This window comes from Eublepharis macularius, chromosome 5, assembly GCF_028583425.1.
Source record: "Eublepharis macularius isolate TG4126 chromosome 5, MPM_Emac_v1.0, whole genome shotgun sequence".
NCBI classification, from domain to species: domain Eukaryota; kingdom Metazoa; phylum Chordata; class Lepidosauria; order Squamata; family Eublepharidae; genus Eublepharis; species Eublepharis macularius.
This window is the reverse complement of record NC_072794.1, coordinates 144,245,615-144,478,583: the sequence shown is the minus strand read 5'-3', so window position 1 is coordinate 144,478,583 and position 232,969 is coordinate 144,245,615. Positions and strand designations below refer to the sequence as shown.

The following is a 232,969-nucleotide window of genomic DNA, read 5'->3' as shown; positions in this document are numbered from 1 at the left end:
GCTAGAGGTCTTACTGAAACAAACTTTTGCCCAATATTATAATTTTTAAGAAAGCAGTGAAATGGCTAGTTTTGTGAATGAAACTAAATTATTCAGGATAGCAGACTGTAAGGAACTACAGGATGATCTCTGTAAACTAGGTGAGTGGGCAACAAAGTGGAACATGAAATTCAGTGTGAGTAAAAGCTAAACCACAAGAGATGAATTATACCAGGAGCAGCACATGAAGGGAGTTGCAATGTTAGCAGGGAAGCTGAGTTTTAAAAGAGATCAGCTTTGTCAATTTCCCCTCTCTACAGAGCCAGGGAGATCCTGCTCAAAGGGTTTGTTAATTTCCTCTTCTCCAAGGCTCTGTCAGTTTCACCTCCCATTCTAAGAGGCAAAGAGGAAATAAACAAACCTGAGCAGAGATCTCACTGGCACTGTAGAGAGGGGAAATTGACAAAGCCTTCCAATCTCGTTTAAAACACAGTTTCCCAGCTAACATTGCAACTCCCTTCAGGTGCTCCTCCTCGTATAATTTGTCTCCTGTAGCTTAGCTCTAAGTGCAAATGGTGCACACTGAGGCAAAATCCTAACCTTACTTATATGCCGATGGGGTCTGAACTGAGTGAAAATGGCAGCAGTGTGCAGCAGTGATGAAAAATGCAAATTTTGTGCTAGGGAGTATCAAGAGAAAGGGAGTTAAATTAAAATGGCTGCTACTGTAATGTAATCTAAAGTGGCTAGCTCCCACTTAACATTTCAGTGAGCAGAAGGTGGTGATTTTTGCTGATTCCCCTCCTGAGGCAGTCTTCTGAGGGGTCCCCCTGCCATTTGGGACTGTTGGGAGAGGGGGGAGGTGAGAATGTTATGCTCTACTGATGGAAATCTTTAACCTTCAGTCAGATCCAAGCCACTGTGTGACCACATTTGTGATTTATGAACAGTTCTGGTTGCTGCATGTCAAGAAGGATATTATAGAGCTGTACAGAGTAAAGAAGTGGCAAACCTTAAAAAAATCATCTTCCCTATGAGAAAAGACTAGAGTGTGAGGGGCATTTCCATTCTGAAAATATATTAAGGGAAGGGCCTGATACAGATTTACAAAATTATGCATGGTGTGGTGGAGAAAGTAAAGGAAGGAAAATTATCTCCTCATACCAAAATACTAGAACTTGGAGGGGGGGTAGGGTTACCAGCTCCTGGTTGGGAAATTCCTGGAGATTTGGGGGGTGAAGCCTGGAGAGGGTGATGTTTGGGCGGGAGAGTGACTTCAGCTGGCTATAATGCCATAGAGTTCACCTTCCAAGACAGCCATTTTCTCCAGGGGAACTGATCTCTGTCACCTGGAGATCAGTTGTAATTCCGGGAAATCTCCAGCCACCACCTGGAGGCTGGCAACCCTAAGGGGGGCACCCAATCAACTTGATGAGTAGATTCAGGGCAGCCAAAAGAAAATATTTCTTTGTGCCATATGTAATTACCTTGTGTAACTCACTGTCATGGGATGTGACAATGACCGCAAGCTCAGACAGCTTTAGAAACAAGCTAGAGAATTCCACGGACGATAAACTCATCAACAGCTATTATTCACGATGGCTCAATAGGACCTTCATGTTTACTGGAAGAATGCTTTTTAATTCTTTGGTCCCTCTACAACTTCTGCAGAACTTTCAGGACAATTGGTTGGCCATTATGAGATGCAGGATGCTGGACTGCTTAGGCAGTTAGCCTGATATTAGCAGGGCTGTTCTTATGTTATCAGCACAGTTCCTCCATCCCAGCTAAATCACTGATATATCTAGACATCACATTTTAATCCTATCATCCCAGAATCTCACGGCAATGAACACAGTTTTTTTTTTACCTCCGTTTTATGTTCACAGCAATCTTTTGATATCATTTAGGCAGAGAGAATAAGACTGGCCCAATTGAGCTTCATGCCGAGTGGGGTTTTGACAGGTGTCCCCAGCTCAACACAGCAACCATTACACCATACTGGCTCCTTGATAACCACTGCGGAGATTCTGAAGGCTAAACAGAATCTAAAGGCAGTTCAGAGAGAACACGAGGCACTACCTTCCTGAATGACCCCCTATTAATACACAGAACATGGAACAGATTCGATTCTACGATCTAAATGTGAGCCTGAGCGGAAGCTCTTCTGAAGTTGTTTAGTGTTTTGGGGAAAAGCTTTTCCCCACTCTTCTCTTTCACTGCAATCTTAAAATAGAAAAGGCCGACAGCTGCTATCAGAATCTTCTGTGATCATCTCTTTCTTTGCCTTAGGGGCTCTCTGAGGGCTGCAAGGTACCTTAAGGATACTGTTTGAAGTTTGCTTCCCTGTTCTACTCTCAGTGCTGTGGGGAATGCAGAGGCATTTGGAATGTCACCAGAGCTTCCATCCAGTGTCACTGGAGCCAACATCTCCATTATCCCCTCAAACCTGCTCCACCCACCCGTGCACAGAGAAAAGATTTTCCCTTTTTTAAAAAAACTCCTAGGTATATTGCTATACTCTTAGAACACTACAGTGATATATTTATTACTAATTTTAAAAAAATAGGTGGCCAAAATCACAGTATCAGCTGCATGCATGGGGGGTGGGGTGGGGAATCAGACACGCAGCATCTCCTGGGATTACAACTGATCTGTTCCTTTGAAGAAAATGGCAGCTTTGGGAGGTGGGCTCTTATGGCATTATACCAGATTGAATTCCCTCCCTTCCCAAACCCTGCCCTCCCCAGGAATTTCCCAACCTGGAATTGGCAACCCTATTGCTTTTGGGATATTTCAGGAATGATGGTTTGGGGAAACTTCACAGCAGAGTTGGGGAAAACCCAGAAGATGAATGAATGACCCTATGATGATATTTTGTGGAAGCCCCATCCCAAAAACCCACTGCATTTGGGGGAGAAACAGCTCCTGGGGAGAGGAGAAGCCTCATCATGATAAATCAATATGAAGCCCCCCTCCAAAACAGTCTTTTTCTCCAAGGAAATTATCTTTGTAATGTGGAAATCAGTTGTGATTTGGGGAGATCTCCCGGCCATACCTGAAGATTGTCAACCATATCAGTTGGTGATGGACAGTGGAACTCAGCTCTGGCCCATATTTACTCCATCATTTGTTGGGCTGATGACATCATGTTGCCTCTGGCCCTTCTCCGCTCTTTTGACCTTCTCTAGGCTTGCTAGACTAAGCCCGGCAACCAGCAGGAATGCTGGGAGCAGGAACATTGTGGGTGTGTGTGTGTTGCTAATGTTGCTGGTTGTACCCAGAAGTGACAAAGGCAGCTCTAGGAATTGCTGGAAACTCTGTGCATCCAGTTCTTGCTTGGTCCCATATGTTCCTTGATGATATCTTTATTGCCCCTTTGCCGTGCTCATCAGCTCCAACTGTCTTGACCTGTTTTAGGGTTGTTTCTTCTTATCTCTTTCCCCATAGAGAAGAAAGGTGGGGTATAAATGATACGAGAGCCAGTATGGTGTAGTGGTTAGAGTGTTGGACTAGGATCTTGGAGACTCAAGATTTGACTCCCCAATTTGTCAGAGAAGCCCACTGGGTGAATTTGGGCCACTCAGTCTATCCTACCTCTCAGGATTGCTGTGAGAATAAAAAAGAGGAGAAAATAATGATATAAACTGCTTTGGGTCACCGCTGGGTCCTGTCCTAATAATCTGTAGTACAGAATTTGCATTTGAACAGGATGCAGTCACATACAGGAGCAAAAATTGGAGAATAGATTTCACAAGTAACTGGCAAACCAATTCAGAACACAGAGGAACAGGTGCTTCTTTTCAGCGATCTAGAAATAGAAGCCACAAACAAAAAAAATGGAGAGGAGTGTCACACAGCAAATAACAAGTATTACACTGTGCATGAACAGTGAAAAATGAAGGGAGATGTGAGACAGATGTAGATTTTTTAAAAGTTCGGTTTAACAGGACTTTTGAAATTTATATTTGCATCAAGAGTTAGAAATGAATGTAATTGTTTGACACAGAATGGCTTTGCATATACAAAAATCGAGGCTATCAATATGGCTGGGAGCACCATATAAACAGGCGAAAGCACAGAAGTTATGGATAGAGTGGTGTGCTGGATAGAGTGTCAGACTAGGATCTAGGAATCTCAGGTTTGAATCCCCCCTCTGCTTTGCAAGCTCACTGGTGGATCTTGGGCCAGTTACTCTCACTGTAACCCACCTCACAGGATTGTCACAATGTAAACTGCTTTAGATCCCCTTAGGGGAGAAAGGCAGGACATATGTTGGGTTGCAAACAACACAGAGAAAAAAATATCCTGCCCCTTTAATAGAGGTTTAATGTATGGAAATAGGCTAATTAAGCTTTTCATGGCATGGAGATAAATCACATCACCCTCTATCAAAGGGGCAGGATATTTTTTCTCCAGTCTGCTGGCAATCTTAGGAACAAATGAAGTAACATAAATATGAGTATCTTGAGATGTGTTATCAAAACCAGGGACATTTAACCCTTTCATTTTCATTGTGCTCTCCAACAGGGAGACAGAAATAAATCAAATTTTGCATATGCAAAATCACTCATTGCAGCTGTGGATGCCTAAATCTGGAGACTGGAGCCATTAACAGACAAAACAGATCTTTCTACAAATTGGAGGAAAATCTCAGGTTTGCAGAAATATCTGAAGTCTTTTTTAAAAAATAAACCTCCCAAAAATGATAAAATGAGCTCCTATAGCTTTAAGAGATGGATGCCCTCAGTGGCCATTGCTAAGCAACCACAACAGTAGTGCCAGTCTTCCACGCTTCTTTTCTGTCAGCAAAAGACAAGGAGGAGGGGGCAAGGCCCTTTCCAGGCCTTTGAGGGAGGACACATTGGGGCCAGGCCCAGCAGCCATCACCAGGCAACTTGCTACCATCCAACTTGCACAATTCATCTAGGCCTGGCCACTTGCTACTGTTCAACAGAAAGCCAGCATTGTGTAATGGTTAGAGCTCCAGACTAGGACTTGGGGCACCCAGTTTTGAATCACTACTCTGCTGTGGTAGCTCACTAGGTGACCTTGAGCCACATACTCCTAAGAACCTACTTCATGGGGTTGTGAGGATATAATAGCAGATGATACAAACTGCTTCAGGTGGGACTGCCAGCGACCAGGTGGTGACTGGAGACCTCTTGGAATTACAACTTATCCCAAGACCACAGAGATCAGTTCCCCTGGAGAAAATGGCTGCTTTGGAGAGTGGATTCTATGACATTATACCCTGCTGAGGTCCCTCCCTTTCCCAAACCCCTGACTCCAACCTGCAAATCTCCAGGAATTTCCCAACCTGGAGATGGCAACCCTAGTTTGGGTCTCCACTGAGGAGAAAAGTAGGGAATAAATGAAATAATATTTTTGAAGATGGGAGCCAATAAAAGTTCGGTGGGTGGATGGAAAGGAGAGAAGGGAACATGGAAATGTGAGGCTATAGAGGCTGCCAGGAGAAAGGAAAGGAAATTTTGTGGGAAAGGGGTCACATGGGAAAATGAATTTCTCCTTCAAGTGCCCCCTGCGAGTTGTCCACCGTGCAACTGGGCCTGGCCTGGTGGCTGCCACCACACAGTTTTCCTGGACAGAGACTTCCAAGGGGAGGGAAGACTGAAGACAGAGGGGAAGATAAAGGAAGGTTGACTAGTGGGTGAGAAGGAGAGAAAGAACTAGAAAAGGAAAGAGGCTTTATGGGCTTTCAGTGAAGGGAAAAATAGTGGTGGAAGGGAAAAAGAAATGACCTCTGGCAAGCCCTTGAGGGTCCACTGTTTGTTATTTTAAATTTGAAAACTAAGGAAAGTTGCCAAAAATGCTACAGGTGTGAAAAAAACTAGTTACTTGTGGTTCTATATGAGACTGCCTTACCTAGTAGTCTATATCTATGTAGGGCTGAACCAGCCACTGAGATAAACATGCATTCCACCACTTTCTACTTCAGAGAACAGCAGTTCCACAAGGTACATTACATTAAAATAGGAGGTCACACCTGAGACCATCTGCATGAAAAAAATATCCTTTTCTACCAAGTGAGAATCCAAACCTAGGGCTGGGAAGGCCTTTTGACCATTAACTTGACCTCCAGATCCAAGCCAGCCAAAGTGCTCAGCTCTGTCCTATACATTATTACTCAGAAATTAAATGCATGGAATTACATAGGATTTACTCCCAGTCTGCGTTTTTTAGGAGTGCAGATTTATGAGACATACAGCATCTTGGAGTCGGGTACAGAAAGTAATCTGCTTTAGGAATAAATGCATTTGGCTCATTTCCCTCAAAATTTCCCTGTGTGTCACAAAATCAGGACAAATGAAGATGACAAAGGCTTGCAGGGAATGAATTTTAATAGGAAAAAAGCAGTGTTATTCTGTCCAATATCACCATGATTGCAGTTGCTTTCTGCATCATTGCCTTTTAAAATACGCCCCAAACAAACACTTTCAGTTCCAAAAAAAAATAATCTTTGACAAAAACCTGTTCCAATTCCAGCATTTTGCTTGTTGAGAAGAACACAAGTCAGGCTTCTCCATTCTTGGAAGAGAGTTTGTAATTCCATGGTATAAATACTGTACAAGCTATCTTCTCTCCAAAGGAAAGAAGAAAGTGGGACTCTGGTCAGAAAATTCTCTGCCCTTGAATTTCAAAAACTGCTATGACTATATTGCAAGTTAAAAGCTATTATCTGCTTCAAATACAGTCAAAAGGCACAGGAGGAAAAAGCCAACATGCCCCTAGTTCTCAAACTGAGTATGGTACCTCTGTATCTCAGGGTGTTCACCCATTAGATGAATGGCCCCAAAGGTCTCCCCTGCTGAGAAGGAAGCATCTTGTACTAGACCACACACTGTATTCCTTCCACTATACACACCTTACTCATCATGTCTGCTGCAATTATGTACAAGTAGTGAGGCTTTATCAGAAGCCTCAGTTACCTCAGTCAGTATATTTGGAAAGGTTTTTCCTTAAGCCATTATGATTTTAAGGTATAACTACTTGCAGGAAGCTACCAAAACTACAGTAGTTGCCAGATACTGTTCTATTGCCTCTGGGTGGCTACACACTCAGAGGAAGTACCTGCTAAAGCTTAAAATGGCTTCTCAACTTGCTTTCAAACCAAGGATATAATGCATGAACATTTGTATGACACAACCACCACTGCAATGCAGCCTGGTCTCATTTTAAATGGAAAATGGTAGGCTAATCTCAAAGTAACATTCCTCATACATGTGATGGCTGCTGAAGTGATCCCCATGTATAAAGAAGTAACTGGGTTTATCCATGCAATATGCCATTAGTACTAGATTTCCAAACAGTTGCAATCTGCAGAAGTGTCCACAGGGAAGCTGCAATTTATCTAGATACCATGGACACCCTCAGAATTCACTCCAATTACCAGCAGGTAGGTGCTCAATATTACACTGGAACTGTTCCCAAGTTGTCAGCCTTCAAAAATGCTTGCCGATCTGAAATCTGCACTACTGCTCAAACATGTTTTTAACATTGGCCCCTATGCATCCCCAAGCAAACCCCGTGATCCTCCTAACTGGCTACAGTCCCTTAATTCTGTAATCCTATATTTACTTGCTTGGATGCAAGTCTCAGTGAAATCAATGGAACTTCCCTCCAAGTAAGCATGTCAAGAACAAATCGCAATTCATACTCATGATTACTTACAAACATGTGAGGTATGTCTGAGTCCTAATTTTTTCTTTGCCGTTTCTGCTAACAGAAACCAACTGAAAGCATCTCTAAGAAGGCCCCTGTATTATTTCTAATTGTTTAGTTACTTGAATATTTTGAACACTGCTAGTCATCTAACGTTAATAAATGTGGTTATGACAGCTTTAGGTATACAATATAAGTCAACAAGAACTGCACAAGAAGAGATAGCCCAGATCCTGGTAAAATCACTGGCAAAACTTTCATTGATTTTCAGAGACATTAATTCATGAATTCTGCTAAGGTCCTGTTGAGGAAAGGCAGCTTAAAGGAGGTTTGGCATGACAATACAAATAATTCAGGAATACCAGCTTCTTTGTATTTACTCTAACTTAATGAATCTCCACTAAAGCACCTGCATTACCCTGAAGATCACAAACTTGAACAAGACTTGAAGGTGCTCTGCTACACACAGCCTCTGGCCCAGAGAAGACTACAGATATTAAAGAAAAACAGAGGTAGCCTCATGGCACACAATGTGGGTCAGGCTGTTGTCAGGGAAAAGAAGCACCCCTTCTGAAAAGAATAAAATACACCAGAAAAATTCTGCATGCCCCTGATCCCTTACTTGGAAGGAAATCCTACCAATAACAAACGGAATGATTTGCAAAAATGAGCATTTAGAACCAGGTTGCTACTCTCATGCTCTTGGAAATAAAACACAACTTGATAAATACAGTGATAAACAATCAAGACTGCAGGATAACTGCAAGATATTTTACAGTTCTTAAATACTGAACTTAATTTGTTCATTCATGGAAAATAAAAACAAAGCAAATGTCAAAAATTAAGTACTATGCCAAATAACAGTGCTATACAGAAGAGAACAATTCTTTACGTGCCATTATAAGGTTTTGCTATCTCTCTGCATCCTTACTTCATGAGTACGCAAACTCAGCCACCAGCTCTGTAATATTTAGCATACACACTCAAAATAGTAAAAATGCATGCACATAAATTATGATGAAGGAAGGTGTGTCAGTGCAGTTAAAAAACTCATAGCTTATTAGCACTAAAAATATGTATGAATGTAAGCTTACTACTTAAAAGTGCCACTTGGCAAGATACCAATAAACTGCAAGATATAATACTTTGGGCCAATTCTTGTTTGGTACTTGTTATCCACAAATATGCTGGAGCCAAATGGTCCACGTAAACCAGGCTGCACACTGGAACAGCCGTAGAGGATCTCGTGTAGAGGCCAGAAAAAGTGTTTCCACAACTGTGGCTGTGTTAAGTGCCACTTCTTGCACCAATGTTTATGAGCAAGTACACGACTGAGAATGGCTTTAAACTGTTTTCATGCAAGGAAACAGTACTGCATCCACAGAGCATTTTCCCTACAGTTTATAGGCCTCTTAAATTTGGCATGTTTACATAAAACATAATTCCACAGAGGTCAGTAAGACAAAAGCCCTCTTCAGCAGACATTAGATTCTGTTCACATGAACTGGGAGCTTGCCAGCTGCATGTATCTGGAACACAATGTATCTGATACATGTGGTTGCTATCTTATGCAAATTGGGAAACAGTTTCCATGTGGGGATACAGCTTCCATTCACAAATGCGAAACATATATTGTTTATGGCTGGAAAATCTATATACCAACAAATTTGCACAAAAAATGATATGTACTAGATATACCAAGCTCCTGATACACATAACTGGTGGGTTCCCAGTTTGCATGAATGGAACAGAATGTAACATCAGCTTAGCCATAAACAATGTAAGTCTAAGTACTGGGTCGGCAATCAACTGAGATATATTGTGATTCTGTAATGCCAATATATGATTTTTTTTCCTGCAATCTTTCCTGCGTTGAAAGTTGGAGGAGTTTTATAAATCAAGTTGGAGGTTCAGAAACCCTTAAATCCTTTTCAGTAAAAGGATGTTACATTCGCTCTCCTTTGGATCACTTTGGAAGCCAGCCCCATATCTAAGTGTGCTTATGAGGGCTGTGAAATTATATGCATTTATTTGCAAGTAAATGCATTTAGGACTGAGGGTCTAGTCAGGTTAAGTACAAGTACCCCACCTCATGAGGTTTATGAAATATAAAATCCAAGTACTGAAATATTCTGGTTGATTTTTGAATTAAAAATGGAAGATTTTGGCTAAACCCCCAATAAATCTGTAGACGGGTTTGTAATGTTATGATAGGGTGCTCTGGAATACAGAGACCCTGCAAACTTTGTGTATTTAGAGACTATGCATCCATTAGGAGCACATAAATATACTGGATCTATGGAGGCAACACTCAAAACAGCACTGTCGGTCAAAGTTGAAACTTTTCTAGCAAAATCTGTTTCCCAAGCAACCAGCTAAGTCAGAAAGCTAGTGCAAACATAATATAAAATAAGAACTGTGTTTTCTTTCTTTTTTAAAAAAAATTAGTGTCATAAAAACAAAGAAAGCACCTAAAACTAGAAATCTAAAACGCCAGTTGGTGGACTCATTTCTGGATTTTTCTTAGTGGTAAAGTTTAGCTGTAGCAGTCAGTATAAACATAACAAAACCCTTTCGTTTCAGATACCCATTAAGAACAAACTGCATTTCTTTTTGCCATCAATGAACAGAGCCATTTAGGATACGTAATTTAACTGATGAAGATAAAATGAAGACAATGAGATGTGGCAACTTTGTAACCAACACCCAGCTTTCAACAAGAAAGCTTTGATTGCCAATATAAAGCATGTCACAACAGCTAAGCCGTGTTATATCGCCACAGGGGCAAACATCATTACTCAACCAGGTGGAGAAATAAGCAGTGCAATCCTAAGAAGAGTTCCACCCTTCTAAGCCTATTGACTCCAATGGACTGAGAGGAGTATAACTCTATTTAAGATTGCACTGAAAATCTAGCACCAAAGTTGGATGATGCAAACCATTTTTTATGAAGAAAACATTTGGAAACTAATTTTAGACATATGATGGGATGTTTGGATCGGAGTGAGACTGAGAACACATAACATCCTGGAATTTCTGGTTTTGGACACAAAATTGACATAAGACAATTCTGCAGACTTCTGTTCTGTCAATCCATAAACAGCATTAACTACCATTGGTTCAGCTGATGGCCCCCCGTTACCTTAACAGGTAGCCTCATTTTGCATCAAACTCCATCCTTGGCTTCATGGTACCATAGTATGGCCTAAAGTGAAATGCTGAAGTATCTATGGCAACAATTAGGGAGATCCTAAGCTAAGTGGTTGGATCATACCAGCTTTCCACTGATCCAAAAGGAATTAGGGGCCATCTTACCTTATTCTTTTCCTTACTTTAGCTGCCTCTACGTCACACAGTGGAGTCAAAGGGGGATGCTGGAGGAAGGGGAGGATGGAACAAGCCACTTCCACCATTGGAAAGCTAGTAGAATTCAATCCCAGGAGCTCCCTTGGCCAATACCTTCAGCTGTACAGGTTGCTACATTCCTGTAGAACATTTCGATTTGTGTTTGGCTTATGAAGTTAGCCAGTGAGCCTCTAACTGACCTCAGTACTTTCCTCCACTAGCACCACAAAAAACCTTTTTGTAACTCTATTGCCAATGCAATTATTAATATTTCTATCAAACTGGTTAGCCAAAAAGCTGAACCAGCTGCCTTGTGACAAGCAGGATTCCAACAGCAGCAACTTCTCTAACTAGAACTAGACCACAACCTTTAGCCAGAATACAAAAATATTTGGTCTTTTGTCCCTTCCTTTAAATATACTTTGTTTTAAAATTTTTGTACCAAATAGCTAATAATCCTTAAAACAAAATCTGACTCATAAGAAAGCTGTTTTTATAGGTAACGTTTAGGCATTTGAAAGCTCAAGCTAACATATTGGGGAGGAAGTCCAGGAGAGAAAGGTGTCAGGTACCAGACCCTGTATGTTCCATACCATGCCAAGAGGCCTACTGAAGTGCCAAAAAGCTTTTGGGAGAAGTCATGGAAATATATGGCAGTGGTCAAAAACATGAATAACCAGATCAGGGTCAAGCAACTCAAAGCCAGAAACAGGCAGTTGACTACCATGTGCAGCCTGGAGTTCTTGGAGGTGTTCAAGTTGTGCATCACAGCCATCTCCTCCACAATCATTAGGGCACAGTATGAGAGGAGGAAGGAGTGCCCTGAGATGTCAAAACCATGCCAGAAGCCACCAGCCTGTTGACACTGTAGTTTGCTGGCATGTTCCCGGTGCAGCACATCAAAGGACGGAGATTTGTAGCAGCTGCCCGTGAGGTCCTCAATGTGCAAGAACATCCTTGTGCACATGTACCAGACCACAGTGCCGACCATCAGAGCGGTGAGACGTCGCAACACCATCAGAGCGTTTCGAGTGGCGTAGTAGTTAGTGATGCCAATGAAAGGCAGAAGAAGCCATAATGTCCAGGCCCAGGCAAGTTTCACAAAATAGCTGCCAGAGAGAAATCAAACAGAGATATTCTGATACTGTCTTAATTACATAAGCTTATACTATTCATGCACATTTACATATTTTGGGTAAACTTTGCACCAGATACCTATGGAAGGAGAGGCAACACTTGATCTTATCTAACGCAGAATCGAAGATCTGGTACAAGTCTTAAGTGCCACTGCACCGTTCAGAAGCAACTGCCCAGAAAATCCAATACAGCTTGATTTCAAAGTTCTTTAAAAACCACATTGTTGGTAGTTGTAGGTTACTTACGACAACTCCATTGTGTTTTCAAGACAAGAGATGTTCAGAGGTGGTTTGTCATTGCCTACCTCTGCACAATGGTCCTAAATTTCTTTGATGGACTCCCATCCAAGTACTAATCAGGGTCAACACTGCTTAGCTTCTGAAATCTGAAGAGATCAGGCTAGTCTGGGGCATACAGGTCAGAGCAAAAATCATATTAACTTAAAGGAATTGAAAAAGTAAGTAAGGAGGGTCAAATTCAGAGAACAAGCTTCTGTGTAGGTTAAGTAAAAATAATAAAGAAAAAATAGAGTAATTAAAGGGAGTTAATGCTCTCAGTATCCCAATGAATGCTTGTTCAATGTTTCTTCATTCAATACATAGGTGAGAGCTACCACTCAGGTCAGAGCTACCATGATTAGCCCCAAGCTATGGCCAGAAGCTACACAATCTAGGAAAATCCTTACCTATGCAGCCCTACTTTCTCTGATAGAAAAAAGGCAGAACATAAATACAGCCACTAAGCCTTAAATTTCTGCTGTTTGTTTAGGCTTGATTTTTGGCAATTTGAGTCAAACAGACCAGCCAGTTGCTTTTCTGAATTATTTTGCTTCTAATGGCACTTCATCCATCCACAGTCACTGAAATCATGGGAAATATATTTCCACAGGAAACGGATAGCCAGATCCTTCTTGCAAACCACTCACCCCCATTTGCAGCAGGATAACACCCTCCTATTCATTTTCACCCAAACACTATTAACAAACACTCCTCCCATTCTGCGACTCCTTTCCTCAAGGGAAACTCATCCTTTTCAGCAGCTCCACCCTCCTCCCCAAAGACCCTTCCCTGAAGTGAGGCTATCCCCACCCGCTTTCAGCTTCCTTTTCGCAGCCCACACGGCTGTCAAGCAACGACCCTCACAGTACGAGCAAGCCCCGCCCCCGCCCCCGCCCCTCCCCTCAGTCCCTCACACGTTGAGCAGGTTGCGCTTGTTGCTCAGATAGGATTCGGGCAGCGGCGTCCATTCCTTCAGCAGCGAGCCGCCTAGCGTGAGGCCCAGCAGTCCCCAAGGCATGGTCCTCCGCACCGAGCTCTGCACCAGGCAGGAACGGACGGAGCGCGCCCAACGATCTACCCGATCCATCACCAGAGCCTGTGGCAGCGCTGAAATGCCGGGAAGGACAAGCCGGTGACCAGCGGCGAACGAATTCCCGGCCACCGTATTACGTCACTTAGCAGTCTTGCATTAGCGCGCCAGGCCGACTCCCAGAGCGCATGCGCGTTATAGGGGAAAGACGGGGCGCGCGGCGGGGGGGGTCAGCTGTTTGCTGAGTCAGTAACTCACTTTCACCGCCTTCTCCGTGCGCCTGCGCAGAGCGTTAAATTCCTGCTTTGTCCTTGAGGAGAGTGCTGGAATCTCTCGAGATTGAAGAATACGTTACAGGCGGGCTCCCAGAGCGCATGAGCTCTGTGGGAGGTAGCGCGACCGCGGCCGTTAGCTGCTCGCGCTAGTGGAGGTGACTAGTTTGCCGAGTTAGTAACTGTCGCTTTCGCCGCCTTGCCGATGCGCTTGCGCAGAGCCTTTTGCTGTACTGGCTTTGTCTTTGAGGGGGTTGGTGGGCTGTTACGAGAGGCTGCCGGAGTTTCCTCTCACGTTGTTAACATGAGGCGTTGGATTAGGTTGGGGACCGCTCTTTAAGGCTATTTAGAGAATATTTTTCCCTGTTATGGTAGCACAATTTGGGGCCCAGCCTTCACAGCAAGAGATTCACAAGATTTGGTTCGTGGCCGTTAGACAAATTCTGAACGCATGCAGAGTAAGCTCTGCTTTCTCTGTGGTTTCTAGGGTTGCCCAGGTGATTTCAACCGAAATACTGGGCACACGCACGCACACAGTGTGCTCCAGAGGTCCCAATGACCTCAGGTTGAAAATTGGAAGCTGAGGGACTTGGGGTCAAAATTGGCCTGGAACAGCCTTTTTGCACACCACAGAGCATAGTCCTAAGCCTGCATATTCGCAAGTAAATCCCTTGGAGTTCAGTGGGTCTTACAGTGTAGTTTTTGTTTGCAGCCACAGTCTATTTCAGTAATGCTACAATAAGAAAGAATAATGCCTTAAAGCCTGGAAGAGTGCCTTCCTTTTTCCCCTGCTGCCAGTTCATACATACTCTTCTCCCTCCCCCATCTAACTTTTCTCCATCTTCAGTCCAATGTTATGTGGCAAACAACTCCTGTACATATGAACATTTACTTTCCTGGTCTTCCTGGGCTCCATTTCTCACTTTCCTCAACAACACTGCTTGGGGATTTAGGAGCAAGGACAGCTTTTGGGCTCTCCCAGTCTCCTCTGTTCCACTTCCTCCATGTTCCTCAAACTCAGGAATAATGTGGGGACAGTGGCAATGCCAGCAACATGGCCATCTTGGGAGAGGGCAACAGAGTTTAAATGCTCTTTTTTGTCAAGGGAACCTGAAACTGCCTTTTGAACATTTAATCGTTCTCCTATATTGAGATTTGGCTGCTGGCCTGCATAACTGCAATCCAGTGCAGAGTTACTCCAGTCTAAGTCCATTGAAATCAATGGGCTTAGCTGGCATAACTGCATAGGATTGCACTGTGTATCTTCCTGCTCCACGATAAGGCAGAAAGTGAGAGTTGAAGTAAATCAACACGTGTCCCCATCCTACTGCTGTCCCAGCTCAGGCAGGCGCCATCTCTTGCTCTGGCCATTAATTTGAAAAGGAGGACAATTGCAAGAGGGAAGGGAATTACATGGGAAATTTAAGTAAGCATGCTGCTACCTTGAGACAAAGAATGTGACGCTGGCTATGGTGACTGGTCAGTCAACTGGCTGCTGGATGGAAGTGGAGGAAGAGTGGAGACAGGGAGGTGGAACCTGAGCTATGCTCTCCTCAGCAAGGGCCTGCGCTTTTGTGCCCTCCAGCAGTAGATTGGCTGCTGGCTGGAAGCACAGGGGAGAGAAGAAAGGGAGCAGGGAGGCAGATCCTGAGTCTGAGCCCCACTCTCCTCAATGAGAACCATGCTTGTCCTCCCCTCCTATAAGAAGCTGAGACACCAGCCAGCTATGTGCCTTATCAGCAGCCATAGCAATCTGCTGGTGCTGCTAGCCATCCACCAAACTTCTTGCACACTAAGGCACAGCAACAACTGGTGACACTTCATCTTGCTTCCCTCAGCTGCTCCTCACCGCACAAAAATACAGGACATTTAAATGTCCAGTATTTTCTTTGAAGTTTTCCCAGACAGTCAAAAAATACTGTTCTGTCCAGCTGAAAACCAGACACCTGGACACCCTATTTCTAAGTCATGGATTTAATTAGGCTAATTACAGGTTTCAAATATCCATGGAAGGGACCAACTGAGTTATTTTTGACTGCCTCACTTAGAAGTCCCCCTTTCAGGGTGAGTGACCCTTAAAAGACACATGAGAGTTGCCTAGTGATTCCAGAGGAATAATTGCATGTTGTAGCAATATCAAATAGAAAGTACAGTGCTACCTTTAAAGCTTTCTTGCATAAACTTTCCTAAGTCAGAGCTCAATCACAGAGACACAAAGTGTACATCCATTAGCAGTTTTTTATACTTAAGGTTACACACAGCAGAAGGATAAGAGTGATGTTACAAAGAGGAGTCAGTTAATTCACAGTGAGGTGAGGATCACTCCCTAACTGTTGAATCTAATCCAGAAAGGTGCAGTGTGAGGCATGATGAGCAGAACTAATTAACATCTGTAAAGGAGGGTCATGCTGAATTATCAGTTTGTACAGCGAGTGAGGAAACCCAAGTCCTTGTTCAAGCCTGTGGAGAGTGTTGAATCTATTGATGAATCCCAACAGTTATGTAGAAGAGTTTCAGCTAAAGTGAAACACTGCATCTCTCAACATTTTCTCTTTTGAACACTTTTCAAAGCTGCAAGAGAGTAGTTTTCTAAAACATGCAGTATATTTATAAACTTTATATTTACTTTTACACAAATGGAAAAGCAGTTTTTGTTGTTCATATATTTGTTTCTTAAGCCTTTTTGCAAAGGGTTCTGGGGTTGTTTCTAGAGCATGTTCACTTCATAAGTGCGAACATGTTGTTTTTGAGGCAGCTTCTCCACTATTGTTGTTTGTTTAATTATAGATCCCTGGGTTTGATCCTGTGGAATGGAATATGAAAACTAAATTATTGCAGTAACATATATCTGTGGGAGGGGTGGTGTCCCTGTTTGATACTCCTCTGCCTGTTTGATAAAATATACTCAACTTCCATATCTGACAGCTAGCATGGTGTAGTGGCTATAGTATCAGTTTAGGATAATCCATATTGTGAGGACCAGCATGGTGTAGTTAGAGTGTCATACTAGGTTCTGGGAGATACAGGCTCAAATCCCTACTCTGCTAGGGAAGCTTGCTGGGTGGTCTTGGGCCAGTCACATGCTCCTGCCCTAACCTATTTCTCAGGGTAGTTGTGAGAATAAAATGGAGGCAATGAGAACTATGTGAACTTTTTAGACTCCAACTGGGGAGACAGCCAGGATATAAATGAAGTAAGTAAGATGTTAGATAGCTGGCATGAATATTTTACCAATATGAACATTTGGAAGAATTTTATAAGGAATGTGGCATAACTTAGAAACAGTACACCATGTCTTAAGCATGCTTGGAAGTTATAGTTCATATGAATTAGGCAGAACAGTATTTCCTAGAATTTCAAAATTCCAGAATTTTAAAAAATATTTGATGCTAATAAGTGGAGAGAGGAATACAGTGTGCTTCAGAATTTAGATGATTTTCTACAATACAGACTATGTACGTATATTTGGAATTAATTTTATTTTAACTTAGTATGACTTCCAACCATGGGATTGGCCTGTGAGTGAGAAAAGGGTATTTTACTACTAAATTAAAAAGTATAATAGGAAGATAGGACTGATCATGGATCTTCAAGTCCACACCGAAAGCTTCCTCAAAATTTTCTCTTAATAAGCTCCCCCCCCCCACACACACACAAAAGAGTTACAGTGTCAGCAGGAATATTAGCAGTGGGATAAAAATGCCTCAGAGCAAATCAGTAGTGCAATAAAATTTACTCAGTTTGACAAAATGTTAAAGGGTTGAGCTAGAAAAGATGTATAGGAGAATTAAAAGAATGTGCATGATGAACACAATAATGTGTGCATGCATGCTGATTTCCACCAAGTGGCAGCACATGACTAGAAAAGGAAGAGCTTTTCTAGATATAACCTTCAGCAGGGTTTTGCAGGCACAACTATACTTGTAGGTGCTACTATGTATTATCTTCTGCTTTAGATATGTGCTGCTATGTATTATTGGCTGCTTTTCAAGTATGATCCTATTGGATAGTTCTATGTTGTTTAATATGTCAGTCTTAGAATTGCTTATGCCGTTTCAGTATTTTCTTCAACCCTGTATTGGATTTCTGCTGATGTTGTCTTTGCAAATTTAGTTTTATATACCCTATTGCATTGTTTATTGTAATGTCCTTGAAATTGACTGTACTAACTTGCCTTGACTCTTGGTGAGAAAGGCGGACGATAAATAAATAAATAGGTAAGAGGACTGGTGCTTTTTATGTTAGTGGTACAAGCATAGTAAAATTATACCAGCATAAACAACATTCTATGTAGCTACAACTTATTTGTTTATTTTTTATCTAGCTCCATATACTCTATAGAACAGTCTCTTTGGAATTAGATGGGTTTCTTGATTTTTTTACTTCTTTGAATTGCATGAGCACAGGGAAGCATTTCATGAGACCATGGCAGAAAGGCAGCAAGTAAACTGCTTTTGTGTATGTAATAGGCCCATTCCTTTCCTATTGAGAGGTTGTGCATCTGGAATATTACATTATATTTCTGGGTAAGAGCAGTGTCATGGCATCATTTGCAAGATCCCAAGTACCCCACCATGGCTCATTAAAAACAAAAGAGATGAAAACACTTTAAAAACATGTTCTTTGGAAATGAATAGGAAGAATATTACTACCAAAGTATAAGGCAGCATTTCTAAATATTGTTGCTTTGGATTTTAAATAGTACTGAATTTTATGAAATTATTGAAGTTAAAATTTCACTTTGTCTTCCTTGTCCTACAGACAAATATTGGTCAATGAATCTAGGTGAAAGCATTTAGATTTCCTCCACCTCATTTTATCCCACCTGTTACCTGTACAGGGAGTAATCATTAATGATGGCAGGTAAAGGTAAAGGTAGTCCCCTGTGCAAGCACCGAGTCATTACTGACCCATGGGGGTACATCGCATCACAACGTTTTCTTGGCAGACTTCTGTTATGGGGTGGTTTGCCATTGCCTTCTCCAGTCATCTACACTTTACCCCCAGGAAACTGGGTATTCATTTTACCAACCTCGGAAGGATGGTAGGCTGAGTCAGCCTTGAGCTGGTTACCTGAACCTGGCTTCTGCTAGGATCGAACTCAGGTCATGAGCAGAGCTTGGGCTGCAGTACTGCAGCTTACCACTCTGCGCCACAGGGCTCCCTACAGGGATACAGGAAGTAATAATTAATGATGGCAGGTAATAGTAAATCTTGTTACTTCAAACATAGGAAGAGTAATATTTTGAAGAACAAATGACTTGAGGACTCAAGTTTGAATCTTAAAAGGACTTTGCCATATGCTTCAGCTGCTCCTATTGGGGATCTGAAGAAGGGAATTCTGACTCTTGAAAGCTCATTCCCTGAAATCTTGTTAATTTCTAAGGGTGCCACTGAACTCAAATCCTGTTGTTCTACTGGAGATCAACATGGCTACCCACCTAAAACTGTCCCCATTTTGTGCATCATTTGTCCATTGGGGAGACTTGAGGGATACCTTTACATCTTGTTTTTTTAATGTGCACAGATGTACACTGGTTTGCCTTCTATCCCTTACTTCCATAACTGCCTTTCCAGATATACACACTAGTCACAATTCTGGAAAATGTGGAAAATCAAGGCTTTGGGACGGGAGAATTAGTGTCAACCAGATAGTTCTTAATGAAAAAAAACTATGGTCAGTTCAAAAATCTTAAGTTGACAAACTTTATGCCCCATAACTTGACTGTATCTTGGAAAATGGACACCATTTCCCCAAAATTGCTAAAGCAACATGATGGTATTTGGAGGGAATTAGTGATAACCAGTTATTGGGTAAAAATAAAAGAATGAAATACTTATTTATTATTAAAAACATTGTTATACTGCCTTTCAACCTGACTTAGGATCACTAATGTGGTAACCAATTAAAAGCATTAAAATTGAAGGAGCCCTGTGGTGCAGAGTGGTAAGCTGCAGTACTGCAGCCCCAGTTCTGCTCATGACCTGAGTTCGGTCCTGGCGGAAGCCAGGTTCAGGTAGCCGGCTCAAGGTTGACTCGGCCTTCCATCCTTTCAAGGTCGGTAAAATGAGTACCCAGTTTCCTGGGGGTAAAGTGTAGATGACTGGGGAAGGCAATGGCAAACCACCCCGTAACAAAAGTCTGCCAAGAAAATGTTGTGATGTGATGTCCCCACATGGATCAGTAATGACTCGGTGCTTGCACAGGGGACTGCCTTTACTTTCTTTTTATAATAAAACAACAATAAAAAGAGTACATACAAAGTTAAATATATACACAGGAAGGAGGTCACTGAGGGAACAACAGATGATACTGGTAAGTCTTCACCCACTGGAGGAAGTCAATAGAGAGCTGTGTCAGTTGAGGGAATTCTATCCTTTTGATGCCATGGCTGAGAAAGACTTTTCTATGGTTGCTGCCTGTCTAGCTTCAGCCAGTGAAGACACCCAAAGAAGGGCCCCTGAAGATGACTGCAGTGGTAGGGTAGGTTCATGTGGTCCTTAAGGTTTGTTGGTCCCAAGCTGTATAGGGCTTTCAAGGTCAATGACAGCACCTTGAATTGGGCCTTGAATTGGGCCCAGAAGCTCACTGGGACATAGGTGGAGCAAGGTGGAACAAGAATGTACTGATGTGGCCTCTATGACCCATCCCAGTCAGGATTCTGGCTGCAGCATTCTGTACCAACTGGAGCTTCTGCACACTCTTCAGGGGCAGCCTCACATACAGTGCGCTGCACTCTAATCTAGATGTTACCTGGGCATGTATCACAGTGGCAAAATCTTTTGCCCAAGCTAGGCTGAAGCTGTCAAAAGACATCTCTGACTGCTGCCGCCTCCTGCTTATCCAACAGGAGACCTGGGTCCAGCAGCCCTCTCAAGCTACAATCCTGCTCCTTTAGGGGGGCTGCAGCACCATCCAGAATAGGAGACCCATCAGTTCCTGAGTCAATCCTTCCTCCCACCAGTAGCACATTCATTGTGTCAGAATTATGTTGAATCTCATTTAAAAAATACAGAAAGAATAATGTGGCCAATTATTGCATGGTCGGTCTCTAATCTGCCCTTTCTGGGCAAAGTGATTGAAAAAAACAGTAGCAGGCCGACTGCAGGAGCCTTTTCAGCCTTTCTTTAAGCCGGGCTATGGGACAGAGACAGTCCTGTTGGTTTTAGTTGACAACTTCCATTTGAATGTAGATAGGGCCATGCCTCTTTGTTGCTTCTGAATTTATCTACAGCTTTTGATACAGTGGACCATGCTGTCTTGCTGAGGTGTTTGGAGGCAAAGGTAGGTATCAGAGGGTGTACGTTGGACTGATTCAAATAATTCTCATGGACTGGACTCAAAAGGATTGCCATTGGAGACCAGCTGTCATCAGTATGGGATCTATCCTGTGAGGTTTCAAATGGCACAAACCTGTCCTCCAAGATTTTCAACCTCTGTGTTGAAGCCCCAAATCATATCTCCTAGTGATGCAGTAGAGGTCTTGCATTCCTCCCTCTCTGCTGTGATTAAATGGCTAACAGTGAACAAATTGAAACTAAAACCTGACAAGACAGAGATAATGTTGGTTGGGAAGATGGGGCTCCCGAAGGACATTGTGCTTCCTACCTTTGATGGGGTTCAGCTGATCCTTGATTACTTAGTAAAAAGCCTAGGATCCAACATTATTGCTGGAGAAACAAAATGCAGCTGCCAAAAATGCTTTCTTCCAACTCAGTTTAGCCTAGAAGATGGCCCCCTACCTTGACTCAGCTGATCTGGCCAGCTGGATCCACACTATGATAACATCAGGACTGGGCTACTATAATGCACTCTATATAGGGGTGGAAATACACATTAGGAAGTACTAGGGACCCTCAAATGAACCTCATTTCACTTGTCCCCCCTCCAACTTCTCATGCACTCACTTGGACAGTCACACTTCCATTTGCTTCACTTTATTACATTTATAGGAGAAGTGGTGTTCAGTTAACATCTAGACAAATTTGGTATATTCATACTTTGACATCACTGCTAGTAATGCCCAGATCGAAAGACATAAGAATCAGAATTTCACTGCAATGAAAGACCTAAAACACTCTTTGTCCACCTGAAAAGGGGGAGAATTCTAATACAGATTAACTCACCAATAGAAAATAAAAGGGGCTTGGAGTAATGCATTATTTTCTTAAATTTTATTAAAAATCAAGGTCAAGCATGATTAAATCAAAGCAGTCTCTTGTCACATCATTTTCAGGCTCTCTGTCTCATTCCAGTCCATCATTTTTGTAAGCAAAAGTCAGTGAACGTTCTCATAAATCAAGATCAATGTTTAGACTTCCAGCCTGGCAGGATTCAGGTAAACAATTCCGGCTGAGCAAGGGTGACTCTTGAGTGAGCATCCCGACCTCAGCCACTGTACAGATATCTGTTCTGAATAATGTGGGCAAAGTTCATCAAGCTAGAATAAGTTTTGTCACCATTCAAAATGGAAATTTCTTAGAGCCTAGAAAGGCTGCCACAATGATTTATTTTATTTAGATGCATACACCCAGCCTAAATTCCCAGTGGGGAACCAAAGCAGTTTACAACATCATTTCCTGCTCTTCAGTCTTATAGTACTAATCTTAAGGCATGTTCACGCTAACTCTAATCTTGCACCTCAAAAATTCAGCCTGCATGAACCTCCTTTTGCCCATGAAGAGAGATCTCCATTCATTTGTAACCATTTGGTAGAAGAAGTCATACAGAATTAGGATCTTACAAACCCAAGATATGCAAATATGTTTTTTTAAATTGAGTCTTGTTTGTTATAAGTTGTTACTGTTGCAAGCCTTTTTGCTTCATTCCTTTTCCTTGTTGGCATTCTGATTTGTTCATTTCTTCTATGCCATTTTTACATTAGACACAACTTTTGAACACAACTGATGGGAAAACAGGCATAGTTTTTTAAAAGCAATGGCTTTTTAAAAATCAAATTTCATTAGCATAGTTGGTAAGAAAAGAGAACTGCAGTTGTGTCCCAATCAGGGAGAACCCATATCGGAACTGGAATTTTCTCACTGAAATAGTCGCGTTATCAAATTAGCATCCCTATCCAGACAATGTAGGAGGCAATGAACTAATACAAGGATGTATGAAGCTAGTGAACATGAGGGGGAAACGAAGTGGCTGAGAAGAAAGCACTCCATGTACAGCAAAGTTTTAGGTGGGTAGCCGTGTGGTCTGCAGTAGAACAGTAGGATTTGAGTCCAGTGGCACCTTAGAGACCAACAAGACCTCTGACGCTCGAAAGCTTATACTCTGAAAATCTTGTTGGTCTCTAAGGTGCCACTGGACTCAAATTCTGCTTTGTACAGCCAAATGATTAACATGATAGAGTTATAAGGTCTTACCATCCTTCGTTGTTGTTTACAGAGGAATAGCAAATTGCCTAGATGATCTGGAATGGGCTAATTCAGATGAGACACAGAACGTTGCATCGGTGGAGTACCGAATCAGGTTCAAGGTTTTGGTACTAACCTATAAAGCCTTATGCAGACTGGGACTGACGTATCTGCGGGACCGCCTCTCCCCATATGAGCCCCAGAGGACTCGTCGCTCGAGCGATAAACATCTATTAAAGATCCCTGGCCCTAGGGAGGCCTGCCTGGCGTCAACCAGGGCCAGGGCTTTTTCGGTCCTGGCCCCAACCTGGTGGAACGCTCTGTCTTATAAGACTAGGGCCTGGCAAGATTTGTTAGCATTTTGCTGGGCCTGTAAGATGGAGCTGTTCCGCCAGGCATATGATTGATGCTAGGCAGTGCCCCCCCCCCAGTCGGGGAGGAATAAAGTATATGCCCTCCTGTACAATGACACCTTCCATCTCCCGCATATTTTTCTGGTAAAAATGCTTTGGAGATGGTGAAAAGGTGATCGTCTAGATTATGTGCTGCTATGCTTCTTGTTTCTATATTTATATAGATGTGGTGTTTTAAACTGTGGTATGTATTATTTTGTTTTTAATGGTAATAATGGTTTGAACTGTGTAATGTGTTTTAAGCCTTGTTGTGATCCACCCTGAGCCCGCTGGTGTGGGGAGGGCGGAGTATAAATTAAATCAATTAAATTAAATTAAATCATCAGTCGCAGCTAATTTCATGAAAAGCAACCACTGCGGATACATTCTTTAGACTCCACAAATACTTCTGCAGCAATGCACAAACTCTCTTGGTGTGCAAGTAAATGGCACAGATCGTTGCCTGGAAAACAGTCTGCAGAATCTCATACTAACTTTTTCTTGTACCCTTCCTCCAAAGAACTCAGGACAGCACAAATGGTTCTCCCCACTTCCATTTTATCCTTATAACAATCCTGAGAGGTAGGGTAAACTGAGAGCGAATGACTGGCTCAAGTGCGCTTAATGGCTGCTGAACAGGGGTTTGCATCCACATATCTGTAGTCTGTGACTCTAACCACCAGCTCTTCCTTGATGCAAAGAAATTTGTATGGATATTGTTGCTCAGATCTTCCTTTTGTGTGTCTCTTTCCTAAGAGAATGGGAAGGGTGTTCATACTACAGTGTGGGCCAACCAAAGAGTGCAAAAGCTTTCCATCAAAGCACCCAGGCCTGGGTGAAGCTATATTATGATGACTCTGTTCCCTGTGTAGCCAAGTGGCATTTTTTCATGCTTGTGAGAGCTGGTTGCTTTTTCAGAGATCTCAGAGGTGCTGGGGCTTTGAACTCCACTTCAAAGCTGGGGGCTAGAATTAGATTTCTCTTTAAACAGAGAGCAAAATGTAAATATTTACAAGAGCTGGTTAATCCTTTCTGTCATTTCAATGATCTAAAGTGGGTGAACAGAATTTTACATGCGTTGCCCCTTCTTCTGCTAATGCATCAACTTCATTGAAGGATGTGACATATAGCCATTACCAGAAGTGGAGTTTTCCCCCTTTTAAATCGACCATATGCATCCATGAGAAAAATGAACTGTTCCACTTGTTTGCTGGGAACGATTAACCTTCCAATTAAATATATATATATATTTAATGAAGGAAAGGATAGTAAAATGGGGGGGGGGCTGAGATCTGTTATTGTTAGGGTTGTCAAACTTGGTTTGAGAAATTCCCTGGGATTTGGAGGTGGAGCCTGGGGAGGGACCTCAGTGGGGTATAAGGTCATAGAACCCACCTTCCAAAGCTGCCATTTTTTTCCAGGGGAATTGATCACTGTCATCTGGAGTAAAGTTAGGTGAGAGGCTGTGGCTCAGTAGAAGGGCCTCTGCTTTGTATGCAGAAGGTCCCGGGTTCAATCTCCAGCATTTCCTGTTTAAAGGACCAGGCAATAGGTGATATAAAAGACCTCTACCTTACACCCTGGAGAGCGTCTCCCAGTCTGAATAGACAATACTAACTTCAACAGACCAAAGGTCTGGTTCAGGTTAAGGCAGCATCATGTGAAGTTGGCTTTCTCAGAGCAGGTCAAGAGCTTGCGAGTACTCCTGGACCTTGCCTTGCTCTTTGAAAAGCAAGTTGGCATGGTGGCCCAGAGTGCCTTTTATAAGCTGCCCATGGTACACCAGCTCTCTAGACTCAGACAATCTTGTCATATTGATTCATGCTTCTATAATCTCATGGTTGGATTACTGCAAGGTGCTCTGTGTGGGTCTGCTCCTGAAGACAATCTGGAAACTATAACTGGTCCAGAATGCAGCAGCCTGACTATTGTCCAGGGCTAACTTGTGTCACCCATTTTGAAACAGCAACGTTGAGTGCCAGTGTGTTTCTGAGTTCAATTCAAGGTGCTGGTCATGACCTTTAAAGCCCTTCATGACCTGGGACCCACATATTTGAAGGACTGTCCCCTTCCTTATGCTTTGGAGTGCCAACTGTGACCATTTCCTGGCAGGCCAACCACTTAGGGTGACCTGTGTGGCATTAACCAGAGCCCAGGCCCTTTCCATTGTGGCTCCTGCTCTGTGGAATAGGCTCCCTGAAGAGTTGAGGAGAGCCTCCTCCTTGGAGATATTCACAAAGCACCAGAACACTTGTCTATTGGCCAAGGTGTTTGAGGGGGTGTGAAGGCATTTTTTAAGGGGGAGGGAAAGAGAAGTACCTTTTATTTTGGAGGTTTGGATTGTATCAAAATTTTCACATCTGGTTTAAAAAGTTTCTCTTAGCTGAGAACAGGCATGGGGGGGGGAGGGCTAGTCTATTACTCTCCAGCCTAGGGTTGCCAGCCTCCAGGTAGTGGCTGGAGATCTCCCAGAATTACAACTGGTCTCTAGGCCACAGAGATCAGTTCACCTGGAGAAAATGGCTATTTGGGGGGGGGGGGTGGACTCTATAGAATTATGCCATGCCAAGGTCTTTTCCCTTCCCAAACCCCACTTTCTCCAGGTTTCTCCAGGTTTCACTCCCCAGATCTCCAGGAATTTTCCAACTTGGAGCTGGCAACCCTTCTCCAGCCATATCCTACCAGACCTTTAGACATGCAGATGCTCTGTTTGGTGACCAGTTAAGACTTGCTGCAAATAGTTCACTCTTTCAAATGGGATCTCTTGCCCTGAGCAACCCAAGTAACCCTAGCCATTGGCCATATGGAGGATACAGGCCTAAATCAGAACTACAAGGTATGAGAACTTCTCAGTAAGCTGTAACACACCACCCAAGTGTGTGCCACGCCACCCAGGAGCTTGACCTGAGAGACGCATTTCCCCGCCTTTTCCTCTGCCAATCATGTAAGTGGGGCCAGGGGGTGGAGGGTGGGAGCAAGGGATCCCCCGCCCCCAGTGAGGGACTGGTGGTAACCCTAGCCATTGGCCTTGTGGAGGGTGCAGGCCTAAATCAGGACTACAAGGTATGAAAATTTCTCACTAAGCTGTAACTTTTTAAGTCAATGAGCCTGCCTTAGAATTATATTAGCTAGGGCATGTGTAGAATGAGGAGCAGTGTTTACACCTTTCTTTTTGAAACCGTTGCTCAGTCCATTGCTGTGCTTGAAAGCTTTAATACATAAGTAAATAAATTCTGAAATATGAAGAACTGAACTTGCTCACCTAAATCATTTGTGAACCTTCCCTCTACTCTCCATATGTTATCTCCTACACGGGTGATGTGAAGACTGTAAATTCTTTAGGGCTGTATAAATAACACTCATAATCTGGTCAGGGAGGGCTCTGCATTTCCTGGATATTTTTTTTTCATGCTAAATCGGCAGTTCCAAAAGAAGCAAACCATCTATAACATGCAAAGACGGCAGTCCAATGCATATTTACTTGTGGGTCACTTTTGATCTGCCAGCCCTAGGAATATATCCCCGCAATAGCTAGCATCATAGCAGAAATTGTTTTATATAATTTTTACAACAAGGATTTATTACAGTAAAGTTCTCTATTACTTCTTGTTACACTATTTCAGTTGTGTTTGTTTTTAGGTTTCTGAGTTTATCCTGTTTTATAGTTTGTGTTCCAACTCAAGGATGAGATGAAGTGGCATATAAATACACAGATGGGCAGTATGAATACAGGTCATGGAATAAACTATGGGGTGGATAAACTGTTTGGAAATTTCCTTCAGTCATCCCAAGTCTCTCCTTGTAGAGGCATAAGCAGGCCAATGTCTATATCCTTGTTTTCCTTTTTCACTAAGCTTGCCTCAATGTCCTTTACTTCCTAGAAGGCAAAGATTGTGTTGTGTCATCAAGGCACTTTTTTCTTTTTTAAAGAAGCTAGAAACAAATATCTTTCTGCGTACCTGGGTAGCCTCCGAGTGGGCAGAAACCCCTGTCTTGTCTGGATTTGAATCCACTGGCACCTTAGAGATCAACAAGATTTTCAGAGTGTAAGCTTTTGAGAGTCAGAGCACCAGTCTCCTCCAGTTGTACCCCCACCCAAAATTCTGTTACCTTCAATGGGCAAGAGTCCTGATAGCATCCTGGACTGGGGTGGGGGGAACTTAGAGCTCAATGATATATGCCTCATGGACACACATGCCCTAACTCTGTTGTTTATTATATTGCAAAAGGTCCACTAGCACCTTTAAGACTAACCAATTTTATTGTAGCATAAGCTTTTGACAACCACAGTTCTCTTCGACAGATGGACTCTTTACTATTTTGCAACTATGGACTAACATGGCTAACTCCTCTGGATCTATTAGGGACTTGCGTAGTTTTCCCTTTCTTTTTGCCGTCAATATTCCAAACCAAGTCAAGGGAAATGTGAATACTGGGTGTGTGCTTTTTCCTTCTTTTGTAAAATTATAAACTAATATTTTTCTATGTACCTGGAAAGTCCTCCCTTGTTCATGGGTGTCCTCATTTAACTGCCCATAAAAGAGGCTCTCCATTTGCTGCTAGTGCGAGTGATGATTCAAAATTGGCCAAGGTCACATTAGGCATGCTTTAGTCTTGCTTCATGAGCTGTTGACTCCTCTCTGTTTGCTCTTCAGATTGTGTAACTCACCCCACATATCGCGTGCCAGAGCTTCTGCATTGAGGATACATTTACAAATAGGGACAAGCAATGTGATCCCAGGAGAACATTCGGAACATTTGTTTGAACGTAGTTGCATGAGTACTTAAAAGGTACTTTTAAAATCCCCCCCCCCCTCAGGAAAACAGTATCATTAAAAGTTTGATGTTCTTTGGAAATTACATTGATTCGTGGAAAAAGTAGTGTAGATATTGAAAACCTCTCCTGGGCCAGTTTAGCATCACCTTTTCCATTTGCGGTCATCATGACACTTTTTAAGGAAACAGATATGATGGAATATTTATATAGTCAGATTGCCTTTTAACTTGTATGAAGTGTCATTCACAAACAAGCAGCCATGGGGAAGCCAAAACACTGGTCTGTCTGTCTGTCTGTCTGTCTGTCACATTTATATCCTACCCTACCTCCTAGGATCTCAGGGCAGGATACATACTTTTCCCCACAACAGCCCTGTGACACAAATTAGTCTTGGAGTTAGGGCTATTAATGCTTTTTAGAGTTGTATCTAGGTTCCCTACAGCCACATGGGAGTTGCGGGGAATGGCTTATAATAACAACAACAACAACATTCAATTTATATACTGCCCACTCAGAGCAGTTTACAAAGTATGTCATTATTATCCCCACAACAAAACACTCTTTGAGGTGAGTGGAGCTGAGAGAGCTAGAAGCTATGACTGAACCAAGGTCACCCAGTTGGCTTCAAATGGAGGAGTGGGAAATCAAACCCGGTTCTCCAGATTAGAGTCCCACGCTCTTAACCACTACACCAAACTGGCTCTCTCACAAAATAAAAGTAGAGTCAAAATGGGCTCGAAATTCCACCATTGGGGAAGGAAGTCCTTATTTCCCTATTTTTGCTGGTCCACAGGCACAGAATACTCCACATGGTGCAACAAAAATGGAGAAATAACTCTGTCTCGGCACTGTTTCCATGAGGGGAAACGGCTTGGGAGAGAAGGCAAAAGCCTCTCCCTGCCATGGTATTCTGAGTCCATTTAGGCTCTCGTTCATTTTTAAAAGCCATTCCCCACAGCTGCTATTTGGCTGTGGGGAACCTGGACCCAACTCTTTTAAAAACACAAATGTGTCGTTTGGCCATTAGAGTCTTTTCACACAAAAAAGATCTCTCGTGTTTTGGGCACCAACCTCCAGTGGTCTTTTCTCTAAGCTTCCTCAGGCCCTTGTTTTCCATTTGTTGCCTTTCTGTGTTTTCCTCATTGTTTCTCTGTGGTTTTTCCAGACCACCTTTCATTTGATTTCAAAAGGCATGGAGAAAAGACGAAGGAAGGATGGAAGGACAGCAAATGAAAAATGAGGACATAAGGAAGTTTTAAGAATAACCACAGCAAATTGGCACCTGTGTGGAAACACCCTGTATAGTGACTTGGCTTCCTTCCAGGGCAGATATTAAGGTTGAGCATTTGTATGCCTCAAGAAAAGAACTATTGTTTTTACCTGTATGTGGATTTAACCAATTAATCACTTAAAGCTTAAGATTTTTTAAAATTGAGTATCGACCCTAACTGTTTATATCATTGGCATGTCTCACTGGAGCTAAAGATCATGTTTTTCATGCTCTGTGCTACATGAAATTAGTACACCACAGCATTGCTCAATGATTCTAAAAAGCAACCTCTTCTGCATAGACACTTCATAAATGTATGTGCTGGCATAAAACCATCCTAATGACATGTCTGTAGAACAGAGGCACTGTTGAGTTTGCCAGGAAAAGATTTGGGACCAGAGACTAATTCTATGCAATATTTGAAGTTAAAAAGTAAGTTCTGTTGAATCAAGTAGGAGTCATTTACTCCAAGTAAACGTTCATTGGATCAGACTGCATGCCACATTTCTAGGGCTACAGAAAAGAGGCTGAAGTCATGGAAAAGATGCTTCTTCAAGCATAAAAGTACAGCAACACAAAAATACAGTTCATATATCAATGCGCTTATTTTTTCTTCTGCACCATATGCTTGGATATAGGAAAGCAGTGAGGACTGATGTTCAGACTTGAGAACAGCTCAAATGTGATCATAAAGCTTAAAGAGGGGAGGAAGCCGTGGCAGCAGGATGCAGTGGTGGATATGGGCACGCGGCTGGGAAGCACACTACTTCCTTTGCACACCAATGCTTCATTGGTCCAGAATTTTACCACAAAGAATCCCCCCGTGAAGACTGGATGACACCTGTCAGCGGGCTGCCCTCCAGTTTCAATGAACATACCCTCGAAGCATCCCCTTGTCTCCTTTGTCCATCTTCTGATTTGCTAGGCAGTCTTGTGCCCCTCTTCTTCAGTGCTACTTGCAGGGGGTAATGTCAGTTGTCAGAGCAATGCTGCTGTGTTTAATGCAGGTCATCTTGATCTATTTACGAAGAACAATCACCGCCTGCATCATCTTCCAGAACAGGAGTTCTAAAAGACAGCAAGATGTTCTGTTTTCCCTTTCTCTGTGATATACCCATGCCGCTCCTCCATGAAGGAAGAGGAATCGCAGGGTGCGGTCGCGGTCGCTTGCTTGTGCTGGTGTCTCTGTCCCCTGTTGTTATTGGGTCTACCCTAAAAGCAGCGACTGGTGGGATAACTTCATGACAGCCATATGGGACGGCCAACAGTGGACTGAGAACTTTTGGAGGTCCAGGGAGACCTTCGTGGAGCTGGTGTCATCAATTGGACACCGTCTGTGCCAGCAGAGCACCAAACTTCATTGACCCATCACAGTGGAAAAGAGAGTGGCCATCGCATTTTGCTATCTTGCAAACTGCTACAGCTACAGAGGCTGCATGAACCAGTTTGGGGTTGGCGGGGATCATTCTGGAAGTGTGTTTTGCTGTAGAGATAGAAATCCTGCATAAAGTCATGAGCCTGGGGCCCGATGTTGCAAAGGTTAGTGATCATCATTGCTGCTGTGGCTAACAATTTAGTATCACAGCGCGTCAGCCCAATAAGAGTTGATTTCAGAACTGAGCAAACATTCCCCTCTCTGCAAGATAAAACAATCTTGAGCACTGAACATTTAATTTCTCTTTCCTTAAAAAGTGAAGTAATGTTGCAGCATTGCTTTTTGGTGACAAAGTAATTTTTGTGAATTGTTGAAGATGGGATCTAATGTATTAATGCTACACTCTATGTCTACTCTCTTCTCTTTACCCTAACACTGCAGATCATGGATGGATTACAGAAACTTGGTTTCCCCCACTGCCATCTGTCAGCACAAAGGCAGAGGGTGTGAATTTTGCAATTGAAGAAAGTATAACTCTATCTTTATTCAGGGAACAGTGGATCATACATTTCATCGACATGGAGTGGGCTGGACTGGTAGAAATCATGATGCATTTGTCTTAGAAAATTCTGCAATATTTATTTATTTATTTATTCAATTTTTAGCCCTCCCTCCCCACGAACAGGCTCAGGGCGGGGTACAATAAAATGCTCAATTAGCATTTAAAGTATAAACATATATAAATAAGACTTAAAATACTAAATACATAAATACCTAAAACAGTACATCAGATGGCGGCACAGCAATGGATGCGGGAGTGTTTGTGCCAGGTAATCCATGTTTGATGGTAGACGGGGTTTCCGTGCCACCCATAGTCATATCAGATGCCACCAACCCAATGCACAGGTGACTCAGGAAGCTGTATTATTGGCCATCAAACGTGGCAGAAAAATATTTTGACAAATGTCTCTCATGAACCCAGAACATGGCAGAGTGCTCTTTTGGGAGACTGAAAGCCCGTTGGGGATGATTAGGGTCATGCCTGAAGGTATCAGAGGAGAATGTCATCAGCATTGCCACTGCCTGCATGGTGCTCCATAACATCTGCGAGAAAAAGGGACATGGATTATCGGAGTACACCATTCTGTCTCTGCCAATTCAGGTGCCTGATGAGCCGGCCATCAGGGACAAGCGACACCTTGAGAAGGGAAAGTTGGTGCGCAACACTCTGGCTTATTATATGTATAAAAATACTTTTTTATTGTTAATAAAGGTTTTCTGGCTTGCATTATAAGTGGGTTGAACTTAATTTAGTGGCTGAGAGTGGGGCACCATTGTTATATACCTTTCTCCAAAAATTTCCAAATCAATAGAAAAACAATGTAGAAGCGCATTGAAATTTGGACAGCGCCTGCAAATACAATTGAAAAGGCTGTGCAAATGAACAGCAACACTTCAGCATTTGCTGGCAGGTCTGCAAAGCATCTCGTTGCAATTGCTGTCCAAATTGGTGGGTCTGGAGCTATCAATGAACACCTTGTTTGCTTGAAAGGGGGGGGGTTGCTGGAAAATGCATTGTGACAAACGCAGATTCAGTATTTTCACCAATTAGTAACTGGCATAGCCTGATCAATACTTTGTTTATGTTTACCCGTCAAGCCACCAATTGGAGACAGCTATAGGGGCAGATTGAATGTTTTCGGGCAAATAAGGGATTTAAAAAAAAAAGATTTATTTGAAATTGCCAATGGCATTCCTGCTAAAACTATTGATTGATGGTAGGTGGCCAGATATAAAAGCAACACTGAAGCATTGCTCTGACATTTGACCTCAGGAAAAATGCCACCCAGGAGAATGAGGGGCACCTTCTGGCAGTTTGAGGAGGTGTCCTTAATGCTGGGTATTGTCCTGAGGCTCAGTTTTGCTGCAGAGCTGATGACCAGCATGCATCAGTGAAACCGGGCAGTGTACCGAGCCATCTCCAGGGAACTTACAGAATCAGGCTTCACCCGCACGGCTGATCAATGCTGAACAAAATTTAAGGGGGTGAAGTCTGATTTTATGGCTTCCCTAAAAGCATCCCAAGGTGCAGCGGGAGAATTCCACACCACAGTTCCTTGATGCAGTTTTGGGAGGCAGCCGGAAGACCCAGGTGGGAGGATCGCTACTATGAAGGTATTTTTAGTTCTTGCCCTACACAGCAGCCACATATGGAGCTCACCTGTAGCAGTCTAGAGGAAAGACTAAGTATTCCGTGTGATTTGCCAAATATTGGTGTCTGCACTGTGTTCCAAAGAAGTCTGCCCATTCCCCACGTTTTCCAAATGTGGTAGGGCTCGACCTTAGGAAATTTTCTGAGTGGTGAGACTGGCACCGCTGCAGACTGCCCTCCAATCAAAACAAATAGCCAGTCTAAGATAGCAAATTTTCCAGTATCACCATCAAGACTCAACTTTCTTACTGTAGCCTAAGCTTTTGGGAACCACCAGTCTCTTCATCTGATGCATGCAGAGATCAATGTTACTCTTAAACTTATGCTACAGCACTGCTTGTTGTGCTTGAAGGTGATACTGGACTCCTTGCCATGTGGAAACTACAGACCAACACTGCTATACACTCTTGATCTGTGACCGCTGTATCACACATGCTCTGCAAGCCACGGCAACCACCTGTTCATCTCCAATCTGTTCAAAATTTGACTGAGCCTCTGATTTCAATGCTTGCTAGTTGCTATCCCTCTCCATAACAACACATTGCTGGAATCCTTGATCTTCCTTGATATCCTGTTTGTTTTCTTTAACCATTCCCAGACCGTTATCCAGACTAAAGCAAGGTTCTGTTGTGTGTAGAAAATGGTGGAGAGAAGGCTGTCAAGGGGGTCTCAATGGGAGAATTTGCAGGACATTCCATAAATATGTAGACAGCTCTCAGAGTTTGATCTCTATGTGGCAGAGGTTTTTAGATTGCAAGCCTTTGTTTTGAGCCATTGATGTCTTAAAAACCTAGGTATGGGGACACCAGCTGAGAAACACCTACCTCACCTGGGGATAAAAGCATGCTCCGTAAAGCATTGAATAAATTACGTTTCTCACTCACCCACTGTGTGTAATCAATTGTGTGGTTATATGGTGCAATCTCCACCCGCTCTCCTTTTTACTGACCCTCTTTTTGTTGTTGTTCAGTACCAACCCTAAATACATAGGAAAATGCCCTAGGTCCCCATATAAACTTCCAATCTAGACCAAAAAAAAAAGGAGGGGGTGGGGCACACGAGAAGTATAGAAGCTGCATCAGCAGTTTTAAGTAAAGAATCCCCTTTGTGGCCCATAACAAGCATACACAATGCTATTCAAACTATTTTCTGACAACAAGAGGAGGGGGCCATGACATGGCCTTTAAAGATGGACAGACTCATCAGGGCCAGGCCTGACAGCAACCACCAGGTGATTGCTATAAGTTGGCCAAGTCTCTCATGGTCCAAAACGGGATGGATAAGGAGGGGGGGGGAATTCCTAGGTGTGGAAGGCAATGTCCAGGTGCACTTGGAAAAAACTCTTCCGCAGTTGCCCCTTCTTCCATCAAGCACCATAAAGCAGCCTGGAGAAACAGAATGCAGTTTCCTATAACTACAGGCCTGTTGAAAAATAGTCTGCTGCTGAGAAAGTCCAAAGTAGTTTCTGGATCCTTAATGGTTTTTCCGGCTAACCAAATTAATCATACAATTGGTGGTCTGGAAGGGACCTCCTGGGTAATGTATTCCAGCCCCCAGCACAATGCAGGAGATTCGCCTCAATTTCCCCTCCCCCCACCATTTGACCCCTGCTCCATACAAGAAAGATGGCAAAAAAAGGTCAGGATTTCTTGCCATATTGGCCCGGGGAAAATTACTACCTGCCCCCAAGGTGGTGATCGGCATTAACCAGGGTGTGAAACTTTGGGACCACAAGAACTAAGCACTGATGTAACCCTTTCTGCCCTCCCTCCATTACAAGATTTTTATTTCATTTTCAAATATGCAGCAACATTATATAGGAGTGTGCCAAGAGATCCCCTGTGCTGCCAGCAGAAGATGAGCAATATGTCGAAGTGCCATCCGAAGAGCAGGAAAGCAACCCAAGCACGGAACAGGTGCCCGAACAGGAGGTGGTGCTACTGTCTTCGGAAGAGTCCTCCCAAAGTCCACCGATGGAGACTCCTGTGCTAGAAGGGGATCCTGCAGGTGGGCCAGAGGTGCATTAACAATAAAAGCAAGCAGGTGTTGCTTCTATAGGCTCCAATTGATCATATGTTCTTTGACTAAAATGCTGCGGTCTGCATTTGGCCACAGAGTACCCCAAATAGGTGTGCTAATGCCATGCAATGGAAAAGGCACTGGCATAATATATTTGCCGTTTTTCATTGGGGAACCTCAGGCCATAGAACTTATCAAATGGAAAAAGCAGTCCAACATTGAAGAAATACTACCAGGTTAAGTGTGCACATTTTGTTCCAAACAGAAATCTACCCATCAAATCCATCTTTGATCCTATGCCCACAAAACTGCTCCATCTTGATGAATGTGGCCTGACTTAACCATTTTTAAACCAGAAATGTGTTCGATAGGCAGTATTGTCCACATCAAAATTAACAATTAGGGGAGGAGAGGAAGACCCAGGGCAGTCCAGCGTCACCCCATCTCTGTGTGCCAGGAGAGTACAGTGTCTTCATGGCTTTCTCAGATGAAAAGTCATGCTCCTCGCACGCTCATCCTCCACAGAACCTTTTCTAACCTCCCCTTTTTACCCCTTTGAACAGAACATACAGAAGGCGCTCCAGATGTGTCTGGTCAACATGTCACCCCTCCGCATCCATCCACATCAACCAGCAAGGAAGAGTCACTGGTGCTTGCAGAAACCCTGCAGCGGGTGGTTGGGAGTTGCCTCAGTTGTCGTGAGTATACAGTTTGAAAATTCTACCTGATAGGGTTGTTGTGAGGAGAATGAGTGACCGCAGCACAGCACATGCTCTGCAGTGTACTAACTGACAAATAAATCGTTATGTAGGCCCCAGAAACCTAATTCAAGGATTCCATGCTTGGGCCGTTAGCAGAGTCTATTGTTAGGCATAGGAAGTGTGATTATAGGTGGTTGTGAGCTTGTTCTGCTGGCTGGTGTGTGTGCAGGAATGAAAATAATAAAAGCATACACTTGGTTTATATGTAGAAAAGAAATAAGAGTTCTTTATTGCAGGAACTCCATACTCTGATAGGAAAGGAAGAGGGACAGATCCTAACTACCTACCTAGTCTAAGGATGGACAGGGATGGCAGGGCAAAGCCATCCATGCTGCCAAGATGGAGGGAGGAGAAGGAAAGAGATGTTGCCTGGAACAAAGCCAGGAAGAGAAGGAGTGAGAGGGAGGAAGTCAGGACTCAGGAGGAGGAAATCCTGAGAATAGCAATCTGCATATTAAAGGACAGTCAGAGCAGAAAACAATAGTAAACAGTAAACAGAGTGTCCTGACCTCTCTATCTTTCTAACTCTTTGGTTTGCCCCCTTCTGAAACCTGAGGAGAGAGACAGCGCTGGATCCTCCTCTTCCAACACTAACTAACCTTCTGTATTTTCTACAGTGAGGAAGACAAATGCCAGGATGGACAGTCTTCATTCTCTTCTGAAAAAGCTCACAAGAACTATCCAGAAGCAGGAAACTGAAATTAGGGATCTGAGGAGGGACTTGGATGCTTTGTTACATGTTCAAGAAGAACAGCTGTGAAAGGACAAAAAAAAATCATTATACTGAACATAGTTAATTTACTTGTTGATAGTGTTGTTAGTTTTAGAGTTACATTTAGTGAACGTTCATATATATTTTCTACCACTGCACTCCTTTGTACATTTCTTGGAAAAATAATGGAAAACATGCTTGGGAAAACTTGGGTGGCCTACATCTTGGAAACCTAATTTTTGGTGGGTTTTTTTTAGTGCAACAAAATGTCGCCAATGCACGTCTCAATAGCCAATATCATATTCATACTCTGTGAGTTTTGAGAACAGTACTATGTGTAGACTGTACTGCTCTCCTATACCCGTAAGGTCCAATGCCAAAGGCACTTTTCAGCAAAGGTTGTTACATGGATGAATCATAGCGCACTCTACGTTTTTTGGTGCGTGCCCTTTTCCTTGGCAAATCTCTTGTTGGGTTTTTTTCACTATTGAAGGCAGGAGTGGGTTGAGATATAGATGGAGCTGCAACTGTACTCGGCTCCTTCACAAGCAGTTCTGTCAGAGAGTTAAATGCACTGACAGCCTTGTTTAGACCATCCATGTTTTTCAGTAGCGCCTCCTCAAATACCCTTCAATCCTCCCATGCCTCTCAAATCATGTCCTCGTGTCTCCTCATTTCTACCCGCAGGAGAGCCTCTTGCCATCTTTTTTCATTGGCAGCAGACTCCTTAGTCTCCTGCTCCTCCTTCTCTGCCTGTGCCAACATTTTTTCTGCCACATTGGTTAGCATCACAACGCGACGAGTTCTTGTACGGGCATTTTCCAGGTGTGTTGCTAGAGGCAGCTGAGCCATGCTCGGGGTACAGTCATTCTCAAACGGACAATCCTGATTTTCTACAGATGAAGACAGTGTTTAGTGAAGTAGAATTAGGGCAATCAAGTAGGGTGCCATTGAACTATCATTCCCTACCTTCAGAGGTAGATGAGCCACTCTATGCTGATCTGTTCCTTCAGTGATTTGAGTTAAGTCTTGTTCTGAAAGAGGGAGGTATAGTGTGGTGCAAGTCTAAGACAATGCTTTCAGTCTGACTGTTAAGTTAAGCAGCTCAAAGGTACAGTTCTGTTCCCCAACTGTTTCTGCACATACACTATAGCCATTCCATGTTCCTCCCCTTTTTGTACTCTGTAAGTGTTCCCCATATTTGGTGCAGCCACAAAGCACACACTGTTTCCACTGAGTGAATTTATCCTTTCCATCCTATGCTGCCTCACAGTTGCACAGCATGGTCAGTTACCTTCAACTATAGCCTTTTCTTCTTCCTTCTGGGTAGTCATGGGGTGGACATCAGAAGTGGTTTGTTCCTTATTGGTGGATGAGCCTGTTGGTGAATGAGAAAATCTGTTTTTTTCTCCGCTGTGAGCAGCATTTGCTCTCCAGAAGAACACATATATTCCTGAGACAAAGAAAGGCACATTTCAAATATCACCCATCCCAAAATCTGCTTTCACAGGGGAAGCAATTCTTGTGTTTTCTCTGTTGTTGTGTCCCCCCATTCCACATTCCAACCCCCACTACTTAGGCTGGCCATTCATTTTTAATTGATCAAGAATAGGTAATGTTCTGGGAGTTGGCAACACATTTCAAGCCTGATTAGTTTGCTCCCTTTAAATGCGGTGGTCTCAGGCATAAGAAGAAATAGCACCCCTGCATCAATAATCTCCTTCAGCACAGTACCTGGAAACATTTCTCATTCCCCCTCCCCACCAGTTAATTAACCTTCCCCTTAACCCACCTACCCAATATGTCTCAAATGTAATTTGAAGCCCAATGCTTTCCAGAATTATTTGAAACTGCTATGGGAAAACAACGTTAAAACATTACTGTCCATTCCCAAAGTTAAAAAAAAAGGATGCTTACTGGAATTATTTGATGTTGAAGTGGTTATCTCCTTGAGGTGTAGAGTAACCATTGGGTGCGAAAAGAGCTCCTCAGATCCCTCAAACGCTTCTTGAAGTCCAGAGCTGGCAGCTCTCATGTTCTGCAGGGAAAGGCTTCATGCCACGTGTTGCGACTTCATGCTAGCACCCCCCGTGAAAATCCTATGCAACTGTGAGTAGAAGGGGCAGGTAGCTGGGGAGCTTCCTGATCGCCCATTGTGTGCAATCACCCTCTTGTATTCTTGCCTCAAAGCTTTTGTCTTTGTTCAGCATTCCAGTGCTGTCCGGACGTGGCCTCTCGTAGCCATCAGATCAGCAATCCACTCAAAAACATCGATATTGCGGTGGCATACAGAGAGTGCCTCCTGCACCATCTCCTCTCCCCACAGATCGATGAGATCCAGTGTTTCCTTTTCTCTCCAAGAGACCCCTCTACCACCTGGCATTTTCTGTTCTGCCATTTTCCCTTCACTCCATAGCATGTTTGAAAGTGGCGCCGTGTGTAGTTAGGAGGCAGGACTCTCTGCCCATCAGGTTTTCAGTGTGGCATTGGTGTCAAGCAGTCACATGAACTCTGAATAGGCAGGCTATGGTGATGCAAGCTCTCCATGTCAAACTGCCATTTTTAAAAGCCATTATGCAAGCCATTTAAAGGCCCCTGTTAATTTCCGCTTCCTCATTGCGGCATTGCTCCATCCGAGCAGATCTGGTGTGGACTGATTATACTTTGTGTATTCCGTTGTGACCTCCTTTATTTAAATATAGCCGGTGAACAAGTGATAATACGAAATGGGAATTGGTAATCATGCTGGCAATATACCCGTCCGGCTGTACACTGGAAATTACCATCAGCATTTGTGCTCCTCAGCCCTTGTGCTTTTCTGCTTTCCTAGTGAAGCATGGAGGGTCACCTTCGTCAATGACTAATTAATTTGAAGCATGAACATTTGCACACACCTTTGTTGAAGAAGAAACCAACAAAATTCAGTTCCTTTCACCAGAGAGATCAGAGTTTGTGTGAACAAACTTACTTATACCAAGATTTTTCATATGTACTGACTGTATTTTTGTACTTGACAATTTGGTAGCTTATGTATGACTTTTTTGTAAATTAATTTGTAAACTGATTTTCTTATGACTAACTTTGCATGTATCTAGCACTTAGCACTTTGCTTTTTGATAAGTATTAAATTTTTGATATCAATTTAGTCCTATCCCCAGAGACCTTTGTGGTCCTATTGATGTGTGTTACTTTTCCAGGGGAGCTCTCTTGTTTAGCTAGCTTTACATTAGGGTAAAAAAAAATGAAGCAGTAAAGCAAAGGGGATGATAAGGATAGCGGTTGTTGTTAAATCAGCATCGCAACCTGGCAATTCTGGGAAAACCAGGGGACGGATTTTAACATCAATATTTACAATTCTTGATGTGCATGCTGTCACACAATGCTGAAACGTTACTGTCCATTAAAAAGAAAAAAAATTAAAAGTTGAGATGTGCGGTGGTGGGGTGGTGGTTAAATATGATGGACCAATCAACCATCAATAGGAAAGGGGGGGCGGGAACCATTCACGCAGACAGAACCCAGGACAAGCTCGAGTCAGCAGCTGATTCCAAAAAAAGTCGCTGTTTGTCTGCAGCGAGATACTGAGGAGAAAACCAGACAAAGGCTGCTTCCACACACGTTGGATAATCCACTTTCAATACTCTTTAGTGAAGATTTGAAACTGATTTTCCATGTGTGGAACAAAAAATCCACTTCTAAAGGATTACGAAAGTGCATTGAAAGTGCATTATTCAACGTGTGTGGAAATGGCCAAAGTCTGGCACTGCATCACATGACATTAGGAAACAATGGCCCCTTAAAAACTAAAGAGTCGAGGTGCCACTGACTAACTGTACAGTGCACCCTTCTCTCTTGCTACTCTTACCTTCCTGATAGGATTCCTCATTCTGATATTATCAAGATTGATAATATTAGACATGGGAATTGTGTCAAGGAGACAACCGTAGTATCAGATATTGCTTGCCAGATCTGATACCCCCAAATTTGAGCATTTTATAAGGTTTGCAAAATGTGACTGTGCACCCCTCCCTAACTGTAACTTTTGAGTCTTCAAGCAATTTTTAAAAAATCATCTAATGCCTTGATCCACACTATCATTCCCGTGGGTACAAATCCTTGTGCCCATGCAGCAGGATTCCCCCTCTTCCCCATCTCATGGCAGCCTAGTGTGAGCTCAAAAATCTTTCCTGGAGGAACAGGGTTGGGGGTGGGAGGCACCTCAGGCTGCTGCAAGAGAAAAGAGGCAGGAAAGTCATACTGTTCCAGCTCAAGGACTTACACACATTGAAATGCTAGTGTGGATCTGAGCCTAAATAAATAAAGGTCCCTCCTGGTGCAGATAATCTTGGAATGGAACCATTTGGTATTATATTGCTGCTCTCCAGCATTAATCTTCCAGACTGCATGGTAGGTTTTATGAACCTAGTCAGGCTATCCCCTCCATCGCTGCAATTTTAAATTTAATTTTAATGTTAAAGGTTTTAAAAGGTCAATTTATATCTCTATGGCAATAAGTCTTCACAGAAGGTTGAATCCAAGCCATTGGGAGGGACTATGGCTCAGTGGTAGCACATCTCTTTTGTACACCAATCCCCATCATCTCCAGTTAAAGGGATCAGGTGGCTGGTGATGGTGAAAGACATTTGCCGGAGATCCCAAAGAGCAGCTGCCAGAATAGACACAACTGACCTTGATAGACCACTGTCCTGGTTCAGTATAAGGCAGCTTCGTGCATTCAGGTTGGATCCAAAGAGGCACTTCTGTTCATGGGAGGAGTTCTTCCATGAGCAGAAGGGAATTTTTAGTTGCAACCCAGTATATGGAAGGATAAAGAATGACAGGACATAGTAGGTAGGGGGAAAATAAATGCATATCCTGTTGCAAAGGTTTACAGTGCAATCCTATACACAGTTGCTCAAGCCTAAATCCCTTGAATTCAATAGGATTAGACTGGAGTAATTCTGCATAGGATAACACTGCAGACAACAGGAGGGTTTACGTGGGAGTTGAGGGAAACCACAAGAGAAAAGATAACAAGAGAGAGAGTGCTACGAAGCAGCAAAAATTTGCTTACTACCCGTGCCAGCTGCTTATTTCCCATCTTAACTTGGAAAGAAAGTGAGCAAATGAAACAGACAGGAGTTCCAGTGCAGCTGAGGCATGCTTCCTTCCAGGCAAGAAAATTGCATGTTAAAGGTTGCCAGGGTGTCCTGATTTCACTTCATAGGGACTATGCTGGGACACCTGATCAGTGAACAGTAACTGAAGCCACGCAGCATTCAAGGCATGACTTTCCAAACTCATAAAAATCACAATCGGTTTGGATGAAGTTGGAGGGGAAAAAACCTGGGTTTGTTTCCACTTTGGAAAAGCTTGAGTTGAACTGACAGCCCTCTGTCCCTCTGCCCCCTAACTCACACTTTGGAAAAGCTTAAGGTCAACTGACAGCCTCTGTTAATTTCTTCACTCCTGTTTCCTCTTGTCCAGTTTCCTCTCTTGTGATTCTCACCCCTTCTTTGTGTCTCTCATACTGTGTGTGTGTTCAATAATCAGTAGCACTACTACAGGCAGAGAAACTCTATTTATTAAAATATCTATATCCTACCCTTTCTCATAGCTAAAGGTGGCTTAAAATCACAATTTTTAAAAAATCACAATTTAAACATAGAAAACGAATACTCCAAATAACCTCCCCTCCTCCCTAAAAAATGTCTGCCTTGTTAAAACCCCTCCTGAAAATTTCTAAAGAGAGAAGCTGCCTCACCTCTTCAGGGAGATCATGCCACAAAGAGGAAGCTACAATGGGGAACGCATGGGCTCTTGTTAATGCCATGTGGGCTACCACAACTGAGGGAGTAGCCAGGAGGTGGACTGCAGTTGGCACATAAGAACATATGGGAGGAGTTGATCCTTTAGAATGATATGTAGGTCCTAGGCCATGGAAGTACTGGAATGGATGGAACTGGTTCTGTTTTTGAGGTACTGAAGCTATTTGACAAACAACAGCAGCGGTATGTGTGATTTTTATTTGAAAAAAAAATGTTACAAGGGAAAACCCTAATCCTTTCAGTAAAACTCTGTGAATTGATGTCTCATTTTTCTCTACAGAAGTGTTGTTGGATGTTGATGTCAAGTGTGCTGTATGTGATGGTTAGAAGTGGGGAAGGCAGGGCTTTTTTTCAGCAGGAACGTGGTGGAACGGAGTTCCGGAACCTCTTGAAAATGGTCACATGGCTGGTGGCCCCGCCCCCTGATCTCCAGACAGAGGGGAGTTTAGATTGCCCTCTGTGCCGCTCCAGAGGCGCGGAGGGCAATCTAAACTCCCCTCTGTCTGGAGATCAGGGGGCGGGGCCACCAGCCATGTGACCATTTTCGCCGAGGGCAACCCGCTGAGTTCCACCACCTCTTTTCCCAGAAAAAAAGCCCTGGGGGAAGGTATATGAAATGTTTGATGGACCTTTAAGTAATGTACATATATTTTGGATGAATAACATCCAGGCTATAGCTGGCCTACTATCTCCCTTCCTCCTCCCAAGCACATGCATGCATAATTTAACCAAATAGTTCTAGAGTGATGCATGTGTATGACTTGTTTTTTAAAAAAATTATTTAATGTACCTGTTAAATTCTTTTCTTGACAGAATGCACCATCATCCTAAAACTGGCAGATGCAAAACATAAATTAAGCAGCAAACAGTAAAATAGCAGCTGACTCTTAGGACATCTGGTAACTGGCTGCCTTTCAGAGGTATACAATTAATATCTGGTTGCTATAAAAATAGCTCTGAAAAGAAATCTCTAAAAGGGTCTCTGGCTGCCTTCAAGTGTTTGCTTCTTCAGACTGCAGAAAAAAATCTCATCTTTCAAAGTATATTTTGGTATCTTGGCTTCTATGAAGTTTCACAGGTTCCTTCATATGTTTTGTCAGTCAGTTATCAAACTTCCTGGCACCATCAATGCATGTGTATCTATGATGCCACAAAACTTTTGTTTTCCTCTCTCAAAGAAAGGGGGGTGGGACTTTTCATTTTTCCTCCCCTGACACAACCACTCCTCCTAAACAAAAATTTGTGGTCATATTCCAATAGTATCATTCCCCCTTACTTGATCTAACTCAAAGGCCTGTAAAAAGCAGGTCTTCAAACCCATCCAAAAGGCCCTTTAAAGAACTTGCTGTTACCAACTCCTGAGGGAGCTCCAGAGATGTACCTGCTATGGTGGGCAACCTTCTACCCTTAGGGGTCTATGCGCCTGATGTCATTTGATGGAGCAGTGGGAGGAAAATGAGAGGGGAAACAGTGGCATGTGACACTGTGATGTCACTTCCAGTTTTGAACCCAGATATCACAGTATTTCAAAACCGTCTAGGAATTTCCCATAGTGTCACATGACTCCAGTTACAGAAGTCTCCACCCCCCAATTGCTCCCAGGGGTTGCGAACCCCTGGCAACCTGGGTGAAGGTGGTCCTCTAAGTACGCTAATCCTAAACCATTTAAAGTCCTAAATGTGACTTTTGTATTGAGCCCAGAAACAACATGGAAGCCAGTGTAGATTATTAAATATTGCCTTAATATGGTCATTCTAGTAGCAAGTACCTGTAAGAAATCTAGCAGCTATATTTTGGACAAACTGAATTTTCCAAACGGTCTCCAATCAGGGCAGCCTCATGTAGAGCACATACAGTAGTCAAGCCTGGATGTTACCAAGGCCTTGTATTTGACCAGTTCAGCTTTCTCCAGCTGGCAAACCAGCCTCAGTTGGTAAAAGGCATTCCGGGCAACTTCTGACTGTTTAAAAAAAGTTGAGGCTATTTATTTATTTTAAATGTTTATATTAGATTCAGGTCAGCTAGCAAAGCAAACAATGAGAGGCTGCAGACATAAAAATACAATATAACAATCAGTCAATAAGATAAAAACAGCACACCCATATATCTCCCAAACAATCTTACCTGCTGCAAATGCCCTTTGAAATAAAAAAAGTTTTATATGTCATCATGAATGCAGGAAGTTATGGTGTCCTGTGAACCCACACAGTACACCATTCCCAAGAACTAGTCCTACTACAGGGGGAAAAAATGACCTGACTGTTCATAAATTAAGAGCCCTGAGAAAGGGCACTATAAGGAGAAGCACCGACTGCCTTCTTCAAGATGGTGCTTGGGAGTATACTGGGATACTGTTCGGTTCAATAATTATGAGTCCATAATGCAATAACCACCAACTCTGAACCAGAACCAGAAGTAAATGGGTAACCAATGCAGCCGATGAAGCACTGGGAATATATGTTCTAAATGGCTGACCTCAGACAGGAGTCCATCAACAATTTATTCTATAAAATGGCAAGATTCCAGTCTAGTAGTATCTTAAAAACCAACTAGATTTTCAGGGTATGAGCTTTCAAGAGGGAGCACTGACTTTCAAAAGCTCAGACTCTGGAAATCGAGTTGGTCTTTAAGGTGCTACTGGACCTGAATCTTGCTCTTCTATGACAGACCAACATAGTTAGCCACCTGAAACTATCTCAAAACGGTTGTCTCTATCAGGCCACAGAGAAAGTTTGAAAGGACCTTTTGGAGGGAAAGACCTGTTATGCTTAAATATTATCTTAAACACAATGGATAGACAATAGAATAGACTCTTGAGATTGTGTTCCACTAATGACAGAGTTCTCTGCCAATTCAAGTAGCCTTCTGTCAACAAAAGGCCTCTGCCATCATCAGAATGGTATCACTGGATCCAACCCAATGGAAATGAATTTTTAGAAGGAGAAATTGTCTCAATAGAGAAGGGAATGTAGGTATAAACTTTCACAGAAGAATGTGAAAAGTAATAGTAGAAATTAGGTGGACGAAGGGGAGAGGTAGATGAAGTATGTCCACATAGACTGAGTTCTCAGACATCTAATACTGGCCAGGAGCATAACTGTCTTGTCCAGTGTCTACAACATTATACAATTTCCCAGTCCTGCCTCTCTTTTTCAGGAAAAGTCAAGTTGCCAGCAAAGTATTTAGATTGGCTACAAGGATGAATAATAAGAGTTTGTCAACAGAACAAATGGTCAGCTTTCCTTCCCTACAGGTTTCCAAGAGCAGACTTGAGGAGAATCTCCTCATCGGGATTTGGGTCTAGGACAATGGTTCTCAAACTGAGAGATGAGGCCATATTAGAGGGCACAGAACACCTGAAGGGAACACAGTCTTTGTCATGTTCCCAATAACATCATCAGGCATACAATAGAGCCCAAATTCCAGAACAGGCTCAGTTTAAAAATAACTATTTTCCATTTTTTAAAATCACATATGCCTCTCATACCAGCAGAAGGTCCTCTATGATCCACATTGATTTGTGGAGGTGGCTGCATCTAAAGGATTTCTATCATTCCAAGCAGGGAAGAAGGATGCTTGTGGAGAGCTACTGCTTTATTCCTGTCCTGCTTCTTGGGTTAATCCACCCTCCACAGATCCTTGCATGTAGCAGCAGGTAGTATGCAAGCACACTGGTTTTAGATTATGGGGATCAAAAAGTAAACATAATTCACAAGGTGGGCCAAGAAGTTTAGAAATGTTGAGAAGCCCCCATCCAAAGAAATCATGGACAGCCAAGTGGCCAAATGCTGCCTTCAAAATGACTCTATTTTCATATCATCTTTCTTTCAAGGAGCTTGGGGAACTGAGCTCCCTGTTTCTCCACTTTAGTCTCACAGCAACTGTATAAGGTGTGTTAGGAGGAGAGAACGTCTGGTCCAAGGCTTCATAGCTGAGTAGGGCTTTGAATCCTAGTCTCCCATGGCCTTAGTCGGGTGCTCTAACTACTGTGTCACACTGGCTCTCTGCCCCCACTACGTAATTTATCTTTTCCCTAGTAATTTAACCAAAATACTGGGGGATTCCGCATGATCAATTTTGATCGGACTTTCTGAGCAGTCATGCCGCGGTGGAGTCCTACGAATCCACTTCTCCCCGATTCCACATTAGGCTTTTGTTTCGCACATTTCATCGGCTCAAAGTCCATCATGCGGAATTTTTGACAGGATAAAAATCGATTCCTCATCGCTTTTTCCGGGGGAAGTGTCGAATGATGCACATCTTCATTTTTTTTAATCCCCCCCCCAAAAACGTTGCTAGAAATAAACGTTGCATCAAGCCAACACATTAGAAAAAAATTTCTCACAAAAAAACGTTGCTACACATAAATGTTGCATCAAACCAACACATTAGAAAAAAATTTCTCACAAAAAAACGTTGCTACACATAAACGTTGCATCAAATAAACATATTGGATAGGCCAGAGCACTTCCCGCCGATATTGTGGAAGAGTATTGGCTATTGACATTTGGAGGGAAAATTGTTACCAATGACCCCGTGTCTATCTTTCCAGCTTTCTTCGTGAACAGTGTGGTTTAGTGATAGGTGTTGTGTTGAGGACGGTCTCTTTCTCCCTCCATGAAATGCCTAGGCCACTAGTTGAACGCTGAAGTCCCTCCATCACACTTTCACTCTACCTCAGAAGCTGTCAGCTGTCAGCGAGCAACAAGTAACAAATTTGGCCTGTTGTAAAATGGACCCGTTATTGGTCAGCTGTTGTCATGTGACACAGGATATGTTTCTGCATAGATTTGTAGAAACGTTGCAACTTTTTTTACATTTTTTTTTAAAAAAAGAGGGGAAGGGAAAGGGTAGTGGGTGTAGCTTAGAAAACATGATTGGTCAATCAAATTAAGTTGATTTGAAGGGCGAGAGAAAAGGGCAAGGGTGGGGAGAACATCGGATAAAGAATTCCGCATGATTAAAATCCCTAATCTGCTGCGCATGGACAAATAAGTCGGGGGAAAGCAGGATGGAAAAAAAACGGACAAAACGTGCAGTGACTTCGAATCTGCTACTAGGATTGCCTTCCCACGTGTGGAAACACAAGAAAAAATCGAGGTCATTTAGAAGCTGAAGCAGGGAAAACCATTCGTGCGGAATCACCCGTAATCAGGCTGTTAAATCATCTTTAAACTTTTTGAGTGACCACTGTGAAACAAAACACTTTGCCCACAAGTACATTGAAGTATGGAAAATAAGTGCCTCTCAGGGTCATAAAAGTTGGCTGTCTATGGATGACGTGACCATTCACTCACACATTTTCCAGCACTATACTTCCATGACTTTCTTGCAAACAGATTGTCAGTACCGGGGCTGGGATAGACTATAGCTTACCATTAGGTGGAGAGATATGGCCACTGTCTAGAACATTGTGGCCCATATTTGAACTTCATTTACTGCTTCTCTGGGTTTCATTTACCTTCATCTTTGCATGGCCCAGTTTTTTGCACCCTTCTTTCTTTATTATAGCTGCAGATGAAATGTGCATGCAAAGGCACTCTGCTTGCATACAAACTCTACCACATCACAGGATACCAGATGGCTCCAAGTATCAGAAACATTGGCTAGAAGGGATCATTTTCCTGTCTTGATGGTTTAGGAGACACAAACCATTAAGAAGATTTAAGATTCAAAATGGAGGGAGGGTCAGGAGGGGGATAACATGATTTCAATAAATGAATGTTTCCTAAATAATCCAGCAAGATTCAACAAATAAAGCTTTGGATGTCTTGGCTCTCTTTCACTGCAAATGTCCTTGTAAAAAACGAACTGTCGCAATTTTCGGCACAGTCCCTGATTCTTATGGGAAGCAATAACTTTCATTCTGTGAGTGTTTCATTTTTAGTGTAACAGTTTGGCTACAGTGCTGCCTTCATTCCAACAACCTCTGCTCTTCAGACACATTTGTTTATATGTGCAAACACTGAAAAGTTTCAAGTTTACTCAAAGTGAATCCATAAAAAATAATATAGGGTAATATGTTTAAATTAAAATCCACAGAATAGGAAGAACACTCAGGCTGCCAAATGCTAAGAAATAATGCCCAAGGAAAGGCTTTCAGGGTAAAAAATTGGGCATATCAACTTTGCTTGCTCATCAGAATACACGAGCTTGTTCTTATACTAGATTATATTCTACAGATCCTTTCCACCAAAGACAATACATTCCTCTGGCCCACAAAGCCTTCCACTGACCCAAGCAGCTTGTGTCGATGGATGGCTCTTTGGTTTGAAGGAAACCACTACTGTAAGCAGAACAGATCTGCAGAATCCAGCTCATAGTTCCTTTATTCTTCATAACAAAAATTATTCATTTTGCATGACACATATTCTTCCATCCATGGAGCTCTAAACCTGAAAGAGTTGTGACATCATCACTATTGGTATCTTGTCCAGTGTTCCCTCTAAGCTGTGCAGTGCTGTGAACCAAAAATCTACTTCATGAGCTGAAACAATAATTTGCATTGAAGTTGTGAGCGCGCCTCCTTTTTAAAAAAAATTGTATTTCAGTCCACAAACAAACAAACAAACTAACTAACTAACTAACTAACTAACTAACTAACTAATTTGTATTGTCTCTCGATTAAAAACAACAGTCATTCATACATGGTTGTATATTGTGTTCTCTCCCCCTTGCACCCAGTAATAGGGTGGGTGACTAAGTTCAGTGGTATAAATGCTGCAGAGGTTCAGGCCACTGTCCTGTAGTTAGAATGCACAGACCTTTGCCCACCCAAACAATTATTTTCACAAACACCCGTTTCACCTGTGGTTCCAATTCCAAATCACAACTTTGTAAGGTTGACTTTCAAAGATACCATAGTTGATATATTCAAATATGTGAGAGAGTGAGAGAGAGATTCAATGCACCTGAACAAAACAGCTGAAGCCTATTCATATACTGCCACAATTTTGCTAAAGAGAAGCACTGCATGACATACGGACATGGCTGAAGATGATGGAACAATAATGAAAGGACTGAAATTGTCAATAATAACCACATTGGAAGCAAGCCATGTTGGTATGGAAGTTGTCATGATTTGGAATATTTCATGCTGTAGGTGGTGACAAGCCAGATCTCATCAGATCTCAGAAGCTAAGCAAGGTCAGTCTTTGTTATTAATTGGATGGGAGACCTCCAGTGAAGACCAGAGTTGCAGAGACAGGCAATGGCAAAACCATCTCCGTTAGTTTCTTGCCATGAAAACCCCACCAGGGGTTGCCATAGGTCAACTCTGACTTGAGGGCATTCTCCACCAGCACCAGGTTTTGTCTATGGGACATGCTTCTCTAAGTTGATAAGCTTGACATCAGAACCATCAACAGGCTGCTGTTTCCATTGGTGGAACGAGAAAACTAGATTTAAAAATGAATATTGGTCTGATTTATCATACATTCCTGACAACTGCAAGTTGCGCAAGGAAAACACTTCAGTAAAATGCCCATGATCTCCTTGGCATAGGTTCTTTTGTATTTCAACCCTGATAACTACCCTAGCAGATACCATTAAAATTCCATTGTTTTAAAAGGTATAATTTGCTTTTTAACTACAAATAAAAGAAATGAAAATAATTGTAATAAATACCACTTAACATGTAAAATGTCTTTGGGGGAATGGTAAAATTATAATGAAACAGACTTACATTGTTATAGCTTAGTCTCACTGCTGCTGCCTCCTCCTCCAGCTCCCGGCACAGGGATAGAGAGGCTGCCTGGCGGGCCCCATGAAGAGGCCACATGGGTGCCCCGCCACCACAGCTTCCTCCAGTTCCCAGCGCCGGGAAGGAGGGACCCCATGGCGGGCATGGCGTAGAGGCCACGTGAGCACCCACTCACTGCCGCCGCCGCCACCACTTCCTCCAGCTCCCAGCACCGAGACTGAGAGGCTGCTTGGCAGGCAAGCAAAGAGGCTACGCAGGCACCCACCTGCTGGTGCCGCTGCTGCCTCTTCCAGCTCCCAGCACTGGGACGGAGGGACATCCCCGGCGGGCACAGTGGAGACGTTGTGCAGGAGCCCACCCACCGCCGCCTCCTCTAGCTCCAAGCACCAGGACTGAGGACCCGCGGCGGGTATGGTGAAGAGGCCACACGAGTGCCTTCTTGCTGCTGCCGCCTCCTCCTCCAGCTCCTGGCACCAGGACAGAGGGGCTGCTTGGTGGGCCGCCAAAGAGGCCATGCAGGCACCGGCCCACTGCCGCTGCCTCCAGTTCCCAGCACTGGGATGGAGGGACCCCATGGTGGGTGCGGTGGAGAGGCTGTGTGGGTGGCCACCCATCGTTGCCTCCTCTAGCTCCCGGCACCAGGATGGAAAGACCCCACGGTGGGCGCAGCGGAGAGGCTGTGTGGGTGCCTGATCACCCCCAACACCTCCTCCGCCTCCTCCAGCTCTCGGCACTGGGACAGAAGGATGGCACAGCAGACTTGGAGGGGAGGCCATTCGGCTGCCTGCCCACCATCACCTCCTTCTCTGGCTCCCAGCACCAGGACTGAGAGGCCAGAGATGGAATTCCTCCATGCCAGGACCAGAGTCACACCAAGCCCTCGGGAAGGCGGGGCCCAGGGCAACTCTGCGTGCGCTGGGCTTCTCCCACTGTGTGCTAAATTATAAAAATGTGTGTGCCATTGCACACGAGCGCAGGTTAGCGGGAACAGTGCTTGTGTTGTGACTAGCATGCAGTCTTAGATGAGACCATTTAATTAACTGAGCCAGTTTGGTGTAGTGGTTAAGAGTGTGGGACTCTAATCTGGAGAACTGGGTTTGATTCCCCACTCTTCCACTTGAAGCCAGCTGGGTGACCTTGGGCTAGTCACAGCTCTCTGGAGCTCTCTCAGCCCCACCCACCTCACAGGGTAATTGTTGTGGGGATAATAGTAGCATACTTTGTAAATGGCTCTGAGTGGGCATTAAGTTGTCCTGAAGGGCAGTATATAAATCGAATGTTGTTGTTATTTATTAATCTATCAATTAATTAATCCCTACATTTTCTTCCTTAGTTAAACTTTTTCTTAATTACTTAACTTACACCGTGATGCTACAATTTGTTGCAGAGCAAAATCTGCATATGATCAAAGCTGTGTATTTTTAGCACAATACTTACTTTCTTAGCAAGCCTAAACCTATTTTACTGCTTTAACAACATGTAATGTATATTTATCACCTAGTTAGCATGTAAAATTGTACCATTTGGCATAGGTATAAAACTCAATAATATAAATGCCTTGCAGTGCAATCATATGCAGAGTTACTCCAATCTAAGTCAATTGGAACAGGGGGGAAAGGGTATGGAGGGAAGATAGTATGGAGGGTGGGCTTTGAGGGAGAAGCCTGGGTGAGCATGTGGAAGTGTTTCTGATCAGGTGCTGTCACTCTTCTGCAGAAATAGATCCGAAGCCATAGATCCAAAGCAGAAGGCAATGTGTGGAATGGTTGAGAATAAGACCTACCTGGCCCCACTCACTTTCTAAGAATATTTGGTGGGCACCAGGAAAGGTGTTAGCTGGCCACTGGAGGAAAGTGCTACAGGGCTGCTGTAGCACAGTGGTTAAGTGGTTTGGCTGTGAATCAGCACTCTACTGGTTTGAATCCCACTACTGCCATGAGCTCATTAGGTGGCCTTGGGTGAGCCGCTCCTCTTAGCCCCAGCTTCCCAGCTGTATTGTGGGTTTAATAATAATGCTAACTAGTTCATTGCTCTGAGTGAGGCACTAATCTGTCTAGAAGAGTGGTATATAAGCATAGTTTATTATTATTGCAGCAGCTGCTGCTGCTGGTGAAACAGATGTATGGGATCCAACCGATGGACTTTAGTACTACTCAGTGTTTCAGTCAAAACTCCCAGGTTCTATATCTTTTCCCAACTGTAAATAATCGTTGGTTTTGTGAAGTATCAATTCACGTTTGAATGGGCAGTAACACTCAATAGGGAGCCAACTGGCTGGAGTTCTTCTGGACTAATATGGTAATGAATATTTTTGTTAGTATTTTATTTTGCTGACCTTATAGGGCATTTCTAACGGCTGTTAATTGCCCTTGGGATGGTGCTTAATTGCAAATTTAAATCCATACTAATAATATTTAAAATGTTTTATCATGTCTTAGCATCACAACTAGGCAAATGGGTTCTTTAAAATGGAATTTTATGGGCAGCTTTGCTTTCCTGCTCAGCTTGTGAACTTCCCAGAAGCACTTGGCAGTGAGATGCAGCTACAAGAATCAGGATTCTGGAGAAGATAGTTTGATTCAACAGGGCACCTTTTAATGTCTATCAGCTTTGCAAACAGCATTGTGCATTAGAAGCTTTGCCTGAGTGTTGGATTTTTCAAGTGCTTTGCAAAAGTTAGCCTGAAGATTTATGCTCTCTTCCTTTCTTTCTCTCTTCAGTCATTAGAAAGAAAATCTGCTGGGACTGTTGTTGAATCCAGTCAAACTGTATGTGCTTTTTGGCACTAAGCAAGGTCCTCTCTGCAGATACCGTGTGCTTTGGCAGACAGGACAGTCTGGGCTGCAGGATATTACACCCGGCAAGAAACCGAATCTACCAATTCCTGGAACTTAGATTGTCTGGGTGAGTGCTGATTAATCAGCTCTTTCAATCTGCACCCAAGTTAAACCTGCATCAGTTTGCTTTGTGGCAGCAGGAACCACCATTGTAAGTCATACAGTTTGTCAAATAGAAACCAAAATTCCCCTCTCAAATATAGTACATTTAGAAGGCTAAATAAATGGATGCCACAGTATAAGGGGTATTCATTTCAGTGGAAGCATGCAATTGGACTAACTCACTTTCTTCTTCTAAAAACAACCATAAAACATATGATCTAAGAAGGCTTCAAGCAACCCCTTTAGGAAACTTGGAATTTGACTTAGAAAGGTTGCCATCCCTGGGTTGTGAAATTCCTGGAGATGGGGGGAAGTTGGGGTAGAGCAGGCTTTTTCTTTATGGGAACTGATCTCTATAATCTGGAGATCAGTTATAATTTCGGGAGCTCTCCAGGCCCCATCTGGATGTTGGCAACCCTAGGCTCAAATGAAATGTATGGAATGTAAAATAAAAGGATAACAAACAAGCTCCAAAGGTAGGGTTGCCTACCTCCAGGCACGGCCTGGAGATCTCTTGAAATTTCAGGAAATCGATTTCAGCCCACTGTGAAGCACAAGAGCACTCAAGGGCCCATTGCGCTGCCCTGGCAGTGCTCTTGTGCTCTGCAGTGGCCCATATCAGCCCAAATCCAGCCTGATTCAGGCCGAATCAGGCTGTGACGGAGTGCAGGAGCACTGCAAGTTCCATTGTGCTGCCCTGGCATCACTCCCATGCTCCACAGGGAACCGATTAGGCCCACTGCGGAGCACAGGAGAGCTCCCAGGGGTGGCAAGTGGCTTGCACGATGACATCGCTTCAGCAGAAGTGACGTCATTGCACAGGCTGGGAGTGCACACATTAGGGCAACAACAAGGTAAGTGCCAGGTCTCCCACCTCTCGCCTGGAGGGTAAGGGGCTCTGGCAACCCTAGTACTCACTCAGGTTCTTGTTCTTAGGTTCCCACAGCAGAGACAGGTGAGTTCAAAACAACATCCATTTATTAATAAGAATACAGCGATGGGAGCAATTGGTTTCAGGACAAAGGATCTCATGCAGGCTACAGTTCTAACTAACAGAACTAAACAACCACTGATCCCACCCCAGAGATTAAACCAGTGCACACAAATACTGCAGGGATTGACCCGTCCCATTATAATGCATACTTCCCCTGCCCAAACTGTGAATGTGGTCCTGACCAGTCATTACATAAACAAAAATGGAGATTATATTTATATACTGGAATATTTATATTATGCAATTTCCTTGTGGCTAAAGGCAGCTTACAAATCATAATAAAAAACATAATAATTTAAAATCAACAAAAGAAAAACCCAAATAATACCCTCTTCTCAAAAGATACCTGCAGTTTATACCCCATTATAAGACCTGGCAAACAAATTGGCCTTGCATGACTCCTAAAGATGGTGACCAGCCCCCCACTCACCACCTCAGAGAGCCCATTCCACAAAGCGGAAACTTTGATGGAAAAGTCATGGCTCTGGTTGATGCTAGCCATGGGCTACCTTGGGAGACAACAGCTAGGAGATGGTAGCCCAAGGATAGTAGTTGGCACATGAGTATATGTGGGAGAAGATGGTGAGAAGAAGTGATGCAGTCAGTGGACAGTCAATGAAAGTCAAACTGGGTAATATTACTTAGTAGTAGTAGGGGACAGGAAATCCCATAAGCAGCATTTAATATAGGTCATTTAACATTTCCAGGTCATTTCCCGCTGGTAGAAAAATCCTACTCTTTGTTGGCGAAATTCAAGTATTTCCAAAAAAGACAGAGGGTGCAGGTCGCTGCATTGGTCCAAAGTAAAAATTCCAAACCAAATGATATATTGTATTAAAACCAGCCAAAATACCATGAAATCATTTAACACATACTTTCAAATCTCTCTTCATCAGGTTTGGTATAAACAAAACATATGAACATAGGGTACCGAAGATTATAATTGTTAAGATTTCTTTTCAGTACTGAAAGTCTTGTTGGAATGAAGTTTTTTAAAGGGGGGGGCACAAACTCAGGGGCGGTGGTGTGTGCGCGTCCCTCCCAGACTGCGTGATGACGTCACTGAGTGTGACGTCATCACGCAGCAGGCGGGTGGCTGGGATGGCACGCGGAGGCTGCCTGTACTCCCAGTTGGGCGCGGCGGGTGGCTGGGGAAGTTCTGCATGCTACCCTGAATGCCTGCTGCACCTGGCCCATGGCTGCTGCACCTGGCTGGGGGTATGTGGTGGCGGTGGTGGCGTGGGGCGGGAGGGCTGGCAGGCTGCAGAAGCTGCAGGCCTGGCACGCCAGCTCTGCAGTGCATGCACCCACCCCAGCGCCCCCTCTGGCACCCCCTTCAGTGCCTCAGCGCTCAAGGCAGGGGCTGGATTTGCCTCAATGGGCATGCTGGCCCTGCACAAACTTGAGCAAATAAAATGTAAAGGTATGGTAAGATAAACTAAAAAAGAATTTAAGGAGCATATTGTCCTGGTTCCACCCCCCCCTCCCCAAATCTCTAGGGATTTCCCAGCTTGGAGAACCCTACTCCCTGCCACATGGGCCAAATTTGGCTGCACTAGTTATGCAGACAGACTCTTGGGTTTTCCTCCCTGGCCATGGCTCAGCCTGTGTGTAAATGAAGCTAAGAAAGAATTTAAGGAGAAAATTGTTAAAGATATGTAAAATAATACTAGTAACGTAAAATAATAAGGAATTAATACTTTTTATTTAATTTATTTAATACATCTGAAGCAACAATCCAGTAAGAAGAGATGTGGACTTTTAGATGACTAGCAGGACAATTCCACACATAGTCTTTTCTTATCTAAGTCCACTGATTTCGGAGGACTTAGACAGGTTCAATGGGGGCACGGCTCAGTGACAGAGTATCAGCTTTTCATGCAGAAAGGCACCAGGTTCAATCCCTGACATTGCCAGTTAAAAGAAATGATGTGAAAGATCTCTACTTGAGAAGTTGAGAGCATTCGCAGGAATATTCAGTATTAACCTTGATAGACCAGTGGACTGACATATTATAATTATTCATGTGTGTGTTCTTGTGTACAAAGGATTGCTCTGAAACAGGATGATCATAAGAAGCTATATATATTACAGTATTTGCACCTCTCTTTGCTACAAAATATGAAGAGATACAAACACAAAGCCATTATTTGCTGATGCTGCAGCTGAATGTTCATGAGTGCCGAAGGATTCAGAATAGATTTTAGAATTAGGTTGTAGAATGCAAAGAAAGGTTTAAAGCATCAGATTAACCTTGATCCCAGTCTAGAATTGTGTGAATATCTAGAAGGACAAGCCTTGTTGAGGAAGAATCAGCATGGTTTCTTGGAAAGGTTAGTATTGCTTTGCTTATCTTTTAAAATTCTTTCTAAGTATCAAGAAGAATCTGGAGGAACAATCCATTAGAAACTATCAAAGTCTCTGGTGAAGTCAATCACAAAAGCAGATCCTAAGCAGAGTCCCGGAATGAGGACAGTAAAAAAAAATAATTAAATGCCCATCCATGCTGTAGCTGGAGAAAAATAAACTCTGAAGAAACAGAATTTGTATATTAACTGTTTACTCTTTGCAGCCTCACCTACTTCATAGCTCTACAGAGGAAAGGACATTGGCCAGAAGAGCACTGGTCAAACTTAAGGACATTCTCCAACAGAAGAGTTAAGATGCAGATTGTGCGTCAGATTGCCATCAAAGGATTGTCAGACTTGGCTATGTTAAATGTCTCTGCCAGATGTGCCCAAGCAGGTTGTTTGCAAAGGTCAATCTCTGAGTTTACTGCTGCTGCAGCAGTGAACATTTCTCAGCTGTTCTTGGCTCAGCTTTTAAGGTATGTAGTCTGGGAAATGTCCTTTCTGTTTCTTTAGCAAATATCTTTCCCTGAGGTTAGAAGCCTCTGCTACTGCAGCTAATGAAGGAACAACCCTGGTAATTTTTCTTTTACCCTCTATGGGAAAACAAAAATCTTTCACCTCTCTATTTTCTCACAAAACCTTTTTAGAAACTTGCTTTGCAGTAAGATTTCCGTTTCTCCAGCAGATTTGCTCAATGGACTGAATATTTGGGGAAACAGCGGGAAGGCAGCAAAGCTACCAGCAGCATGTTAATAATGAGTATCCCTTTGGCAGGTACATTTGAACATCTGGAATGATGGGGGGACTCAAGCAGCAGTAATAAAGAAAATACCTCTGTAGATTTCACAGCTGGTCTTAGGAATTTTGCTCCTCCAGCTTAGCTAAATTCTTTTGCTTGTAGTGAAGCTGTCTTTGGTATATTATAAATCTTCTTTTCTATCTTCAATGGTATTTTTCTATGCAATGAAAAAACACACCTGGGATCCTATTGTTTTCTTTTTTCAGAAACACAAGCTAGAAGGAAAGAGAAGATTTGTCATATTTATAGCCTTATTTTTTAAACAAGAATCTGCCAGTCCTAAAATGACTCTCTTGCACATGCGCTTGTATCTTCCTGGCTTGGTCTTCTGGGTTTTACAGAAATCGAGCTCCTTTGGGCTACCTAATACTACTGAACTCCTCTACCCATCCAGCAGCACTGAGGTAGGCCTCCTATCTAGCCTTGGAGGACCTAGGACTCGCGGAAAACGCTATATTTCTCCCAGGGATATGAGTGCGATTTTGGACTACCACAACCAAGTGAGGTCCCAGGTATCTCCACCAGCTGCCAACATGGAATTTATGGTGAGCTTCCTTTGTACTTGTCATTGGCGGTGGGGAGGATTACTAATCCTTGGGGAAATGTTTGATAAGCAAAAATAGCACTTAAATGCATGGCCCTTTGATTTACTGTCCAAAGCTTCACTGTCTATAGAAAGTTTTATTGTTTAGAGTTGGGTACAAGTGAAGCAGTTTTTCAGGTCATGATGAGGGTCATCTGCCAGTACACAGAACACAACTAATAGGGGCCATTGGAGGCCAATACAGGCTGTTTGCTTCACACACCTGGCTTCTCCAGAAAAGCTGTGTGCTAGGTTCTTCTTCTTCTTCTCCTTCTCCTTCTGTCTTCTTCTGTCTTCTGCCGGAGGGGTCTGGGTTTCCTGCCGAAATCAAAAGGTGTGCTGTTTCTGAGAGCCAAAACACACGTTAAGAAATACCCAGGTTCAGCACGTGTTCTCTTACCTCAAGGTTTGCCGGGATCTGTAGGCGTCCTGGAAGCTTAAAGTTTAGCATTTACAGAGCAGCAAAAAGGGGAAGGGAAATACAGGCGCCTGTATTTTAAGCTTTAAGCTTCCAGGACGCCTTTAAGCTTCCAGGACGCCTACAGATCCTTTAAGCTTCCAGGACTTTAAGCTTCCAGGACGCCTACAGATCTTTAAGCTTCCAGGACGCCTACTTTAAGCTTCCAGGACGCCTACAGATCCCGGCAAACCTTGAGGTAAGAGAACACGTGCTGAACCTAGGTATTTCTTAACGTGTGTTTTGGCTCTCATTGTTGCATCTTTCTGCAACACTGGCAGATTCCTGCTCATCATGCAGAGAAATAGGTGGCAACCTAAGGGGACCAGCTTCATGCACGGAAAAATTCCCTTTGGATGTGGCCCTAGGCATTTCCTTGTCATTCCTAATTCTGAAAAACTCCCCCGCAGAGTCTGAAGATGACAAATAGGACCTCCCACTTCCTTGAGAAGAATTTAGCTTCAGGCAGAGTAATTCCACTAAAGCGTTTTGCCAGTCTTTCATTTGTGTGTTTGTCTGCCGCCTTTCTACCTTACAGGAACTCAAGGTGGCTTACAATATGCATTAAGCTGAATAGTAAAATATTGATGCTGTTTTGGTCACGTAGAATTTTTTAAAACCTAGAATATGGATTTTACTCTCTATTTTGGATCTGAATGTGGTTTTAGAATTCACAGAATCTAAAGAGAACTGTATATTTATATAAGCAGTTGGGTCAGAAACCCAATGTCACAAAATAAAACTAGGACTGTAGTTCCAGCTTGTGTTTTAGAAGATTATGTTGGGGCAGTAATTCGGATTTGGATCTTTGTTCAATGTATACCTACAAGTAAGGCTGCTACTGTTTCTGTAGGAACATTTTGGGTATGATTGAAGTCACTTTGGGTGATTTTCTTGTGACTGTAAAAATGTTTGAAAATATCCTGTTCAGGAAGCACTATCCTCACCTGAAATTATGTTTTGATAACAGAGCATAGCCAAATCATGATATCATCCTGAACACTACTTGATCTCTGACTAGCTAAGATTAGACATGGGCACGAAACCAAAAAAAAAAAAACGAACCATGGGCATGGGGTCTGTCAAACTGACAGCTCCTGTTCTCCTGCCACTCAGGGGACAGGAGAACAGGGCTGTCAGTTTCACTCACCCCGCACTGGGTTCAGCCCACCAGCCCCACGAACTGCATTTTCCCGAACTACAAACTGGCCCGGTTCCTGCATTTTTTTGGTTCGTATTGCGGTTCGTGCCCACCTCTAGCTAAGATCACCCTCACTTCAAGCAGCTTCATTTGCTCTCAGTGACGTCATCACAAAGATGTATATGATAGACCATGTAGCACTGAGATGCCATCCCATTCACTATGAAATTCCTGATTGGCTGAGGTTGCCTAAGTAACTAATCCAAGAAGATGAAGTCATAGTAACTAGAAGGGCAAAAACATCACTGAAACAGCAACAAATGAAAAAAACAGTTTACAGCATCAAAAAAGCCTGAATATTCCCATAACTGAGGATTTTTTTCAGGAACTATTTCTGCTCCCATCAATGCAAACGTTTGCCACAGCCTAACAATATTGTGAACATGGCATTTCGCTAACTTTTCAGGGCTTACTGCCACTTCGCTAGAGACCATTTATGTCTTCTGAAGGTCATGATTTTTTGTTCATCCTTCTGTCTATGCAACATGATCCATTTGGTAGAAGATGGGGTGAGAATAAAATTAAAGAAAGGGGAAACAATGTTGTTGTCCTGGGTTCACTGGGGGAAGATCAGAAGTAAATTGAATAATGTGATGCCCTCTGTTTTCTTGCCTTGTTTTTAATCAAGTGATTTAGATTGGCCAAGTGGCAACTCAGCTAATACTCAGGAACCAAATGTGTATAAATAGCACCATACTAGACATGGGCACGAACAGGGGAAAAAACCGAACATGGTGTTTGTTGTTCGTTGCCATCCACGAACAACGACCAATGAACACTGACGAACATGATCCTGTCACGAACATGTCCGTTGTTCGTGGGGGCCAGCAGGCTCTCCTCCAGCCATCAAGATCCCTACTGCACCACTCCCAGAAACCCTACTTGAGCAGGCAGCAGGAAATGTACCAATAATAAATAATAGCTTGGCCCCAGAGCCTGGCAGCAGCCCTGGAACCTGAAGGGGTAGATCCCTATCCCACCACACACAAAGAAAATTCAAGCTCCAATGTACTCACGCTGTCTCTCTAACAGCAGCTGTCTCTCCCTGAAAGCCAGAGCTGGGAGCCCCCCTCCCCCCTGGTCTTTTCCTCTTGTAACAAATTTGGAGCTCCAGTCCACACTTGGAAGGAAGACCTGCCTATCAAGCTAAATTGGGCTTAGATTGGGGTTTCCACGGCAACAGCAGGATTTCAGACAGAGTTCAGACAATCCCTGCTTGAGTTGCCATGGGAATTGATTGCAGGTGCCAGACTGTCTGGTGTGACAAACAGCAATGAACAGCTACAAGCGAGGCTTGCAACAACCACCTGTTCATTTAGAATGGGGCCTCATGCACAGCTTGTTCGTAAACAGTCGAACAGGCTGTTTGTGGCCTTTTTTGCGTTCATAATGCTGTTCGTGCCCATTTCTACACCATACTACTTCAGAATGTATGCAAGGACAAACAGATCTGAATGCTCCCACTTGTAAAAAGCGTAGTATCTGCCCATGGAAAGATAGCATGTTAGGTTGATATTAGGCCTTAATGTTTCTTCCTATGGCACAAGACTTTCTGATGGAGGAAGCAGTCAAATGAAAGACTCCATCCCCCGCCTCATGTGGCGCAGTTCAGATAGGTCTGTACCACATGCTATTTCTGAAGATTTTGCTAGTAAAGACCACATTTTACAGTTCAAAACTTTTACATTTCTAGTCATTCCTCAGCCCTGTAGCTTACCACTGGTCAGCATTATGATGAATTGACAGGTTGCTTAATTTTACTTTGAGTAGTAGCTCGCTGTACTTGATGATATGTTGCCTTGTTTTGTTTTTGTTTCTTCTTCTTTTGGCTAGATATGGGATGAGAAGCTAGCCCGATCTGCGGCAACATGGGCAAAACAGTGTGTTTGGGACCATGGGCCTCCACATCTGATGAGGTATATGGGTCAGAACTTGGCCATTCACTCTGGCAGGTAAGCAACTAGTTTGCATCATCTGGCAATACTCAAGTTGTGTATGTGGTATCAAACAAGGTTGGACCCTCCATCACCCAAGGATTTTTTTTCCTTCAGAAATTGAAGGGCCTCTAAAGGAGTATCTTCATTAAAAACCAAGCTTAGGTGAGCCATGTTCCTCCGCCTCCATGGATGTTTTTAGAATTTTGGATCAGTCCTTTACTCTGAATTACTTCTGATGATGTAAATATTTCATGTGATTCCCAACAAACTTGTCACATTCCATCATGGATGATATTCTGATACTATTTCCTCCATGCAGAATATAATATTAAAACATCCTCAGAATAAAATCTAATTCATTTTTACTAGAATTATTTAGAAGGGATAAATAATGTTAAAAATACTGTCAAATGCCAGACAATAAATAATGTCAGAAGCCATTTTGTCAAATACAAAATGTGGGGCCATGGCTCAGTGGTAGAGCATCACCGTTGCATGCGGAAAGTTCCAGGTTCAATCCTCAGCATCTCCATTTAGGATCAGGTACTTAGTGATGTGAAAGACCTCTTCCTGAGACCCCGGAGTGCTGCTGCCAGTCGGAGTAGGCAATACTGATCCTGATAGACTGATTGACCAAAAGTCAGTATAAGGTTTCATGTTCAAAATGTTTTATTTAACATGAACAATCTGCTAGCATCCATAACATGGATGGATTCTGTGAATTCTACTTTCCATGTTATGTCAGAAGCAAAAAAAGGAAGTGGTGGAAGAAAGTGCCATCAAGTCTCAGCAAACTTATGGTGACCTGCCCCCCATAGTCTTTTCAAGGCAAGAGATGCCTGCCTCTGCATAGCAACATTAGACTTGCTTGGTGGTCTCCCAACCAAGTACTAACCAGGGCTGATGCTGCTTAGCAGCCAAGATCTGACAAGACTGAGCTAGTTTGGGCCATCCAGGTTGGAGCTGACTCTAAGGAAAGGAGGAGTTGGTTCTTTTAAAAAATCACTTCGGCTGCTCTTTCAACAACAATTTTTCTTGCTGGTGATCTGCAATTTTTATCTTAATGCAGGCCCAGGTAGGCTGTTAGTATTGTTTTTATTGGAGACAATGGTTCTTTCACCTTCAATGTGAACCAAGTTTTGCAAATAGTGATACTTCGGGCTTTTTTTCAGCAGGAACGCGGTGGAGTTCTGGAACCTCTAGAAAATGGTCACATGGCTGGTGGCCCCGCCCCCTGATCTCCAGACAGAGGGGAGGTTAGATTGCCCTCTGCGCCGCTCAGCGGCACGGAGGGCAATCTAAACTCCCCTCTGTCTGGAGATCAGGGGGCGGGGCCACCAGCCATGTGACCATTTTCTTTGAGGGCAACCCACTGAGTTCCACCACCTCTTTTCCCAGAAAAAAAGCCCTGGTGATACTGACACACACTGCAAGTACAACTATGGACTAGTAATTGAATTAACCCTCAGTTTGGCCTCTTGAGGCTGCTTTAATTTTTTTAAAACAAAGCATATATGTTCACTTATCTTTCTTCACAAAAAAATGTTTAAACTGCTCTGGGATTGGAGTGTTGGTGGTATGCTTGTGATGTCATTGGCACTAGCCAGTAGGCAGCCAGCACAACTGAAACACAAAGAATTAGAGGAGAAATTGATTTTCCTCAGTTTCTTCCTGAAACCATGCAGAAAACCAGAACAAAGGGTCCTCCCCCACCATGAGCTCCATCTAACAGCAAAAATGTGTGCACGACTATGCGTCTTAAAGGAAGCAAACACCACATGCTTCCATCACATTTGGTTCTATCCTATAGTTCCCTTCTACTAAGTTAGATGCTATGACTCTCTTTTATAATGAAGAAAGCATTCGTCTAATGAGGAAAAGTCTTTCTTTGTTGAAGGAAGCCTTTCTCTGTTGGAGGAAACCTTGATGGAAGGGAGTCGTAGGTTCCAACCCATTAATATACTAACAATGATGGTATAAAATGATACAAAAGTGCTATTTCATTGTAGGGAATTTGGTTTAAGCTCCACATCACATGAGATGAGCGGATGCCATCTCTGAGTTTCTCTGCCTTCTGCTGTTTCATTGGCTGCCAGTTGTGGCGGGTGGAGTGACACGATGGGGTGTCATCACATCATAGGTGTTTTTCAGCATACTGAGTAATCATGCATCATCCAGATGAGCCTTAAGTTTCTTTGTTTGGTCAGGCAGATTCTTTTTGTATGTGTGCTACTCTGAGCATTTTTTTGATGAAGAAATTAATACGCTGTGATCATGTGTGGCCTTCTCTAGGTACCGTTCTGTTGTCGACCTTGTGAAATCTTGGTATTACGAGAAGCAACATTATTCTTTTCCTTATCCCCATGAATGCAAGCCCAGCTGTCCTTCCAAATGCAGTGGTTCGGTCTGCAGCCATTATACACAGGTACATATTCTTCATCGGGCATGCTAGTATCTTAACCATTAGAAATTTAAAAAGAAGCTTTCATGACATCTCAGGCTCAGTTCACACACATACACATACACACGCACGCACACACACACACACACACACACAGAGCCATGTGAGAATTGCTTCCTTGTGACACTCTTCCATGTAGCATGTGTAAATTTTGCAACCACATAAATGAACACGTTTGTCTGGATTTTCCCACCTAGCTGATATCCTCTGATGGGAAAAAACCCATATGATCATTCTTGCAGAATTCCCACACTACAGATATGTGGTATACCAATTTATCTCTCTCACACACACAAATAGAGTCTCATTCTTTTTGTGGGGTACCTCTTGTGTGTGCCAGCTATTCCATACATTCATGAAAATGCAGACTTGGTTTTGGATCAGGTTGCAGTATCTTGTACCAAACCAATCTATTTCAGCTTTGAGGTAGCTGAAACATTCTGTAACCATGAAACATTCTGTAACCTTCCAAAAGCAGTGTGGATCTCTCCTATGTACATTTACATTATCTATTTTTATTCTTTGTATGTGTGGCTTCCCTCTTTAGCTGTGAGAAATAAAGTTATTAATTTCACAGGACATTATATGAGGAAAATACTCAATAGAAGATAATCATCCTAATCCAGCCTGAAAGATAAAGATATGCAGTTATATGCATAGATCTGCATCACAGTGCTCATATGGATTCCTTGAAAGAAGTGATCATCTGATGTAGATGGTCTGGGCTTTTTTTCTGAGAAAAGAGGTGGTGGAACTCAGTGGGTTAGCAGCACACGGGGCAACTCTTGGTAGGAGGTGTTGCCCCTGGTACCACATGCACGTGTACAAAGCATGTGTGCACTGCCAGGACCACGCACGATGGTCCACTGCCGGGACCATCGCACAGGGCACTACTACCCCCAGGAGCACTCCCACAAGGGAGGGAGTTTAAATTGCCCTCTGCACTGCTGGTGATCTAAACTCCCTCCTTGCTCCAGCTGACTGGCAACAGTCAGCTGGAGCAAGGGGGGATTTTAAAGTTTGATGGTCACCAGCCATGTGACCATTTTCTAGAGGTGCCGGAACTCCATTCCACCACGTTCTAGCTGAAAAAAAAGCCCTATAGATGGTGGTCTGTATCAAGCAGAATTGAGCAGACATTCAAGAACAAGAATGATTTTAAAGCAAATATTGATTTACAAGAGGACGTAATCTTTCATTCTGCTTTAGGATACACAAAGAGAAAGAGAAGCATTGCCACTTCCATAGCTAACAATCCTGCCCCATTCATCACTAGGTTTCAAATTTCTATGCAAACAGATTGGACCGTACAAATCTCAGCTCCTTTTCTAGAAGTAAATCCCCCTTTTCCACTGGCCCATCCATCTCCAAAGAGGCCAACAAATCCAGCCAATGTAGCTGGATGGAAGGAAAAAGAGAGACATCTGTCTTTGCAGGAAGACATTTTACATCACAAAGCTAAGCTTTAAATCACAAAGATGAGGCTAAAGGAATTCAGGCTTGGACGCATCTTCAAGCAGCTTCTCAATGAGAATATCCAGGAGATGCTTCATTACATTCCATGGCCAGAGACGTTGCTCATTATTACTGGCTACTCTTTCCAGGACTGTACTCTAATACAATTGCTCTGCCGTTTATTGTGCTAGTTTCTGAGTATAAATGAAAGATTTGAAGCAATGGCTGGTACAGTAGGTTTGAAAGAAGAAAGAGAACAAAAATCAGACACCAATTAAAGGGTTGGGTTTTTTTTTACACAGACCTTTGGCACAGGGAGATCAAGGGCTCCTGTACTGTGGCTCCCACTCCACCACAGTCACAGCCTCATTTCCCTCAAAGTTATAGCCAAGAGCATCCATCCAGGATTTCCAGTTCCAAGTTTGGAAATTCCTGGAGATCTGGGGGGTGAAACCTGGAGAAACCTGGAGAAAGTGGGGTTTGGGGAGGGAAAGGACCTTGGTATGACATAATTCCATAAAATCTACCCCCCAAAGTAGTCATTTTCTCCAGGTGAACTGATCTCTGTGGCCTGGAGACCAGTTGTAATTCCGGGAGATCTCCAGCCACTACCTGGAGACTGGCAACCCTACATCCATCTTCTCCTTCAGTCATGGCTTCCTATTTGTTTGTTTGTTTGATTGTTTACTTCATTCTTACCCCGCCTCTCTCCCCAAATGAGACCCAAAGCAGCTTGCACCATTCTCTTTTTTTCCGTTTTATGGTAGGTTGGGCTGAGAAAGTAGGACCGTCCCAAGGTCACCTAGTGAGCTTCCATGGCAGAGTGGGAATTTGAACCTGGGTCTCCCAGATCCTAGTTCAGCACTCTAACTGCCACATCACACTGGCTGTCCCCGCTCCCCCCCCCCCACACACACACAATTGGCAACATGCTGGACGAAACAGAATGTTATTTTTCCATATTCCTTTTAGCCCCATGATGCCGGTGGGTGTAAAAAGAGTGAAAAAGAATCACTACAAGGTTGCTGTGACATCTAGTCCAGTAGGAGTTGTAGCTGTAGGTGTCAGCAGGACATGCTTCTCTTGCGCAGTGCTTCCTCTGTTGCCTCTTCTCAGACTAGATGGGAGACCAGTCCAGGGTCTCCAGCAGGGGATGGCCCTCTGCCAAGCTATGGAGCTCAGCCGCTATGCCAACCCCTGATGCTGACTCTGGCATGAAAGTACATCAGCCTCCATTTCTGTCCCTTACAACCACAGCACATCGGATCAGCAAAGAAAGGTAAAGCCCTTTCCTGCCTCACTCATCATGAATCATCTCTGTGGTGACGGGACTTTGCTGAGATGTCTGGCACCTCCGTGAATGCAAGCCCTTCATGGGCTCCTCCTGTGCAGGCAGACAGCCCTAGGTGGAAAACTTCCCTCTCCCTCCTGGGCTGTGGCAAAGCATTTTCTAACCCATAATGAATAGTATCTTACACGGTTCCAGAAGGTAACTGTTTGGCCCATTTTAACTCTGGAAATACCTAGCTCCATATTTGCATGGGTGTCTGTGTTGTTTATAAGCACCTTTTCTCAAGTTTGCCTGAAAATCATCCGAGACCAAAACTATGTCTCATTTCAAGTGTTGTGTCTGAAGAAATGGGAGCAAAGAGACAGAAAGCAAAGTGGGTCGGGGTGGGGAATAACACCTGTTTTTAAAAATTATTATTAAAAGGTACATTCAGCTGCACAGACGAGTCTGGTAGCCAGTTTTTTGAGAAATTTTCCTGACAGTGGAAAGACCCAAATGAAACATTTCTATGTAATAGTTTACTCCATTTATCAGGCACCAGATAGCTTAGGACAAGGCAGCTTGCACAGAATTTGGCTGAAAAATGCCAGTGGCCACGGCAACAGAATCCGCTAGGTTCTTAAGCATAGAATGTCTCAGTGGTGGTCTAAATGAACCGTGGCTTTCTTCTGCCTGTTGTGATTCTAGCAGCTGCATGAAGGCAAAGGTTTATTAGGCAGAGCTTAGTTAAACGTAAAGGTGGAGTGACAGGAAAAATATAACCTACTAAATGTTTCTCTTTAATGCAGCTATTAAACATGCTAGAACTCTGCCCAGGGATAGCATTGATCAGTTTAGGTGATGAGCAGGTCAATGCACTTATAATGACGAGTGTTTCTCTGTCTCCAAAACAGATGGTATGGGCTTCTTCCAACAGAATTGGCTGTGCCATCCACACCTGCACCAACATGAATGTGTGGGGCAGCACCTGGCGGCGAGCAATCTACTTAGTGTGCAACTATGCCATTAAGTAAGTAAAATTTGGGAGGGTGCATCCTGATGCAGATAGCAGCATTCGTCACGAAGTGGGGTGAGGAATTTGTCAGGATCAGAGATGGGAGTAAGGTTGATCTTGGTCACTGTGGAACAAAGGCCAGTTTCTGATGGACAGCCTACTATCTGCTGCACTGTGTGGAACTTGCAACTGCTAGACACCCAAAGAAATGCTGCACATGCTAGAACTGATAAAGCCCATGATAGAACTGATAAAGCAAACTACCTCTTATGAACTTAAAGAAAACTTAATACAAGGTCACAACAAATATTATATCTTAACAATGTTTGCCTGCTTGTTGTGATCCATCTGTTGCTTCTCTGAACGAGTCACTGTTCTAGGCTTGCTTTCTTCCAGTCAAGTAGCACACCCAGGTCAGTGACTCATGCATGCAGTGACATAGACAGCATGCAACTCTGATCATTAATAAAGTAAAACTCACCATTTTGTGTGTAACAGTGAGGTGTGCTTCTAATTTAAATTTCTGGAAAGAAGGATTTCTCAGTTCAACTGTCAGAAGTCTGGGGAAACACTTCCTTAAAACTGGGCTGCCTTTGAAGATGCCCTAGAAACTGCAACTGGTTCAGTGTGGCAGCCCAATTACTGTTAAGGGCTAGCTGATGGGAACATAAATTGTATATTTTAGAACAGATACGTTGATTGCTCTTGCCATGAAAACCCCACCAGGAGTGGCCATAAGTCAGCTATGACTTGAGGGTACTCTCCACCCTCATCATGTTGATTTCTAGTTTGTTTCTGAGGTCAGTTCAAGGTGCTGGCTATCACCTTTAAAGTTCTTCTTGGTCTACGACCCACGTATCTAAAGGCACATTTCTTCCCATATGTCTCTTTGCTCCAGTTAGTGTCCTCAGGTTACCATCTCCTGGCTGTTCCTCCACTGGATCAGCCTGCCTGGATCAATCAGAGCCTGTGCCTTCTGCTATAATAACTCCCACCTTTGCAACTGGATCCCTGAGGAGGTGGGGGGATCACTTTAGGTTTCTCAGAAGTGGTTCAACCCAATTTTATTTGCTAGGACTTTTGATGGGGTGTAGGCTGCAGGCATTTTAAGTGGGCTATGTAGAGTTTTATTATATTTTGTATGTTTAAAATTTGGATTTGTAAGCCACTTTGAGCCACATGGAAAGGTAGGGTATAAATATAAAGGCTCTTGAAACATCCAGGTGTTCAACCCTGAAGCAACATGCTTCATGCCTTACCTTCTTCTGTTTCTAGGGGAAACTGGGTAGGAGAAGCACCTTACAAAATGGGGAGACCCTGTTCAGCCTGCCCACCAAGTTATGGAAGCACCTGCAGCAATAACATGTGTTACTCTGGATTCAAATCCAACAAGGTGAGCTGGTTTTGAACCTCCTGGATGTATTCCAAAATCTGCAGCAGCTGGAGAATCTGGGTGTCGGACTTGCAGCTGGAAAGAGGAGAAGCATGACCCAGTGTATGACGTATTGTGAAATGAACGGACAATTTATTCTTGCAGTTTTCATCCTATTCTTTGGCCATTTCCCCATTCACTGATAATGTTCCAAGTACTCTTCCCCTGTGACTATATACTACATACACAACAGCCTGCTTTTCCCATCGTTTTGTATAAGGAAGAGATCCTTATACTTGGTTTTATTGAAGTCCGCTATTCAGATTTCTCTGTTAGTTGTATTTTCTTATGTTACGGACACCATAAGGGACTCTGTTTAGATGGTTTCCTAATTTTAAACTAAATTCTGTGCAGACAACTCTTATTGTATCTCTAGGTATTCCTCAGGGATAAATAACATTCACACATTTTAAAGGCAGAAAGGGTAGTTTTTCACCCCAGCCCCGTCTGGTTCTCACTCAATATCCTTCATGCATTTTTTCCAGGCCAGTTTGAAAGCCAATATGCAACACGTGGTTCTCATCAACAGAATACATTTCATTATTCACACTTGTTGGGGTAATCTGATACAGTTCTCATGACTGTCAGATGTGCCACATTTGATTATCTCTATTATTTGAGTCAATGTGTGTTTGTTTTTTGTTGACCGCTGAGCAAAGCCACTTGTGTCTGACAACTTTATTCAATAGCAGAGTGAATCAACCTAACCAGACTTGATCCCAGAGATCATTAAAATTCACACATCCAAATAGCTGTGGATTCTTTGGAAAGTTATTGTCTACTCAGACCTACAAACACAAACCTGCATTTGTGCAAAGCAGATTCTCATATGTTCCATCGAAAACCTCCAGAGCTTTGCAACGCACAAAAAGCAAAACCAAGGTGAGTGCTGCCCCCCCCCACCACTTCCACTGGGATGGTAAGGGGACCTGGCAACCCTAGACCAGCCCTTGAGCCATTTCCCCAGTTGAAAATGATTCCCCTCTCCTAGCTTCTGGAAGGGCATTTCTGATTGAGGAAATTATGCACCTGCTAGAAATGGTCACAGAACTCCAGGATTATGTATGATGCAGTCCTGTGAATAACTTCATAATTGCATCTGGCTGGAATTCAGAGATCATAGGTCTGTAGACTGATAGTACCTAAGGTGGCCCCCAAGTTAAGGCTTGAATGAGTATGAGATCATACCATATTGTTTTGTATAGTTTAATTGAGCATGTTATTTCTTTCATTTATAAAGTGCTGCCTGCTTATGGGTAGGCAGTCTAATAGAAATCTTCCAGTGCAGTCTTAAGCGGTCTTATACTCTTCTAAGGGTGTTGACGTCAACGGACTTATAACTATCAGTCTTGTTACGGACTGTACAGTAAAAATCCATTTGGGTTGAATCCTAGCTCCTGCCAGCAAAAGAAGAATGGATCTTTGTTGATTTAGGCCATTTTCACATGCACCTGTAAGCATCCAGAAGATTGCGTGAAACTCACGGCATGAAGCGTCTTCCGAGTGCAATTTCCCAGCATGATCCCCTTTAATGGTGCGATGATGTCAGAAATCGTGCCATTTAAATGGGATCATGCCTTTACTCTCTGCTCTTTCAACCTCCAGAAAGTAGATTCTCAAGGTCAAGGGGTCAAGACTTGTGGGTTAGAGAGCTGCAGTGAATTGGAAGAAGGAGGCAAAATTGCCCTCCCTATCTCTTCCATCAGTTGATACTAGTTAGCCTCCAACCAGAAAGGGCCTGGGAGATCAGGAAAAAAATTACAGTATGAATACCCAAGCCTCTGTTATAAGCTGCAGACCATTTATCTTTCCATAAATGGGGTTTTCATTCTCATGATCACAATAAATATCTTGAGTTCAAAAGGTATTTCTGTTCCTTTTCTTTGTTATATGGCTATGTATTTAGTTTATCGAAAAAATATGGCGCAAGCAATCACTTAGCCCCAAAGCCTCCATTTTGTCTTGACTGCCGTTCAGTTTATTATCCCTCACCCTTACTCGATCTGTTGGTCATCTACCACTTCATCTTATACAAAGGCGAACTGAGTATCTGTAAGGATCTGCCAAGCAATAGGCCTTCACTGCGAGCTGTGAAAGTATCTTTATTGATAAGCCACTAGTATCGTGATCTTACTCCATCTTTGCCAGAAATAACAGTTACGTGTAAACATTGAGGAGATGTAGATTCCAAAAGTGTGGACGACTTCTAAGCTCCCCTTCCCAGTCTAAGGTCACCTAGCATCAGTGAGAAAGCAGCTAAGTGGGAAAACAGCAGGCAGGATGGATGGGGGCGCTCAAGGTCATGCCAGTGTCTCTTCCCAGACTAAGGAGAACAGTTTCTGGTGTAGTTCAAAGGAGTGTACAGATAACAGCAAGCACCAGGGCTTTTTTTCAGCAGGAACGCAGGAGAACGGAGTTCCGGAACCTCTTGAAAATGGTCACATGGCTGGTGGCCCCGCCCCCTGATCTCCAGACAGAGGGGAGTTTAGATTGCCCTCTGCTCTGTGTCTGGAGATCAGGGGGCGGGGCCACCAGCCATGTGACCATGTGTAGTCTCAGACTACAATCACCACGGCAGTATTGAGTATGAGCATTGACCGGTGATTACAAGCACCTGACAGTATCCTCTCTGTCATTTGATGCCCCCCCCCTTCACTGGATTGGACATACATTTCGTAACACTCTTGACAGAGAACTACCCTGATGAGCTGCAGGTCAAAACATCTTTAAATAGAATACGAAGAACAGAACTATACATAGGATTATTTTTTAGATTTTTTTTTTTTACATAACGCAACACTGAGACTGTGGTTTAATGAGGGAACTGTACAGAAGAAGGGTTTGTTCCATTTTCCCAGAGAAAATGACAGCCTCCCCACAAGCTTCTTTTACCTGTCCAGGAGAACGTAAAAATATACGTATATTTTCTCAGTATGGGCAGAGGCAGAGTCACAGAGGTAATTTTCAGTCAGCAAATGTGAGGGGAAAGGGCTGCAAACTCCTCCCAATGACACACAGATATGCACACAATGCTCTCCAAATTGTGGACTGAACAGCTTAATTTTAAGGGTTTTTTTTAAGTCCAAGAACATTGTAAAGAAGAATCTCAGAATTACATACTCTCCCTTGAATATTGTTCCTAAAGTGATCCAAATTAATCTGGGAGTGAGCATGGAACTGCCTTCTGGAGCCTGTCCCATTAAGTCAGCAAATGCAAGAAGTTCAGTTCCGAGAAGAACACTGCCTTTTGATACTGGTCCAGGAAAGATGTGGGATCCAGGCTGTGTAGGGAGTGGGGCTGAAAAGCCCCAACTCTCATGGTTCCTGGAGGCCAACAAGTAGCCAATGCAATTGATGCTGTATAGGCTAAATACCTTCTTCCTCTGATCTTTAAAATGACATTCCCTGCAGCTGCTGTGTGACTGCAGGGAAAGTAGGGGCAGTCTGGCCATTATAGCCACTAGGAATTTTCCCAGTGGAGTGATGGCCTGCCACACTTGGGTCAGTCCAGAACAGAATAGATGGGCCATGTGGCTGTGCCCATCCCAGCAGAAGCAGGCACAGCATGTATACGGCTACACGTAGCCCAGCAGCACCCCACAAATCCCAGCTGGATCTCCCTCATTCCCTTCCTTCTTCATGGGGGTGGACTAGGAGGCAAAGCCCATGTCTGGAGCCTGTTTTTTCTTCCCAGTCCCCCCTGTGGGAAAGCAAGTTGGGCCAGAAGAACCAGACTCAACTTGTCAAAAAACGTAATGTGTAGTTTGGCCCTGAGCCATACCTATTTCACACAACGAGGTTTTGGTGAATCTTAAACATGATCTCTTCCATGCCGTGCCCACAAAGCCTTCTGCCACTGCTTCCTCTTGCTCTCCATCTTTCTTCCTCCCACCCTGCATGTATTTATTTGGAGAAATTAATACATATTTTTTTAATGTATGTATTTTTAGCTCTGGTTTCTAATTGGTTCTCGGATGTGTTTTTATTTTCTGTTTTAATTGTTAGCCATCTTAGTGGCCCTGATTGGGCTGAAAGCAAGGACATAACTGTTGTAAGTATAAATAAATGCGCACACACCACATAACTTCGTGCCTCTATGGCTAAATAGAGTCAGAAAGAGTTGCTGCTCCATTCCCTCTACCAACAATCTGAGCAGAAAGCTGCCCCACAGGCTTCAGCAACATAGCAGTGGTTTGATCTTTGTATAAATATGCACATAGAAATACACACACTGGCACTGGTGATCAGAAATGCCCATTCACAAATACACACCCTTGTAGATTTATTTACTCTGTCTCTGGAACTAATTCACACACAACTGTCTGCTTTTTTTGCAAATAATCAACTCTACATCTAGGTGTATATGTGTGCCACATTAACAAGCATGGTGCGCGGGGCCTCATGCGTGCACTCACAGACACAAAGCCTTTGTTCTCTGTGTTTGTTTGGTGAGAGCAATAAAATGTCCCATGTCTCAGCAGCTGTGAAACTGACCTAGTTCACACCTCCCCTTTGGGAGTTCTCCATCTGCCAGGACCTAGGACAATTTCCCTTTAACTTCTTCCTTAGGAAGAATACGAGGGAAGGTAACCTCCTGGCTCTGGGGTCACTCTAGGCCTGAAACCAGGTGACAGTGGAAGCTCCCCTCAGAAAGTGTTCCGTAAAAGTCCTGTTTGGATTTCAAGCTTGGGAGCAGTTGCTATAGCTACCGTGGCAGACGGCACCTTGCAGGTTGGTTTCCATACGAGCTTGGTTACTATTTAACATCTCCACCCACATTAGGCCTGATTAAGTGAATCAATAAGATAACAGGCGAGGCAGGGCTTGTCACCCTAGCTCCCTCCCTCCTCCGCCCAGCTTCTTTTCTTGTCTTTTTACACATTCTCAGTTTTTCCTCTAGATTTATACCAGTGAGAAATGGTCAATGTCACTACACAACTAAGCGCTAAGATGGAGGCAACTTATGGTGAGTACGTAAGTTAATCATCTTCCTTTCTCTTGTTGCTGATAAGGAAGTGTGCACGAGAAGCTTAGGAATTATGGGCAGAGCTGCACAATTATGGCATGCCAGTTTAGGCCCTGACCTAGAAATGCTTACACTCTGATCCAAAATGAATGATTAGGCTGTCCCTTTTCCGTGTAATATTCTTCCAACCATTGTGTTGAAGAGGCAGGCGCTATCGCTGTGAATTTTGTTCAAAGATTAGCCTTCCAAAAAACTGAGCCTGCCCACTTGGAATCTTCTTGGGTGAGTAAAGTTTTGGAGAATTAAATGCAACAATTCAGGAAGCTGGCTTGGGTATGTTTGTCGTTGTCCGTCATGGAGAAGGGGATTGTTTATAAGCACTTTGTGCAGTCTGGTTTGCGAATGAGACAAAAACAAGTGTTTCAACGGAGATGTTTCAAATAAGACAAATGGAGGGATCTGATGGAGATGTAACCCACACAATGCTTTGCGAAGAAGCCAAACATAGTAAAGCTAAGAGAAATTTCAGTGGAGCTGAGTTTATTTCATCTGGTATTAGGAGAATGGGAGACAAAGCTGGGTTTTTGTAAAGATCTAATGTGGATTGCAGCTAGACTCCTTGCACAATCTGTATTTATGAAGACAGACCCCCCCCTTTGTTGATGACGTCACATTAAGGGTACTTCCTGTTATGCAGCTGTTCTCAAGGGCCCAACCCATTTTATGTTTTCAGTCCCATCTTGTGGACATGGCAGGGTAGGTTATTAAGTGGAAACAAAAGTTGTTTTCAGGAGGAATTATAAAAAAACCCACCTAGATCAGCCATATATCAATGAGCTAGAAAAGCATCTTTCAAATTCTGGTGCTCCCAGGCTTTCTGTGAACCTAGCACATGTGTAATAAATTTTTGCACTATGTGCAGATACTATCCTCTATAGCACATAGGAAACGGTTACATCAGGTTCATTTTATCAGCTGGATGGAAATCATTTGGATTGCAATACCCTCAGGATACAGACATCCCTTTAACATTATTCTGTGCCATGCACTCTGATAGGCACTGCAAACTGATGCTATAATGAATGGTAATGTAATCTATTAGAGAAAAAGCAGCATATGTTTCATTTGGAAAACATTGTAGATTGTGGCAATAGATGAGTGAAATCTTACTGCATTGTAATAATCAAGCAATTGCCAATTTTTACAAAAGCCTGAAAGAAGTTCTCTAGTGGCACAGAAATGGGAGTCATGGGGTATGTGTGTTTTCTGAGAAAAGGAAAATGACATCTCTACATGTGGGACCCTCAAAAAAAAACACCACACACACCGTTCCATCCACATGGACTTCCATATTTACAAAACGATTGCTATGTCAGGGCTAGGAAAGATCACATCGAAGCAGGGGAAAATCTAGAAAGTATGGTGGGGGACAATGCCATGCGGATACTCCAAACAAACAAACAAAACCCGTCCTCCAGTTTGGATGCAAAACTGGCACAAAATCTCTGTGTGGAAGTAACCCACAAAGCTTGCCCATGTTTCGTTTCGTTTTGGTGCTGTTTCCTGTTCCCATTACAGATTTTTGTGTTTCCAAAGCAGACCCTCCTCTTGGGATTTCTGGCTGGGATGTAGAAATGCTACTGTGTGACCAGTACTTTCCAGGGGCTTTGCTTCAGTTTGCTCTTGCATTTTTGATTTGCTTTCTGGGGTTTTGGAATTCTCATTTTCTGGCAGGAAGGAAGGAAATCACACTTTTAGTAGCTGGTGGTTTAATCAAACAACTTCAGGTATCCAATTCACTGCAAAATGGCAAGTGCTGAAATTTTATAGCATTCCCTGTATATGTATTTGCCATATCAAATGATATGTAGAAGGAGCTGTATCTACAGAGTGGATGATTGCTTTCTTATTTTGGTATCAGTACAAGGTAGTTTGGCTTTCTGTACTATCTGTGCTTACCCGTGTGAGAGAGGCAGTATGATATCGTGGTTAGTGTGTCAGACTAGGATCTGAGAGACTCAGGTTCAAATCCACACTCTGCTATGAAAACTTGTTTGGTGACCTTGGGCCAGTCACATACTGTCAGCCTAACTTACCTCACAGGGTTGTTGTGAGGGTAAAATGGAGGAGAGGAGAACGATGTAAGCCACTTTGGATCTTCTCTGGGGAGAAAGGTGGGGTATAAATGAAGTAAATAATGGAAGAAGTAGTTACCAGAGTGGGTGCTTTACTGATGCCAAAGAAAATATAAACAGGATTCAAAATGGATTATATGCTGCCTTTTATTGAAGTGGCTGTGGAGGTATAGTAGGGAGACCGTTGGGTGGAGAAGTGTACTGCACAGTAATATGCAAATTTGGCAAGCAGCAAGAGTGACACCCATTGTCCTGATGACCCAGAGTGGTCTATGACATCGTCCTCCATTCATCAGCAGAAAGCTGGTAGAATGCAACCCGTTGGCTAGAGTTTCCAACTCCAGGTTGGGAAATTCCTGGGCAGAGTAGTGTTTGGGCAGGGCAGGAAACTCAGCCAGGACGTAATACTATGGAATCCATCCAATCAAGCTGCCATTTTCTCCAAGAGAACTTACCTTCATAGTCTGAAGATCAGTTGAAATTCTAGAAAAACCTCAGACGCCACCTGGAGGTTGGCAACCTTACCAATGGCTTTACCCTCAGTAAAAAATCTCTTTGAAAGAGAATGTTCTTGTCTGTCTTTCGGAAACTAGGAAACAAAGATACCTTCTGCACCCATTCCAGTAGGCTGTTCCATAATACTATCGCTGGCACAGAAAATGCCCTCATTGATCTTTTCACAAAATGGACCAACATAAGGGAAGACATTGTGAGGGGTGGAGGTCTTCTGAGGAGCATAACTGGCACATAGGAGTACATCTCTGAAGCACTACAGCAAAAAAGAAATCCTGTTAAACACCAGATATCCTCCATATCACCATAAACAAAAACTTTTTCTGAGGAGGGAGGAAAATCAGCCTTGCTATAACACGTAATTATAACATTCAAAAGAAGGAGACAGACAGACAGACCCAGGGGAGTTGCCACACCCAGAATCTTATTTACAGTGAATGTCAATGCATCTTCATTATTAAGTTCTTATACTGGAAATAGGTTAACAGACCAGATTCCAACTGAGTAGTGACTACCACCAGGAGACCAGGCAGCAAAACTTTATAGCTTTTCTTTTATGTAAGGAATTAATAAAATAGGCCTCTGTAGACAAGCAGGTGCCCATCTGTCCTAGAGACAAGTAGGAAGTCAGTGTGGGTTGAAGGCCCAGAAGCACATGGAGAGATCAAGTGCACTGTGCTGGATCCTCATGCAGACAAGACTCAAATTAGGCTTGGTTTTGGTCCCATTTGGCAGCTGCCCCTGCAAACATCTGAATGATCTTTGAAAAGATTGATGAGAATGTCACCATGTCCACCTTGGTCTGGCTTTAAAGGAAGCAGCTTTCACTAGCCCTTAATACAGAGATGATTTACTGGGGATGAAATACGTTGATGGCTAGCTTTTGAGTTGGAGAGAAATGGGCTATCATGAGATGAATTCAGCTGTTTTCAGACAATCTGATCCTGCATTGTGGGACCCTACCAATTGCAAATAGAACTCCCCAATATGTGCAGTTGTTTTGTAGTCTGAACAGGGGCAAAGAGTCTGTTTTCAACTTCAGTATTGTTGGAATATGCAATGTCTGGTGTTCAAGAAGCTCCTACAGGGGACAGCTAGTTAGATGGGAATGTGGATCTTTACTAGAGATGGGCACATACCAGAAAAAAACCGAACCATGTGGTTCGTGGTTCATCACATTTCACAAACCATGAACCTCGAACTTTCACGAACCTGCCCCAGGTTTGCGAACCAGTTCGTTTGGTTCGGGAAAATGTCACATCTAGATCAGCAAATCGTCACTTCTGGGTCAGCAGAAAGTCGCTTCCGGGCAAGCAAAAGGCCACTTACAGGTCAGCATAAGGTCTGCAGGAAGTCCATCCCCTGTTGCTTAGGAAACTGATTGATCGGCGCCAGGCTGATTGATCGCCACGAACCACCTTGGTTTGTCACGAACTTTGGTTCATATTTCAGTTTGTGCCCATCTCTAATCTCTACCTTCTTTTCTCTGCTAAGTATCATTTCCTCACATGGCCCCAGAATGCTAGGCTGTTTCTGTCTTCTTGGAATTTCTTAAAAATAGGAACTTGGTGTAGTATGTACAGAGGCTGCACATGCATACTATATATATGCCAGCCACACATGATGGGAGGATCACAGGTAGAGTGTGCTCCCAATGCGTGTGGTTGGCTGGCTCTTAGTATACACAAGCATTATAGCTGAAAATGGCTTGGAAAAAAATGTTGGAAGGGAAAGGTTTGGCAGGTTTTTCAAACCTTTCTCTCCTACCAGAGCAATGGTGAGGAAAACAGCAGGATTTGAGTCCAGTGGCACATTAGACATAATTGAGATATTCAGGGTGTAAGCTTTTGAGAGGCAGAGCTCCCTTCTTCAGACATGAGTAGGAATGGAGATCCCTGAGCCTGAGCTAATTTCTGCTCTCATCTAGCTGCATTGTATCATTATACCTTTACATCCTGATATCTTCCTCAGCTACATTCCTCCTGTCTAATCAAGCTGCATTGTACCTTTGCATCCTAATGCCCTCCCTTGTAACTCCCCCACCCACCTTTTGGCTGGGATATAAAGGCTCAGGGATCTCCATTCCTACTCGTGTCTGAAGAAAGGAGCTCTGACTCTCAAAAGCTTACACCCTGAATATCTTGTTGGTCTCTAAGGTGTTACTGGACTCAAATCCTGCTATTCTACTGCAGACCAACACAGCGACCTACTTAAAACTATGGTGAAAGTGCTGAAGTTGTCCCTTTGGCACACCTCCTAAAGCAGGGGTCCTCAATGTTTTAAAGCCTTTGGGCACCTTTGGAATTGTGATACAGGGGGGTGGGCATGACCACAAAATGGCTGTCACAGGAAGTGGAGCTACAAACACAGAGGAAGCCCAAGTATTGGGAAGAAGGACAATTTCTTTTTAAAAATACCGGGAAAGAGGGGAGGGTAAAACAACACTTTGGTGGCAGCTGCCGCTGAAACAATGTCATTTTGATCTGCATAGACAGACAGATTTTCAGGGGCAAATCAGAAGCTGTACCGGGCTAGAACCCCACCTGCTCCCACCCACTTTCTAAAAATACTTGGTGGGCACCAAAAAAGGCGTCTGGAGACCAGGCACCATGTTGGGACTCCTGTCTTAAAGGCTTCTTTACTGAATCTGGCAATGCTCAATACGAACATATTCTATTCAGGAGACTCCTGTTAGATCTGCTGCACTTCAGAAGAATATTTCACATTGTGGGCCATGTCTTTCCCATCTGTTTTACATAGTTCAACAAAAGGAGGTCTCCCAGACTCTTGTTTAAATGTCTGTCATGAGCAAAGCTTGCCAAGTTTAACTGAGTCTGAAGACTTGGAGAGGGGGGGGCAGTGGGGGGATAAGATGGTGCTCCCAGACTAAAGGCAGAAGAGCAACTGAATATTGACAGAAGGAGGGCAATGCTTTTAACAAGTTAGGTTAGAAAGTTATCTAAACATCAGAGAGAGGCAAGTTGGGCGAAAACAGAGCGTGAATTCAAGGAGTCCATAAAGTCTAATGCCAAATGAAATTTGGAAAAGGATTAAGGAATCTCTGTTCTGCATGAATTAATGTCAGACTGAATTCTTTAGATTAGTACTTATTTGAAAGAAAAGAAAAGCAGACAGATTTCCAAACAGTTTTACCATCAGCGCTGAAAATTTATTCAGGATGTGAGAAAGCAAAGAGCCAGAAAATTTAAAATGATGGCCACCCCAAATGATACCCAAACTTCGGATGTTGCCTGCTCAAAGACTGCTGTTCTCACATCCCCCCCCCCGCCCCCTCCAATAATCTCATAGTAAATTTGCACTACCAAACTGCTGTTTTGGGAATGTCAGTTGAATAGATAGATGGAGCATTTGGGAGGAAATACAGGTCTTGCAATGCAAATCACATTTCCTGCTCAACACACTTCTACCAAGATTGTGATACAGCAGCTGCTGCGGTGTAGTGGTTAGAGTGTTTCACTAGTATCCAGGAGACCCAGGTTTGAATTCCTATTTTGCCATGGAAGGCCACTATGTGACCTCAGACCTGCTTTCACAAATGTGGGATAGTGCACTTTCAATGCACTTTAGCAATTGTTTGCAAGTGGATTTTCCTGTTTCACACAGGACAATCCGATTGCAAACGATTGCTAAAATGCATTGAAAGTGCATTATCCAATGTGTGAAAGCAGCTCTTACAGCCTAACCCATATCACTGAATGGTTGTTATGAGGGTAAAATGGAAGAGCAAAGAATCGTGTAAGATGCTTTGGGTCTTCACTGGTGGAAAAGGCAGGGTATAAATTAAGTAAATGAATCAGAGGAATAAGTAACTGTTATCTATATTAGGCTGTTTCCACACATCCTTATAGGGACAGCCCGTGGTTCCAGAAAAGGCACTGAAAAAGCAGAAACCAAACAGCCTGCAACCATTTTGAAAACGGAGACGTGTGGAGTGAAGGGGAAAAGCCGCCAGGATTCCATGAGTGGGCCATCCCTATAATGATGTGTGGAAACAGCCTTATTTGCACGTGTGCATTTTTGCACAGCTTTATGGGAATTGTAGTTCCTGCCTCACTTCAGTTAATTACCTGACCCAAGCATCTGTGACCCCAGGTGGCATTGATCTCACCTATTGCACACAGACATGGGCATGGACCAGAAAAAAACCACGGACCATTGGTCTGTGGTCCATCGCGTTTCATGGACCATGAACTTTTCACGGCCCCACCCCTGATCGCGGACTGGTTTGTCAGCTGTGGTCTATCCCTTCTGGAGGCCCAAGGACCACCCCCTTTGCACTCAGAGATGCCAAACTCACAGCGAGTCTTCAGCAGGCTCTCCTCTAGCCACTCTCCAAGTTTGGCCAAGATTGCATTTCGGTCCGAGTTACAGACACCCAAAGCAGCCACCCCCCAGGAAACTTCCAGTAGATAGAATAGGAGCCGCAAACACCAATTGACTTGCAGTGGCTTGCAGCAATTGGCAGAGCCCTAGGCTAGCCCACCACCCCACAATCAAATAAGAATTGAAAGGAAAAAATGAAACAGAAGAGTGAGCCCTCAAGGAGCCCAATAAGCTTGCACCCAGAGCCTTATTGCAGCTCTGACATTGGGTTAGGGCAGCGGCCTAGGCTAGCCCACCACCCCACAAGCAAATAAGAATTGAAATTAAAAAATATTAAACAGAAGAGTTAGCCCTCAGCCGAAGAAACACAATAAGCTTGCTCCCAAAGACTTGCTGCAGGACAGGCCCCAAGCCTCCCTCTTGTGCAATCCAAAAAAAATCCCGCAACAAATAGTTCCTCCCTCAGTAACCAGCTGGAAAGTGAGACCACTGCTCAGCACTGGCTGTTATATATTCGGCTTGCTCTCATAGAGAATAATGGGAGCTCTCTGTTTGGCAGCCACAGCTGCCTATCAAGGTTTTCAGGGCTCAGATTAGTGTGCTCCAAAGGTAGCAGAAGGTCTGCAGGTGACTCCCTTACGTTTCCTAGGGAATTGATTGCTCAGCACTGGGATGTCTGGTTTCACGGACCAATGGACCAGCGGACCGGCCCAAAAGTCGTTGTTTCCATGAAAAACGCACGTCCCACGACCCTCCTGTTCACGAACACCGAACTGGTGCAGTCCGTGTCAAATTTTGGTCTATTTTTCGGTCCATGCCCACCTCGAATTGCACAGATGCAACAGTCCCCACAAGGCAAGGCTACCACTGCAAGGAAACAAAACTCCACTATCAACTGCAAAGCTGTTCAATAGACATTCAAGGTGGTCAATTTACAGGCAAGCAGATCTGTCATTCAGCTCACAGGTGATCATGGCTGCCAAACAAAGCATGTTCAACTACTGAATGTTGTTCACCGCAAAATTCACAGTATCTCTAGTTCCTTTCACCATCTTTACTAAATCACTGTACTATAATAGAAGGATGAATGTTTGTTATACTAGGAATTGCTGAGTGGCTATTATGGAGCTCCCAAACTGTATGGTCTTGTAAGCTCTTGTTTCCTCTTGGTTCAGGGCAGTGCCATCCATGTCACTATGGGTTTGGGCATTGTTCTCATCACTCCTGCCAAGTCAGCATTGTAGGTGTTTCCAAGCTGACCAAGGAATGGGAAATAAAATTCACTTTTAATACTGTGAGGCAGCGGGCTGGCACTAGCAGTGCTAAAGGGAAACCATCCAATAACCCATGGCTGGTGGGTCATTGAGAAAAGGGGTTGCATGCTTGCCTCCTCAGAGACGAGGCCACCAGAAGGCATACCAAGTTCACCCTCCATCCCACTAGAGGTCTCAGAGGAGGAGGAGAGGGGATTGGATCTTCATCCTGGTTCACTTCCTACTGTTGAGACCCTTCATTCACCCTCCTCTTTCTCAGCCAGCTCCTTAGAGAAAGGAGCTGCCACAGCTGTGTTCTCCTTTGCTCTCAGCTGGAGGGGTAGAATTGCTCCTCAAAGACCCTGCAAGTTCCTTCCCCTTCCTCTGATCAAGGGGAACCAGCCAGTCCTGGGTGTTGCCTCCCATCCTTGGAACAGGTCTGCCCCCCTCCTTGTGTCCGACTTTGCTCTTGCCTCCTTGCTGACCTGACCCCATCAGGTCACTGTTGGGCCACAAAACAACCCACCTCTGCCACCCTGAGGAGGCCCAGCCCTCCTGCCCTATCTTTATGATGGTTGCAGGACTGGTATCAGAGCCCCATCTGGCTTCAACTTTAGACAGTACTGTACCTCCCTATCTGACTAGTACATCTTTATCCCACATTTCCTTATCACAAGGATCTCAGGGTGGCCCACCTGCTTTCCCCCTTGTCAGTTTAACTGTAACAACCCTGTGAGGTAGGTTGGGCTAAGGAAGAGCTCAAGTCCACCCCATGAGCTTCAGAGCAGGACAGGGATTTGAATTCCTCTGAGTCTAACATTGTAACCACTAGACTGCATCAGCTGTCTGCATGCCTAAAAATCCTTGAACTTACATTCTGGCCACTTCTTAGGGCCCAACTAAAAGATAATGCGTCCTCAAGTCTGCCACAGGACATGGCACTATTTTAGATTTTAACTTTTCAAAATGCCAGAGGGGAGGGATTCTGCTGAGGACCTTGGTGTAGGGGGGATGAGATGTTCTTCTCACCCCCACACCAGCCAAAAATTGCACACAGGGGGAGACAGGAGGCCTTCATCTCTCTGTGCCACAGTCCCCAGCTGCATCAGCTCCCCCATGGCATTTTGAAAAGTTAAAAACAAAGCATCTGCATGGTGGGGAGGCAGTATCACTTGTGTATGTAAAGTGCCGTCAGGTCAAAACTGACTTGTGGCAACCCCTGTTGGGGCTTTCAAAGCAAGTGAGAAGCAGAGCTGGTTTGCCATCACCTTCCTCTGCAGAGTCTTTCTTGGTGGTCTCCCATCCAAATACTGATCCTGCTTAGCAGCTGGGATCTGACAAGTTCGGGCTATACCATGCTGCCTTCCCTCTCCACAATATCATCTAGTTTGGCTCAAAGGTAGAGCAATGCACACAATTGCCGTAATACTTGCAGGTTCTGTTTTGGTTCTGGGATTTTTAAACATCCTGAGCTGAGCAGATCCTGTGATAAATGTACGGAGGACAATTTCTTTCCTGGAGATGCTGATTGGTTGGGTTGTTGAGGGTTTCCAAGACTGTCGTAGGATTTGTAAAGTATTCAGATGCTTAGACAGCCATGGAAAGATGGACAAAGAGAACATTTCTCTGCAATTTGTGCTCCCTCACACCCACAGTGGTTCTCATCAGCAGTCGTAAACTTCAGGGGAAAAGGTCAAATGGGAAAGCTTCTTCTCCCAGCAACACAAGGGGACAGGGATTAGGCATGTCCTTCTTGCTTGCTCAAGATGAGTACTGAGCAAATGTTGTTAATCTTGCAGGGATTGTCAGGACGATGGTATAGTGCCTGTTGTAGGCTAATCTACAGATACATACACACATTGCACAGGAAGGATGGATGCTTTACAATCTTCTGTAATGCAGAGAATGTCAAAACAAATGGTGACACCCCCCCCCCCTGCCCATTGGGCAGTGTGCCCTGAAAACAAAGTGTGACGCAATTGTACTTATGGCTGCACATGTTCTTCAGTGGAACCAGAATCTGTGCGTCATGTGCATATCTTAGAAGCATAAATGCCCTTATTGGTGCAGTGATCGTGTGTGCATGGTGTCAGTATTTCTGTAATTGCTGTAATTTTAAGGCACTGACTTTGAGGGCTGATGTTCCGCCACATTAATTCTTGTTGAGGCTCTGGAGCTGATTTGAGTACATAGAAGTATTTTGGTGCTGTGTTAATGATTGTGTCATGTTTTACTTTGAAAATGGCTTCAGGGAGGTCTCTAGAGGGGCAGCATATATATTCTCTAAATAAATAAAGGTGCACATGGAAGAGTCCTCTGACTGAACTGCGCCGTGTCAGAATCCACAAGGAGGACTGTGTTTCAATTCATTTTTGTGTCCAGTGATATAGTCATAAAATGAGTTAAACTCGGTTACCCTTTGATATTAATGGACTTAGAAAGGTATATCACTGCTTACAATTGTACTATAAGCATCTCTGTATGAGAATTTTTGTCATGGTGTTACTTTCAAACAAGAGTGCTTTTGGGGCTGCTGCAGAGCATGGGAGTGCTCCCACGCTCCGCAGTGACCCCGATCTGGGCCAGAACAGGCCCGATCCAGGCGGCGGCTGCGCACAGGAGCACGCAGCACCACAGGGGAACACGCAGGGAAGGTGCACGCCCCCTGCTGGCCAGGTAAGTGGGAGGCAGAGTGTGTGGGGCAGGGGATCCCCCACCCCCACTGGGGGTCTGGCATCCCTAGTGCTTTCCGATATTATACAATCCCAGGAGAATACTGTACTATGTACACATTTCTTTACGCACTGAAAACTAGTGTAGATATTACAACTGCTTTCACAAGATGCATGAAAAAATATTTTCATCCCTTTTAGATCAGACTGAATCCCTGTTTTATATGATTTTATTTCAAGATTCCCTTTACCTTACTGTCCTGGGCCTTGCCAAACTCCCAGGAATAACTCATCTGACTTTGGCAGCTTTTTGTTTTATAAGTCATCTATTCATTAAGCAGATCAATAATCACTTTCCTGTCTGAAGAATAAGGTACCTGGGAGAATAAGGTTGGGAGATGGACATGTTGCAGCAGAAAATTTCCACAGAACTAGAAGGATGGAGAGGGAAATGTCAGGCCTTGAGGCTACCTCACATTCTCCTTCCTGGAGTGCCATTGACATACACTACTTAGCACAGCTAATGTCAACAGGAGACCTGAGGGAATAAGACAAAACCAAACACATTGGCACTCCTCAGAACAAGAGTCATAAAACCTGCACACACCCGGACAAGTGGCGCAACAGCCTTTTTATGCTGTTCAAATCAATAGCCGACCTTGCTGAGAGTGTTTGCTAACACAGAAACAACATACACCACAGGTTGGTTCATCAGGTTTATGACTCAAAGCCCGGAGGTTCTAATGGAGAGAGATGGCAGGGGGCTAGTTACCTTCCTCCCAAGCCTTGCTCACTAACCAGGCATTAATCTCTGTGCAAAGTCGTTTAAAAACATTACTTCTACAACATTGGATTTGTAAGCGCCAATAGCCTCTTACCTACTGCGCTGTGAGTGAGAGGCAAAATTTGAAAAAAATAGGGCCTGGTTAGGCGGAAGGATGAGGTCCTCAGAGGTTCTCTGCAAACCTTCCTCATCCATCCACAAATTGTTTTCCTATTTCAGGTCAAGGAAGAGCAAAATGGCAGCAACGTCATCTAGGATTGCCAGCTCTGGGTGGGAAATTCCTGGAACTTTGGGGGTGTAGACTGGGGAGGACAGGGTGTGGGGAGATGAAGGACCTCAATGGGCTATAATGCTATAGAGTTCACATTCCAAAGAAGTCATTTTCTCCAGGGAAACTGATCTCTTTCCTCTGAAGATCAGCTGCCGTCCCCAGAGACCGCCACATCATATTCTGCAGGGATGCACATTCCTTTCCAAAAAATGAAAACATAAACAAAGTGGCATTGAATTTCTTATGGTAGTGAAAATAGAGTACAACATTGCTCCTCCATCCGTCTCCTCTGTCTTCCTCCACCTACCACCCTTACAGTGCATTCCTGAACAGAGTTACAGCACTCTGAATCCATTGAAGTCAATGGGCTTGTAACTCTGTTTAGGATGGCACTGTGTATTGAAATGTTAATAATCCGTTTCTTGTTTTATATAAGCTCAAGGATGTTGGAATCAGGAGCAGCTCCAGCCCAGGTTTTTCTCACCGCTGGGTAACCTGGTGAGGGGAGTGCTATGAAGGATTCTGTTAAGCCCTGTTTCTGCAGAATAAAGTTAGCCTCTGTGGATTGGAAGCAACTCTTTGCATATTCCTGAATGACTGCAGAACTTTATATGTATTTGCTGGTAGTGACTGCTGCTGCTTCCTCCAGTGCTGCTGGTGACTCGGAAGGCAAGTTCCTGGTCCCAGGGCAGGTGAGAAGAAACAGTGCACTCCTAAACAGAGTTACACCCTCTAAGCCCATTGGCATACAAACAGACACAAGACTGGGCAGGTATATGAAACAGAGGCCTCGCTTCAATTGGCCGATAATTTTCAGTTCCTCAAACAAATCAATAGACTCCAGCAAATAGAAAACACAAGCCGCTCTGGCAGTTAGTATAGACAGCAGCGCAAACTGCTGAGATTCACAATAAAACTGCAGACAACATGCCAGGAAACAAAGGAGTCTCCAGGGTGAAAGGAGGAAAGCCCCTTTTGCAGTGGGGACGTAACTCTTCATTTTCCCTGAAGTCAAGCTGAGAGGCATGGAATCGGCTTGTATGTGGCCGTTTGCACCTCTCACGTTTGGTTGGCATGGTGCCAGGTTTTTTTTAGTCCACATCATGCCAAAAGGAGTCAGGAGGAGCATGAATGCCTGTTGTTGTCACTGATGCCATCATGCCAGCCCTTTCTTACTTTTTTTGTGTGTGTGCATGTGCTGGATCAACCTATTTCCTGGATTTCAGCCTCTCCGCCCTTCTGTTAGTTGATCCTGATTTGCTGATTTGCCAGTGCTCCTCTTTTTCCTTTTAAGGAACTCCATGTGATTGGCTGCAAGAATCGCCTACTGGCCAGCCAAACAGTGGAAACAATAAGAGGAAATGGAGGAAGCAATTCGAGCATGCGCTTGAATCACTCATGGAAACAAGGAAATGTTCTTTCCCAGAAACAAAGAGAAATAATATTTTTTAAAAGGAATTTTATTTGAAATGATCATCTCATTGGAGCATTAATGCATTGCTGGTAAAGCTCCGTTCCTGCCTCCTTCTCTGTTGCCCCCAAACATCTGTTTCTCCACTATGGGATAAAAAGAGAATCTAAGATCTGATATTAAAATTTTTATTTCTGATACTTAATTTCTGATACTTAATTTTTATTTCTGATACTTCTGATATTTAGCCCCCTATAAAATATTCCCACTCATGCCAAAGGAAAAAGAATAGCAAGGGAACTCCCCTCTGCTTGTTTTCAAACCATCAATTCTTTAAGCCTGCGCTGGACTTAATTTTTTTTAAAAAAAAAAAAGAGGTAAGAGGGGAGGGGGAGGGGGTGGGAAGGAGGGGGTGGCTGGATAGACCAGAAAGCCAATCACAATGCAGTGGGCTGGCAGGGGGTGGGGGGGAGAGTGGAACACCAAAAAACGGAATAAAGAATATGCATGCAAAGCAAATTTTTAAAGAAAAAATTGGGGTATAAGTGTTCCCAGGAAAGCCATGGAAAAGCCACATAGTGGCTGGAGTGACTACTCATGGCAGCAAATTGGGTGCAAATGGTCATGAAAAAAACCCTGCAGTATGGGAACTGAACCGGCAAAACTGGCCAGTGCAGAAGGGGTAGAATAGACTGCAGTGGAGGATGCACTATTTGTTCTGATACACGTATGGAATTCAGTGATCAATAAGCTACTCTTGCAGTTACAGAGCCCGTGCAAATCTTTGGGCAGTATTACTAATTACTTGTTCTTTACGATGTGCCTGAAATACCATTTACTGACACTTTAATTTAATATTGTTGTTCTTTTACTGATTATATTGGTGTGTATCTCATGTCGAAGAACTTCAATAAGCAACCCACTGAGCTTCCCCCCCCAGTATTGTTCCTGGGGGTTAGCAGGCCCTCAAGAACAACATAGGGGTAAGGGGGGGGGATTCTGTTTCTGTAAGCATTCTAAAATGCTGTCTTTCACAAACTTCCACATGCTGGCTGAAGTGGTACCATCTGCTTGAATCACTGCAGCATTCCACCACTTCATTACTCTCCTGAGTGTATGAATTGTTCTCCCTACAGCGTGCCTCTTCGCCAGACACTGGCTTGCCTCCCTGCACCAGCTGTAGCTTGCCAGTTCCAGCTGGTCCCCCACTCATTCCTGATGTATCTCCACCAGCTTATATTGTCGAAGGCTTTCACGGCCGGAGAACGATGGTGGTTGTGGATTTTCTGGGCTGTATAGCCGTGGCCTTGGCATTGTAGTTCCTGACGTTTCGCCAGCAGCTGTGGCTGGCATCTTCAGAGGTGTAGCACCGAAAGACAGAGATCTCTCTCTCTCTTTCTCAGCCCAGAAAATCCACAACAACCGTCTCCACCAGCTTGTTTCTCCCTCCCCCTTCCATCTTTGGCTTGCCAGCATCAGTACACTTTTCCTCATCTTATCTCCTCCTGGATTCAGTTCTGGCTCCTCTTGTCACTTCTTTGGTCACTGCATTTTCACACAGCATTTAGGATTACCATGGAAAGCCAAAATACCAGCTGCATTCTGGTGGTTGGTCAGTTAGTTAATTAGTTAATTTTAATGAACAGTCATTGTTATCAGCTGGGGAGGTGTTAACTTCCAAATCAGTTTTTTAAAAAAGATTTATCTTCTAGGGAGGAGTGCTTCCCAGGTTTGCAGAACCTTAAATCATAGATTTAGGTGGGTAGTCATGTTGATCTGTAGTAGAACAGCGGGATATGAGTCCAGTGCTGCTTAGAAACCAACAAGTTTTTTAGGATGTAAGCTTTTGAGAGTCAGAGCTCCTTTCTTCAGATACAGCTGAAATCATAGCTGAAAGTGGCCCCATTGTGGCTATTAGATATAGGGATACAACCTGCAGGAAAAGAAATGCCTGACTAATTTACATTAAAATATGAAATTTAGTTCCCATCCAAATGCTCCTTAGATTTCCTAACATGTATGGCCCTTTTACAGTCCTCCTTGTGTCCTATAAAACACCAAGACCATCTCAACTGACACCATTCTGTTCCCTCACAGAAAGTGGATTGCAAACATTCTGATAGTTTGTTCCTTGACAACCTAGAATATTTGTGGCAGTTTGTGCCATCACACCTACTCAGCCAACTGCCGTCAGAGGCTTCACTGCAACAAGCACAGTACAAACATGGATTCTCTATTGTTTTATTTTAATACTGATAAGTAAGGCTTGGGACTGCTTCTTATAATAACAATAACCTTGTGCTTATATACCGCTCTTCAGGACAGATTAGTGCCACGCTTAGAGTGGTTAACAAATCAGTGTTATTATTATCTTCACAACAGATGCTCTGTGAGGTAGGTGGGGCTGAGAGAGCTCTGAGAGAGCTGTGATCCATCTGGCTTCAAGTGGAGGAGTGGCTAATCAAACCCAGTTCTCCAGATTAGAATCCTGCTGCTCTTAACCACTCTTACAATACTTTTGTTACTCAGTCATAGATATCCAAATTCAGTGCCTCATTTATTTAATTTAATTTATTATATTTATATTCCACCCTCCCCGCTTTCGCAGGTTCAGGGCGGATAACAAATACAAACACCATTAAAAACATTTAAAAACATTAAATAATACATTTAAAAACATTTTAAAACATTAAATATTACAGTTCATGCTGCATAGTGGTTCATACATGCCTCTGTGTTCGCATAGGGGTGATGGTTTAACCCCCCCTTCACGGGGGGGGCACTGCCCGGCATCAGCCATATGCCTGGCGGAATAGCTCTTGTCTTACAGGCCCGGCGAAATGCAAGCAAATCTTACCGGGCCCTTGTCTCACAAGACAGAGCATTCCACCAGGTTGGGGCCAGGACCGAAAAGGCCCTGGCCCTGGTCGATGCCAGGCGGGCCTCCCTAGGGCCAGGGACACTTTAAAGATGTTTTCCACCAGAGCGGAGAGTCCTCTGGGGCTCATATGGTGAGAGGCGGTCCCTCAGATACGTCGGTCCCAGTCCGCATAGGGCTTTGTAGGTTAACACCAAAACCTTGAACCTGATTTGGCACTCCACTGGCAGCCAATGCAGCTGGCGTAGCACCGGTGTAATATGCTCCCACACCGGTGCTCCAGCAATGACCTGCGCTGCTGCATTCTGTACCAGCTGTAACCCCCGGATCAGGCCCATGGGAAGCCCAGCGTAGAGCGCGTTACAGTAATCAAACTTAGAGGTGACCATTGCTTGGACCACTGTAGTCAAGTCACGGGGAGACAAATAAGGGGCAAGCTGCCTGGCCTGCCGAAGATAATAAAAGGAAGACCTTTTATGAAGGGTACATATGTTAAAACTTTACACATTTTCCATAAAGATCCATGAAAGCCAGCAAGAAAGCACACGGGCCCTATTTGTCTGTATTTTTATAAGAAATGCAACAGTTTCCATATGTTTGCATCCTGCACAGATGACATGCCAAATATGTACAAAATATGATAAGAAGAGAGCCCAGTGCTACATCCTGAAATAACCTTTCTGCAAGAAGGTAGGCTACCTGAGTGCAGTGTCTTGCCACTAGGGGGCAATGAAAAATCTTCAAGAGGAAGAGGGAACGCCAATGGCAGCCGCTTTTCAGTGGCATTTTATGTTACATGTGTTACTGAAAACAGGTGCGTATGTTACTCTGTGTATTTGGAATGTACCACACCTATTAACAGTCATCATGAACTTAGTCTCTGTAGCTCAGACTGGATTAAGTGCATGCATAAAGTTTAAAATTCCTGTCTCGTTGCTTTCCAGACCATATACTAGAATGCACACCCTACCCACTCCAAAATTGCTAGTACTCCAGCAGGGGTCACTCACTGCTTTCTGCATTCTAAAGGGCAAACTAAGGAATCACATGTAGAAAACTGGGACAGGGACAGACTTAAAACAAGCTAAGCTGAACAGCACCAGTGGTTCCAGGCACCATTGCAATCGTTGGCTCAGCCCTGAGCCCCAGCAATGACAATAGGCAAAGACACCCACCATCACCAATACCGTTGGCTAGGTCCAAGCAAAGCAGACACTGGTTTCAACTTTCTTTCCTCCTGGCTGCTAACAGTCCTACAGGCAATCAGCCATTGGGAATTTCCCCAGTAAATTAAAGGGCCAAATAATCCATGTTTATTTCTATCTGCAGTGGTGGAGTGCATGCAGGCACTACAAACAAGTGCCTGGTTCAGGTAGCATATCTCCAGATCATGCCAGCAACAGATTTTCAGTAAGAGATAACAATGTTCATTTCTGCTGTCAGTATTGCTCTACATCATCAAAAATGGGAAGTGTCCATGCCTTTGTCAAAAGTCAAAACTTTTCCCATTGTCACAAAACATTCTGGGATGCGGAAACCAATAATATACAGTGGAGTTGTAATGGGCCTTAGGCATCTCTGAGCAAGTGGAGGTTTCTGTGTATATGGAAAGTGTTCTCCAATCACAGCCAAGTCAGGGCAACCCCAAAGGGTTTTTTTGAAAACTAGAGAGAGACAGAGGTGGTTTGCCATTGCCTGCCACTGGGTAGCAACCTAGATTTGCTTGGTGATCTTCTATCCACGTCCTAACCAGGGCAAACCCTGCTTAGGTTCCAAGAGCTGACAAGATTGGGCTAGCCTGGACCAACTGGATTAGGTTCTACCTTCTATTAATAAAAACTTAGTTTTTGCTTTTTTTTGGTTTTAAACCAACTGAACTATCTTTCAGAGGAGTTAGCAGTGTTAGTCTGTAGTAGCAAAATCGAAAAAAGTCCAGTAGCACCTTTAAGACTAACCAACTTTACTGTAGCATAAGCTTTCGAGAACCACAGTTCTCTTCGTCAGATGCATGGAGGGTAAGAAGATAAATAGGTGGAGAGGGGAGGGGGGAGTAGATGTAATCAGTGGCTTCTGATAATGGGATCAGTAGGCTTCTGATAATGAAATCAGTTACTTCTGAGAGGCCTGGGTGCCTCTCTCTCAGAAGCCCTGGGTGGAAGACCTCTCCTTGCCTACAGGCAGCCCCCCAACCTTAAACGACTTCTCACTTACAACCATGAATCGGCTAGCAGAGTCACCTGCAACAGACCCAGATGCCAGCTCTGCCCTCATATCTACCCAGGAAATATAATTACAGGACCCAATGGTGTCAACTACACTATCTCTGGTTCTTACAGCTGCTCATCCTCCAATGTGATATATGCCCTCATGTGCCAACTATGTCCATCTGCTCTGTACATTGGACAAACCAGCCAACCTCTGAGCAAAAGAATAAATGGACACAAATCTGACATCAAAAATGGCAATATCTAGAAACCAGTAAGAGAACACTTCAATCTACCAGGACATTCCATCAAGGACTTAAAGGTCACTGAGGTTCAACAGAAACCTTTCAAAAACAGAATCCAATGGGAAGCTGCTGAATTGGAATAGATATGTAAATTTGATTCAGTCAGGCTTGGATTGAATAGAGACTATGAATGGTTATCTCATTATCAGAAGTAACTAATTTCATTATGAGAAGCCACTGATTACATCTACTCCCCCCTCCCCTCTCCACCTATTTATCTTCTTACCCTCCATGCATCTGAAGAAGAGAACTGTGATTCTCGAAAGCTTATGCTGCAGTAAAGTTGGTTAGTCTTAAAGTGCTACTGAACTCTTTTGAACTATCTTTGTGACTCATGCTTAACTTACATAACATAAGAACATAAAGAGAAGCCATGTTGGATCAGGCTGATGGCCCATCCAGTCCAACACTGTGTCACACAGTGGCCAAAAAACTAGGTGTCGTCAGGAGGTCTGCCAGTGGGGAAGGGACGCTAAAAGCCCTCCCACTGATTGCCTGCCCAAGCCCCCCAAAAACCAAAACTTCAAAAATGGGAAAAGAAACTTCCCATTTGTATATCCTGAACCTTTCATTTGTATTTAACACTTATATTGGCTAGGTAACTTTAAAGTGGCTCTTCTGCATTCTGTTCCGATATTTTCAGAGCATTTTTATAGTGAAGGCTTAAATCGCCTGTGAGGCTCTTGTGAGGTTTATGTTAATATCTGATCTTGTTCATTTAGAAGAGGAAGTTGTGGGTAGGCATTTGTAATGAAATGAACATTCTGGCCCTGTAGATTTTAACATTCACATTACAATCCTGACTGAAGCAAGAGAATGTTTAAACTTAGCATGGACAATGTCTTTCCATTCCAGACTGAAAGGTGTCCTTAGGGAGCAGTGGCAAATTCAGATGTATTACATTTACAAACATTGTGGGCACTTTCAACATGAGCCTTAAATCATGATTAGGGTTGCCAACCTTGACTTGGGGAATTTTTGGAGATTTGGGAGCAGTGCCCAGGGAGGACGTATTTTGAGAAGAAAGCTCAGCAAGGATGTGTTGTTACTGTATGAGTTCTGTTTCTCCTATGCTCTATGGCTGTGGTTCCCAAACATACTCAGGCCACCATCCCTTTGTTCCATAAACTCACCCCCAGTGCCCCCTATCCTACCCTTACCCTACCCCTACCCTATAAAAAGCATAATTCAGAATAGCAGTTTGCACGATCATAGGATTTGCCCTCTGAAGCTGCCATTTCCTCTGGGGGAACGGATCTCCATAGGCTAGAGATCAGGGCCGAATCCACATGGCTCAAGTTTGCCGCTATTTTCCCGCAATTTATGTGCTTCTCAGAGGGCTGTTCACATACTCTTACCTCAGTCCCGCCATTCTATTGTATCTGTTGTGCTGCGCCTCAGACAAGGTTGTCACGCTTTCAAATGCTTCTCTTGCATAGTTCTCACCATAGATGTGAACAAATAGAAGCGGTTCCCAAAGAGACCGCCCCCTCTTAACCACCCCCACTTCCTTGTTTCTTGCCTTTCCGGAACACCGTCCCTCTTTGCCAAGCAATTCTTATGGTCCCAACTCTGTCCAAGGCATGCCCGCACCCCCATCCTGTTTAATTTTTTTTAAGGGGGCATTCTTATCGCTATTGCACAGTCCTGTTCATGAAGATCACCCACAAGCGGTTTGAGAAGTGGCGTTGTAAAAAGTCCGTGGAGGCATCGGGGGGGGGGGGGGTTGCCATTTTTTTTACAGTAAATAATGTTTCATTGCTGAAGGAGCGCCTAGATAATTTCTGATAAGCGGACTGTGCCTGCAAAGGTTGACTCTTTCTGGGTTTTTAAAAAAATATATATTAAAATTATCGGTATACCGAAAAATCGCTATCCTATAATTATAGTTGAGCGGTCATTAACCAATCACAGGCATCAATGGGGGCATGGCCCCGCCATTGCAACTGAGCAGAAAATCAATATAGCAAAAATCTAGCATTAAATTTTTTTTTAAAAAAGGCTATGTGATGTCGTCATTGGCGACAGCAGATCTAAACCTGCCCCGTATCATGTGATTCTCCTAGGGATGTGAACGGATTATAGCACAACACTGCTGCAGTAAGAGAGGGGATGTGAACACAGACTGGGACATTATGGGATAGAATCCAGCGCAATTATTGCGTATGAAAAGCGGAAGGTAGGGAAGTGTGGATTCGGCCCAGTTGTAGTTTGGGGGAAACTCTGGGCCCCACTTGGTGGCTGGTAACCTTAATCCAGATTGAGCATCTATCATGTTGTCTATTTTAATGCAGGTTGTGGTTTATGCAGGAAAGGTGAGTGTAATATGAATAAGCATTTCAGCCGATTTAAGTTTTATATGTTACAAACTGGATAAGAAAATAAAACCGCTTTTAAAGCTTCATATGTAAAAACACACTCTACTATGTTTTATGCATGGACACTTTTAAAGAGTATTTGCTCTGATCGAAATGAAATTGGCATGGTTCTCCTGCATTCTGCACTGTCATAAAACATTAGAGGCAGCTTCAGTTTGGTGTCTTGTTTTCATTTTACATTGCAAGAGAATGCATTGGTGTAGTTTTGGGTTTTCGGGGGGAACTGCGAGGAACGTCCTTTTTTTAAAAAAAAATTGTGCATGTGTAGTAACGTTGCTACGTTACTACATCAGCTGTCTGTCATTCCCCTACCCTTCCAACAGCTCTTAATTGGACACTCCTGTACCCACCAAAACTTCTTTGCCAAAGATTGGCATTTTTGGGATGCTTTATGTGCAACTGTTCCGTGAGGAAAATGCCACCAAAGAGTGAGGGGGAAATGATTTTGGCACCCAGAAATTTGCTCGAAACAATTGGTCATTCCCCGTCACGTGACCAGGGATGGGGTACTTGTGGCGGTGAGGGACAGTAAATGAATGCTCCGTCGGCCATTTTATGAGACCTTTCCTGAGCTCTACTGTGTGAAATAATTGAAATAAATTATACAGAACCATAAGATGTGTAGAATGATCTTTAGAAATACTGGACAGTACTTATGGAACACAATTTAATTAACAAGATCGATCAGACACAACGCAGTAACATGGCAACATTACTTCCATTAATAATAAATTTTTAAAAGGGGGGAGGAGGTAGAACCACAAGCCCTGCGATCGCTGTATGGCAGCACAAAAAATAATTATAATGTTACATGTTTGAGCACTTGAGTAGCTAGAATGTTGTAACATCAAGCACACGTTCACTTTCAGGCATTTAATGAAATCTGGTGATTGTGTTGACGTTTCAGCGTTACTGTTATTATGCTAAACAAAAAAAATGGCAGAAAAAAGGTTTCTGGAGCTGTGGAGGGTGGGTGTGATTACCTCCAATAGACCAATCAGCTCCCAGTGAAAAGAAGAGGGGGGAGTAGAGAAGCAGACCAGGAGTGTTTGATCTGCACGAACAGAACTCGAAATAGCAGTGGCTGAGCAGCAGCTTTAAAAAAATCGCGGAATGTCCGCAGGGCGGGGGGGGGGGGGAAACGGAGAAAACACAGACAAATCCTGTATCTGCTTCCCATGACTCCCTTGCAGGTGCAGAAGTCAGGGAGAACATAGGAAGCAGAACAGATTCTGAAATGCTGTAAAGTGTCCATGCATGAAACATGTAAGTCGCTTGCAAGACGAGCGGGAGCAAAAATTCCAAGTCTTCTAGCTTTATTTGATTACTTGTTCTGTTAAACTCTGGTAATGTTTGGCCAGCATATATTTACAGATGCCAATTATCACACTGTTAGTATAGTAGTAATAGTAGTTGTCGGACATATTGTATATAGTAGCATTTACTAGCCCAAAGCTGTCAAGACTGACTCTTCGCTAAACTCTCAGCAGAAGCAGCTGCTTGATAGTATCATCTGACTTCCCAAGTACATTCTGGCCACCCCTATGTGTACCTTCCTGGACCATTACATTTTCTTTGAATCAAAGGTAAGCCTGGGATCAGCTTTAATCTTTTCACTTTCCCAGAAGTGGCCTGTGAAATTCAAAACCCGAAACTTACAACCTTGTTCCCAATAAAAGCTGTTTCAGTATGCTACTGCCTTGCCTATGTCGTCTCTCATTCCCTGGAAGGAACTTAGAAAAAAACCCACCACGCTCTACCGTCTTCTGTTTGGCACGTATCATTTCATTCTTGTCTAGAAAGATGTCGCCCTCCCTGTTCTCCACCCATCCCCACATATCCTGTAAAGGGAAGAGTTACACAGTTAACCCTTTCTTATCTCTCCATCTAGGTTCAAGCCAGGTCAGGGAGAGGCTGCTAAGCTGGAAATCACAGAGACGTTTGGGCCCTAGAAAGGAATAGAAAGATTAGCAGAGGACGTGGGTCCCTATCTGCCCAAGGAAAGACTGGCAAATGGCAATGGTGTTGTTCAGCTTTGCTGTTTGCTGCCCTAGATAGCCACCTAGTGGTAAAGTTCTTCTGTATAACCCAAACAGTGACAGCCAGTCAAAGACTTCCAGCCTGCACAAAAGAGTGGTGGCAAGACACCACATTCGTTTGGTTTCACCAACACAATGGGTCACAAATCCATTGACAGTTGCTTGGCATGGGAGTGGCCATCCACTATTAAGACTTTAAGCTGGTCTATCTATTATAAGCACTGCTACTGAGAATGTATTCTCCGTGCATGCTCCAAATCGTAACATTTACAAGTTGTTACCATGTGATGCAGCACCAACACCTTACTAACACCCTTGCCTGGCTACCAGCCTCCTGATGGGAATACTCACACCCAGTTGATGCATAAAGTTCTTTAGAGCAGGAGTCTCCAAACTTGTCTGTGGCCATTTCGGAATTTTGAGAAACAGGATGCCTCTACAAGATGGGTGCCATGGAAGGCAAGACTAGTCACAAAATGGTTGCAGTGGGGGCTGTCACAAAATGTGTGGTGCAGCAAACATCTTCCCATGATGGAGGCAGCTTTTGAATTAGTGTGCCTTCCAGACTCAAAGATGATGTCTCCTGGGCTTGTCTGAAGTACTTGTAGCCTAGTGAGATGGAGGAAAGCTAAGGATGGCTTTTTGCTTTAGGGAAGACAGCAAGTGGATGCAAGCGTATCAGTCCCAGGTGCTTATGGAGGGCAAACTCCAGATGCCCACCAATCACTGGCCATCAGTGGGTAGATGCTAACTGCCACTAGCAGGCAACCTGGGCAAAAAGGCAAGCTCACCTCTGTGCCCTGCCACAATGATGTCACTTCCAAAAATGATATCACGTGGGGAGCGCACGCTTTGTGCCAGGGCCGATTCCTTAAGTATCAGTTGGACGGGGTCCTTTTTTTATCGCCCATTCCATGTGTCTCTTGGGCAAACTCTATGAAAAGAGAGAAAGAGCTTTTCCTCTCACAACTCTTTTATATCTGCAAAAGCGTGATGAGAGGAAAGCAGAGACAGACAACGCTGCTCCTGCTTTTACGCACACACGGGAGCACTTTTTCTTTCCCTCAAACCATTTGGAAGGTGAATGCAGTCACACATTAAACTCAGGTAGAGTTAGGGTTTTCCCCAATCACCCTCTGAATTCGTGTGTATTTGAACAGGCCCTAAGTACTGCTCTGTGTTACCTTATGAAACCTGCTCCAGCACTCAGCAGAACTCCTTAAAGCCTGTAACTTCAGTGTATGAAGGCCCACTTCCAATCAAATCTCATTGTGACTGGCATTAAGGGGATTAGCTTATGCCTGCAGCCCACACTTCAGCTGGCCTCTCTTTTGCTTAGTCAGACAGAACATGGCTCCCTGCTTGCACTCTCTGGGCTTTCTGCTGGGCAGAAGTCCCTGTTTGGGTGTGACGCTCCTCTAGCTCCTTTTTTGGAGAACCAGCAAGTCCATCTGGATCATGAATGGCTGTGATTTGCTTCAGGAAACACCAGGTACTGGGTAATAGGACTTTAATTTGGACCAGTTGGGGAGGAAAAGGTATTTTCAAATCAAGTGTCACTGAAATTTAATCAGGTGAACTGAAAAAGAAGCTGTCCTTCACCTATGAAGAGGCTGAGGGCATTTTCACACATAAAATTTGCATTTTTTACTATGGAAAGTAAAGCCAACATTGTCTGGAATTCCCCCTTTCTAGCCCACTTTAACATTTCACACAAGCATATTTATACAAATACTGTCAAAGAAGTGCAAAAGTATGTGTGAAAATAACCTTGGGGTTCCTCTGAAAGCTGTCCCCCACACAATGAAAGAATGGGAGAGCACCCAGTTTAAAGTGGTTTTGAAACACATTAACAACTTTTAAGTTCCTTGAAGATGAGCCAAACCCAGCGTTGTTTTGTGAGGATAAGCACTTTGGGTTTTCTGTCTGATTAGCAGGAAGCTTTCTGTGCTAGTTTATCGTCCGGTAATTTCTGGGCAAACATTCTCTGAAGCCAACATATCACAATCGTTCCATGTATGGCCTTCAGTTTTTTTCAGATGTTTAAAGTTCCTGGAATCGTGGAGAAGCAACTCTTTATTTTCTGTCTGTCCTCTAAAACCCCCCCTGCAATAGCTCCAGGCCACAAGCACCCCTGTCATTGCTCCTTCAAGGTGCTATCCACTGCCTGTCACGGGAACTGCTGTGAGGAATATTCTGTTAAGAGCGACAAGAACCGGAACTACATATAAACAGAACCACTGTTACATCTTCTAGTAGCAGCGATCCCTACCCTAGTTCAGGGCTTAAGGCTGGAATTAGGTGGGAACTACCTACACACTGTTCCTTTTGAAATGCTGTGCTAAACCTTAAAAATCTCTGTTGATAATCTCATTCAATTAGCAGCATCCATTTGCGGGTGGCTCACTCACAATCCCTCATCTAAAAAAGCCATCCTAAACAGAGTTACGTGTAAGCAGGGCTTTTTTTTCAGCTGGAATGCGGTGGAACGGAGTTCAGGAACCTCTTGAAAATGGTCACATGGCTGGTGGCCCCGCCCCCTGATCTCCAGACAGAGGGGAGTTGAGATTGCCCTCCACACCGCTCAGCGGCGTGGAGGGCAATCTCAGCTCCCCTCAGTCTGGAGATCGGGGGGCGGGGCCACCAGCCATGTGACCATTTTCTCCGAGGGCAACCTACTGAGTTCCAACACCTCTTTTCCCAGAAAAAAAGCCCTGCATGTAAGCAAAGGCTAAGCCTGGCAACTGGCTGGAGGGACATGGGGGGGGGGGGTCATGAGAGACGGCATTGTGGTCACTTCTGGGGAAAACTCAAAAGAGATGGTGGGAATTTCCAGCTAGTCCTAAACTACCGCCGTCACTTCTGGGTTTTCCCTGCCCCCCACTGGGTGGCTTGGCAGCCTTGTTTAAACCCTTCTAAGTCCACTGAAGTCAATGGGTTCAGAATGGTGTAACTCTGTTTTAGGACTGCACAGATAATCTCTTCACCTTTGGTGGCTCTGCTGTAATGTCCAGTCCAACATGCAAGGAACAGCCCTGAAAAAAGCAGGTACTCATTTTCTCAAGGGACAGTCCCTCCCCACATCCCACAAAATTATGTCACTAAACTGGCCATGAAGATTGCATAACCCTTTCTGTAGTCATCCTTTGTACCTGGCACTATGAGCATCTGATGTACTCCCTGAGTACAGTATCCTCAAAAAAGCCATCTTCTGATGTTCTGCAATACAGCCCTCATCAGACTGTGCATATGAGGGACTGCAGTTGCAATCCTAAATACCCTTTCCTGGGATTAAGCCTCACTGAATAACTTGGGAGTCACTTCCAAGTACACCTGCTTGGGATTGCTCCCTGTATATTGAAATACTACCATTAATATATTCCTGCATTTAGAACTTTTCCTGACTACCATATCAGGGGGAAAGATTCTTCTTCAGCTAACTCTCTGGTATGCTAGTAACCTATGTACTGGGAGTTTTTGTATGAAGAAGCATTCACAGATATGTAGCTCACCATTTGTCATCTGAAGTCCTACAACATGAAGAGGGCTGTGCATTTCATATGATGGTTTTAATGTGTAGATCAAATCTGAGAAGCTCCGCCACCTTCCTTTTTTTATTCTTTTCTTCGTATGTTGAAGTTCCCAGTTTCAATCCCGGGCAGCTCCAGTGAAAAGGTTCAGGTGGCAGGTGATGTGAAAGTCCTCCACCTGAGACCCTGGAGAGCCCTTGCCAGTCTGAGTAGACAATACTGACCTTGATGGACCAATGGTCTCATTCAGCATAAGCACCTGTGTTCAAGCCTATGGCCACCTTTGATTTCCTGTAGTGATCGGACTTGTAACACTAGTGATATAGAGCCAATACCAAAGAGCCAAACTGGCCCAGAAGAAAATGGGATCACTCTAAGGAGTGATTCCCTTCCTATGGCTCTGTTCTAAAAACATCTTGGATTTCTTGCTGCAAGGGTTGGGAGTCACCTTCAATGTATCCTGTCTTCCATAGACTGACAATCATATTCTGACTCTACCCGAGTGGTGAGGGAGCCATTTCAGCATGGTTCCTTCACACACCATCAGCAATGCTCAACCACATGAGGGGGGAGTATACAATATGTCTCTTCCCCATGCCACTGGTGCCCTTGTTTTCGAAGGAATGACACTGGTGGAAGAAGGAACTGTGCCAATGCCTTATCCCGTGTGATCTGCAACTCCAATGAACTCCAATTGTGCAGGGAGGAGCTATTCTGTTGCAAGAGCTCTCATGTCTCTTAGGTAATGTCCAAATGAGCTCTCAGTCATACAAAACTCCCCTTACAAAAGATATATTGGAAATCTCAGGACATTTTGTCTGTTTCTGCTTCCTTCTTTCAAAATATAACAGTCAGGTCTCTTTAAATACCAACTGGGTTCATACCCCATCAGCCATTCTCCCTCCACCTCCAAATTAAATTACTCAATATCGCCCATCTTCAGCCTGTTTCCAATGAAACCTGCTTTGGGGATGCTGGTTCTGGGAGTTAATCATTACATTGTTTATCAAGTTGATCATTGATTTATAAAAGTTCATGACTTCAGCATCCATCATGTTCCAATTTGTTGAAATGCTTGGTTGACTTAAATGATACACTTTATGGTTATAATATAATTTAATTATTTTATGGCATTACAGGGCGTTAGATAGAGCTGTTTGCTGGGAGAATCAAGTAGCAATAAAATAATATTATCCTGGTAACATGATACTTTATAAAGAGGATCTAGAAAGTTATTGATTACATGGGAGTGTTTTGTACAAGTTGTTCAAACAGCTCTTTTTCATCTGTGCGATTATTAAGGAAAGTAATAATTTGTTGAGATAACTGTAAAAAATAAAAATGAAGAAAATAAAAGACTTGCAGATTAAGCATTGCTGTAGAAGGAAAGATCATTTTTGTACAATAAATGTGCAACTGTTATCCCTCCCTATATTTATGCAAAAGGACTTTATCCATCATTGTTATCCATTTTTCTTTCATGATGGGGAATCTAGAGGCACTTCATCACATGCTTCTGTTGCAGCAATATATTGCATTTTTCTAGCACATAAACCACATACTTTCATTATGGGAGAATTGCAGTCCACTTCCACCCCAGTGCCACAATAATTGATTTTGTAATTGTCTTCCCATATGGTTACATCATTATCATGGGCACCGATTGCCTGTATCATCACTATAGAGAGCGATACAGCTTCAACCCCCACCCATGTTATTCTGTAACCATTATGCATTTTATGCTATTACCATGTGCACATAGGACACTGAATAACTGTATCTACAGAGCTAATATGCCAGTGCATTGGCATTTTTTGCAGATGGATTACAATAATCCTATTGCATTGCAACTGCCACCATGGACAGTTTAGAATCTTTTGCAATTCAACATTACTAAGTCCTTTTTGGAAGGGCTTCTGCAGTTGCCCTGTTCATGTTACAATGAATGTGATTATATCTGTCTATAAGACAGAGCAAATGCACAGTCACTTTGCAACTGAAACCAGGGACCAGTACCTGGATAAATGTGCGGTTTATATCATATGTACATGCCGTACATGCATTGAATGTAACTTGAGAATTACCCAATGCACATATTAAAACAATCAAGAGTAACACTAAATGGATTGAATGTGTGTTCACTGTAACCTGTGAATACAGCCAGTGTCAAAAACTTCTCATCCAATCTAGAGTAACCTTTCTTGTTTATTTTATTGTCTCTGTTGACATATCTGTTACCTTCACTGTCCTCTGATAGCATTGTTGTTTTTTTGACAGACAGGTCCATTAGTTGCTGCTGCCGTTGAGAATGTCCCTTTTGGTTCCAATGGACAGAATTCCTAATTTGTTCCCTGACAGAACGTACTTTTATTGGTTGAACCAGTAAAATACTGTCCCCCGCCCCTCATTGGAACATAGCAAATTCTATTTTTTTAATGGTGCCAAAAAATCTGTTTGAGATCTTTAGCTGCTTCACAGAAGCAGACCCCAATGTTCCTGGGAGAGAGAGTGCGGTTGGGGAGAAAAAGACATCTAAACCATTATAAACAGGGCTTTTTTCTGGGAAAAGAGGGGGTGGAACTCAGTGGGTTGCCCTCAGAGAAAATGGTCACATGGCTGGTGGCCCCGGCCCCTGATCTCCAGACAGAGGGGTGTTGAGATTGCCCTCTGCGCCGCTCAGCGCCTCATACTGAATCAGCGGCGTGGAGGGCAATCTCAACTCCCCTCTGTCTGGAGATCAGGGGCTGGGGCCACCAGCCATGTGACCATTTTCAAGAGGTTCTGGAACTCCGTTCCCCTGCGTTCCCCCTGAAAAAAAGCCCTGATTATAAATATGTAGTGTAGACTTGTCGTGTGGCATACACCATCACAAGACAATATGTAAGTCTATCATTTTAGCTTCTGACTATAGTTTTAAGTGGGTAGCCATGTTGGTCTGCGATAGAACAGCAGGATTTGAGGCCAGTGGCACCTTAGAGACCAACAACATTCTTAGGGGGTAAGCTTTTGCGAGTCAGAGCTTCCTTTTTCTTTCTGCCTGAGGGGAGCTTTGGCTCTCAAAATCTTAAACCCTGAAAATCTTGTTGATCTCTAAGGTGCTACTGGACTCAAATCCTGCTTTTCTTTATATAATAGGAGGTTGTCTATTTTCAGACAAGTGAATATTTATAACTGCCTCATACTGAATCAGACCACTCGTCCACCAAGTGCAGTAGGGTCTTCTCTGACTGCCAGTTGTTCTCTAGAGTCTCTCTCAGGCAGATAAGGTTTTTTTCCCACCTGCTCTTTGAGAGCCTTTAAATGGCAACACCCTTGGGATGAAGATCCCAAACAGTGAATTTAACACAGGCTTTTTAGTCCTAGACTCATATGGGGAGAATACAAATGGACAGCTTATCCTGCCCTTCCTCCAAGGCACTTACAGCAGTATACATGGTTCTTCCTTCTGCCATTTTATCCTCATAAGTCCCCTGTGAGGTAACTTTGGCTGAGAGAGAGAGAGTTGTTGGCCTAATGTCACTCAGTGAGCTCCCATGGCAGTGTGGGTATTTGAAACCAGGCTCTCTCTGGTCCTGATCCAACTATCTAGCCCATATGCCATGCTTCTTGAATGAGTGCTGCCGTGCTGTGAAACGGATGACCATGGCTTCTGTCATAATCTTCCATGGTTACCGTTTCTGCTAACCCGTTGCTATGGAGTGAAGATGGTAGTTCTCCAGGGATTGTATTTTGTTATTAACTCTTCATTCTTCATTTATAGAAGTAGACAATGGGATTTCAGAGGTTAAAACAAGAACCTAATTTGTATAATTTAAATTATCCAAGCAGGTTCTCTATATGTGTTCTTTACAGTTTGTTAGTAAAAGAGGGAAACCCTCTTAAACATTGTGGCGCTGCCCCTTGGCCTCTGGGGTTCTGCAAAGTTCCATCTTGTCCCCCATGCTTTTCGATAACTATGTAAAACTGCTGGGAGAGGACATCTGAAGATTTGGGCTGTGTTGCCACAAATATGCAAATGACACTCAGCTCTATCTAGCGCTTCTAACAGATTCCAGGGAGGCTGTAGAAACTGTGAACAGGTGTCTGGAGGCAGTTTTGGAATGGCTGAGGGCCAAAAAACTGAACTTAATCCTGACAAAATGGAGGTGTTACTGGAGTGGGAGGGGGTTGACCCAGGAAATGGGATATCTCCCATTCTGGATTGAGATACACTTCCCCTAAAGGAGCAGATTCGTAACTTGGGGGTATTCCTGGACCCAACCCTGCTGGATAAACAGGTGGAAGCAGTGGACGGGGTGCCTTTCACCAGCTGTCAGGGAACTAATAGGGAGTGGGGCTAAAGAACTATTAAGCTGTATATTTTACCCAGGTTCCACCCATACGCTGCCAGATTTTACTCATGCTCCTTCCCAATGTGCCATATTCTTGGCTCTGGTCCTGGTCCTATAAATTCTACTTTTTTTCTCTCACTTTCTACCAGACGTCACCCTGAAGCTCTGTTATAGTCACACCTGTGTTGATGTCCCCATCTGATATGGGGACAGTATTTTTGAAGAGAAAACTTGGCAATCCTAGGTGGAAGCCATGATGCTTAAAACAGATTTAAAACTAGCTTAGGTCTGCAAAATAATTGTAGCCCCTTCAGGAAAGATAACTGCGACTGATGTGGTTGTTGTCACTGCTTTGGTCACCTTTGCAGGGAAATAAACATCTCACTCCATGAGGTAAACAGGAACCTCCTGGAAAGAATTGGTCTAGACAGCCAAGGCTAGTTCAACAGATAATTCACAGGACCTTAACTCCGAAACAAACAACTACATCAGACTATAGTGACCAGTCATATGACCCAAAGAGCAAAAATAGCACACAAGGAACCTGTACTCTTTTTCTTATCATTTCTCTAGCCAGTTCAGAAATGATTTCATTTTCTAGGTGTGGTCCCTCTTTACACTCCACAAGCTCTTTTTCAAGTACATGGAGGAGCTTGGTGACATGCATGACCATGTCACCAAGCTCACTGTGTCTCTGTGCAGTGTTTAATTTATGTGGTCCCCAATGGTGGGAAATGAACAATATTTTAAAGTATTGTTGAAGGCTTTCACGGCCGGAGAACAATGGTTGTTGTGGATTTTCCGGGCTGTATAGCCGTGGTCTTGGCATTGTAGTTCCTGACGTTTCGCCAGCAGCTGTGACTGGCATCTTCAGAGGTGTAGCACCAAAAGACAGAGATCTCTCAGTGTCACAGTGGGGAAAAGAAGTTGGCAGGTAATTTATATCTACTCAGGAAGGTAGGGTTGGGCTGAGTCATCCTGTAAGAGTTTCCCAGGGTGTGGAATGCTCATGGAGGGAGGCTTCACTGTATCCTGAGGAGGTTCTTTTGCATATGGATTGGTGCTTGATATGCTAATCTTCTCTGCAGGGCTATTGTCGGGTATAGAGTATTTTGTTACTCTAAAAACACCAGGCTAACAAAATACTCTATACCCGACAATAGCTCTGCAGAGAAGATTAGCATATCAAGCACCAATCCATATGCAAAAGTGCAGCCCTGCTTGTTCTCTCTCCCCTCATGTTTGGTGAATGGAAATATGTTGACAGAAAAGGGCTACAGCTGTTGCTACTGAAATCCCGAGTAAAACAAAAGGTATCCCTTCAAGAACCAATGAAAGAGTGTGTTACTCCAGAAAGGGAAACAAAAACCTACACCCACAAACAATGCAAAATGAGTTAAAAATCTATGAGTAGTTAACACACGAACTTATGCATCAGATATGCGTTGTGTGGTAACACACTCTTTCACATGATACTGAAATCCTATCATAGATTGATGGGAGTAGACCAAATTGAAAGCTTTCTGATTTAAATTGAATATCCTAGTTGTTCTTCCATCATGCCACATTTTCCCTGTTAAAAATAATGCATTTTTCATTCTGTTTTCGTCAGCTGTACAAACATTTGTGTATGCACAAGGGGTGTAAAATGGCATTAGGAAAACAAATCCTCATCAACAAAAATGAGGTAACCAAAGCCAATGTCAGCATAGGAAACTAGGGATGCTTGAATTAGGTTTGGCTCATGTTCTGCTCACTGGACATGAGAAAGGAGCTGATCTTTCGGTGGGCCATTCATGGTGCTTGAGTCTGCCTGTGGGTCTTATTTTGAGTATTCAACCAGGACAGGATAGCACAACTGGCAGTATTTAGGGTTGTCAACAATTTGGAAAAAAAAAATTCCCCTTTAATAGAGACTTAATGTATGGAAACAGGTAGGAAGTAAATAACATCACCTGGTAAATAAACTTCTGTTAAAGGGACAGGACATTGTTTTCTACAACTTCTTGGCAACTGGAGTTGCCAGCTCCAGGCTGAGAAACTCCTGGAGATTTGGGGGTGGAACCTGGCCAGGGCAGGGTTTAGGAAGAGCTCAGCAGGTGTGTGATACCATAGAGTCCACCCTCCAGAGCAGCTTTTTTTTATCCAGAGGAACTGATCTGTAGTGGTGAGATCAGTTTTAATTCTTGGAGATTACCAGGCCTCACCTGGAGGTTGGCAGCCCAGCTGGCAACCCTACCAGTATTTCATGCATACACATCTTTACACAGCCCGATGGGAGTCCTGGTTCCCCCTTCCCCCTTGTTCTTGCTGCTTGTCACTTAGCAGCCAATCATTTTTAAAAAGTGAGCAAATTATTTAGTCAACCACAGTGCCATTGTAAGTCTAAGCAAATCTGCTCAGAATCCAACTCGAGTCAGGACTCGTCGTCAGTGGAGCTTACTTCCAGGTCAGCATTCTTTAGATTGCATTTTTCAAAATGAAAAATGGCTTGCTTTTTGGTTTCACTTACGTCTGTGGTATTGTTGAGGTTATTCGTGTTTTCACACAGCCTTACAGAAGTCATAGTACCTTTCCTGCATGAACCTGGGGGAGAATCTATTTTATCCATTGTGCAGATGCAGAAGCAGCTTGCAAGGCTGAAGGAAAGGAGACTGAAATGCTAGGAAATGGCACAGCTGCAAAACTGTTTGGCAGCTGTTTTGAACCAGATGGTGGAGAGGCAAGGACATTTGGGGCTCAGCTCATGAGTGACCGTGGTTGTCAAACACAGGATGTTTGCCTGCCGAATCTGTCCACTGCAAAGTTCACAGCATCCCTATATGAAATCAAAAAGAAACAGCAGTTGCCATATTGGCTCATCCCTGAGACAAGGACTCAACGTAGACTAATCCCTTGCGTTTGAGTATATTGAGTGTCTGAGTGTATTGAATTATGTTGATCTTAAGTGCTGCATCTGGTACTGGGATGGTTTTAATTATATCTGTGCCATATGAGGTGGTATGTTTACCTATTTATATTTATCATATGTTTAATTTTGTATGTAGATTTGATGTTGTGATCCACCTTGAGTCTGCTTGTGGGGAGGGTGGGCTAGAAATATAATCAAATCAACCTTGCTAGTTTCTCATACTTCCGAGTTGGTTCACCCTAACCCTAAGCCCAGCTCCCTTTCATTTTCATGGAAAGCAACAGTGTGAGTAGCAAAGTGGGACTTTCTGTTTGTATAATCTATATATGCTCCAGATCCAAGATGAATCTTCTCCCATGTGTACCAAGTTGGTGATTCCAGATGAGGAGTTCCCTCAAGTCTCCAGAAACTAATTACTGTCCCCTTCATTAGAAGTCTTTTAAAACTTATCAGAAAGATACCCGACTGGTGGATATCTGCTATATTTGCCAATTGAAGATCGAACCTGATAGTTAATTATTAGCATTTAAAAGTTGCCTGTTTTTTTCTCCCTGACACAGCTTTTTCCTGACACCTTTAGCAGGAGAATAGCAAGCATGATATCGACTAGGTAAAGCTTTTCATTATATGCAGATGCAGTGACGAGAAAAGTTTCACTTGAGGAATTTCTGCTTGTTACGCCATTGTTAAAGGCTCAGGAACCTTGCTAGATGACTCGCTAGTAACTTAGTGGAAGAGTCTCATAACCATGTGTGTATAGGGAATGCATTCGTTTTTGGCCTTTTTAATTCTGGACATATCTGGGTAATAGCTGCCTGAGTTCTTGGTCTGACTTTTCACTATGAGATGAAAAGTCTGTCAAGATGATTCTGTCTTGGATGATTATATCTTGTGCGGACACCTGGAAGCCAGGCATGGTGAAGGCACAGCCTATGCCAAGCTGTCTGTGGCTCCTGTCAGCCATATGCAGAGGCAAGGACCAATACACAGTGAACCCACCATGTGTCTGAATTGTCTGAGTTTGTACATCAGTTGCACACTGTGTTGTCTAGTGATTAGAGCATCTCACTACGATGGGGGAGACCTGAGTTCAAAATCCCTAATGTGCCATGCAGTTCACTGGGAGTCTTTGAGCCTAACCTACCTCAGAGGGCTGTATGAGGATAAAGCAGAGTGAGAGAAAGTTGTATGCTACTCTGAGGAAAAATGAGTTAGAAAAATAAGAAATTAAAAAAAAAACTTGATGCACACTCTCTTCTCGGCTCGACACATGCCTATCGCTTTTTCCATGGGCAAGTAAACCATAAATGCTCAGCATCTTTCAGTCTGATTCAGCTGAATTCCTCATGGGTGCTTATTAACATGGGGGGGGAGCTGTTCTGTAATTGTTTAAGAAATGAATCCAGGCAAAAGGCAACTGGGATTTGATAGTGTAGAAAGAAGATTCCTGTTTACTAAAGTCTGACAAAATGCAAGCCTTTGGTGGCTTTATCTCTTCTCACTTTGGAAACAGCCAAAAAGTAAATATATACTCAGGTCATGGAAAAGGAGCAGGAACAAAATATTGACAGGGAGGGGGAGAAGCATTTCTTCTTTTTAATTTTTTTTTAACCCTGGTGCCCTAGATGTAAGATCTTGCACAAGGACTGAAAATCTACCTGGATGATTTCTTTTACCATTTCTTGCAGCGGTGAACAGGTCATGCAGTAAACTATTCTCGGTTAATTTTTTAATGCCAGATAAACGGGCCAAGAAATGATTAGCACAAAAGTAAGTCTGACCTGATCTAGAGGAAAATAGAAAGGATGAGAGTGAGAAAAATTGGGCTGGAGTTATCTGTTAACCACATAAAGCATCTCCAGTTGGAAGAGTTCTTTCTTCCTATCTCTTTGGCTTTCAATCCCCTACCCTTTTTACATTGTCTTCCTTTTTTAATCTTAAGTCATGGCCCAAAATGATGAGTAAGCACAATAGCAGATTTCATCCCTCTCCTTTGTAATACAGGCTAGTGGGAGCCGCAGGCGACAAGAATCTTCCTACCTGGTTTGTTACTGGTGATCAGAAGATATCTTCTTCATCCATTTCTGACTTTGTAATCACATACACACAAATTAGTAAAAATCCATTCTTTCAAGGTGCGTGGCTGTTCTGGTAAGAAAAATTAGTTTCTGATCTCCTTCTCAGCTTCAGACATTGAATGTCAGCTCCTGGGGAAAAGCATTACTAGATAGTTGCTTGAAATGGAGTTTGGTCAGTGGTTGGAGAGATCTATATTCTGAGATAGTTAGGACTTTGTCCACAAACTGGAATTTGAAATTTCAAAGGGGGGGAAAGCAGAAAGGACGGTTTGAGAGAAGGTTGTGCTGGCATGATTCCCCTAGGACTTTAGTTCTTAGTCTTGTAATTCAGGGCAGTGCCTGAGCAGGTTTACCTCATGGTCTGCCTTGACGAGTAAAAGACTTGGATGTAGGGTTGCCAACCTCCAGGTGGGGTGTGAAGATCTCCCAGAATTACAGTTGATCTCCAGACTACAGAGATCAGTTCCCCTGGAGAAAATGGCTGCTCTGAAGAGTGGGTTCTATGGCATTATACTCCACTGAGGTCCCTCCCCTCCCCAAATTCTATCCTCCCCAGCCTTTACCCCCAAATTTCCAGGAATTTCCCAACCTGAAACTGGCAGTGCTGTTTGAATGGCATTTTCATTTATGGGCACAGTATTCAAGTACTTAATACTGGGGCTGCAACATTGCTCATGTTCATCTCCACAAATGTAAGATAAAATCCAAATGTTTTTTAAAAAGGCAAGGCTGGCCTCCTCAGAGTGAGATGTCCTCTATGGCTAAGGGTGATCTTAGCTTTCCCTCCCAAGCAAAGACCAGGATCTGCACCAGAGAGAAAAAGGTCAGCTTTGGATCATTATAGACTCTGCTGTCTGTGTGACAAGCCTACTGTTTTTAAAGTTAGAGATGTGGTTCTTTCTGTTCCATACTCCCTCTTTCTAAGAGGCTAATCCAATCTCAGTGGAAGCAGGCCTGGCATGAGAATGGGAGGAGAAACATTTTCACTAAAGACCAGCAGCCAAGACAATTCTAGGACTATGAAAAGTTTTAGTTAAGTGTTTGTTTATATGTATATAACAACAACAACAACAACATTTGATTTAGATACTGCCCTTCAGGACAACTTAACACCCACTCAGAGCCATTTACAAAGTATGCCGTTATTATCCCCACAACAAAACACCCTGTGAGGTGGGTGGGGCTGAGAGAGCTCCAGAGAGCTGTGACTAACCCAAGGTCACCCAGCTGGCTTCAAGTGGAGGAGTGGGGAATCAAACCCGGCTCTCCAGATTAGAGTCCTGCACTCTTAAGCACTGCACCAAACTGGCTCTATATGTCTTTTCCTTCGACTTGAGTCGACAGTGCTGGATTTCCAAATGTTGAAAATACATCATGAACTTAAAAGAAGTTGGGGTATGGGATCACAAAGGGCAGAGTTCAAGAAGGGGGGCTCAGCAGGGTATAATGGCACAGGGCCCACTCTTCAGAGCAGCCCTTTTCTGCAAGGAACTGATCTCTGTAGCCTGAAATCAGCTGTAATTCCAGGATATATCCAGACCTCATCTGGAGACTGGCAACCATATGTGATACATAGCACTTCACCCAAAACAAATTGTTTCTTCTAGTGCGATTCTAGCAGAATCGTGCCACAAACCAGCGTCATGACTAGAGATGGGCATGATCCGCATTACGATCGAAAAAAACCCACGATAATGGCGATCGCACAATCGTGACCCGGCGGATTGTGATCATCCACGGCCAACGATCCAGCGATCGGGAGGGGCCTGGATCCGGGCGATCGGGCTCGGATCGGGGATCCAGACACTCAGGTGCCAGCAATCTATTCCCCTGGCAACGGAGCCAGGGGAATGCCTGAGCTGTGTTTGCCCTCCTTCTGTCGCCCTGGAAACCCGAATGGAAGCCTAGCTTTCCTTGATCAGCAGGGCTTCCTTCAAACCACGGAGCAGCAAAGCAGTCACCAGTTGGGAGAAGACACCCAGGGGAGGGAGGGGGAAGGGGGTGTTCTGTAGCCATGGGCACTCCAATCTCATCCCTGCAAACCCTGATAGGCAGCTCTGACAGCCAAACACAGACAGCCAAACACAAAAACAGATGCAGCCGTCATCACCCACCTTTCTTTTCTTGCCTGGAATACCAGCGCGCTCCTCTTCGGCCTGGCAGGAGGGCACATGGGGGGTGCCACCGGCGAGCAGTCAGACCCCCCACCCCCTGAGGGGAGGCGGCTCGTCGCCGTCTCCCCGTGCCCACCAGGCCCGGCGACCATCGCCACCACCCACCTTCCCACATAGCTGGGAATAGCAGCGCGCCCCGCTTTGGTCTCCACCATCCACGGATTGGGAATGGGAGATGATCGGTGTGGATCGTTAATTCGGGATCGTCACCGGCGCCAATCCACGATCAGCTGGATCGTTATTTTTTTTTTGGATCGTGCCCACCTCTAGTCATGACAGGAAATCGCACCAGGAAGATGCCGTCATTCAGGGAGTTCTGCGTGATTTTGCGTGGCCAGTAAGATGTGTGAAAACGGCCTAAGTTGTTTGAAGGCTATGCGTTCCTCCTTTCCAGTTCCACACATCTCCACTGATCCCCCCCCCACACACACACACAAACCAGAGAACAAAATCAGCAAGAAATGATCACTAAAATCCTGGATTCCTTTGGAAAATGCTGGTTGCGTTGCTTTTCCTTGATCTCTGTAGCTGGTTAGCACACAAGGACAGCAGTGGATAACAACAACCCAGGATTAAACCAGGATGTCTGCATTCATAGACCACACAAAAACATTGTCTTAAGACTAACTGTGGTTAATAAACCAACTTCAAACCATGATTTCCAATCCTGGTTTGATAGACCATAACCAATAGTTAGTGGAACATTCTGCATTCAATCACACCAACTGGTTAGTTTACTTAAACCATTGTTTTGTACTATGTCTGAACTGAGCGTACTCATTTTTGCATATCCTGGGACAAGGTATTGTGCTTCTGTGTCATGTGTAGCTGTAGAGTGCTGAGAAAAGTAGAGAGATATGTACGGCGCAATCCTAAATAGAGATAAACCCTTTTAAGCCCATTGATTTCAATGGACTTAGAATGGTGTAACTCTGCTCAGGACAGCACCGCTGCCTACTAGGAGCGGGACTGAAAAAACCAGCAGTGGTACATCTGACTCATCACTGCTAGAGATGAAAGGCTTATGATCCTTTGACAATTTCCAGGTATTTAATCCTTCTGTTCCCCTTAAGAAACTCCCCCCACCCCCGCGACCCCTTGTGCATACACCTCTTTCGTTTGCTATTTCTAGCCTCCTTAATCCTTCCGGAGCTGGGTCCTTCAGACCTTGCAGCAGGGAAAGAAAGCTTATTCGTGCCTTATTTAGTTAGGCTTGTTGTGCTGAAGTGAGCAAAACGTGCTGGATGTTTACGATATTGTACTAGACACGATGGCCAGTCCTGCACATATTTAACTTGGTGTCTGTAGTACACATTTATCTAATCACAGGGATCACTTTATCCAAGCCTGGATTGGGGCTGAAAATCCTTCAATGGGGTTGTTAAGACTCTTTCTCCACCTCCCTGACCCTCTCACGCTCCATTGTTTCTTTCTATCAACCAAATGAATTATTGGCTCAACAGGCTCCAGGCTGAAGGGAAATTACCAAGAAGGAATAATTCTGTCTTCAGTGGTCACACACTAGAAGCCTGCTCCATCTGCACAGAGGAACAAAGGAAAGGCACATATCATGATTTTTGCAATGGTGGCAGTATTTTTCAAGCCAGCTGTGATTCCTTGGACACAAGTGGCCATGTGGAGACACTCCAAGTGGACGTGCTTCTTCATATAACAGGGCATCCCTAGTTCTGCTTAACTGTGAGCCTGGAGGTAGCCCCTCGTGTTCCCAGGGCTTTGGTATAAGTGGGAAATAGCAAAAAGATTGACACCAAATGGCTGTTGGAATGCATTGGTTTCTTCCAAATGGCCCAAATGCCAATTGAATTATTCTTTTTAGCTTATCCCCAGAGGGATGCCGAGAGTTGTGAACATGGCTGTTGACTGTTGAGCATAGCTACTTGCAGTGTCAAAAATGTACCTGATGCTATTATGGTGTTTTCTTTTACAGAGGTGTGCCTTTTTTGAATAATTGTCATGTCCTCATGGGCATTTGGAAACTGTAAGCATTTTAAATCTATCTCGCAAGGCTGTTGTGTGAATAAATGGAGATGGATCTATGTAAGCTGCTTTGGGTCCTCATCAAGGAATGAATGAATGAATGAATGTTAAAGGATTATCACTTAGCTGTTTTACCACATGAGCAATTATGCACACCTTTCAAAAGATTATTATTATTATTTTAAAAAGTATCAAGCTGCCTCTTTTACCACAGAAAAGTACTATCATTTCAAGAACGCTTTTCTATTGGTGAAATGCTGATTTCAATAGAATTTGCTCCCAAGTAAATGAATTGGAGTCCTGGCCTGGCTAGCCTGATCACGTCAGATTTCAGAAGCTAATTTATTATGATTATGATTTCTTTATTTCTTTATCGTCTCACTGATATCCAAGGCAGATTACACACTGCAAGTGAATACAATATAATCAATTGCTAGGACATTCACAGAGCAAAAATACAGTGTGATCAACAGTTAGGGCATTCAAGAGATACAAATAGTGTATGGTAGCCACAAATTTGAAAACTAGCATAAAGCTGAACACATAAATGAAACATTTCTGAATTAAAGTGTAGGTACAAGGTTGACTCAGCCTTCCATGCTTCTGAGGTCGGTAAAATGAGTACCCAGTTTCCTGGGGGTAAAGTGTAGATGACTGGGGAAGGCAATGGCAAACCACCCTGTAACAAAAATTCTGCTAAGAAAACGTCGTGATGCGACGTCCCCCCATGGGTCAGTAATGATTCGGTGCTTATCTTTAATTAATATGACATCTTTAGCAATGTTGAACTATCCAATAGAAGTGTATCTACATCCGTAGACAGTACCCAATAGCCTAGTCTATAGTCCCTGTCCCTTACCAAGGTATCTCTTTGAGCTGTATTTTATGACACAGCCCTATAATCTGAGTAGAAAGCCCTCCTGAATAATTCAGTATTGCATAGTTTGTGGAAAGCCAGTAGAGTGGGAGCTTTCCTGACCTCCTCAGAGAGGGCATTCTACAAGGTTGGGGCTACCATAGAGAAAACATTATGTACAGGCAGTTGCTGATTTTGCCCAACTGCAGGGTGGTATCTGCAGAATGCCGTATTCATATGATCAAAGCTGCCGTGGTGGAACATAGGGAGAGAGGCTGTTGCACAGATATGAGAGGCCTAGGCCAGAAGGGTTTTGAATGTGATCTTCATGACCTTGAATCGAGCCCTGTAACTGATAGGTAGCCAATGGAGTGACTGAAGAATGGGAGTGATACGTATGTTCCATCTAGCTCCTGAAAGTAAATGAGCTGCAGCTGGAGTCTCCAAATTGACTTTGAGGAGAGACCTACATAGAGTGAATTACAGTAGTCTAGTCTCAGTGGCATGAATCCAGGTGGCAAGATCAGCCGTGTCAAGGTAGGGGCCTTGGTTAGTCATTGGATGGGATACCAGCAAGGAAGACCGAAGCCACTATGCAGAGACAGGCAATGACAAACCACTTCTTTTAGTCTCCTGTCCTGAACGCCCTAGCAGGGATCACCATAAGCTGGCTGTGACCTGACACACACGCATGCACACATGCACACACGCACACACACACACAAATGCAAACAGCTTTTTTTAACCTTTTACAGTTATCACATTACTGTTGTCGCTATTAGAATCTAAGAAGTGTCCTGCTTCATGAGACGAAAGTTGCCTTGAGACTGACACTTCATTTCTCACAGTGGCCAACCAGATGCCTCCCAAAGGGTTACAGGAAGGGCTGTTGTTTTTCCAGCAAGGATACTGAAAAGCATATTGCCTCTGAACTTGGAGGTAGCCAACATGGTTAATAGATTTTGATGGCACTCTCCTCCGCAAATTTGTGTAATACACCTTGTGGCAGTGAGTTCAACAAGTTAATTATATGTTTCGTATAATTTTGTGCTTTGTCTGTCCTGAACGTACCATCCATTGGTTTCATTGTCTTATGTTATAGCACAGGAATAGAGAATCTCTTTGGACAACTGCTGAAAAAAATGCATAGTCTTCCCCGTGAAAGTATGCTAGCAAACAGAATGGGGGGGGGAGATGAAAATTGTACTTGGCCAAACACACTTTGAGCAAGCCAAGCCCCAGTAGTGCTGCCAGCATCACAGGGATTCACCTTGGATTTGGCTGTGCAGGTAAAGGAGATGATGATGGACCTGTGCCATGTCCATTGCCCTCTCTCACATAGGCTGAGCCTGGCAACTGGTAGGAGAGTTGGGGGTGGGGACATGGAGGGGGGCAGCATTTATGGTTTACCCATCCCTGTGTGGAAACCTGCAATGAGTGCATTGCCAGGGGATAAGCCAGAATATCTGGATTTATATCTCACACAAAACCACAGTTAATGGTTAATAAATCCAGAGGAGTTAGCCGTGTTAGTCTGTAGTAGCAAAATAGTAAAGAGTCCAGTAGCACCTTTAAGACTAACCAACTTTACTGTAGCATAAGCTTTCAAGAACCACAGTTCTCTTTGTGAGACAGAACTGTGGTTCTCGAAAGCTTATGCTACAGTAAAGTTGGTTAGTCTTAAAGATGTTACTGGACTCTTTACTATCTGGTTAATAAAACAACTTCAGACTCTGGTTTTCAGATCCTGGTTTATTAGACCCTCACCTGCCTTGTTTTGGATTCTTTCTGTCTTTCAGGATAACTGCTGTCTAGAGTGGTTAACACTAGTGTAGGGTCGTTAATTTACTATCTGCAGATTAAATCACATGGGTGGCACAAAAATGAAACCAGGATGTTTTCATTAAATAAGCAGCAGGTCATAATCATTAATTATTACTAGCTATTCAATGTAATTCAGCTGATGCTGTTAGATGGTAAAATGATTTATATTTTAGAGCTTTGGTAATTGTACAATAAGCAGATCATAAAACCCACTGCCCAGTTCAAGTCGTTGCAACCACTTCTCTACATAAATTGGGGTCGCTACAGATGAAAGCAATGTCAGGAGAAATGATTTATTTGTTTATTTACGTTATTTATAGCCTGCCTTTCTTTCTGAGACTCAAGACAGAGTACACAGTGAAGTTCAATACAATCAACACCTGGGGCATTTAATAAACAATACAGTAAGAGTATAGATTGAAGAAATTTGAAAGCAAGGAGGAATCTTATACAGAGCCAAAACAATGTTGAAACAAAACATAAGCAATTTGACATGTGACAGATGACAGTAACAGACAGTGCCCAGTAGTATAATGTACAGTCCCTATCCCTTTATCAAAGCGTCTTTGAACCCTATTACCTGTATAAGAAATCCTTCCTGAATGATTTGGTTTTGCAGTTTGTGGAAAGCCAGGAGAGTGGGAGCTTTCATGACCTTTTCAGGCAGGCTGTTCCAAAAGTGGGGACCACTACAGAGAACGGGTGTGTGTGGGCAGCTGTTGATTTTGCCTGATTGCAGCATGGCACCTGCTGAAAGCCCAGTTCAGATGAGTGAAGCTGTTGTGGTGGAGTATAAGGAGAAAAGTACTTCTGTAAATATGAGGGGCCGAGACCAAGAAGTGCTTTTTATGTGATAGCCACACCTTGAATTGAACATGGCAACTAATCAGCAGCTAATGAAAGTGACTGCAAAATGGGAGTAATATTAACACTGTGCCTAGCTCCTAGCTGCGGCGTTCTGCACCAATCGCAGTCTCTGAGTTGACTTTGAGGGTAAAACCTATGTATCTCTCCTGTATGTTTGCTATTCAGGAAATTGATCCCAAAGCCAGTTAATTGTATGTGTTAACTTCAGCTGGATTTGTAGCCACTTGAATTATATAGAATATTTGGAAAGCTGTACACGGTGAGGGGTCATGCACAAAGATAGTAGTTGATAATATGGGCATGTTCTGAAGAAAGGATAGGGGTCAGTTGCATGTTGCAGAGGCACCAGACTCACAAATAGTTGATGAAAGGAGTAAAATTTATTTTATGTAAAGTGCATGTGAGCTCCATCATGTGATAATTATTAATGCCAGGGCTTTTCTGTGGTGGTACTCAAAGGTACTGAGTACTGGCACCTTTGTGGAGGGGGGAAGCTCTCCCAAGTCCTGATGAGGGAATTGGTGGAAATCAATTAAAAATCAGTTTAAATCCAGGTCTTCCAGACCTACCATTCTAGCCAAAACTCCACATTGGCTATTGAGGTTATTTTAGTATACTCGATCATGCTTTTTTTCCTGTATCAATATCTACAAAATATTTTTTTCTGCAACCCAAATTATGTGATTTTAAATGTGAATGTCTTCAATGTATGGACCACCAGCATTTCAGACAAAACTGAGGTGCAATTGGTCAATAAAAGTGCCAATCACTTGAAGTGTTATCATCCATCAGAATGAATTGCACTCCCCTTGAAGAATCAAGATTACACCTTAGGGGTATTGTTAGATCCTCTGTTTCATAAGGACATTCATACCTCCTCTGTAGCTATTATCATTTCACAACCTGCTTCTCTTCCTTGAAACAATTAATTTTGGTTACAGTTATTCATTCTTTGATCACATCCAGGTTAGATTATCACTGCAGTGTGTGAAAGGTTGCCAATGTACACTTAAGAAATACGTGGAGATTTGAGGGTGGAGCCTGGAAAGAGTGGGCTTTGAGGAGGAGGGGGAGCTCAATAGGGTATAATGCCATAGTCCACCTTCCAAAGCTGCCATTTTTACGAGAGGAACTACTGTTTGTAGTCTGGGAATCAGTTGTATTTCCAGGAGACCTCCAGCCCCCACCTGGAGTCTGGCAACCTTATAGGGTTCCCCTGAAGGCCATTGAGAAATGTAGTACCATTTGGTCCTGCAAGGCAGCTAACAGTTCTACTGCTTGGAAACATATTTTGTTAGTTTTAACAGAGCTCTACTAGTTATAGTGAGTTTCTGAGCACAATGTAAAGTGCTGTTGATTATCTTTAAAGCCTTAAGTGGACTGGTGACCCTTAGGGTCTAACTTGTCCCTATTACTTTTGGGCCACAGATTTGTACTGCCTTCTCCCTTATGAACCTTCTTGACCATTAAGGTCTTTGTTGTATCTGTCTCATTCTTAAATTTGAGGTGGTTGGTCAGGAAGACTGAGGCATTCTTGACTGGGGCACTTCACTTGTGGAATGCCCCCCTGCAGCTATTCATCTCTTGTGAGTTTGAGATAGTAGGTTGAAGGGGTTGCTGTTCTCCAAGGAGCTATGAACTAGTTTAGTAGTGGTTTATATGATCACCTACGCTGTAGGCCAATGAAAGCTTCTTCCAAAATGACAGAGACGTGTAGGATTAAAGGAGGTTATCTGTCTGGTTTAGTCTGAGACAGTGGCCTTCTTTCTTAATCGCAGTCAGATTCCCTCAAGTGTGATCATCAGTTGTAATCTTTACAAATCATAGCTCACATAGAACTTCCATATTGCTTCAGAATTACCTCAGTGCTTTTAAAACATGTTCACACATTCAGAAGCTATTCATTCAGTGTATATCAATCATGTGATGAGTAATCATGTGATGCATTTTAGCCTTTAGGATCAAACTAGAGGATCCATGAAGCATTTCTCATACATTTTTTTTATCACTACATAGTTGCAGGAGGCCCCAATTTGGACTGAGAAGGGTACACAGGGTGAGATTAATTCTCATCACCACAGCCCACTGAAGTGGCTTCATAAATAGTGTATCTGGAAATGATATTCCATGTCTATGTGTATCAAAGCAGGAATATAATGTGTTCCCTTAATCACATGAAGTGGCAGTCATGCATATAGAGAAGATCATACATATGAATGACTTGCAAAAATTTTAAAGGATGAAAAGTCTGGATCAGAACTGGCATATCAGACCTATCAAATGATACATAGTACCAGGCTGAGGCAATTCACAAAGCAGATGTTATAAACACCCTAAATCCCTTCCAGTAGCCCACAAAAGGTATCTGTGCAGGAACACCCCAACCAAATGTACAGTTTGTCTGCTTTACATTTGCGTGCCTGGCCCTGAAAGGTCTGTTGTAGGTAAATGCTGTGGAGTGGGAGTTGTTTATAGTGAAGTCAGAGCCTGTAAAACATGGTTTTATAGGGAAGTAAAATGAAAGTCCCACATTGTTCCAGTGCACAACGGTGTGTAAATTACAATTCCTGTTACACTGACCTTCAACAACTAGAGAGGCAACAGGGTGTGGGAGAAGAGAGTGAGAAAGGATCAGGAAGAGTAAACTTAATGAAATTAAGACGAAGTGAGAAGAGGGGGAGGAACATGTGTCTGTGGTCCAAATCCAATGGTATGATACTTTGCAGCCCAAACACCCAAGGAAGCGACTTTTCTTGCGGAGAGGTAGAATTTGCAAGTCCCATTGCAAACCTCAAGCATACACCTGTCCTGGAGCGGCAGTCAGCAACATGCTGCCGGCTCATCCAATAATAAACAGTCAACAAAATTGCTACTGCTCTACCAAAGGAGGAGGGGGAAGGAAGAAGAAGCTGAGCTGAGCAGCATGCGCTAGTGGGTGAGATGATTAAAGATTAACCCCCCTGGCCTCTTGCCTCCACCCCTCTAGGTAGTATAGGCCTTGAAGCTCAGCAGATCTTTTCAGAGGAATATTTGAAATAAAAGCCAACAGATAGGGGGACGCCAGCAAAATTGGTTCGGAGGGGTTGCGGGGCCAATAACCTCTGGCTGTAGAGTCGCTGCAATCCAGCCCCGTGTTTGCTGATGATAATGCGCCTTTCCAAAGCCCTGATAGACATGGAGATGGCAGATTATAGTGCAGCTTTAGACCCAGCATACACTACTCTGGAGTTTGAGAACATGCAAGTCCTGGCGATAGGCAACGGTAAGTCCCAACACAGAGTTTATTCTTCTATGTTAACATTGGGAGGGCAAAGCAACCAGAATTCAGAGATGAATTTGTACAGAGGGGGCTGGACTGTACAGCGGATTTGTCCTTTCTCTTACTGTTTCCTTGTGACACAAGGGAAACCTGTAAAAGACTATGTCAGTGGAGGTTTTCCAGACTAATCCCTTTTACCCATTTATAGCAAAGGTTTTTTTGTTTGACCAATGCTCCACTTGGCATGGGCTGGGTAACATTTCCAGGGATGGGTGCGGTATAGAAATATTATAGGTCTTTTCTCACAATGTTCATCTGGCTGTGAAAGGCAGAGAAACAAACTTGGAACGCAGCATGGATGGTGAGCTCTAAGGGGAAAGAAGAAATATAGAGAGGGTGGCTCCTGTTCAGTGAGTTTTGGAAGGATCAGATGGAGAATGTAGCTTTCTCGGGCTAGACAGACATCTGCAGTTCTAGCGGCCATTAGGGACGGAAATTGCCATTGATGGGAGTGTAGCATAAATCTCTGACATTTCTGATGCCATATACTGTGGGAGCCTGCAATTAAAATGAATCTGGTTCAGGATGGTAAGATCTGTATTTTAAAGTGTCACTGCACGGTAATTTTGGATAATCCTATATATGTGCTTTTTGAAGGCACAGTAGGTTAATAACTCCTACACAACAACTCTGTAGGGTAGGCCTGTATTATTATCACCGTATTGTTGATAGAGGGCAGAAACTAAGAGACCACAGCCAAGCCTAAGCCTACCTAGTGAATCTGAGGGTAAGGTGAGATTTGAACTAGGAACTTGTTATACTGCAGTTCACAGACGGAATGTCATGTCAGTTCTCAGACGATCTTGGCAAGTTCATGGGCAACATGGTGAGGAATTTTAGGTGGTCACATTTATCGCCTGCCATTAATTTGATGTGATTTAAAATGGGAGTGGATATTAGGCCAAAAGGAAGCTCGCTTTTTCCATAGCTTCAGTTTGTTTTATAGACAGGAGTGGAGTAACACAGTAGATGAGCAGACTTGCCTCCCAGCCCCAGCCCCATCTGCAGCCATATACCAGTGTTTGATTTGATATGATTTGGTTTGATACTGGGATTTGGTTTTGCTCACAAGGTCAAAGAACTATGGTGTGTTTATTTCAGGTCCTCTGAATAGCAGGGAGATGCCTAGTCTTGATTCTGAGCACTGCCTTGTGGCCAAGTGCTTATGAACATCTTAAAGGCTTTTACAAATAGAAAGCTTATCAGTGATGATTTGTATTTTCCGTATTCAACTATTTAGTAAATTCTGTATCTGTTTTCCAAAGATGAGTACAGTTTGCCTGTATGCGGTATATAGAATTTTGTACCTAATTGCAGTGTCTGTTTGTTACCTGTACTTGTTTTGTATGGTACAGTGCAGTCCACTTCACTTTGGGATTATTTATTATTATCTATCTATTTATTTATTTACTTCTTTTACATCTGGCTTTTCTCTCAGAGTGGCTTGTGTTGTTCTCCTCTCCTCCATTTTAACCTCACAACAACCTTGTGAGGTAGGCTAGGCTGAGACTGTGTGACAGGCCCAAGGTCACCCAGCAATTTTCCATGACAGAATGGGGATTTAAACCTGGGCATATCAGATCCTTGTCTGACACTCTAACCACTTATACTACTGGCTGTCATCTGACCACTAGCTGTCATCTGACCACTAGCTGGTACAGAAATTGTAAACATTTTAATGGGGAATGGGCCATTTGGGGACAAGAAAAACTCATATACTTATGACAAATGTGCATTGTAGGGAAACGTGTTTTGAAACAGCTCATGATTGGCCATGTCACCAAAACTAGCTGATTCGCCCACTATCTCACTTTCACTATGGACATGTCCGCTTTTCAAACATAGCTGTTAACAGAGGACCCTGGGAATTGTAGTTTTATGGCAAAGGAAATCTCAATACTTTGTAAAAATGCAATTCCCAGAGTTCTTCGACAATCAGCTGTTATAGGCTTAGCAGTTTCCAAACAGGTTTAAATTTAGAATGTGGATGTACCCTATGAAATTTTTGTTGACTATATAAAGCCATTCCATTATCTTATTCCAAATATTGGAATATCTGCTATTTCTTCTGGAGATTATAATAGTGTACTTCTTCCCTTTTGGAAAGATTTGGACTTATCAGAGAACAGGGGTACATTTTTCCTATTACCAGTTTATGGGTTCCATAACTATATTTACAGATTTACTCCCCCCCCCCACAAATACACAACCTTTCTTCCAAATAGTGACCCAGAGGCTTACATCATTCTCCTCTACAACATCCCTGTGAGGGTAGGTTCTACTTTCTACAATATCCCTGTGAGGTTGGTTAGGCTGAGAGAGTGTGACTGGCCCAAGGTCACCCAGCAAGCTTCCATGGCTACACCACACTAGTTGTCAAGGCTTTGGGCATAGCATGCTGTAACTTTTCTTTACAAATATCCTTCAGGAACAAGCCATTAAAATACAGAGAAAATAATGGAGTTTTTGTCTGTGTGTGTGCGTGCGCGTCACACTTAGCAAAAAGTATCAGCTAGCCTAGCAATATCATCCAAGGCTAGTTTTTCTCTGCCTCTGCAACTGTCCCTTTTCCTTTCCTGGGTATTCACAGGAGACGACATGACGGTATATAAATGGCGTCATGGCACTATACCTGTCTGCTGCATAGAACCATAGTTGCCTCAGCTATCGCACACAATTTGATTACCCCGGGTCTTTCAAAGCATATACGTAGATGGAGCTGAGCTAATCCAAAACACTCCTTTGAAAAGCAGCACAATCAAAGGCACAAAGCTACTGCATATTAAAATCTGCAATTCTTGCAAAATTCCTGCTTGGGCAATCTGTTTTTTTTTTAAGTTTCCCACCTTTTTAAAAACCGAGTACTAACTTTGCACTTATCATAAACTTCAGTAAAGACTGCAGAAGACTTTTAAATGTATGTCCCACAAAATTGAAACTACAAGGCAAAACTACTATCCTGCATTGCTGCTATTGCTCCTCGTTTTCTATATCCTTCTCTTTTCTATATTGCTATTTTCCTGGTGTGACTTCTGAGTTAAAATTCTGCACCAGTTGCCAGTGAACAGAAGGGATGAGTAAAGAGAAAGTGAGTTAAAGTCATAGCATTTAAGAGAGCTAGACGCAAGATTGTGCGTATTTCCTGTCTACCCACCCCCACCCCCTGCCACCTTCTGCTTTATGTACTTATACCTGGGTATGGCCTGTACCATTGCAAGACCATATGTGTAGTTGTTGCAAATACCTGTGCAAATACCCATGATGAGGGAAAGGTTCTTCCCTGGGCATAGAGCCAGGGGCCTCTGGGGGAGGTGAGGAGGGGAGATAGCTGTGAATTTCCTGTACTGTGCAGGAGGTTGAACTAGATGACCCTTGCTGTTGCCAGCTCTATGTTTCTATGTTTCACCCTGGAGTTTTTGGAACCATTGCACTGATTATGAGGGCAATCCTGTGCCGGTCTACTCAGAATCCTACTCAAGTCTATTCAATGGGACTTACTCACAGGAAAGCATTCTTAGGATTGCATTGTAAGGCTGGAGTCCACTCCTAACCACACTTAGTAGGGAGCAAGCGAATCCATTGAACTCAGTGAGATTTACTTCTTTATGCATGGTTTCGACTGCATTGTTAAAGGATTAGCAGTGCAATCTTATGCCGAGTTACATCAGTCTAAGCCCACTGAAAGCCCATTTGCTGCCTTGCTGATCCTCATGAGGGCAGAAAGGCGTGGTATACATTTTTAAATAAAACAAAATGAATAAATGAGCATGGAATGGAGTAACCGTGCATAGAATTGTATTATACAGCTGTTAAGGTTTTTAAGGACATGAAAGTATTTTTCCTTCTCCACAAATTATTATGGTTTATGGGAGAACTTAAGTGTACCTTGCCAGGCAACTAGCACCTCACTTGTTTACACTGAGGAAAGAGTATGAGTTAGAGGATTACCTCCACCCAGCATGTGATTCTGGTCAGAATGAGGGGACGTCAGTGCTGCAAGTTGTTTAGTTGGGCCCTCAGAGAACTTAATTTTGCTTGGGTTGTTTCCACGCTGTTTTTTCTTTACTGGTACTATCTGTTTTATTCATTTTGGGTGTCAATCTGAGATCAGGCTAAAGTTGCCAACATCCAGGTGGAGCCTGGAGATCTACTGGTATTATAACTAATTTCCAAACCACATAGATCAGTTCCCCTGAAGAAAATGACTGACTTGGAGGGTGGACTCTATGGCCTTATACCTCAGTGAGGTCCTTTCCCTCCCCTCCCCATACTTCACCTTCAAATCCCCAGAAATTCCCCAGCCTGGAGTTGGCAACTCTAGAACAGGCCTTCTCAGTTGCGGCACCAGAATTATGGAATTTCCTCTCGAGAGAGAGGCTGTTATCCCCCATCTAGCACTGTCTTCTGCTAGCAGGTGAAGACTTTTCTGTTTCGTTTGACATTCCCTCAGTGACACTCAATTGGCATTCCTTCCTGCATATGTGCTTATGTGCTTGTGTTTTGTTAAACTGTTTTATGGTTTGATAAAGATGCATTTTAAAATTTGTTTTAATGTTTTGCTGTTTGCTGTCTTGGAGATCTTGAACTTGATGGAAAGGTAGCATTAAAATGTTTAAAATAAATAAAACAAAACAAAATAAATTTGATTAATTTGTAAGCTACCTTGGGTCTGTATTGTAGAGGAAGGTGGGTAGTGGTCTGATCTACCAGTGGTTGCCCTGTGTCTCTTTCCCCTTCTCCTAATGTCTTCATGTCTGTTTGAGTGCTGTGCATGATGTGACATCATTGTGTTGTGCATTTCTCTCCCTGGCTCATATCACTGTTTGTCGGCAATTGGGTTTGTGACAATGTAGTGTTCAATAAGACAATGTGAGGAAGAAGGAGAAGAGTCCCATGGGTTGGATCCAAACTGGCTTTTTGTTGATGAAAAAGTGAGGAGGGGGTTCCCTTTGACCACCCAAGAGTTGCCAGGTCCTCTGGGGCTTAACCTAGGGGATGGGGGTCACAGGGGGGTTACTACAGGAGTATATACCTCTCATGTACATGCAACACTCACGCTCTCTAGAATGTTTCTGTGTCATACCAGGAATTATGTGCAACAGAAGCAGGGCATCCTGACCTTCTCTCCCCCTCCCCCTCTCACCTTTCCCCCTTGCCAGCCAGGTGAGAAGTAGAAGGGGGCAGAAGGGGGAATGGGAACCTTACTCAGCAAACGGTTCATAATTTAAAGTCTTTAAGATGAAAAAAGACATTAGATTGTAAATATTGTAGTTTTGGGTCTCTTCTCACATGCCAAGTGATTTATCCAGTGCCTCACTTTTGCAGGAGGGAAAGCTTTCTAGGGTCACAGACTTGTTGTTAGGCAAGAGAAGGAGGCAAGTCCTGTGCATTGATTTAGATACTCATCTCTTCCCACCAATATCTATCAGATGAAAGTAAAACACCTTGTTTGGTGTTATATATAGAAAGGAGCTGTGGTTCAGTGGAACTGCATATACTCTGAAAGAGACCAATCCAAGGTTCAATCAAAAGCATCTGCACTACAGTTAATATCTTATGTGGCAAATGTTGGAAAAGATCCTTCCAAAGAGACATGGTCAGTCAGCATAGACAATATTGAACTAGATGGTCTCACTTTGCATGAGGCAGCTTTGTGGTGGCAGAGAGTACCCTCAAGTCATAGCTGACTTATGGCAACCCCTGGTGGGGTTTTCACGGCAAGAGACTAACAGAGGTGGTTTGCCATTGCCTGCCTCTGCAACCCTGGTCTTCACTGGAGGTCTCCCATCCAATTACTAACCAAGGCCAACGCTGCTTAGCTTCTGAGAGCTGACAAGATCAGGCTCATCTGGGCTATCCAGGTCAAGGCATAAGGTAGTTTTATATGTTCCCAATTACATGACAGTATATTTCCTCAGAGTGCGACAGCCTGTGCATATTGGGTCTACTCAGACATAGATCCCACTTTGTTCCATGGCACTTACTTCCAACAAGTAAGGAAGCATTTTTGCAAATTTTGGGGAAAAAAAAGTGGTGTGACTGTCAGAAATGTATGTTTCCCCATCATATATTAACATGTTTAGAATTTAGATATCCTACACTTTGTATTGTTCTGTGCTACTAATTACCAAATAGTACCAAACAGGGCTTTTTTTCAGTGGGCACGCGGTGGAACGGAGTTCCGCAACCTCTTGAAAATGGTCACATGGTTGGTGGCCCTGCCCCCTGATCTCCAGACAGAGGGGAGTTTAGATGGCCCTCCGTGCCATACAGCACGGAGGGCAATCTAAACTCCCCTCTGTCTGGAGATCAGGGGGCGGGGCCATCAGCCATGTGACCATTTTCTCCACGGGCAACCCACTGAGTTCCACCACCTCTTTTCCCAGAAAAAAAGCCCTGGTACCAAACAAAAACAAACTTCCAAAAGGCTTTTGAAGAAGTACCTCACTGAAGACCCCTGAGTAAGCTTAACAGTCATAGGATAAGAGGTTGGGTCCTCATATGGAATGAAAACTGGTTAAATGACTGGAAGCAGAGAATAGGAACAAATTGACAGTTCTCTCAATGGTAGGATGTAAGCAGTGAGATTCCATGGGAATCCATACTGGGATGGTGCTGTTTAAGTTCATAAATGATCTGGAACTGGGGTAAACTGTCTAGAGCCCAAGTTTGCAGATGATACCAAGTTATTCAGGATGATAAAAACCAAATCAGATTGTGAAGAACTCCAGGCACACCTCACCCAAACTGCATGAGTGGCTGACACAGCAAATAAAATTCAGTGCAGGCAAGTGCACGGTGGCATACACAGCAGCAAAAAATCCTAACTTTAAATTGATGCTGATTGGGTCTGAATCAGCGGAGACTGAGAGGGATTATAGAGCATAGTTCTACGCACGGATTTTTTCTGGGAAAAGAGGTGGTGGAATTAAGAGCCAAGCTACAAGTGTCGCCTTACACGGGTTGGACACTTGTCAGCTCACCTCAAGTTTTGATGGGAAATGTAGGCGACCTGGTTTTACAACTTGGCTCTCCATTACAGCTGCAAGACCAGGATGCCTACATTTCCCATCAAAACTTGAGGGAAGCTGACAAGTGTCCAACCTGTGTCAGGCATCACTTGTAGCTTGGCTCTCAGTGGGTTGCCCTCGGAGAAAATGGTCACATGGTTAGTGGCCCCGCCCCCTGATCGCTCCCTGTCTGAAGATTAGGGGGCGGAGCCACCAACCATGTGACCATTTTCAAGAGGTTCCGGAACTCCATTCCATCACGTTCCAGCTGAAAAAAAGCCCTGGTTCTATGAAAATGTCAACATAGTGTGTGGCCAGGGCCGGCGCGCCCATTGAGGCCAGGTAGGCGGTGGCCTCAGGCGTGGGGTGCCAGAGGGAGTGCCGGAGGAGGCGTGGGGGGTGGGAGCGCACGCCACAAAGCAGCAGCCTCCTATCCCTCCCGCCCCGCGCCACCGCCAGCACAAGCCCCCGGCCAGGCACAGCCACTGCAGGCAGGCATCTGTGGCGGTGCAGGCTACCGAGCAGGAGAGCTCGGAGGCCGCCCACCGCAGCAATCGGGCCAGCGGCGCGCACGCTCCCATGATGACGTCACACGTGATGTCATCATGCAGGCCGGTGTGCGTGCGCGCTTGCGTGGACGTGGGGGGGCGCCCGGCCGGCCGCGAGCGCCGCAAACCCTTGCACCGCCCCTGTGTGTGGCAGTGTTGAAAAAGGCAAACTCCATACTGAGGATTATTAGAAAGGGGGCTGAAACTAAAATAGCGTTGTAATACTGCTGTATAAATGGTTAAGGGAACGGGAGTACCTTTCCTATGAGAAATCCTGAAGAATCCAGGGCTTTTCAGTTTAGGAAAAAGGGCAAGGGGAGGGGTGGGGACGACAATTCAGTGCCCGTCAATGGTCTTAGACTGGAGTAACTCTGTTTAGGATTATACTGTAAATGGGGACATGCTAGAGGTTAATAAAATTATGCATAAGGTAGAGAAAGTGGACAGCGAGAACTTTTTCTCCCTTTCCCCAAAAGAACTCGAGGGCATCCATCCAATGAAGATGATGGGCAATGGATCCAGGACATACTAAAGGAAATACTTCTTTATTCAAGGGGTGAAGGAAATGTGGAATTTGCTGCCAGTGTATGTAGTGATGGCTGTGGCATAGATAGCTTTAAAGGGGATTAGGTGGGTTCATGGACAGATCTGCCTACTAACCATGGTGATTAAAGAGATCCTTCTATCAAAGAGACAGTAAACCTCTGAATACCAATGTGAGGGAGCAACATCGAGAGAAGACTTTAGACTCCATGCCCTGTTTGTTGGTCCTCCAGGGGCAACTGGTGAAGATGCTGGATTAGATGTAGGGTTGCCAACCTCCAGGTGCGGCCCCTGCAATCTCCCAGAATTACAATTATCTCCAGATGACAGAAATCAGTACCCTTGGAGAAAATGGCTGCTCTGGAGGGTGGACTGTACGGCATTATAACCTGCTGAGCTCCAGCCCCTCCCCAAACCCCACCCTCCCCAGGATCTGCCCCCTCAAATCTCCTGGTATTTCCCAACCTAGAGGCCTGGTATGTTCTGCTGCAAAATAATAAAGCCCTTGATTCATGATACAAACCCTTTATCTTTCCCCTTGTAGCAGTATTCCCAGAGTAATTGATGCAATTAATTGTGCAACTGCCAGATTAGAGATGTATAAGAGAGTCAGCTTTTCTGGTTTGCCATCACTAAGCCCTTATCAGCTTGCTTCATGCCCTGCCACCTGCATTTGCAGCTTTATTCTTCTTTCTTTTTCTATTTTCCCCTCACATACATACATACATACATACATACATACATAGCAGAATATCATCCTATTGACACTGGATCGGTAGACTGGCAAATGCAGAAGTCAAATGAAAAAGGAAGAAGTGGTTTAGTTTGGGTTGCCAGCTGTGGGTTGGGAAATTCCTGGAGGGTATCATGTCATAGAGTCTACCCTCCAAAACAGCTATTTTATCCATGGGAACTGATCTCTGTTGTTTGGAGATCAGTTGTAATTCTGGGAGATCTTCTGGCCCTGCCTGGAGGTTGGCAATCCAGGGCTTACTCCTTTGGAGAAGACCCACTGCTTCAAAGGAGCCAGTGTGGAATAATGGCTAGAGCGTTGGGCTAGGACCTCAGACAGTTGGGTTCAAATCCCTATTGTGCTATGAAGTCCACAGGGTAACTATTCTCTCTCAGCCTAACTTAACTCACGAGGTAGTTGTGAGCATAAAACAAGGAAGGAAGATAACCATTCTCTCTCAGCCTAACTTAACTCACAGGGTAGCTGTGAAGATAAAATAAGGAAGGAAGATACAAGTATCGGCCTGTATCAGCATTCACTGAGGTGGGGTATCTGCTGAGGCCCAGGGTTTCTGGCGGGTTCCACTGTCACTGACTCCTGCCTGCATACTTCCTGTGCCACCTGCCTGCGTGCCCTTCCTTCACGCAGTTCCTTGCAGGCGCTCCACCTCCTGCACTCCTAGTTACCTGGGCTGTCCAGCACTGTCAGGGAAGAGTGCGTGGATAATGATAATCATAGCAGCGGCACTCCTGGCCACACACATGACCCAATGCCATTGAGGAAAGGGCATGCAGGTGGCTGAGGGAGAGGCCATGAGCAGGCAGCAAGGATGCACAGGCAGGTGGGAGTACATGGGTATGGGCAGAAAAGGCAGTGTGTGTGTGGGGGGGGTCCTTGAGGGGGGCTTGTGGAGGGGGGCTGAGAGTCTCTGCCAATCAGACCCTGGAACTGTCCCTGTTCAGCTCCTTGGAGGAAAGGCAGGAGACATAGGAACAGATATTGAGTTATAAAAGGGGAGAGACATTGGGTTACCAAGCAACATGGGGACAGCTGATTCCAAGCTGACCCCCCCCCCACACACACACACACCTAACGTGACACAATTTCTGCTCTGTAATTTTGTTCTAATTATTACAAATATTACAAAGAGAAATGGCCCAAGTGTTCTCTTTAAAGTCAGAGAAAAAGAGGGAAAGGTTAACTACAGAGTGCAATCTAAGCAGAGTGACACTGGAAGTCTGTGATCAGAACCTCCACCCCCAACAAGTTTATCACTCTCCCCTCCCATCCCTACTCCAAAATGGTTATTAACTGTTTGGAAGGGATGCATGCATAATCCAAGGATAGCTGCTATTTATTTTCCAATGCTAAGAGCATCTTCCAGGAGGGGTCTGTTAGATCAGGAAGATGGCAAGGAGGGAGAGTGACTGACTCTCTCCATCAAGACCACTGATTTAATCTTGTAGTTTAAACACATTATTTTGAGTCCTATATCCTGTGTTGCCAACAGGGAACAGCTCCCTTCCCTCCCTTAAGTGACAACCTTTAAAGGAGGTATCACCCCTTTTACTTTTCATTTGTTCCTCACGTATCTGAAGTACATCTTTTTGTTGTGGAAAGCCCCCCTGGCCAGTGTAAATTCATTCTGAGCTTTGGCCTCTCTGATGTCTGCCCTTCAGTGCTTAGCTACCCCTAGGTACTCTTCTTTAAATGCATTTCCTTCCCTCCATTTCTTGAACATCCTCTAATTCTCTACATTCTAGACTTTATCTGTCCTCAGTACATTCTTTCTCACCTGTTTTGGTATGTATTTCTGGGGGGAAATGCCAACTATCTGGATAAGAAGGTGACCGTTTTCAAAAGTCTTGCTCACATCAGTACCATTCTCCTTCCATCTTTCCTTGCAGATGCTTTTTTACCTTGTAGCACTGGAGGGCTTTTTGAGGGTTTTTCCACAAATCAGTAATTGCCATTGTGCTATAGCACAATCAGGGCTCATTTCGAGGGGGAACGCGCCGGAACGCAGTTCTGGCAGTTCCCCAAAGAGGTCACATGTCAGGTGGCCCTGCCCACCTGACTCTCGGCCATCTTGGGCCTGTTTCGTCCTGTATTGGGGCCAAAACAACCCAGATTGGGCCTCTGATGAGTGGTGGATCACTCTCCTGTTCAGCAGTGGCCTGATCCTGACCATTTTGTGCCCCTTTTTAGCTATTTTCAGCCCCTTTTTGCCATTTTGGGCCCAATTTCGGTCGTGAATGGCCAGGACTGGGTCCAAAACAGATAGAATAGGTTATGTCGGGGTGTGTGGCATATGCAAATCAGTTATGCTAATGACACATTTCCGATGATGTTAAGGGGCATGGCATATGCTAATGAGTTATGCTAATGAGTTCCTCCAGCTCTTTTTCTACGAAATGACCCCTGAGCACAATAATGTTAGAACCATCTCTTGACAGCCTATGCAAGTTCCTCTGAATTCCCAACTTTCATTTAAAAAATAAGTACATCTCTAGCACTGTTCATAGTGGAGATATAAAGGTTCCTCTCATACTCTCACTAAAAAGGGCCAGAGATGTCCCTTTTCTAAATTAATGAAAGCTGGGGATTCAAAGGAGCAAGTAGATCATGGCAAAATATGGTTCTGATGTTATTGGGCTATAACACAACAGCAATTACTGATTTTTTTTTAAGCCTTCAAAAGCGGTGCAGTGGGGGAGAATGCAGGGGAAATTGTGACTGATGGATGAAAGTGTGCACCAGTCTCCCATGTGGATGCTCCATTGCCAGTGCAAACATGTTTCCATTTGTGGCAGAATTGACAGGCAGTTTGAGCTGTAGGAAGACCCACAGTTCACCCCTCACCGCTGCCTCAAACACTGTTATTGGCCCAAGGCAAGGCAGTCCCTCAGTCTACCTCCCCCTGCTGCAGCCTGGAGCTAACAACACCTTATAGCAGGGGTTCTTAATCTGAGGTCCATGAACTTGAAAGGGGAAAAAAATGTTGATAACTGTATTTCAATATAATTGGTTTCCTTTATAATCCAATATCAAATCCTCCTTTCCAAAGAGCAGCATAGAAAATAACTTAAATTCACAAAGCTCATTTTAAAATGGATGTGTCAGTCAGTATTCCTGATTACTGTCGCTTGCATGAGTGTGCATGATGTCTCCTGCTTGAGTTTGTGTCCAGCTGTTTCACTGTTGTCCTCCCTGTCTTCCTCAATGAATAGACACCTCCCCCTCAGAAGCTACAAGCCTCAACGCCTCCAACAGCATCGGGGCTAGTGTCTTGTGTGCCATCTGTGGAGACCGTGCAACTGGAAAACATTACGGAGCTTCCAGCTGCGATGGCTGCAAAGGGTTTTTCAGGAGAAGCGTCCGAAAGAACCACATGTACTCTTGCAGGTAAAGCAGGTGGAGGGCAACCTGGTAGTTCACAGTATCACAAAATTACAGAGTTGGAAGGGGCAATACAGACCTTCTAGTCCAACCCCCTGCCCAATGCAGGATGAGGCTAAAGCATCCCTGACAAATATTCATCCATCCTCTTCTTGAAAACTGCCAGTGAAGGGGAGCTCACCACCTCCCTAGGCAGCTGATTCTACCTTTGAACTACTCTGACCATGAAAAGGTTTTTCCTAATATCCAGCCAGTACCTTTCTGCATGTAATTTAATCCCATTGCTTTGAGTCCTATTCTCTGCTGCCAACTGGAACAGCTCCTTGCTGTCCTCCAAATGACAGCCTTTCAAATATTTAAAGAGAGCAATCATGTTCCCCCTCAACCTCCTCTTCTCCAGACATTCCCAAGACCCTCAGCCTTTCCTTGTAGGGATCAGTTTCCAGACCCCTGGTCATTCTCATCGCTCTCTTCTGCACCCTCTCAATTTTGTCCACATCCTTTTTGTATTGAGGCCTTCAGAACTGCACGCAGTACTCCAGGTGTGGCCTGACCAAGGCAGTATAGAGAGGGACTATGACCTCCTGCGATTTCAGTGCAATGGCACTTTTGATACAACCCAAGACTGAGTTTGCCTTTTTTGCCACCACATCACACTGACTGCTCATATTTAGTTTACAGTCCACTCTGACTCCAGGATCTCTTTCACATACACTACTACCCAGAAGTGTATCCCTCATCCTGTATTTGTGCTTCACATTTTTGTGGCCCAGATGTAATACTGTGCACTTATCTATGCTGAATTGCATCCTGTTCACAACCGCCCACTTCTCCAGAGTATTCAGGTCTTGTTGAATTTTAACTCTATCTTCTTGGGTGTTTGTGACTCCTCCCAATTTGGTATCATAAGCAAATTTAATGAGTGGCCCATTTACCCCTTCATCCAGATCATTGATAAAAATATGGAAAAGTACCGGGCCCAAAACTGAGCCCTGTGGCACCCCACTGGACACCTCCCTCCAATCTGATGAAACGGCATTGACCACCACTCTTTGAGTGCGGTTCTCTAACTAGTTCCCTATCCACCAAACTGTCCTATAGTCCAGTCCGCAGTTTTCCAATTTACCCGTTAGAATGTCATGGGGAACCTTATCAAAAGCTTTACTGAAATCCAGGTAAATCACATTGACAGAGTTCCCACGATCCAGTAAGCTCGTCACTCAATCAAAGAAGGAAACCAGGTTGGTCTGACAAGATCTGTTGGGGACAAAACCATGTTGACTTCCCCGGATCACTAAGTGGTCCTTTAAATGCTTACGGATTGATCCCTTTAAAATCTGCTCCAATATCTTTCCAGCAACAGAAGTCAGACTGACCAGCCTGTAGTTTCCCAGGTCATCCTTCCCTTTCTTAAAGATTGGGATAACATTCGCTCTTCTCCAATCTTGTGGTACATCCCCAGTCCTCCAGGAGGCCTTGAAGATGATGGACAGAGGCTTTTAGTTCCTTAAAGTTGAGCTATATTATGTTGGAAACAAGGACAACAGCAAAGACTGATCTTTGAATGAACACACACACAATCTGCTAAGGATTTTCCCATCAGAATTAAAATTCACTAGACCAGAAATAATGGATCCAACTAGTTACTTAAAATGGTAGACTGGGAGAATGAGCGAGTGTATGTTAGCTTCATTTGGAGTTATTGTCTAGCTTGTCACAGTGCTGCATTATCTCTGACCACACTTTACATTATGGAGAGGGAGGATACTATCTTTTGAATGAGGGACTCGCTTTCTTATTGCAAAACCAGGAAGTGGGTCAGAATGCGACCTTGACTATCCCAGGTAATTCAAGCACCATAATACCTCTTGTTCCTCAAGTGCTGTCAAAACAAAGTAGCCTAAAACACAATGAAAAAGTGGGCCTGCCCACAGGCTGACAACCTAATAGGATATAGCAGGATAAATATAGTGGGAAATACCCTAAGACTAATTTTTGTCTCATTTGAACAGGCTTCTATTTAAAGTCTTTAAACGGCTGTCATTATTTTAATGATTCTTTCTTCAGAGCGCTAATAGGAGTGAGAGGTTCATTGTACAACGGCCTCTAGTTTAGGCAATTAGGGCACCCAACTTAATGAATCTTCTGTGTCGAGGCTCTGAATTAATTCTTTTTTTAAAAACCTCATGCCAGCCACCTAGAGATAGCTGTGCCCCTACAAAGGGTATCTACCACCTAGCCTTTTCCATGTATTCTTGGAGGTGGTTGGGTGGTGGTTGCTGGAGAAAACTGCTGCTATATGTCTTTTTAAAATCTGCTGCTGTATTGCTTGTTTGTGCGTTTTTAAATAATTTAATGAGTTTTATTGGTTTTTAAAGGTACATGTATTTTATATTACTGTATAAATTGTAATCCTCCCTGAGATTGCTGATGAGGGGAGGGCAGAATATAAATCGAATAAGATAAAATAAATAAATAATAAAAAAAATTTCTCCCCTTCCCACAGGTTTAACAGGCAGTGTGTTGTGGACAAGGACAAAAGAAACCAATGTCGGTATTGCAGGCTAAAGAAATGTTTTCGAGCAGGAATGAAGAAAGAAGGTGAGTAATGCATCTTGCATTACTGAATGGGGCATTTCCCTCTTTGTATAGCTTTAACATCCTAGCCATGCTGTCAAGTAGTGTTGTTAATCAGATTGTCGGGAGCATATCTTCTCCATTAATGAGAACAGGTACCCAGAACTCATAACATACGGGCATTTCCGCATGTTACCAAGTCCTCGTGTCTCCCACATGTACAGTCAAAAAAGAGGGTTGGAAGTTCTGTGATTGGAACTGAAGGCGTTTTTCATTTGTTTTGGTGCGTGGTGGATAGTGAATGGATTTTTAAAAATTGTATGCTAGCAGTGTATTGAAACATGCATGCACTAAACAAACCAGCAAAAGCCAATCAGAGCATTGGAAATAAGCAACCAATCCTTGCTACCACATTCCATGTAAGAGCACACCCCCAAGCACTGAGCCTGGCCGCCATTTTTAAGCTCTGTATGCACTCTGTGCTAGGTTCCTTTTCAACATGCAAGCTGAAGAGGAAGGCAAGCCTGTGGAAGTACATAGGACTTCCTGGGAGAAAAAGGGAAAACATTGCCCTGCTTTGGAACTGGCGTGAAGAGAAGATTCAGGGTGCTGCTGCTCATCACCCATGCCCCCGCTCCACCTGCCCAGCAGACCCTCCACAGAAACCACTAGCGATGGCTCAGCACAGTAACTGCCTGTTCATGGCTTTTGTTGTGGCTGTGCCAACAGCCCATTGGTGGAGCCATCTATATGAGCACCAACAGCCCTTTGGTGGAGCCATCTATATGAGCACCAACAGCCCTTTGGTGGAGCCATCTAAATGAGCACTGGGTTGCTTCAAAGGTTCAAAAGCAATGATTCACGAATCAGAATGCAGCTACAAAAGCATTTCATGGCATTAATGACAATTTACTGGTGGTTAGATGATTCTGCAGCAGAATTTGCCTCAGTATTAACCATTCTCGCTCTCGCTCTCTTTCTCTAGCATACATACACAAACGTACTTACATATGTTTGTATGTATGTATGTACATAGTAGTGGTGGAAAGTGCCATCATGGTGACCCTGCTGGGGTTTTCAAGGCAAGAGACCAACAGAGATGGTTTCCCATTGCCTGCCTTTGCGTAGCGACCCAAGTCTTCCTTAGAGGTCTCCCATCCAATTACCAACCAAGACCAAGCTTCCAAGATCGAATGTGATTGGGCTTGCTTGGGCTATCCCATCCCCCCCCCTCTCTCATTACACTTACTTATTTTCTGTGAACAAAATTTGTGCACAGTAATAATTAATTTGATCTTGACATAAGAAATATATTGGTGAATAGAATGGGACAACAAAACAGTGTAAGGGTGCTTTGAAGAACCACCTGGAGCAGCAATCAGAGAAATAATTCCCCGTGCACTGTTTTCATGCAGGAAAATGGCTTGGGAGGGAGGGAAGGAGAAGCCCTTCCTGCCCATGTTGCAGTATTCTAATACCATTTGGATTCTCCTTAATTTTTAGAAGACTTTCCCTGCAGCTGCTGTGTGGCTACAGAGAATACGAGTTGTGTCCAGGGAATTTGTTGTTGTTGTTCCATCTTTTTCACTGCTTGTGGAATCTTCCTTAAATAATCAGGATTTTCAAGCAAGGATGCTGTCACAGCACACACACCCCTTTTATTTTAGCTTAAGTCTTCCCCCACCGTCCCCAGATTTTTCAATTTTTAAAAAATCATCAGTTTCATAACATTATAATAATGACCTAACATGATAACAATATTATTTATTTATTTATGTCATTTATAGTCCGCCTTTCTCACGGAGACTCAAGGCGGATTACACAGTGTGAGATTAGGACAGTCAATATACAGAACATTTCCATAAACAATGCCATACAGTAAATAGATACAAGTTCACAAAGACATGGCATTAGCAGGAATCCAATACAATATAGTAGTAAAGTCTATGGTTCTAATTTTAACTCATTAGTGGATCATCTGAGATCCCCCTCCCCTACAATACAGCCCTCCTATCTGAGTAAAAAAGCCCTTTTGAATCATTCAGTTTTGCATCGTTTGCGAAAAGCCAGGAGGTTGGGGGCTCTCCTGACCTCCTCAGGCAGGCTGTTCCACAGGGTAGGGGCCACCACAGGGAAAGTCTGTGTATGGGCAGCTGTTGATTTTGCTGATGTGAAGGGTGGCACCTGCAGGAGACCCTGTTCGGATGAGTGAAATTGCCGTGGAGGAGCATGAGGGGGGGAGGCAGTCCCGTAGGTATGCCGGACCAAGGCCGTGAAGAGCTTTGTAAGTGATAACCAGTACCTTCAACTAAGCATGGTAACTAATGGGTAGAGATGCAGGAGGTTCTCTGAATCCCCAGCTTTCCTTTTAAAAAAGCAAGTCTCTACCCCCTTCCATTGCATATGTCTTTTTTTCTCATCTGTGTGCCTTTTTTCATAGAATCATAGAATCACAGGGGTCATTTCCACACGGCTTACCTTGTTCCGGAAAACAGCAAAATCTTGCACAAAATCGTGCAAGAAGACGCTGTTATCACGCGAGAAGATGCGATAACAGCATCTTCTCACGAGATTTCACTGTTTTCCGGAGCAAGGTAAGCTGTGTGGAAACAGCCAGGGTTGGAAAGGACCTCTAGGGTCATCTAGTCGAACCCCCTGCAAAATGCAGGAAATTCCCAAATACCTCCCTGACTCCCCGCAAACACACAGTGACCCTTACTCCTTGCCCAGAAGATGGCAAAACTCCACGGCAAAACTTTTCTTATATCTCTACAGAAGACGCTATAGACTTGCTTTTTTAAAAATGAAAGCTGGGGATTCAGAGAGCTTGCTGCATCCATTATTATCATGTTAAATTGTTATAACATTATGAAATTAATGATTAAAAAAAAGATTGAAAGTGAAACCAGGAGAGGGAAGGAAGGTGAAGGAAGGGAGGAGGGCTTTGATTATACAAACCATCATCAAAAAGTGGGTTGGAGGTGGACGGGACAAACAAAACCAAAAGAAACATTCCGGGCTTTCCACAGACAATGCAAAACTGAATTATTGTCGAAGGCTTTCACGGCCAGAGAATGATGGTTGTTGTGGATTTTCTGGGCTGTATAGCCGTGGTCTTGGCATTGTAGTTCCTGACGTTTCACCAGCAGCTGTGACTGGCATCTTCAGAGGTGTAGCACCAAAAGACACTGTGACACTGAGAGATCTCTGTCTTTTGTTGCTACACTTCTGAAGATGCCAGTCACAGCTGCTGGCAAAATGTCAGGAACTACAATGCCAAGACCACGGCTATACAGCCCGGAAAATCCACAACAACGATCAAAACTGAATTATTCAAAAAGGTATTTTCTCAGCTAAAAGGGCAGTATTGTAGGAAACGGGTCCCACAGATATATAGCTAATGAGTTATGAACTATAGATTTCACCATTATGTTGCCTTACATACTATCAGTTGCTTTAAATATGTACTCCTATATACTACCTGTGCTTCATGTTGCTTAATTTAAGTCCTAGAATTGATTATGTTCTGTTTCAGCAATTCTTCAACCCCATTTTGGATCCTTGCTAATACTATGTCTTTGTAAACTTGTATTCATTTACCCTATGACATTGTTTATGGTAATGTTCTTGACATTGTTTTTATTTACCCTATAACATTGTTTATGGAAATGTTCCTGACAACGGCTGATTCCGCACACGTTGGATAATGCACTTTCAATGCACTTTATCAATCGTTTGAGGTGGATTTTTTGTTCCGCACTCAAAAAAATCCGTTCCAAATGATCTATAAAGAGGATTGGAAGTGCATTATCCAATGTGTGCAGAATCACTCACTGTGTGGAAATGCCTGTCCTTGTCCTTGCCACTGATTGTACTAACCTCTCAGTATGTAATCCACCTTGAGTTTCAGTGAGAAAGGCGAAATATAAATGAAATAAATAAATAAAATTCTACACAAAGAACAAAATCAACTCAGAATTGGCTTCCAAAAATAGCTCAGGGCTAAAGTGGTCTCAAAAGAATTGGGGTGGGGAATGGGGAACACATACACAAAAAAAAATCCTGATGAAAACTAAAGGCAACAAAAATGTGTGTGGAAATCATGACATAAATTGAAGCTGTATGGGGCCAGAACCAATTTAAAAAACCCTTGTGGAAAAGCCCATATTCGTGTGGATAGATCTATCAGTGGCTAGGCATGACAGCTAAAGGGTACTGTCTTATTGAGAGGTACTGCTTGTGGGGTTTTGGGGGAGATGTGATTGGCCACTGTGGGAGCCAGGATATTGGACTTCATAAACCAGTGTCACCAACTTTGTTGAGTTTGTTGAGCATATTTGAAATTTAAGAAAGGGTAGGATTACCAATTGGCCTGGAGAAAAATGTCCTGTCCCTTTAACAGAGGCATAATGTGTGGAAATGGACAGCTGAATCTTTGTTATAACATTGAGGTAAATGACATTGCCTGAGAAATAACATCTCATGAAGCCCAATTAAAAGGAGTGGATATTTTTCTCCGGACTGTTTGGCAATCCTAATTTGACCCCACCACAAAATGGCTGCCATGGGGGCTGGGGCCAATCACCAAGTATTGCTTGGCTCTAAGCAAAGTATGTTATTATGACCAAGGCAGGTGTTTCCAAATGGTTGCTTCCTGTTGACACAAAGATTATGTCTCCTTGGCTCTTCTGAAGGACCTCCTACTCCAATGAGGTGGAGGAAGTTCAGGATTGGATCGTTGCTTTGGGAAAGAAAGAATTGGACACCAGAAAGCACAGTGGTGGGCACCATGGCACTTATGGGGAATCCATGTGGGGAATAACTTCCATAGACCATCGGTCTGTCCCAGAACATTTTGTTCTTTTTTTAGAAAAGTGCTGGTACTCATGATGTTCACTGCCTTTAGGAACCCAAACCTGCCAGCTTAAAGAGGTGCCGGTACTACAAAAAGAAGTGCTGGTACCAGTGTGTACCACCAGAAAAAAAGCCCTGGTCTGTCCCATCTAAAAGACTGGTCATTGTTGTTCCCATGAGCTCAGGTATTTCTAAAGACTTGTCTTCGGTTTGCCTTAAGGATACAGGAATCCTCTCTTCTTCCCAAGCCCATTTTACATTTGTCTGTTAATATTCAATAGAAGTTACATTAGGTCCATGACCGGCTTAATACTGAGTAAACATTTAGAAAACATCATGCCGTGACTGAGCGAAGGGGGTGGGATCCTGATAACAAATTGTGTAACCTTGAGCACTCCTATTAACAGCTGCTGACTTCATGGTTTTAATTTCTGTACAACCTCATTATAACCCTTTTATCAAGCTGAATGATACGACTGGAAAATAAATCTGGAGAGCTACAGGTATAATAACAACGATCAGATATTGTTTCACACAGATATTCTTGTGATTAGCCATTAAGAGGATTGGTAGGCCTCAAGTGATAGCTGAATGCGTGACTTGGCAACCTGGTGTGCCTCTTCAGGACGTTAGTGGTGGTCACAAACCGATCACGTATCGGGAGACATCGGAATGGAACTCCTAAACTTTCCAATCTCAGCCAGTGTCACTGCTTATAACAACCTCTTCACAGGGATAAAGAAAAAATCTCAGCTACTAACATAATTCCAAAACACTGCCATCTCACGATCCTCAGTTCTTCTCTGTTTCTGATATCATAATCCTCCTATCCCATCATATCCCTTCACAGTCCGTCCTGCCCATCAAGTCCCTACACATTCTTCATTACAAAACTCTAGATTAGCCAACTGAAGACGAGCTCATATTAATTGAATCCTCTGCATTCTGTGCAGACATGGGAATGTGATATTCGGAAAATATTTGCTTTCAAAAGGTCAGAAGTCTAGTCTTCGTGACTCTGAAGAACAGCATGAACACTTCTGAGTCATTTCTATACAGAAAGTTGTGTGAAATATTCAGATAGAAAACAGAACTAAAGCTGCTAATACATTTTCCATGGCTGTGGTTTTCTATTCACAGGTAATCAAAAGCTTCACTGAGCAAGAAATAATTATTATCTAAAGAAAAACACTGGAGCGGGATTATTGGGAAGCAGTTTCTTTATACAATGTGGCCACTATTTCACATTGTTACTGACTTTCCATTGTGCACTTACTTATCATTAATTTACATGTACATTGCAAGGCATTTGTGTGTGTTTCTGTGTCTTATCTTATGATTGATTATATTTGTATTTTGTCTTGCCAGCAATGGTTATGATTCTTGCATTGTTAACTTAATAATTTTGTTTGTTAAGTGAACCTTTTTTGGTTATTTTGTTGCCATTCCCTCCCTAATTTTTAAATCCCAGCCCAGTCCCTGCTGACTACCACACTCAGATTCTATGATCTTAAACTTAGAATAAATTAAGCAAATAAATGCATACAAAGTTGCTTAATTCTCCTAATTTGCATGAGGTCTGGTTGAAATTAGACATCTGATAGATTTTTTAAAATCCTGACTAATGTGTCACACAGTCCTAAGAACACTTTCCTGGGAGTAAGCCCCCATCGAATTGACTGAAGAAGGATTCTGAGCAGACCTGTTTAGTATTGCTCTCATAATCATTGTTGCGTTTTGGCTGCTAGAAGTTTGTCAGAGGTGAAGCTCTAACAAAGCTTCCTGGCTTGCAGTCTCACATGTATTTTAACATGCCTTGATTATCATTCAGGATTCTTTTGCCAAATGAGTGAATATATATTACCATCATTCAGGGTTGTGCCTTTTCTGCTTTAAATGTCACAACTTAGTGCAGGAGAAGATACTCCATCGCTTGCTTATTCTGGCTGGCCTTACTTCTTGCTTCCTACACTGGTGCAATTCCACAGGTACTATAACCCAGTCCTACTTTCCACCTCATTCTCTGTTCTCCAGTGAAATGGACTAGCACTGGGTAAAACTTTGTCAGTTTCACTGATTTCTTATTGCTGTATGTAGGGGCAGGGCACTTATATGCCTTTCTGTAGAAAGCCACACATGCCCACATTTCACCTCTCTCTCTTTGGAGAAGCAGCAGCAATAAAAGCAGGGAAAGGGCATGAATGAGTAAAATTTCCCTCCCAGAAACTTTGAAACTTTCAGGACTTTCTCCAAACAAGGGAGAAAGGAACTTGACATTTATGAATCAGATATGGCTTCTTCCTTGAAAGCAGAGGAGGAAGACAATGCCTTCCTTCAGAGATGCATTGTTAAAACAAAGTTTTCTTCCCACTTTTCTGTAAAGAGGTTAAAATGTTTAAAAAATGGCGAGTGGAAGATTAAAAATGTGCTTCAGATGGAACACGTTTACAGGTAACATAAAATTCAGAGAAGATGAAACGTAATTTTAGATCCATGCTTCATGCATAGCTATCAATCAATTTAAAAAGTTATATACATTTTAAAACAGCATTTCTTCCAAAGGAAAAAAGCATTTGAACCTCTGAAGGGGTTTTTTTTGTTTTGCTGAGCTTTTTTGAGAGTAATCTAAATGGATTTTCTATTTTCATTTTGTTTTTGTTTCTTGTAGCTGTACAGAATGAACGCGATCGAATCAGTACCCGTAGATCCAGCTATGAAGACAGCAGCTCGCCTTCCATTAACGTTTTGCTGCAAGCAGAAGTACTTTCACAACAGGTACTTCCCCCCAATTATGAAAAAATCAACATCTCTGCATTTTAACCTTTTCTTTCTGTCTTACCCTCTTTCAGTAGATAGGTGTAATTGAAAGCTATTTTTGCAAGTACTTATCTGTCTACTTCTTAGTGTCTCAAAGAGCAGCTTTCATTTTGACTGCATGCATTTTTTGTCACTGATGACATCACAGGGAGTATCCAATCATATTCTATATCCCAGTTGTAATAACAATGGATGTGCTGTCAGCATTTCTCCAGGCATAAAATACAGTACTCAGAATTCAAGAAAAGATGCCTGTGTGGTCTTCTCCATACTAGGATCCAGGAGTGCTGCTGACTAGCCATTACTACTCAGGAGGAAGCAGAATTATAACTGTGATTCCATGCAGCATTTTATAAAATAGTGCACTTCTATAAGAAAAAAAGATTGTAGTCTATTGTGATGTTTATTGTATGCATCATATATATATATATATATATATATATATATATATATATATATATATATATATATATATATATATATATATATATATATATATATATATATATATATATATATATATATATATATATATATATATATATATATATGAATCAACTGAATTCTGCAACTGAAAAAATATGAATCAAATGAATCCTGCAACTGAAAAAAGCAAGTGGGTGTTTGAAAGCACTGTTGCTGCATTCAAGGCCCGCAGCCTATTCCACAGGACTGGAGTTGGCACAGAAAAAGCCCTTGTACAGGATGATGTTTTCGACTTCTCTTATCAATGGAATAGGCAGTAATTCTACTGTAAGGAGTGGCATGCCCTTCCAGTCTCATAGTGGAAAAGGTGGTCCTAAGGTTGCCAACTAAGTGGGACCCAGAGATCTTACAAGTGATCTCCAGACTACAGAAATCAGTCCCCCCTGGAGAAAATGGCTTCTTCCATGAGTAGAAATACACATTACCAGGGCTTTTTTCAGCAGGAACGCAGTGGGACGGAGTTCCAGCACCTCTTGAAAGTAATCACATGTCCAGTGGCCCCACCCCCTGATCCTGTTTCCTCCCATGCGCAGCCCAAGGCGTCCACAGGCAAAGAGTGGCAAGAAAAGTTTCAGTTTCAAAGCCAGCTGCTTTTCAGCTGATGGGAGAGGGATCCCCCATCAGCTGAAAAAAACTGCGGGCTTTGAATGCAGCAACAGTGCTTTCAAACACCCACTTGCTTTTTTCAGTTGCAGGAAGGGGAGGAGGGACCCCCTTAGCTGAAAAAAAGCAGTGGGCATTTGAAAGCAGTAACGCTTTTCTTCTGTGTGTTTCTCCCTCATTTCCATCTTGAGAGTTCCACCTCCTCTTTTCCCAGAAAAGAAGCCTTGCGCGTTACTAAGTACCTAGGGACGCTCAAGTGCAGGACTGTATGTGTAGTCCTCAGTTCACGTGCAGGCTGTTCTTGCTCGGCACACGTGAATGTCACTTTGTGTGATAGCAATAAGGATTGTGGGGGTTGGACTAGATGACCCTGGAGATCCTTTTCAGCCCTATGATTCTATGATTGAATCATCTTCCCTGTTTTAATTTGTCTGTAATGACTGAGCCAATTAATCATGCCCACTTCGGAGAAGAGAGCTAGTGCCAAAACAACTCCAGATTGGTAGGAAAGGCTCTTCTATACGACCTAATTCAGGCAGATGCGGCTGAGAAGTTTCGCTCCGCTCCAGGGACACTCACCCAGAGATCAGTATTTATGTGCTAACCCTTCTGTGTTCCTCCATTAAGGTGCAACACGGCAAGGTGTGTATTTTTTTACAATGTTATTTATTCAGTAACATTTTTAGATTTGGCAACATTCCAGCAAATAAAACTTGTTGGTTTAGTTGGGGGTTGGGGAGCAGATCCTTTGCAGGTAGCCACATGTCCTTGCTTAGCGAATGAATGAATTGGGATCTAGGGATAAACTGCTGGGAGGAACAGGGCAAGAATGTTACAACAGAAGGAGGAGACAGAAAGGAGGAACAATGAACTGGCTATTAGATCACATAGGGATGAAAACTGACTTCTGGGGAAGGCTTGGGTTTCCAACAAGTTCAGTGTGTCATAGCAATTGCAAAATCGAAAAGAGTCCAGTAGCACCTTTAAGACTAACCAACTTTACTGTATCATAAGCTTTCGAGAATCACAGTTCTCTTAATCAGATTTCGATTTTGCTACTACAGACTAACACGGCTAACTCCTCCGGATAGTAATTGCAAGGCGTACATACGTGTCCACACATCTCTTGCAAAAGAAAACCCAAAAACATTCTAATAGTGACAGGGGAAAATGTTTGATGGCAAAAGGCACAATTATGTAAAAACTAGGGGTCCTTGATTATGCTCTTGTTTTTTCTGGATGCTGATTTCTGGTGTGGCTTTTCCCCTATGGCCCTTTCCAGAGGTTGCCTGTAGCCTCTTCCAGCAAAGTGATATAATTAGGTGTGGCCCTTGTCTTTCCTCTGATCCCTGTCTTTGTCCTCGGCAAGCCAGACATTCCTTGCATCACCTTTACCCAGGATTAATGCCCACCAGGGGGGGCTTCAGAGAGCAAAACCAAACAGGGGTTCAGGACCACACACATGTCAGATTTTTTGGCACCTCTAGGTGTGTTTACTTTCCTTACCGCACTAAGCAATGACATATGAAGTGCCTCTCTCACACTTGCAGATGTCATCGCCGATTTCCATGATTAGTGGAGATGTCAGAGGGAAAAAGATTGCAAATATCGCAGACGTATGTGAGTCCATGAAGCAGCAGTTGTTGGTGCTGGTGGAGTGGGCCAAGTACATCCCAGCCTTCTGTGAGCTTCCCCTGGATGATCAAGTGAGCTTCTTTCCAGTTCTTTGGTTCTCTCTTTTGTTTTATCTAAAAGTATCCTATTAATTTTTTCAGAGGAAATGTACATTCCTCATTCCAGTTGTAAGCATTTATTGAGCATCTTGTGATAACCCCAACTGCGCATGGTTATCTCATTGCTGCTCATTTCCACTCACACAATTCTTTGGCAAAACCATAATGACAAAGGCGTGCTCTTGAGAAACTTAGGTAGTCTGGAAGGGAATGGAACTTACAGCACATGGGCTTAGACTGAAGTAACTGTGCAGGGGGTTGGACTGTCAGATGCACATTAATGCTGAAGATGACAATCTCGTGCACACTTCAGGACAGCAGCATTTAAGTCCAGTAGCATCGTAAAGACCAAAAAGATTTTCTGAGTATAATGGAGCTTTGACTCGCGAAAGCTTATCCCCTGGAAATCTTGTTGGTCTTTAAGGTGCTACTGGACTTGCATCTTGCTCTTCTACTGCAGACCAATATGGCCAGCCACCTGAAACTTACAAGGGAGGATCGTCCCGTCCCCACAGTGGGCATCCTTTGGCTGTTAGATGTGGGGATTAATGATTGTGCTGAAAGGTCAAACTGGATGTGCCAGATAGCACAGATCTTGGTTAGTGTTTGGAAGAATAATTGCAGCTCTGGTTTGCATCAGGGCCATGGACGGCATTTAACCCTTCCACCTTCGCATGGCTATTCAAACCAAAACTTGACTCATATCGTATAACATTATTAGCGCTGCCAGGAAATAAATCCAGATGCTTGTATTTTGCCTGTCTGTTTTTCTTCAAAGTTTGTGGACATGAAACCACACGAAGGGGTGAAAAGTTTAAACTCATCCCCACCACCACTTGTGCAGGTCTAATCCAAATCAGAGTCCACATAGCTATAATTGATCTTAGGACTAAACTAGACCTGATGGCATCTTCATGGCCACCATCATTTTAAAATGCCATGAGGGCCCAATTCCGATCTGCAGCACGGTGGGCTAAGTCCTTCTTGCTCCTCTCCCTGTACATTATCAAGTGCTAAAACAGCCATGACTGCCCTCTCCTGAAGCTATTTCAGCACTTGAAAGGGGGCAGGGAGGGGGGACAAGAGCGGCAGCCACTCGGACACCTGCCCGTCTAGTTTGGCCCTTACAAAGATGGTGGGAAGATCTTCCATGGATCTTCTGGCATCTTATCTGCTTTGACCCTTAGTGGAGTTATTTTTAGAGCCAACAAGAGGAGCAGGCAACTCTTGAAGGAGGAAACAGTGAGTGAAAGCTGTTGCCTTGGTACCCTGCTTGCGGACTTCCGGAAGGCACCTGGCAGGCCATTGTGAGGAGCCGGATGCTGTACTTGGTGGACTTCTGGCCCAACATAGCAAGGGTCTTACATTGTTCCATTGCTCCTGGGGGATGGCTTTTGTGCATGAGAGCCAATATTATGCCTATCCAGACCATGAATATGGCTGGTGACAACAAGTTCTGATGCATATGCCATGGGCTCTTTTCCCCACGATAGTTTCCCCACTACTGGGAGTGCCTGCATTTCCTGTTGCGTGCTCCAGTTTATTTGCAGAGTTCCTTTACGAGCGTGCTCTTTTAAAGAATCTGTCCCTTTAGCCTCAGCATCAGAGCTTTGTTCTGTCAAATTCATCTCCTCTTCTTTGTCTTGATCCAGAAAACTAAACCTCTGAGAAACCCTTCTGTCTCTTCAGCTATTTCTTTGCAAGATATTTCTCCTACTCTGTTTGTTCAGCGTGTACAAATTGGCCCATCCCCATAAAAAAATCCTTTCCCCAAATCCTTCAGTTAATGTTTAGTGGTTGTTTGCCACATAGCTCAGTCCCAGTCGGACATTAAGAAGCATCCATGTCACGCTGAATCTTTATGTTAACCTTTGTTTCTACAGAGCTTTTTAAGAGAAGTAGGACAGGAGATTCAGAACATTCTTGAGAATCGTTGAAGGGTATAAAGTGACACAATGCAATCATTAACACAAGGCAAGCAGAGATTTTTTTTTTTAAATCCTTCAGTTTTTTATCTCAACAAAGATGCCTACTAGAGAAATCGATGGTGTTAGGGCAGGGATGCTAATCTTGGTGAAAGTGGCCCACCATTTGACCATTCGTGTTACCTAGATTCCCTCACAGAGGCCTAATGTTTCTGGCCAACACTAGCCGAATACAAAGGCCAGTTGTCATTTTTGTTGCTTTTTTGGCTACAGTCCTGCCCCACACATAGGCAGCTGCACCCAGGGCCGGCGTCACCATTGAGGCAGTGAGGCGGGTGCTGGGGGCGCCGGAGGGGGTGCCGGGGGCGGATGCACTTGCCACAGAGCTGGTGTGCCTGGCCCGCAGCTGCTGCAGCCAGCCAGCCCCACGCCACCGCCACTGCCGCCACATGCCCCCGGCCGGGCGCAGCAGCCACGGGCCAGGCACAGTAGGCGTTTGGGGTGGCGTGCGGAGCGCGGGCAGTCTCTGCACGCCGTCCCAGCCACCTGCCGGCCAATGGGGCTGGCTTTGCTGCGTGATGATGTCATCACATGGCAATGTCATCACGCAGTCCAGGGGCAGGTGCACGCACTGTGTGCGCGCGCACGTGGGGGTAGCTGCGGGCGCCAGAAACCCTGGCGCCGGTGGTGGCTGCACCCATGGGAGGAAAGCAGTATTGGGAATATCTCTTTCCCCCCTCAACTGCACCTCTTACTTGGAGCAGCCAGCTGGAGAGGGGAAGAGAGCTCCAAAGAGAGGATTCCATAAGATCCCTTCCTCTGAGCAAAGCTGTACACGCTTCAAAAACAGATTTTGCACCTAATAAGTAAAATTAGGTGGGATGAGGTGTTCCTCCTTAAAGCATTTCCATAAAAATGGGATTGCCTTGAGGGTCAGCATGCCAGTTGCTCAGTTTCTAGCATGATCTCATTACCTCCAATGATCTGGTCTTCCCAGGAAGGAAGAGGAAGAGGTGCTTTGTTTACACTCTTTTCTGTGGGTTCATCACAGCCCTTTGCTCTGCTCTTCCCATGTCATCTGGATAATAATATACCTTTGTTTCATTCAGGTGGCTTTGCTACGGGCACACGCAGGAGAACACCTCTTACTGGGGGCGGCCAAGCGGTCGATGATATTCAAAGACATCTTACTACTAGGTAAAGCACATCTTTGCCAAAATCTCAGGAGGTTTCTGCTTCCTTTCACTAATGCCCCCGTCTGAGATTGTTTTTCTACGCAAGGATTAGGGGGGGAAGAAGCACTGGCATCTTGTTGCTCATTCAAATGCTGGATTAGAAAGCAATTGAACAATGAGGCCAGAGACAATGTAGTTTTTACAAGAGTTCAGTTCTGGTTTAGAGAGGACCACGCTTCATTTTTTCTTTAAAGATGTTGAGAATTTTTGAAACAATACATAAATCTGCAAAGATCGACAAACAATGACATACGAACCTGATAAGGTTGCCCACCTCTGGGTAGTGGTTGGGGATCTTCCAGAATTACAACTGATCTCCAGGGAACAGGGATCAGTTCCTCTGGAGAAAATGGCTGCTTGGAAGGTGGACTCTGTGGCATTATACCCAGCTGAGTTCCCTCCCCTCCCCGAACCCTGCCCTCTCCAGAGAGAGAATCCACTAGAACCCACAAGTATAAGGGGGAGCGTTCACAGCTGCTTAGAACCGCTCAACAGGAAGCTAGCAATTCTCCTGTTTTAAACCAGCTTTTTCAAGAGTGTTCTACAAGCGGTTATCTCCCTATGACAAGCAATAATACAATGATACAATAAAAATCCTTTTTGTATAACAATTGAGTGGTTCTAAGCGGCTGTGAACGCTCCCCCTTACTGAGACTTGTGGGTTCTAGTGGATTCTCCCACCAGGGAGATGGCATTGGTGCCGGCCACTTCCGATAGCTGAAGTTATGCCTATAAAAGAATAAGCAAGACAACATTACAATGGGAATACTCACCTTGACTCCAAGTCTCAGCTGTTGTTATAAAGAAGAAACATTCCTGTGGAATTTATTGTTATGGTTATTGGAATCTTTGGATGTGAACATGTTATGATTGACATTCTTATTTCTGAATGACAATTACTTCTGTGTAATACAGTATTATTACTGTATTGCAGTTTATTAGAGATATTAAATGTTTGAATATATTGAATATATCTAATGCACGGTGCACTTTAAGAACGAATATACTTGCATCCATGGTTGGTTTTTGTATTACTAATTGTTGACTGGCAGCAGCTCTCCAGGGGCTCAGGGAAAGGTCTTCCACGTTGCCTACTACCTGATCAGCCATGTGGCTGTGCGGATCCTGGATGAACTAGTGTTGTTTTCCATGAATGAACTTGTGTTGCCTTTCCAGGATCTTTCAATTGGAGATGCCAGGGAGCGAACTTGGGACCTTCTGCATGCCAAGTAGATGCTCTATCTCTGAGCCACACACAAAGCTATCACTGAGTCCCTCCCACACACAAAGCTTTCCCAGTGCGGCATAAAGGACTTCCCTAGGGCCATTTCTGGTTGGGAAAACAACATGAGAGGGGAAAGGATTTGCACCCCCTTCCCATGTGCTCTACTCTTGATCCAAATCAGGGACTGTGTACCTGGAAAGCGCACACCTGAGTGATAGGCCAGGACTAGTAGGCCCTCAGGTAGGAGGTCCTAGGAAAGACATTTCTCTGCATGGGAACCTAAAGAGCTGCTGCCATCAGATATGACAATCCTGAGCTATATGGACCAATAATCTGACTTGGTATAAACGATAACATGATTGATATAGTATCGAAGGCTTTCACGCCCAGACAACATTAGTTGTTGTAGATTTTCCGGGCTGTATGGCTGTGGTCTTGGCATTGTGCCATACAGCCCGGAAAATCTACAACAATGAAAGATAACACCATCAATTGACTGCGGTATGGGTGGAATCACCTAATGCTATTTCAACTTGTCTTCTAAAATTAAAAAGCTGTGCAATAAGAAAAAGAGACTGCCTGAAAGATTCATCAATCAATTTTCTCATCTCCAATGTATGTATGGGAAGAGGGGTCAAATATTAGCACAAGGGAAGGCATCGCATTTGGGCTTTAAAGAATACCACCTTTTTCTGCAGGAAATGATCACATAATCCCTAGAAATTGTCCGGAACTGATGGAGGTCAGCCGCGTGGCTGTGCGGATCCTGGATGAACTTGTGTTGCCTTTCCAGGAGCTGCAGATTGATGATAACGAATATGCGTGTTTGAAAGCCATCATCTTCTTTGATCCAGGTAGAATGAATTTTTTTTCACTAACCGGAAAAAAAATCTAACTACTAAAAACAGGTTTCATCACTAATGCAATTTCTTGGTGGTTAGTTGGTTATACTAAGAGTGGGCATTGACAAAAGATTCTCAAAAGACCCGCAGTTACATGAGATACTTGTCATTATATCTAACAACTAATGTATGTAGCTCTTTGTTTAAACTCTTAAATACACTACGGCCACTTCCACGTGTTCCAATTTTTAGGGAAGACCTACACAGCTACCTGCATGAAACTACCTGTAATTTCGGTTAGTATTATCATATTGAACATTAAATCCTGAGACTGAGGGCCAAACTACAAGTGACGAATGATACTGGTTGGACACTTGTCAGCTTCCCTCAAGTTTTGATGGGAAATGTAGGCAGCTTGGCGGAATGTTGGACAAGTGACAGTTGAAAAGTCCATTGGACAGCAGTTGAAGAGCCAAGCTGCAAGACCAGGATGCCTACATTTCCCATCAAAACTTGAGGGAAGCTGACAAGTGTCCAACCTGTGTCAGGCGTCACTTGTAGCTTGGCCCTGAGTGAAAAGGATCTTCCTAAGACTACGTAGTAGAGAAGAAATGTGGATAAGAACTGTCTCATGTACAACTCAGTCCTAAAAATACTTTTCCAGGACAAAACCCTACCGGATAAAATGGGACTTACTTCCAAGAAGATCTGTTTAGCATTACTCTCTTAGCCACTACATGACATTGATTCTATCGTGCCAGCCCCAAATGAATCACACTCAGATGACTGTGGTAGATCAATGCTGTGTGGCCCCAGGTGGATCTGTGAAAGAAGGGATCTGGGGAACTCCAGAATGGGAGAAGGGAGAAAGACATTTGCTGCCACCAGAAGTGCTGGGATTTGTTACTCACCATTTCTACATTCAGACAGAATTTGGCAACAAACCGCCTGCCCTGCATTCAGAGACATTATAAATGTTCTTTAATTCCCCTTGGTAACAGTTTTGAGCAGTTTGAGGGGTGCAAAGAAATGTGGCAACAACATATTCCAGTGAAAAGAAAAAAGACTGTTTGTAGGCAGAAGTAAAAGCCGCTAGTAGAATTTAGAATAAATCCAGCCCTAACTGTGGAGTCAGTTGACCAAGGCAGCACAAAGACATCTGAATCGATAAGCTGCACTTGACGGACCAACCCTTTCAAAATGCCTGTAATATCTCGTGGTTTGCTCCAGATGCTAAAGGCCTCAGCGACCCCACCAAGATCAAAAGGATGCGGTACCAAGTCCAAGTCAGCCTGGAAGACTACATCAATGACCGGCAGTACGACTCCCGAGGACGCTTTGGAGAGCTGCTTCTCCTGCTGCCAACCCTCCAGAGCATCACCTGGCAGATGATAGAGCAGATTCAGTTTGTCAAGCTTTTCGGCATGGCCAAGATCGACAACCTGCTGCAGGAGATGCTGCTGGGGGGTAAGTATGGCCGCTAGGGCTCATCAGAGAATTTCGCTGCCCTTGGCCTTCAAGGCTTTAGATCAGGAGCCCCCAACTTTTTTGACCCAGTTAACACCTTTGGAATTCTGATACAAAGTGGTGGATGCAACCAAAAATGGCTGCCACAGAAGGTGGAGCCAAGCACAAAATGGCTGCCATGGGAGGTTGAGCCATATACATACCCAGAAGAAGTCCAAGAACAGGAGAGAACGAGGTAATTTTACAAATACACGGGAAAAGAGCGAGAGAGAGAATAAATCCAACACTGGTAGAATCTGCTATCAACTCAAAACATTATTTTAATCTGCACATCCAATCAGATCTTGAATGGTCTATCAGGAGTTGTGCTGGACAAGAGCCCCGCTTGGCTTCACTCACTTTCTGAAAATGTTTGGTGAGTGCCATGGAAGGTATTGATAGGCACAATGGTGCCCATGGGCACAACATTGGGGACCCCTGCTTTAATGTTAGGCTAAGAAGCAGGTGCTGGTTGGAGCATCAGGCCCACTTCAGATGAGAGAAGGAAACATCTGGAGTCTGGTCTTTGCTCAGCACTCCCTACTTAAGGAAGATTTTAGCTAGTCCTCTCAATGTGACTGGCATATGGCTCTGAAAGAGTGTTATCTACATTTCTTCACCACCAACTTATGGAGGGAGTTGGTACATAACCTGTGACATGTCTTTTTTCCTCTTAAAATCCTACTAGCAGTAGAATATCCTAGTTAATCTTATTTAATATTGCCACACAATATTGTTACCAGTAAGGTGAAAAATGCATATACCAGAGCTCATTTTGAGGGGGAACGCACAGGAATGCAGTTCCGGCAGTTCCCCAAAGAGGTCACATGACAGGTGGTCCCACCCACCTGACTCTCAGTCTCAGCCATTTTGGGCCCGTTTTGGCCTGGATTGGCGCCGAAACGGCCCGGATTGGGCCTTTGACAGGTGGCGGATCACTCTCCCGCTCAGCAGCGACCCGATCCTGACCATTTTGCGACCCGATCCTGACCATTTTGACCTTTTCGGCTATTTTCAGCCCTTTTGCCATTTTGGGCCCAATTTCAGCCCTGAATGGCCAGGATTGGGTCCAAAACAGCCAGGATAGGTGATGTCATGGGGTGTAGCATATGCAAATCAGTTATGCTAATGACACATTTCCGGTTATGTCTAGGGGCGTGGCATATGCTAATGAGTTATGCTAATGAGTTCCTCCAGCTCTTTTCCTATGCAATGACCCCTGGCATATACTATCTGCATATACAGTGCAGTTTAGTGCAGTCTCCCCTTGCATGTCATTTTGTGCCCAAATTTTAATGGCTGAAAGGCATTTTGATATGCCCAAAATGTTGCTCCAGATTAAACCAGATTATTCCTGTGCCCCAACACCCGACATTAATATGCAGAAAAATTATGAATGACCCAGGCAATGAGAATGGGGTCTCTAAAGTTGTTTGTGTGTTTTGTACTGATAAATAAGATAAGTGAGATAAGAATCACAAATCACTAAAGAATGTTCCAGCAATGCCTTTTAATAATATAAACAATTCTAGGGTCATCGAGTGATGCGCCTCATGCTCACCATCATGCTCTGCACCCACACCTTATCCAGGAGAATCTAGGGACAAACGTCATCGTGGCCAACACAATGCCTGCTCAGATCCACAATGGGCAGTTGTGTGAGTATCCCTGCACTACTGATTCATCTTTCTAGGAATGCTCATATTTGCACCGAATCATGGTAGTCAGAGTGATTTAGGCTATGTACGGATAATATTCTTTTGCTGAAGATACAGACAGAGGAACTGTGCTTTGCACTGAAGGCTGGCTAGCTGCAGTGCACGGATGGCAGAAGCTTTTTTCTTGCATGTTGTTTACCTGACCAAGCTGCTATTGATTCCATTTGAGGAAACATACAATCATAAGCAGATAAGCAAATAGGAATTCTGAGGAGACCATGTAAAGTCAGGCACAGGGGGAAAGGATAATGCATGCAGTTTGGTGTAGTGGTCAAGAGTGGCAGGACTCTAATCTGGAGAGCCAGGTTTGATTCCTCACTCCTCACTCACTTGAAGCCAGCTGGGTGACCTTGGGTCAGTCACAGCTCTTCCAGAGCTCTCTCAGCCCCACCCACCTCACAGGGTGATTGTCATGGGGATAACAATAACATACTTTGTAAACTGCTCTTAGTGTGCATTATCCTGAAGGGCAGTATATAAATCGAATGTTGTTGTTGTTATGCATATGTGTACTGAATGCAGTAGTCCCAATTTATTTTATTTTTATTTATTTTATTTATGTCATTTATGGTCCACCTTTCTCACAGACTCAAGGTGGATCTGAACCTATTGTTTTTTAATTATAGCTATTTTCAGCCATGAGGTAGTTGGCAATTCTGCCTTGCATCACCTCAAGAATAGAGAGCCAAAGCTCAAGGAGGCACACAAAAAGGTTACAATCAAACATGATAGAAAAGGTACTGGAGATTGTCTTGCAGCGTCTCATTTGGTTTGTCCATGACTTCAGCTTTGTGCATCAAAATACCTTTGCTTCACTTGCCTGCTTTGACTGCACAAAAGGTAACCTTGTAACCTTGTTTTTCTCCCCACAGCCACCCCTGAAACTCCTCAGCCTTCCCCGCCATCTGGCTCGGGAGCCGAACAATACAAACTACTTCCTGGGGCCATTGCAGCTGTGGCCAAACAGCCCAGCTCGATCCCTCAGCCCACCATCACAAAGCAAGAGGTCATCTAGCATCCAACTGAAGGAATCCACTCAGTGTCAAAAAGACCATGCAAGGAGACTGGGGGAGGCACCCCTGGCCCCTCTTGTTCTCATCCTGATCCCTCTGGACGTGGAATATTCTCTGAGAAATCCCAGAGCATGGAGGCACCAATTTATTAGGCAGCAACAACTGCATGTACAAGACATGCACCTGTGCATGCTGCCAGAGAATACATGCACCCCAGCATTGCAGAACTGATGCATTGGTCTTGATGGATGCCCCGGATCCCAAACTGTATACCAGCTGGTGGTGGATTGTTTCAAAAATTGCACTGACCTGCCTGTCTCTTCACTGCCACCGAGTTACTCAGTTTTTTCCCCTCTGCAAATCTGCTTGACTGGGGAAAACCGGCATCAGAATGGAAGGGAGGACAAACCTTCATTGGGGCATCTCTAAATAGCTCCAAGCTCCTCCATGGACGTCAAAGAGTTACACATTCCCCGATGAGAGTGGTCCCCAAGGAGGAAGATGCAGAGTTAGGACCGGCTGCGGCTGACCTACATGCTGCTTCTTCCACAGCTTCCCTGCCAGCTTCGGGTTAATATGAACCGAGCGCCCGGTTTTGACTCTTCCTGTGATCTTCAACAACTAACAAAATTCAGTGGCACACGCATGTTCTCCTGAAGTACAGATTCAAGGTGATACTTGGTCCAGCTGGTAGATGGTGATTTATGTGAGGAACCCGGCAGGCTGTTTGAACAAAAAACTGCCTTGCTGTTTCAATCTAAGGGTCATCTGTCCCTGTATTCTCTCCTTCTAACTGTGGCCTGTCATGTGAATGAGATGGCCTGCTTTACTTAGTTTGGTTCTCAAGTATACTGCTTGTGGACATGGAGGTTCCATATAGCTAACATGAGCAATGAGCTTTGATATACCTGTTCTCCTGGTGAATGTGTCTAATCCTCATTTGCCTTGTTGGATCAGGTCAATTTATTTTGGGATGGAGGGGGATTCATCTGTGCTGAGGTTCAGTTATTTTTGGTGACCTTGTTCCCCACCTGTATCCAAAATTGATTTTTGTTTCAGATGGGTAGCTGTGTTGGTCTCCAGTAGAGCAGCAAGATTCAAGTCCAGTGGCACCTTAAAGACCAAGAAGATTTTCAGGGTACAAGCTTTTGAGAGTCAAGCACCCTTCATCAGAAGACCAACATTTTCAGGATGCAAGCTTCCGAGAGTCAAAGCTCCATTCATCAGACTCTCAGTGAGCTTTGATGCTCAAAAGTTTAATACCCTGAAAATCTTGTTGGTCTTTAAGGTGGTACTTGACGTGAATCTTGCTGCAAAATAGAATTGTATCACTGAATGTTATGGAAATAGGATATCCTCATCAAGTGAGGCGAGTCCATCTCCATGTAGTTTCCTTAAGCGGAATCAAATCATTGGTCTATCGAGGTCAGGATTGTCTACTCAGATTGGCAGCAGCTTGCCAGGGTTTTAAACAGAGGTTTTTCACCTCGCCTCTTACCTGTGCCTTTTAACTGGAGATGTCAGGGATTGAGCCTAGGACTTCATGCATGCCAACAGATGCTCTGCCACTGAGCCATGGCCCTCCACTGTCCATCCACTTCTAGGCATGAATAAAATACAGAATAACAACATGTTATGTATTATCCCAGGTGCTACTATTTGGGGGTTTGTGGAGGACAAATGAGTGCAAACTAAGGAGGCTGGGAGAGACTCAGGGACAAGGCTGACCGGACCACCTGGGCATTTGCCTCAGGCCTCGCCACTGCTCAAGGTGTTCATAGACCAAGGAAGCCCATAGACAGCCTTACAGGTGGACCAACTGTACCCTTTTGCCAGGATTTGTGCTGATTGCATTGTAGTGCAAGCTAATCTCCTGCTCTTGCCAAGTTTGCTTCCTGATTTTGAACTCATGTTGCCATGCCGTAGGCTAGGGATGCTAGTACAAATCCTTGCATTGCTTCCCATACCCAGATAGCCATTATGGTGGTGGAAAGTGCTGTCAAGTCACAGCTGACTTATGATGATGACCCCGTGGAGTTTTCAAAGCAAGAGATGTTCAAAGGTGGTTTGCCATTGCCTGGTTCTTCATAGCAACCCTTGGTGATCTCCCATCTCCAAGTACTAACGAGGGCCAATCTTGCTTGGCTTCTGATATCTGATGAGATTGGGCTACCCTGGGTCATCCAGGTTAGGGCAGGAATTATGGTATGTCCCTACAAACTGAGATTTGGAAATCGTAATGAAGGAGGGTTGAGGGACTGCAGTTGAGCTTTGCCCTGTTCACATGAATGTGCATACATCCTGCATGTATATATATCTATTTGTAAGAAAGAGCCAACTCACTTTGCAATTGAAACCAGAGACCAGTACCTGAATAAATGGGGAAGCCTGTATCACACATTCAGCAGTACATGCATTGAGTGTAACATGAAAATTACCCAATATATTTTAAAAGTGAAGCGTTAACTGTACACATGTTCACTATAACTTCTAAACAGAGCTGTTGTCTTCCTGTTTTGAGGTCTTTAGCACATGCTGCTATCATATTTTCAAATCTGCCTCCCCAACCATGATAAATAGAAACCTGGAAAAAAATCAGCAACTCAAAATTCTAAGGCTGTATGGAAGTGGGAGTGCTTGTGATTCAAGGATATAAGCTTACCATTGTAGAATTAAACCAAAGTTTGTAAAATAGAAGACCTGAAGAATGCCGTAATAATAATGAAATTCAATTTATATACTGCCCTTCAGGACAACTTAATGCCCACTCAGAATGGTTTACAAAGTATGTCATTATTATCCCTACAACAATTACCCTGTGAGGTCGGTGGGGCTGAGAGAGCTCCTAGAAGCTGTGACTGAACCAAGGTCACCCAGCTGGCTTCAAGCAGAGGAGTGGGGAATCAAACCTGGCTCTCCAGATTAGAGTCCTGCTGCTCTTAACCACTACACCAAACTGGCTCTCCAGGTTGGTCATGAAACATGCACATCTTGGGGGATATTTATGTTTACCCTGTCTTAAAAAGCCAATCTCACTTCAAGCTCTGATTTATTTAGCATAGTGAAAGGTGTACATCAGAAATGTAATATAAAAGAAAATCAAAAGCCCCTTGCAACCTTTCTTTTGTTCCAAGGTATTACATAAAAGTAGTAGATGAGTGAAGTTTCTAGTTTCATAGAGAAGTACAAATCCAATTCACAAGGAAATGAAAAGTCACTATAAGATGACTCTGGGCCCTCATTATTTATGTGGCAAAATTATATTGAGAACCTGTCATATGAAGTGAGACTACAAGTTACCCCATTTTTAAAGAAGCTAATTTTCTAGCATTTGCCAGGATGCAGGAACTTTTTAAAAAAAATTACTTCATTTATATTCTCCTTTCTCCCCACTGGGGACCCAAGGCGGTTTTCATTATTTTCCTCTCCTCTAATTAATCTTCACAACAACCCAGTGATGTAGGCCAGAGCGAGAGTGTGTGACTGGCCCAAGGTCACCCAACAAGGGGACTTGAGCCTGGGTCTCAGGTCCTAGTCTGACACTCGATGCAAGTATTGAGGGAGAAAGCACACTCGCTTGGGCGTGATGCTTCCTCCTGAGAAACAGTTGCGTGAATAGGTTGCGTGAAGAGGGCTGTGGATGGTCAGCAAAGATGTGTGGCTGAAATGCTCTGAAATTCCTTATTTACATATATGGGACCTGTTGTCATAGGTACATCTGGTTCCAAACTGTCTACTCTAGCTAGCAACAGTTCTCCTGAGTCTCAGCAGAGAAAGGTCTTTCCTAGCTGCCTCCTGAGATTCTTTCAGATGTCAGGGACTGAACCTGCAACTTTCTCCACACAAACCCTGATTTATAATGACAATAATAATAATATTTGATTTCATATACCGCCCTTCAGAATGACTTAACACCCACTCAGATCAGTTTACAAAGTATGTCATTATTATCCCCACAACAAAACACCCTGTGAGGTAGGTGGGGCTGAGAGAGCTCTAGAGAGCTGTGACTGACCCATGGTCACCCCATTGGCTACAAGTGGAGGAGTGGGGAATCAAACACGGTTCTCCAGATTAGAGTCCTGCGCTCTTAACCACTACACCAAGCTGGCTCTGAGCCACAGCTATTCCCCATGTAAGGAATCTCACACAGACTCATAAAGGATATGGGACAGACATTTTGAATTCCCCCAAGATATTTTAAGTTCCCCAAAGCCCACATCTATACCCTATTGTATTGCCTGTTTATGGCCCAGCCATTGACCATGTTGATTTTTACTGTGTAATCTGCCTTGAGGCTCAGCGAGAAAGGTGGACTGCAAATAACAATAACAAGAGCAACACATTTAACATCCTTCCATCTGCATCTCTTCTGCTTTTTCTTACTGACACCTTGAACACAGAAAACTGCCAGGCCATGGGTTTATCCATGTTAGAATTATCTATTCTGACTGGCAGCAGGTCTTAGGAAGAGGTATCTCACACCACCTACTATCTGCTCCTTCCTAAGTGGAGAGGCCAGGAATAGAACCTGGGGCCTTTGGCAAGCAAAGTAGGTGTCCTGCCACTGCCACAGCCCTATCCCTGCTGGTCCCTCCTGGGAGAGGAATGAAAAAAAGAACAATTTGATGCACTGTCCATTCAGAGCACTGCCCTATCTCAGGAAAGCCTAGTGAGGCCTCCATTAAGAGAAGTCTTAGGGTGCTTAGGAGGATCTTGAAGGAGCAGCGCTCCTTCTGCTGAAGATCTTCTCTTTTTTTCTATCTGGGCCCACAAGTGATGAAAAATTAGCCTTTGTTCAAAGTGCTCTGAGCAGGAAAGAGCAATGGCAGCATCTGTTATATACACTGTATCTGTGCCCTGGAAAGATTGCTGTCTTTGGAACCCCTTCCCTCCTCAGCATCTGTCAAAGAATTTGCACATGTGCCAGAGAGCCCCGATGCATTGCAGAGATTTCTGGGGGCAGGAAAGAGTTGTAGGGTGTTTACAATTCACATGGAATGCTGGCCAAACCTCCTTGTGTATCACCAATACCCCACATGGGGTGCACCATAAGAGACACTCAACACAGCTCTGCCAATGTGGATTGCAGGGCTTATTTCAAGGGGGAATGTGCAGGAACGCAGTTCTGGCAGTTCCCCAAAGAGGTCACATGTCATCTGGCCCCACCCACCTGATTCTTGGCCATTTTGGGCCCATTTTGTCCTGTATTGGGGCCGAAATGGCCCGGATTGAGCGTCTGACGGGTGATGGATCACTCTCCTGCTCAGCAGCGACCCGATCCTGACCATTTCGGGCCCCTTTTTGGCTATTTTCAGCCCCTTTTTGCCATTTTGGGCCCAATTTAGGCCCTGAATGGCCAGGACTGGGTCCAAAACAGCCAGGATAAGTGATGTCAGGGGTGAGTGGCACATGCAAATCAGTTATGCTAATGACACATTTCCGGTTATGTCAAGGGGTGTGGCACATGAGAATGAGATATGCTAATGAGTTCCTCCAGCTCTTTTTCTACGAAATGACCCCTGGTGGATTGCAATAGAAGTTCAACACTGATGGGCAAGCGTCTTTCAGGGAAGATACTGTACTTGCTAGAAGGAAAGACCTGGGTCTGAGGTCTTTCTCTGGCCCTAAACCCAGAAACCAAACCTGGATCTTTACGCACTCAAGTTCCATGCCCTGCTACTGAACATGCCCTCTTTTGCTATTGCTGGCCTTTCCATTCAGAAACCCAAATGGTTAAAAAACCTCAGAGAGTGTGAGACTCAGTTCCTGCCATCTCATTGCATTTAGGAACTTGAATTATACATTGGGGAAATACTTGCTCATGATGACCACAAACATAAATTCGGTGGCATCATCTCTAGAATGTAAAGCACAGCTGAAGTTATAACTGCCAAAAGAACTCAAGCCAGATTCTTAACTGGAGTAAGACCAGCCTGTTGATATTAACGGAGCTCATCTCATTTACACTGGCATAGAGTGTCTTTTCCCTCTACTTCAGATGCAAAAATACATACCTTGCCAACAGACAGAGGGTGTCAAAGTATTGTAATATTTGGCAACCAGGACCTTGTTATGCTGTATAATTTATTATTATGATGGACCGAATCACTTTTTCCATAAATTATTTTGTAAATCGTGTTGATTATTTATAATTGCAAAATTGAACGCAAATAACATAAATGACAAAAACTGCTGCCTCAAATGTTTTCTGTATGTAGGGATAGTCTGAGTGTTTGGGCTGCAAAGTTCCCTCATGCCAAAAAGTCTAGTACGGTACATTGATTTTGTTGACTAATGCCTTCCAATGGAAACAGAGCTGTATTTCTTTATTAGTATTTTTTAAAAATACAAAAATGTTTTCTAATTTTTCTCAGATGGGTGTTTTTTTCCCCTTAAAGTAAAAACAGCAAACTTATTAAGGCCATATTAGGAATGTACATTCCATCAAGTACATTTTCCATCAAGTACGTTCCATCAAGTACATTTTCCATCAAGTACGTTCCATCAAGTACGTTTTCCCCTTCCATCAAGTCAAAGCCCAACTTATGGCAACCCAACCGGGTTGTCATGGTAAGAGACATTCAGATGTGGTTTGCCACTGCCTTCCTTTGCAGAACCACCTTAGACTTCTTTGGTTGTATTCCATGCAAGAGCAAACCAGGGCTGATACTGCTTACCTTCCAGGGTTTTATGAGACTGGGCTAGTCTGGGCTATCTGGGGCAGGAAGGAGGTAGTTCTAGATGAATGCATTTTTATAGACCATCAATCCCACTGTAATGTAATGGAGGGTGTTCCCAGGCAGGAGAAATTCAACATATCTTTTACATATTTCTTTCATCCTTTTTGCCAAGAAGTTCAAGATGAGTTTCATGGTTCTCTTCTCCACTTGCAAAATCTCACAAAAATCCTTGTGAAGTTGGTTAGACTCAGGTCACCAAGTAAGAGTCGTGGCTGTGTAGTATTTGAACAACACAGGGCTCTCCAGTTTTTGTGCAGGATTCTAAATATTACACCAGATGGTATCAACCTTCCATTTGCTGTTGTTACAATGGGGGTGGAATCAAGGAATTTCATTGTTTACCATCAATTTATAGTACGTTTTGTTAAAGACCAATGCAAATCTGGGTTCTTCTTTGAAAGAAGATAAATTAGGGGGGGAGTGGAAAGGTGAAGGAAGATAGGGTAGAATGAGATGGAAGGAGCAAATTGTGAGAACAGGTTTGCTGATAAACAGAGACTGTGGGAAGAAATACAACTACCAGTATTCAAAGAATCCTTCTAGAACAGTGTCAACGGGAGGCGGGGGGAGGGGATGTCTCTTGCTATAGCAGAAGACCTCCAAGCCTGCTGTCACTCAACAGGCTGATATGGGAGAAATGGAGGGGGGGGGTCTTCAGTGTCGTATCAACATGCAACATCACTATTCTCATGAAACAGGAAGTGACATCATAGTATTGAGGCAACATTCTAGGAGTCGATGTATTGTCGAAGGCTTTCACGGCCGGAGAACGATGGTTGTTGGGGGTTTTCCGGGCTGTATTGCCGTGGTCTTGGCATTGTAGTTCCTGACGTTTCGCCAGCAGGTGCTACACCTCTGAAGATGCCAGCCACAGCTGCTGGCGAAACGTCAGGAACTACAATGCCAAGACCACGGCAATACAGCCCGGAAAACCCCCAACAACCATTCTAGGAGTCATCTCAAACTCTATAGAGTTCACTGTAACAATTGAACAGGCTTCTGCTTCATAGCTCTTAGCTACTATTTTACAACAGCCCTGGTATGTTACACTTATACCTTGTATACTGATATTTTGCAGTCATACCTTGTACACTGGTATACAAAATATTTTTCTTATGTGAGAGGTGGTATCCTGGAAAGTACTGAAGGGTTCTATCTACACTGTTAACCATTTGGTAGAACATTCTTGTGAGACTAAGGAGATTTGGGTCTGATCAGTGCCTGGATGAACATGGTCTAGAACCACCACGTGTGCTGCACTAAGCATCCTGGAAGAAAACTGTCATTGATAATATTCTCCTACAAATACATAGCAGAGCTGGAATTTGTTCCTTGAAAAGGCTGATACAAGCCAAGAGCTGGGGCAATGAGCGTGCTGCTGTACCAGCCAGAGCACTGGTTTGCCCACTCTAGAAATATAGCAGCCCCCCCCCCCCTAGTGAGGAAGGCTGGCCACAGACTTGCAAGCCGAGTGCATTTTCCTTCTATTGTAATCTGATTAGCAAAGTGGGTGAAGCCAAAGGCAGGATAGAGCTACCAATGCACACAGAAAGAAAGATAAAGTGAAAGTTAATTTGTTACCGGTTGTAAAAGTGAAGAAATACACTGAAGATTAGAAAAGACTGTAAACTGTTCCTGCCATCACAAGACCCTTGTGGCAGCCAGGCATGTCAAAACATGTGCAGGGCTGAATCAGAAGGGTGAAGATGGACGACAAGATTAGGGGTGCATTTGCACCAGCGAATTATCACGTCATTGCTGGCCATGAATCTACCACCACAGAGTTAGCACAGGAGTGACTAGCAACAATTTGATTCTATATTTCTGCTGAAAGAGCCTGTCTGGTTTTTTGATCATTATATTTTCATCCCACACTTCATCTCAAGAGCTCAGGATAGTCTACAAGGATCCTGCCTTTATTTTATCTCCACAACAGCCCTGTGGGGTGGGTTGGGCTGAAAGAGAGTGGGTGGTCCCAATAGGGATTCCAACTGGGATCTCCCCAATCTGAGACCGCCACTCTAACCACTATACCACACTGAGTATAATTAACTGCTGCTTTCCCCGGGGTGCTTGTAAAAGAGTGAGTGTGATCGGATTTTGGAGCTGAGCATCCTCTAGGGCATAAATTGTTGTTCCTTCCTTTGGAAACACAATAATGACTCCTTTATTCTCAGCAAGAGGGCAAAGATTAAAAGAATATATGATTTCAATGGGAGATTGGAATCACAGTGTCTTAAAAATGCTTCATTTTCACTAGTTTGCACCTCTGGTGTTTTAGGAGCACACCCCACTGTAACACACAGTTCATGAGTTAGCCAAAAAGCTTCAGAACCGCCCACCCTTTCCCCCAAGAATGTTGATATCTCAGTGGAAAACGGTACCATTGAGTGAGTTTTATAGCCCCGTATATTATGCTTGACAAAAGCAGCTATTACTGCTATAAAACACACACACATATTCCAAGGCCTGATAGCCATAAAAGAGGGAGGCTGTGAGGACTGGCTGGGGACGTGGCAGTGCTGAGACAGGCATTTCTCTCTGCCAGCCCGATCAGTTCCTTCAAGGTTGAATGCTGTTCCTTTTGGGAGAGTTTAGCTAGAGACATGCGGCGTGTGCTTGTCTTGTGTAAAAGGCCCCTTTCCTGCTCAAGAAATGATGGCCAGAAGTCAGCTGCAGCATATAACTTTTCAAGTTCCTCATTTTTTATGGAAAGGTGTGACACCTTCAACAGTAAACATGCCTCGTGCAAATGCAAATGGCAACTCAGGCCAATAAAATCACAGCCCAGAATTCCTGGTTTTGACAAGGGTGTGGATGCAAGAACTATAAACTGCATGATACAGGCACATTCGTGCTTAGTTCGGTTAACTCACAAAGTAAACTTCTATCCATACTTCAGACTTAAAACTGATTTAATCATTATTCCCTCTTCACAGGGAATCCTGGGAATTGTAGCTTGATGAGGAATGAGCTAGGGTCTCTAGCAGAGGACTTTCTCTGTTTCACCAGACTAAATTATGACATTAAAATGGTATGATATATCAGTAATATAGATCAGTGGTTCCCAGCCTTTTCAGTAAGGTGTGTTACCAGAACTGCTCTTTATTATAATGGGGAATTAGCTATAGCAGTCTGTAACTATTAATATTAAGCGAGGATCATAACCTATGTTTACGGAGGTCCCGATCCCAGACACTCTAGTGACAAAGAGGCAGACAGCGAATAAGTTCCAAACACGTGTATTTGGTGTGGCGTAATGCCTAAACTTGCACAAGCATACAGAGAACACACAAGACCTAAGAAATACAGGGTATGAAATACAGAGACGTTCGCATTAGCTGGTTCCCAACGATGATAGGGGAAATACTCACTTATCCTGGAGCGAAGCAGAGACACAGCAGCGAGGGTGGCCCAATGCCAGCACTGGGACCACAGACGGACAGCAAGGAGGTCTGGATAGGGAATGGCCGAGGCACCGAGTGGTCTGGGAGACCAGCTTAAATACCCCAAAACGTACCCTGGGGCTGGTGCTGTACTTGGTGGTTCTCACAGATTAAAACAAAGGGTCTAATGGGTCACTGAATGGCTTGGATGGGCCACTTTGGTAATCAGATTGTGATAAGTGACACCTCAGGAAGAGGGGACAAAAGAGGGAGGGGGAAATCCAAGTGGGCTGAAAGGATGTTCCAGCGGACAGGGCTTGTCCTGATGTCATCAGCTTTGGAATGCGGAGGTTTCTTTGAGATGCATTCTTTAAGTGCTTGGGATGGTCGGCACTTAGTTCCTTCTCCGGGGCGGCTCCTAAGATATGCAGAGCGGGGCGAGGGGCTCTCGCTGCGGACGTGGTGTGCCCGCTTCGCCGAAATGGCTTCTCAAAGCAGTCTTCTTCCCAGGGTCTTCTGGCTGCCTGAGAACATGGATGCCGGCTGGGCATAGCTGGGGCTGGATAGCAGGCTGCCCGGTAGCGAGGGCAAGCTTGGCGACCGGCTCGTGGGAGGCTCCAGGCGGGAACTGACCAGGGAGCGCCTAGCCAGGCTCGCTGGAGGTTTCCCCGGCAGGCGCCCGGCTGCTAGCAGCGGCTTGGGCCCATATGAGGCAGGCTTCCATGGAGGCAGGGGGAACAACACTTTAAAACACAGTCCAAGGCAGGGAACAGGCACGGTCCGTGGCAGATGACAATGCAGGCACGGGGCACACTTGTAATAAAGTCCAAACACACACTGGGAAGTCCAGATACAGGTCAGGTCAGGGCTGCCCAGAAAGAGAGTCCTTTGTGCAGTTATCCAAACATGGAGTCAGTAAACTACACAGTCTATTGCAGCAGGGTGATTGACACGCAGGCAGGAAACTGACACGTGTATCAGAACACACACGTGCAAAGCAATCTTTGGTGCAGCAGTAAAACAGCAACGCAGGAAACTTTAACATAGTTCATGGCAGGCCTTAAAGCAGGGGAGGGGGCCTACTTGGCAACAATTCCCCCCCTCGGAGACCCCGGGACGTCAGGCACGCGGGTCTCCGAACTTGACTTCAAAGGCGAGGTGGTCGGCAATGTCCGGTGGTCGAGCTTCGAGCGAAGAAGGAGTGGGAAGGGAAGGGGGAGGAGGCGTCACTCAAAAATTTAGCGTGGAGAACCACCTAACCGAATAAGTGCAATTTAGATCAGCCAATGGGCTGCAGGTCTCTGGGTTCACACCAGGGGGTGTGCTAAGTGCAATCGTCAGAATAAATAGTAATAATTCATAAGTAATAGTAATTCATAGTGATATGAGCAGCAATGAGCAATTCATGCATATAAATAGCAATAATTCATATTTGTGTACATTGATTAATTCATGGATGAAGGTAATTCATACGGAATTCATGATGGGTTAAAAGCACTAAAAACCAGGAGCAATTAATATACATGGATCAATTCATGGATAGTTAAAATCATAAATAGATACATAGGATTAAAAGCAGGGACAATTAAAAGCAATTCATACAGGGTAAAGTGAAATGTGCAAGCATGGCATAATTCATTGAGGGTAGGCTAATTCATAAATGGTTAAAATCATAAATACATATATGTGATTAAAAGCAATAGTTCATGAAGTCAAAAGCAGCAAGAATAAAAGCAAGTGCGTGGAAACAATTCATGAGGGGGGGGGGTAGGCGGCGGAAGGGTTCATGGGGGCCAGAAAAATACACTCTGCAATTAAAAACCAAATCAATATGGCTGGATTAAAATCAAATTCATAGACTAGAACTGCCTCGGCGGAGGGAGTTGGGTTAAGAAGGCAATTCAAAAGGTTAAAATCAAATTCATCGGGATAAAGTTCATGGGCGCACTTGCAGTAGATAGAGGGAGGGACTAGTTCGGGGCTAAATTCATGGGAGTAAAATTCATGAAAGCAATGGGAAGAAATTCATAAAACAATAGAGCAACAAAGATCACAGACGGCTCAGTCCGCAGTACAGCTGCTGGACTGGGTTGCATATTTACAGAAACGAGCAAGCTTAGTCCATGTGTTCCAAAACACACTTCCACCCCCCCTTGCTGTCTGTGTCAATCCGCAGAGCAGGGTCGGCAGGCGGCGAGAAGGGCTTCAGGCACACAGTTCTAGTCCTCATGGAGGTAGTGCCGCTAGCAGTCGTTCGTAGGCTGGCCGTGGGCTGGGGGGCAGGGAAATATGTCCCCCCCTAGTCCACAAGAGGGCCTCGGAGCGGTGTCCGGCAGCAAAGCGTCCATGGGGCTGGTCCAGGGTTCATACACATAATAAACATAATCATAGTTCATACCAACGTAAGCAACTGAACAAGGGTTAAAGGAGGGCGCCAAGAATAACCATTAGGGCAGGAGGAGGTCGAAGTTGTAATGATCCAAACGGTAAGACAGCTGGAGTTGCTGGAGCTGTCGGCGGCTCCAACAGCCCAAGTAAAGTAGCGAGGCACATAACAAAACTTGGAAAACCAAAATAACAACGATCGGGTGCAACGCCAAATTGTAAATTCCAGTGGCAGTGGGGCTCCAACCAAAGAGGGTCTCCCACCACGAATGCTCGCCGGTGGTCTTAATCCGCTGGACCAGATCCAAAATCTCCTTTCCGTTGTGGGACACAACCAAAGCAGTAGTGTCCCCGTCCCTCTGGATGCTCTGGAGGGTGCGGTGGAGCTGCGGGTGGGCCAGGAGCTCGTGGATTAATTCCAGACCGATGCCAAGGGAGACTGGCTTCACATGCCGATAGATGGAGGGTGCCACCAGGATCTCTTCTTGGGTCCAGACCGGTACCGTGTAGGTGAAGTCGCAGGCTGCTACCGAAGACAGGTTGCAAAAGCAGCGATTGACTCTCGGGATCACGGGCTTGAGCTGGAACGAGTTCAGGATCACAAAGTCGCAGGCCGTTCGCACGCAGGCACATCCTTTCCCAATATAGACCACAGCGGAGCCGTTCTCCTGGACGACCTCGAAAGGGCACTCATTGAGGGCGTCGACTTGCGGGGCTACACAGGGGTGATGAGGTGCAAAGGCTTGGTCCTGGCAGATGAAGCCGGTCTGGTCTCGATTCTGGCACCCTTGGAGGCTGACGAGCTGCCATCTGGTCGGGGTGAAGCGGGCCCAATGGTCGGGGTGGCGGGCGTAGAGGACTTCGGTGTCGCTGACTTGGAGTCCCAGAGGCACGACTGGATACACATGGAATGACTCTTGCGCACTGGCCGTTAATAAAAACAATTTAAGCTCCTGGGTGGTCGGTGAGAATGAGGAATTTACGAGAGACCACCAGGATTCAAGCTCCAGTTCTATGGGTGACAATTTGGGCATAATCAATCTTTTAATTTCCAGGGGCAAGTGCCCATCCGTGGCTTGCCGAATTAGCCCCATGGCCACAGCCTGATTTAATTGATGGGCTTGCATACATGCCATGGCTATTGACATGTTGCGTTCCAAAGACTGTGTCCCTTTGAGCAGCAGAGAAAAATCTCTTTCAATTTGACTCTCCCAGTTAACTAAAATGGAGCTGATCTCGTGTTGCCCATTCGAAATGGAATTTAGGGACTGCACCACCGGTTTACCTAAGTCGGAGATGCTAGTCGTGACATGGGCAAACTTATTAGCGAGAGTCTCAATGTTGACCGAATCCATGATTGCTAAGCCTCCGGCTGCAGGAGCAGTCCAGTCGGCAATGCTTCGTCTGGCACGCGAGAGAGAGGGGGAGGGATCGATCCACAGTTGTAGCCATGCATTCCAACCCTTGCTACCGGCCTCCAGATAGGGAGCGCACTGCGGCAGCCTCTGGGTTATATTCAGCTCAGCTAAGTCTATGCGGATCTCTTTTAAAGACATTTGCGGGCGGACTAGAACTCTCTCTCGAATGTCAGTTTTCAAAACATGGGAGCCCACTATATGCGTGCCGCCTTGGCTTAATTGTTCATTGCTAGCAATCAACGGGTCAATTTGGATGGTGTGGGTCTCCTGGGTCCGGATCAGCAGGGAGTAATTGCCTGGTTCGTGAGTCAAATTTACAAAGAGCAGTCCAAGCCGGTGAAATTTCTCTACTAGGGGCTTGGTTTGGCATTCGGGCGTCTGTTGAACCAGTATCCAATCGGGTGGGCCGTGTTTGGCTAAATCTTCCTCCTTTACAATCCAGGTCAAGTTCTCCCAGCGCTCTATAGCAAAGGAGAGAACTGCGCCTGAAGGAGGCGTGATAGTGACTGATGCAGATTCAGTGGTAGTAGTACCTAGTAGGATGGTCATTCTAAAGGGGTCTCCTGCCTTCCATACTGCGGCCGACACTAGAATAACTTCACAGTATGGTCCGAAAGCCTCAGTGACAAATGGCGAGGTTTCGAAGTTGGCAGGGGTGGTATATTTGTCTACCACCGGGACTGCGGTGGGGGCTGGCCTGATACGGGGAAGAAACATACAAGGAATCGGAGCAAGTGGTGACACTGTGTCAGTAGGTGAATAGCATACTAATTCTTGGGACAGAGTTTTTACTCCCACACATAAAATGACAAGCTCTGGGGGTCGGATCCACTGCTCTTCGCAACTGCGGAAGTTTGTGCGATCCGTGGGGGTGGTCATATTGCTCTGCTGCACAACCTTGCAGACCATCATTTCGTTTCCTGCCAGTGTATTAATACATCTCCAGTGGGGGTAGGGCATTAATTTGGACGGGCGTCCCTCTGTTAGGGTGCCTGCCAGTACGAGCAAACACAGAGTAGCCAGGTGCCTCATCTCCTGGCCTTCCTTTTCCTTTTGTGGTGAAAATATCCTGGGGAGACCTGTGGATATAAGTACAGGTTCCCTGAGTTTGTTGCAGCGAAAATAAAATAAAGTGGAGCAGGGAAAAAGAAAAGGGAGAGCGTTTTTCTGCCAGCACTATCTATTAAGCGGGGTTCGAACGAGAAGTCCCGGAGCACTAAGCGAGCCTTCCAGCTTGTTGCTCTGGGGGACTCCTATGCGGAGGCTTCTTCCTATAGCATGTATATTTCAGGGGGGACGTCTTTACGTCGGGCAAGGGTCGGCTGTGCGTTAGGCGGAGTTATGCAAACTCGCCCCAGGGGTCCCTGGGTGCCTAGGCTATGTGACCTTCAGGTGCCCCTTGCTTGGCGGCGGGCTACTTCTATTTTGCGGGCTGAGAGCTATCGGTCTGGCTCGGCCTGGCCTTGCCGTTTTGAAAGGAAAAAACCTAGAGAGCGGTTTCCATTAACTATAAGGGTTGCTGCAGACGGGGGCCCTCGCTTTAATTTTCAAAAATAGGCTCTCGTCATATGTTTGCAGGACAAGCAATTTTTGGAGGGACTCCCTCGGGGGGCCCCATTTTCTGGTTTAAAAAAAAAAAGGTACACCGGGCAAAAAGAAAAAAATATACTGAGCAAAAGAAAAATGCACTGAGCAAAAAGAAAAACACACGGAGCAAGAAGCATACGGGTGTGGGGTGCTTTTAGGTTGCCCTTACTTGGGGTGCCTGGCAGGGCTTCATTATATCTTCAATATGTCTCCCCCCCCTTCTTTTCCCTTATACGGTACGGGCAAGGGAAAAGATTACATCGGACGGGGCGAGCGGCTGCTGGCGGAAAGGGCCGAAGTGGAGCCGAAGGTGCTCGGCAGCGTTTATCGAAAAGCGGCAGAGGCGGCCGAGATCTGCCGGCGCCACTGTGTCTGGGTTGTTCGGGGGTCATCTTGGTGCGGGGGATCCTGGCTATGTAAATGAGGTATGCTGCCCCTTGTGCGTGGCGAACGCACCCCAATAACATATTCCAGAGGGCACATATTTACAGAATACTGGCGGGTCTTTTACTTTTGCACTAAAGCGTACTAGATGGTGGCGCCGTATAGCAACTCACCATGACGAATATGAACATTAGTAAAAGAGGGATGTTGGGCTATTTGGGGATCCTTTTCCAGGGGAGGCACGGCCCTCAAAGCCAAAGCCGACCATCATGCGAAAGCGTGGGTCTGGCAGGTGAGACCCCGAATCTACATAGATGCGGGATCTTCACCAGCACGGCGGGTGATATATTTTCGAATACAGGGATCACCTTATTTGGTGATTCCACTATGTTCGAAAGAATGTATGCACCTCTGGGCTAAAGCCTCTCCAACCACTTTCACACAGCAAATCTCTTTTGCCTGTGCAATTTTTTTCCGAACATGCGGCTTAAAATCCAATTAAGAATCACTTTCGGTGGTGGTCCTATTTGGCCTTGGTTGCCGTGTTCCCCCTATACTCAGGGTCCCAACTGTGGGGCCCGCCTAATGAAGTTAAAGAATAGAATTGAAAAACTCTTGACACTCACACTTACATCTACATATTCTACTGTTTCTTTTATACTAAAGCTACAAAGGTCTGGTCTAAGGGGACACAGGGTATCTCTGGCCCAGGGTGAAGGGATATCTGGCGAATCACTGGGCAGAGGGGGGCTGGGCTGGTGGCGGCTCCCCCAGGGTCGTACACAGGAGGGGCGGACTGGAGCGGCTTCCCTTTCCATTCTTTTAACTGAGAGGCGTGAAAGTATTTTAGCCAAGTGCCTCCTGTCTTTCTCTGGATAGCTACCTGATAGACGGCTGGGGAGACTCTTTTTGTGATGGGGACTGGGCCTTGCCATTTGGCTGCTAGTGAATGCGCCTTTTGTGAGAACTTCCTGTACAGAACGAGCTGTCCTTCCTCCCACTGCCTGGGGTTCCTGACCCATCCTAATTTGCGGTCCATATCCTTCTGAGCTGTGCCCAACTTCTGGGCCACTTGCATGTGGACGGCGTGTATGGATGAGAGCAGGTCCTGGACCCAAGCGTCATTAATCACTACGGGCTGCATGTCGGAAGGGAGCTGCGTATCTAGCCAGAAGGCTTCCGGGAGCTGCATTCTTCGCCCTGTCATCACCATATGGGGTGTGAGCCCGTGAACTGCGGTAGTGCCTCTGATGGCCATTAGGATTATGGGGAGTTTTTCATCCCAGTCTCTCCCGGAGGAGCGAACCATCTTGCGGAGAGCCTCCTTGAGGGTCCGGTTGGTTCTTTCTATGGCGCCTGAAGCTTGAGGGTGGCCGGCTATGTGGAAGCGTTGCTGGATGCCTAGCGCTTTGCAAAGCTCCTGTGTGACTTCTCCGATGAAGTGTGAGCCTAAATCAGAGTCCATGACTCTCACGATGCCCCATCGCAAAAAAACATTATTAAACAGTAATTTGGCTGTGGTGGCTGCATTGTTGCGCTTGCACGGAAACGCTTCGACCCATTTGCTAAAGGGGTCTATGACAGTGAGACAGTAGCGATTGCCGCGAGCAGTGGGGGGAAGGGGGCCGATAAAGTCAATCTGTATGCGAGCCCAGGGTCCGTCAATTCTCTGATGCTGGAGGGGAGCCCTAGGTCCGGTGGGGTCTGCATTGACCATAGCGCAGGACAGACAGTTGTCTACCCATTGCGCTACTTCGGTGCGCATGCCAGGCCACCATCCAACCTCTTTTACCCTTTCCAGAGTCAGGTCCTTGCCTTGGTGTCCCTGCTCGTGGACAAACTGAATTAAGTCAGCCCTAACTTCCAATGGCACTACCCAGTGGCGTTCGCCGGCTGCATCTACTGCCCAAACTATGCCTTCTTCCTCTCGAATCATTAGTCTTCCTGTCTGATCTCTCCCTGCGGTTAGGAGGTCGGCTATTTCTGGGTCAGATAGCTGCAGTTGTGCTAGGTCTAGTGTTCCTGCGGTTCCCTGAGCCTGGCTGCGGGCCTGTGCGCGAGTGGTGACAGGGTGTAAGGGACAATTGGTAGCTGGTTCTGGTAGGGGAGCATTTTCAGTGGCGGCTGCCTTGGCTGCGAGGTCTGCCTGGTCATTCCAATATGCGGTCTCTGAGTTTGTCTTCTGGTGTCCCTTGACATGGGTCACCTGCGTTGGGCCTGAGCGGGACTGAAGGAGTGATGCTACTTGCTGCCATAGCTGTAGGTGGGCTACGGGTTTCCCATCGCTAGCTCTCCACCCCTGATTCTGCCATACCGGGAGCCAGACCGTGGCGGCTTTGGCCGTCCAATCCGAGTCTGTGTAAATGGCAAGTGGGCTTTCTGGGGGCTCAAACTCGAGCACTGCCAGAAGCGCTTGCACCTCAGCCGCTTGGCTGGAATGGGGGCGGGCTGGACCTTTAAGAGTATAGGCGTCGCTCACTCGCACGGCACCGTAGCCTGTCCGAGGGGAGCCTCCAACATGAAAGGAGGAGCCGTCGCAGAACCAACATGTGAAGCCGTTCTGTCGGGCTTCCTCTAGCGGGACTCCCCAAGTGACTGGCCAAACAACCTGCGGTGGCGGGTCCAGGGGGCACTCATGCTCGGTCCCGGTCACTAATAGGCCATAGGGGGCTGGTGGCTCAGTGGTCTCCTTTTTAAATTCTACTCCGCGGTTGACCAGGGCCAGGGTCCACTGTGCTATGCGGGCGTTTGAGACTTGTCCGTCTTGTATCTTGCCAGACAGAATATATTTGAGGGGCGTGTGAGTGGTTTGAACTATCGTACGTGAACCTCCTATGATAAATTCCCAATGGGTCAGACTCCAAACTAGAGCAAGGCATGTCTTCTCGCATGGGCTAAACTTAGCTTCTACTGCGGTCAGGTTGCGAGAGGCATAGGCTACCACTCTAGCGGTTCCTGCTTGCTGCTGGGTGAGCGTGGCTCCTATGCTCTTGTCGGACACTGCCAGCTGAATAAAGAATGGCTGGGTGACATCTGGATGGGCTAGGGCCGGGGCTGCGGCCAGACTGTGCTTCAGCTCGGCTAAGGCTGTCTGTTGCTCCGGTCCCCACTCCCAGGGAGTGTTCTTCTTGAGGAGAGCATAAAGGGGGCGAGCTTTGTCTGCAAAGGACTCGATGAAGTCTCGGGAAAAGTTAAAAGTTCCTAGAAGGGCTCTGAGGGAGGGGACATCGGTGGGTGCAGGCAGCTTGGAAATGACCTCCATTCGCTGGGCATCCGGGGTGCGACCCTCGGGTCCCAGGGTCAGACCCAGGTACTTGACGCTGGTCTGAACCAATTGGGCCTTTTCCCTGCTGGCCTTGAACCCAGTCTCGCGGAGGAGTTCCAGGACTTCTCTGGTGATTTGGCGGGCTAGTTCTTCCGTAGGGGCGTGGACTAAAATGTCATCCACGTAGCTCAGTACGTGGGGCCTCGAGGAGGGTTGGAGGCGTTCCCACATCTGAACTACATGGGCATGACAAATGCTGGGGCTGGAGTGGAATCCCTGGGGTGTCCGTTTGAATGCGTATTGCTGGCCGCGGAAAGTGAACGCGAACTTGTACCAGCAAGACTCATGCAACCGGATGGAATGGAAAGCGTTGGCCAGGTCTATGACCGAGTAGAACCGGGACCCAGCGGCAATGGCCGTCAGGATCTCATTGTACTTGGCCACAACCGGGGCAACTGGAGGGGTGGTGGCATTCAGGGCACGGAAGTCGACCGTCATTCTCCAGGTCACTCCATCTGCTTTCAGAACTGGCCACAATGGGGCATTGCAGATGGACTGCATCGGGAGTATGACGTCCCACTCAAGGAGTCCTTCTATAGTCTTGGCTATCCCTGCCTCAGCTTCTGCCGGGTACTTGTACTGTCTTTGGGGAGGGGGATCCTTTCCTTCGATCAGGACGCAGGCACCCTTCACTATCCCACACTCGGCCTTGTCTGTCACCCATACTTCAGGAAAGTCCTGGACCCAGGGGTCTCCTGTGATGGGGGCGAGAGGAAGGGGGGCCTTAAGGGCTGCGCATCGATGGACTGCATTGACGAAGTCTGGGCCTCCTGGGATGCGCCACAGGAGCCCATTTGCTAGGTCGATGGTCAGTCCCTCGGCACGGAAAAATGGCATGCCCAAAAGTCCATCATCTTCTCCCCGGTTTGCGCATGCCGAAATCCGGGTGGCCAGGTTCCCAACGGAGAGGGGGATATCCTGCCAGACCGGGGATTCCTGCGTGCCGCCTCCAAAACCGGCGAGCTGCATGGTAGTGGGGGTCTGGGTGCCCTTTGCAACTAAGGTGGGCCGGAGTATATTAAGAGAAGCTCCGGTGTCTATAAGGAGAGTGGCAGGCTTCTTCTTTTCCCCGGGAGTCCCGATCCCTGCCTTTACTGTCGGTCTCCCCCATGTGTCCGGCTTTCGTTTGGCAACTATGCCCACGGAGGGAGATTGGGACTCGGGGCAACCCTATTCTGATCCTGCACCCTGATCGGTGGAAGCGGCGCTTCCTCTAAAGGGGTTGTTGGGGCTCGGGCGTTCCCGGACCGCAGCTATCGGGGGACTCGAGAAGGGAGGGTCTGGCGGTAACGGGGGCGCCGACGGGGGTACTGGGGGCTGCTGCTGGTCTTCCCACTCCATGATCGCCTTCATTAGAACGGACGTGGGCTTCCCATCAAATAGCTCCATGTTCGCTCCAATGTTTTTGAGGCGCATCCATAGTTCCCAACGGAGGGAGTCCCTGGACTGGGGCGTGCTGCCGCGGTCCCGGTAGCCCTCGTCGTCGCCCTGCGATGCTCCCCAAGCGTTAGACTGATCTGGAGGCGGGTAGACCTGATGGTGGTACGGGTGCGATGCTCGCGAGTGAGAAGGGGCCATGGGTGCATCCTGTAGTCGGGGCTCGTGGGGTCCCTGCTGGGAGGAGGAGCTGTAACTCGGGGCGGGCGCAAAGGAAACTCCTGGACGGTAGTCCCTCGGTCCCCTTCCCCGGTTAAAGCTGCCGCTCCTTCCCCTCAGGATTCCTCCCCTTGCCTCGGCGTACGGGCTGCGTCCCTGTGGTCGGTACTGAGAGTGGGGGCCATGATTGGCATAGGTGACTGCACTTATTGGCTCGCTCTCCTTCCTACGAGAGGCCGGGGGTTTCACATGGCGGATGGCGCCGGTTTCTCGCAACAGGCCAGCAATGCTTCTGATGCGAGCTTCCAGGTCTCCCCATGAGATGCTCCCGGGCTCCACTCCTGCCAGTGCTAGGCGGGTGGTACTATTGAGTCCATCTAAGACTGCTCTCCTGAATTCTAACTCGTCAAAGTCGGGTACATCGCTTGCATCTAGGTCCACTTCGTCTGCTAGCTCAGCAAGAAGCTGTTTCCTAGCTAAATATGCCTCTGGGTCTTCCCCAGGTTTCTGGGACTCCGCAATATACAGGGCTTTCAAGCTCTTGGTGGGCCACAGGAATGCACAAATTTCTTTAATTGCTCCATACTGGCTGCGTGTGGCTAGCCTTCGGTTAGAAATATAGGCATTGAGGGCCGAAACTATCTCAGGGGCGGCGCATTGGCGAGCCAGTTGGGCTACATCGGAACCACTAGCGGAAGGCTGAGAGGTGGTCACATGGGTGAACCACTGGATGGCTGTGTCTCGGTTTAGGGGTCCCATACGGTCGGCTATGGCTTGGAGCTCATCGGGCCTCCAATTGCGGGTTTCTTTAACGACCCGGTCTGTCTTCCTGCCATCCTCGTCCATGGATACAATTTCCTTAGTAGCTATTGGATGGAGGGGCTGTGGGGCTTCCTCGGGTTGGGGCGATTGAGATGCCCAGCTATCCTTACTATCTTCGGGGAGGGCCAAGAGGGCTGAGGGGTGCACGGCGGAAATTACGGCCTGTTGCATCCCCAAGTGTCGCTTTAGAGCCTCTAGCTCCCTCTTACAAGCTGAATGGTCCGCGGCTGCGGTTTTAGACTGGTTGTGGTCCGCCATGAACCGGGCGGCATGGGTGAGCTTAGTAATCTCCTCTTGTCCCTCCGTTAATGCATGCTCAGCCAGGTCGGCACGAGCGGTGGCCGCTTCAGCCTTGTGCTGGGCGTCCTGGAGGGCGGTAGTTAATCCTTGCTTTTCTAGTATGAAATTGACGCGTTCAGCGCGCCACTCAACTGCCTTTTCCTCATGGTCTCTCTCCTGTTCGGTTAGCTTAGTCCTGAGGGTCTGGATTTCTAGACGCAAGGCGTCCTGCTCTCGTTCTGACCTCTCCTCTAGCTCCTCCTGCACTGAGTGCAGCTTACTAATTAGGGACACGCTGTCCTGCAGGGCGGTGAAAAGTGCCCAGGCTCCATATCTATCTTTCTTGCTAGACCTAGGTTTCTCCTTGTCACAGAAGTCCTGGAAGGCGCTTCTAACTATCTGGAGTGGGTCGGGTCCCTTGAAGGAACCGGCTTCCCAAGGGCAATCTCCCTTCTTAACTAGCCACTTCTCCAGGCGGGGCACGGTGGGGTTTGCCCGGTACATTTTACTTTCGTTTAAGGCTGATCTCGGGGGAGGTTAAAGAGTGGATCAGCGACACCAGGGGTGGGGCGATTAAAGCTGCTCAAGGGTTTTAACAACTTCTTCCTCTCTATGTCCCTTTTGGGAGGTTTATCCTTCCCTCAGGTCCTCAAGGGTTTTTACCAGGGGGTTTTAAGGTCCTACTTTCAGGTTCACAAGGGTATTTTTAAGGGTTCTACACTCAGTTCTTCTCCACCGGGGGAGAAGGAAAATTCCTATTCCCGTTTTAAGCTTGCCTACAAGCCACGGGACCAGGAAAAGTTTACTGGCTCAGAGGGTGCTCCCAAGCTCTCTAAGCCCAAGAACCAAAATTCTCAGTGCTTCCAAGCCTCTGCTTAGAAGCCAAAGCTCAGGGGTCTCCCAAGCCTATACTCGGAAACCAAAAGGTGTCCCCAAGCCTCTGCTCGGAAACTGAAGTGCTCCCAAGCCTTTGCTCAGAAGCTGCAATTAAGGGGTCTCCTAATCCTCTGCTCAGGCAACCAGAAATGCTCCCAAGCCTCTGCTCAGAAGCTGCAAATGCTCTCAAGCTCTCTGCCCAAGAACTAAACTCCAAAAAGTCCCCAGGCCTCACGCTCAGAGACAAACGGTTAAACTGTCTCCAAGCCAAGACCAAAAGACTGAAAGCGCTCAAGGACTGCCTCTGCAAGTCCCCAAGCAAAAGTGCCCAGGAGTAAAGCTTACTGTACTCCCAAGCGAGGTGCGCTCAAGAGTTCTAACAACTCCCAAGCAAAAGTGTGCCCAAGAGTCCCACTGACTCCCAAGCGAGGTGCGCCCACGAGTCTGACTTAAAACTCGCAAGCGGAAAGGCGCCCAAGAGTCTAACTTAAAACTCTTAAGCACGGTGCGGCCGGCTGCCGCGGGGCTTCAGGAACCTGGCTTCAGATTCCCAAAGCTAACTAACCAAACGGACTATCGATCCCTTCACGTTTCCTCCGGAGCGGGGATTGAAGCCTAAGTGCTGGCAGGAACGGGGTTTGGACGGACTTAGGAGAGACGGGGGAGGGCGGAAAAGAATTTTATATGTGCTGCTTCAGGATATATATAAATCTATAGAGCCTACTTCTGGGATCCCACCCACATAGACGCGTTTAGGCGGCCCGGAAAGTGGCCAGGAACTTCACCAGTTCAGAGGTCCTCACCCACAGTACACCGGTTATAACGGCTGGAGGGCCTCGCGGTGCACCACAAAAGGCAAGTAGTCCAAAGCTGGCTGAAGGAGGAAATGGGGGAAAAGCCAACCCACAAGATAGAAATGCTCGCTAGAGCCACACACACTCACACTTTTAATTCCCTAAGCTAAATTGCGCTCTTTACACTGAGGTCTGGAAAATTTTCCTCTAAGTCAGTTCACCGAAGACACGCGTGTCGACTCACGTGCATTCACACGAACTGGGTTATGCCCGCATTCTCCACCAGTAAACTGTTACCAGAACTGCTCTTTATTATAATGGGGAATTAGCTATAGCAGTCTGTAACTATTAATATTAAGCGAGGATCATAACCTATGTTTACGGAGGTCCCGATCCCAGACACTCTAGTGACAAAGAGGCAGACAGCGAATAAGTTCCAAACACGTGTATTTGGTGTGGCGTAATGCCTAAACTTGCACAAGCATACAGAGAACACACGAGACCTAAGAAATACAGGGTATGAAATACAGAGACGTTCGCATTAGCTGGTTCCCAACGATGATAGGGGAAATACTCACTTATCCTGGAGCGAAGCAGAGACACAGCAGCGAGGGTGGCCCAATGCCAGCACTGGGACCACAGACGGACAGCAAGGAGGTCTGGATAGGGAATGGCCGAGGCACCGAGTGGTCTGGGAGACCAGCTTAAATACCCCAAAACGTACCCTGGGGCTGGTGCTGTACTTGGTGGTTCTCACAGATTAAAACAAAGGGTCTAATGGGTCACTGAATGGCTTGGATGGGCCACTTTGGTAATCAGATTGTGATAAGTGACACCTCAGGAAGAGGGGACAAAAGAGGGAGGGGGAAATCCAAGTGGGCTGAAAGGATGTTCCAGCGGACAGGGCTTGTCCTGATGTCATCAGCTTTGGAATGCGGAGGTTTCTTTGAGATGCATTCTTTAAGTGCTTGGGATGGTCGGCACTTAGTTCCTTCTCCGGGGCGGCTCCTAAGATATGCAGAGCGGGGCGAGGGGCTCTCGCTGCGGACGTGGTGTGCCCGCTTCGCCGAAATGGCTTCTCAAAGCAGTCTTCTTCCCAGGGTCTTCTGGCTGCCTGAGAACATGGATGCCGGCTGGGCATAGCTGGGGCTGGATAGCAGGCTGCCCGGTAGCGAGGGCAAGCTTGGCGACCGGCTCGTGGGAGGCTCCAGGCGGGAACTGACCAGGGAGCGCCTAGCCAGGCTCGCTGGAGGTTTCCCCGGCAGGCGCCCGGCTGCTAGCAGCGGCTTGGGCCCATATGAGGCAGGCTTCCATGGAGGCAGGGGGAACAACACTTTAAAACACAGTCCAAGGCAGGGAACAGGCACGGTCCGTGGCAGATGACAATGCAGGCACGGGGCACACTTGTAATAAAGTCCAAACACACACTGGGAAGTCCAGATACAGGTCAGGTCAGGGCTGCCCAGAAAGAGAGTCCTTTGTGCAGTTATCCAAACATGGAGTCAGTAAACTACACAGTCTATTGCAGCAGGGTGATTGACACGCAGGCAGGAAACTGACACGTGTATCAGAACACACACGTGCAAAGCAATCTTTGGTGCAGCAGTAAAACAGCAACGCAGGAAACTTTAACATAGTTCATGGCAGGCCTTAAAGCAGGGGAGGGGGCCTACTTGGCAACAGGTGATCCACAAGTCCATATTTACTTGGTATGGTAACCCATACCAAGTAGTCAAATCTCATGTTCTGCTTACTGAGTTAGCACAATCAGTTGCATTAATCACAAATGACAGAGTATGTTCTTTTCTCTACATTGATGCAGGTAAATCAAGTTAAAAGGGCCTAGTTTTCAGGGTCAGTACAGAGGAAGGGGCTTAGAGTGGTACAAAGTGTGAAGGGTCCCTTAGTTTCCATCGAAACTTAGAAGACAGACATGGTGGGTGGAGGATGCTACTCAACAGCTGTTTGCTCAAAACTGCTTAAAACTGAGCATTATACCACCTTTAACCATCTTCGGAGTGGCTGAAGTGTAGAATCTCATCAGGCTCTGCATAGTGATAAGAGGAAAGATTTAACTCATGCATTACTGATGGTCTGAGTATGGAAATTAAGAGGTCTCTATCAGAGCAACCAAGTTCATCCATAAAACATGCCACATATGAGGAAGAAGGGCCTACAACAAACATCTCCTACCCTTCTGAGTAGAGAATTTACAAGGCTGCCCCTGAGGTCAAATACCTGAGAACTTTTATTCTCCACTCCTTTCTTAAAAGATATGTGTATTTCTGTCATCAGACTGTGCGATCTGGGGAGGGCGCTCGGATGTGATTGAATACCCCAATGGAAGAAATGAGGTGTGGTCAAAGAAAGATGATGATAAAGGGACTTGCTGAATGTATAGGTTCCCCAATGAATATTTACTGTGTATATACCATTATTTGTTTGAAAAGCTGATACAGCTGACCATCTGTCAACTGTTTATTGATAGACACCTTTCCCCTCTGTATTTTTTGATTGATCTTATATTGTGTTAATTTTGAAAGCTTGATAGATTTTGAATCTGGCACCAACGAGCCCCCCTCCTCCACCTCTGAAATTGGTTTCTGAAAGAAAATTGAGAGATACAGGGGAAATCAACCCTAAAACAGGAAATAGTGGAGTGAATAATCCATTATTCTGTTGCCTTTAAGCTACTGGAGAAGCAGCCTTCAGGGGAAAATCAAGCTAAATTCCAGTAATTTCATGTTCCTTCTGAGCATATATTTCCAGAGTGCCCATTTATAACAGGCACAGAATTTATTACTAGCCAAATATTTCATGTCCTCCCCGGTTTTTTCTTTTTCCTCCTTTTATCTTTTCCACATCTTCTTTTCTCTTGAACAATACTCCAAACCAACACCAAAATCTATCATAAGAACCTGAATACAATCCCTTGTTCCCCGTGAAAAGGTAATTTGTTCCTCTTTTCGCACAGCTCCCCCCAGTGGCTAAATAGTCAGTTTTCCTAACTCGCTATCAATGGAGTAAAAGGGCCAAGCTAGAACAGACAAATTACACTTGAATTACAAGTGAACAGACTCACATGTATTCCTCCCTGTTCACTTGCACTCCACTGGAGTGCAAGTAGAGTGCAAGTGAACAGGGAGGAATACATATGAGCCTGTTCACTTGCCATTCAAGTGTAATTCGTCATTTCCAGCTTGACCCTAAGAGAGGTCAGTGGCACTTCAGAGACTAACAATTTATTCCAGCACCTGATCACTGTAACTGAATATGCCGGGGATTGAATTTAGAACCCTCTGCATGCAAATCAGATGTTTCATGAGCCCTTCGAAGCCATGCCCCCTTATAGTTTCCTTAAGAAGTTCACAGCGTGAAGCAAGGAACTAGGGATGTTAATGGCCCAGAGCCCGTAATAATTCTTGTATAAAATTTCACATCTGGACAATAATAAATATGTATATGGAAGTGGTGATACTTCTTGGCCAGTTAGGATTCGCATTTCTAGATCTAATCTTACACTGCAATCTTAAACAAAGTTATACCCTTCTCCGAAACCAATGGGCTTAGAAAAGTATAACTGTTTACCATGGCAATACTAATACAGAACAAAATAATCCCTGGATGTATGAACATGAAGCACATCTAGGTCAAGAAGGAACCTCGTTCTGCCCAGACTGAGGGATGTAGATCTTCCCTGGGCCCCTGAACTCTCTACAGTGCATACCAGTTTATCTTTATAGCTAGAGTGTTATGTTTGTTCAGCTTAACTATCAAATATCTGCTCCAAGATTTTGCCACTCCTTGAACTGTTTGAAGTTGTGGCTCATTTTCTGCACTATTCAAATCAATCACTTTTCATGGGACTGTACATTTTATGGCTAATGATGGAGACCTTGATAATAAAAGAACCGTATTCCCAGCCTGAGAACTTGACAGAAGTAAAATCATTAAATGGATGCTATTAAGTATAAACTGACTCCAACTGCCTTTCATTTTTAGCAGTTGTGAGCAATTTTTTATGTTGGCCTAACAGAAGAACAAGAATGTGCCAGATTTAGAATGTACATCCTTTAGAGTTAGACCTATCATACAGCATTAACAATTTCAACCCAAGAAAATGACTTTTGCCCAATCGAAAGAGGAGATTGAAGGAACCGGTTAGCGGCTGTCTTTAGCCATTAACTTGCACAGAAGACACGTTTTTCTTACTCTGTATGGTTGGCAACTACTCAGAGGCCTGGCCTGCACATGCAACCAGATAACATGGTAAAGTCCTGAACTGTTAAGAGTGGACTGTACCATTTCAGACTATAGAAGGGGGGAGGTTGTAGTTTAAATGCTTCTTTTTATAAACAAAGCAGAGATGTGCAAGTGGAAAACAGCGCAGCTGAAACCTTTTGCTGTGAGGTGTGATTTTTTTTAAAACCTAGAGGGACATTTTTTTTTAAAAAAGGAGGGGATGCATTTAAATTATCGCCCTCATCTGTAGTCTGAGCTGAGCTACAAGTGATGCCTGACACAGGTTGGATACTAGTCAGCTTCCCTCAAGTTTTGATGGGAAATGTAGGCATCCTGGTCTTGCAGCTGTAATGGAGAGTCCATTCAACTGCCTCAAGAGTTATAAACACACACTTATTCAGACCATTGCCCCATCAAGGTCAGTATTGTCTACTCAGCCTGGAAGCAGCTCTGCAGGGTCGCAGGAGGAAGCCTTTCCGCTCACCTCGTCCTTTAACTGGCAATACCAAGGACTGAACCTGGCACCTTCTGCATGCCAAGCAGTTGCTCTAGCACTGAGCTAGGCCCTTCCCCTTACTCAGCTGCATGTGTTGATCAAGTGATTGTTGAGTGTGTGCAATGAACTGAAGCTGGAATCACAGATGTAAGGGTGGCCCCTCCCATAGAGAGTGATGTCTTTGGCCCGCAGTCTTAAACAAACCCCATCCACAAGCTGTTTGGCAAGAAAGGCATGCTTTATATCTCAGGTATTTTATGGCCTACTCCTGTAGCATCACAGACCAAAATGCAGAGCATACAAAAACATCTAGTGAAGCAACCCAGAATCACAGACAGTGCTGATGGGTTCTGCAGCCAGAATGCCTGCAAAAACAAACATTGTAAATGCTTTGTTGTTTTCTGCCAATCTCTGGGTTTTTTTACAATGAGATACTTGCATTACTGTTTGCCTTTTTCTTCAAAAGGTCACATTTTTTTTTGTTTTCTGCAAAAGCTGGGGCCCAGTCTATGGAAAGATATCTAGAGAGGGTGTTATGGTATTTGATGGCATTATTCGCTTGTACTAATGGATCCTCGATATTGTAACTTATGGTCACTGGGAAGGTGGTAAGGGATTTTTAAAAAAACAAATACTTAAATAAAGCCGTATTGAAGAAATTTGTTATTTTCACAGTGATTCACAGAGTGGTAGCTTTACAGAACTGGCCTGTCTGACACCCTGGTGGGATTTTCATGGCAAGGGACTACCAGAGGTGGTTTGCCATTGCCTGCCTCTGCAACCCTTGTCTTCATTGGAGGTCTCCCATTCAATTACTAACCAAGGCCAACCCTGCTTAACGTCTGAGATCTGATAAGATCAGGCTCACCTGGGCTATCCAGGTCAGGGCATATAAATGGAGGACAAAACCCACAAGAGGTCTGTCACCTCATCTGATCCTTTCAACAGGAAATATCATGGATTGAACCTGGAATCTCCCATGCGCCAAACAGATACTCAACCCCTGAGCCGCTGGGCCCTTTCCTTCTTTATCCCCTTTAGGTTTGTGTCCTGCTTCCTGAATTTATCTGTATTAAATTACTCTCAGAAGTTTTCGAAAGACATCTTTACCAATAGGATAATATGCAATCGCTTCATGAACAACAGGAGAGTGTCTGGATGTATTTACAAAGATATTCTGGGAAATTTTAAAAAGCTGAGCTTGCCTATAATACGGGCTGTTTTCTTTCACACTCTGAAGAAGTCCAAAGCATCTGTCGGAGTCTGAAGATGGTTAAAGATAACCCAGCCAAACCCCATTAAAACTTCTGTTTATTTAAAAGGTGGTGGCATGGCTGCTGCAAAGTCGGCTCCTGACTCTACCCTGGCGCATCTGATTACTTTCTGTGGTCAGTAAATGAGTCCGAAACTGGAAAGTGCCGCTGTCATGTTTTGGAAAAGTGTGGAATCCTGTCTGGTTTCCAGGGCAGCATCACAAGAGCATAAGGACACCGTGTACTGCACCCAATGAAACAGTGTTCTAACTTAGAAGGCTAGCAAGTCAATAGATGATTAACAAGAGGTCATCATTTACTAGGCTGCTTTGGGAAGCTGGAGGAAATCTTTCAAAAGATGTGTCTCTCTTATCATTAATTCTGCTCCCTTGTCACAGAGAAACAGAGATTTGAAAATATGACAGCATGAAGAGAGCTGCACAGAGGAAGAGGCAATCAGTGGAAATTACCTCATGCCTTGTATGAGTGGAATTGTCCTTTTGCGTATTCAATTAGATCCAAAGCCCAGAGGCTGCCTTCCTGCATCCAAGATCTAGGATGGCAATTCTGGCTTAAGAAATTGCTGGAGATTTGGTGGCACTGGCTGGGATGGGTAGAATTTAGGATGGGAGGGAACTCAGCATGGATGTGATGTCACTCTAGGTCTTCCGTTTCTCCTAGACTCTATTGTATAGCATAGAGTCCACCACTGTCTCTAGTGGAACTTGACTCTGTACTCTGGAGATAAGTTGTCCTTCTGGGAGAACTCCAGGTCCAACCATGAGGTTGATAACCCTACCCAAATCACTTTTCTGTACTCCACATTCTATGTTTACGTTTACTAATGTGGACTGAACCCCTATTCATAGAGGTACATCTTTTTTTACATGGAGTTGCTCTTGACAACAGTTTAAAAGTTACCGCTAGTGCAGAATGCTGCCTGTTAGTGTGTGTTGGGCAGGCAACTTAGAGCAAAGCTGGCTTCAGTTTGCCAGAGAGTATTTGGCTCCCTCTGCTGATCAAAAGTTTGAACTGCTCTTCTTAGAATGGCATACTTTAGGAACTACGAAAACACCAGTCTTTTTCTAAGCCGCTTGTCTAGCAGGATTTTTAAAAAGCTATTATCTCAAAAAAACAAAAGAATTATTTGACCATTGCAATTAGACCAGAAATAGAATTTGCTCAATTTACATGCATACTCCAAATGTCAGTGTTTGACTCCAGGTAGGAAGCAAGGGAGACTGCAGAATTATTTGGGGAGGCTGGTGGTCTAGAAGTAGTCCTTATACCAGTAATTTTTGGGTTTAGGGAAACGCACCCCATCTTCCTCCTTGTGGACATGCATGATAGGAAAGGGCCATCTCTCTGCATGTCCACAGGATGAATGTTCTTGTCAGAACAGCCTCATACCCCACAGGCTCAGTAATAAAAAATACTTTTGCCTTACTTCTGGAACCTTTGGCATGTCATACACAAGCAAGCCTGGGCAAAAACAGCACAGCAAGAATGCAAAATGCTAAGGCAAACTACCTGCAGCAACATTTTGGACAATGTTGCCTGCTGGGAAACAAGTAGGTTTGCCAGCCCAGTGCTGTCAACCAGCCGAAGACTAGGGGGATGCAGACCTGGTGCAATAACATGCACAATGCTGTGATGCTACATCCAGCTGCATAACCAGCCATGATGGCATCACATTGCATAATGCTCTAGAGTTTTCCCAAAACTCTGTGGTAAAACCATTGAGATAAGGAAAATTCTTAGTGTCAGGAAACATCACTTCTGGATTCTGAAATGAAAGTGGCATCATGTTTCCTCCCTCCCTTTCCCTCTCTCTACTCCATTAAGTACTTTCAGGTGGGTGGGATGTGCTGATGGGAGTTCCCCTGCTGGCAACCAGGCACCTGGCAACCGTAGAAATAAGCCCTTAGCAGGTGAATAAGTCAAACAGACCAAACCATTGCTGCTGGCTCCCCGTTGCAGTCCATAGAACACTCAACATGTGTTGTTCACTGGATGAAGCCTGCTCCCTCATTGGCTGTTAGGACAGAACTTGGGGTTTGTTTTTCAAAAGGAAGAAAGGTAGTTGGACAGTTGGAAGGAAGACAGCACAAAGGTTTACAGGTATTTGTTTAGAGTTCAGTTTGTTTTGTTTAAAATACAGGTTTTAAAAAGTAAAAGTAAAACAGGATTAAGGGTGTGATCTTATGCAAAACTGAAAGAGGGATTAGAATCCTTGTAGGTTTCAATGCCTAAATGTCATGCAAGATTCAGGTCCAGTAGTGCCTTAAAGATTTTCAGGGTACGAGCTTTCGAGAGTTAAAGTATCTGACTAAGGGAGCTCTAGGGTTGCCAGGTCCCTTGAGTCCCCTTTTAGGGGACTGGGAACCTTGCACTCACACTCCGCAGTTGTTGTTTTCTCTCCTTGCACACATGCTGTGTGCATGCGCTCCCAGCATGTGTGACAATGTCAGGTCTGGGAAGTGACATAATAATGCAGGTCAAAGGGCAGCCCGGCGTGCACTCCTGCACTCGCCAAAGGGCTGAATCACCCCCTCTGCGAGCCCCATTCGGCCCCAAATGGGCCTGTTGTGGGACGCAAGAGTGTGCCGCGGTGGGGCGTGGGGGTGTGCCACTCTGCCAGGGGGTGCCCCGGAGGGTGTGCCCTCCCACTGGCCAGGTAATTGGGGTCAGGAGGGGAGATGGGAGCAGGGGATCTCTCGCCCCAGACAGGGGAATGGCAGCCCTAAGGAGCTCTGATTCTTGAAAGCTCATACCCTGGAAATCTAGTTGGTCTTTAAGGCACTACTGGACCTGAATCTTGCTCTTCTACTACAGATCAACATAGCTTCTCATCTGACATAAACATCATGCAGAAATGCAATAGATGGAGCCTGGAACGAAGGGTTTAAAAAGCTGTAAGTTTTGTCCTCCTTGCCCCAGCTACACAAGATGCCTGGGGATGTGTTCATCAAGTGCCAGCAGACTGAGGGCCAAGCTACACATGACGAATGACACTTGAACGGCAAGTGGATTGAGTGGAGGGCAAGTGAACAGGGAGAAATACACTTGCTGTTCAAGTGTCATTCGTCACTTGTAGCTTGGCCCTAAGTGTTAGCCAGGAAGTGTAGTTTTAGAGGACTAAGTCAGTGGAGATTGCTCTGGAGGGGACAGATTTTCTCACAGCCCTCTGCTGCCTCTGGAGTGCAAGACTGTCTCCCCTTCTGGAGACTTTGTCCTGCTGCCCTCGCTGCTTAAAACTTCGAATTAACTGAGCCTCAGTAGGGCAAAGGCTCCAGAAGGGGGGACAATCTGGCACTCTAGAGGCAGTGGAGGGCTGTGAGAGAATCTGTTCCCTCCAGAGAGATCTCTGCCAGCACTTTCATTTAAAACTACACTTCCTGGCTAACATTGCATCTCCCAATACACAAAGAACACATGTCAAAAGTATTGTGTAGAGAGACGCTTTGTTTGTTTATTTCTTTAGAGGGCATGAATACTTCAAAGAGTTGCAATGAATACCTGCCCCTACTTGGTCTGATTGTATTTAATATGAATCCTATTCTGGATAATTTCAGAAGGTAATTATATTGGTCTGTCGCAGAAAAATAATTCCAGTGGTGCCTTGTTAGTTTTTAAGATGTCAGTGGACTCCTGTTTTGCTGCTCTGAGTGTCCACTCAGTCTCAGTCTCCTTTCTACAAAATATGGGTAATTTATTTATTTTTATTTACTGTATTTATACTCTGCCTTTCTCACTGAGACTCAAGATGGATTACATATTGTAAATATAATAAACAATGTTATAAGACTAAGATTGCAGAATACTGCCCTACACATGGAGCTGTTTTAGGGCCAAACTAAATGTGACAACTTCTTCATGGCAGCCAGGAGGATATCATCGCCATTTTAAAGTGAATTTAAAATGTAGCGCGTGTGATGGGCTGAGGGGCTCTTGTCCTCCCCACACTGCAAGCTCAATCTGGATCGTGCATTCACGACATTTTAAAATGGCAATGGTGTTTTCACGGAAGCCATGGAGTTGCTGTCATGTTTAGTTGGGCTAGAGTTCCCAAGTGCCTGCGGGGGGTGGGCAGAATGGCTGCTTTGGAGGGTGGACTCTGGCATTATGCCCTGCTGAGAATGGTCTCTTCCTTCTCTAAACCTTGCCCACCCCAGGCTCCATCCCCAAATCTCCTAAACTGAATTTCCTAAACTGGAGTTGGCAACCCCTTCTGCTACACCCTTTCCCATTTACCTTACTTGGACTATTATAAAGACTCCTGTCATAATGGTTATGAAATACTTTGGAACAATGAAAGTGTCCCATTAATTGCTTCTGAACATTCTCACCCCACGCATGAAGGATTCCACGCACTGAAATTGGGAACCGGAATTCTATATTCAGTCTCCTACAGACTGCAGCCCTTAGGCGCAACTTTTCACTGACCGCCTTCCCGGGAGTTCTGCGCATGCTCATTCGTACCAGTCCGGATGCATCACCTATAGGCCGTATTTATGAAAGTTATTTCTTTCTAACTCTCTAGGCGTCGGATCTCTATGCTCCAAATAGAGAGGGTGGCTTATTTCCCTCGAGTGTTTCCGGGTCACAGACAATTTCCTTCCTGCTTTGGCGGTGGTGGTGAGTATGGAGGGGGAGCGGCTCTTTCTCGTAGCGGCACTGAGGAAGAATGCGGAGGCCGGGGGAGACCGACTGGGGGTCCCCGCCTCCTTCCCAAGCGTGGCTTCGGTGTAGAAACTCTCTTGGCGCCGGCGATGACGGCGATATTAAAGAGCGTGTCAGGATTTCTCCGGCGCATTAAGCCCATTCCTGGGAGAAGCCAGAGCTTTGTCTGACTCCAGTGGGCAGCTGTTGGCTTATTACCCGCACCAATCGCACCTACTGTCTTCTGTCATCTGTGCATATTTTTAAAGTTAATTTCAAAGGGGCTTTGGTTATTTTCTTTTATAGATGGGCTTAAATGTTCATGGCATATTCTTCCTCTCTTCCGTACTTTGAGGGACTTTGCTTCTTACTGGAGTGCCTGCAACCGTTTTTGGAATTCCTACCCTATATAAATTATTATTTTTATTTATTAGTCCACGTTTCTCACTGAGACCTGACAAGGTGATTGATAAATGTCGAAGGCTTTCACGGCCGGAGAACGATGGTTGTTGTGGGTTTTCCGGGCTGTATTGCCGTGGTCTTGGCATTGTAGTTCCTGACGTTTCGCCAGCAGCTGTGGCTGGCATCTGTGGCTGGCACCAAGATGCCAGCCACAGCTGCTGGCGAAACGTCAGGAACTACAATGCCAAGACCACGGCAATACAGCCCGGAAAACCCACAACAACCATGACTGATAATTGCTTAATGTATTTTTACCTTCCCCAAATACTTAGCATTTAAAACCCATTGCATAAGGCTGCATATACTGCCATATATTAAGTCAGTATTGACAGGCAGCAGCTCTTCATAGTCACGGGCAAAGGACTCTCGTGTCACCCAATCCTTTTAACTAGAGAGAAGCAATTGTTCTCTTGAGGCGGATACTATCTAAAGCGGCTGGCAGGTGCTGTGCATGCTCTCGGGTGGAGGTCTTTTAAGTGAAGATGCTGAGCATTAAATTTAGGAACTTTTGCATGTAAAGCAGATGCTCTGGTGATGAGCTGCAGTCCCTCCTTATATACAAAACACAGGTATAAGTGTGTGTAAGTAAGAGAGGAGGAAGGGGAGAGTCTACCTGTGTGTAAGAAAGGAATCTTACATGTGCACGGTAAATGACTTGAGCTTAACAACAGCATCATAAGCAGTGAAGTAATTATCTTGGAATAAATTAGTGCCTTTTGTGCACAGAGCATGACATTGTTTTGACTCATCGCTGATTAAGGAATCCTCCTTCGAAGTGGTTATTATGGCTAAATTGAACTGACTGTCATGTTTGGTATGCCTTTTGAACTTGCAAAACTTCTCTTTAAGGCTCTGTGGGTGTTCTTGGTCATGGTGCCATTCTAGATACTAAGCATTGTTGTTGCAGCAGTTTTTGTGTGTGTTGTTTTTCAGTCTTCTCCACTAATCAATGTCCGGAAATGGTGACAGCTCCGTTACAAGTCCCTCTGAGGGATCTCTGCCTGCAGTTGAAATCCTGCCTGAGCAGCCAAAGTATGTGTGTACGCTCTCCACAGAACTTATCGCCAAGGCACGAGAAGAATTGCAGGAAAAACCAGAGTGGCGACTTCGAGATGTGCAAGCACTCAGAGACATGGTGTGCAAAGACTATCCTAACCTTGGGACATGTTTAGATGATGCTTTCTTGCTCAGGTTCCTCAGAGCCAGGAAATTTGATTATGATCGGGCGCTTCAGCTTCTTGTGAACTACCACTGCTGCAGGCGGAGCTGGCCTGAAGTCTTTACTAACCTGAAACCATCTGCTATAAAGCCTGTGTTAGAATCTGGGTTTGTCACTGTGCTTCCTCACTTAGACTCTGAAGGCCGTCATGTAGTCTGCATTCGCCCAGGTATTTTTTGTGATACGGGTTACGTCTTTAGGATAGTAGTTCTTGTGTCTTGCAAATGTGTCTGCTTGTACCACAGTCTTCCTGCCTTGTCACTTACTCTCTTGAAGCTGATGCATGTTGTTTCATGTATGGTATGTTGTAGGGTACTAACAATTCTGCTGTTCTAATCCCGGTGATTTAGGGTCACAGTATGATCTGGCAACAATATAGATTATTTTTAGGGGATCCACCTCTAGAACTATTTTTGAATCAGTGTCATGTTCTCCTTGAGTAGATGGAGCGCCTATTTTTATTATCCTGTTCCTAAATCTGCTTTTTTACTGCCAAGTTTTCTGAAAACAATTTTTTTCTCCCCACTGCCCCTCATTTCCTTAATTTTAAAAATACTGTTTGCAGTCAATATGCAATACACTTCATATTGAACACTTAATAGTACTTGCTGTATGTTGCCATATCAAGCTTTAAGACTTGCAAAAAAATTAAAAAGTCCCAGCACTTACGCATATATGTTAAGGTAGAGGTAGTCCCCTGTGCAAGCACTGAGTCATTACTGACTGTCGCATCACAACATTTTATCTGAGTAAAATTGATGTGGTTGTAAACCTTCCAACATGGATGTGAAATGGACCATAAAGGAGCAGGAAATGACATTTTGGCCTTTATACAGAAAGCAGAATTTTAAAAAACCAGTACCTATTTATATCCCGTCATGGAACTAAAAGCAGCATATATAGGGTTTGCTTTGCTTCAGGGAACTGATTAGAGCAGACCCAAACCTGCTTAATTTATCATCCATATGATATCCATATCCTGGAACTTTATAGTGTTCACATGTAGAAGAGGTTTCTACTGAGGTTGCCCCTGATTAGTCAATACTGTGATATTTGGTTTGGCTCTGAAAAGATTAGACAAAGAAGGTTATGCAAGCGCATATTGATGAGTAAACTTAACCTGGAAAGTATTCCAGTAGAAGTAGGCTTCTTTCCAATTTAAAGGTTAGAGGCAGGCGTCTCTGATCCACCCCCATACACAGTCCTATCCCTACACCAATGCCATGTGGTACCAACCCAGAAATTAAGTAATACTTTCATTTTACACCCCCCCCCGAATACTATTGTCATATTGTCCCACAGCCCAAGCACCTGTTTCTTTCTGCACCTGTGGCCCACTTGCAAAAATATACCTAAATGGTATCTGAAGAAATGAGCTGTGACTCACAAAAGCTCATACCATACTACTAATTTTGTTAGTCCTATAGGTGCTGCTGGACTCTTGCTCTTTTCTACTACATGAGTTTAGTAGTCAAAACTATTGTTAATGATCCTCTGCTGTGTGAGCAGTGCTTGCGGAAATGATCTTTCCAGTCTTGCCCTATCTGCCTTAGCTTTGCCCATAGTATCCTAACATGAGAGCTTGGTGAACCCCCAGAAACAGTGTGGAAAAGTGCTGAAGTATAGGTCTGCACTGGGAGGGGAGAATCAAATCATTAGATTTGTCTTTGTCAAAATGAATTCAGTTGTACATCTTTTTTAGAAAGATTGAATAAGAATAACAATAAACCAGCATATATGTATATAGCTATACACCTTGGTTTTCACCTAAAGTGAAAACCTCCAGTATAAATGATGGCATACCTTCCCTGGATTAACACATTTTTCTTAAGCAAGAACTATTGACCAAGGGGCTGAGAATTATAAAGAAAAACTTAAAACTTTTAAGGCAAGTAGAGTGTGCTGTTGGTTTTCTTCTTAGCTCTGCAGCTGACCTCCCCTGTCTTATAACCATAGACAGATGGACACCAAGTAACTACCCAATTACTGAGAACATTCGTGCCATTTACTTAACCCTGGAAAAGCTCATTCAGTCTGAAGAGACTCAGGTGAATGGAATTGTGATCCTTGCAGACTACAAAGGAGTCAGCTTATCTAAGGCCTCCCATTTTGGTCCCTTTATAGCCAAAAAGGTGATTGGAATTCTTCAGGTAAGGCCTGAAATGGTAGAAGAGGGTGGGGGGAGTGCAGTGTAAACTACTTTTGTCAATTAAAATGCTACAGATAAATTGTTGTAAAACTGATTCTTGCCTAAAGAAGTGTGCAGTAGAAGAGACAGAGAGTTGCATGAATAGGCGAAGGGTAGATTATTTGGAACCAGTTTGAAGTGGCTGCCTAAGACTTATATTAAGGGTATCCAAGACAAGAATGTAATGGATAGGAGCGCTCTTGATCTTCTCCATTTTGAATTGACTGGATGGGAGCAAGGAGGGAATGAAACAAGCCATTAGTGAGATTTTTATTTTCAAATTCTGTCCAGGAATTAGACCCAAACCTCTACTCATCACGTTGGAATAAAGGTCATAGAATAAAAGGGAGAAATGGCCAAACTCGCAGGATGAGTCAGTGTGCAATTCACTGTCTCTAATGTTTCGTGTCTTCTAGGGCAAGCTGGGCATTATGTACAGCTATTATGTACCCAAAATACTTACCTTACATGCACAAAAATGAGTTCTAGATATATGAATGGATGTGATTGCACCAAAGGGCATACAATATAACATCAGTTGTGAAAGATATCTATGGTTGGGGGATCCCTACTCTTTTTCTTACTGCTTTTTTAAAGACAAGTTTCTAGTCCGTATTGCTACATATAAAACTGAAACAATCAAGGTAGGAATCCCTTGTTCAGAAATTGGAATGTTGTTCATAATATTTATTATGTTTGGACTTGTGTGGTTTTATTTTTATCTGTTTGTTTAGGGAGAGAGATTATTCCATGTTCTTTTAATTTATTCTTACACTTTGCACAGGCAAAGGTAATGGTAAATGGTAGGATTTTCCTTGTTCTTAAGCTGTGAAATATAAAAATACCTACAAGTAAATACAACTTCTAGGAAATATCTAGAAGTTTTGGTAATGAGCTTCCAGTATGGCATGTTTAACTAAAAGAAACAGAAGAGTCTTAACCTGGTTCAAACCTAGTTTATTATGAAGCAAGTTTACTTCCTCCTTCATCCCCTTGCACAACATGTGTATGCTTTAAATTTAACCCTTCGCCTTCTCTCCCTTAAAGGAGAGCTGTGATCTTTGAACTTTTTCAGTTCTGTCTGACTGAGTTCATGAAACCGTAGAAATTAGGCCTCTTATGATACAGTGAGATAGTTTTATATCAGTTTTCCAAAAATTGTTATCCTGGAACTGGCCATTCTTTATGAATTTTATTTGCATTTTTTTTCCTTTAGGATGGCTTCCCTATTAGAATAAAAGCTGTCAACATAATAAATGAACCTCGCATATTCAAGGGCATTTTTGCTATCATCAAACCTTTTCTGAAAGAGAAAATAGCGAATCGGGTAAGTGACAGTGCCTTTTGGATAAATGACCTACTTTGAGTTTAAACCAGACTGGCAGAAGTGTGCCTGATTTCACTTTCTCTTTGCAGTAATAAGACTTCTTTCCATTCTAAGCAACCTCAGTAAAGAAGTGATTTTTATAATCCTAGATAGCTACAGCCAGTAGTAATAAGAATTTTGAATTGTTGTTGGGTCTGACTCTGATACTGCTTTTCCTTGGACTATAGATCCTATTAATGTTTTTTAAAAGCTGGTTGCAGGATAGTTCAGATCCCATGGATCAGTTTTAACTGCCACAGGCTTCTGAAACTGGAATTCTGACCACTTTTTTCTCGTACAGCATAGAATGCTGATCTACAAGGAATCTTGTCTCTCCCCTGTCCGAAACCAAATAGGGTTAGTGCTCTTAGATTGCTTAGCTTGGTAAGAGGTGGTGACTGTCTGTCTGACTGTAGGCAAGAATGTAGGGTCATGCACTCCTGCTTGAAGTAGGGTCTTTTGGAAGTTGCAAGTCAGTTTATTTGGGATCCTAACCGATAGGAGGTAGCATTGCTTCAGAAGCTGTGTATCTTTACAGTGTTATTTGGAAAGAGGCAGAGGGATATCTTCTGCCTTTAAAATCTCTGTGTTATTTATTGTCTTGGGGCCGAGTCGGATTTAATGTGGACTTTGTTTTCAGATCTCTTATCAGCTATGAGTACACAGGGATATATTGAGGTGCTTCCCAAGCACACCCTCTTCTCCCCCCCTCCCCATGAAGCTAGCAAACATTGTAAGGAAGCAGGAGGAATATTAAGGATTTCAGCTCTCCTTGTGCCCATGCACCTGCTCAACTACAGCACGTAATTCTTACTAGTTCCAAATCCCTTTTCGAGGCATTCTTCCCCCGACCCTCAGAACACAGTCTGCCAAAGCTCCTTGAAAACCAAAACAGTCTTGGCTGAAAGGTTGGGTAAAGATCCAACTGATGACTAAGCATTGTGACACACTGGGGGTGGGGAGGTGGTATGCCCCCTGCCTTTCAGCCTCTCTTCCCCACCCATCTTGCCTTGGTTGCCCCTGCTCCTCTTAATATTCTCCTATTTCTGTCATCCAATGTTGGTAAATCTTAGGATTTTATAAGTTCTCTTTTCCTCACCTCTGCCCTTTCTCAGATACTCAGATAGATATTTTCCGTCCCAAACATTTTTTTCTATAAAATTCCAAGACTGTAGTTTCTTCCTGTCTTGACTATGCCTCCTTCATACAGTAGAAATATTTTATCAACTCATCCATACAGTTAAGTGATATGTACAGAAGTAGGGTAAGAGAGCTTGGATCCAAAGAAGCTTGAATGAGCAGAAAGCAACTGCTTGTGCTGCTCTGCAAACACGTACACAAGAGGCCACATAAGATTCCATGGAGAGCCACATTCTGTAGCAATTCTTATGCTTGTACGAGGGACCTCTTGGCAAGTGGGACCATAACACCTCTTTGAATTTAGCACCAGTTTGCATCATGCTGCTTTCCAGCATAAGGTGTAAAAACAGTCCTTCCATGAGTGAAAAACCCTGTTTCCTGCAGAGGGGCGCCTTTTGAGACACCCCCCCCCCCCCGCCAATGGTGCAATGCTCTTTAAGTGCATTTAAAGGGAATGGCTAAAACTGCAAGGATTGAAAGTTACCTTGAAGGTACATGAGACCTGCAAGCCTTGGAATGCATTTCTTGTGTCTGAATGTTTCTCAGGATCAGGGACATCTGCCTGGTTACTACTGTCACTACTTTCACGTTGGATTCATGGGTAGGTTTTTGTGAACTTTAGTCTAACCTCTTTAAAATTGAAGCGCCCCCTCCTCTCCCCCCCACCCAGTGTAGTTACAGGAACGCCAGTAAGTATAATTTTTGAATTGGTGTGCTATTAAAGTGTTTGGTTTTCTTCCTTCAGTTTTTTCTCCATGGGTCAGACATGAGCTCTCTTCATCGCAACCTTCCACCCTGGATCCTCCCTGAAGAATACGGGGGCACTGCAGGGAGCTTGAATCTCTCTGCCTGGAACGACCTGTTGCTGGCTTCGGAGGGTGACTTTTTGTATGACGTCTCTCAGCTGGGTCCCTCCAGTAACCCTTCACCCGATGCCCCATTAATGAGTGCAGAGGTTGACGAGAAGCAGTGCGATGACTCCTTGAGAAGCCTGAAAACACAGCTCTATTACTGCTATTAAATGGGCAGGGACCACTTGCTAAAGGTCTCTTTCTTGATCTTAAAGGGATTATGAATTCTGCCTTGTCCTTAAAACTGAAGCTTTGAGGCACTTTACATTGGAACCAAAGCAAATTTGGAGACAAAATGGAGTAAGGTAGAGTTCTGCAAAAATCTGGTTGACTGATACCATTTAGGGCTCATTTAAATCTGTGGTTTAGTGACCCTCTTTGTTAAAGAAGCATCCCTCTGGGATTCAGTATCTTACGCCAATGCAAATTGAGGGATTCTAGCACTGTGGTCCTAAATGCAATGACTTGAAAGGAAGCTGCATCAACATGGATGGGGCTTGCTTCCAAATATGTGAGTTTAGGATCAAGGTGCTGGATATGCTACTGCAGTTAGGTTATGTAGGAGCAAAACTCTGTGGAGATGTCAGCCCGCAGTGGTAGGTGTACTCGTGCCTCTGCTATTTGATGTTGGCTGACATAAGGACGATGGCTGATAAACTTACAGGAGACCCATTTTGACTGTCATATTCATACTCTCATCTTGATTATTACTATCTGAATTATTCAGTGGTTTCCACATGTAAATGTAATAGAGCTTTGTCATTTGCAAGGAGCATTTACCACTGGGGCAAAAACTTGAACCGGACCTTGGAGCAGAGGGTTAGCAAATGCAGTTACAATAAAGCTCTCTGCAAGCATCTGCTAACCCTACTTAACAAAAATCTTTGGGCATTTTCTTGTGAATTTATTTATGCCCATATTTGAATTTGTGCAACAGCTAGGACTAATAGAGAGAGAGAAATACTTTGCACAGTTGTTCAGTTGCCAGTCAATGCCCTGCCGTAGCTGTAAAGGCAGGAGTTGGGGGGGGGCAGAAAATTGTTAATAGCTGTAGGTGTAAAGTGGGGGATGGTATGCTTGTTTTTAGAGACCTTTATTTTTGGGAGAGAGGTTTTTTGAAATAGCCTCTGTAAACCAAATGTAGACAGGGTATTCTATATAAGCACAACTATCAAGTTTGTAAATGTACTTTCTCCCATGCAGTCCGTGGTGTTTGTCACTTAGACATCAGTGCTGTATTGGCCCTGACTTCCTTGTTGAAGGTTTCTTCTGCTTTTGTCTCCAGGGCCATACCTTTTTGTTCTACAGCAGCACTTTAGAGTCTTCTGTATGGTTGAAGTTTTAACTTCTCTAACCCCTCCCATACCCTCCTTTTCAGTTATCTCACATGCAGCTAGTTTCTGATTCACAGAATTGAATGGTAGACCTGTGTGAAGTTAAGCGATTCACATAACAAGGAAAAGTACAGTACAGGTTGAAACCTTAATAGGAACTGAAAACCCTGAATGCACTGCCTGCTGTTCTGTATTTGTAGGGAAGCAGGTCATCATTATTTTCAACACCTCATAATTATAGCACTTTCAAAATTTGGGGGGGGGAGGATGGGGGGGCATTTACATAGTGCCAACAACAGACCAGAGACTGGTGCTTATTGTAAATATAAGGTCTTCAGAAATGGGACCATTTTACTGTGTGTGCCAAACTGTAGCTTCCTTTTTTGTTTCGAAATCCTGTAACAACCTTCCACTGTACTACCAAAAGGGAGAGACAATTCACTTAGCCTCTGATGCGCTGCTTGAACTAGTCTTCGCTCCCTGCACCCACTCCCCGTAAACCCTTGACTTTCATATATGATATTGTGTTAATCATCGAACCAGGACACAAAGCTGTTCTGGAATATTTAGTGGCAGTCTCTTGAGGTTGCAGGTGAGTCATAGACTTTTGTCTCTTCCCAGCCCCCCTTCTCAAATAAGGTTTCCAGTGTGGCTATTTTTCTGTAGGGAAAAGGCATGGACACCATCAGAAATGGTGGTTGCTTTATAGACATACCCCAAAACGGCCGTGCTAAACCAGCATGAGAGGGTAGGAGGATTGAGCATCTTTTTCTTAGAAGTAATAGGAAGGTACAGTTTTCTGAAGTAGCGCTAATCATACTTGAGCCCCACAAAGTGGGCCCCGACACCAAGCACTGAGAACGTGATGGAGGTTAAGGGAACTTTTAATGTGTTGAGAGTCTTCACTAATCTGACACACTAAAAATAAGTATGAGCCCTCTAGTATGCCTTTGTAGTAGTAAAAGGTTTGGTGTATAACTACCTCCCTAAAGCTGAGCTTAAGCTAATATGTGAAAAGTGAAGTAGGTGGGGGAAGCTACTGTAAGAAAAGCACTTCTTGCTTATTCCTCCCAAGCTGTGCAAGACCTGCTTTAAGCATGCAGCTGGCGAGCAAGAACTTTCCCGCGTGGCTGTACACATGCCCAGTGTCTCCTTTTAAGGGGGTCAGCTCATGTGCAATATTAGCACAGTGGTGGATCCGGGACATGATCACTTTGCATGTCCAGCTGCTCTGCGTAAGCAACAGTCTGGTTTACATGAGATGCTGGTTACGTGTAGGTAAGCTGTTCTTGCTTACTGAATCACATTTAAATCAGGCCTTGGCTAGCAGAAAGGCAGACCCTGCCTTAAGGGTACAGAGCCAAAAAAAAAGGCTTATGCTTGTGCAGAAATTGCAGGCTTGACATGTTTCCTTTAAAAGTCTTCCTCAAGGATGGAGTTTAACAGCCTTCCCCCCCCCCCCCACACAGCAAACTTTCCATACTAAAGTGGAAGAATCCCAAAGAGCATGTGTTATGTTCTTATCCCGAGTTGTCTCTAAATTCTGCTAGCCTCTGCATTGTTTTAACGTAATGGGCTGGGCTCTGTACATTTTGTTGACTGAGAACAAACTTTTTAGCTCTGCTAGAGACTAGGTTTTCCTTTGCACTGTTCAGGTGCTGCACTACTCCCTCCCAGGTACGTGGAGGCTGTATTTACCTGTATCTGGTTACTCTTATAGGTGTTGTCTTATTGATGGGACCCACTCTGAATCATCTTCCATCCATGGCTCTTCAGACATCATGGTTGTTTCTCCTCCGATACATGTCAGTTCAGTAATATCTGTCCCAGAGTTACCTCCGAGGAACAGTCAGCGTACTGCAGCATTTAAGGGCAACTGTATTATCACTGAGGTGTTAGTATAGCAATGACAGCATTAAAGCCTTAGTTATTATACCCCCATTGAGGCACTGGAATTTTTTAGTGGAAAAGAAAGCACACCTGGTGTCCCCTCTAGGCTCTTGGGTTAGAAAGTACTTTTGCAGTATTGACTTGTATTAGTCATACCCAGGCCTTAAGAGACAAGGGTAGTCATACCACAGTTATCAAATTGCCTTTAAGACCAGTAACAAAGGATGTAAGATAACTGTCTCTGTAGTTAAAAATACTTGAATTTATACTGTGGCTAAACTGGCCTCTATAAAGCCCGAGGATTTTCCAAAGGGGGTTGAGGTGCTTTGTTTGTACTATTCCGTCAATCAACTTTTAGCATTTTACTCAATGGGTTTCCAATTAACTTGTTTTGCCTTTTGCTGTATGTAGAATTCAGGTGTTTGGTTATAGTATACACCTTTTGAAAATTTATTTTTATATTGCATTTTATAAAATGAGTGGTGAAAGTGTTAACTTTATGCATGACTGGATATTAAAACAAACCTACTTTAAAACCATCTCTCATTATTTAAAAGAATGTTGGTATCACTTAAATTCTTGTTCCAAAGTTGATACTGCAGCTGAAGTCATTATTGAAAACTTAAATATAGAAAATACTGTCAATGGTGCAGTCAACCAATGTGCTTTGTGCCTTCAGAACGTGGTGTCATACAGCCTTATTCTGAGTGACAGCTGATGAATTCAGAGACTTGCAGTGGTTGACTTGCATGCCATAAGACTGGCTGAAGTGCGACAGACCTGATCCTCTCTAGTTAAGTAATTCTGAAGCACAAGCAGGGAAGCGTAGTGGATGGCTCGCATTCTCCTCCATCACCCTTCCCTCATGCAGTGTTTTTTTCCATAGAAATTTCAGCCTGAGTCAAACACCCACTGGAAGAGAGCTAGAAGGAAGACACTGAACAGCTAATTGTAATTAAACAGGTTTATAGTGCAAATATTAAATGCCAAGATTGACAGCAATACACTAGAATTTATAAGACTTTTTCATATTAGAAAACAGCACTTTAGCAAATCTTCATTTTAATATAACTAGGTTAAAGCTTATTTAGAATACCATGCAAGTTGAAATTTACTGGGAAACATGACCTTAGCAGAACACATGATTTCTATTGTCTTTATCATTGCTAGGAACAATCTAAAAAACTGCCATTTTAAACAACCCATTAACTACACTACATTTGCATGCTATTCTGTTATCAACAGATTCTACTTCTAACAAGTCTGCCCAGGGGACAGGTTTTTCTGAAATGGAATGTAGAGTTGCAGCATGGCTTTCACTTCCATACACCGAAGCATTAGGAGCACTTTAAAATATATTACTTTCTCATCCATTAAAAATCTTCCAACATCGTGTGTAGCGTTGCACAACAGGCATTTTCAAAATGCACAGCTGTAGTAGATTAATAGTAAAGCTAGCTTTGACTTTAAACAGCAAAATAGACATCATTTAGATATTGCATCAAGCGTTAGGTGAGTCAGCAGCTTTCTATCCACTGTCATGTTGCAGGAGAGAGAGTTTTATCCTTAACTCCCAGAAGCAATACAGAACATTTGGCTTTCAGCAGAGAGGAGTATCATTTCCATCCTGTCTTTCAACTGAAGTCCCGATTGGGAAGGACAAGAGGTGCTAATAAGGTCCAGGCGTAAAGGCTGAGACAGACCCAGCTGGAAGAAATCTTCACCCAGACAGCTGGCCACTTGCTTGTCATAGTTTTGAAGTCAGCATCAGGACTGCAATGAACAGAAGAGGTTAAATTAAGCCATGCCTAAACTTTCAATAAAACTAGAAAGAAATAACATTCCTAGTTCTGGTTTTCTGTACCACTCAGTTGCACACAAAAGCAGCGACAGGCCTGAATGGATGGGGAGAGAGTTTCCTTCCTGCCCAGCTGCATACCAGGCTCCCCCAGTTGTTCTGGGAGGGGGGATCCCCTGTCTTCCAAAAGCAGCATTTCAAGGCATTTTGGTGTCCCTTCCTTGACCAGAAACAAAGCAGTCTTCCATAGGATCCAGGCCAGTGTTCATAGACTTCCCTAATATGTTTAAATCTCAGCTTAAGAGAACACATACTAGCAAAACCAGTACGAGTGGACTCAGTGGGCAGCAAGGGTCTCTGACTAGCCCTATGCGAATCCAGCTGGGGTGAAGCAGGGCAAGGGAAGGGCTAAAAGATGAACAAGGAGCAGTGCTAGGCTTGGCCAGCAGGGTGGAGCCCCAGAAATGAAAAGAGAGATGTCAAGACAGGCAGGGGAGGAGACAGACGAAGATGAGTAGCCGTGTCTGTCTGTAGCAGTAGAAAAGAGCAAGAGTCTAGTAGCACCTATAAGGTTAACAAAATTTGTGGTAGGGTATGAGCTTTTGTAAGTCACAGCTCTTCTTCAGATTCAGGGGAGGAGAGGAAGGCAAGCTGACTGGGAAAGGCTAAGGCGGCACTGAGAAGTGAGAAACTGCAACTTAGAAGAAAAGATGGGGCCTTGGGCAAGGTAAAACAACCAGAGCTGTGAAGGCCTGAGGGAATGGACCCATTTCAGAGGCACAGCTTAGCCCCCCCCCCCCCCCCCCCGGTTCTAAAGGGAAAAGCTGGTGGGTGAAGAGAACTGCGCTTGTTGATACCTGCGCAGACACGGATCTTTGCAATAAAGAGAACCTTAATGAGCACCGTTGCATTCATGTGAGACAGCCAGTTTGGTGTAGTGGTTAGGAGTGACAGGGTCTCTAATCTGGAGAACCAGGTTTGATTCCCCACTCCTCCACTTGTAGCCATCTGGGTGACCTTGGGTCAGTCACAGCTCTCTGAAGCTCCCTCAGCCCCACCCACCTCACAGGGTGATTGTTGTGGGGATAATAATAGCATACAATAATACAATAATAGCATACTTTGTAAACTGCTCTGAGTGGGTGTTAAGTTGTCCTGAAAGGTGATACATAAATCGAATGTTACATTATTACGAGCCAGCCGTGCCAGCCATGGAAATTATTTATAATGTCCCACAGCAAGCCTTCATTTCTCTCAAGCTCAGCTGCCCTCTCCAGCTCCCCAAAAAGTTTTTATTGCAGTACTATCACAAAGGTTGCTAATAATGGGTGAAATGTTCTAAGCAACTGGGGTGGGGGAAGAGACATTCTCATAAGTACTGCTTACGAGACACTTCCAACCACTTGAGCTAATGAACCCACTATACAAAAAATCCAGGGGAGTTAGCCATGTTAGTCTGTAATTGCAAAATAGTAAAAAGTCCAGTAGCACCTTTAAGACTAACCAATTTTATTGAGGCATAAGTTTTCAAAACTCACAGCTCTCTTCGTCAGATGCATCTGATGAAGAGAGCTGTGATTCTCGAAAGCTTATGCCTCAATAAAGTTGGTTAGTCTTAAAGGTGTTACTATACAAAAATGGTAAAAATACAAGAAACTCCAATTAAAATTCCCATGGATCTACCCACCTGTACCAATTGGTAAGGGTCATCATGATATACAAGGAGGCAAGAAACAGCATGAAGTGGAAGAAGGCATAGCTGTACTGGACACCGTCCTTTTCATTGTCCGTGACGCGCCGTATTTCTCCGTCTTCAACGTCACTGGCAGTACCTGCTGCATCATCCAGAATGACAGTGTCGCTTGCAGATAGGGTCAGCTTGTTTACTTGGCTGTTGCTGGAAGATCGGATGCTGCCAAACAGTCCAATAAAGAAGGGTTTAAAATTTCAATCTGTGAATCGCTAAAGCTGCAACTAATCACAGAAGGGTTTGTTTAGCCTTCATGGAAATATTCATGAATTTCTTGAGGTCTAACCACCACCCACTCACAGACACCACATTTATGTACCAGAGAATGGTTTAAAGGCACGTGATGCAATTTTACTGCTGAAGATAAGCATGTCAGGCTATGTACACTGCCTGGAAGGGAACAGGGTGTCAGCAGAAAAGCAGGGCACAAATTTAACAAATGAACTGTCAGCACGTAGTGGAGATATCAAGGATGAATTCTGTCACCATTCAGAAACCGCTGCATTTGCAAGACTAGCACTTAACAATGAACTATCAAGCACTGAAGGGGCACGGTTAAAAATACATGCAAGTCACATTCAGTCTACAGACTATTCGGAGTACTGTTTACTTCGTATTTCGCCAATATTCCTTGAATTTTGGATTGTAAAAAAAGCAGCTTTACATTCCTTTTCATTTCATTTCTCGTAATTTAATTGAAGAAGAGAGAAGGCTTGTCTCTATTCAATATAAGATGCCATTTTTCAAGCTAGACAGTTTCATGCACTTGCCAGACTTCCACAATGACACTACAAAAACATTTGTGATTACTTGCAGTTTAGCAAACTTGCTTCTCAAATCTCACCTGGAGTACAAGAGACAAAGCACAAAGATAACCAGCCCAACAATGCTTTGTGCATCCCACCACTGCAAGGATTTTTGTGGTGCAGAAGCTGGAGAAGGGATGGCAGTGGCATTTGCTGGCCCTGCAGTAGGGGTGGCTATTTGGCTGATGAGGTTCAGAAGGCTTGGGTTACAGCTGCGATCTGAAAGATAATCATGGGGATCAAGCACAAACCCAAATTGTCTCTCAGTGGTCTTATAATTAGGCTCAGGGAACAGCTACTGTCAGAAGTATATTCTGACTATAACTGGTGCTATCCTGAAGATGTGTTCGTTTTACTGGAAATTTTCGATGAAAAGGTACTTCTGACATTAGCTCAAATGTCTCCCAAGAAGTTTAAAGTTTCCTAGGAAAATCACGTATTTGAAGCAGATGGGAGAGCGCAATTGATTCATGTTTCCCCTTGTAATACTACTCCTTGCCACAGACTGTTCAGTGTTTGCTTCGCTATTCTAATTACCAATATCCTACAAAATCTTTAAAGCGGTTTCAACAATTTCTTTCTTCTCTAGCAGCTCCCTTCACTGCCATTGTCATTCTGAACCCAGGATAAGTAGCACATCTGAACACTTACCGGGCTCATTAGACATGGCTGACCAAGTGAGGTACATGGTGTAGAGTGTAATGATGGAGGACTGGAGAAGGCCAGAACGAGGCTGGTGTTCCTGTTTAAACACACAAGAAAGCTCGTCAGACACAAGCACTCTAGTACTACATCAGAGTTTCATTTGAACCATGGAAGACTGCTAGTAGTTCTATTCTGAAGCCATGATTGCGTAACCTTTATAAATTTGCTACAAGCTTCTCAGGGTTGGACATAAAATACAGTATTAAACATGCTCAGCAGCACAAGAAAGACTTGTAATAGCATTAATCCAGGTCTCCTAACCTACACTTATTAATTTTATACTTAACTAAAAGACACTTTCAGGATTCCCAGAACTCACCGTCATTCAAACCCTCCTGCTATATAGTCAACTGCACCCCAGTGGGCTGCATCTCAGAGTAGCCATCCTTACCAGATTTTTTAAAAAAGGATATACTAGATCTCAGCTATTTATAGTCCAATGTCAAAGAAACAAGAGACTGCATGATTAGAAAACCTTCCGGCAGTATCAGCAGGCGATAAAGCACAGAAGACTGACTGCAGTGGAATTGGTTGGTCTTGGAAGTGCTGCTGGACTCTTTTTGATTTTGCTACTACAGACTAACACGGCTAAGTCCTCTGAACCTTTACAGAAGCAAACTGATCTCCACATCAGAAGGAGATGTTTGCATCTGCATATCAGAAGGAGATGTTTGCATCTACCCCTCCCCTCTCCTCCTCTATATCTGACCAGTTTCTCTTTTTGCCCTCCATGCATCTGACGAAGAGAACTGTGATTCTCGAAAGCTTATGCTACAATAAAATTGGTTAGTCCTAAAGGTGCTACTGGACTCTTTTTGAGTTAAGATCTGTGCTGCCTTTATTTCTCCTCTGTCTGGTGATACTTACGTCTGGGTATGGCCAAGCACTTCTATTTCACTCCCTGCAGCCCAGGGCCTTTTTTAGACAGCCTAGTAGATGAGGACAAGTTTAAATAAATAATACAACTTAAGTTGTATCTCTGTAAGTTTTTCTGTAAGTCCCTTCGGACAGAAAAGCAGCATTCACATGAAGCTACCTTATAGAGAGTCATACCTTTGGTCCATCAGTGTCAGTAATGTCTGATCGGCAGAGGCTCTCCAGAGTTATTGAGATCACCAAGCTACCTCCCCTTTTTAACTGGAGAAAATGGGGATGGAACACGAGACCTTCTGGATTCAAAGCAAAGGCTCCACCATTGAGCCACAGACGGTTTCAACACAACACAAATGCCTTAAACAAACAACTCCATTACGTTATGACTGCCTCACCATATTTACTCCTACGCATTTCCACATGTTCTAAAAACACCAACATCTAAAATAGTTAAAAGTAAGATAACATATAATTATAAAATAAATCAGGCAAGCTCAAAGAGGATCCCTATGCTGAATGCAACCTACCTGGACCTTTGGAAGGACTGAGGTGATGGAGACTGCAATGCAGAGGATCATATTAAAGCTGATGAAAAACTTGTTCTCAGGACAGCCATCAGACTTTGTGTAAAAGACATAGAAGAGCACAACAGCAATGAGAGACAGGATGTAGTTCAAGCCGGTACACGACAGTAGAGCTGAAGAGAAAGTAAACCAAAATTCCAATATGAAAATATTAACATGCAAAGCACACAAGTTGAATTTTAGTACATCTCCTGGGGGTCTGGCTAGTTTCATGTCAGCCCTCTCCTCTGTGCAAAATCAAGCAATTCTCTCATTCTATGAGGTTTACATGGTAACAAACAAGCCACAAGTGAAATTATAAAGTATATCTTCAGTGCATATCCTCAAATGGCTGACTCCAGAACTCTGACTACATTAAGCACATTAACAGTTCATTTAAGAATCTTAAGCACTGTCATCATAACTCAAAAGGATGCCTAAAGAAAAAGCAAACTATACAATCTTGGCAAAAACCAGGGGTTTAAGGAGAACAGCCTTCCTCGCTCTTTGCAACACTTCAGCAACAGAATTTAACCTATTTTTCTCTGGTCCCAGTGTTGTGAACAAAGTGATTCTGTACATTGTATCATTTTGGTGCCATTAACCTAACTGATAACAACAGTTTTGTATGAAACAGCCCAAAAAGCAGTTTCTAGTTAACTTCTGGCTATATGCCACTTACCAGCATACCAGCACCTGGCATTCCCCTCCTCCATTTTTTCAACCCAGGATTCATTCCAGGAATGAGCAAAATCTACAAGCAGTACTAGCTGGATGAGGATGAAGCAGAAGGCACCAGCAGTGCCAATAGCAAACCACGCTGAAAAGAATAAAGGGTTCTTTATCAGTTACTTGGCATTTGACAGCCGTGAAAGTCACCCTCCCTTCCCTTGGCACGTAGATGTTCTATACACACCCCTGCTTTCTCCCATCCACTTAAAAACTCTTAAGCTGCTATTCAAACTCCTGAACTCAGATCTGGTTCTTTTAATCTGCTTTTGCCATTCAGGTGTGAAAGACAGTTTAAAGATGAGGTTAGGAATTTATTAAACAAGAAACTCTGGGGGGGAAGTCAGGTACACAAACAGAATTAGTTCGTGGGCTAAGAACAGTGGAAAATCTGGTTCAGATTCTCTGTTGTGAAGTTATTTACTGAATAATTCAGAATTGGTCTCAGAAGAACATTCAAAAAGACAGAAAAATAGTTCAGCTGATTCTAATATCGACCTTGTATGCACATGATCATTTAGAGTGCAACAGGGTCTGAAGCCTTCCCTTCAACTGCAACCACCTTTCCAGCAGTGGCAGAAGAAAGCATCATTCAGAGGCATCCCTAACATTCAATGGAATTCAGAGTCCCAGAGAAATGTTGGTTCTCTTCATCACAGAAGCTTGCTAGGTGACTTTGGGCCAGTCACACACTCCTAGCCTAATCTACTTCACAGGGTTGTTGTTGTATGAGTACCTAAATATAAATTCCTATCTTTTCCTAAAACATTTCATGCTGTTTTTGCATACCTGTAGCAAAATCTCCAATTGCTGTTATCTCTGATAAACATACTGATATAAAAAAGAGACATAAAAGGCAAACCTAGAGAGACTAATTCTAAATAGTGTTCTTTGGCTCTAGCCTATGAGAGATTTATATTCATGCTTATAGCATTTTTTTAAAGATCTTGAGCTAAAGGCTAAAGTCCAGAAGTAGCTTCTATGAAAGAGCAGCATGGGAGAACTTAGTCAAATCACATATAAGTATTTAACCAAATCACTTAAGAAACAAAGGGATTTTTGTGTCACAGATGCCCTAAATTGCTTTCATGAATAGGTTTCAAGAAACAGGGTAAGAGTAAAAAGTCATCGCTGTTCAGCAAATAAACTTGCGGGGGGGGGGGGGAAGGATCACTAGTGTCCAGGCACAGGGCAAAGCCAATTTCTTCTGTGCTTTTGCCTCCCAGAAAAAAATGGGAGAGAGCGGAGGCATGGAGAAACTGGCCTCATCATGTGGCTGGGCACTGCGGAAGAACAGCTCACTCTATGGTTTCACTTAAACCATATTAATTGTGGACAAACTCAGTCACTTGTGTTTCAAAATATGTTATCTATGTCTACATTACAGCACTGAGAAGAATCATGTTAGATTTGTCCTACATAGAAATCTTCATACTACTTATTCCGAGTGTATAAAACTTCATCTGAAAGGCAATTCGTTCATTCCAACACACAAAAATATTTCATAGCCATTTTTCCAGCACCCCCAAACTTTTTGTCAGTTTTTTAGCCACGTGTGTATACCTCTTGTGAAAGGCCCTTCTGGAATGTAGAATGCTCCAACCATGATGCCAACAATTGCAGCTATCTTGAAGAACCAAAACCTGTTTTTTAAAAAAGGGGATCATTTTATTTTGCCTACAACAAATTCTCTTACGCCCACAAAGTAATTTATTTAATAATAACAAAAATATTCCAACAACAACACTCATGCATGCAAGTTTTCTCCGGCTCCTGCCCTGTCGGCTAGCAAAGATTCTCTTTGTGATCGTGGTCAATCAGCCTGAACTTAAGGACTCTCAAGGCTGGCCCTTCTTTGGGCTTCAGTGCCCACAAGATCCCCTCTCCCCACTAAGTCATCTTTAGAAGCTAGGCCACCTGTTAGAACAGATACTTCCTTAAGGAAGTTTATACAGAAGTCCTGATACTTCCTGAAGTATGCACGCTCCTTCCACCAAAAAAAAAATTGTATTTATTTATTTATAGTCCGCTCTCCCCACAAGCAGGCTAAGAGCGGATTAACAGCGTATAAATACATATAATAAAAACAAATAAAAACACTGATAGCAATGATGTACATGAAGCACTAAAAGTATACTAAGGTAGCCCACACTGCACCCTACGTCTCAAGATCTGCGGGGCAGGGTGGCTAAGATTTAGTCAATACAGGGTTGGGGCACATATTTTCCCCCCCCTCACAACTGGGAGGGGCTGATTAGATGATTTGTATGCCTGAACCCCTTTAAGCCTGGAGGAACATCTCTGTCTTACATACACAGAGAGACACCAACTTGTACATAAATTATCTAGAAACAAAACAGATGACACGCAGAGCTGTCAGTTTCCAAGTCATAGATAAGAATCTACAGATTATTTCAATATAATAAGCATAGTGTTAATGAGAAAATGGACAAGGAGGTAAGTAAGATGGCACTTTCCTATATCCTAGCACTTAGAAAATAATAGCAAGAACTCTAATACCGGCAAATGTGGGCCCACCTACATCCAGGTGTCATATGTAACTGCTATAGTTGCCAGCAGGCCTGGAGAAACACATCTTGTCCCTTTAAAAGGCAGCTAAATGGGTAGCAGGAGCTTTTTGTAGCATAGAGGTAAATAACATCCCATTAAGAGTATATTAAAGGGATAGGGCATTTTTTGTGTTCAGGCAGCTGGCAACCATAGTAACTGCAACCCAAACCCAGCACAAACCCAGCTTGTTGTTGGACTCATGTGCACATTTTGCTCCTCCCCCTTACCTTTTCACATGGAAAATCAACAGTGATTCTCTGCATGAAAAGGAAGGAGAAAGGCACGCACTCAAGTACAGCAAGAAGCCAGGACTGTGGACAATTTTACTACGCTGCACTTAGTCACATACTAATGCAGCCATGCTATATACAGGCCCAGCGTATATGCTGTGGTAATGTAAAACAGCTCCTTAGTTTGTGTTGCAGGCTGCAGAAAAATTAACCAGATTATAGAGTAAAGATATTAACTCAATGGGTGTTCACTGATTTTCAGCATCCTTCTAGCTAAATTACTGATTAGAATTAGAATGTAAAAAATAAGAAGGCACCATACATTACTTATGTGCATTTCTCCTCACTCCATCCCACCCTTCCCCAAGTTTCCTAATCTAGAATTTGGAAATATGGTTACTGTCTATGTAAATGCGCCCCATATACGTTTTTTTTCTTGCAGCTGAAATAAGTTGGTATAATTCTATTGCACCTCTGGGGGCACACAGTAACTCTGAAAAAAGAAGATACCATCTCTTAGAGCCAAGCTACAAGTGACGCCTGACACAGGTTGGACACTTGTCAGCTTCCCTCAAGTTTTGATGGGAAATGTAGACATCCTGGTCTTGCAGCTGTAATGGAGAGCCAAGCTGTAAAACCAGGATGCCTACATTTCCCATCAAAACTTATTTTATTTATTTCAAATTTGTATTCCGCCCTTACCTTAACTTGAGGTAAGCTGACAAGTGTTCAACCTGTGTAAGGCGTCACTTGTAGCTTGGCTCTTAGTTGGAAATCTTTGTAAAAAGTGGGTGGTAAAATGACCTAGATACCCCAGGCAAGCTTGATCTTGTCAGGTCTCAGAAGATAAGGAGGGTTGGCCTTGGTTAGTACTTGGATGGGATACCTAGTGGTCATTATGCAGTTGCAGGCAATGGCCAACCACCTCTGTTAGTCTCTTGCCTTGTAAACCCCAGAAGGGGTCATCAATCATAAATCAGTTATGACTTGATCGTACTTTCCATCACCAAACTCCCTTGGAGTTCTGTGCTGTTTATTTTCTATGCCTAGACACTTCATGTGGCAAGCATTCTAAACAAAGCACAAACTAGGAGGGCAATCCTTAATTCCAACATACCCGTTATGCACAGCAGCTCTTGGATCGTTACTCGACTTCACTTGTATTGTAAGCAGAGAGAAGAGGAAGAAAAACACAGCCATGGCAAAACTGATGCGGTAGACTGCTCTGTATCCAACCAAAGCTTCGCAGTGAACAAAGCCCTTCATGTGCGGCAGGCGAGTATGAAGGCCATCCTCACAAAATCCAGGCACCTAAAAGAACAGACCAACAACTCACAGAACCTAGTCAGAGTACAGACCTCTCTTCAAATTCCAGTGCCTCTGAAACAAGAGCTCCAACCTACAGTCCATTTCCACTATGGCAGTTCTAGAAAGTCAACAGAACTGCTCCAGATTAAACAAGGCAAAGATCTGTTGAAGTGATCTAGCACATTTCGGAAGTCATGTCTACATACACAAGTTAAGTACTAGACATGATGCAATAGCCCTTATTTATATTCCAACAGACCAGGCATACAAATGAAGCAGAGAATGGGGATTGGTTTTAATCTGGAAAAGTATGAGACTCCTGCTCTTCCTCCTCAAATGCTGTTGCTTCAAGTATGTTTTTACACAGCCCTACTCACTCCTGCTGCTGAAGCTGGGCTGGGACAAAAAGCCTGAAATAGAAGGGCAGAGGAGAGATTGGCCCACCTTCCTGCCTTTCAGCAGGCCTCTCACCCCTCACATTATAAGCAGGTAGATGTGGGAATGAAAATCATGATTGCCTGGGTCGCAGCAATTTAACTCTATTTCTTTGAGATTTATATCTTGAACTGTCCAAAATCTGCTCAGGGCAGCTAATAACACATTTTAAAAAAATCTTTATTTTATATCAACTAACCCCTGGAAATACGCTTGGATTATATAGTTTCAGGCGCGTCGCCATGTTGGTCTGTAGTAGAAGAGCAAGATTCGCATACCGTAGCACTTTAAAGACCAACTAGATTTCCATGGTATAAGCTTTCCGTGGTATAAGACCAACTAGATTTCCATGGTATAAGCTTTCAAGAGTCACAGTTCCCTTCATCAGATATCTGACTCCCAAAAGTTCATACTCTGGAAATCTAGTTGGTCTTTAAGGTGCTACTGGACCCAAATCTTGGTGTATAAAGTTACTACACCAGTGGTGCTTTTTTGGCAGAATATAGAGAAAAGTACAACGGTACAATAGTAAACAAAGTCCCCAAAGTAAAGCCAGTTTCCACTTTTAGATTGCTTTCTGTAAACAAAGCAGCACCAGGGTAAAAATCACCCCAGAAATATATGTGTTTAGCCATTGGGGTAGTTTTTCTACCCCAAACTCATTTAACATATTGGGATTTAAAAAAATACCCCAGAGGTTCATTAAGGAAATTGATCCAAGAAATCATTTTTTAAGTATTCCAGAGACATAAAAGCCCTTCTTGACAACCACAGAGGGGGCTATTCATGGGGTAGAAAAATATCAAGTATCAAAAATATTAGAAATTATTCATTGTAGATGGTTTAATTTTTTTTTAATTCATGAAAATGCATATTAAATGGAGATTTACAAGCCATGAGAGAAACGTTTTGATCTTGAGGGGATTTAGGGAGAAGACCCAGGCATTTTGAGGAAAAATGAAAGAAATGCAATACTTATTTTCCTATGAAACCACAACATCTTTTAGTGATTTAACAGCATTTAATACATTATTTATAACTTAGTTAGCATACAAAATTGTACTATTTGGTATAATTATGGAATTTAAAAGTATAACTATCTTCATTTTTATAAGAAAAATTGCAAGTATGCTTAGTACTTGCAGACTGCTTTGTCCTATGCTACCACAGCCATCTGAGCAATAGGAAAAAGTAAAGTAGAAAACAAATCCTGGAGTAAACAAAATAAAGTGTATTATTTGGACAGAAACTCTCTCATAGTCACAACAGCTAGGACTGCCAACATGTTCAGATACTAAGATAAACTGAAAACACTGAACCCTTTAATAATGTAACAATTTGCAGCAGCAGCAGAATGTTTTTAAAAACTGTCAGCATCAAATGCAGCATGATATTACATCCAGGAGACACTTGGAAGTGATAACACTTCACTCCAGGAATCACAAGAAATTATGGTTTTATCATAGCCCCTGGCAATTTCTAGAGCAACATGACATCACTTATGGTTTTTCCTGAAAATGACATCATGGTATACATGATGCTGGAGCTCCCCCATGTCCCCACCCCCAAATTCCCACCCATCCCAAATCTCTGGGTGATGCCACCCAGTGGGAGATGTTTAAAAGCATAGGGGACAAGATGGAGCCTTGTGGGACACCTCAAGCCAGAGGCCAAGGAGCTAAACAGCAATCTCCAAGCGCCACCTTCAGAAAGCTACCCTCCACTTGGGACAAGAACCACCACAAAACAGTGCTTCAAAATCCCAGCCCAGAAGGGTGGTCCAGAAGGATATGGTGATTGATGGTATCATACAAGCAGTGGTAGGCCTCGAACTTCAGAGGATCCTATCCACATCCTCAGATTGAATAAACTGAAAAAATATCCTAAACAACTGGACAGGCCAGCACTCTGGCACCGTCTGACTCTGCCACTACTAAATGAGTCCAAGCAAAATGCTAAGCAAAATGATCACAGTCGGTCACCAAGCAGTCCACAGTCCACACATGTAGTGTTGTTTCTTTTCCACCATCACTACCTCAGAATAAGCTTTAAAATGAACTTCTGCGCATGTCTTATCAGATTTGTTCCAAGCCTTCCTCCACTGTCACTCTTGCCATCTCCCTTGTCATTTTATCAACTACAACCGCTCAGTAAACCAAGAGACTATCTGGGCTCTAACAGGTAAGAGACTATGGTAATAAAGCAATGACCATGTTAGGATGGAATAGAACAGCAGGATTTGAGTTCAGTGGCACCTTAAACGAGATCTTCAGGGCACTTTCGACAGTAAATACTCCTGTCTTCAGGTACCTGTATTACAGTAGAATCTCCAGAGCATGGATTATGTTACTCTTTCAGCAAACTGAAGCAGCCAGAAGAGGTTCTGAAAAGAGGCCACAAAAGAAGCCTACAGCAACCTTTTCTTTTAAAATGTGAAAACTACATTATTGATGATTCACTTAAGCCTGGAACGTTGCGCTTGGACATTAGCCTATAACACTGGAATATGAGCCCAGCTCTCGGTCTGTCTCTTCTCTTTTACCAGTTAGATGGTAATAGGCATAGCATCTCTTCTCTCTCTGCCTTGATTGCATTCTACACGTTAAACACAGAACAAGAACCTCATGGTTCTGAAGGAGTATATAACTTATTATCAGTGACAGAAGATAAAAAAAGAGGTAAGAACATCCAGAAGTGAAAAATATCCAGAAGTGAACACTAGATAACTTTTCATTACCTTTTTCAGCTGCTCTTCCATGCCTGGTGCCAGCATTATGCAAGCAACAAGAGTACTCAGAAGAAGCAGGATGGCATAAATAAGACGTGTCACTGTAGAATTCTTGCTGTTGGGACAACAGCGACACAGCAGACATGATGCACCACTGCACAGACATGGAATCTGCAAAACAGACAGATATAAATAACAACATTTTATCTTAAGTAGTAACAGTTGCACACAAACTAGACACTACATATGGATTCCCCGTGCAATACTTCTTTAGGATCAAACTTTGGTTCATTTAAGATGCCCACATTCTAGATAAAGAAGATGCACAAACATGCTGCAAGTTTTTACTTACTCCCCCACTGTATCTTCAGAACAGTCATCCTGTGAGGTACGTTAGAGTAAGAGAGAGTTATCGGCCCAAGGTCACCCAGTTCCTTACTAACCAACTTAGATTATTTTCATAGCAGATTATATAATTTGTTTGCCAACCATTCCCTAGCTTTATAGCATCTCTAAAAGTTAACCTACCAGTTTATATTACCAAAGCTGCTTTAATGACAACAGTGTGCTCCTATCCCCATAATTACAGTACAACAGGAAATTCTACACAAACAGAGGTAACTTTCCTTTACATAAGCATTTTATTTCACATTATCTGAAAGATGTCTGCAAAAAATAACGTCCAAGGATTTACTTGATTCCCCCTTTCCCTTTCAAAAGTGTATTTATAACCCATTCCATGAGTAATTTGAAGGCAGCCTTCACTGGCATCTGATCTGCTGTGGTCAGAGTCCTCCTATGCATGGGGACAATTTGGACAGGTCTCAAAATATGCAAGACTAGATCAGCAGCCTGATTTGCATAAAAAAGTACAGCCAATACAGTTGAGTTGCTTTTATTAAAACCATAAAGAAATTTGTAAAAGATGCGCGCAGAGGATAGGAATACTATAGATTAAACGACTTCTCACTTACAATCATGAATCGGCCAGCAGAGTCACCAGCACAGGGACCAGGCCCTGCAACAGACCCAGATGCCAGCTCTGCCCCTATATCTACCCAGGGAATACAATTACAGGACCCAATGGCATCAACTACACTGTCTCTGGCTCTTACAGCTGCTCATCCTCCAATCTGATATATGCCCTCATGTGCCAACAATGTCCTTCAGCTCTGTACATTGGACAAACCAGCCAACCTCTACGCAAAAGAATAAATGGACACAAATCTGACATTAGAAATGGAAACGTCCAAAAACCAGTGGGAGAACACTTCAATCTACCAGGACATTCCACCAAAGACTTAAAGGTTGCTGTGGTTCAACAGAAACCTTTCAAAAACAAAATCCAACGGGAGGCTGCTGAATTGGAATTCATATGCAAATTTGACTCTGTCAAGCGGGGACTGAATAGAGACTATGAATGGTTATCACATTACCACAGGTAACAGATTCTCTTTACAGAGGACTGAATAGAGACTATGAATGGTTATCACATTACCACAGGTAACAGATTCTCTTTACAGAGGCGTGATCTGGGGGAGCCCAGTGACGCCTGGTGTGGGCTTTCGGGGACCACAGTTCTCTTTGTCAGATGCAACTGGCAGGGAGAGCTGTGGTTACCGAAGGCTTATACTACATAGGAATTGGACACCTTCACTGCTACAAACTGACTGCACACCAAAAGGAGATGTTTACATTTCCAAGCAAAGGAATGTTTTGATTGCCTCCACGCTAATTGCATTCTGCCTTCTTGTGATTTATGACCCCTCCCTTTTCTGTCTCTTTCCCCCTCCTCTTCTGTATCTGCCCAGTTTTGATCAGGCATCTGATGAAGAGAACTTGATTCTCGAAAGCTTATGCTATAATAAAATTGGTTAGTCTTAAAGGTGCTACTGGACTCTTTTTGATTTTGCTACTACAGACTAACACGGCTAACTCCTTAGGATCTATGACCATGGAAAGCACCGCATTCAGCCGAATGGAGAGGAAATCCATCAACCTCATGAAGAAACTGGCACAGATACAAACAGACATCATCTTTCTTTCTAAATGCAAAAGACTGGACATTCTACCCAAGGGACTTCGTGTGAGGAATCCATTGAAATCCACTTACCACACAGACTACAGTGAGAAACTATGCAACACCTTATCCAGGAAACTCTTAATTCACCTCATTGGACTGATGTACAGCAAGCAACAATGGATCAAGCAAGAGGTCTCTGAACTAGACTCTTCCATGAAGTGCACCCCCTCTGCACAGACCGGTAACTGGGAGATGTTTGCCACAACCAGAGAAACTATTTATTGTAATCTATTCACTGAATTACAGAACAAGAAGGAGAAGAAATTCTCAAAACTCCTGCCTGCAACAGAGAGCAAAAACACTTGGGATCCAAGCAACATCATCAATCTTTCCAGTTACAAGCTGAGCCCAGCAGAGGAATCAGTCCTCTCACGTGGACTATCCTTTTGCCCAGCCAGACCCACACAAACCATACAACTTTGTGGAGACCTGGAGGCCTATTTTAGACGCCTAGGACTGAAAGAATTCTTCAACTACTCTGCTGGACAAAATGACGAACAAAGCACTGAACAGACACCATCACAGCAGCCTCAGCAGCCCCCACCCCCCCAACCCAGCAATACACAACCATCGTTACAAAACTCCAGGAAAAAGAATTCCACATGGACACCCCCTGAGGGCCGTAACTCCTCATTGGACTTTTACATTGAATGCTTCCGTAGACGTGCTCAGGCTGAGATAATTGACAAACAACAACACCTAAAGCAGAACCTCAGCCGTGGAGAAAGAGAGGCCATAAACAGCCTCTAAAATAATTCTGGCATCGTAATCAAGGAAGCTGACAAAGGCGGAGCAGTTGTCATCATGGATAAACAAAATTATATACAAGAAGCAGAAAGACAACTCTCCAACACAACATTCTATAAAATACTACCTTCTGACCCCACTGAACAATACAAAAGGGAACTCAATAAAATATTAAAAACACTCCCCATGGACATACAAGAATGCATCCATACGGACACACCCCAGGAACCACGACCAGGAAGATTCTACCTACTACCCAAAATCCACAAAGCGGGTAACCCAGGACGCCCAATTGTTGCAGGAAAATGCACCATCACAGTAGGAGTCTTGGGATACATGGACTCTATCCTCAGGCCCTATGCCACCAGCACACCCAGCTATTTACGGGACACCACTGACTTCCTCAGGAAAATACAATCCATTGACAACCTACCAGATGACACCATCCTAGCAACCATGGATGTGGAGGCCTTGTACACCAATATCCCACATGCAGATGTATTGCAAGCCATACGGAATATTATCCCGGACAAAACCACAGCAAACCTCGCCACTGAACTTTGTCACTTCGTACTCACTCACAATTACTTCGAATTTGGTGACAACTTATATCTACAGGTTAATGGCACAGCCATGGGCACACGCATGGCACCACAATATGCTAACATATTCATGGCGGACTTAGAGCAACGCTTCCTCAGCTCCCATCCACTGGAACCACTACTATACTTAAGATTCCTGGATGACATCTTCATCATTTGGACCCATGGGAAGGAAGCCCTTGAGAGATTTCATCAGGACTTCAATAACTTTCACCCTACTATCAACCTAAGCCTGGACCACTCTACACAACAGGTACACTTCCTGGACACCACTGTACAACTACATAATGGACGAATAAATACCACCTTATACCGGAAACCAACAGACCGATACTCATATCTACATGCCTCCAGCTTCCACCCTAAACATACCACTCGGTCTATTGTCTACAGCCAAGCCTTACGTTACAACCGTATCTGCTCCAATGCTCTCGACCGAGACTCACACTTAAGAGATTTACAACAAGCATTTTTGGGACTACAGTACCCACCAAATGAAGTGAAGAAACAAATTAACAAGGCCAGACTAGTACCCAGAAACAGTCTGCTCCAGGACAAACCTAAAGGAACTAACAGAACACCACTGGTTGTCACCTATAGCTCCCAGCTCAAACCCATCCAACGTATCATCAGTGAGCTACAACCCATCCTGGAAAATGATACCTCTCTCTCAGAAGCCCTGGGTGGAAGACCTTTCCTTGCCTACAGACAGCCCCCCAATCTTAAACGACTTCTCACTTACAATCATGAATCGGCCAGCAGAGTCACCAGCACAGGGACTAGGCCCTGCAACAGACCCAGATGCCAGCTCTGCCCCTATATCTACCCAGGGAATACAATTACAGGACCCAATGGCATCAACTACACTGTCTCTGGCTCTTACAGCTGCTCATCCTCCAATCTGATATATGCCCTCATGTGCCAACAATGTCCTTCTGCTCTGTACATTGGACAAACCAGCCAACCTCTACGCAAAAGAATAAATGGACACAAATCTGACATTAGAAATGGAAACGTCCAAAAACCAGTGGGAGAACACTTCAATCTACCAGGACATTCCACCAAAGACTTAAAGGTTGCTGTGGTTCAACAGAAACCTTTCAAAAACAAAATCCAACGGGAGGCTGCTGAATTGGAATTCATATGCAAATTTGACTCTGTCAAGCGGGGACTGAATAGAGACTATGAATGGTTATCACATTACCACAGGTAACAGATTCTCTTTACAGAGGCGTGATCTGGGGGAGCCCAGTGACGCCTGGTGTGGGCTTTCGGGGACCACAGTTCTCTTTGTCAGATGCAACTGGCAGGGAGAGCTGTGGTTACCGAAGGCTTATACTACATAGGAATTGGACACCTTCACTGCTACAAACTGACTGCACACCAAAAGGAGATGTTTACATTTCCAAGCAAAGGAATGTTTTGATTGCCTCCACGCTAATTGCATTCTGCCTTCTTGTGATTTATGCCCCCTCCCTTTTCTCTCTCTTTCCCCCTCCTCTTCTGTATCTGCCCAGTTTTGATCAGGCATCTGATGAAGAGAACTTGATTCTCGAAAGCTTATGCTATAATAAAATTGGTTAGTCTTAAAGGTGCTACTGGACTCTTTTTGATTTTTATAGATTGATTATTTATTAAGAACAAGCATATCGTGGCAAAAGTGTCCTGGGACAGCCACAGACAGACAGAACCCCCAAACTCATCCCATCCAGAGGAAAGCATTAGAAAACATATGGGGCAGGAAACATTCTATACCTTGGATTCACCAGAGCCACCAACAAAGTGCGACTACCTCACTTCCCTTCTTCGGGTGCAGCCATTCCCATACCTCCTGAAATGCTGTATCTAACCTCAGTGGACCCAAACATTTGGCTAACAACCACCACCAGACAAAGAAGTCTTTTTAAAAAAGCCTTTATTTATCAACAGTGTGGGGCTTTTAGGGAAAAAATCTAATGCATGGTATGGTATGGTTGACTTATGTATGTGGCGACAACTGTGCGTGCTACCTTAGTATCAGAACTAAAACATTTAATTAGTACTCAGGGAGCTAACCAGTCCCCTCGTTGGACTACTTCGCCACTGCTGCTGTGCTGTGGCTGGGCACCAGTGCAGCAATGATGCAGACCGCTGCTGGAGCACTGCTGGTGCAACCCACTACACCAGTGGGGGAAGGGGCGGGCCTGGAGGCATGGCAGGAGTTAGTTGGCTTCCTATGCTCCCCCAACTTGGGAATGCTCCCCAGAACTAACATTATGCCAGCAAGAACAGAAAAGGCAAAATGCCCTCCTCCGGGCCCAGGCCCACAAGCCTCAAGGCAGCACATGGTGCAAACTATGGCTGCAGCCAACTCCACCCCCCAACCTGCACTATATAAACCTTAGCAAGGATTCCCCACAGTTCAGATGATAGACAGGAAGCACAGGATGCTCCAAGGTCTCCAATCTGCACACTTAGGACACAAATGTTCTACTTTGTGTTTGGAAATACAAAGAGAGGGCACTTAGTACCAGAGAGGTCACTTAGCAATTACACTCAAGGGGGGGAGCAAATTATCTTCCCCGTATCTGGTCAGGGCCAGGGATTTCCCACGCTGGCAGCAGGTTGGGGACGGTAAGAGACCATTTTGGACCCCAGGGAAACCCCACCTGGGTTTGCTTCAAGGGACAGTGAGAAGTGAAGTGCTCACCAGAACACCCAGTTGGGGCTGGCCAGCAGTCTCAAACACAGCCCTAACTGAGGAAAGTGTTCCCTTGAGCTGGAGATGCCTGGCTGGTGATCAGGCTGAAAGCCAGCAGAACCCTTGACTGGGACAGACTTTAAAGGCAGTTCTACATTGAAACTGGGTGTGGCCAAGTGAAGAGGCAGAGGATTCAGCCATACGGGTAGGTCAGTGAAGGAACTAGTCCCAATTGCTGTAAAAGCTGAAGCTTCAAGTGCATTCTGTCTCTGCAGACCCCTTGCCAGTAAGGACCCATGGAACGATGTGCCCTCCCCAACCTACTGCAGAAACCAACCCTCCCAGCTCTGCAGCTAGCGCAGGCTGCAGCTAGCAGCCTCACAGTGACTAACATATCTCAGTGCAGAACTCTTACATCTGTCCCATTTCTAGAGATGCACAATGAAGGTGCAACAACACACTAAAAGCTAAGAAAGGGTACGGATCCAGCAGGATTAGCCCAGGAGTCTTCACCCACTTCTCCTTACCCCTGGCACACACCCAGGGCACCACCTAGACAATGCAGGCACCCACAGCCAAGGCTAGTGGTGTGCACATGGGGGCAAACTGTGGCTGCTGCACACAACAGTATGCCCCATGTTATCATCTGATGGGGCATATTCCCAGGAATAAGCATTTAGAAGTGCTGGCTGACTAGGATGCTGGGGGTGGGGTTTGAGGCAGGGATGCTGCCAGTCCTGTACCAAGCTGTTGGCACAGTTTCTCACCAGACTGCCAGGAGGGGGGCAGGTCATAACTAGTGTTTGACTGACAGCTGCCCCACCATGCTCTGCAAAACTCCTGGCTAAGCAACCATAGCACTCGTTGCTTTAAAGGATTAGAGCGCTATGCAGCAGCAGATGGAGTTGAAGTGCAAGTCACACAGCAGATGGGTAAGTGGGTGGCTATAGCATGTATCTCAAGAGGGGAGGGAATCCCAACAAATGAAGTCCTCTCCATGGAGGGTGTCTACAGACCCTAATGAAGCCCCAACTGCATGGCTGCAGCAGTCAGGACTACTCTGCTGTTTATCATTGTATGCATCTGTTTTGTGTCTGTCCAGTAAGTGATTCAATAGGGAAGAGACCTGGGAGGATACCATTCCCGATGCAGTATGGTCTGGCTACAGTGACCAGTGTGGATCTCATCTCTTTGCCATGGGGCTGCCATCTCACCAGTTCCAGCTGAGCTCCTGCACCATCCTAGCTCAGGCAGCCACTGTCTGGCAAGTCCACCACATTCATAGGCATGCTGTGATAAGGAGGGCTAGCCCCATCTTGCCATGGTTTCCTGGGCCATAGTAGAAACCTCATTAGAGAGAACTGCTGTAACATAGCATTCAGCTGGTCTGACTCCCGCTACTGTCGTGGCCTTGGGTAAGTCGCTCCTCTCAGTCCCAGCTCCCCTGCTGTATTATGCGGATAATAGTAACACTGTCTTTGTTCACTGCTCTGAGTGTGCACTCATCTGTCCAGAAGGGCAGTATATAAGCACACTGTTATTAATTATTATTTCTCTCCTGTTGTTCAATAAAGTCTGAGTGATCTACAACTCCATCCTTGCCTGTTTGTCATTGAATGGATGAAAGTTGCTCCCAACCTCCTCATACCCTCACTTCACACCACTTTCTGCCCAAATTCCTTCTCTCCATTTTTGTAATTCCCCCATAGGGTTCCCCAGAATGATCTTACCTTCACTCATTTCAGGGATGAGCTCTGACTCAAGGAAGCTCATTCTGGAATTGATGTTGTCAGCTCAGAATGGATGGGGTGCAAGAGTACTGCACACAGGGATCGTGGTGCACCAACAAAAATTTCCAGGGCCCATCCTATTCTTTTTATAGTTTGCAGGGGTGAAAATGCTTCAAAACTTCTGCCTGTCTCTGGCCTCTCCCCATATTGGGACTTAACCAGGAGCCCTGGCCATGCGATCCCAGTATCTTTCCACTGAACCATGTCTGTCTTTGCCATGTTGTCTGTGTGGCCCCAACATGGCTGTTGGTGAAATCAAGGCTGCAGTGGAACGCCTAATGCCTGATAGTATGCCTCCTTTGCATCTGCCTTCTCAGTCCAGTGGTTAGGCCGATGCTACTCTTGGGTGTGGGAGCTGTGGATTTGAGCCTGACCTCTGTCTTTGGAATTCTTTTTCAGGGGAAGGGGTTGTGTGACTTGGAGCAGAGATCGCTGCATATGGGCAGCACTTTTGTTGCTAATTCAACCCTCATCTGGGAAACAGGTTGGCATCCTGGCTGCTGCCTGGATGCCCTTCCCTGTAAGCTGTTGTGGGATACTCAGGCCACACACCTCTGCTGGGGTTGTAGGGTCACCGAGTCTTTCCTCCCTGTTCTCTGGTGCTCAGGGGGGAGGACATCAAGATAGTGGTCATATCAGCAGGCGGTAGTTGGCTGCGCCTATGTGTACCACCCAGAGGGACATCATGGGGTACTGCTGCCTAAGTGATGGGTGCTGCCAGGGTTACTATGGACATGTGTGCACTATGTGGTCTGTGCCTTGCAGAAGAGCACATGCTGTTTTCCTCTCTTGCAAATGTCCACAGAGCTCCAGTCATAGAGCTGTTAACACACTGGTTGCTGACTCCTCAGGATTGGGCTGTGTACATGGTTTAAATGGGATAAAACATACATTTGAGAAGAATGCAAATCCCAGTGCAGTAGACATATCAGCAAAAAAAAAAGCAGATTTTAGCAACTTAAAGACTAGGAAAGCAAATTTTTGTGGGTTTGAGCTCACTTTATCAGATGCATGAAGTAAATTCACAGTCAGCAAGATTTTTATACGCAGACAAGGAAAAAATGTGAAGAATGGGCTAAGAGGTCTGATCTGTGGCATTCCTATGCAAATAATTTTTAGTTTTGTATTAAATGTCACCAACTAGGCTTCTTATGCCATGTGGATACAAATAATTTTAAAATAAAATTTAAATGCATTTTTAAAAATGCAAATGGGGTACAATAGAAGATATTTAAAAATTCATTATTAATCTAATATTCAAAAGAAATCTGAACTTTATGCAAACACAGTTTCTTAAAACTGAACTTATGAATGCTTATGAAAGGCTTTCTTTGTAAAGATATCTGCAGGCAAAACTGCTTCGTTACCAGACACTGCAACAGTTTGTATGTTTATTACAGCTTGATCCTGGGGAGCCAAAGACCGACACCCAAGTGACCTTGTACTTGTACTACTTTATTCAGGGTTTTCAGTATAAATATCTCTAACCAACCACCAAAGATTGGTCCATTTACCTTTCATCTCGTAGAACTCACCCATGCAATCAGCAACTAACTATGAGCCCTTCTGGTTATTTACTTTTGTGGGCTGGGGAAAGGCAAGGAAATTATGCAACAAAGGAGAAAGGGCAGACTTAAGCCTCACTCATACATGCCAAAAAATGAGTGAATTGAACCTTGAAGTGATAGAATGGAGTGGACTGCGCTACTTCAGAATGCAGGTGATGGGTTGCAGTTTTGAATGTTCCTTTACTAAACAACTCCACACAAACAGAGAAATAGCATGAGAAAGAGAAAGGTCCTATACCCAGTCTTTGCTTGTTGTGCTGGTTTTCTATTTATGCAGATTTTAAAACTGGTGGGCGTTCCAAAATATGATCTTAGATGATCCTTCCTTCGCCCACAGTTTGCAGTGATGCACTCCACTCTCCCAGCTTCAATTCTATTTCCTTCTCCCACATATATAAACTAGATCTAGGCTGAAACTGTTTCTGCAGATCTGCAAGAACAGCATTTCAGAAGGCATTTGGGGCTGCAGCAGGAGGCAAGAAAGTCACACTCCATAGATGGCAAACCCTTCGGTTCATGTGCTCTGACAGACTCAACTCCTACACTTGGAAAAGCAGTACTTTCTAGCACTGATGCCAACCAGCAAAAATCTATCATGGATGCAAGTTGTGACAGAGATCCCCCCCTCTTGTTTAGGATCATAAACACTAATGTTTCAGATTCATGCAACCCTAAGTCCTATTACATTGCTCATCAGATATCTCATCCTACCAACTGCATTGATTTACCGTGTGTAATCCAACCTAAGACTCAGTAAAAAAAAAGGTGGACTATAAATAATGTAAACAAATAATCTGAAAACAAGCAATGAACTAACTGCATGTCTTTTCTAGATATGAAAAAAGTTAAGTTTTTAAAATGCCCAATGTACTTACTGAGTTTCTATATAGGCTCTATTTTACCTTAAATGTTTTTTTATTGATCCCCAACACATTAGAATTTATTAGGAAGCATCTAATTTTAAAAGGACCTGGTAATTTTGAATCACTAAATGGCACCTATCCATGATACTACTGCTTAAAGAGTAGAGTAGAAAGATTTAGAATGTGGCAGAAATAGCAAAACTGACAGCATATTTGGTTAAGAAATGCGGGGGTGGGTGGTGGGGTGTCAGACTATTTTAACAGTCTGGAAACTTTTGGTTGATTTTATGTTGAAAGGCATGATTTATATACTTATAGTGTATTTAGTACTGCTTGAGATGTTTGTGCCTCTGTGTGTTATGTTCTTAACTTAAAAGTCCACCTTTCTCTTAACCTACTGTTCACAATTTTTCTCTCATGTGCATAAAAAATTTGCTTACTAAATATTCACTTTAGGCATCTGACAAGTGGACTCAATCCCACTAAAGCTTCTGCTACATTAAATTAGTCAGTTTTTAAAATCCCATGAGGACAAAGATTATAACTTTGGGACTGCCCAATCTGATTGACATTTTAGCAAAAATACATTGTTAGAATGAAAATTGAGCTGAATGACCCAGGCTAGCCCAATCTCATCAGATCTGGTTAATACTTGGATGAGAGACCATCAGTGAAGACCAAGGCCGTTAGACGGAAGCTGGTAATAACAAACTCTCTCTGAACATCTCTTTCCTTGAAAAACCTGCAGAGTTGCCATAGTTGCCTGTGGCTTTTCACCCCAAGAAGACTATAGCACTATGTAAAAATTTTCTAACATCAAACAGCAATTTAAATTGAGACAGCAATACCATTCCCAACACTAAATCCTTATGTGGCTGATCCAGTGATCCAAAGATGTGCCCTCTCATAGTTGGAGGCTGATCAGAAGAAGCAGGGAACCAAGCAGAAACACTACAGCAAGTTAGGTTGCTATGGGCATTATAGGAGTCTAACTAAACTCATTTCTCATGATGTATTGTCGAAGGCTTTCACGGCCGGAGAACGATGGTTGTTGGGGGTTTTCCGGGCTGTATTGCCGTGGTCTTGGCATTGTAGTTCCTGACGTTTCGCCAGCAGCTGTGGCTGGCATCTTCAGAGGTGCTACACCTCTGAAGATGCCAGCCACAGCTGCTGGCGAAACGTCAGGAACTACAATGCCAAGACCACGGCAATACAGCCCGGAAAACCCCCAACAACCATCATTTCTCATGGTCTAGCAGCAGTTCTGTTACAAGGAATACAGTCTGGAAATTGCTCAAGCGGCAGCCCAAACAAGAGAAATATGAAAACATTCCTTTGTTTCAAAAACGATAGCAGCTCCATCTTATAAAGTGTTACCTTGCTGGCTGTTGCTAAAAATTTTTTACATTGAATATAACATACATGAACCCCGGGGTTTCCTAGATTTACAAGTTACTAAGCATTCTGTAAAGTTTTTTAGGTGAAGGTACATTTTGTCTCTCCATAAAGGACAGTACTTGTATTTATCTACATACTGAAGAAGAGTTATACAAAACAGGTGTATATTTGGATCCCTGTATCTTCTGTATGCAAAAATTTCTGCATCTGTATGCAAAGATTTTTGTAATTAGAGTGTCTGTATGTAGTTTTGGCTTGTAACATGAGAACAGACAAAAATTGTTGTTCAAAGACCTACTTTCACTTTCACAGTTTGTGCTTTGGTATTCCTTGTTTTGGCAACCTTATACAGTGGATCTTCTTTTTAGGACTTACCTCCCCTGTATACAGAGAGAAACTACCAATTCGAAATGTGAAGTAAACTCATTGAAATAACCTAACAGGGTTAGAAAAAGAGGGACAAGACAGAAGCACTGCCAGGTAAACAGATGTGTAAGACTTATTACACCATAAACACTCAAGGATAAGACAGATCAGCCAATGTGTTGGTGAGCTAGCCATGACTCAGCTGTCGCTTCCTGGCGGAGGTATTAACACCATTCCTGGAATGGAAGTCACATCCCACTAGAAAGTGGGGGAAGGAAAGAGACTTGCAGTCTAGAGGGGACCCCCCCCCATCATAAACGAAACAACTAGCAAAGGTAGAGAAGGAACAGAAGTGACATGAAGCCAAAAAGCAGTTAAAAGAAACAGAAAAGTAAAGAGATAAGTTATATTTCAGGGGCCCATCCACAGCTCAATGACAGAGCATTTGCTTTGCATGCAGCTTCGATCCCCAGTATCTCCAATTAAAATATTCTGGTTTGTAGGTGGATGTGAAAGACTCCCACCTGAGACCCTGGGGACCTGTTGTCAATCAGAGAGGGCAATGATGACCCTGAAAGTATGATTCAATACAAGGTTACTTCATATATTCAAGAGAACTACGCAAATAAGATCTTTAAAGAAAATCCTGTTCGTGTGCTTTTTATATTTGAGTAACAATAATAGACAGACATACATCCCTAGTTAACATAGAAGAGCCCCGATGGATGAGACAAGAGGTAAATCGAGGGCAGCATCCTGTTTCACCACAGAACTTTATTGACAATACCTCACAAGCTAGCTCAAAAGCTCCCACCCTAATTCCCTGAAGTAGGATAAGGGTCTAGCCCGCCTCCCCCTCCTTACGGCCCAACCCGGAAGCCTCAGCTCCCTCGGCCTAACCCAGGCCCGATCCCTCCCAGTACTCACCCAGCTGGCCAGAGAACAGACTCCCAGCACGGCCCCCATGGCGGCTCCTCCGCTGAAAGGCGCGCTTAGCCTCGCCCGCGCCTTTTCCCCTTACCGCAGCCCCGCGCCCTCGCGGCTTCCGCCGCTATTGTTGTTGTTGCCACCGTCGAGCGCCGCGCTCTGGCTGGCTGCCAAGGCCGGTCATAAGGGAGGGGGCGGGGCTTACAGATGCGACCAATTAGACGGTACGGGCAAGTCTGCCTAGCTAGAACAAAGAAAGGTGGGGACGGAGGTGGTGGTTAGTGACGTTTTGGAGGCGAAAGGTGAGGATTGGTTAAGAACTTTTTAAGGTAGTGAGAGGTAGCCTATGGGAGAGCTGAGGGTCGGGGTGACGCGTTCTGAAGGGGGTTTCCGCTCCTCCCGAGGCCGGGAGCCGCCAGCGCCGCCGGGAGCGGTTGCCATAGCAGCGACCCTGGCGGAGTGCTGGTGGTAGAGCAGCCTCTGTTTTATGTCATTGCTTGACAGCTGCTCATTCGTTTATCAGTATGGCGAAGTTTGAGTCTAGTGGCACCTTAAAGACCAACATTTTTCAAGGGTACACTTCAGATTCCGCTCCTCCCTGTGTCTGAAGAAGGGAGCTTTGACTCTCGAAAGCTTATACCTTGTAAATCTTGTTGGTCTCTAAGGTGCCACTGGAATCAAATCCTGCTGTTCTACTGCAGACCAACATGGCTACCTACCTGAAACTATGTTATGTACTGTATTTTTCCCCTTTTTCATGTGTTCATTAAAATTACTTAATCCGTTAAGAAACCTTGTGCCGCCAGGAGTGAGATTGTGTGCACGTGTGACAGCAGAAAGGGGAAAACTCTCCCACTCTGCACTGTTTTTGTACAGGGGAAAAAGCTTGGGGAAAAGGCAGGAGCTCTTCCTCCCCTGGCAACTGCTTTCTGAGCCCAGTCACCCTCTCGTTTTTTAAACAGAAGCCAATCCCCAATCTGATGTGTGTCTGTACAGAGCACAAGTTGGAGAACTGGTGAAAGAAGTAACAGTAGAGAGACTGTTAGAGCAGAACCACAAGTGACAAAAGGCACAGATTGGACACTTGTCTGCTTCCCTCAAGTTTTGATGGGAAATGTAGGCAGCTTGGCGGAATGTTGGACAAGTGACAGTTGAAAAGTCCATTGGACAGCAGTCAGAGAGCGAAGCTGCGAGACTAGGACGCCTACATTTCCCATCAAAACTTGAGGGAAGCTGACAAGTGTCCAATCTGTGCCTTTTGTCACTTGTGGTTCTGCTCTTAGATAAACTCAGATTAAGAGAAATCACACAGCATGTGCTCAAAGGTACCCTCTTCATGTTCCAGGGACTAAACCATAGTTAAATCTAGCTTCAAATTAAGCTTTTAAAATTTTTTTGCTGCCATTTGTTTTTCTTGTTGATTTGTTTCAATATGAGTAAATAGGTAGGTTTTAATCTCTTGGTCATCAAATATCAAACAAATGGCAAGATTCTGTAATAATGGGTCTGATGAAGGATTTAAATGATGAGCCAGAATGTAAAGGATTTCAGCCCAGGGACTGAAAACAACTAATATAATAGATTGTTTGGATATGTTAATTCATTTACACATGTAGAGATTATAGTTGCCCTTGAGACAGATTATTTTTAAAATCATGTAAATTATTGTGACATCCCAGTTCCTCCTGCAATCCAGCCATATTTTTTCCTGATTTTTTTTTAGCACTTCAGTGTCAAAAGGAAGGCAAAGATCAACTTTTAAATATTTATGGATTTTCAACAATGGGCCAATCTGGGCCTTTTTCTCACCTAGATATGTTTACTCAGATGTAAGTTGCAAGCTAACATAAATATATGATCACAATTCACCCCAATCTCCTGCTCCTAACCACTCTCCCCTACCCACTGTGGATTTTATATTGTAAGACTCTTGGGCAGAGGCTTTTAAAAAATTTCCATTGAGAAATACTGGAAATCACTGTGTATAATTCTGATGTATAAATTAATTTTTGGAGTAAGTGTGGGTTAGTGATTTGAGTCTGGGCTAGGAATGGGGAAAACTGGGTTCAAATTCTCATTCTGTCATGAAGGTGACTAAAAGAGGCATTCTGTAGTATCTAGCCTATATGACAGGGTTGTTGGGAGGATAACACAAGGAACCACGTATACTATCCTCATCTCCTTGGAAAAGTACAATAAAAGTGTAATAATGCATAAAATTCCTCTATGTTCAACTGAACTAATTTGTAACTATGTTTAGGACTGCAATACCAGAGGCATATGATGATAACCATTACCATACCGTGCCATTGTGCTATTATTATCTGGATAGCTAGGAAGCATTTTGAGTATGTCCACATTATTATTACATTGTTACAATGATTTCCCTATGAGATCACACTTCCAATAGTCTGAGTTACTTTAGATTTGAAGTAATCCTACAACAGAAACAGCAACCGTATATCCCATTGGAATCAAAGTAACTTATTTCCTATTAAATACAATTCGGTTTATGGACTTGTATTCCACCAACTAGGGTTGCAACTTGTCAACGACCAAGTGGGGGCTGGAGATCTCCAAAAATTACAACTCATCTCCAGATGTCAGTGGTCAGTTCACCTGGAAAAAAATGGCTACTTTGGAAGATAGACATTATGGCATTATATTGCACGAATGTCCCTTCCTTCCCTTAACCCCACCTTCCCAGGCTATACCCCCAAATCTCCAGGAATTTCCCCAAAATGGAGTTGGCAACCTTATTTATAACCCTCCCCAGAGGGGAGCACATTTTCCTCTCCTCCATTTTATGATTACAGTAACCCTGTGAGATGGGGTAGGCTTATGGCTGTGTGGGACATATATTTCTTTCTGATGTATAATATTCCAATAAGCATATGAATAGCCTTCATCAGCATCACTTAGCATATCTGCATATTAGTCATGCTTTCACAATAAGCATATACATACATATATATCTAGTAGATTCAAATATATTATTGAGATCTGATTCCAGCCTCATGCATACCTACATATACCTATACATATATCTTTCTCTAATATAGCGGGTCTTTAATAGGCCTTTCTTGAAATTCCTATAGAAGCCTGATGCTGGTCGAATCCACATTCACCCATTACCCGCATGTTTATCGGATATCTTCCGTTTGCCTCCAATCCGTGATTTTTTCCTCTTCGTTCACATCCCTGCTTCCAATCCGCCTTTCTCGCGCGCCCCTCCGGTCACACGGCTGCTCGAAAACTGCTTTTTTGGGCGGGACCTTTTTTCCCCGCCCATTTTTTAAAAAATTTTTTGAGCTCACTTTTCCGTTATTTCGATCTTGTGTTATAAAGAAACATCATTGAAGATAATGATGCCTCTCTTTCCCCCACTGACAGCACTGATGGCTCTTCCGTTTCTTTTTTGGAAATTTTGAAGCATGCGGGAAGCTTTCGTGGGCATTTCCTATGCAGGACAGTTCAGTGCTCAAATTTTACTGAAGTTTCACAAAGCCAAGCTTTGGGCGGGTTCAGGCCGGTCAGTCACTTTGGATGAAGAGGCTGGTTTGAAAGGTGGTTTGAAAGGTGCAGTTTGAAAGGCTTGTTTGAAAGGTGCGGGTTGCATGTCTGTGCGAGTGGAGCGTGCCGAGACGCCACCCAGCCGTCCGCTCCCCCTTCCCCCCTCTCCAAGACTGGAGCGGCAGCGCCTGCGGGGTCAAGCCGGCTTGGTGGCCAGAGGGCCGTTTACCCCAAGGGGGGAAGGCTGCGCCCCCTCCCCTCCCGCGGACCGCCGCGCTGATGGGCGACCTCGCAGGGGCAGGCGCCCCGCGAGCTGGGCCTTTGCGTGGCGAGCGCCTGAGCCAGAGCGCCCACAGTGGAGAGGGCGCCTCGCAGCGCAGCGCATCCTCGCCCCCCGGCAGCGCAGCACTGGCTCACTGCAGAGAGAGGCTTGGAGGGACGCGGCTGTCTCCTCGGCCGGCATCCCCGGCCCGCCGCCGGGGCAGCAGTTTTTAAAATCCCTGTTCGTCTTCAGCCCCCCTCCGCGGATGTGCCAGCCCATGGGCCAAGCCACCTTTGCTGTCCCGGCAGCCCCCGCAAGCCCCGCCGTTCGGCTCAGCCGGGGATGCCTTGGCCAGTCCCTTCTCCGCTCTGAGCCGGGAGCCTCCAGCTGTGCCTGGGCTTCGACTCAGTCTGCTGGGCACCTTCTTGACCCCGGCGGGAGAGGAGGCGAGTGATGAGCCCGCCGGCTTCCCAGCGCCTCCAGCCCCGCCGCTGGGGCGGCCCTCGGCAGCGACTGTTTTCTTTATTTTGAATGATTGATTCACTGTAATTTCGATATTACAGTATTATAAAATAAAAAAATAAAAAACAGTTAAAAAGGAAGTTTCGCGAGTCCGTTCTGAGGATGGATTCACCCCAAAATGATTTTTCAAACTACCAGATTTGATTCAGAAACAGCATAATCAATAAATCCAATGCTATGAAGTCAAAAACAGTCTTTTGCAGACTACGGAGCACTTGCAAGTTGAATCAGCCAATAGGAACTCTCGGAACGGCCGGAGAGACAGGAAGGGGGGTGGTTTTTAAAAAAAACGCGTAAATTGCGCATTGGCCCGTTCACGGCCACCGTGAAACTCCCGTTGAAAACCTGTGACCACATATGTGGGAGAAATGCGAATGAAATGCGTTTGTTTAATGAGGTAATGTGACCGGCACTCGGGATTCCGGGGAGAATGTGGGGAAAACGCGGAAAAAAAGAAGTAATGTGGATTTGGCCCTGGTCTCTGAAAGTGAAAGCAGTCTTGCTGTCTGAATTCTGGCTATTGTCAACTGATAACAGGAAGCCTGAAGGGGCAAATTGTAACAACATTTGCACCAAGGCCACAATAGATTAGGGCAAAACTGTCAAAGCAAAAC

The 232,969-nt window shown here is 44.2% G+C and overlaps 5 protein-coding genes and 1 long non-coding RNA gene across 9 annotated transcripts; 3 read left to right on the top strand and 3 right to left on the bottom strand.

The window, feature by feature from the left end:
- Window positions 1-6,323: 6,323 nt before the first annotated feature.
- Window positions 6,324-13,572, bottom strand: FITM2 (fat storage inducing transmembrane protein 2). Its single transcript, XM_054981227.1, has 2 exons — window positions 13,337-13,572; window positions 6,324-12,116 (listed from the first exon to the last, which is right to left on the bottom strand). The coding sequence occupies exons 1-2, from the start codon at window positions 13,507-13,509 to the stop codon at window positions 11,501-11,503; spliced, it is 789 nt and encodes a 262-aa protein (XP_054837202.1). The 5' UTR covers window positions 13,510-13,572; the 3' UTR covers window positions 6,324-11,500.
- Window positions 13,573-57,505: 43,933 nt separating this feature from the next.
- On the top strand, window positions 57,506-69,008 carry R3HDML (R3H domain containing like). The gene is made up of 5 exons (XM_054981768.1): window positions 57,506-57,766; window positions 61,296-61,414; window positions 63,692-63,824; window positions 67,500-67,615; window positions 68,876-69,008. Exons 1-5 carry the CDS (start codon window positions 57,506-57,508, stop codon window positions 69,006-69,008), a joined length of 762 nt encoding a protein of 253 aa, XP_054837743.1.
- Window positions 69,009-73,948: 4,940 nt separating this feature from the next.
- Window positions 73,949-162,185, top strand: HNF4A (hepatocyte nuclear factor 4 alpha). Of its 2 annotated transcripts, none has more exons than XM_054980840.1 (10): window positions 73,949-73,998; window positions 133,138-133,312; window positions 135,813-135,907; window positions 143,406-143,512; window positions 146,194-146,349; window positions 149,411-149,498; window positions 151,460-151,615; window positions 152,834-153,070; window positions 154,642-154,767; window positions 155,700-162,185. In XM_054980840.1, the coding sequence occupies exons 1-10, from the start codon at window positions 73,950-73,952 to the stop codon at window positions 155,840-155,842; spliced, it is 1,332 nt and encodes a 443-aa protein (XP_054836815.1). In that variant the 5' UTR covers window position 73,949; the 3' UTR covers window positions 155,843-162,185. The 2 variants fall into 2 exon arrangements, with proteins under 2 accessions (XP_054836815.1, XP_054836814.1); XM_054980839.1 differs by lacking the exon at window positions 73,949-73,998 and adding an exon at window positions 120,789-121,016.
- LOC129330694 (uncharacterized) lies at window positions 74,522-110,192 on the bottom strand. Its single transcript, XR_008597070.1, has 3 exons — window positions 109,998-110,192; window positions 76,740-76,902; window positions 74,522-75,725 (listed from the first exon to the last, which is right to left on the bottom strand). It is a non-coding gene; the product is annotated as an uncharacterized LOC129330694 (long non-coding RNA).
- A 27,861-nt stretch (window positions 162,186-190,046) lies between the features above and the next one.
- Window positions 190,047-201,067, top strand: TTPAL (alpha tocopherol transfer protein like). 3 transcript variants are annotated; one of them, XM_054981459.1, is made up of 5 exons: window positions 190,047-190,064; window positions 191,484-191,938; window positions 193,726-193,919; window positions 195,174-195,284; window positions 197,209-201,067. In XM_054981459.1, exons 2-5 carry the CDS (start codon window positions 191,500-191,502, stop codon window positions 197,482-197,484), a joined length of 1,020 nt encoding a protein of 339 aa, XP_054837434.1. In that variant the 5' UTR covers window positions 190,047-190,064; window positions 191,484-191,499; the 3' UTR covers window positions 197,485-201,067. The 3 variants fall into 3 exon arrangements, with proteins under 3 accessions (XP_054837434.1, XP_054837435.1, XP_054837433.1); XM_054981460.1 differs by lacking the exon at window positions 190,047-190,064 and adding an exon at window positions 190,074-190,341; XM_054981458.1 differs by lacking the exon at window positions 190,047-190,064 and adding an exon at window positions 190,074-190,550.
- Window positions 201,068-201,487: 420 nt separating this feature from the next.
- SERINC3 (serine incorporator 3) lies at window positions 201,488-228,238 on the bottom strand. The gene is made up of 10 exons (XM_054980189.1): window positions 228,059-228,238; window positions 215,044-215,205; window positions 211,681-211,874; window positions 209,326-209,405; window positions 207,716-207,853; window positions 206,998-207,167; window positions 205,544-205,634; window positions 204,931-205,111; window positions 204,024-204,248; window positions 201,488-202,311 (listed from the first exon to the last, which is right to left on the bottom strand). The coding sequence occupies exons 1-10, from the start codon at window positions 228,095-228,097 to the stop codon at window positions 202,173-202,175; spliced, it is 1,419 nt and encodes a 472-aa protein (XP_054836164.1). The 5' UTR covers window positions 228,098-228,238; the 3' UTR covers window positions 201,488-202,172.
- Between the last annotated feature and the right edge of the window lie 4,731 nt (window positions 228,239-232,969).

Bases quoted from the DNA above. Each gene is read 5' to 3' on its own strand.
- FITM2 (XM_054981227.1), bottom strand. From the start codon at position 13,509: ATGGATCGGGTAGATCGTTGGGCGCGCTCCGTCCGTTCCTGCCTGGTG. The intron at 12,117-13,336 runs GTGAGGGACTGA...TCTCTCTGGCAG, and splicing joins AAGCGCAACCTGCTCAACGT to CTATTTTGTGAAACTTGCCT.
- R3HDML (XM_054981768.1), top strand. From the start codon at position 57,506: ATGACTCTCTTGCACATGCGCTTGTATCTTCCTGGCTTGGTCTTCTGG. The intron at 57,767-61,295 runs GTGAGCTTCCTT...TCTTTTGGCTAG, and splicing joins CTGCCAACATGGAATTTATG to ATATGGGATGAGAAGCTAGC. The intron at 61,415-63,691 runs GTAAGCAACTAG...GGCCTTCTCTAG, and splicing joins TTGGCCATTCACTCTGGCAG to GTACCGTTCTGTTGTCGACC.
- HNF4A (XM_054980839.1), top strand. From the start codon at position 120,896: ATGATAATGCGCCTTTCCAAAGCCCTGATAGACATGGAGATGGCAGAT. The intron at 143,513-146,193 runs GTACTTCCCCCC...TCACACTTGCAG, and splicing joins CAGAAGTACTTTCACAACAG to ATGTCATCGCCGATTTCCAT. The intron at 149,499-151,459 runs GTAAAGCACATC...CTTTTTCTGCAG, and splicing joins CAAAGACATCTTACTACTAG to GAAATGATCACATAATCCCT.
- TTPAL (XM_054981459.1), top strand. From the start codon at position 191,500: ATGTCCGGAAATGGTGACAGCTCCGTTACAAGTCCCTCTGAGGGATCT. The intron at 193,920-195,173 runs GTAAGGCCTGAA...TTTTTCCTTTAG, and splicing joins AGGTGATTGGAATTCTTCAG to GATGGCTTCCCTATTAGAAT. The intron at 195,285-197,208 runs GTAAGTGACAGT...TTCTTCCTTCAG, and splicing joins AAGAGAAAATAGCGAATCGG to TTTTTTCTCCATGGGTCAGA.
- SERINC3 (XM_054980189.1), bottom strand. From the start codon at position 228,097: ATGGGGGCCGTGCTGGGAGTCTGTTCTCTGGCCAGCTGG. The intron at 215,206-228,058 runs GTGAGTACTGGG...TCTGTTTTGCAG, and splicing joins TCTGTTCTCTGGCCAGCTGG to ATTCCATGTCTGTGCAGTGG. The intron at 207,168-207,715 runs GTAAGTGGCATA...CTTTCTCTTCAG, and splicing joins TGCCAGGTGCTGGTATGCTG to CTCTACTGTCGTGTACCGGC.